This window comes from Chenopodium quinoa, unplaced genomic scaffold, assembly GCF_001683475.1.
Source record: "Chenopodium quinoa cultivar QQ74 unplaced genomic scaffold, ASM168347v1, whole genome shotgun sequence".
In the NCBI taxonomy this organism is placed as follows: domain Eukaryota; kingdom Viridiplantae; phylum Streptophyta; class Magnoliopsida; order Caryophyllales; family Amaranthaceae; genus Chenopodium; species Chenopodium quinoa.
The window spans coordinates 4,915,428-5,174,082 of NW_018743697.1; the positions used below are offsets into that span (position 1 = coordinate 4,915,428).

At 33.1% G+C, this 258,655-nt stretch overlaps 22 protein-coding genes and 4 pseudogenes across 26 annotated transcripts; 10 read left to right on the forward strand and 16 right to left on the reverse strand.

Annotated features, from left to right (window-relative positions):
• Window positions 1-6,414: 6,414 nt before the first annotated feature.
• LOC110684419 lies at window positions 6,415-8,949 on the reverse strand (annotated as a pseudogene).
• Window positions 8,950-12,639: 3,690 nt separating this feature from the next.
• LOC110684420 (dormancy-associated protein homolog 4-like) lies at window positions 12,640-15,144 on the reverse strand. Its single transcript, XM_021860876.1, has 3 exons — window positions 14,565-15,144; window positions 14,005-14,104; window positions 12,640-13,172 (listed from the first exon to the last, which is right to left on the reverse strand). The coding sequence occupies exons 1-3, from the start codon at window positions 14,854-14,856 to the stop codon at window positions 13,145-13,147; spliced, it is 420 nt and encodes a 139-aa protein (XP_021716568.1). The 5' UTR covers window positions 14,857-15,144; the 3' UTR covers window positions 12,640-13,144.
• A 7,344-nt stretch (window positions 15,145-22,488) lies between these two features.
• Window positions 22,489-27,277, reverse strand: LOC110684422 (dnaJ homolog subfamily B member 7-like). Of its 2 annotated transcripts, none has more exons than XM_021860877.1 (6): window positions 26,757-27,276; window positions 26,462-26,555; window positions 25,800-25,873; window positions 24,530-24,586; window positions 23,570-23,809; window positions 22,489-22,917 (listed from the first exon to the last, which is right to left on the reverse strand). In XM_021860877.1, exons 1-6 carry the CDS (start codon window positions 26,862-26,864, stop codon window positions 22,726-22,728), a joined length of 765 nt encoding a protein of 254 aa, XP_021716569.1. In that variant the 5' UTR covers window positions 26,865-27,276; the 3' UTR covers window positions 22,489-22,725. The 2 variants fall into 2 exon arrangements, with proteins under 2 accessions (XP_021716569.1, XP_021716570.1); XM_021860878.1 differs by having other exon boundaries at window positions 22,717-22,921; window positions 26,757-27,277.
• Window positions 27,278-48,816: 21,539 nt separating this feature from the next.
• On the reverse strand, window positions 48,817-49,924 carry LOC110683983 (auxin-responsive protein SAUR41-like). The gene has a single exon (XM_021860379.1). It carries the CDS (start codon window positions 49,564-49,566, stop codon window positions 49,174-49,176), a length of 393 nt encoding a protein of 130 aa, XP_021716071.1. The 5' UTR covers window positions 49,567-49,924; the 3' UTR covers window positions 48,817-49,173.
• Window positions 49,925-64,872: 14,948 nt separating this feature from the next.
• On the reverse strand, window positions 64,873-67,595 carry LOC110684423. The gene is made up of 3 exons (XM_021860883.1): window positions 67,398-67,595; window positions 66,051-66,167; window positions 64,873-65,542 (listed from the first exon to the last, which is right to left on the reverse strand). The coding sequence occupies exons 2-3, from the start codon at window positions 66,075-66,077 to the stop codon at window positions 65,081-65,083; spliced, it is 489 nt and encodes a 162-aa protein (XP_021716575.1). The 5' UTR covers window positions 66,078-66,167; window positions 67,398-67,595; the 3' UTR covers window positions 64,873-65,080.
• A 2,406-nt stretch (window positions 67,596-70,001) lies between these two features.
• Window positions 70,002-71,604, forward strand: LOC110684425 (17.4 kDa class III heat shock protein-like). 3 transcript variants are annotated; one of them, XM_021860887.1, is made up of 3 exons: window positions 70,002-70,387; window positions 70,837-71,068; window positions 71,167-71,604. In XM_021860887.1, the coding sequence occupies exons 2-3, from the start codon at window positions 70,868-70,870 to the stop codon at window positions 71,419-71,421; spliced, it is 456 nt and encodes a 151-aa protein (XP_021716579.1). In that variant the 5' UTR covers window positions 70,002-70,387; window positions 70,837-70,867; the 3' UTR covers window positions 71,422-71,604. The 3 variants fall into 3 exon arrangements, with proteins under 3 accessions (XP_021716579.1, XP_021716578.1, XP_021716580.1); XM_021860886.1 differs by having other exon boundaries at window positions 70,006-70,387; window positions 70,845-71,068; XM_021860888.1 differs by lacking the exon at window positions 70,002-70,387 and adding an exon at window positions 70,402-70,530 and having other exon boundaries at window positions 70,845-71,068.
• A 128-nt stretch (window positions 71,605-71,732) lies between these two features.
• On the reverse strand, window positions 71,733-84,036 carry LOC110684424 (CCAAT/enhancer-binding protein zeta-like). 2 transcript variants are annotated; one of them, XM_021860885.1, is made up of 17 exons: window positions 83,887-84,036; window positions 81,805-82,551; window positions 81,489-81,564; window positions 80,099-80,218; window positions 79,280-79,355; window positions 79,046-79,114; window positions 78,839-78,919; window positions 77,623-77,694; window positions 77,171-77,263; window positions 76,852-76,977; window positions 76,172-76,255; window positions 75,870-76,013; window positions 74,189-74,278; window positions 73,842-73,924; window positions 73,371-73,745; window positions 72,895-73,112; window positions 71,733-72,683 (listed from the first exon to the last, which is right to left on the reverse strand). In XM_021860885.1, exons 2-17 carry the CDS (start codon window positions 82,541-82,543, stop codon window positions 71,959-71,961), a joined length of 3,171 nt encoding a protein of 1,056 aa, XP_021716577.1. In that variant the 5' UTR covers window positions 82,544-82,551; window positions 83,887-84,036; the 3' UTR covers window positions 71,733-71,958. The 2 variants fall into 2 exon arrangements, with proteins under 2 accessions (XP_021716577.1, XP_021716576.1); XM_021860884.1 differs by having other exon boundaries at window positions 71,733-72,681; window positions 72,890-73,112; window positions 83,887-84,035.
• A 1,422-nt stretch (window positions 84,037-85,458) lies between these two features.
• LOC110684426 (40S ribosomal protein SA-like) lies at window positions 85,459-87,631 on the forward strand. Its single transcript, XM_021860889.1, has 5 exons — window positions 85,459-85,725; window positions 86,190-86,452; window positions 86,574-86,771; window positions 86,873-87,086; window positions 87,257-87,631. The coding sequence occupies exons 1-5, from the start codon at window positions 85,599-85,601 to the stop codon at window positions 87,343-87,345; spliced, it is 891 nt and encodes a 296-aa protein (XP_021716581.1). The 5' UTR covers window positions 85,459-85,598; the 3' UTR covers window positions 87,346-87,631.
• A 1,191-nt stretch (window positions 87,632-88,822) lies between these two features.
• On the reverse strand, window positions 88,823-95,427 carry LOC110684428 (phosphoinositide phosphatase SAC2-like). Its single transcript, XM_021860890.1, has 15 exons — window positions 94,772-95,427; window positions 94,448-94,640; window positions 93,612-93,795; window positions 93,343-93,508; window positions 93,028-93,247; window positions 92,811-92,887; window positions 91,731-91,918; window positions 91,461-91,558; window positions 91,240-91,373; window positions 91,016-91,150; window positions 90,195-90,459; window positions 89,977-90,098; window positions 89,766-89,885; window positions 89,343-89,462; window positions 88,823-89,251 (listed from the first exon to the last, which is right to left on the reverse strand). Exons 2-15 carry the CDS (start codon window positions 94,628-94,630, stop codon window positions 89,218-89,220), a joined length of 2,046 nt encoding a protein of 681 aa, XP_021716582.1. The 5' UTR covers window positions 94,631-94,640; window positions 94,772-95,427; the 3' UTR covers window positions 88,823-89,217.
• A 2,360-nt stretch (window positions 95,428-97,787) lies between these two features.
• LOC110684429 lies at window positions 97,788-107,138 on the reverse strand (annotated as a pseudogene).
• A 17,546-nt stretch (window positions 107,139-124,684) lies between these two features.
• On the forward strand, window positions 124,685-127,558 carry LOC110684514 (berberine bridge enzyme-like 3). The gene is made up of 2 exons (XM_021860971.1): window positions 124,685-124,833; window positions 125,989-127,558. The coding sequence occupies exons 1-2, from the start codon at window positions 124,685-124,687 to the stop codon at window positions 127,556-127,558; spliced, it is 1,719 nt and encodes a 572-aa protein (XP_021716663.1).
• Window positions 127,559-127,965: 407 nt separating this feature from the next.
• LOC110683984 lies at window positions 127,966-130,001 on the forward strand (annotated as a pseudogene).
• An 11,571-nt stretch (window positions 130,002-141,572) lies between these two features.
• On the reverse strand, window positions 141,573-146,014 carry LOC110684430 (GDSL esterase/lipase 2-like). The gene is given in 6 exon segments (XM_021860891.1): window positions 141,573-142,234; window positions 143,240-143,492; window positions 144,348-144,581; window positions 145,372-145,493; window positions 145,581-145,670; window positions 145,673-146,014. Coding segments are annotated over 6 exon segments (1,068 nt in total). The 5' UTR covers window positions 145,809-146,014; the 3' UTR covers window positions 141,573-142,001.
• A 9,529-nt stretch (window positions 146,015-155,543) lies between these two features.
• On the reverse strand, window positions 155,544-158,787 carry LOC110684431 (GDSL esterase/lipase 4-like). Its single transcript, XM_021860893.1, has 5 exons — window positions 158,194-158,787; window positions 157,914-158,035; window positions 157,195-157,428; window positions 156,720-156,972; window positions 155,544-156,584 (listed from the first exon to the last, which is right to left on the reverse strand). The coding sequence occupies exons 1-5, from the start codon at window positions 158,435-158,437 to the stop codon at window positions 156,352-156,354; spliced, it is 1,086 nt and encodes a 361-aa protein (XP_021716585.1). The 5' UTR covers window positions 158,438-158,787; the 3' UTR covers window positions 155,544-156,351.
• A 995-nt stretch (window positions 158,788-159,782) lies between these two features.
• On the reverse strand, window positions 159,783-163,168 carry LOC110684432 (GDSL esterase/lipase 4-like). The gene is made up of 5 exons (XM_021860894.1): window positions 162,767-163,168; window positions 162,543-162,664; window positions 160,817-161,059; window positions 160,433-160,691; window positions 159,783-160,329 (listed from the first exon to the last, which is right to left on the reverse strand). The coding sequence occupies exons 1-5, from the start codon at window positions 163,023-163,025 to the stop codon at window positions 160,097-160,099; spliced, it is 1,116 nt and encodes a 371-aa protein (XP_021716586.1). The 5' UTR covers window positions 163,026-163,168; the 3' UTR covers window positions 159,783-160,096.
• Window positions 163,169-169,080: 5,912 nt separating this feature from the next.
• On the forward strand, window positions 169,081-169,549 carry LOC110684433 (uncharacterized mitochondrial protein AtMg00810-like). Its single transcript, XM_021860895.1, has one exon. The coding sequence runs from the start codon at window positions 169,144-169,146 to the stop codon at window positions 169,474-169,476; it is 333 nt and encodes a 110-aa protein (XP_021716587.1). The 5' UTR covers window positions 169,081-169,143; the 3' UTR covers window positions 169,477-169,549.
• Window positions 169,550-170,958: 1,409 nt separating this feature from the next.
• Window positions 170,959-173,093, reverse strand: LOC110683985 (GDSL esterase/lipase 4-like). Its single transcript, XM_021860381.1, has 5 exons — window positions 172,634-173,093; window positions 172,375-172,499; window positions 172,013-172,234; window positions 171,502-171,754; window positions 170,959-171,239 (listed from the first exon to the last, which is right to left on the reverse strand). Exons 1-5 carry the CDS (start codon window positions 172,899-172,901, stop codon window positions 171,007-171,009), a joined length of 1,101 nt encoding a protein of 366 aa, XP_021716073.1. The 5' UTR covers window positions 172,902-173,093; the 3' UTR covers window positions 170,959-171,006.
• A 1,452-nt stretch (window positions 173,094-174,545) lies between these two features.
• LOC110684435 lies at window positions 174,546-175,462 on the forward strand. The gene has a single exon (XM_021860897.1). The coding sequence runs from the start codon at window positions 174,743-174,745 to the stop codon at window positions 175,178-175,180; it is 438 nt and encodes a 145-aa protein (XP_021716589.1). The 5' UTR covers window positions 174,546-174,742; the 3' UTR covers window positions 175,181-175,462.
• A 4,546-nt stretch (window positions 175,463-180,008) lies between these two features.
• LOC110684434 (ABSCISIC ACID-INSENSITIVE 5-like protein 5) lies at window positions 180,009-184,228 on the forward strand. Its single transcript, XM_021860896.1, has 5 exons — window positions 180,009-180,163; window positions 180,503-182,006; window positions 183,416-183,487; window positions 183,575-183,604; window positions 183,751-184,228. Exons 2-5 carry the CDS (start codon window positions 180,699-180,701, stop codon window positions 183,823-183,825), a joined length of 1,485 nt encoding a protein of 494 aa, XP_021716588.1. The 5' UTR covers window positions 180,009-180,163; window positions 180,503-180,698; the 3' UTR covers window positions 183,826-184,228.
• Window positions 184,229-184,576: 348 nt separating this feature from the next.
• LOC110683986 (GDSL esterase/lipase 5-like) lies at window positions 184,577-186,419 on the reverse strand. Its single transcript, XM_021860382.1, has 5 exons — window positions 186,054-186,419; window positions 185,777-185,898; window positions 185,471-185,701; window positions 185,139-185,388; window positions 184,577-185,004 (listed from the first exon to the last, which is right to left on the reverse strand). The coding sequence occupies exons 1-5, from the start codon at window positions 186,292-186,294 to the stop codon at window positions 184,772-184,774; spliced, it is 1,077 nt and encodes a 358-aa protein (XP_021716074.1). The 5' UTR covers window positions 186,295-186,419; the 3' UTR covers window positions 184,577-184,771.
• Window positions 186,420-187,232: 813 nt separating this feature from the next.
• On the reverse strand, window positions 187,233-190,990 carry LOC110684436 (GDSL esterase/lipase 5-like). Its single transcript, XM_021860898.1, has 5 exons — window positions 190,259-190,990; window positions 189,913-190,034; window positions 189,482-189,712; window positions 187,997-188,252; window positions 187,233-187,515 (listed from the first exon to the last, which is right to left on the reverse strand). Exons 1-5 carry the CDS (start codon window positions 190,533-190,535, stop codon window positions 187,262-187,264), a joined length of 1,140 nt encoding a protein of 379 aa, XP_021716590.1. The 5' UTR covers window positions 190,536-190,990; the 3' UTR covers window positions 187,233-187,261.
• Window positions 190,991-199,779: 8,789 nt separating this feature from the next.
• LOC110684437 (ethylene-responsive transcription factor RAP2-12-like) lies at window positions 199,780-202,863 on the reverse strand. Its single transcript, XM_021860899.1, has 3 exons — window positions 202,450-202,863; window positions 200,156-201,070; window positions 199,780-200,030 (listed from the first exon to the last, which is right to left on the reverse strand). The coding sequence occupies exons 1-2, from the start codon at window positions 202,730-202,732 to the stop codon at window positions 200,196-200,198; spliced, it is 1,158 nt and encodes a 385-aa protein (XP_021716591.1). The 5' UTR covers window positions 202,733-202,863; the 3' UTR covers window positions 199,780-200,030; window positions 200,156-200,195.
• An 11,882-nt stretch (window positions 202,864-214,745) lies between these two features.
• On the reverse strand, window positions 214,746-217,735 carry LOC110684439 (subtilisin-like protease SBT1.5). The gene has a single exon (XM_021860900.1). It carries the CDS (start codon window positions 217,500-217,502, stop codon window positions 215,115-215,117), a length of 2,388 nt encoding a protein of 795 aa, XP_021716592.1. The 5' UTR covers window positions 217,503-217,735; the 3' UTR covers window positions 214,746-215,114.
• A 19,445-nt stretch (window positions 217,736-237,180) lies between these two features.
• LOC110683989 (probable E3 ubiquitin-protein ligase RNF217) lies at window positions 237,181-239,158 on the forward strand. The gene is made up of 2 exons (XM_021860384.1): window positions 237,181-238,046; window positions 238,442-239,158. Exons 1-2 carry the CDS (start codon window positions 237,181-237,183, stop codon window positions 238,503-238,505), a joined length of 930 nt encoding a protein of 309 aa, XP_021716076.1. The 3' UTR covers window positions 238,506-239,158.
• An 11,422-nt stretch (window positions 239,159-250,580) lies between these two features.
• On the forward strand, window positions 250,581-252,478 carry LOC110683987 (probable E3 ubiquitin-protein ligase RNF217). Its single transcript, XM_021860383.1, has 2 exons — window positions 250,581-251,595; window positions 251,991-252,478. The coding sequence occupies exons 1-2, from the start codon at window positions 250,730-250,732 to the stop codon at window positions 252,052-252,054; spliced, it is 930 nt and encodes a 309-aa protein (XP_021716075.1). The 5' UTR covers window positions 250,581-250,729; the 3' UTR covers window positions 252,055-252,478.
• Window positions 252,479-256,591: 4,113 nt separating this feature from the next.
• Window positions 256,592-258,655, forward strand: part of LOC110683990 — a 25,008-nt pseudogene continuing 22,944 nt past the window's right edge.

The following is a 258,655-nucleotide window of genomic DNA, read 5'->3' on the forward strand; positions in this document are numbered from 1 at the left end:
CCATTTTCATCTGACGTGAGATCTCAAATAATCTCTTTAATCACACTTCTTTTGATTTTTAGAGTTAAATCTCTATAGATGAACAGTAACTTTTCCTTAACCTCGATTTTAATTGTCAATCCATAAGTAGTTTAATGCGTGAAAACTTATCAACTACAACTTACAAATCCCTTAAAGTTGCACATCATCACAAATCATGTGTCATCATCTTCCTAATAAATACAGAGTACGATATAAACCACCACAAGTCTACAATTCCCGTAAATACAGAGTACGATATAAACCACCACAAGTCCACAATTCCCGTTACCTAATTTTGGCACCTCTAATTCAATACTCATTTCAAAAGCAAAATCAAAATGGTAATTTTCGGAGAACACCCTTAGAGTTAGTGTCTCTTTATCCATATTATAACAAAACTACATAGTATATGATGTTGAAATAAACGGTAAGCAATGTGACAGTAAGGTAGCTTTAGGTGTGGGACATTATCAAATACATTTTGCTGAATCTAAGTGGGAGATTGTGGAGGTAACTGATAGATAGGGACTTTAATCTGTAAATTTGTTGTAATAAATTGTAGTCTAGTGTTAATAAGAGTTTTAGAGAGTTGAGAAATTGTATGTGAAATCACAACAATAATAATAACTCATAAGGGGGCACATTGTCCCATTCCAACCAACATAAGATATCATTCTCAGATGTAATTTAAACCAATGAGAATTCAGCATATACTCATAACCGTTATACACCATTTCCACCACAACATGATGTGTTTACTAGCTTGCAACATAAAAATGATTTTATGGTTTTGATCCAATTTTAAAATTATTAAGTGATTTAGGATTTCCAATCATTTATGATGATCGTTTAATTTTTAAAAAGATATGAGAAATTATCGGTAAATATATTTTATTTACTTACCGACATTGAGATCGATGGACCAGAACAATTTTTGTAAGCTATAGATTAAGGTCATTATTTCGGTTTAATTATATTTGAGCCATGTTACATTATTGTGTCCATATAGAACCAAACTTGGATCCTTAACTATAGATTAAAATCATGTTATATTTTAAATTGGGTAAAACGGTCCATTTTAAGACCCGAATATATTATTTTCATCCAACATTAAATTAGCTCGATTGATATTGTGTTGATCCCACATAAAATTAATTCAATTGAAAGTTAAAAACGTGGTACTTGGGTAGATCTGAAATTCTGAAAACACTTTAAACTTTCATAAAAATAAATCCAGCTAGAAAAGAGTACAAGTACAAATATAAATGGCTAACAATAAATAAAGAAAAGCCAATGAAGCTTCCCATGAAAACTAAATAAAATATGCGCAATATCTATCGACTTTTATATTATAATATTCGAGTTTCTTGTTGTTTCTACGAGACTACTGTTAAGGCCATGATAAATGATTTTGAATTATAAGTGTCCCTTAAGCACGAGGCAAGTGCCCTCAAACCGACGGCATCATCATGATTATTGTTTAACGAACTCCAAATTGCATGTTAATTAATTATGATTTATGAGGATTACGTCGCTAATTTACATAATAAAACAAATTAATCACGCAACAATCACATATTTGGACCATGTAACATTTTTAATTAACCCTTCATTGAATATCTTATAATCCTCCTCTAAAAAAATACAATTTCTAAATTATTTAATCAATGATCCCTCTAATATTAGCTTGACTAGACTAATATGGTTGCGGTCCAACAGTCAACCCGTTATTCAAGTCTGTATAAATAATTAAACAATGCGTATTATTAATTTTAAATAAATCAATGAAAACGAGTGAATCAAAATACTAATACATGAAGGATTGTATTGAAATGACTTTTTCTATTGAGCTTCTAAATAGGTAGCAATTAGAAATAATTGATACCGAGTAATACTTTGTATTTAATTATCTTTGGGTTATATGGTGATAATATAATTTGTATGTATTAGACAAACCCAATTTATATGTAGTAGGTATAGTATATCCTTTCTTAATTATTGGAGTACAACCAAACACACATAGGATAATAATATATACGGAGTATATAAGTATATAATCCGTAGGGATGATAGATCAAGCATGATCCGACTATAAGCACAACACTTCATTGCATTGTTGGTTTGTGCTAGTTTTCCTTGAGTCGCGTTGTTGGTTATGAAAATTTAGATGGTCTAATGAATGAAATTTGATACAACAAAACACACTGTTTTTTGAAGCTTAGGGCCTGTTCTCATTGGCGGAACTGAGTTGAATTGAACTGAACTGAGCTGAAATGAAATGAATTTCAACGTAAGAGAACAAGCCCTTAACCATGTGCATAATTCAATTTTACCACTAATGGACTTAAGTTTTCTTCAAACCCTTAAATTAATACCCACTTACCATATTATAGCGTTTCTAACGTTGATCCTCTACACTTCTCTTAAAATAATGTTTCATATCCAAAAACGATGGCTATATAATTAGCATCATTCAGTTCTCTATAAGTTAGAAATTCACACAAGCACCTCTTCAATTATTAATTTCTAAAAATACCGCAATTGCGAATAATACATGTCATGTTATTTTCCTTGCCGAGGACCCATCAACATTAGATTTCAAAGTATTAGGATTGGAGGTGTGGTATTAATCCAATTATTGCCTTCCAATGTCTTGATTTGCTGGCTACTTCAAAGACACATTTTCAGAAATCAAGGTTGTTCACATTTTCTACATCCAAACCTTTGAACCAAAACCTAAGTCAAAGTTTCTTTATGATTCATGAACCAAATTCAAGTCTCATTTGTTTCTATGTTCACAATGTAATGAAGTACGTATTACGTAATTACAAATATACAATTTTACATTTCTCCAAAGCAAACATAGCACGTAATAGGAATCTATCATGGACTAGCTCCTTGCCTAAGTTGCTTCATCATTGGGAGCTGGCAAACAATAATTTAATGCATGACTATTAGCGTCTTTAGTGATAACGATCTATGTTATATGCACAAAATTTGTACCAAAATCTTACTGCTTTTACTATTCAAATAGATCAATTTGATTTGTTAAAGTCCTTGTCCTATAATTCAAATAATGAGCTTGGACCTCAAAGTCCTCAACCTCGCGGTTTTTTTTATTCACTATATTTCCAGTTTCGACACTTTGAAAGTGAGAAGGAGGCTAAGGAATTCGTACAGCCTCAAAGTACTCTTAATGGGGATTAAACTCTAACCTCAAGATTATAGCTATAATCTTTTCTACTAGGTTAGTCCAAATTTAGCTTGTTAAAAGCTAATATTCTAAATGAGATATAAATTAAAAAAAAATACTACGTATTACAAACTGTAAAAGTTGACTAGAATAGGAGAATTGTTTAAGTCAATGCATGTTTGTGTCGTGCTTAATTAGTAAGTTAAGCAATGGTGGCAATACATATCATTGGTGGAGTTGGGTAGAATAAGAAATACACCGTAGAATTTGAGTCTCAAGTCTCAACCATTGGTCGGTCGCAAGAGACATAAATGGTTTGTCGCAAAATTAGGAAGATAGGTGAAGATTGTAAAACTATATTATAAATTCCATCAACAGCTACGAGTACAATATAAGTAAAACGAACACTGTGTGAACTAACAAAATTTGGCCCCACAAATTTAACACATTTTCTTTGACACTCCATTTTTTAGGGATCGTAGGTTAGAAGGTTACTAACTTACTATAAGTGGAAAGAGGGAAGATTTGTTCCTCTACTTATGTCTCTTTACACTGTATTTTGATGTATACTCCGTATTTTATAAAATTAAATTTAAACCATTAATGTTTCCAAATGTATTTCAGTTAGAAATGTAATTTAAAAATCTCATTATTTTATAAACATATTAGAGGAATAATTTAGTTATTTATTTGTTTATTTATTTAATAGAGAGGAACAATTTATTTAGATAAACACAAAGTAGTTTCCTCTGATTGTTGGCATGTATTTACTTAATAGTATAATATTTATACACCCGAAAACTATAACTTTAGATGTCTACAGAGTAATTGTATCACCATTACCAAGCTAAATTTGATCTACTAGAAAGAGTTGTACCTTCCAGTCTTGAGGTTGGGAGTTCAATCCCCACTAAAGGCACTTTGGGGTGAGAATTCCCTTACCTTTCCCCTCTCATTTCCAAAGTGCCTAGCCCACTAACCTGGACCGGGACACCAAATAACAAAAGTGGACAAAGATTCTACTCGTATTAGAATAGGTATAACATATAATGAGCTATGAGCCACTAAACATAAATTTTGAACTCATACAATCACACGTAATTTAGAGACTTAGAGCATTAGCAAATCCGAACCGTGATTACTTTAAAACATCCCTTAATCAAGCCCTTTTTCGTCCCTACTCCCTGTATAAAATAATCCCATCAGTCTAAGTTTTCTTTATATGGCTAGTAACATTAAGAAAGGTACAAAATGTGTTGAATTATTTGACGATATTTTGAATGTACCCTCCTAATTGAAATATAAAGCTTAAATCATACAGATTAGACTAGACAAATGTACAAAGTTTATGAAGAAAGAAATCAGACAAGATTTGTTGAATTTAAGAACATAAACTTTTGTATACATCCGGTTTACACTAATATTAGTGTACATCGAGCAGTATAAGGGTAACTTTTAGCTAATTTTAGGGTAATTTTTTGTCTTTTTTAGGTAACTTTAAACATAATACAATTTTTATATAAATCAACAACAAGAAAAGTTTTATAAAGGTAATTTAATTACATTCAATCACTAATAATTGATTTTTAGTCATTTAAAATGTGATTCTTTACTAATAAAGCGTAGATAATTTTTATTTGAATTGGGTTACTTTAACGAATATTGGGGTAACTTTTATTCATTTTAGGGGTAACTTTTATTCATTTTAGGGGTAACTTTTATCACTTTAGGTTATCTTTATAATACCCGTTTTTTTAAAAAGTTTGTAATTTAAGAATGGCCCAAGTCCATGCTTTTGGGCTCCACATACGCTTTTCGTCCCATAACTCAGCTCATCCAACAACATAATCAATTGCCTTAGGTGTTTTTTCCCCTCTATAGATTAATTGTATTTTTATATACGAAGTATATTTTTTAAATTATTTTTTTTTAAAATTAATTATTTGTTAATAACTCAGATCACTAAGATCAGAAGTGCAGAACTAAATTAATTAATGGGAAATTTGCTTGATGATTAACAAGAACCAAAACAAATCTAGAAATACAAGCGTCAACTTCTTATTTTTCACATTAGCAGGGCCTAAAATTTAACTCCATACCAATCACCAAATACACTGCATTCCAAAATAGCATATCATAATCTAATTCAGTTTGGGACTTTGGGGTAGCAATGGCTATACCTCCCCCCCCCCCCCCCCCCACACACACACACACACACGCACGGCCACACCCACCTAATATTTCTATACCGGCCACCGACCCTAGTTAGGGCCTAGGGGCACACTTTAAATTTAATAATTCTAAATCAAAATTTCAGTAGTAGTACTTTGGTAGGAAGCAGAAATTCATACAGTAGATAAGATGACCATCTTTGAGGGAAATCACAGTCAATAATTTCAATTAATTCAGTCATTCAACACAAACACAATTTGTTAAAAAACAAAACCCAGTGGAAAAGATACAGATGTAAGACTGTATGTTAAGAAATCAGTGGCCAAAACAAGCATTTTTCATAAAGAAAGTTAAATGAATCAAATTCCCCTGAAAAGAGAACAGAATTAGTATAACAGAAGAGCAAAGACATTCTTCTAAATTCTAACCATCTTCCTCAATTAGTTTCAACATATTTTCCTAGTCCGGGATACTAAATGCAACCTTACTAATCACAAAGACTTACCATATCATTCAGGGTGTTAAATGCAACCTCACTTTACTAATCGCAAAGACTATAATGGTTAACAAATGCTGCTCTCCATCAACTCTTAATCAACTTTCTGACTTATTAATGCACATACCATCAATTTCGGGCGCTAAATGCAACATCACTTTACTAATAGTGAAGACTAAATGAATAATACAGTGCTTAACAAATGTTGTTTCTGATTTCCAGCAACTCTAATTGTAGTTTCTGAGATATTAATGCAGTTGTTGCTTACCATATCATTTGGGCAGGGTGCTAACGCAACCTCACTTTACTAATCAGAAAGGCTTAATTATGCTTTACAAATGCTGCTTTCCAGCAACTCTTCCTAAAGATTTCTGACTTACTAATGCACTTACCATAACATTCGGGGCACTAAATGCAACCGCGCTTTACTAATGCAAAGACTAAATAATGCTTAACACATGCTTCTTTCCAGCAACTCTTTCTCTAAGTTTCAGACTTTCTAATGCATTTACCATATAATTCAGCTCATAAATTAATAAACTAGTAAACAACTTTCATAGATTTAATTCTCTAAAAAGCTAACAGATAGACAATGAACTTGAGTTTCTCATATAAAAATCATCAATTACAAAATACTTTTAACCCCCCTTTTAATTTTCACAATCAAATGATTATATCAATCAGAGCAAATAAATCTTTTCCCACCAAATAAAAACTTAAACTTTGATCATCTTTAGCTCATCAACAAACTACTACTCGTAATATAAAGAGATGTGATCTAACCTTTCCTCTTGTTTTCTCTACTTCTACCAACAATCAACTACTAATTACTACTATCACTATTAGCATGATTCATATGATTCTCATGGAGATGATTCATATGGTTACTTTCGCCGCCTCCAACACCGCCACCACTTCCACCACCGCCACCACTTCCACCACCACCACCACCTCTACTATCACTATTATTACTACCATTATTCAATTGCGAAAGCTCGAGTTGAGTCTTCATCATAAACTTCATCCTCTGCAACTCCAATTCCTTAGCAAACTTCATCCTTTGCATCTCCATCTCCACAATGTGCTGCAATTTCGCGCTCTCAGCCGCCTCATACGCCTCCCCGAACTTCATAATCGCCCTCGTTAAATCCCTCACCGAGCTCCCCCACACCTTAACCGCCGCTTTCTTATCCCTGCCCTTCCCCTTTCCCTTCCCCCTTACGCCTCCCCTGTTACCATCCATCCTCGGCCGCTTCCTTTGATTAAACCCCGTCCTCTCCGGTGGTAAACTATCCCCTGAATCATGTGACCATTCTTCCGGATCAGAATCGGACTCAACCGGAGGCGGTACCCTCCTAAACTGTTGCTGATGCTTTTGTATTTGCTCTAATTGTTGTAACCTATTCACATTACTAGCAGCACCAGAAGCAGAAGTATTCATGTTATTATTATTATTACTATATCTCATCTGTGGAATTCCACTAGGAGGCGAGAATTGAAGACTCTGTCTCAATTGCTGCTGTTGCAATTGCTGCTGCTGCCGTTGTTGATGCTGCAGTTGTTGCGAGCGTAATAGCGGATGGGGAGACTGTAAATGGGCGGGGTCTGTAGGTAGTGGGGAGGGAAGGGGAGCGGTAGGGGTTGTTGATGTTGTCTAACCCCTACCGGAATTCCAACGGGGACCGCCTTCCCGTGAGGAAGCGGTCCACCGGTGGAAACTGTCGCAGTCGACAGTGGCCCCAACCCCATAACGGTGTTTGAGTTCGGGGTTGCAGCGGCAGGACCAATAAGCCGATCAAGGCGGTCAAAGAACGGCCAGCGGCTAGGGCCACAGCCGCTAACAACCTTCTGTTTCTCAACCTTATACTTCTTCTTGACCGTATCGATTCGATTTTTGCACTGTATATCCGTCTTTGGAACCTTGGTGAAATCTTCCCTGCTACTAACAATGTCCGCCACTTCTTTCCAATGTTTCTGCTTCAGATTTCCTCTGCTTAACTCCATGTACCTCTCCCCCCATGCGTCGATCAACACCGATGTCGCTCCTTCGCTCCAACAATCCTCTCTCCCTCCTCCTCCTCCACCACTACCACCGCCTCCTCCGCCGCTGCTACCACCAATTCCGGCGGGAGCAAGGATGGCGAGGGGGCGAGGGAATTGCTGGATCGGAAGCGCGAGAGTGAGGGAACTCTGCGACAATTGGGGCGGTGGTTGAGGAGTTGAAGAAGAGGGTGTCGAAGACGGAGGTGCCGCCGCAACTGTAACCGTGATTTGACCGGAAGGTGGTGAAGGAGGTTCGCTTCCGATTGAGGTGTGGGACCGGGTATCGTCATCTTCGTCCATGGATCTATGAAGAGAAGAGGAGAGAGAATATTAGGGTTTATTTTTAGAGAGAGAAAGAGGTTGTTGGTTGGTTAGATTGATTGAATTGAAATTGCCGTTTAGGGTGACGGGAAAGGAAGGGGGGAAATTTGACGGCGTGTGTTCGTCAAGACATAGGAAACCGAGGAAGGACACGTGGCAGGAAAGAGTCGGAGAATTTGGTGGGGTAATGTAGGTTGGGAGACTTGGAACTGCCGGTTAATCGGTCATCGGAGTCATTAATAAGTCTCATTTTGCCGGCTTTTAGGTAGATGGATTTGTGTGAGGGTATTCACCTATTTGGTTTTAGCTTTGCCTGTTTTTATGGAGTTTTTGTTGTTGTTGTTTTTTTTTTTTTTTTTTTTTTTTTACCACTGTTTAATTACGGTAATACCCTTGTGTTAATGTGGTTTTAATAATGTTGATTAGGGGAAAGAGGGTGATTAATTGGTCGGTTTATTTGTGGTAACCAGGATTGGAAATTGTAGAAAAGATGAGTTCGTCTTTTTCAACTTTGGAGTAGTACTTTGAAAAGATGCCTCCGTGTCATGTTGGGTTGTGTCTCAGACCTACGTGTTTTGGTGTTAGCTAGGTCTGACCCATGGCTCGATCCATGAGTTTCGTGTCGTGCCATTTACATCTAAAATGTTAGGGCATAACATATACTCTTTGGTCATGGGAAAAATTGTCGTACACTCTCACATTTTAAAAAAAAAATAGATTGAGAGTTATTGTAATAAATTTATATTTGTGAGTACTCTCAATGTCAACTGATTTTAAAATGTAACTTCCTTGTACCAATTACATTTATCTTGACAAAGGCTTACCTCGTGGTCCAATATCATATGAATATACTTTTAACAACACTAACCGTTTGTAACAATTTAAATTTGTTTACGATTATGCAATTCATGGTTTGATTTTATTACAACAAACCAAATCAATTGCAAATAATAATAAGAATAATACTTTGCAAAGGTCAAATAACACTCTCAATACATAACATGCGATTGACTTGCAATTACGTCTCTATTTTTTTTTAAACTAAATCACAAACCAAATTTTATTACATAGTTTATATAAGCTATGTACTAAAGATGGGCATCGTGTCGTGCCGGGATGGGGCTCATGCCGTGCCGGCTTGGTGGCGGGTCGTGCCAAGTTTTGGCACACCCTAGCCCACGGCATGACACGGCACGGCCCACGTGCTTGGCAGGTCGTGTCGTGCCGCGGGCCACCACAGTTTTTTAATTTTTTTTTTATTTTTAAAAATATATATACTATACAAAATCGATATATATATTACAAAATTAACGTGCCGGCAGGCCGACGATCGTGTTGTGCCAAATTTCAAGATTTGTGTTCACGACACGGCCCACAAGTGGGCCGCCGTGCCGGAATCGTGTCGGGCTCGTGCCGCCCGCGTGCTGGCACGGCCCATGCCCACCTTTACCATGTACTATGTATTGAGTTATTAGCTATCAAGTCAAACCTCGAACACCCCTATGGACTACAGCCCTACTTAGAGTCTGTTCATATTTACTGAACTGGACTAAATAGAGATGAAATGAATAGTTTATTATAGAAGGAAATTAGAAGCTCAAGTGAAATTAGGGTGAAGTGAAAAAAGTCTTTAGTTGTGTGGTACTAACAGATGGATATAATTTAAAGCCTTAAGCAATAACCCATGAAAGAAGAAGGGTCAATTAGACTAAAAATCAATGAATATAGACGAGCACAATACCGAATAATAATGCGGCAGGTGACTAGGATCGTCATTGAAAGTACTCTTTTAAAACAGCAGCAACTACTCTTACCAAACGAGGTAAAACAATTGGATGAAAATTATTGTGCTTGAGAAATAAGTCCACCAGTTTAACTAACTAATGTCGGAATTACTTAAGCTACTAACCAAGAAAATGATCAAGTTAGAAACATTTAAGTTTTTAACTTAAAACTTAAAATGTGACATTTAGAACTGAAGTACTCCTGAATTATTAGGTTGCCACTTCCCAGCGTATAGCATCAGCTAAACTTCCCAACTTATCTACAGAATTTCTCACATTTTTTTATTGCCCATATTTTCTGAAATTATTAGAAAAACTTCCAAATTTTAGTCTATTACTCCTTCCGTGACTCTGTCCCATAATACTTGACATAGTTATTATTTTTGTTCATCCCAAAATACTTGACGTGTCACTAAATATGAAAATAGACCACTAATAATAAATATTTTACTCAAAACTCAATTAAATCTTACATTTTCTCTCGCCTCACTACCCCTACCTTCCCCGCTTTTCATTTTCTTACAATATAAAAATACGAAAGGCAATCCTTTATGTATAAACACTAGTTTTTACCCTATACAATGTACGGATTCATAACAACAGAACATGTAAATAATAAAAGTAAGGGGTCGAGTAACCTACCATGCGAAAACTACTTAGATTAATTCTCCCAAAAAAAAATTACAGTACCAAATCAACAACATTGTAAGTTTTGTAAAGGTTCCTAGTTTATTTTAAGGAAGAAGAAAACATGAAACATGCTTTACATTTGAAATCCTGCTATTATTCCCTTAGACCCTTAATATGGGCTGTTTCTTGGAGCTTTTTATACAAAAGACAAATTTATAAGTTTAAAGGATTGGCTAAAACAGATTGGGCCTAGCCCATTTATTTTCATTTCAATGAGGCAAATTGGGCTGGTTTGGGCTTAACACACTTATTTTCATTTTTTGGATTAGTTTTATTACAGATCCTAGTTTTTTTTTTCCTTAGTTTTGAATCAAAATCCAATTTAATCAAGTTGATTTTAAATTGGGTCAAAATATGGATCTCTAGTCTTTCGCCAAAAAATAAAATACAAAATTTAGGGCTTATTTGACATCATTTTTTATTTTCAGTTTTTTTTTTTTTTTTTAAAACAAAAAACCAAAAACTAAGGGCTTGTTTGACATCATTTTTGGTTTTTAGTTTTCTTTTTTTAAAAAAACTAAAAACAGGAAACAAGAATAAGGTGTTTCCACATTTTTGTTGTCAGTTTTCAAAATTATCATGATTTTAATAAGTTTAAATAATTTTTGATACATTATGTGACATATATCATATACTTTTATACAATAAAAAACCAAAAAAAGAAAACCACAGCAATGCCAAATGAACCCTAAAAATAAGAAAAAGGCGTTTCCATTTTTTTGTTGCTATTTTTCAAAATTATCAATAATACATATCATATGATTTTGAAAACTTAAAAAAATAATAATAAAAACCACAACGTTGTCAAATAAACCCTTAGATGTCTAGTTGTAATTCTTTTCGTAAATCATATCTACCTATACTATATATTAAAAGGTATTCCTAATCAAGAATACACGTCATGTGGCACACCAATGCTTATGTCAAGAATTGAACTCGACTTCATTAGAAAATGGATAAGAAGTTATACCATCTTTGCTATCTAATACTTTTGTTTATTTATTCTTCTTGAATATAGTTTATATATGGCATGAGATTTTTGTTTCATACAAAATATTTTCTTAATCTAAATCTATAATAAAAGTTTTTTTTTTTTAAACGGATGATAAAAGTATTTAAGATTATTATAATACAAGAAAACTATAATTCAAAGTAAAAAAATATTTAACATAAAGATCCGGCATCGCGCGGGCTAAACAGTAGTTGATTTAATTAAGCACGGTCAACAATTTGATCATATGAGATAAGGCATCTACAGACTAAAGTAGTAACCAGATTATCTTATTTCTTCAAAAAAACATTAAAAAGTAACTGGATTATCTTCAACTTGACAGCTTGGATGTGACATTTGGACTTTTGGAGCTAATCATAAACTCTTCCAGCAAAAAAAAAAATCTACTAACATGTTACCATTTGCAAGAAATCCAAATTTATTCATCAATATACCTTCCCGCTTAGTTGTCAAAATTTCAAGGTAACACTTTATTAAAGTGAGTTGCGTTTCATAATTGGCTAAATGTGGATCAATATAAAACTAGTTAAAATATCTCCTATGTTTTTTTTTTTTTTGTTTTTTTTTAAAGATAGATATCTCCTACAGAATACTAATTCCAATCAAAATTGATATAATCTAGATAGTTGTGCTTATTAATCGTGGAGTATTGAATTGAGAGTTTTGTGACGAATTCACATGTTTTATCATAAAACCCATCATAAAAGGGACGGAATAGATTTAAGCATGTTATTAATGGGTTTTTTTTAAATGGTTTAATTTTTTTTACCAATAGATAATTTTTACTCCGTACAACATTGAGTTTTCTTAAAGAATTTCTGAAAATCAAGTTGTAAAATTTTAATACATACCAAGAACAAACTTTTTTTTTTGACAGGATGATAAAACAAAAGGAGCTGAGACAAAATTGTGAAAATAAGTGGGCTTCCATTAGAATTGAAGAAAGGTGCACAAGATGTTACAACATTTTTACAATACCTAAAGGCAAGCTAAGGAAATAAAGAGAAATATGTACAAAACTACAAATTATTAAATCTAAAAGGGGTCCATAAAATATATACATTGGCCCCAAGAAAAAAATTTACAAAAAGAAAAAAAAAATTCCAAAAAAAAAAGGGGCACATTTCTTCTTTTCCTATCAGAAGCCCAAAAGCCAAATGGTTGAAAAAACTCTAAAGTGTCAACCATCTTTTTATTGACCCTTGTATTAGTAGGGAAACTCCATCTTTTTATGAAGATTAAACTTCATAATGCATTAGTACCCCAGTTAATTGTATCGTAGTATTATACGTACCTTATATAAAGTGATTATATATAATACGTATATTAAAACTATATAATACTTTTTATAAAAGGGATGTCCAACCAGCAAAAAAGAAAATTGTCACTCTCCAGGGTCCAGGCCATTGTTGTTAACGGTCCAAAGCACTTATCATGATCCTGTACCACATCATCACCAATATAATTTATTAATTTAATTACTACTAATAATGAAAAAAAATTATCAAAATACATACTCCGTACTTGGTAATACCTACCATTATACGTACCAATTCTATTAATTGATTTAATTCGCAGCGTATATATTCATATGTATTAGTATAACTTTGTTCTTTATGTAATTCTATATTTCTATAAATGTTAGGTTGTATGAATTTGACAAGAACTCCACATTTTTATGTCGGTATGATGTTATATATGAATGTATCTCTTATCTTCACCTTATAATTACACTTTAAAAATTTACTCTGTACGACGTCTTAGATAGTTACACCACCACTTCAATATATCAAATCGCGTATGTAAAAATAAATTAGAGTTTAATTTCATACTAGATCAAGCCATGTACGATCGTTTCCATCTACTTTATATTTATTAAGAAACATCGATCTTTAATCATTTACTCCAACATATAGTACTAACAAACAAGAAACCAAAACTACGCCTAGTCACCTACTAAAGTATTTTATTGTAACATACATACGTATTATTTGGTACATATAAATTAAATTATCATGTTTACATCACGTCACAAGATTAGATCCGACGAGATGTAGACTAACCTAACCCATCCTTACAATTAACTCATTAATTATTTAGAACAAATACGTATGCATATCAATATTTGTTTTCATTACAAAATTTATTCAGAGAGGACATAATATAAGTCTAGGTTACTAACGAAGAAATCAAACAAGCAAATTAATTAATTAATAAAGCGAAAGAATGAAAGCAAAAAAGAACAAAGATGTGAAAGAGAGAGAAATCGAACCAGTCATAAACAGGGCTAGTCGGCTCAGCATGTTCCGACGGTTCAAACGTCGGTTTTTTCCTCATCATTCGTCGCTTCAAATCCGGACTCTTTCCCGTTGCTGTGGTAATTATACATGCAACACATCATGCATGAATTATATATATATAGCTTCAATACATATATATAATTTTTACCACAGCCTAAAATTATAATTCCTTTTTTCAATTTTTATGCTACAATTAAAAACAAATATTTAGGCTCTGATTGAAATAGTCAACTCATTAAATCCCATATATGATGTTTGTAGAAGTATATTATTTTATTATTGTAATGAAAATTACATCAAACATGAATCATTGTCCTCGTGAGATCGATCATAAATACGTTTATTTATTGATTAATGAATACGAGTAATATTTGGTTTCATTTTAAAATTGTGTTGCATTATTGTAATAGCAGTACACTAAAAATAAATTCGTTAATTAATGTAGATATCGTATAAATTTTTATTAAATAATAATTAAATTTAAAATAAATGAAAGAGTAAAACAATAAATGTAGGAAGAGTGAAGACTTACGTGAGAAAGAAGAGGAGGGACCACTAGAGGTAGAAGAAGGGGAAGAAGCAGCAGATTCAGGTTCAACCGTAAGACTCTTGGTACGAAGGATGGTAATGCTACGAGAAACGGGAACCGTTTGATCATGATCATCGCGACGATCATGATCTTGATAACGAGTAGTGTTAGTAACAATGGGATGATCGGGTGATCGAGCGGCTGATAATGATTTATACTTCCGGAGTTTACCTAGACCCTTATCGGGTGCAGGTCCGGCTAATGTTTCATCCCATAGTCTATCTAGGAATCCCATTCGTATGTTTTTTAATACCGCGATTTTAAGAGAGATAATTTATTTTCTCTAAGGAATGTTACAAAATGTTAATTATTTCTTTGATAGATTAGTGTAAGGAGGGTTTGGGACAAATTTGGGGGGTGTTTGATAATTAAATTTGGAGTGAGAATTTTTAGAAAAGTGTTGGAATGAAGAGTGAGAAAGGGGTTTTATAGAAGGAAAAAGGGTGTTGAAGGGGGGTAGTGGATAAGAATTAGTTGGATAAAGAAACTCCTATTTGTAAGGAATATTGAAGAATCAAGAGCCATCTAAATATTTAGGTAAGTATGATGTGGAGTTGGGTAATATAATCCTTTTTTTTTGTGTGATTCTAGTCTAATTATTAGTATGACATCTAAATGAGTTTTATTTCTACGGTAAAGATATAATATCTCCTTTTGACTAGTCATGTGACAGTGTGTTATTATCTTTACCCTGACACCGTGTTATCCTTACAGTTTAATGTATTTGTGATGAACCATTCTTGTAAAGTGTTTAATATAAGTTATTTCAAATGTATAATTTAATATAAAAAATAAAATTATTCTGGTAAATAATTTAAGATAAGTTATCTTATATTTGCATTTTAATAATAATAATAATAATAATAATAATAATAATAATAATAATAATAATAATTAGTTTAAGTGTAACATGCCCTTCAATTCCAGTTTTCCACATATTGCATTGACAATAAAAAGTCAAAATGTCACTGTATATACTTTCTCTGTTTTTTTAATTGACATTTTTCTATTATCACGCTTGCCAACGCATGTTTTAAACGATTAATATATCTAATTATTAATATTATAAAATTATAAAAAGTGTATATTAATAAAAATATGCATTGAAATGATTCAAATAAGGACTTTTTGTGAAAAACTACCTTATATACATAATTTTTTGTGAAAATCTACCTTATAAAAAAAATGTTGTAAGAAACTACCTTATAAAAGCTAAATATTGTAAGTTGCTACCATGTGCTTAATTTAACAATGAAAGAGAAGGGGAATTAGGGGTTATGAGGAGGCTATGGAGAAATTGGGTGGAAAAAGGAGAAAAATTGATTGAAAATAGGTCATTAAACGTCTCTTATTCAATGCAATAATTCGACAAAAAGGTCATTTTTTACAATATGAATTGTTTTATAAGATAGTTTCTTACAACATCTATTTTTAAAAGGTAGTTTCTTACAACATCTATTGTTTAAAAGGTAGTTTCTTACAACATTTTTTTAATAAGGTAGTTTTTCACAAAATATAATTTGTATAAGGTAGTTCTTCACAAAAAGTCCTTCAAATAAACAAGATCCCACGTGAATATGTTTTATCAAATCTATAAACCACATAAGCGAGTGAAAGCGTGCTGTGTGAATAGTGTAAAAGTCAAACGGTGTCAACTAAAAAAATGGATGAAGTATAAGAAAAGAAAGAAGGCTAAGAAACTATTTTAATGGCTTCTTAATTACAGTATTATTTTCAAAAAGTTAGTTTATTTTTTATTCCTATTCATTTGCACAATATTAGTGTTTAGCCTTTTTTTAGACAAACATCAACCAAGTATTACAAATCTAGCTACAATTAACACTCACTCATATGATGTTGCATGGAAGAAAAAAGGCGAGAATATACAAACATATAATGGTAACGTTAATTTTGGGGACAAAAGGAAGGCAATGATTCGTAAATAGTCATGTTTTGTATTATATATCATTCAAACAAAGCATTATGGCATGGTCAAAACTAACAAAATATCTTCATTGATCATAACATTCATAAGATTCAAAACTCTATTGGCTTATCATATATTATTAATTAAGTTATAGTGTGGAAACAATTTATGAAGGGTCAACCAATTTACATGAGTAAAAATCTAATATCAACTTGCGCGTTTATATTATTTTGACTATGGTTAAATAGTAGTACCACGAATATTAACTAAAGTACCGACATAATCAATATTTAATTTCATTAATTGAATCACGTACAAATATAAATTCCAAATTGATAAAATTTAGTTTAAGGGTTTGTTCTTTTCAGCTTAATTTTAATTTAGTTCAGTTCAATTCAATTTAGCTCGTTTCAGCTCCTAACTTTCCCCTCTCATAAACAATTTATTTCAGCTCTATTCATTTGAAGTTAAATTCAGTTCAGCTCCAATCAGTTCATTTCAATTCAACTTAGTTCAGTAGATCAGAACAAACCCTAATTGTAAATATTTAATGTATTCTACTTGTATTATTTTAAAATGGTAAACACTATTGTAAACTCTGTAAATACAAAATACAACTGTACAATTAGGAGAACATAATATACTCCGTCTAATAATAATAAAACAAGTAGTAATAATAATAAAATAAAGTATTTAAATCATGGTATTATCCAGTATAGTGTGTGAGTGAGTGACTAGGACAAACGAAAGGGGACATAGCATAATGATAAAAATGAGCAAGTTGGAAGTATTTTACGAAAAGTCATTAAGATGACACCTACCCCCATTTTTTAGGATAAGATCGAAATTAGTTGGTTAGCTTCATTTCTTTACTGATTCATCTACGATCCACCGATTGTAAATGTCGACATTTCTTATTTGGACCCACCAAATGCTTTTAGCTACGTACATACATTCGGTGTATTCATTTTCTCATACATACAGAGTATGTACTTTTATATAAATACAAAACTTTCCCTAGAAATAAAATTTCAATAGTGTGTGGTTTCTACAGGTGTGGGTACCTTGCATCGTACCACCGTTTTGCAAAAAGAACATATTATACAAATATAAAGAACATACAACTGTAGGGAAAAGAACATACTATTATAATGTAAAGAACATATACCTAAAGTAAAAAACATATTTGCACCTAAAATTAATGAATAGAACATATGTCCATATTCTTTGATTGTTAGTGTAATGAACATTTATTTGTGATATAATGTTAATTGCTTATTGTAATATGTTCATTGAATTTTGTCTTAAAATTATGGTGGATATATATAAATAATGTTCATTACATAATATCCTCATTTTTTTTTTTGACAAGTAATATCTTCATGTTCTTTATTAATATTACAAATGTTCTTTAGATATACAAAAAAAAAAAAAAAAAAAAAAATGGATGTTGTTTACAAAATTGATATATGTTATTTAAAAAACAACGGTATGTTCGATACAAAACAGCTACATGTTTTTTCCGTGCTTTTTGTAGACTGCTGTAACTTAGAATTTTCAAAATTTCAAGTGTATAACAAAGAAAAATATGTACTCTCTTATCAAAGAAAGCATATTAATTTTTTAAATATGTACTCTCTTACAAAGCGTGGAGTATGTTATAATTCTAAGTATTCCATGTAGAATACTTCTTAGTTCAGTCCCCATATTTCTAACATTTTAATTATAAGTTAATTTCTTTGTAGCTTTTTAATAACTTTATAATTATTTTCAACTCGTATTATACCTTATATTCAACTATTTTGATGAAATGATAATGATAAGTTATTACTATATTTTTTTTTTCCTTTTGTATATAGCTCACAAATTAAAGTCACAAGCTCATCTATCCAACATATGAATTGGAAATGAATAAATAAAAATAGGTTCCAAAAAAGATGAAAATAAGTAGGAAAATGTCATGCGGACCATTGCTTGCTCAACTCTCCCGAGTCCCGGCCGCTTACTCACACTCATGTTACAAACTTACAAATACGTAGTAATACTAAATGCAAAAATGGAATTATACTTTTATCAAGCCAAACTTAATACGTAATACTATTTTTTTTTTTTTTTTGGTAAAAAAGGAAAGGATTGGAACCCCTACTCGCGAGGGGTGACTATTACTATACTCACCTTATTTAAAACATGAATATCAAATGATATAATATCGTCCAAAAGATACCGGTTAGAATCTAACCAATAAGAAGAGACAGTTTCATTAAGGCAAGACAAAATAATTTATCCACCATATCTGTAAAATTTCACTCAGCTCGATCGACTTCAATTCATAATTTCAATCAACCAACCCTTGAACCATATCTTAAATTTCAAGTGCATGGAAGACCCTACCAACACCTAACTTGGTTAATAGCCGCCACCCAAATAAAAATGTAGAATCATTACATTAAGATATATCAAGTCGGTTGCATTTGTCAACTTTTGGAAATTAAGATGAATTCTTCAAGGAAAATTGACCTCCATCAACTCTTCATAATAATTTACTTTTTTCTTTTCACAAATTCATCAATGTAGGGTTTCACTATTGTATTGTATTGTCCAATTATTGTAGGGTTAATGTTCATTTTTGTTTTGCTTTATGTAGTTCGTTGATTTTATATATATATATATATATTTTTTAGTGTTTTGGAGTATGTATAACATTGGTAACTATAATTTGTAGGCGATAATAACCGGTGACAATGACTGGTAAGGCAGTAAGCATGTCTAGCTAAATTTAAAGATTATTAGATTTATTACCCTTACTACAACGTATGATAGACATGCATGCATCACAAATTCACATTATTGATGTTGAATTTATAGGTAAGTTCTAAGGGTTTGTTCCTTTCAGCTTAATTTCAATTCAGTTTTTTTTTTTTTATTATTATTTTTGTTAATTTATTCTATTTCTGTCAGTTCAATCCTAATCAGTTTAGTTCATTTTTTTTAGTAAATCGGAGCAACCCCAAGTTTCATCAAAATGTTCATGATTTAATTTAATGTAATTCAATCCCTAAAAGTAAATTTATACTCTATAACATATTCTATTATCACTTTAATTAGAAATTATTGAAATAATAAAAATCACTTCAATTTGTATATCATATTTTATTTCAACAAATTTACAAATGAATTCATTATTTACTATATAGTCTATATTACCTATCAAATGGGTGGCGATAGATATAACCATGGGCCGGCGAGTAGGGCTTGGGGTGGGTGAAGTGCTTAATCAGTTGAGCTCATGTCACTTTTTTGGAGGTCATCATCAAATCTTAAATTCTTTGCTTGCAGTGCTCTTTATGTTGACTTTGTTACTATCTTACTAAGGTTTCCACTAGGCTAAAAAAGAGTCAAGGTTACGAGCAACCTAATTAAGTATAATTTACTCAGACAGTGTTGCTTTCAACATTGACCTAATTTCACTAAAGTTGATTGTAAGATTAAGCAATGAATTACTTTGTATATGGGACTATAATATCTATCATTATTGTTTGTTGGATTAAACCCAACCGAAGAACATTGGGCCGAGTAGGACAAGCATGAGATATTATTGTACATGTTGGGCCATTGATTGTGTCTAGGTCACATATTTTGAGAGGAGCCGTGATAACTTGCTACCCGGGATCGGACATTGGAGGGACTATATCTAAGGCAAAATTGTATTTTATTATTGGTATGGACCATACCCAGTAGCGGGTTACCATTACTCGTAGAGTCCCTTATGACATAACCTAACTTGCAAAAATAGATGAGGTTTAGTATGGACATGTAAGCACTACACAACCTTGCACGATGGGTACGTGGGTTGAGAGCATAGGCATGACCTAGGAAATCCCTAGGCAACTGAACTAGGTAAAAGATATAATCATATAACTAAAGTCATCTTTATCAATAAGGTCAGGTGATCCAATACCAAGTAATTTAACTCTATAAAATAGTGAATTTAGAGCTTCCAAATTTAATTTTTTGGCTTAAAACACCCCTACTCAGATGCTATATTCTCATAGTATCGTATCAATATCATTTAAGTATACAAACTGAAAATTTGTACATCACCCAATCTAGGTCTCCTCTTGTACCTTAATACTCCGTTTTTATTCGTTTCAATTACTTGGTAGTACTCAAATATAATTAAAATGGGCTTGAACTTCTCATCTATTACCGATTTACTATCAAAGTAACGTCTACTTTAAGAAATGATTATTGGGCTTAAACCATGACCCATTTATACTTATGGACTCAAAATATGGTCCAATTTTCTTGAAATTTGTATCTACACATATAATTTCATTTTAGATATCAAGTATTAAGACTTATTGAATGCCTATTATAACATATCAATCCGGATTAGGTTAGTGGATTAAACCCTTTGGAAAAACTTAGTACTCCGTAATTTTTAAGATACACTCAAGTACTTTAAGATACAGCATACAAAAACTTTGGACAAAATTTGGCAAGTGCCCAATCTGTGAAAAATATAACGTGCTTAAAAAAAAAATTCCAACTTGCCAATTAAATTAAAAAGGTGTATGAGTTGAAGTACAACTTGCAACCCCTTAATAAAAAAAAAAAGTACAAGTTGAGCAACTCTCATCAATTTGGAGACAGAATATATTGTTCACCAGTGTTCATCAAGATCTTCACTACTTTATTCCATTTAACAGAACAAACATGCTATAACACATTTTTTTTTTATACTAGTAAAAAAAAAAAATTACAACTAGGTGACCTTGACTCTTACACGAATAAGAAGTAAAAAGTGAGCTATGATTATATGAGTTACAAGTACTCGATTATGACACCGTGTCGGTATGTAATTTGTCACAAATTTCTCAATTTTTAATTACGGAGTACTTCCTCCGTTTTTTTTTTTTTTACTTGACCCGCTTTGACTTTTACACTATTCACCACTCTTCCTTTGACCGTCTTTTGTGAATAATATGTAAGAAAAAACATATTCATGTAGGATCTTTTTGAATTCATCTTAATAAGTACTATCATAATATATAATTTTTATAATTATTACTTATGGAGAATTAAAGTTATTGATCATTAAAGTTTTACATTGGTAAGCGTGATAAAAGAAACAGGTCAAGTAAAAAAGAACAGAGGAAGTATATAGTAAGTATATTAAAACTCATTTATTTTAAAAACTAATACATATACATATATACTGATATATACATACGGAGCATTCGTTATACTGCCTCCGTTACATATTATCTGCAACGATTATACATTGTTCTTCTCTATTTTATGTCAAATTGTTACAAATAATATATAAAGGTAGTATTTAATTAGAAAGTGACTTGATAAAAAGGGCAAAGAGAGAAAAAAAGGGGGACAAATATAGAAAGTGACAAAGGAGCATAAATAACACAAGGGGCCTTCATTCACGTGCTGTAGGACCTATTTCTCATTCGGTCACTTCCCACAGAAAAAAGGCCCAAATCTTTACATTCCATGTTTCTTTGCATTTAAATGATAAAGTTGTTTATTAACGTGGTTGCAACTTGCAATTATTGATTTTCATGATATTTTTGGCTCTTTCATGACTGTTTTATACAGATCCACCTTTGTAATCATAAAATTATTAAGACGATCGTTAATCAAATCTGCGATGAAACTAATTCTAAGGTCTGCGATGAAACTAATTCTAAGGTAATTTGTATTTGTTTTGGAATATTAGATTTCCTAAAAATTGTTTATAAGAATTATTTGACTATTTTTTATTAATAAAATCCCTTTTCTTGTTAAAAAAAAATAATTATTATACTTTCTAAACTTCACTTGTCACTTTCATTTTAAGTAATACTCTCTCCGCCCAATTTACTTGACAAGAGAGAATATGTTGTCTTTGAGACTAGTATTGCTGCTTATAGCTCAACTACTATATTGAGGTGAAAGTTTCAAATGAAATTTAGTTATGTAGTAGATTCTAGTACAGGAACAACAAAGCGGCATAATGAGATGTTGGTAATGGCTCAAATAAGTAACTCTCCTTTACCACTCTAATATGATGACATACAATATATAAGAATGCCAAAATTTGGACCCTTTTTCCCATCAAATGGTATCAAATTAAAAACCTCTATAGACACATCTCTTGATGCCAATTTCCTAAACTGAAATTCACCAGTAATTTGAATCAAGTGGAAATGCCGAGTAATCATTTGAAGAAACATCATGGCCGGGTGCAATCTTTTGTTTCCTACCATATCGTCTTCTACTATTATCACGATTGCTGCTACAACTACTACCACCTCCTCCTAGAGTTCTTACGGCTGCTCCCTTTATCCTTCTCGAGTCTCCCCTGCAATCCATCTGTCTTCACGAAACCATCCATAAAAACACAAGAAAGGATTAATATTAAGCTAAATGTCATAAAGTAACAGTTAAAACCTTAAAAACCCAAGATTGTCAAGGTAAGAAGCATGTGTAATACTATACCAGCTATTGACATTACTGGAGCGGATGACTATGAGCTAGCTAGAAGTCATCACTCCTCACTTTGCATCATATCGGCTCTATACACATAGAAGGGTTTAACGAATATCTACCTAGAACACGGACAAATTGCCCAAGAATTAGGCAACATGGGGCAAAATGTCAATATATAGTGCCTGAACTCACCCAAGTTTAACTACACTTTGCTCCTTGGGAATGTCTAGGACATTTTGCCTCAGATTAATTGCCTAAATTGTTATAAGTTTTTTACTCACCAGAATGAAGTAATGATTTTCCAGGTATCATCCAATCCATCCTGAAACAAAAACAAACAAAAACTGCCCTCCCAACTATCAAGTTAAGCGTCCAAAACCCCAAAAGAAAAAAAAAAAAAAGTTCAGTCATTTCACTACCCAAAATAATATCGACTCTAATAAATGACCGACCTAAGGGGCTCTATCAGATCACACTAAGAGGTAGATAGTGTAACCACTCGAAGAAGGAAATATTTTGTGATGCTTGTACTTACCCCTAAACAGAATCTCTCTAAGTTGATATTATTGAAGGATGAAGATGCATCTGTTCTATTCATTCCTACTGAATTCCTCTTGTTATTGATGCATGAACCCTCAATAGAACTGCCATACGAAGATGAACAAGAAGAGTTCATCCCCTGAGACGAGGTTGAAGCGAATGCATCACAACTGTCCCTCTGAAACATATCTTCAAATAACTCCTGTAATTGTTCAAAGCTTTCTTCGCCATTTTCCTGTCAATTTCATAACCAAAAAGAATCACTTCTCCTACATAAATTGATGTTTGTCATCACGAAAAAAATTATTGAAAGTGCATATTGGAAAATTAAATGTCATAGTTTCTCAAAGGCATTCAACAAATATTAACGTTCAACATTATGCAGCCACCATTAAGGAATGAAAATCATAGAAACTAGCCCTACACAGCAAGTTGTGTGACAAAAGCGGCATCAGTTGTCAGAGCTTCAAGTGTAGACATTGCAGTATGCATCACTAGTATTACTGGACCACAAACTGAAACATCTATTACAGTAGCGAACTTACTAGATGTCAGTACTTGTTAAAAGGGACACCGAATCTTTAATGGAGGCCGGTCTAGATACTACTTGCGTATTATGACCCAAATCAGAACATCCCAGATGTGAACAAGAAACTGAGATGTGTATCGTATCCACAACCACAAAGTAGTAAACACACACACACACACACACACAGAAGAAAAAAAAAGGCGTTAATTATTAACCAGAAGAAGACATATTATCAGGTGTTGTACCACTAAGAGCCAAGGAGGGGGGAGTGGCTGAATGCATATAAGCAAAGATTACAAAATAAATGTGAATAGGGTGGAGCATATAATTCTATGACCCAAAAAGCTGATCAGTGGCGAAGTACAGAAATGGCAATGATTGAACTCAATGTAGTGTTTGTAATAGAAGATAGTTGCAGAAACTCACACAGGGTTTGTGTTCGCTCATCATCGTGACCATCTCGTTCAGAAAGTCGCCCATTCCCTGCAATTAAGCCAATGTTAAGACTCAAGAGCTCATATAAAAACCCCATAATAATGCACTATGATAAAGCAAAAAGACTCATATCATGTAGGTGTTCAAGCATAAGCTTAATTAGATCATAAAATGGTTATAGTATGACGTTATGGCGAATTTGTGGCACTTGATTAACTTGTCACAGGATCATATAATTACAACAGCATAGTAAAGGTTGAATGTAGGCGCGTCCTACGACTAGCCCTAGAGACCTATAAGCACTGATGACTGATCAGTAATTCAGTAGGCATGAAGGGGTTAGTAACGAGTGATTATTGCATTCCTTAAGTTTACAAGCACATTCTTGCTCACTCATCTTATTAAGGTACGATGTCATCACCTAAACCACTTGGTAAGGTCCATGACCATTAAAGTTCCAGCCATCTTCGACATATTGGACATCATAAAGATCAGAAATGCAAATGAAATATATTCAAACAGAGAGAAACAGAGAAAAAAGGATGCAGGGTCAAATAATCCACAAGTGATGGTTCTTAATAAAATTGAGTGACACAACTACACAAGTATAGAATAATAGAAAGCAATTTACTCCCTCTTCTCAAACCCCATCTGTTCTCAAAGCAATTTAATAAAATTGATCTTATATGATATAAATTTAATAATTGTTTAAAAGACTAACATGCTCACCATGTACCATAAATCCATAATATATAATTTATATAGTTTATATCATTATATGTAAATTGCAGGAGATCATAAAGCAAGACCAGCTCGTCCACCTGGTTCCGCAGTATGGTATAAGTAACTAACAGTTAGGAGAACTCCGGCTAATGATCTCCCTCCCCGACCCTGACTTAAAGCTCGGAATTTGCCATATACAGCAACTATTGAGTAAATTCTTCAATAGGCACCATGAGCTTGTTAATTCCTAACACATAATAGTATTCTGCAAACGACACAAATTTAGATACCGAGGTCTACTCTTCCCAAATTTGGGCTACAAGTGAACGATGTAATAATGTGATATTCTTAGCTACTCCCTCCGTCTCCTTTTGTTTGCTCCATGGCCCCCTCATGGGCAGAGTAAGTAATTGACATCAATCATGAAACTTAATAAATCATTCCAAATTTTTTCATTCATTCACCAAATTATTTAATCATACTCCACACATTGAAACTCGAAAGCAAGAATAGCAATCAAGGACAAAAGAGGACTCACATGATTGTTTTCGTCATCATCCTTGTCGTAGACTCCAACGTCATACAAAAACCTTTTAGTCTCATCGGATAGAACTGTTCCAAACCACAAAAAAACACTCATAAAAGTAAGCTCAAGCTTCATATTCCTGCCCCCGACATGTCCCTATTTTTTCTAAGTCGATAAATTATTGCATTATCCAAAATAACCGTATCATACTGCTACTTTGGCTCCGTATTATTGCCCCCAAAATTGTCCCTTGCTATATTTTTGAGGTCTAGAAATTATTACGTGATCCAAAATCACCATATAATTACTGATTTAAAATATGCATAATTGTAAACTATATTCTCAACTACTGATCAAATAACATAAGACGTACATGTAATATAGTTACATACTAGTGCACCTAACTTCAAATATATTACTCGTACAGTCGTATGTCACATTTAATTTTGATGGTCAACATAAACTTCGTAGATTAATTGAAAGATGGGATGATCGAATAACAGTGCAAATCATTAGTCACGGGTACAAGTTTGTATATTTGTATTAATGAAACATTTGAGGTCACCAAATGATAAACTTTTTTTCTTTTAATAAAAAATAGCCAAATCACTAACCAACCCACCAACAAATAAAATAATTTTCTAAAAAATTTGGAAAATAAACAGTGAAATTACCAGAATAAGCCTCTTGAATAGCTTGAAATTTCTTCTTCGCTTCTTCCACAAACTTTGAATTTCCGGAAGCAGAACAACGATCCGGATGCCATCTCTACCAATACCAATCCACGAAACAAAATTTAAACCCGGAAATTTTATTAATTCAAATCAAGTTCCGCCAAAGTAATAAATAACACTCCCGAACAAAATAAAACATAATAGTACATCTCGTCATGTCAGAAGATGAGCTACCGTGTTACCCGCCAAACCCGTAAACTAAAGGGAGTAAAAAAAAAAAACACATCAATCTAACCTTAGCAAGCTTCTTGTAAGCATTTTTGAGGTCAGTTGGTGAGCATTCCTTCTCTAAACCAAGTATCTTATAAAAATCAACCCCATTTCTTTCTCCTCCATCTGCCATAGTTACGATTTTTTTTTTAATTGTTGTAATGTAACAAATAAATTGTACTAGTGAAATATATATATTGTCGACAAATTGGATTGAATTTGGCCAAATAATATTAAAAAAAAAGGGCCAAATAATAATGAAGTATGATAGTGGTATAAAAATAGAATAATTAAGTTGGAAAATGTCGGAAGTAACTACATATTTTTTGGGCACGGAAGTTTAGGGAAGAGAGAGGAGAGAGAAAGAAGGAGAAGATGATCTCCTTTCTGTAAACTTGCTGAAACACAAGAACACTCCAGAAATCGCCACTTTATATACTTTTTAAATTCTCAAAATTAAAAATAAAAAAATTATAATAAGAAAACTGTTGGGTTTTTTTTAAAAAAAATTATGAAGGATTACTTCTTTTTTTTTTTTTTTTTTATTTGAAGAATTATGGTAGGATTTCTTAGTTTAAATGCAAGTTGAGATTTTTATTTGTGTATAAAAAATGTAAAAAATTAATTAGGGGTATATCCAGAAGGTTCTGTTTCAACTGTTTTGGGTGAGCTAATGGTGGTCCTAAATTAACTTTGGAAAACTTTTAATTACATAATTCCATTTACGTTTCTATTGCTTTCCCTAAAATACAAAAAACGTTTCTATTGCTATTTTTAGTTGGTAGGTCCAACTTATTAGTATAAATAATCTTTGCATTATGCTAAGATGTCTCTTATGATCTTATGAAAATCATACATATGAAATAAGTGTACATAGGTACTTTCTTAGCACACATTTGAGTATCTAATTGATTTTAGGATAAAACATTAAAATTATTAATGAAAAGTGTGTGTCGTGTGTGTAATGTAATTTTAGGACAAAAACAATAATTACATATTATAAGCTAAAGTTTTTAGTTTGTTAATTTTAAGTAAGGAGTCCAGAAGGATCATTTTGAATCTAATACTTTTAATAGGAAAATTTAGTCAAGTTCATGAAGAATTAGAGAGTTAAATTAACTCGTATATTATAATAAAGTGATTGAATGAATTATAAAGACGTTTACCCATGAAAAATCTTTAATCAATTAAATTGATACACTAATGTGACAAATAATATAATTAATCAAGGAAAACACTTTGTATTATGATATTTGTATGTATATTCCTACTATTTCAATTAATCAATCAAGGTGTCCATGAGAAAATAATTCTTGGGGAATAAATCACAAATTGGGATACGGTGGTTATATAAAAGTCTTAAAATCCAAATAAAGCATGGGATATGGGCCTTGAATTTATAACCAAAAGTAGTGATCTGAGTTTTTGGGTGCTATAAAACAATATCAACCTTCAAAATTTGATATTTTTGTGACAATATATTCAACTATATGTCTATATACCTTTCATTTGTGGTCCAATAATATATAGTTCGCATATATAAATAGTATGTAAGTTTAATTCACTTGTATATATATAGATTAATACAGTCCACGTGATTTTCAGCAACACATCATAGCTATCATACAAAGGAAGGTGCTCGAAAAATATTATACCCTTCCACTCTAAGATCTTAATTCTTAGGGTGATCTCAAATCTTATGGTTACTAAGTGAACACACATACTAGATAGACCTTATATGTAATTTCAGGGTTAAAAGAATATATGGATTAAAAGTTTGGTATTTATGGTAAACTTTAAAGATTTGCAATAACTTTAAAGTTTAATTTTACTCGTAAGATTGTTCTTATTACCTTTTAAATTATGATATTTTTTGTATTTATATTATTAACAAGCAAGGTGTATTCCCCATCATAATACGTTATGTGTAATGATGTAATGTACATAAGATTTGAGCTCAAAAGTAATTTTTGGGTTGTATGGTAAAACAAGACCTTTTCTAATTGTTGGTTAGTTAATTGAGTATTAGATCTAATTGTAGAATCTCGGATTTTAATAATGATATAATAATGAGTACGAGTCACTTTTAAAGTACTAATTAAAGCCTCTATTCGTAAGCTGAGCTGAGGAAAAGAAAAGGTTTTTTTTTTCCTGTAAAATAAAATGCATATCCATTGGTATCTTATCTTAAAAGCAAGTTGTTGAGCGAGGGGAATTTGCTTGAGCGAAGGATCAACCTCAGAGCAAGGCTCTAGAAGACGAAGTTGTAGGCCACTCCTCTACAAGCTCATCCTTAAAAGATAACCATTGTCAATTCATCATGTCATGAATTTATGTTATATTTAGGGGGAGTGTATGTAAGGAAGGATGTTCTAGTTTGAGCATTGATCAAACCTCAGTTGGCCAAGTGATAGTTGTAGTGTCATATTACTCATATATATGAGAAAATTAAAATCTTTGATCAATAAGTTACTAGTTGTAGTTAATTACACATATATGAGAAAATTAAAATCTTTGATCAATGAGTTACAAGCTGTAATTAATTACACATATATGAGAAAAATAAAATCTTTGATCAATAAGTTACAAGTTGTAATTAATTAAGTAATAGTACTCCTAAGAAGATACTTATATAGTTGTAATCAACTCATAAAGTAGATATTTAGAGCTATTTAGGAACAACTTGTACAAACTGACCCAAAATAATTCTTTTTATTTTTTTAATTAAGAGCTAAATTTACCATTTTGACCTTGTGGGAGGATAAAATGGTCTAGAATAACGGCCGAGTTTGAGGATCAACCGATCAAGTGGATGAAGAAGATGACAGCAGTATACTTTGTTGTTGTAAGGGTTGTATCCAATTGTTGAGTCAGATTTTGTTTGCGATATCTTGTAAGTTTAGATCGACCTAATTAGATTTGACATGTCCTTTTGATTGAAATACTTGTACTCTTCAACTGTCGATTGCAAGATTAACCCACTTGCTAAAAGCGTCTTTACATATTAATCACATACTCCATCATTTTCATAGTGGTAATGGGGTAATATTTTAGGGATGAATATATAATTCGTCTTTGTTTGAATTTTGAAATTGATTATCGCGGGAGTATTTATTTTAGACATTTTTTTTAAATATGTTATTGTGTATTTTAAAATGCTAGATTTATTGAGTAAATTGTGCAATCAATGTTACACTCTTACCACTTCAATATATGAAACAAAATCTTGTTTTCACCCAAATCAATAACTGTTATTGAGTTCTTGTGAATATAGACTCACTTTAGCATAACTGCATAAGAACAAAAGTGGACGCTCACTATGGATTTTCTAAGATTGGTACATTTGTTAATACAAGAAAAACCACGCCGAAAGCTCTTGGACCATTTTGCTCTTCTCTCCTCAAAATTATTACGAAGTATTTTTTTATGCAAGCATTCATGATAATACAGAGTATATTATACACCGATTGATTTAGATTTAAGTCAGGTCAAGTCAATAAAAGGAAAACTTTCCACAAATGTTGGTGTTTCTAAGTCTTGGACCTAAGACATTAGTTATGCTTAGAATAATTCCTTTACTAGTTGATCCATTATTAGTTTCTTAAACTAAATCCAATGGTCAAGACCCCAATAAAAAAAGGAATTGTTTTATTTTATGTGAATCATGTCGTAAGGCTTACTAAGTAGTTATACTCTTTTTTCTTTTCAAACGGTTCCATATAACGATTTATGTTAGCCGTTGGGATTAAGACTGTTCAGTTTGGGCATGTTCGGCAAAATATAGCTGTGAAGGTAGTTGTAGCTGTGGAGATAGCTGTGAGCTGTGTATGTAGTTATTAGCTGTCAACAAGCTGTTAGCTGTGAAAAAAGATAATCTAGGTATGATTGTTCGGTAAAGTAGTGGTTGACTAGCTGTTACATTTAAAAATCAATATTTTATTTTTAAAACTATACATTAAATTTTCAAAAGCTACTTCAAAAACTACCTCTAACTTCAAAAGCTAATAATCCTAACTTTTAATAAAAGCTACCTCCACCACTAAAAGCTACTTGAACCATTATTTTGCCAAACACTCACATTTTTTGTTGAGTAATGATTTGACTTGGTCAAACTACTAAAAGCTACCTAAAAGCTACTTAAAAGGTAGCGCCGAACACGCCCTTTGTTGTTGTGAATCATCTCATAGCTCATGGGCCAATGGAAGAACGCCAGCAATGTAAGAGCCAGAGTTCAATCAGAGTAACAGAAATGGGTCACATCTTCTTGGGCTGTATGATCCAGATGTTATGATTCTGGGCTTATTCATATGATTACAAAATAAGTAACAGGATCGTAACTTCACATCCATGGACACATTCAATCACTTCCCACCCACCAACAGATGGGCCATAGGCCTGTCAAGTAGTACTAGTTAGACCTAGATTTGGGCCAACCTTGATTCACCTATGGATTCTGTCAGACCAAAGCTGCATCTATTGTGGGCCTGCTTTTCAATCGATCTATCTCAAGAAAAAATCACTTTAATCAGTTCACTGCTTGAGTTGATGTTCCACAATACATCTACATTAATGTCTACTTCCTCTCTTTCTTAATGTTTGGACAATTTGATTCAAAAAACTCTAGTATAAAATGGACTCATGGTACAAACAAAAGGGGAGAGAGAGACTAATTGTATATGTCCTCCATACTAACGTCTATGTTAAATTGACTGTAATATGGGCATGATGCAAACTCCCTTCCCCCCCCCCCCCACATAGTATTTCACTTGTTTGTTTGGAGTTTTTGCAAATGAGCAAAGAATAGTCTTGGCCGTACAATAATTATGTTACATCCAATTATGTAATACCAATTATGTTAAAAATTGTTGCACCATATTAGATTTTTACACTGTTCATGTATGTTGTATGTTGTATGTTGTATGTTGTATTGACAATGACTTTATTTTATTTATTTATTTATTTTTTAACTATATAAAACATAAATGTTATTAAATAAAAAATAATTAGGTTAGTCGATCTCAATATCGATTTCAAAACTTTTCTTAAAATTTAAAATTAAGGGCTTTTGGCATCATTTTTGATTTTCAGTTTCCTTTTTTTTAAAAAAACAAAAACGGGAAACAAGAAAAAGGTGTTTCCACTTTTCTGTTGTCAGTTTTCAAAATTATCATGATTTTAATAAGTCTAAATATTTTATGTTTCATTATGTGACATATATAACATACTTTTAAAAAATAAAAAAAATAAAAACAGAAAACCACAGCGATGCCAAACAAATCCTAAAATTATGGACTTGTTCTCAAAAATTTCAAAAAGCGTGGATATGTCTTCAATTTTGGAATTTTTTGACTTTTATTCGACCGGAAATAAAAATTGCCGAAATATTTACCATGGTCCCCTAATACCCTCCGGAGTCCAATTGGGTAAGTGGAATCATCTAATTTGCCTTTAAAAGACCAATTTTCCGGTTTACAACTTGCACCGATTTCATTCTTCACTCAAGCCTACCACGAAGATTTAAGACAACATATATTGATCATTTATGGTTTCAAACGACATTATATGACTCCGAGATGTATCCTCTATAATCTAAAAGCTTTTTGACACCGGGTCCCGAAACGTCTAAAATTTCTCAAAAAGCGTGGATATTAGCATTCAATTTTGAAATTTTTTAACTTGTTTCGCCCAGAATTAAAAATTGCCTAAATGATTATTTTGGTCCTTAATACCCTCCGAGAGTCCAATTGGGTGAGTATAACCATCCAGTTTGCATTTAAACGACCAATTCACCGGTTTACAATTCAATTTGCACCGATTTCATCAACTCAAGCCTACCACAAACATTTATGACAACAAATAATGATTACACATTGTTCCAAACGACATTATATGACCCCGAGATGTATTCCTTAGAATTTCAAGACTTTTAGACACCGGGCTCTGAAAACTCCAAAATTTCTCAAAAAGGTGGATAATAGCCTTCAATTTTTGAATTTCGCCTGAAAATAAAAGTTGTCGTAATGTTTATCCTGGTCCCTAATACCCTCCGGGATTCCAATTTTGTAGATGGAACCATCCAATTTGCCTACAAATGACCAATTTACCGGTTTACAACTTGCACCGATTTCATTAACTAAAGCCTACCAGGAACATTTATGACACCATATAATGATTATATATGATTCCATACGGCATTATATGACCCCGAGATGTATCCCTTAAATTTTCGAGACTTTATGACAACGGGACTCGAAATCACCAAAATTTTTCAAAAAGTGTGGATATTAGTTTTCAATTTCGGGTAGAACCATCCAATACACCTTTAAACGACCAATTTACTGGTTTACAACTTGCAATGATTTCATTAACTCAAGCCTAGTACGAATATTTATGACAACAAATAAAGATCATTTATGGTTCCAAACGACGTTAAATGACCCTGAGATGTATTCCCTAAAATCTCAAGGTTTTTCGATACCGGGTCCCGAAACTCCAAAATTTCTCAAAAAGCGTGTATATTAGTCTTTATTTTTGGAATTTTTAGACTTTTTTTCGTCCGGAAATAGTAATTGTCGAAATGTTTACCATGGTCCAAATAATACTCTTCGGGAGTCCAATTGGGTGGGTGGAACCATCCAATTTGCCTTTAAACGGTCTATTTACTGGTTTATAACTTGCACCGATTTCATTAAATCAAGACTACCATGAACATTTATGATAACATATATTGATCAAATATGATTTTAACATCATTATATGACCCCTAGATATATTCCCTAAAATCTAAAGACTTTTCGACACCGTGCCTCGAAACCTTCAAAATTTCTCAAAAAACGTGGATATAAATCTTCAATTTTGGAATTTTTTAACTTTTTTCGCCCGGATATAAAAATTGCCGAAATTTTTACCATGGTCCCTAACACCCTGAAGGAGTCCAATTGGGTGGGTTGAACCATCCAATTTGCCTTCAAACGACAAATTTACCGGTTTACAACTTGCACCGATTTCATGAAATCAAGCCTACCACGAACATTATTTACGACAACATATAATGATCATTATTGGTTCCAAACAACATTATATGACCCCGAGATGTATCCCTGATAACTTGTTATTTGGCGTGATTTTAGGGTACTTTTGAACCTTGTTTTCGTTATTAATCGACATCAAAGTTCATTTTTTATCCTATTTTTATGCAAATTTTGTACCATCCATGCTTCACCGGTTGTTTGTGTTTTTGATATAATGTAGCTATTTTTAGCACTATGGACGTGATAAAGCATGAGTGAGCAAGGATAAGGGCAAGCTTGGTTGATAGAGCCATGGAGGAAGAAGGAGGAATGCCTTAAAGGGAAATGAAAAGCTTTTGGAGAACCTTGAAAGGTCGTTTGCGTAAGCGTCAACTTCAACCAACCATAACTTTTGATCTTCTCAACTTTTTGAAGCGATTCAAATTGAAGATTAAAGTTAGTCTCAAGAGCTTTCCAACGAATGGTCACAAGTCCATTTCCGACAAGAAACGTAGAAGTTACAGCTTCCCAAAGTTAAGCAGTCTAGGCAGGGCATTCTGCACGGACGTGCAAGATGATAGCACGTCCATGCAAGTCTGCACGTCCGTGCCAAAAGCTGCACGTCCGTGCAGACCTTGGCAGAAGCTTCTGCCTCCATTTTGGCCCTCCTGCACGTCCGTGCCAAACTTGGCACGGCCGTGCTGATCCTTGCACGTCCGTGCCAAATCTGCCACGTCCGTGCAGACCTGCAGTCGAACTCCTTCCTCGTTTTCTCCGTCCTTTTTATTTGGGGGTCATATAAATACCCCTTTAGAGCTCATTTGTACGGAGGAGGCGGTTTTTCAGAGCTTTTCTCTTAGTTTGTAGTCTTAGAACATTAAATTCTCAAATCATTAGTTAGTTCTCAATTATTAGCTTGGAATTATTCAAATTCAATCATTGTAGAAGACAAATTCCACCATTGTTGCTCACCTTGAAGCTTCATAGTAACCATTTCTTACTCATCTTTTCTACTTCTCTTTACTTTGTTGTTGATTATTTGCTAGTTCTTGCATGTTTTGGATTGTTAATTAGCTTAATCCTTAGTTTGAATTTGTTCATGAATTGCTTGAAAACTTTAATTGCTTTAACCCCCATGGATTGTGAGTAGTCTAAATTCTAGGGTTTGGGCAAAACCCTCAATGTAGTCACTAATTACTTGTTGCATGTGCTAATTTGGTTGTTGTGGGATGTTAATTAGTTGAGCTTAAGTGGTTTAATTGCTTAGTTCTTGTATATCCATTGCTAGAACTATTTATCCAAGCTTTCTCAACGAAGGATCGAGAGATGAACTTGAGTTAGCTCCCTTATGCTTGATTGACCCGAAATGCCATGAGAATAGGGATTACCGGTCAAGGGAATGTTTATGTCATCGTGATTATGCTTTAACACTTGTTTTATGCTATGTAACCACGAGAGTAGGTTGTATTCATGATTCAAGTAATCCCTCTAGCTTGAGAGAGTAGTTGGGTGCTTTAGATAACCTCCCCTAATTTATCCCATTAATTTACCTTGATTGTTGCATGCTAATTGTGATTTGTGATGAAGTTGAGTGGTATAACCCAAGCCCTATATTCCTCTAAATATTGTTAACCTCCTTTTAGCTTAGTTGAATTGTGTTAGAAGAAGTTACTCAAAACCAACCCAATTTAGAATTCGTTTAGCTTATTTAAACGGTAGTACTCGGTGGTTGATTCAACGCCTCTCTTGGGTTCGACCCTTTCTTACCCTTACTATTGTTAGTGAGACCAAGATAGGAATTATTATCTTTGGTAGGCTCGACGACGGCCTATCAATCCCCCTAGAATTTTCAAGACTTTTCGACACCGGACCCCTAATCCTTTAAAATTTCTCAAAAAGCGTGGATATTAGCCTTCAATTTTGTAATTTTTAACTTTTTTCCGCCCGTAAATAAAAATTGCCTAAATATTTACCATGATCCCTCATAACATCCGGGAGTCCCATTGGGTGGGTGGAACCATCCAATTTGCTTTTAAACGACCAATTTACCGGTTTACAACTTGCACCGATTTCATTAACTTAAGCCTACCACGAACATTTATGACAACAAATAATGATCATATATGATTACTAACTGCATTATATGACCGTGAGATGTATCTCCTAGAATTTAAAGACTTTTTGACACCAGGCCCCGAAACCTCCAAAGTTTCTCAAAAAGCGTGTATATTAGTCTTCAATTTTGGAATTTTATGACTTTTTTCGCCCGGAAATAAAAATTGCCGAAATGTTTACCATGATCCCTAATACCCCCCGGGAGTCCAATAGGGTTGGTGGAACCATCCAATTTGCCTTTAAATGGCCAATTTACCGGTTTTTAACTTGCATGGATTTCATAAACTCAAGCATACTACGAATATTTATGACAACATATAATGATCATATATGGTTCAAAACGACATTATTTAACCCCGAGATGTGTCCCCCAAAATATCAAGACTTTTAAAAATTTTCAGAAAACGTTGATATTAGTCTTTAATATTGGAAATTTTTGTCTTTTTTTTCGCCTGAAAATAAAATTGCTGAAATGTTTACCATGGTCCCTAATACATTCTGGGAGTCCAATTGGGTGTGTGAAACCATTCAATTTGCTATTAAACGACCAATTTACCGGTTTATAATTTGCACCGATTTCATTAATTCAAGCCTACCACGAACATTTATGACAACAAATAATGACATATATGGTTCCAAACGACATTATATGATCCCGAGATGTGTCCCATAGAATTTCAAGACTTTTCGACACCGGGCCCCGAAACCTCCAAAAATTCTGAAAAAGCGTGGATATTAGCGTTTAATTTTGGAATTTTTTGAATTTTTTTTGCCTGAAAATAAAAATTGCCGAAATGTTTACCATGGTCCTTAATATCCTAAGGGAGTCCAATTGGGTGTGTGGAACCATCCAATTTGCTATTAAACGGCCAATTTATCGGTTAACAACTTGCACTGATTTACCGGTTTACAACGGCCAATTTAATTAACTTGCACCGAACCTGACATGAACCGAAATTGACCCTAACCTATTTTAACCCGTGAAAGCCCAAATTTAACCCGACTTGTTACTAACATGACCTACACTACGTGAAAATATGAAATTGGCACCGGTTCAAACCCGGCCTAAGGCACCGGTTTAAACCGGTGCTAACGTGGGGGGTGCCAAAAGTGGTTTAATAAGGCACCGGTTCAAACCGGTGCCAAAAATTGGAAATGGCACCGGTTAACCGGTGCCAAAAATGGCCAACAAAAATTATTTTGTTGTTTTTGGCACCGGTTAACCGGTGCCAAAAATGCCCAAATTTTTTTTTTGTTTTGTTTTTTCCAGCAAATTTGCAACATATCAACAAGAATCGAAAATTTGCAATATATCAACAAGAATCGAAAATTTGCAACATATCAACAAGAATCGAAAATTTGCAATATATGATAAAAAAAAAATTACAACATATAAAAACTTTGATTACAGCATATAAAAAAAAAATTACAATATTGTAGACACCCATTTGTGTCTCCCCAAAACCAAACCCAGTGATGAGTACCTTTCACGTCGAATCATAATCGAATGAAGCGAAAGTGTGGAAGTCTAGTGTTGCGGAAAGTTTTAATTTTTTTTTTCTCTTCTCTCTGTTTTTGAAAACTTATTTTAAGAAAATAGTCAATCCAGTTTGGTTGGTCCATGATATGGGTCCAATAGTGGTGTAGTTGGATGGGGCTTGCAAAGACCTTTCCAACGACATATTATAAGCCCAATTCCGATGAATATTGAGGAAGTTATGGCCAATTTACTAAACTGGGCCCGGTTTGAGCTTTATGTACGGCCCAATGATCTAGGGGAGGGCCTAATATAGTTTATCATTCCTAATGCAATTAGGAATGGTTTTAGTCTTCTAGAATATTCTAGAAGGTTCTTTTCATTCCTAATTTGATTAGGACTTTTCAGAGTTTTAATTAAGATCAAATAGCATTTTCGAAGAAATTATATTATTTTATCTTCCAGTACGGGAAATTTATCAGATTTTTGAAAACGCGTTGAAAACCAGTTTGGCGTCCAACCCCAGGCCTTGGCGCCTGGAACCAGGCTTGGCGCCAGGCGCTAGCCACCAGCTAGCAAGGGTTGGCGCCAATGCTATTTTGCGATCTTCAGACTATGTTTTGTTAAATTATCTTTTTTGGCTGATTTTCTCTATAAATATCGTATTAAAAACTCCGACATTCATCATCTACATCTGTCAACCATCAACTCTCTTCATTCACAAGTTTTCATTCACCAATTCTCCTCATTCTTGAGTATTCATCTACAATTTACTCTCTCTCTTTTCTAAACTAGCCTTTTCTCAAATAAATAATTTCGCATTCACAAGATCTAGAAACACCTAGCCATATTCGAAGTTGCCTTCGCCCTAGACGTGAAAGGTTTAATTTCTGAGGGTTTGGTCCCAAATCTCTCTTTCAATTATTTAATTTAATTGTTTGTTTATTATTTTCCTTGAAGTTACTAACGTGTGTATTTTGTTATTAGAAAGAGGTACGAGGCATCAAAGTAAGTGCTTTAATTGATTTATTGATATTATGATGTAGAAATCATGTTTATATTGTTATTATGATATTCCTAGTATCATGTCTAGGGTAATTTTAATATCAAATATGATTGTTGTGATGCTTCCTATGCTCTTCCTAATATTTATGATTGTTAGTATCATGTTAGGGTTAAAGATTTGATTTTTATTGCTTAGTGACATGCTAGGGTTTGTTATTAATCTTGTTAGTATCATGCCTAGGATCTTTCTATGTTCATTGTGCTTTAATATTAATATGAGCATGATTTTGATTATGATTATGCTTTATGATGATGATTATTATTCATGATATTTATTATTTTTTTATGTTGCTTGATTATTTATTCTTTATTGCTTGATCACGCCTTTTTATGCATGTTAAAGGGAATTGGTACTTGTAATCACGCTTAATAAGATAATTAATAATCTTGTTAGGGTTAATTATGATTATAATTCAAGTGATCGCCAATAATAGTTTATTTGTGCATTAAATTCAACCAACATAGATAAACAGGTTTAGGGTTAATCCTATTGATTGCATGTTAATCAGAAAGCGCACATGAATATGATCAGAATAAAGTAGAGGCCTATTATTAGGGCAGGTTCAATCTCTTTTAGGTTGGATTTGTACCTTCATCCCCGAACCCTTATTTGGTTCATGACCTTATGGAGTTGACGATCTCTTGGATCGTTAAGGGGTGTAACCTTCATCCTATGAACGGTTTACAAGTTCCTCAAAAACTTGTTGGCGACTCTTTTGCTCTATCTTCTTCCCTTTTGGACGCCACCGTACTTTAGTGTATGATCACAGTGGGGTTCAAGCTAGTGGGATTTTAAAGGCTTGAATTTATTCCCTACAAATATAAATAAAATAAAATAAAATAAAAAACTCATTCATTCTTGCTTGTATCTTGCTTCTTCGATTTCAGATCTAAATAACATACCTGCACCAATTAAAACAAAAAAAAAATCGATTAATATAATTAAACTTCGAAAGAAAAAGCCCAGAAATTTAATCCCAAAAATTGAAAAAAATTCAAACCCAGAAAAAATTGAAATCGAAAAAACCCAGAAAAAAAATAAATTGAAATCGAAAAAAAAAATCAGTTTTCAAATAAACCCAGAAAACAAAAAAAAATAGAAATCGAAAAAACCCAGAAAAAAAAAATTAAAATAAAAAAAAACCAATGCAAAAATTAAAATAAAAAAAACCAATGCAAAAAAATTAAAATCGAATAAACCCAGAAATTGGAAAAAATTAAAATAAAAAAAACCAATGCAAAAAAATTAGAAATCGAAAAAAAAATTAAAATCGGTGTTCGAAAAACCCAGAAACAAAAAAAAAATGAAATCGAAAAAAATCCGATTAAAATCGATTAAATTTTTTTTAAAAAAACCCAAAAATTCGATTGAAATCAAAACAATAACCCAGAAATTTGATTGAAATCGATCTAACCAATAACCCAGAAAAGAAAAAAAAGAATTTAAATCGATTAAAATTTTAAAAAAATCGATTAAAAAATAAATTAAAACAAAAACCAGAAAATTAAAACAAAACCCATAAATTCCCTCACAAATCGGTGTTGCATGTGGTCTTTAAAACCCCAGAAAATCGAGATGTTGCATGTGTTCTTCGTGATTGTGAGGGAGAAGGAGATCGAAAAATTAAAGAGAATTAGAAGGAGAAGAAGGAGATCGAGAAAGATAAATAGAAATAGAACAATAGAAGGAGGAGAAGGAGATCGAGAATGGAGAAAGAGGAGGAGATGAGAGGAGAGAGAAAGCGGATGAGAGGAGAGAGAAAGAGAAAGAGAAAGAGGATGAGAGGAGTAGTTTTAGGGTTGGGGTGGATCCGTGGGTTTAAAAGGACCGGTTATTTATTTATTTATTTTTTATTTTTTTATGGCTCCGGTTCAAAAAGGCACCGGTTCAAACCGGTGGCCTATTTGTTTTTGGCACCGGTTTGAAGTGAACCGGTGCCTTTTACTCTGGATCAGTTTCCCACCAATTTTGTAGGCCATTTTTGGCACCGGTTTGGACTGAACCGGTGCCAATTAGGGGGTGCCTTTTTGATATTTTCTACTAGTGCTAAATTCAGCTTGACCCGTTCCTAACCCGACCCTTATTTAACCCAACCTGTTACAAACCCGACCCGAAATCAACCCGACTTTTTATTGACCTGACCCAAATTCAACCCGACTTGTTATTGACCCGACCTGAATTTTACTAGACCATTACTTACCCGACCCAAAAATTCAACCCGATCTGTTACTTACCCGACCCAAAAATTCAACCCGATCTGTTACTAACCCAACTCGAAATTAATACGACTTGTTATTGACCCAACCTAAATTCAACCCAAATTGTTCCTGACCCGTTTTCAAATCACCTTAAAAGCAATTTAGACCACCTTATTATTGTTGATCAAAGCATTTTAATTTGTCTTGGGAGACCAAGTCGGTCCAGAGCAGCAAAAGAAAGGAGCATCATCCTCAAATTTAAGAGTTAAATATAGTATATGTTTGTTGTATGATCAAAGGAATAATTATCTTCTTAAATTATAGACTATAGTTCCCTAGTATATTGTCATATATATTATACTCAAAGGAAATAATTAGTTTGATAAAAATGATAATTATCTATTTATAGTTAGTTGAACCCGAATATATATGACTTGACTTGAAAATGACCCGACCTGATTGTAACCTGCAAATTATTGACTTGAACATAACCCGACTTGAATCCGAGAATGACCCGACTTGAAAATGACCCAACCTGATTCTAACCCACAAATTATTGACTTGAACCGAACCCGACTTGAACCCGAGAATGACCCGACTTGAAAACCACCCAACCTGATTATTATCCGCAAATTATTGACTTGAACCGAACACGACTCAAACCCAAGAATGACCCGACCTGATTTAACCCGCATATTACTGACTTGAACCGAACCCGAGAATTACCCTAGCCCGTTTTAACTCGTGAAAACCCGAATTAAACCCGGCTTATTGTTCACCTGATCCGAATGTAACCCAACCTGTTATTAACTCGACCTAAACCCGACAAGAAGTATGACCCGACGTGACCCGACTCAAGCATGACCCAACCCAAACCCGACCCGCATAGGTAATGGAATTAATTCGAATTGACCCGACCCACTCTTATCCGACCCAAACCTGATCCGTTTACCTGAATTGACAATGGTATTTTTGAAAGCCCCCAATTTGGAATTTGGAATTTGGAATTAGGAGTTGGACTATTGCCAATTGCCCAATTGCCTAATAACAGGCCTTATTCGCTACAGTTCCCTATCTACTATCAGGGTATTCTTGCGTAAACCAGCTGCGCCACTTTTTTCGACTTTTCTTTCGCTAATTGTTTTTCATTTTCTTATACCATATTATTTTTTTATTGTGAAAAATTCATTGAGGAACGAGATTGTTGGAATTATTAATTTGTTTTGAAGTGAACAAATCTAGCTGTTCTTAATATGATTAATTCATTTCTATTTGGTCTTATCAATTTTGTTTATCTATAAGTATAAATGATCATCATGACAATGATATTCTTCCATAGTTCCAAACTTCCAACGCCAATGGGTCATGGCCTATTCAGTCGATAATTGTTGATGTTACCAAGTTCACAACGACAATTGCCAAATTTTGCCTTGATATATGTCACCGTATTTTACAGAAGCAAATATAGTTGCTAATAAACGTTCAAAAATAAGTCATCATATATCGAGAACAGGAAATAAGTTAATATTTATGTTCATCCTGAACTTACATACCTTATTACTTCGTATATTATATAGTTTAGGTTTTTGGTTTCTCCCTTGAAAGAACAATACTAAAAAACAGGCGATTTTTGACGGAAAATTTCGTCGGAAACACCCTGTATTCCATCGGAAATCAGGTTTCCGACGGAAAATTTCATTTGAAACGCGTTGGTAGGAAAAACGGCCTTTTCTGACGGATCTCCTAAAATTTTCTTATACGTGAATCTAAATAGAATCAACACAAAAATAAATGATTTTCTTAAATTAGTGTAATTATTATATCGATCAACTGTGTAATTAGTTAAGATGAAGATATACTCCCTTATTTTGACTTATAAAATTGTTGATAGAATGTGAAGATTGAATTATTAATGGAAATGTGTAATAATTAGATATAGAGTAACAAAGGTGTTATGAACAAACAAATTAAAAGGTGGAGAAACAAAAAAACAACACAGTAATGATAAGAATTATATTGTAGGACTCAACTTAATGGGCAAGACTTTTGATTATGTTCCCAAACATAGTTAGCATAAGTAGTGAATTATTATGCTTTCCTCCTAAAACAAATGAGCTTTATATTGATATTGTAAAGTTGCAAAGAACATTATACAGATTAACCTTAAAACACAATACTGACAACTATCATGATAAATCTTCACTAGCCATGTAACAAGCCCACATTGGAGCGAGGAGAGTAAAACTACAAAATAATTCAAAAATGTTTAATTTCATTCTAATCTAAAATCAATTAGTGACAGGTGGAGTCGTGTAGTGATAGTGAAGTATAGCTCACTAGGCTTATATGTTAGTCATTCTATCTGTATCCTAAATTTGACGGTGTTCACGAAGAGACTAGTTATCTTAATACTTGGATTGCCCCTAGTTATGTTATGATATTATGTACGCCCACTGGAAAATGAGAAAGAGCCAAATAAGAAGAACCCAAGAGAACACTTCTAATTTTCTACTCTTTTCAATTTAAGGAAATTGTTGGTCTACAATCTAAAACTGTACACATGCATCCATTGACTTACTAATATAGCTGCGCATCATAAGATATTTTATAAACCGTTTGGCAACTAGCTTATCTCATCTATTTAACTTTTGTCGTTATATATATATTTTTAATTTATTCTACATTATAAAAAAAGATGATATATATTTTCCTAGTTCCAATTAAATAAATGAAGATAATTTCCTATTGATTATATTTTTATATTGTAATAGCTTGCATTTCATTTTACCGTAAGCTGGTAATTTAAGCATGACTTTTGGATGATTATTGGGAGATGTCAAATATATTATATATATTACTTGAAATTAATTTTAAAACAAAACCTAGTTATTACTTAGATATGGCCTGCAGGAAAAACTTGCTATTTACTAGTGTCGTAGCCAAAGAAATTCAGATCAAGTACTCATTTGGAATTGTGCGCTTGGTCTTTTAGCTTCATGCCACGGCTACAATCCTCCTATATGGACTAAACAACAACGTAACATGCTTCGATAAATGAATGGCTAACTTTCCTCCATGATTCTGCTATAGTACTCCTTTCGTTTCAAAATAATTGACACAATCAACTTAACATACATATAGATGCACTAACTAGTTTGGCTATATAAATACATACTTGCGTGCACAATCCCTTAAGAACTGTCCTTACTCGTTTTTTCACTTCACTAAGATCGAGTTGTATTTAGAGTATATATAATATACTACCTCCGTTAACGGTTATTTGCAACATATACTATAAATGAATGCTAACTATTATGTGCAACAAATGTTTTTTTTTTCCTTTTTAGGTAATCATTTCTCTCTATCTTTCTCCTCATCACATGCACCCAACTTTTTCTCTCTCCATTTTACTCTCACAAACAAATTTTGCCTAGGAGTCCGCAAACACCCTCTTTGTTGCAAATAATAGTTAACGGAGGAAATATATAGGTTATTTGATTTTTAGTGTTAGGATATATTTATGCATGTAAAGTAAATATAACTTGGGTATATATTTGTGTATATTTTTTGGTTAGGAGTTTTAGATAGATTAGGTTAAGTTGTATGCCTATTTATACAGGTGTTTGATGGTAAAGATTTTAAGCCGTTTTCTCCAATAATTCTTGAGTTTAACATTTAGCATTTGGGGTAGTGATAATCAAAGTAGGGAGGGTAGAAGAGATTGAGCAAGAAGCCATGCAATGCATATTAACAAATGACTAAATAATCATACGGTATATTGCAATAATATAAGGATGGTCTAGATCGAAAAAACGAGGTAGTATGTAAGGGTCTATGGGATATAGAGCTAGTATACTTTATGTTATTAGACAATAACCAAATCATTGTACCAATACCACATACGATTGTATATATAAGTAAGACACGAAAACACAAATTAGTTTAATAAATTATATTTATACACGTCGAATTAAAAATTCATCACTTAAATTTTTATTTGAAGACGAAGAACTACATATAGTATATATGTATGCTTGTTTACAAAAGTTAACCTATGAAAGCAATTAATTAAATTCTAAGAAATCATTCTCAATTCATCTCTCATTATGTACCACACACACTAGACATTAAGACATACATACTCAACCACTTATAAAATCCCCCACTTTTAATTCCAAACTCCATTCAACAGGCAATTAAATCATTTGCCATTTGTCGAGGAACACTACAATTCCATGTCCAAATTTCCTGTTTTATGGTTTGTTATTTTCTCCTGTTAATTAATTACACTATTTATATTCTTTCAGGTCTCCAAATTTGGTAGGTCAGACAATAATTAAAAATTTAGTACTAGGTTCATTGGACCACGGTCAGACCCTTGGCCCTATTATTTTAGACCACAGATTCATGATTTACCTAGGTGAAAAAATATGGAAAAAAATAATATTATTTATATATTTTATATTTTATTTATCTTCATTGTTATAAAAAAATTATTATATGATGGTATATATATGATTGATAAGTACAGGCTGTTAATTTTGGAATTTAATGAAAATGTATCCGTAATCGAAACGTCCTCACCAACGTACGTGCCTACCAGCTTGCATGGTGGCCTTTGTTTGTTTGTAAACCCCACTATTCATAATTCATGCTATGCTGTGGGATTTGATCGATAATAATACTTTGCCTTTTTTTATTTTTTTATTTTTTTTTTGGGTTTTAGCTCCACTTTTTATGATTTATATGATGTTGATACTTGGTTATTGGTAGCAATGCGTAAGCTAGTCTTATCTTGATATTTATGGTTTCGTTATCTTCCATGCAAGGAAAGTTGGTGTTGTGAAAACAATAATGTGTAAAGTGCATGAGCTGAGTAAAATGACAAAAACACCCTGGCTTGAGGGTAAATGAGAAATTTGGCCACACCGGCCGGGATGAGTACTCATGATGACCTTGTCGTGGTGGTCGAATTGAAGGTAGCCATAACAAGTTACAAGCTAGTTTATTAGGTTAATTTAATGAAGTATTATAATACATTTCAGTTATTTATACTTATCTATTAAATGGCGTTCCTAAAAACGTCGATGTGTCACGTAGCTCCTATTTTGTTACGTCATGTCATCTTCCCAACATCTCATGATGCCACATCATCATTCAAACAATGCCACATCACCCAAGCAACTAACATTAGTCCATATAAAAACGTAAAGGTAAGGAGGTTCGAACCCTCAACCTCTTATAACACATTTGACTATTTAGGCCAATATCAACTATATTATTTGTATGGAAAAAAATTGATATAAATGCAAACCACAAGGTTTAATTAAAAAAACATATATATATATTCAAAGAATAATTCAATTTTGGTTTGACAATGAATTGCAGTTTAGAAAATTTACAAAAAATTATCAATTGTACGCCTACAACAGTAGCAACCCGGGGCAACGCCCGGGGTCACTCACTAGTTGTACGTTATGCAACTGCCAATTGATAAGGTCTCGTTACAAAACCAATTATAAATAACCTCATATACTACTTATATAATTTGTAAGTTAGTGAACATCTTTTAATTTCAACTTTTTTTTTAATGTGGGACAAATGTTCACAACTCACATATTATCACATTCAATTCAATGCATATCTAATTAAGCATATAATTTGTACTCCGTAATTAAGTAGTTGTTCTGCTTTAGGCACACTCATTCAAATTAATTTGTTAAAGGTTCAATGTACATTTTGGAGGGACAATTAATCTATATATTAGTTGTGAGCAGCTTATATTTGTTTTTATGTTTTTGTAAATAATACTCAATGCAAAAGTTGATTGTTAAAAAAAAAAAGAAGGCAAAAGTCTGCATTTCTTTAATTGGTGGGCACATCATAAATTAGATTAGGTATTTGTTTAAAATCATCATATTTAGAATAGTCTGAATTCTTTCTGTAAATGGTGGGCACACCATAAATTAGATTAGGATGTCTGATGGTTTCGTGATCCGATAGCAAATGCTTCTTTCATCCCTTAAATTACTTGAGCATTTATTAGGGGCAGACTTATATGCTTCTAATATGAGTGGTCGAACTCCTATGTTTATGTATACTTTAATTTGTCTTAATTAAATATAAAATTTCCGATTATATCCCTTGCTTAATTTCGTACGATCGAAATTGGTGAACCACTGATAAATGGAAATATTGATATACATTTTTTAAAAACTCTTAGCTTTACTCTAGTATATATTAATTTTCTAACACCAATTCAAAGTCCATGAATCTATGATGTTAATAACGTAACTTCAAGCTAATTAATCTATGTATCATGTTGCATGGATAATGCCATAATGATCAAGTGTTTCAAGGCTTAGGGCCTATTCACATTTATTGAATTGAGCTGAACTGAACCGGGCTGAATTGAAATGAACTGATTGGAGTTGAACTGAACTGAATTAAACTGAAATGAACTGATTGGAGCTGAACTGAACTGAATTAAACTGAAATTAAGCTGAAATGAGCAGGCCTATGTATGGTGATTGAAAAAACATTTACTGTACAAAATGTAAACAATAGTGACATGCAAAGAAGTACAACTTTACTTAAAGACAAGCTAAGGAAATGGAGTACCTTGTATAAATAGTACCGGTGTAGGTGTTATTGTTAGTATCATCGTGAAAGTGTGAAAGTTTGCTACTAAGGCTTTAGAAAAAGGGGTTTATCCGGGCCAACATACATAGTTGTATGCAAGCATATAAATCACAATTTTATTTTGGTGTCACAAACTTAAATGATGGTGACTGTGACATGCAAAATAGACCACATGCAACTATATGTGAATATGCCTATTTTGATAATGATCGAAAGAAAGAGAGAGTAATGTAAGTGGTCCTATGTTTTTTGGTCCTTACTCAAAGAAGTGGTCGAATGAGAGCTAGCTAATGTCATTCCAAGCCATCTAGCTTGCTAGCTAGCTGCTCTTGCTTTGTCCTTGTCTATCATTTCCATTCTTGTGCTAAATCTTGCTAACTTAATTTGTGCTTCAGTTTGACATGTTAAATTGTTTAGTTGTTGGACCCTATTGAATTGGTACGTACTTCAGATAGAGTTCTGACAAGTCAATGAATTGTAAAACAGATTCACTAGAAACTAGCGAGGGGGAAGAGTAAGAGATGTTCTTACTCTTGAAAATCCGATCCCTTTATTTGTATCCCATTAATTTTAAATCTTGACGTCAACCACTATGCCAAAGTTTCCGTATTATTACGCCAAAGATTACTCAATTAAGTAACCTGGGCTACTTGAACCTTGATAAGACGAATTAAATCATCCAAATATTTAGGATATACAACAAATTCTTATATATAGTACGTATTTTGCAGAAGGTTAAAGAATGTAAATTGGCAAATTTTGCAGAAGGTTAAAAAATGCAAATTGACAAATTTATCCGAATAAATTAAACGTATATAATATAGTAAGGCCAAGAGCTGGAATTTGATGTGTTTAAGTTACTTTGATTAAATTGTCCTTTCATATTATCAAAGTAAATCTTCAATTCTCCACAAATTGCATGGCATGTGAAACATTATTACTTAAGACTAGGAGTAAATTCGAAAATTATGGTAGTTTTGCTCCTTAAGGTGAGGCAACCGTCCTCGATTACAATCATATGTACTGATCCAATGAATTACGCAGTACAATGCATGCCAAGTCTCCCAACACAAGCAAACTTTATACTAATTAAAGCCATATTTAATTTGGATAACCAAGTAAACTTTTTTATATTTTTTATTGTACAATTAATTATAACAAAATGCTTGTTATATGTAGATGGAAATATTAATATTTCAGCCCGTCTTGTGTGCAGACGGCCACACCGTGTGACCACTTAAAGTAATCCTTATAATATTGATTAAGTAGCCTCTATAATACCGATTGACTAACCTTTATATAACACTGACCGAGTAACTCTATAACAATGACGAAGCAACTCCTTAAACACTGACCGAGTAAATCTATAACAATGACGAAGTAACTCCTTAAACACTGACCAAGTAACCCCCATTACACTAGGCCACTAGCGAAGTAATTCCGGATGACCAGCCACATATAAGACTTTGTGTTAATATTTATATGAAATTCAATTTTGTATTGTATTAGAAAGGTGACTACACTACACAATTAGGAGATTGTTTATACAAATCAAATAAGGCAATGAATCACAAAAATGATATGAAAATACTCCAATTAATCAATATTGGATACCATTAATAATAATGCATACAATATGGTAGCAATACAATAATAAAAATCTTTAATCACTCTAATAATAAAAAAAATCCAAAATTCTTCTGGATTTTCTTATTTTATTTTTCTTTTTCTAATTTTTCTATCCAGCCTAAAGCTTTTTAATCTCTAATTTTTCTATCCAGCCTAAAGCTTTAAGCAAGAATATAATCAAATAAATAAAGCATAATATACATTCTAAACCCCTACTTACCCCAAAAAAACCCATTTTCAAATAAATGGGATTTTTTTTTTTAATTTCAAAAAAATATTAAAAAAAATAAAAATAAATAAATAAATTAATAAGCATATAAGCCAACCAAATCTTCTAGAGACTCAGATTGTGAGTCAATATTTTGCAACATCCATAACAAATGTTCAAATAAAACGACTTCACAACCAATTACTATGGTCTCTTCATCACAGCCGTCCGATCTATCAACAAGCTCGTGAATGACCGGATGATCAAGCACCTCAGATGTGACGTGGTAACGTCGGAGTGACTTACCAACGTACACTGTGTGAAGCCCACTGCCAATGTTGTTGGTTGATGACACGTGGCAGTCATCGGAGGGTGCGGGCGTAGAGTTTACGCTGCTCTCGCGTCGCAGCTTACTAAATGAGTTCATCTTTTTCAATGCTGACCGTAGCTTAGTTAGCTTTCCTGCTTTCGCCATGTTCACAAGGGCCATTTCTGATATTTTGGAGGCGAAGATGAGAAAATGTATGGAGAAGTTGGGTGTATGAGAATTGTGAGAAAATGAGAATGTAGGAAGGAGTAAAGTTGTAGGTGGGTATATATAGAATCAGAATTTTTTTTTTTTAATATTAATATTAATGTGTTTATTATTTGTTGAATAAAAAAATGTGGACCCAATAAAGGGATGTGTGTTGGGATTTTAGCTGGATACTTAAGGGGGGACCTACAGGATACACCCAGCTGGTACTTGTTGGGCTAAATCTTTGAGGGGATTATGATTTATGATACTTGTTTTTATTGTTTTAGGTGTAATTTGTTACATTATACTCATCTTTTGGGTTATCTTGTTACCATAAATCAATGTGAAACGATATCATCTAAAAATAAATTCTACTTAGGAAAGAAATTGACAGTAGTATGCTACGGAGTACTCCGTATTTCATAAGTTCATTTACATAATCATATGCAATGTATTATAACATGATCCATTTTGTGAATGTGTTACTAAAATCCATGATTCGATTTTAACCTAATCTTAATTAAGGGATAGGGTTGAGAGAATGCGAGTATATGGATGAGATGTTTCGAACTTTATAACCAGATTCATTGAATCTTAAAAATTACTAGGCTAATTTGTTTATAAACATATTCATTGTATCTTAAAACATGCTATTTAAAGTAATGATTTGGTGGATTTTAGTTCCTTTCTCAAAATTTAATCCTAATGATTCGCTTACAAAATGTACATTTTTTTTTTCAATTTTCTTAGGGTACATTTTATTTACTTGACCATCATTAATATATGAATTTATCTAAACTCGATCAAATGAACTCTATTGAACTTATCATGATTTATTTTAGTCCATATATTTTTTGAGGATAACTTATCATAATTTATTACTTGGACTTAGGAATTTTTAATCATATAATTACTTATTTAAACTTAACAACTTTTATCATAATTGAAGGGAAGAAAAAAAATCTGATAAGAATTATCCAAGTTTAAATTACAACTAAAATAAGTTTTAATAAAGTCTAATAAGTTCATATAAGTAAAAATCAGGTGAATTGAACACACGTTTATTATGTGGAAAGAACTATGAAACGTCGAAAGTACATACACTAACGACCATTGTTTCAATTAAGGCATATTCCTTCAACGTCTGGAATTTACACATACAAGGAATTTCATTGCTCTTAATACTAATTGCTGATTGCGTGCCCTATTTGGGTACCTTTGGTTCGTCATAATGCTAATCCATTATTTGTGATTCTACAAAGTCATTGGAATGGATTTGGAATTTGCATATTACATCTAAGATTAATTAAATTGCTTGGCTGAATTTAAGTTTCTTTGAAATAAATTTTATTATTCAGAGTTTTGTGGTGGATAATAAGCTACGAAATACAAGTAAATCACATCATCTAAAATTTTACATTACTTAAAAGAATAATCCTATTCCCATGTTCATATATGTATTTTACTTACTTACAGGATCTCATTTATCATTCTTGCTCAAATAATTAGAATTGCTCTATTTTTTTTAACATTATTTTAAAGAACAATCATATTCCCATGTTTATATATCTATTTAACTTATTTACATGATCTTATTCATCATTCTCATCAGTTAGATAATAATAACGATAATAATTACGAAATTTAATTAATTTTATTATTATTATTATAATTGCTAACCAGTCATATAGAATTTATGTTATTATTAATATTACTATTACGATTATTATTATTTATTATTAACTTGCAATATATAATAATAAGGATCTAATCATCATGGATCGATTTGATACCAAGGTCAGATCCCTAATACAGTCCACCAATCTTAACTTAGATACTCAATCTTCAAAACCTTAGTTGGACATGCATTATTTTTTTTTCTTTATAATTATAATTTTGTAAAAGAGAAAAAGTGTAATTAAGTGAAAACGACCTAATAGGTTTAAGATAAATAAATATGTCAAACGTAAGAAAGCAAAAAAATAAAAAAAATGTAGAATTATAAATTCATGGTAGTGATGCATCTATCTGTCTTTCTCATGATCTGATCCCATCAATGGAATTACTAACATACGGTACACCTAGCTGGCTTTAGTACACCCCATATTTTCCCTTTCATATATACCACGCACTTCTTCTATTTTAGATATTTGGCTACAATCAAGTCATACAATCATAGATGAGTCAATCTATCCAGAAAAAAAACTATTCACGTTATGTTCTATGGTTCGTACTCTTTATAAAACGGTTTAAGGGTATTCAAGTAAAGTTACATGATGACAACACCACGGTTTAAGGGTAACAATTAACAAATACATGAATTGATTAGGAATTTTTACTTAATTTGAAAAGGATAAACAAGTTTTAATATTTTGAATCTATAGCATGTTGATTATCAACGTCTCAAAATAATAATAATAATAATAATAATAATAATAATAATAATAATAAGCAAAGTGTTGATCAAATTTATACGATAATTCTTCAACTGACATACATACACAAGTTTAATTTGTGTTGAAGGAGATCGAGTCTAATTGTTTCTTCTTAAAACAACAATGAAAAGTCGGTGGAGTAATCCATTACAAATATTATAAGAAATATATACCTTGCATTAGTTATGACAAATGAGGGAGAAGAGAGAATGAATACCTTCATTATTATTCATCGATAGGTAGAGTATTTATACAAAACCTACGCTCATAAGATAGGAAACAATATTCCTAAAAGATATACCATGTAACCTAATGATATATTCTCTAAATAATATCTTAACATAAGATAATACTAAATATATTATTCTCATAATGATATCTATACGAAAAATATATCACATATATTTTTCGATATATCATATCTCTAACAAGTTATTTCTATTACAGTATTTCTTATTTCAATTCACATGCAATGTGATTTACAAGTATTAAATGATTTTTCACCAAGTGCACGCGTACGTTTTCTTGTTGATTGTGAGCTGAGTTTAATCATCGTAAAATGTAAGAAATAATACTTCAATTCAATATATAGAAGAAAATCAATGATATTTGTGCACTTGCTAGTTGTCCCTAATGCGACAATTCCTAGTTTAACAATACTCCGTAGTACAATACACTTTATATATAGCTACAAACTTATGATACACAACATGGCAAACCAAATTTCCTTGATACATGGCAAACCAAAAGAGGAAAAGAAAAAAAATGCATGTTATTAATGTTTATAATTATAACCGATTTACAAAGCAGAATATTATCTAATCTAATTTACATAAAATTGTGCTTTAACCGATAGATTTAATTAGCTCCATAATAACAAGCAATAGGTGCGCAAAAAACGTATAAATCAAGTAAACTTTATAATTTAATTTTGCTTCATTGTTTGCTTCAAAACCTTGTACCTTACTTTGAGACGCATTATTGGCAAGCAAAAGATTATTACATCAATAGTTATTAAAGTGTCAAAGAGACGCAAATGTATTCTATCAAATGAGATATCTTTTATACAATTGCACAATCAATTTTACAATTTTAAATTACAAGCCTTCAAACTCTAATCCTTAAATCTTACAGAGTATTAACTTTCTACTTTTAATTTTTTTTTTTTCAAAACTATAACTTATCATAATTTCCTACGTCAACACAATGACTTCCTCCAAGTATACAATCTCCTCAAGCCAAATTTGAGAAAAAATTATTAGCGGCAATAAATGACGATTAATACATTCCGTGCTTTAGCACTAATAAGCTCTAGTAATTGCTAATTTTAAGGCCTTTGTTTATGTGATCATCCATAGTTACTATGCCTAATTCATGTAAATTGAGCCACAAGCTACAACCTTAGTGTAGTAGTCATAGTAGATATAACGGGTTGAATAAATTATACTATCAATGTGACTATTAATGTTGATGCAGGATAAGTTAAAAGGATAAAGTTACCGACATTATTATGTTTAATTAGAAGAAATAAGTACATTTAGAACATTACTTATAAGTAACATAGCATTCCGTATAATAATTAACATATCAACTAATTAGCTGGTATTACTAATTAATCATCATGTTTCTCAACCACATGACATTGAATGACGTTATACTGTGCTCCCGTTGCCCTGGCCTCTATCCAAATTGCATGAGGAATTGAAGGGGAACAAATCTAGCTAATAAATAAAAGTGTATTCAAGTGGTTAAATGATTATGATTATTCTACCTCGCTCTTTTCTCATATCAATAATTATTATGATTCTAAAATTATATTACATTTGACGAAAATAAAGTTTACTTTGAGGATCATTCAAGGAGTACGGTCCAAATATTTTCGAAATAGTTGTGTATATATTAGTATATGTGTATTGAAAGTTATATATATATGATGAGCACCATAGACCATAGGTAATTAAACATTATACTTAAGGGAACCATATTAGCAAAAGTGAGAAAATAAGGAAGAATAAAACTGGTCATCAACAGGTAATGGACCTTTAGATGAAGGGGGTATAAAGGTTGAATTTTTGAGGAATAAAATGAAGGTTAGATTTTTAGGAGAAAAAAGTGCAAATGTTGGATTTTTCATTTTCATTTTTCCAAATGTAATTAGAAAGTGATAAAATATTCACAGCGGAAATTTAAGGAATAATATAGTGAATTATTTAATTAGATTATGTTTTGTTTATTTTTCATAGTTTTTGTCTTCACTTTGGAGTTTGATGAGAACAAAAACTAAAAAAAAAAAAAAAATTATGGTAAATAATTAAAACGAAATTATAATTTTGAAATATACAACAAATGTACATATAGTTGATAGCAGCCACACGACATCTTCCATGCATAGTCATAAACATGATAAATCTAATAATTCCTCCATGATTTATGCTAGAATTTTTTTGTTCAATTAAGTTGGATTTCTCAAGCAGTCAAACACGCTAGGTAAACAATTGAATGAGAAACCAAATAAGCTTTATCAAACCTTAATTCTCACTAAAATATGTACCGCTCATTATTATTTTATATTAATTAATTAGTTGATAACAGCCACGCGACATTTCCCACCACATCTTCCATTCAAAAACTTTTAATATTTTATCAAAACCAAACAATTTAAATCAATACCATGTTACGACTTAAGGCACATATAAAGTGATACAGAGGATTTTGACTTGCTATGCAAACTCAACTTGTAAGTTATAACGTGTGACATAATATAGTGCATGGAGTGAATATTCGGGGCTAATAAGCCGTCCTCTCTTAGAATTCTCTCCCTAGCTAACATATTGACAATAATTTTACAATTGAGTGACCTACACTGTTCCTTTCAAAAGCATGGGAAATATCCACAACATTATATTATAATTATCGCATGTAACTAGGGGTGGGATTTCGGTCTGGCGGTTCGGTTTGACCTCGGTTTGAGTCGGTTTCGGTTTGGAGCGGTTCGGATTGAAACGGTTTAGTTTAGCTGTCGGATCGGTTCGGTTTGGGTTAGTCACGGCTCGGTTTGGTTTCGGTTTATTTCTTTGCGGTTTAAATTCGGTTTGGGTCATAAGCGGGTCGGTTTATAAACGATTCGGATCATGTCGGTTCGGTTTGATACGGGTCGGTTTAGGCGGCGGGTTTACCCGGGCCAATGTCAGTTCGGTTTACAAACGGTTTGGATCAAATCGGTTTGGTTTGAAATGGGTCGGTTTAGGGGCGGGTTTACCCAGGTCAATATCGGTTCGGTTTATAAACGGTGCGAATCATGTCGGTTCAGTTTGAAATGGGCCGGTTTAGTGGAGGGTTTACACAATCCAATTGGTTCGGTTTATGAACGGTTTGGATCATGCCGGTTCGGTTTATAAGCGGTCTGGGTCATGAATTCATGATTGTTTTAAAGATCGCGTCATGACCATGATTTAATGAGTTGATACTTAGAATACGATAAATTGATAATTAAGAATGTACAAGTATTCAATTAGATCAATCAACAAGTGTTTTAAACTTTTAAGTTTTAATAATCATATATGTTTATCGATTATACGGTTTATACCGTTATACGTACATACCATGATACCAACGATTCAACGAGACAATGATAGTATGATACCAATCGTACATTCCTACCATATGATATACTCATATACATAATACATATACTGATATACATTAACAATGTCGTATTGAATCAATTTCAATTTCCAAACTTTGCATTTCTTATAATTTATAAGTTAAACGAGATTAAATGGATTAGTTATTTACTTATTTAGTTTGTTACTTTATTTAGATTACTAACTCAAACAACTTGATAAGTTAAATGGACGAAATCACAAAATCACTAAAGTGGTGATGAAATCATTATGCAATACTAATGTACAAATAATCAAATACATAACAATTAAATTGAATGCCCATGGAAAACAATGGTTAGATTTCATTACTTTATTAGTTATTAGTTTATTACTTATTAGTTACTAGTCTTATTAATTAGTTTATTACATTTTAAAGTCACAGACTCACATATATAATGATTTATGTTTACCGGTTAAACTTAAAGAGGATGTTCAGTTTAATTATGAGTTTGATCAAGTAGGTCGAACCACAATGACATACATTAGATAATTTAGATTCTATTCACAGTCAACTTGATAGCGTGCAGTATATCAAATCTACTAACAGTATTGCCAAATTAAATGTATATAATAGCAAACTAACTAGTATGGTCGGATCAATATCAAATTAAATATATTTTTCATGGCAACAGACATGCTACGTACATTGAGAATAGTTTCGGCTATTGTTTAGTTAACGGTTAAACATGAAAGATAACAACATCTGTACAAAAAATCATTCGTTCATTGTCGAAATCTTTTGTAATGCTCTAAACTAAACTCATTCAGACATCGGACCCAAAAAAACTTACTACATTAGGATGATTTGATGCATGATGTAAAATCTAACCACCCAAAAAACTTAAAACCCTAAACCCTAAACCGATCATATATATTAATATATAGTTGATTAATTATATACATATAGAGATGATAGATATTGATGTACATTAACTATGTCGTAAACTCGTAATGAATCAATTTCAATTTTGTAACATTTGCGTTTCTTACAATTTATAAGTAATAAAATACTTACATTAATAATAGATTAATAGTAGTAGTATTGTAATAATAATAATATTAACAAAAAATTATACTAACAATAATAATAATAATAACAATAATAAAAAAATAACAATATTAATAAAAATAGCATTATTAATAACAATAATAATAATAATAATAATAAAACCTCAAAAGTCAAAAATTCAAAATAATAATAATAAAAATAAATAATTAACAATAATATTTAATATGTTTTAAAAAATGAACGGTAGTATCAAAAAAAAAATTAAATAAAATAATAATAAACGGTCAAAAAGACCTCGAAAAGAACAAAACAAAACAAGACCGTTGGATGTTGAAGATTCTAGATCCTTAATTAATACCAAAAAAAAAAAATTGAAATGAACGGTGAAATATTGAGATTTGAAATGGACGGTTAGATTAGGGGAAGAAGTTTTAACCTAACCTAAACCTAACAACAGCAGTAGCACGCTGCACGCCTCATTTGATCATTTCATCATAATCTAAACGGCTCTCTCTCTCTCTCCTAACTTGCTCCTCTCCATCTCTCTCTCTCCTAACGCCTCTGAATCTCCTAACTTTCTCACACCTCTGAATCTCCTCTTCATCATCTCTCTGCATCTGAATCTCCTTATTGGCGAACGGTAAGGTATTTTTTCTGTTCTCTTTTGCAATTTATGTAATTGATTAATTTGTTCTTTTTTATTTGAAGTTTTAATTTTTTTGTGTAGATCTGTCTTATTCTCTCACGGTATAAGGTAGTTTTTCTTTTTTCTTTTGCAATGTATAATTAATTAATTTGTGCTTTTTTTTGTTTTGAAGATTTAATTTTTTTTTTCTTTTTTTTGTTTTTGTAGACCTGTCATACTATACTCACGGAGTCACGGTATAACCGTATAAGGTATTTTTTTCTTTTGCTATGTATAATTAATTAATTTATGCTTTTTTTTGAAGTTTTATCTTTTTTTTTTCTTATTTTTTTTTTGTAGATCTGTCATACTATACTCAGTTACTCACGGTATAACCGTATAAGGTAATTTTTTTTCTTTTGCTATGTATAATTAATTAATTTGTGCTTTTTTTTTTTGAAGTTTTAATTTTTTTTTTCTTTTTTTGTAGATCTGTCATACTATACTCACGGTATAAGTGTATAACCGTATAAGGTATTTTTTCTTTTTTCTTTTGCTATGTATAATTAATTAATTTGTGCTTTTTTTTTGAAGTTTTAATGTTTTTTTTTCTTTTTTTTTGTAGATTTGTCATATTCTACTCACGGTATAAGGTATTTTTTTATTCTTATTCTAAGTTTCGATCTTTTGTTCATTAATTGTTCTGCAATGTATATTTCGTTATTTTGTGCTTTTTTTTGTGAAATTTTATTTTTCTGTGTATATGATCATGATATTGAGTATATGAATTTGATGGGGGGTTTTATGGTTTATACTATATGATACTTGTATAAAAAAAAAGCATATATTATAATTCAATGTAACATGTAGTTTTAGTTAGTGTTATGTTGTGTATTTATGTCCCAAATCCCAATTTAATCCAAGAATTGTTTGTGGGAAGTATGATATGAGGATTTTTTTTTGTTCAAATTTAGTTTTTGTGTGTGTGTGTGTTTTTTTTTTTTTTTTGAAAACTAAACTCCAAGTAATGGACTATAAAATAATTGTGCATTTGTGCCTAATGTCATACTTTGTACATTCTGCCCAAGTCCAACATTTATTAAATGGGCCTAGTTTGTCTGAGGCCTCTATTAGTTTGTTACCATTACCTCAGGAAAGTCCAGTGAAATGTATACTTGTCTGATTGGCTTAAAGTTAGTACTTAAAGTTAGTATACTTGTATGTACTTAAAATGTATACTTGTATGATTGGCTTAAAGTTAGTACTTAAAATGTACACATATGTCAGTCACATGAGACAATGCATGCTTAATTGCTCACTATTAGTAGAATCTGTCACTTAATTTGGTACTTATAAATGCTGTTTTTTTTTGTTTCAGTCATGTCTCGCGAGTATGATGAATTTGATTATGAGAGGCAATCAAATTTTGATATTGTTAGCTCTCAAGCTGCCTCTGTCCCGCTTGATGATGCTAGTAATACCGGCACTATCAATCCTTCTGTTAATAAACGTCAAAGAACCGCAGGTATATGGAAGCATTACACTTTTTTTGTAAAGACGATAGGTAATGAAAAGGTAGATTATGCTCGTTGTAATTTGTGTGGCAAAGAATATAAAGCACCTGGTAAAGCGGGTACTTCAACTTGTAGAGCTCATATTAATGCATGTTTGGAAAAGCATGGTCTCCAGTCTGGTAACGAATCACAATTTGATCAAAAAACTTATTTACAAAAGTTTGCTAAAGCTATAATCTGCCATGCATATCCTTTAAATATTGTAGAGCATGAATACCTTAGGGAACTTCATGCATATTTGAATCCTAAGGTGCAGCATGTTTGTAGAAAAACTATGTTAAAGTATGTTATTGCTGAGCATGATAAATATAAATCCTTGTTGCATGAGTCTTTGGCTAATGTTTCTGGTAGAGTTAGCTTTACATGTGACTTGTGGACTGCATGTACTAACCGAGGCTATCTCACTTTGACTGCTCATTATGTTGATAACAGTTGGTCTCTTAGGTCTAAAATTTTAAATTTTAGATATTGTGGCCCTCCCCATACTGGTGTTGAGGTTGGAAAGTTTGTGTTTAAACTGATTAAAGAGTGGAACCTTCAAGGTAAGGCTTTTTCAATGACCGTTGATAATGCTCGTTTTATGGATGTTATGGTTGAATATTTGAAAAAAGAATTAATGCAATGCTCTCCTCTTCCTTGTAATGGGAAATTCTTTCATGTTCGATGTTCAGCTCATGTTTTAAATCTTATTGTTCAAAGAGGTTTAAAAGAAGTTCATGAAAGTGTTGAAAAATTGCGTGAGGTTGTTAAATATATTGATGCTTTTGATTCTAGATTAACTCAATTTGAGAATGCTTTGTCTGAGTTAGACTCTGCTTTTAATGGCAAGTTATGTCTTGATGTTGTGACTCGTTGGAATGCCACTTATACAATGCTCCGAAAAGCCTTAGAAGCTAAGGATGCCTTGATTCTATATACTGTAGGTTTTTGGGTATTTCTTATAGACTTGATGCTGATGAATGGGATACCATTCAAAAAATTTGTGATTTCCTTCAGCCATTTAATGATATAACTGTGTTATTTTCTGGTACCGAATATCCCACTTCTAATTTGTATTTTGTTAGTGTTTTAAAAATTGAGTACGCTATTACTCAAGCCTTTAAAGACCCTAAACTTGCACCCATGGCAGCAGTTATGCTTGAGAAGTTTGAGAGTTATTGGGAGGATTATAGTTTGATACTTTCAGTTGCTATTGCTCTTGATCCTCGTTATAAGTTGTTTCGAGTGAGGCATATGTTGAACTCGTTGTATAATTATGAGGCATGCGACGAAAAGATTATGATGATTAAGGAAGCTTTTTATGACCTTTATAAATTTTATTCTACTGCATCTAATACAAGCTGCAGAAATCCTGCCTCTTCAAACACAGCTCAATCTGAAAATTCTAATTGCACGTTGAGATCTCAAAATATGTTCACGGTATTTATGTTATACAATATACTCAATATTAATGGTAGTCTTCTATTTTTATTTGTAATGTCATAATTTAACTTTTATAATAAAAAATCTGTTTCAGTTGCGTGAGGTTGATGACGAATGTGATGATTCAACTAGATGCCCTCTGGCTGATCTTGAGGCATATTTGAATGGACCTCGTTCGCGATTAATTCAAGGGGAACATTTTGACGTTCTCAAGTATTGGGAATCTCAAGCTTCTTCTCTTCCTATTTTAGCTAATATGGCAAGGGATGTTTTGGCCATTCCTATTACATCGGTGACCTCTGAATCTTCTTTTAGTTTGGGTGGTCGTATTTTGAACAAATATAGGGGTAAACTTTTGCCAAAGAATGTTGAGGCATTGGCTACCACCCAAAATTGGTGCCGTGGTTATCAAGCGGATGTTGAGGAAGACGTCCTCCTTATTGGTAAAGAGATTGAAGCCGAAAGTGCTTCATCTGCATAACTGGTATTTGTGTCTCATTGTGGTTTATTTTATCTTGAAAAATCGTTGCCCTTGTCATTTATTTTCAGACTTGCTAGCAGCATTTTTCAAGACTTTTAAAATCGTTGCCCTCGTCACTTATGTTGAGACTTAAATAGTTAAATGTATTTTGGTACTTGCTGGCAGCATTTCTCAAGTTTTTATTAAAACAACCATTGCTCAGTGATGTAAATCTGAGAGCAATTTTAAAAACAAAAGCTATAATTTTGAAGTTGCTTGAACTTGTTATGAGCTGCTGCCTGCTGGTAGTGCTTTTGCCTTTTGGTTGTTGTCTCTGCTGAGTTGTTGCTGCTGCTGTTTTGTTGCTGCTATTTCTTATGCTTGCTGCTGTTTTGTTGCTGCTGTTTCTTATGCTTGCTGTTTTAATTTTTCTTGAATCATCGTTGCCCTTGTCATTTATGTTGAGACTTCAATGTATATGTACTTGCTGGCAGCATTTTTCAAGTTTTAAGTTAAAACAGCCATTGCTCAGTGATGATACGATAAACGTAAATCTGAGAGCAATTTTGAAAAACAAAAATAAGTTCCTGCTGAGTCCCTTCTGCTTATATTATTCCTTGCTTCTGATAAGTTGCTGATCTGTTATTGCGTGTGCTGGTTCCTGCTTGTTGCTGCTATTTCCTCAACTCTTGGGTGCTGTGCTGCTGCTTCAAGATTCTGCTTCAAGATTCTGCTCCCAAATCACTCACATTCTCACTCCTCCCTTCATCTTATCATGTATCATTTTTTGCAACCCTAAACTTGATGATATTTCAGTTGATAAATCTGAAATCTAATCTGGGTAGTAGTGATAGTAGTTTCATTATGTATTGGTATATGTATTGTGAATTTTAATCAATGAAAATGGTGACTTTTTTTAATTGCTTGTTGATATTACTCTAATTTTAATGCTATTTATCTGCTGGATTTGTGGTAATGTTATGAAATAATTGTGGCTACAGATTTGGATGCCTCCATATTTATTAAAATTCTTTTACTTAATATCTGGTTTAATTTAAGAAAAGCTAAAAAAATGTGTTTTATAAACATTTTAGTCCTCCCCTTTACAAAATACTTGTATAAGAAAGTTTTATAAAGTGATAATATGAATGATTGTACGCCTTATTGACTAGTACAGTAATATTCTAATGCTTATGCCACTTGTGTAACACAATCTCATACATCTCCAATCTTATGTTACCTTTGAGGCTTTGAGTGTTATTGGATGATCATGAATATCAAGGAACAATGAAGATAATTTGGGTGGACTAGCATTATTACTGGAATGAAAATGATACAATTATACAAATGATATATCTTGTAATTAAAATAAATAAGTAATCTAAAACGATATTAATAATGTCGTTGGCCTAGATCTAGGTGATATAAACCTTTGTATAAACCTAAGCCGTTTGATTAGATCTACATTTATTAACATTAATTGTATTTACTATTTAGCCATTTAGGTTGTAAATAATTCAATTTGAATTAAGCAGTTTGTAATCGGATCAGTTTAAACAGGTTGCGATTCGAAAACATTTCGATTTTAACGGTTTAACGGGTTATGGCAGTTCAGTTTAGACGGTTAGCGGATTATAACGGTTCGGTTTATACGTGCGGTTTAAACGGTTTCGGTTCATAAACGGGTCGGTTTAAACGGTTAGCGTGTTACAAATGGTTCGGTTTAAACGGTTTTTTTTTCGGTTTAAACGGTTTCGGTTTATAAACGGTTCGGGTCATTAACGGGTTTATAAACCATTCAATTCGGTTTCGTTTCGGTTCGGATTTGCGCAGTTTGGTTTGTTATCGGTTTACGGTCCGTAACGGGTTGACATTGAGCGGTTCAATTCGGTTTCGGTTTGATATTGAACGGTTCAGTTCGATTTTCGGTTTGTATTTATCGGTTTATAAACGGATCGGTCCGTGATGGTTCGGTTCGGTAACGGGCGGTTTCACGGTTCGGTTTGAAAAGTCCCAGCCCTACATGTAACATCTCAATCTCTCAATTTATCACTGTTTATTTGTACTCCGTTAATTTGCAGAGGTGATGACTGATATTGAAGGCTTTATAACGACTTGAAGAGTGAGTCAAGACATGATCAGACAGTACAAGTGTACAATTACATTCTTCTCTTATAACTCTTTCTTCTTTACTCTCCCCATCACTTGATTTTGCGTGCTACTTCAATTGCTAGTGGTCACACCGTACCCCGTCGTCTACGTATGTTTTGATAGCCACAACCTAGGTTCGTTTTTATTGATGGTTGATAGGTCTTGACAATTTTTGTTGTATAACGGTATCAATAGTTTTACTTAAATATATAAAATCCACATACATATAGTCATATATGAGTTGATGAGTACGTATTGTACATCCATTAATGTTATTTCATTTCAATCATTGTCATATTTTGATTTATGTATTAATTAACGTGCATTTTCTAGCCGTTTATATTAGAGATTATTATAATATTAATTTTCTTTTTTTTAGAATTTATTGAATTATATTATTAATCCATTAAATTAAATTGGTGACATTTATTTTAGTATTAACAAAATTTCATTAACAAAAATTTCAGTATATTATTAAGCATATATACAGTATATATATATATGAAAATTAAGGCCACACCCCATTGATATCCACTATCAACAAAAATATGTTGATATAATGGCATTGTTGTAATATTTGGGAACTTTTTGCTGAATTCCACATGCTCAATGTTGGGATGATGATGTATTGATTAATATATTAGAAAACCATTGTAGAATTGTTTACTCATGTAATCAATATTATACCCTCTAATTGATACGAATGGCCAAATAATCATTTTACCAACACCATAGGAATTACAGTTGATTTTACCCACACCACCAACATACGAGTATTTACCTGTGACCAAATGCAAACTAACAGATGAGCTAATTAAATACCATCCATTAAACAGTTTTAGAACCCAATTAACACAAAAAATCATTTTTAGGTTTCGATTTTGTTAATTAGTGAACTGGAGAGCAACTTCAAAGAAAAATTAAAATTCAAATTAAAAGAACTTTTAGAGACGGATTAAATGATAAATAATTTGAGTTTTATTTCATATAATATGTATTTGAGATGGGGAGACCATATAACTTTCTATGCAGATGTGGAGATATATAAAATGAATTGTTGTTTATGATCCTCATATTATCCTCCCTCCTTCCGTGACCTCCTCCAACCTCACCACCACAACAAAGCAAATCAACCACCGTCTTTGGCAATTCTCTATGAAAACATAGTCTTTGAATATGCTTGATCAATATGTAAAAGAGTAATATACGCGTACAATGTACCAATTACCAAGCATGCTCTTGTGCATTCAAGAAACGGTGTACTAAACCAATTAAACTAGAATTAGAACAATGGTTTTCATGAAGAATTGCCCACTACAAGAAAAAGGGTAATTAGCGACGGCCAAAGTAGTCGCAAATCCGTCGCAAAAATGGATTTGCGACGGATTTGCAACTACTTTGGTTCGTTGCCAAAGACCTCGTCGCAAATCCATTTTTGCGACTAATTTTTGAACAGTCGCAAATTTAGCGACAGATTTGCAACGCCTTTGCAACTACCATTTAGCGACTAACTTTCAAATTTTAGCAACTAAATTATTGTCCATCGTAATATATTTGCGACGGATTAGCAACTACAGAGATCAATATTTTAAGACTACTTTTACGACGAATTAGCGACTGCAAGACCAAATTTTTGCGACTACGAGACTAAACTTTTGCGACTACGGAGACTAGTTTTATTGTGACGGATTTGCGACTATTGAGACTAATGTTTTTTGCGACGGATTAGCAACTACATACGAGACCAAATTTTTGCGACTACAAAATTAATTATTTGTGACAGATTAGCGACTACTGAGACTAATGATTTTGCAACTAACCAATTAGTCTCTAAACCAAATTTGCAGTCGCTAAATATTTGCGACTAACTATCAATATTTGAGACCATAATTAAGCGACAACCAATATTAATCACAAAGCAAAAAAGGTACCCACGCATAAATTCAAATAACCAAAATGTTAATTTTATTCAAATATCCAAAATATCAATCAATTTTGTATCAATGTATTAAAAAACAATATTTAACTTATAAGACTAATTGTTCCAAAAGTCACCTCCCATATAAAAAAAAAGCTACTTCAAACAAGAATTAATGACAATGTAAAAGGCCAGTTGTTCATAAAATTACCACCAAGAAAATAAAAATCACTTAGTTATATCACGAGAGCGGGTGACTGCAGGCGTAGGAGGCTTATAAGGACGGTAAACTTGTTTTACAAGTGATGCCATTTCCTGCAATGTTTTTTGCATAGTTAATTTTTCCTTCTTCCATGTAGCCTTTTCGATCTCATGATTTTCGACGAATTCCTTAGCACATTTTAAGCTCTCTGCCGCTATTTTTTGGCTTTCTTCTACCTTGTTATGGTTTTCTTCCGCCATCTTCTTTAGTTCTTCAACTTGAGAACTTAATTGAGAAATCATGGAAGGAGTGGAAGATGAAGCAGTAGATTGAGAAGTAGGATCATTCTTGTAATACATTTGTGAAGCACTCCCTAAACCGTAGACTTTTCCTTTCTTTTGCCCACCTACAAACTCCAAGTAGACTTTGTCGGGATTTATCTCAATTCCTTTGTTCTTACATTCCTCAAGTTTTTCCATATATTCTCCCTGCATTAAGATATGTATTAGTAACTATGATCTCAAATGTTAAAACTTAAATAAACTAAATACATTTAAAAAAAAACAACTATAATAAAAATACAAGCAATGACTCGGGACATCGTCCGGGATAAAAACTTGTTTGGACTTCTAAAACACAATTTAATTTAATTGCTTTAGAGCAGCTAATAGAGTAACAAATAATTTAATTGTTTTTTTTTTAAATAAAAAAGGTAACACTTATAGCAAAATAATTTATGTAAGCAGTTATTAGTAAAAATTTCGGCAGAGTCTCCTTTGTAAATTGAAGAATCCCCTCCTATAGGGTATGGCTTCAAAATAAACCTGTCTCAATTCACATTGTGCCATACCACATTAATCATATGATTAATGCCGGCAAATCATTCTCATCCTCCAACTCAATCACACAAACAAATAAACAATCTATAATATCTCCAAACATTAACTACCACATTTTTTTTTGTAATCTTAGCAAAATATAGAAGTATACTCATACCATGACTTTTTGAGACTTGTCACCCATCAATTCAACTTCATCATTGCCCACACAAACAGAATGAGTGCTCTCATAAACTTCAGCAGCAGTTGGTAAAATTCCATCCTTTTTCTTTGCCTTGTATTAGAAGAAGTTGTTAGCACTAAAAAAAATACAACAAAACATGGTATGCTAGTAAGGAGTTGACAGTGTCTTTTCTAATTACATTTTTGAGTTTCAACATGTTTCTATACAGGTCTACTCTTTTAAATAAAAATCATGAGAAATATATATATTTCTATAACTATTATACTACGTACTTACACCTCATTTTTTGTTGGTCTCTCTCTCTCACTCTCAAAAAAAAAAAAAAAAAAAATCTCCAATGGAGAATTTGGTAACATGGGCACGCTAAAATCACTTGATATGATAAATTATTATCTGAGAAACACATATTTAAACTGATGTCCCGTCTGTTTTGCTGATGATATAATTTGACTATGTGAAGCACTACAATCAAAGGTGGACATTTCATTTTCAATCTCACACTCAAATCTATGGTGTAGGACCATTAATTATGAGTAAATTTAAGTCAGATTCATATACAATTACATAGAAAAATAAAGCAAAGGACCATGAACACAAATTACAAATTGTATGATTTATAGCCTTGCATACAAAGATTGTCAGCATGACTTATCACTTATCAGTCACACACAACAGATTTAGTAATGAAATACCCACCAATTCCCCTGCTCCCTCTCGCACACAGCAGCCCACCAAAACCTTGCTGCAACTACCAACCACATCAGCCCACCAAAACCAATCAACATCCCCTGCTCCTTCTCCTTCACTCACGCATCAAGCCATCAACCACCACGCATTCCAGCCTTACCACCAACAACACCACACACACCAGCACCAACCACCGCCAAAACCGCCAGCATCTCCTAAAACTAATTAGCCACGCACCAACACCAGCAGCCACCCAAACCAAACCAAAATCACCACAGCAGCCCCTCACCAACACCACCGTCAACAACCAGCAACAATTAAGCAATTCGGCCCCTCAATTAAGCAAAATTTACTCACAATTTGCATAATCATTAACCAAATTTCACGAAATAAGGTTAGTCCAATTGCGCAAAAAACCAGCCACACATGATTCAATTATTCGTTACCAAGAAAAACTAAAGTAGCTCGATTGAAATTTCAGAAAAGGATCCAAATAAGCCTTAATTAAGCACACATAATTGAACCCAATCTCGACAAAACGGAATTCTAGCACCACGATTTCACTAATCACAAGCATGAGTAAAAACCTAATACATCAAAAGCAAAATTAAGCTTATGAATTAGAAAACAAACCTTAAATTGATGATCAGTGGAGAACGTAAACTACACTACAATAGAGATTCTGTGCACGGAAGTAGCGATAAATTTGATATTTTTTTATGAAGAGAGTAAAGAGAAGAGTATGTAAAGAGAAATAGAGATAAACTGCACTACAATAAGGAGTTATAGTTCTTTTTTTTTTTGGCGGCAACAACTTTATTATACTAAGGGTTTTCTTTAATTCTTTCTTAATAAATTAAAAAAAAGAAGTAGCGACAACCGTATTAGTTGCAATAGTAGTGCAATTTTTAGAAAAAAAATGATTTCAAAATTATTAACACTGACAACTACAATTTAGTCGCAAATTATTATAAGAGTGTCGTAAATTAGCGACTGCATAGCAACTATTATAAAATCGGTTGCAATTTTTTGCGACTACTCGTCTATTTCAGTTGCAAAAATACTTTTAGCGACTGATTATTATGGTAGTCGTAAAAATCAGTCGCTAATTAGTGACCGCATAGCAACTACTGCAAAATCGGTTGCAAAATTTGCAACTACTCGTCTTTTTCAGTCACAAAAATATTTTTTGCGACTAATTATTATAGTAGTCGCAAAAATCAGTTGCTAATTTCCCTTTTTCTTGTAGTGGCCGAAGAGGGTGGTTGATTCGCTTTGTACATACAATGAAATGGTGTAGTATACTGATTCGCTTTTCATAAATCTATTACCTTAGACCTTACAAGTATGGTTAAGTGGTAGAAATTCAATTCCCTTACATCTTCCTCACTGTCAAGTGTCTAACTCATCAATACTATATTAAAATTTCCGTGATGGGTTGAAATCTTATTAGACTCCAACTCACTTAAATTAAAACAATGGTTTTACTATCATCATGTAAGAGTAACAAATAAAAAGTACTATTGAGCTTGCAAGTTGCATTTTGGTGGTGGTCAAGAAAGTCAGATTTTAGTTGGGTTTTAGTCTTTTGTTCTTCGACCACAAGGCCCACAAAGTGTTCACTAGTAAACCAGTCCAAAGAATTAGTACCCTAAAAGATTTTATAGTCAAATTGCATGTGGAATTACTAATTCATGACCATCTATGTAGGATTGTAAGATTTCTTTGTTTGCGAATCTCGTACTACTTAATTAGTTTTCATTTTCATCAATAGCATTTGAATGATAAGTTTTGAATAATTCATTAAAGGATAGTATTATTAATTACTTCGTATACTTCAGCTAACTAAGTATGCCAAGTGACCCAACTTAACTCTTTGAATCTTGAGTCAAACTCGACATGGCCCATTTAGACCCAGTGTTGACTCAAAACAATTGCAATTAAAGTGATAAGGTAATGATCATATATGATAGAGTATATAAACCAATAATGTGCATTACATCACTTTTGGTTTTAGGTTGATTTAATCCTATAACATGGTATCGTAGTTCAAATTTTATCCATCTCAATAGGCTCTCATATAAGAGATAGAATATATAAATCAAAATTGAGAATCCATCTTTCAAAAAATAAAAAATTGGGAATCAACCGTCTCAAAGCCGACTGATTTATACCTCGAATAATATCACGAATAACATAAACTGAATTCAAAATTATCCGACCCCAAGCTAACCCTACTTACTTATTGGACCAAGTCTAAACATACATTTTGTCCACACATAAAGCTCAATGGTAAAGCCATACCGCACGGTGTAGAATAAAGTTGGTATGTGTTATAGAATGAAGTTGATAGTGATTAGCATAAAGTTTTCAATTTGGTAGGAGACACAATCTCTCTACACATGGATTGCCTACACCCAATAAGATACTCTCAAGTGAGTCAAGTCACTCTTCATCAAAATTTACTGTTTTCTATTTTAAATTCTTCTACGTATGGTCAATTTATCAATTATCACCCCCTTCATTATGTCTTCTTGTTCCTCTTTTATGTTAATTTTGCTCAATGTGTATTAATGTAATGAAAATAACATTGCAAAATTGCATGAAGTGTAAGTAGGAAAGTATTAGATGTAGTTTTAGAACATGTCATGTATGATTCATAATGTCTCAATTTAATAAGATAGGATAATTACTAATGATTTAAAAGCAGATAGAAAGATAAGATATAATTAGTACTCCGGTAAAAGTAAGAATGTCATGTATGATTCATAATGTCTCGTTTTAAGAAAGTTTGCCTACGCGACTTTACAAAACGCATTTTTTTTAGCATCCAACTATTGCTCGTCAGAATTTGTAAAGTGACTCCATTAATGACCATTATACACCGTAATACGGAATATAAGGGTCTGTTCTCATTGACTGAACTCAGCTGAACTGAACTGAACTGAGCTGAAATGAACTGGACTAAACTAAACTAAACTGAACTGAATTTCAACGTATGAGAACAGACCCTAATTATATGAACTAATACTCGTACTTATTGTGCCTTAAATATGGTTATGTTAAATACGGAGTAGGATAGAATATTATTGTTAACGACTACCAAGTACAACTCTATATGAATTTCATTTGAAATATCATTCCGTGTATATAGTTTCCAATGCTAATAATCAATATCTTTAATATTTAATGATGATGATTTTATTCACCAAATTGAAATATATTTTCATTATTTTTTTTGGGGACGGGATTTAGCTAATTGATTCCTTAATTTTTTCAAATGCATCATAATTAATCTACAAGTATTTAGCTAGAGTATTTGTCCCTTATTCATTTTTCTTTACAAGTAAATAACGAAATTCCGTACAAATTTACTTCACAAAAAAAAAAAAAAAAAAAAAAAAGTTGTACTCTGTAGTATGGAAAACAAAACCTCGAGACTCCATGGGACACGTTTGAGCTCCACAATGTTCCAGATGTTTCGAGAAAGGAGCAGAAATGTTGGGAAAATTATCCAGAATTCTCTCTTCCAATTATTTAATTCCACCTTTTTCCACTTCAACTTCACTCTTCGACGCGATTCTCACTTAATCCACATCAATTTCAATTAAACTCTCGTACAGGTTAGTTCATCATTTCTTCACTTTTATTATTTTTGATTCTTGAAAATAAATTATCATGCCTTTATTTTTAGATGAATTTGTCTTGTGACTTTTGTCTCCTTGAGTGTTTACTGAGTTTCATACTCTGCTTTACACTTTATTTGGTGGGTTATTGCTGAAAATTGAGTTGTGTTACGGAGTATTTTTTTCAGTTTATATAATGCTAGATAATACTCGTAGATTTTGTTGTTTGTACGTACCTAGTGAGCTATTGTTGCTTTGGTCGTGTGATTTGAACTAGTAATGTGTATACGGGCCGAACTTAGTAATTTGTTTGTTTTGAGGTTGTATCAAGAAAAATCACAATAATTAATGTATTGTCAGGTTGATAGTGTATTTTGAATCACTAATGTGAATACTAAATCAAGCAAACGATTTAATTTCTGAAAAAGCTAGCTAATTTTTGATAGGTTTTCAGGTGTTTTCGAGTAACCAGAAATTATGGCACTAATTGAGGAAATGGGAGGTTTTGGAAATTTGATGAATGATCAAGACCTTTTAACTAAGGTATTAAACCAGTTTACAAAACGAGACATGAATCCTGGAGATAGGACTACTACTCCTTTAGCTGATATCCTTTCCAACCCCAAGGAATACGTTTTCTACATCGATGTCCCCGGCCTCGCCAAGTCTGATGTTCAGGTACTCCCTGAGCTCGAACCACAATGCTAATTTCGATTCGTGTTGAAAAGTACTTTAGAGGCGGTATGTTCTTATGAAGTGTTATGTTTGTAATGTAGGTGCAACTGGAGGATGAGAATATACTAGTGGTTAAGGCGAATGGGAAGAGGAAGAGGGAAGATGGAGAAGAGGAAGGTTGCAAATATCTCAAGCTCGAAAGAAGTCTTCCGCAGAAGATGATGAGGAAGTTCCGGTTACCTCAAGATGCTGATGCTTCTACCATTTCGGCTAAATGCGAAAATGGAGTTCTTACTGTCACTGTCAAGAAGATCCCTCCCTCTAAGCCTAAGACTGTTCAAGTTGCTATCTCCTAGAATGTTCATAGAGCAGGGCGAATTCGATTCGAGTAGGATGTAATGAGTTTGGGGTGTTAGATTTGTAGTTCTTTCCTAGGAGCTGGTAGCAAAATAACTGTAGCTGTGTGTTTAGACCAACTATGTGGTTCAAGGATATGTAAGGCAAATTGTGATTAGTATCTAATGTCTTCCAAGTGCCAATGAGCTTGTGTGTTTCACTAATTCGACGACTAACAAGTGGTATTAATGAGTATTAAACTATTAATCATGAACAAAAAAAAAAATGCATAAGAAATATCCAGAAAATGAGGAGACTTAAAATTTACTTGATAATTGAACAACAATACTTGAACAACTGATGAGCTTTAATAGTACAAAATTTTCAGTAATTTCACCTCTTTAAGTTACAAAATTTTACTGGTAGATGATGGTTTTCAATTGAAATTTCATTTTTCATATTCATGGGAAATAATTCAAAAATCTAATATGCTAAATTTTATAAAACTTTTTAAGATGAAGTTACAAGATTGCTTTAAATAGAACAAAATTAGCACCTTAATTATGGGTTTTGCTCTTCTTTTTCTTGTGTTTCCTGTTCTCTGTTTTCCTACCTTTCTTGTTATTGTCACTCCGAGTGTGTTTTCTTTTCTTTGGTGACTTCTCGACCTTACCTTCCTCGTCTGATTTTTCCTCCCCTGAACCATCATCATCATCATCCAGCATGTGCTCATACTCTTCAAGGCTAGCAAAGGGAGAGGCTGAAGACTTCTTCCTCCCCTTCTTCGATAAGGGTGCATCGTGACCAACTTCATCATCACTAACATCGTCCATGTCACCAATCTTGATATCATCATCACTCAAATCGTCTAAATCACTTATTTCATTTACACCATCACTATCACCTGAGTCAAAACTATGGGCATCAGCTTCACCATCGTCCATGTCCATCTCATTTTCACTAACATCACCAAGTAAATCATCATCTTCTTCATCGGCAATCCTGTCTAAATCATCATAATCATAATCTCCATCTTCTTCCAAGGGAGGATCATTGGAATCCAATAAGTTATCAATCTCGTCATTGTCACTATCGTCACCACCATATAAATCTGCTGCTTGCTCTTCTTCAGCCCCCTTCTTCTGCTTCTTCTTCTTCGGTTTTGTTGAAGCAGTCATCTTGTTTGCATAGAACTTGTGAAATACTACGTCCTCTGGGGGTACATCAGCTTCAGCCAATGCAAGGATTTCAGGCCCAATTACATGCTTGTTCATGTCGAGCTGCACGATAATCAGTAATGAAGACCAATTAATTCACCATTACTTCATCCAAACCTCAAACTTTTATAAGAATTATTGCAAACTAAAACTCACTGAAAAGTATGAAGTAGCTAAACTGAAAAAGCATAAAGTGATGAAAAAACTAACAAGCTCTCTACCAAATCAAGAATAAGATAAGTAGGTTTTAGGTGCAACTTAAAACACTGACCTTCTTAGCAGGTTCAATTTGAGAACCACCATGCCATGTGCTTTGCTTAGGCTTCTTTTCCATGAACTTGTCCAGAAAAGCAGTCAAAGAAAGATCATTCAATGGGTTTCCATTGTAGACGATGGTTGCTCCAGATAGAAGAGTCCTCGCCATGGTTGAAACTGATGGGTGAGTGTGAGAAGACAGTACAGTCAGCTCCCACCAGCTAGTATGGCCAGCATTGCTGTAGAAAAGTTTACATAAGCATTATAGTGGGAGGAATGGAATTGAAAGACAATCGATCAATAATAAAAAAAATATATATATATAAAAAAAAAAAGAGAGAAAAAAGCATCATAACAAAGTAACAAGTACTCGTCATTTTCAACTACACTGGAAATACTCACTAGCTCATTGCTAGCAATCACAAAGATTGTTATTGAATATACCAGCAATAATTGCAACTGTAAGAAAAGCATTAGATTATTTGCAAAACACATACCAAAATGAGGGCTCTCGACGTCGAGGATCGTATCCACCAGGAAGTAATTGCTTGGTCAAGGACTCAAGCTGGTTTCCATTGTTCTCAGACAACTTGCTAGAGCTAGATTCCTGGGGTCTACCAACATTCTTTTTCATGAGTAAATCTTCATCTGACACATCTTCGGAAGAATATGCTAAAGAAACTTCCTCGTCTTCAGAGGAATCGTTGTCTGAGTCCATTTCAATGTCATTTTCGGCAGACTTTCCCTGTTCATCACCACCATTACTGCTTGGCAAATTAGCTTCAGTACCAGGTATATTTTCGGTATCATCAGGAGCATCTTCAAAATGTTCAAGATCTTCATCTACTGCCTCGTTTTGAATTGCCATATTCCTGCATCAGATTGCATCACAAGTATCTCAATTAGATCTTAAAAAATGCAAAATTCTACAAACAAAACAGGATAAGGACACAAAATCTGATCCTTACCAGAGAGGTGGCCTTGATTTGAGGACTTCTGAGAGAAGAAACAGGCACCCGCAAGCATACTGAGGTGGCTGTTGAAGTGAAACCTGCAGGAGGAGTAAAAGAGTCAACCTTTGCTTATTGAGCAGAGAAGTAAAAGCATTAAGTGCAAGGCAACTCTCACAACTCAGAAATTCATTGCACGGGTCAAACAGACATAGGATGATAAAGTAAGAGAAAGAGAGTTGGAGAAACTCCATATGAACGTGGTTTTGAGCAGAAACAGAGTGGGAGGAACTCAGGTTTCAATGTAAAGGGAGCTTCACAGGAGACATAAAAAGATTAAACAATCAGAGAAACTAACAGCTAACCTGTAATAGACGCTTTGAAAATGCAGCTACACGCTTTAAATTTACATCGCTTTTCATAGCTCTTAGTAGTAGTCCTATGAACATTTCTGCCTGTAATACACATTAAAACCAGAAAGTCACTTTGAATAACATAAATACTATATGAAATTATGAAGTATTCTACAATCTGAGGGTATCCAATAAGTATGCTTGTGAGATGATACAACGAAATAAGATATAAGGCTTCATCTCAAAATCACAAACAATAGAGCACTATGAGGAACAAGACCTCTATGCATTGCTAAATGTATCGTAACTCAAATCATTATGGCATCACTATTTGGCAAGCACATGCATAGACAAAGTTATCCATCTTCATTGGCAATAAAGAAATTCGTCGTATCATTAAATTGTGCACTACTTACATATGAGCATCATAAAGTAGCACACAGTGGCCTTTGGATCAATGGTCTTGAAGAAATCTCTTTGCTATTTTAGCTTTTTAGGGATAAGATTTCATGCATCCAACTTTGCAAAACCCTTCCTAGGCGAGCGCAGATTCAAAGGCATTGTTGGTTTTGAAAAACTGAAAAGGCTTTAAAATGATTTTCACAATCAATTGAATCATCACCTGCTGCATTCTTCCATTCTCATGGTTCCATTTTCACTACTACTTAAATATTTATTTTTTTAGAGTTTGTCAGCGTCTCCCCAATGCCTACCAAAGCTCACATCTATTATGTATGCTAGATTGTTTCCAATTGAACCTAACCCAATACAATCATAGCTCCACGATTTTATTTTTATTTTTTTATTAAAAAAAAAAAAAAGTTTATGCAGTATTACATACGAGGCAAATTTTTTCCTTAGCATGTCCTCGACTACAATTGGATGTAAGTTCTTATAAAGTTTCTAAGGATATAGTTCATATTTTCCAGCTTGGGTTTGGCTTATGTGATGTGTTTGAAAGCACTTAAGATTTCAGAAACTCAAATGTTTGCCAGCAAGACAGCAAGGATTCCACTGAAAACTGAGAGCTTTAATTTACTGAAACAACTTGATGAGTTTCATAGATTCTTTTGAAGGGCCCATGACAAAATTTAAACCATAATTTATACAATTAGCCTTGCCACTGCAAAGCTCTAGGTCTTTCTTAACAACTTTTCATCTCCACCTCCCCTTAAGCCCCAAATTAATTCACTGAGACCTTAAAAAAGGGGTAAAATTCTCTGCAACCAGACTGAATTAGCAATTGTATCCCACCACAGTCCATTCTAAGCAAATTTCCCTTTCTCAACAAAATGGCCTACCTAAGGCATCTTACATAAATGAGTGAGATCATGTCTAACTGAAGCTCATGGCTACTCAGAAGACAAGCTAAAGACCAAGGCTACCAGTTCAAAAGTTAACCAAAATAAGAGAAGACCTGGATATCACAGGGAAACTCTGCTTGATTTACAGACCAATGAACTTTGCCTAACTTTTGCAAATATTGTTTGCCCGGTGATGATTTTCAAAGTCGGATGTTAATTGTCTGTAGTCTCTACTCATCATTCGAACAGCAGATCACAAGAAGTTAATTAAATAGAGAGCGAGGCTGCAGAGGCATGTATGAAAGAAAATGGCAATCCTTCTAGGTTGCATCCAGGTGTATAAAAGCAGTTTTGCATTAAAGTTGAAGAAAAAGTATGAGACCACCTACCTTGGAGGTATTAAGAGCAGCAGGAAGTAACAATTTTGCATACAGAGCACGATAAAAACGATCACTGACAACTTGATTCTTGGAAGAAAGTTTATCCAGAAGCATTAATGCTTGGATACTGACATTAAAGTTTTCTGAATGAACCTGCAAAGTAGTGACATTTTAAATCTTGACACAAATATTTCAAATTGCGAAAAGTCTTACCATAATTATAAATGTTTCTATCATGAAAAGATAAATACAAGATGATAAATTGATAATGATATTTTTTAAATATCATATAATTGGATTTATGAACTTACGAGACGGAAAAGCATTGGAGTCTGGACATCAACAATTTCATCTACTTCATCCCCAGAAACAAATGGAAATGCCCTATTTACTCCCTGAGAAGAGCAGAAAAAATGTGTGAAATTAATGAACAAGTGAGCAAGTCCAAAAACTACCCAAAATTAGATACAGAAAGAAGCACAAGATATAATCAAGCAGAAGCATTTGTGATCTTGAACAGAGTACAGTAAAACTGTGGGTCTATTGACACAATTTCCACAAAACAGAGATAAACTGAACATCAATGCCAGCCCCCAATTAAGAGCTCCAAGTCTCTTATATTTAGCCTCCTAAAAGTCCTTGAGATATGCAATTAGTTACTCAGAAAATGCTCATCATTCAAGCATCAACACTGAAACAATCAATTTCACAGTTTGACAACCATGGGAACAACCAAAGCGGTAAGCCAGCAGCATTTTATATTCACCAAAAAAACATGATAAAAATATTGAAGTCAGTTTAATGAGCAATAGTTTCCTGACTTGCAAGTGAAATATTAACTCAAAGATTCAAGAATAAGATAGACCCTCAAAATACCGGGGAAAAAAAAAGTGAAAGCAGACCAATAATAAAAATGCTTAAACATATAACTATACAAGTAACATTGTGTTATTTGTGTAGCCAACCACTGGCACTTCTTTCAAATACTTACTGTCAAAAGAACAGATAAAAGCCGTGAATCCAATTCCACGTGAGAATCATTGTCCTCATTAGTTGATTTTTTTTTCTCTTTACTTTCATCATTCTTTTGACCATTTGCTGCCCCGGAGATCAGTATCTGAAATTCAAAGTCCAGATCCGCAATTTAATAAATATAAAAGCATGATTTTTTTATTTTTTTGTTTTTGTTTGGGGGGGGGGGTTAAGTAAGAACTACAAGAAAATTAATATTTAGAAGTGCAATCATGCAGATTGGAACTAGACTGCTATAGCAAAAGGGGAAAAACATTACATAGTTAGCAAATGTTTACCTTAAATAGTGCAAAGTACACATCTACCAAACGTTTTGCTACCTTAGGCCCATCCCCCTTGTGACTTAGGCGGGTTTTACTCAGAAAAGTAACCTGTAAACAAGGAAAGACAAGGATTAGAAATAATTTCCCACTTCTGCCATATCTTCCCTAGCTGAATATAACTTGCACTGATAAAGGTAACCACCCATAATGAAAAAATAGTACAACCAATTTTCAAGGGAAAAATAGTACAACCAATTCTGAAGAGACTTAGAGCTCAATTTATATTTTTACAGTATTAACATGATAACATCTAGTAAGTCCAAAGTCTCACTATTTAGAGCTTCAAATAACAAATTAGAAACCAGACTACTCACGTTCTATGATATCATGGTAAAAAAAAACAAACAAACAAACTAGAGGTATAGATTTCAGGTAAACTTAGTCAAACAAGTAGGTGGAAGACATACCGCACGATACTTGGTACGCAACCCCAAGTGTGGCCGGAATAAAAATGAGTCCACTTCATCAATCACCACAGCCTGAAATTGCAAGGAGAAAATAAGTTTTCAGGCATCTAGTGAGGCAAAGAAAAGACGCAAATTCACAAGTCAATTGTAAGATAGCATGAGCAATTAAGTAAATTACAAACACATTAACAACTATTTCAGTTAAATACTAAGTATCTTATGGACCTAAACAATACATAAACATGCAAGAGAAAAGTCTCAAGAAGTGTAGAACTTCTAGACAAGTAGATAATAGCTAGTATGTAGATTCTTGTCAGACATCTCAACACCATGAAACAGTTAAAAATAATATTGTCACCAGTAGAGTATTAGGCTAACCAATTAGATCTGCAGAAACCTGTCCTCGTTTAATAACTGAGATTTTCCAGCCAAATAAGAAACACATGATACTAAATTAAACACCCACATTGGCTCACTGTTTTTTCAGTGATGAACCAAGGCTTACTCAAGTTAACATCCATTGGCCACACATGTTTTAAAGCCACAACTTTCACAACTATCTTCTAATACAACTTCTCTAATCTAAATGCAGTTTAGAGAACATGAGTTTAAGACATTTACTCATGCTAATGGTACTAGAATCATAAAATATGAATATAAAATACAATATCTCTACACTTCAGGTTGGCAGTTTTCAAAATTGTTGGTTTACTGGGATTCTATTTTAACATCAACCATAGTCCATAGTACCCCAACCTATGCCTTAGTTGTCCTGCCTGAAATCTGTGGGGAAAGGGTCTTATTACATACGTATGGCTGTTACATCTGTGAGGCCTTAGTCTTACTGCTGCAAATACGAAGAGGCATTGCAAAATAGTAGAAACTACATGAAATGTTTTTATCTGAACAGCTACTAAAGTACTAAGTACACATTAGGTGTTCAGGCTTCAGCATTTGAGAATAGATAAGCAACTTCCTATTCCAGATAACTCTTCTTTGACTATGATCCTTTTCCCGGCCTTTTGTTTTTTCCTCTTTATTTAAAATATATACTACGTATAATAAGTTCTTACCAGCTATTTTCTAGTATGTTTGTTTAATTTGAACAACAAACATAAGCTTGTTCTCAATACTTGTTCCAAAAGCAAATACAATTATCATTGAAAAAGGGAAGCAAGGCCCAGTCATGTAAGAAAAAAACTATAAACAGCTTTACCTTCATGTTTGGATGATCAGACAGGAGGTTAGTCAAGTAATAATCAGCATTTGACGCAGCCTTGCTGTCAGGATCCCCTAGCTGTAAATCATCAAATCAATGAAAAAGATGTCAAACAAATATATAATAGTTCTTCTAAGCTCAACATGAGTATAGAGTGACTATGAGAAATGAAGTTTGGTTCATCAGAAATCATTGCAGACTTACTTTATTGACTAAAGCAGTTAGTAACCTCCGTTCTTGCTCTGATTTACTCCGCAACAGGGCATACATTATCTACATGAAATAAGAGAAAACAAATAAATTATAGAGCATAAATACTACACATCTGGATAACAATTATCTGATAGTAAAGCGTCCCAATGGAATAAAGGTGATAGAAGATAAAAGAACGCGGATACATAAATTTAAGAAAAATCAGTAACAACTAAAAACCCTGACCTTCAATGCCTTGTCTTTAAGTACACGCAACATGTCTTTTGATGCCTCCTCAAGAGCAACAACAAAACGTTCATACCTAGCATGACAAACCAATGAAAGTAAGAGTGGTAACATAAGATGAGGGGGGATAACATAATGGATTCATAAGTCCATGGCTAAATTATAAATTGTGGTAGTTATTCATGCCCTAATGATGACTGTCCTTTATTCAACTAGAATAAGTCAATTCAATAACATGTTTATCGCTGATAATCATTATAATAAATTAATGTCCTAAAACATATTGGTAATTTTCCTAAAACTGTTTTGATTGATGATAAGAACTTATATAGTTATATGTATTTAATCATGTATTATCTTTCAATTTAGCTCGGTAATTATATATTCTAATAAAATGAGGATCCCTCCCGTCCCTTCTCCCCTCGCACAAAATAAAAAAAAGAAGTCAATTGTGAGTAATTAGAAATTAACATTCAAGGAAACTAAAATAAAAAAATGAAATATAGTGAGCTGAAGAAGTTATAAGCAACTTCTAGATATACCAATTCAATATTGTAAACAACATATTTTTACAGCTGCATACTCATTATAGTAGGAGCATATGTTGAGTAGAATTGACTATGTATGACAATACAACTATACAAGTCATAAGAGGAGCTAAAGCTCAAGCCAAGTTGTTCCAGTTTGAGGTTTAGGCCATGGAAGAGCAGTTAAATCACTGAGGTATACCATGTTCCAATTTTCTTGCTTACTAAAACTAAACATATATCATCTAAAATTTTCTCTAAACCAATCATAACTAAGCAATAGACAAGATACCTTGACTTCAAGCATTCCTCCCAATACCAGAACAGCAGAAGAGAATAACCATCTTTTGTTTCAGGAATATGGCTGAGGGGCCTCTGTATAAGGGTCTTCAACTTACGATCAGGCAACAGACTGCAACATAAAGAGTATTCAACTACGTTGAGCATATAAGACTTAAAATGATTTCAGAAGCTAGACATAGATGAAGGCAATTCCATACCCATATTAAAAACAACAATCTATAAGCATGTGTCAAGGGAAAGTGACATTGAGCCCAATGCGATAATATACAAGTATCAAAGAAAGAACCAAGAAACAGGTTGTGGATAAAAGCCTGCCAGAGGGTATCCCAACTCTTCTCTACTAAGCTCAGAAGTCAATCGTCTGGGACCCCCTCTGTCAAATAAGTACAGCCTCTAGAAAGGAAAGAAAGAGTGAACAGTTACACTTTGTGTAACAAATCACAACAATTTAACAGTAACTTAATTTGAGTTATTACAAAAGCAACATTCAAGTGATTTAATTTCTATGGTCAAGCCATGAGATAGAATGTAATTTTTCATTGATTCCTCATAACATTATTCTAAGGCCCTGTTTATCTTGCCATAAAATATAAGGTTCCGGGTAGGGATGGCAATCTAGTCCGGATCCGACCCTACTCCGCCCCGATCCGAGTTAAAATATCCATTCCGAGTCCGAGAAAAAAGTAATCCGAGTTCGACTCCGTTAAAATAATCCGACTCCGAGTCGGAGGAGGGTCGGAGTCGGATCCTACAAAAAATCCGAGAAAAAAATCCGACTCTGACAAATGTCCGACTTTAACGGATTATCCGACTTCGACTCCAATAGATAGTGGATTTTTGTGTGGGTCATGGTGGCATTGGGTCATTGGGTGTGGGTTGTAAAGGCCCAAATAGCCCAACATCTCAAAGTATATTGAATAATGAAAAAAAAAACTCGGAGTCGGGTCGGATCGAAGTCGGAGTCGGATATTGAAGTCGGAGTCGGAGTCGGATGTCGGAGTCGGATGTCGGATTTAACCTCCGACTTCCTGTCGGGTCGGAGTCAGATTTAGCATAATCCGCTCCGAGTCCGACCCGTTGCCATCCCTAGTTCCAGGTCTATTAAATTTAGAATAAGAGCTGATAAGTTCATAATAGTTCAGCTAAGGGCCATTCTTAATAAGTTCGCATACCACAAAGTAGGGCTAAAAAGTTTAGAAGGGTCCAGATCAGGTCTTCAAGATTTTGATAAAGCTGAACGGTTGAAGGTTGTGAAATACTTCAAAAACATGATTATATGTAAAATCAATGAACAAACACATTCTAGTTGAGCAGCTCCATCAAGTATGACATATTTGGAAATTAAAGAAGATTCAGGACACCAAAGAACAGACTTAGACCTTTGTATAAACAGCTCTTTAAGAGCTTCAAAGCCAGAAAGTGCATGACGCTTCCCAACTTTCGATGTCACCATTGCTGCAACGGAGAAAAACACCAGTATATATGAACCAGTTAAAATTGAAGCAACAATGCATTAGAACATTATTCTCCTTTAAAATGTAGTTTTTACGTATAAAAAATAGAGCAAGACAGCATCATGCGACTCAATGGACTACACCAAACTACCAAAAATCCAAATATGACTACTGAGCAAAAAGTTAAAAGCAGAAAATAATACAGTATATAAAGGAAGCATGTAGTGAACAAAAAAATTACCTAGAAGTGCATCAAGTGCTCGCATATTGGCAATTGGGTTATCACCGATTAAAACTGAATAAGCCGAAACCTTATCAGTAGCAGTTCCAGACCTTTGTGTGGCAATAAGCATTTTTATATCCCCGTTTTGACCCCTAGAAGCCTCATAATCCAAAGTATATTGTGCCAATAACCTCTCTCCAAGTTCCTTCTTATTTGCCACCAGACTCTTCCACTCCTCAGCATTTCCCATTTCCACCCTCTTTTTCTCTGCACCAGCCATCACCTTCTCCTCCAGTTCCCCTTGGTCTACATGCCATGTCTCCAATGCACTCGCTTTCACCAACAGAAGTTTTGGGAGATTCCTAAACTTGTCAAAAGATTTCTGATAATTATTACTAATATTATTGTTAGCAGCGGAAACATTGTCATTCTTGTTAAATTTCCCACTTTTCGGGTCATTATTGAATTTAGGTTTTTGGGCATTGAGATTCTTGTTTTGGTGCTTTTGATTTTGGGGTTTTTGTGTACTTGGATTCTTGTTTGGGGGCTTTTGGGACATATGGCTTTTAGTTTTAGACGAACTCTTTGGTTCTTCGGGTTTCTTTTTCTTGGGTCTGAAATCAGAATCATTGAAGCCAGACGAGGGCAGAGAAGATGCAAGACCGAGAGAAGACGCAAATGATGCAACATCTGATTGGATGCTTCCTACATCCTCTGGTTTACCTTGGGAGTTCATCTTGGTCTTTGGATTCCCCATAAGCACACCTACAATAGATGAAAAAGAATAAAGTTTTAGGATTACAAGTGCAACTGTGCAATTACAAATTGAAAAGAAACTACAAAAAATTAAAAAAAAAAATTAAAAAAAAAAAACACCATTAAAATGTTTAATTCAACATTTTAACAAACACTTTAAGAGCAAAGCAAATTTCAACCAGAAAAACATCAAACAGCTGCAAAATTACAATATTTAAGCTAAACTCATTCAAATTAAAACCCAATTCTTCATCTTCCTACCTCTAACATCACTCCCTTGCATAAAATTTAAGTGATGAATTATCAATAAGTACAGAACAATCATGTCCAAACCAAATTAACATATTTTCCCAGCAAATACAAAAATCCCAAACTAAGATATAATTTCAATGTCAAGTTCCAAATATTTGTTTAACAATTATTGCAACAAAGTTCAAAACTGACAGTTTAGCACAACAGAGAAATCAATGCACAAACAAACTGCATTATACAATACTATTGGGGATTAATGAATTTGATTTTTTTAATGTTTTCAAAGAAGAAATTACAGAAAGCATCCAATGACGGATCTAGGAATTTATGGGTGATGTGTCACCGTCACCTATCAATCGTCACCCATCGACCGCATAAGGATGATTTTGTGATAGAGGAGGAGTATTTTGTTGAGGAGGAGGATGCATTTTGGGACTTTGTTATATCACACGTTTTTTCTTTTTTCATTATGAAAATTAAGTCGCAATTTCAATTATATTAAACAATCCAATATAGTCAAAATTCAAAAATACCCAAGTTAATCATACAAACATAAACTTTCACTTAGACACAAATCAAAGCTAAACTTTATTAATCAAGCAAAGAAACCAAATCATTACAAACTGCAGCATGCACTTGTTGTGGATACTCATCAAGCCAAACCCGAAACCCCTCGAAACTACGACTCAAATCAGCTAAGCAATGGGCAACATGGTTGCCCCTCCTTTTGACAAAAGTAAAATACATACTCCGACAAGACTTGGCTAAACAAAGAACATCCCTTAAAATACTACTCATAGCAGTAGGGGAGATAAATTATCAGTTCCTACAACAAAACTTCGGAAACCAACCTCCATAAACAATAACAATGCCCAATGTAATATCAACTTCTAACTAAAAATCAGAAATGCCGAACTATACAACTTCCCATGAATTTGAAACCCTAATTGTGTAAAATATATAACAAATCATCAATTTCAAACAACACCAACACTAATTTGATGAATTAAATAACAAAAACAATTAATTTAAGCACAAATTAACCCAGAAACTCATGGATGAGAACTAATTTATACATGAGAAATGAGTTACCAGAATTTGAAAGGTGGATGACTGGACGGTCGGACGAACTGACGGATGCCGGAGGGTACGGTGCGCGGCTGAGCAACTTCCTGGGGTGAGTGTGAGGAGAGCAGCGTTTGCTGTAGTAGTTTGAGGTTTGAAGGAAGAACGGGTGAAATTATGAAAATTAGAAAAGGGTATAATTGTCAAAGGAAGTTTTTTGAAGAAAATTAGAAATTAGGGTTTACCAACAAAAAAAATACTTTGTACATTTTATTTTTCAATGGCTTGATGGTAAAAAAGTAAAATTATGTACATATGTGTTAGGGATCGGAATTTAATGGAGGTGAATAATTAACCAATAATATACTAGGTATACAATAACCCAGCTTGTTATTTAACTTAGCCATTAAAAAAAAGTTTTGGTTATTACATGTACTAATAGCTTTAGAAAATGTTACCATCTGTAATTCATTCTTAAACATTGCTTGTTGTTCTCTTAGATCGTACAATAAAACTAATTATTTTATTATTATTATTATTAATATTCTTATTATTAAGGAGGACATTGAAAGGGATTTTCGTTCTTGGAAGTAGAAAATTAGTTAAAATTATGATTTAGCAACAATGATTATATTTTTGGATAGACAAAATACTCTTTTTTAAAAAAAAATTAAACAACAACTAGAACAATATGATCCGTACTATTTAACACATAATTCAAAATGACTATTTCATTATCACATAATTTTTTAAATATTTTATACATGGTTTAGCATATTTATGTTTTAAATTTAAAAATTTGACTCACAAAGTGAAATTATTTACATGGTCTATATTGTTGTAATCACTATTTAATCATTTCCTATATTAAGAATCATAGATTTTATTAAGAATCATACATTTTATTCATACAGGCTATTTTGCACAACTTCTCTCACTAAATCAAACAACTACCATCCATTGGTGTATATCATGCTACATTAACAATTTAACCTATAGTTACATTCAATGATTCTCGTTGTTGTTGATAGTTCACATGATAACTACGTGAACTTTGGAAGTGTAGGCCATGTCATTTACATGTCCGTGCTATGCTGTTGGTTTAGGCTTGTGGCAATTAAACACAAAGAACCTATCAACCCCAAAACAACACACTTTATCTATCACATTAATCAACTTTTTTATGTGTTGAGTAGAGGTGATCATAAAATTGGACGACCCTTTACATTATGTCTCATGCCCAACTCGAAAATAATAGCAGGCTAGTTATCCCATAACGATTTTTAAGATCGGGTTTGAGTTTTTAACTAAAATTGTATTATTAAACTTGCCCAACCCCGTTCTAGTTTTGAATTGGATCGAACTAGACTAACGGGCCAGGCCATACTCGATCACCTTTAGTGCCAAGTCAAGCTAATTTTTTTTTAAAAAAATCATCAAGTTCGTTGCAAAATTATCAAATTCATAATCTTTAGGTAAATTGGGTTGGCCTCTAATATTGTTTGTTCATCCCTAAAAAAAAAGACCCGGATATAAATGGAATGACCCGAATAATAAAAATGGGTCAAGTAGTGATGATATAAAACCCCTAGGGTTTACCACTCCACATCCCTCTTTTTAAGATAAACAAACAAAGGCCGCCTTCGCCTGAATCACTCTCATTTTCTCATCTCATCTCATCTCTCTCTTCCTCTCTCTTCTTCACTGAAGCTTCGAGCTTTTCTCGAGCATCATCGAAAATGGTGGCGAAGCTATTAACCCAGAAAGAAGCTGATATTCAGATGATGTTGGCTGCCGATGTTCATCTCGGCACCAAAAACTGTGATTTTCAGATGGAGCGTTACGTCTTCAAGCGCCGTTCTGATGGTAATTTATCCTTTTTTCTCTCTTAATTTTGTTTGAATTTCTGGGTTTTATGTTTTTTGTTTGATGGTATATAATGTTAGATTTATTTTGAATTATTTTGAAAATAGATATATTTTACATATAATGCATCTAAATGATAGGAAATTATTGATTATAATTGGAGATCTGTTAATGGGATTTTCTTCGCTGGTAATTCAAAGTTTCTAATGATTAATTGGTTTCTATGTTCATTCAAAATTTGGAATTTTTACGCTTTTAGCAATTCTGGGTTATTTGAGTTTATGTTGTTAATTGGTTTGATTGAATTTTTTTTTTTAAGGATTAGGGTTTTCATTTTAATAAAGGGATTAAGAGGAATTTCGATTACATTGAACTTTCATCAATTATAATTGTTAATGTGGAAATCTAGCATAATTATGGTGCTGAGGTCTAAGAATATGAATGTGTGGAATGGTTATGAATAGGAATTCACATCATCAACGTAGCTAAGACATGGGAAAAGCTTCAAATGGCTGCTAGGGTTATTGTTGCAATTGAAAACCCACAGGATATCATTGTTCAGTCTGCTAGACCATATGGTCAGAGGGCTGTCCTCAAGTTTGCTCAGTACACCGGAGCTCACGCCATTGCCGGTAGGCATACTCCCGGTACATTCACTAACCAGCTTCAGACCTCGTTCTGCGAGCCCCGTCTGTTGATCCTTACTGACCCCAGGACTGATCATCAAGTAATTTGCGGAATTCTCTCAATTTTGTTTGATTTTATGTTTTGGTTTTTGTGTTGTGATCTGTTTGGATTGATCGAATTATGTTGGGGAACTTGTTTTCTCTGAACTCTGTGTATTACAGCCTATCAAGGAAGCTGCCCTTGGTAACATCCCCACTATTGCCTTCTGTGACACTGATTCTCCCATGCGTTACGTGGACATTGGTATCCCTGCCAACAACAAAGGCAAGCACAGCATTGGTTGCTTATTCTGGCTCTTGGCTCGTATGGTATTGCAAATGCGTGGAACCCTCCGCCCAGGACAGCAATGGGACGTCATGGTACTTAAGCCCCTTTTCTTTAGCAACATGGATCTAGTCTTGAGATTACCTTGGTTTTACTTGCCCCTATTTGTTAATCATTGTTTGGCTGTTCTGTGCAGGTTGATCTATTTTTCTTCAGGGAGCCTGAAGAAACTAAGGAGCAGGAAGAGGAAGAAGTTGCTCCTGTGGCTGACTTCGGGCAGATTGAATACGGTGGTGGTGCAATGACTGCTCTTGCTCCTTCTGATCAATGGGCATCACTTCAGGAATGGGGTGCTGCTCCCGAAGTTGCACCTGCTGCTCCTGTTGCAGATTGGACTGCTGCAGTTCCAGGTAATACAGTTACTTCAATTTACACTTGTGTGGAGATTAGACTAAATGTAATTGCTTAAATAAATATTGACAATCTTGATTGATTAAGTTCCTTGTACTTTTGCATGTATTACTTGTTTTTTGGGAATTTTATGCAACTATGGTGTGATTAATTTATGTTTATTATGCAGCTGCCGGTGATGGATGGGAAGAGGCTGTCGTACCTCCTGGAGCTCCTATTGTTACCCCAGATGCTCCACCAGCCACTGGTTGGGAGTAAGATTTGCCTGTGTGGGTTTTGAAATTTTTGTTGCAGAAACTGTATGGAAAGCCAGACAATGGAGCTCTAGTTTTCAGTTGAGTTTAGATGTAGATGCTTAGTTGAAGGGCAAAATTCTGTTTGTTTTACCCTCTATCTTTTGTTTTTTTTTCAACCAATTAACGGGATCTATAATTTTCAACAGATAGTGCTTTGCCTTATATTATTGTTCCAATGTTCAGCTTTGTTCCATGTCTTGTTATTGCATAGTAATTTGCTCTTTTGCATAGTAATTCTATTCTTTCCATGTCTAAGTCTCAAACTGATTTAGATTGTGCTCTATCTGGTTTTTGTGATTGATCAAATTTCTTCGTTATCTCTTGGCATGTGTAATCTGATTGATGCTTCCTTTTCAATTAAAAATGGTGCTTATTACTATTTAAGACTTTGCACAGTTGAATACTGGTGTCTGGCTATTGCAGGTTGCCCCAAAATTCACCATTAGTTTGTATCGCTCTACGATAAACTTGGCATCAAATATTTCTACTATACCTCTGTTTTAAAATATAGTGTCTTTTTGTTTCCATGTTATACAAGATGGGGTATACTTTTCCATATCTTAGGTTCTGCATTAACAAAATTTATGTGAGAACTACACGATCAACCTATTGATGTCTCACTTGGCTGTGTGTTTATATTTGGTGAAATTTTTAGTCGTTCTGATGGTTTGACTGAGAACATAGAATTAGGTATTATATTATGGAATAGGAGTGCAGTTTGGATGTCATTATTATAGCTACATAGAAGCAAACTTTAGTATGCTGTGGCAAATTCGGAAGTACTGAAAAAACGTTAGGGTACTTTGTATTTTTTGATGGGCTTTAAATTAAATAATAAAACATCGAGAAGTGATCATTAGACTACACATCTACTGATCTACTGTATGACAGTAAAATTTATTCAAGGAAGAAAGGTCAATGTATGCAGAATTGCGGACATGGCAAAAACAATATTCTAATTCTATTTTTTTAAAGTTCAAAATATGTAGAATCTGTGTTCCTCTTGTCTTGTAACTTAATTTCTGGATATAACTGGCTCTTTCAAGATGTTCGTACTCCATAGCATCTTTCTGTAATAAGATTCAACCCTTCTCTGGGATAATGATGACTTTGCGATCATTTATTCATCCCATGGGGAGGAGCAATCCATGTGTTGGTACGATAAACCTTAGGGGCAGGGCAGGGCAGGGCAGTAGATGAAGCCCAAAGTAACGACGATGTAATGCGATTATTTATTGTTCCAGGATGTGAAACCTGAAATGTGCCTCTACTGATCAGTGTTTGTTTGGGTATGAAATGTGAAGCAAGCCATCTTAGCATCTGGGTTTCTGATTAATTCAGATGCCAGACCTGAACAATTGTGTTAGTAATGGCTAATGGGTATATGCCCAAGAGTTGGACTTTAGATCTTTTGTGTTTTGAAAAATCAAGTATGTGACTTGAGTATTTGATATGAAATGTATAATACTGAGTACATAAAACCTGAGATGTTTCTATTCTGTCTTTCTATTATACCTTCAATTCTGTATATCTATTATACCTTCAATTCTCTGTATTTGGAACTACAAACTGTGTATGCGGAACCAGGGTACAAAGACGCCTGCATAAGATGAATATCACTCCACACTTCACCAAACAATTGCTTCCTTCAAAGGAAGATAGATCATCTCTTTCTACCAGGGCAATGACAAGATCATTGCGTTCTGCCGAGCTTTCCTCTCTTTCTACCAGGGCAATGACAAGAATTTGCGTTCTGCCGAGCTTTCACAAAATTTAAAGGGCCTCAATGGTTAAAAGGTCAAAAAGCGCTGGTTCTTGATTCAGACTAGACACATTACGATCCAGTAGGAAACTCGACCAAAAGAAACCTGCAAATATGATATGAATAATGTCCTTAGCAGCAGGTTCAAATCCTTATTATTAATTTTTTTTTTTATCATGAATTTATGTCAAACATACCCTTCTTGCGAATCATGCTGAGGACTTCCAGGTGGTCCTGTCAAGCACTGATGACCAGCTTCATCAGCATCGCTTTCAAATAATAGCCTGTCAAAGTCGGAATAGATGCATGGATTACACCTGCAGATCACAATGGACATCAGTTTCCCTGATTGCTTGCAACTAAATCAAAAACATCTATCAACCACATTGCTTTCAAACCACAAATTTCTTGACCAGCAGGACATACTTATACACTCCTTAACAACTTGGCAAATTGCTATTCAGTCTTTTGCTTTAACAAACTATGATTACCAGTTTTTTTATTGCTATGCATCAGTATACTTCATGAAAGGCAATATCTTTCCGAAGTAAACATACAAAGAAAAAGTTTATACGATACATGTTTAACATATCAAATAAACAAAAACTACAACACTTAACCTGGATATGTTATGCAAGTAGGTGTAATTCATCCATCCACACTTGTCAATCTGATCTGAATCTGTTTCGCAGGGAATCAATTCACCACCTTCAAATTCAGGTTTATAATGTCCCAAGAATCTGTGCAAACAACAACGCGCATAAGTTTTTCTTCTGCTAACTTATAGCATATGATCAAGCTAGTCTGCAGGAATATCCAAAAATTACTTACAAATCAATAGCCTGTTGCTTAGCACCATCTGTGAAAGAATTACTGCAATGACGCTGAATGCTTTTCATGAACTCTTGAAATTGCGAAGCCATTTTGTATTGACCCCTGATCTTGGAGAATATCTATCATATAACATAAATATTAAATTGACATGTTACTGAAAAAGAACATAAGAAAGAGATACAAATGAGGAATTATGTGATTCCAAGCATATATACCTTATGGTGCGCTGGAGACCCACCATATTGCCGGGAAAGGGCATCTCCAATGGCCTGATAAAGGTTCATCAAGTCACATGCTAAAGGGTCTTCAATGTTGAGCTGATCTTGGGATTCAATTATTCCTAAAGTATGCAACTGATGACCAAGCGAAACCAAACCATACACATATTGAGCAAAATTAGTGCGATCTAAAGAATCGAGGCAATTTACTCTTATGATCCCCTTCTGGTTACATATGTTGTTGTTATCACTTGAGCTGATCCTACATCACAAATGGTGTAATTAACTCAGTTAATACACGCAAACAAACAAGACACATCTATCAAACATGAAAAATGAAAGGACAAATTTTTATATATGGCTGGGCACACCATGTGGCCGGAGTTACTCAAGTTACTTGGTTAAGGGTTACTAGAGGGGTTCGGTCAGAGGTTACTTAAGGGGTTCGGTCAGGGGTTACTCGAGTTACTTGGTCAGGGGTTTGTTACCCAGTCAGGAGTAACTCGAGTAAATCCAGTAACCCCGGCCACACAAGTATTTCTCGATATAGTTATAGTTGGTTTCAAAAGTTAATTTTGATTTTTAAAGTGGGGGATGAAAAAAGTTTTAAATTAAAGAGGTCAAGATTCTTGGCTTGGTATTTAATGTATAAAGCAAGACTTATATTGCAGAAAAAGTATGTTAAGGATAGAGACGTGAGATATCGGAAAATATATCATATACGCAAAAGTAGTGTATTTATAGGTTACACAAGTATTCATCACAACATTTCATCAATTTTACCAAGGGATACAACATAATAGATTACATGAACTAACCCGATATGTGATGAGTCAAGTGAAGATTCATAGTTTACAGATTGAGCCATTTGACAAGAACAAGAAAAGATTCCAGTTTTACTTAGTGCATTTTCAGCAAAACCTTGAAGTTCTTTCAGTTCATCGGTTTTCTCACTGCAAAATAAAGTGAAGGTTTTCATTAGATCAATGTAACTTTATACCATCTTACAAATAAAACATTTAAGAGAAGGAAGCAATATTACTCTCGGAAGGCTGCATCAAGGTCTAGGCTTACAAACTGCACTCGATTCTCAACATCCAACTTCTTATTAACGAAATCCACTGCTTCCTCGAATTTCTTATGCAAAAGATATTCGCGGTGGGTTTCTTTGGATGACTGCAATACAAGAGCCATCAGAAGTACAATATATTCTCATGCAACAAGAAATACATGATGTCTATATATGAGTCATACTTAAAGCACCTTAATAAGATTCAGAATAATAATTGGCACTCCATATCTTATGCGCATATTGTGGAAATGAAGTTGTGTTGCATCATAGCAGTGGTTGCCTTCTGAAACTACATATACAAAGACGTTTTGGTCAAACTAGTGAATATTACGAGCCAAAAGTTAAACTATATACTACCTATGTTACATATTAATTGTAACTTTGGAATAAATTATGTCTCACAAATAATAACCAAAGTTACAACTAATATGTTACGGATGTAGTATAACAATTAAACTTACGTAGGATATCAGGCTTTAGAGTAAACAATGACGACTTTTGTGACCAACAAAGAGGTATGGAAGCGCGATTTTGCACAATTGAAGTGATTTCAGTGGGGCTTTTGCCTTTAATACTTGGACAAACTATCTGCTCAATCTCGACATCATTTGCAGCTTGACCCTTTTCATTGACACCCCTTTTCTCATACCTAGGCCAGATTAAAGGAAAAAGAAGATCAAAAGTGTAAGAAGAAATAACAATAAGATATTAAAGTGTCAATCAAGATGTGCATGCAAACTAGCCCTTTAATCTATTGAATAACAAAGAGAACTAAAGTGGCAAGTTATAGTAATACATGAAATCAGTAGAACTTTGAGTGAAAGAGGGAACAATCTCTAATATATATAAAATCTTAAAATTAATTAAGTCTTGGCATGACATATATGAACAATATAAAACAAAAACCAAAGTTAAAGGGCATGTTCACGTTTACTGAATTGAGATGAACTGAACTAAATAAAGCTAAAATGAAAATTTTATGAGAGAAGGAATTTAGGGGCCTGTTCACATTTACTGAACTGAACTGATTGGAGCTAAACTGAACTGATTGAAGCTGAACTGAACTGAACTAAGCTGAAATGAATATTTATGAGAGAGGGAAATTAGAAGTTGAACTGAATTGAATTGAACTGTACTAAAAACAAGTAAATGTGAATCGGCCCGAGGAGCTGAGCTGAACTGAACTGAAATTAGGCTGAGGCGCTTATTGGCAATTTGGCAATAATGAATGTGGATGGCACACTTGGTGGGCAAGGGTAAGCCATGGTAGACGCCTGACCCCCACAACCCAACTCTAGAATCATTTTCCTAATGAGCCCTGCCCTTTATTTTATTTCTGTTAAAAATTACTAACAAATATCTACTCTATAATTCAATGGTAAAATCCTAAGCATAATAATTTGCTCCAAGTGGACATTTTGAACCAAACTAAACTTTCACCAATATATTATATATACCTAAAATTTTTGACATTTATGTATTCAAGACACATTTAGCATATGAATAAATACATATGTGAAAATTTTGGATGCACTACTAACCTAGTGCCTGCAAATTGACATGATCTTCTTGCAATAAGGGTTAAAATGAAATTCTTTCCACCAGTGCATAACTCAACCTGATACAAATGTATATGGTATATTATCGAGAAGCTTCCTCATATAAAATGTATAGAAAGTTTGAAAATGACGATAAAGAAACAAAATAATGACTTAGAAATTTGATTGTTTATAGGATTATTGTTATATTTATGGTTACCTGTTTGAAAAATCCATGTATTAGTGCAACAGTCCAAATAGTAGATTTGAGACTCTCCCTAATTTGATAACTTAAATATTCATTCCATACAAACATGTTATCATAAGAAAGTCTCGTTTCTTGACTATTTAGATTATGTTGTACCCTATTCATAAGAGGGTATGAGTAACTGAAAAAGAAATTATCCCTGAGATCAACTAGCTGCAAGAGTTTCTTGTACCTGTTCAATACACATGAATTGTATTTCTTTTTAGAACGATATAACTTTTAACAAAGAGAAAATATAGAAGTTCATATTCAAAATGACCAATGTACCTATTTTCTTTTGAAGAATTATACATGTACGTCAAAGCAGTAGATTGCGAGATTGAAATCATCCTATATTTAGATATAGAATATATCGGATGACCTAAAATCTTTCCAACTTCTTTCCTCTCAGTTATGAGAAGGATATGATAAGATTTCACAAATTGGATGAAACCTAATCATTAAATGAGAGAAAATAATATAAGATTAAAAGGTATACGTGAAGAAGTAATTTTAATGTAAAAAAAGTGATTTCTTTTGTATTTGTTTTGACTCACCTACAATACCGTAGTAATCGGTAACGCATTTGAGGCCACGTATGGCGCCCAATAAACTCTTGCATGCCTCATATGAATAAGTTTTTGGATCTTCACAGAAAACAAGTTCAGAAGGTTTAGATCTGTCAATTTTTAACACCCTCCAATGCTCTCTTTTTGCATCTCTTCCAACCATGTAGAAATCCTATTTCATAAAATCACAAAGAAATAATGTTACCATACAATAACAAGCTAAGAAACATTTTTCATTGCCACTAATCTTAACCTTGAATTGAATGTACTCACTTTAAACTTCCCTAATTCATTCAACAATGCACATCTAATACACCTAATTCACTTGAACATCACTAGAATAATACTAACATACCAGAAAAAAAAAAACACACACACATATACATTTTCATTTTCGCTGTGATTAACAATTTTTAAACAAAAAAAAAAAAAAAAAAGCACGCATACATTCTGAATGTGATTCACAATAATTTTCATTAAAAAAACGCTATATCTAGCCTCCATCTTCGTTTAGAGTACATTAGCACAAGCCACAAGGTTTAATAATTTAACATTCTACCACTGCACCCATTATTGAGTTTGGTACCACAGCTGGATGAATATCAAAGATCATATCCTAATCACAGCAGGCTAATTCAACTATCACCCAACAAAAGACGACCATTAAAATAAATACTCTCATGATTAGTCCATTTAATATTAATGACCCTAAACATAAATTTTCTATCTCAATTCTCAATTATAATCATGTACCATTAACAATATCAAATGTGCATAACAAAACACGATCATCATAGATAGTAAAAGTAGAGTAAAGAATTCACCTTTATGGTTTCGTAAAGGGTGAATTTTTCCAAATAATAAGGAGGAGAGCTATTGCTGCTCTCACCTTGTTCAAGAACTATGTCGTTTAATCCATTATCAATATTTTTATTTTCTGACCCCATTTCTTCCAATTTACGAAACCTATAATTCACCTCTTCTTCACCCCTCTCTGATCCAACCATTAATCTGCGCCTGAAAACAACAACACATAAAACCCGTCAAATTCCGGAATTTAATCAATACAATTGTAATTCATAAAAAATCACACAAAAACATCAAATGCTAAGCAATTGATAAAGAGGAGAACCCGAGGAGTGACATACGAAGATGATATGATATTCGTCGAATCGAATCGAAGCGTCAGAGAGTATAGAATTGTTGTTGAGCACCTGAGGAGAAGAAAAAGAGGGGTTGGAACTGGAAGGAGGAGACGAAATCAAAGCAAAAAAGAGTGAGGAGAGGCCGCCCACCAAAATACAATTGAACTAGCCTCACTTTAATACTAAGCTGTTTTTTGTTTTCTAAATTTTTTTTTGGATATTTTCAAAATGTTCCCAAAATCCCAAAACTAGGTACTGTACCCCAACAAATAAAGTACCTTTCAGTTTTTTCTGTTTTCTAAGGACAAAAGGTAGTTACTACTTACTACGGTGTTACTGTTGACCTAGTACTAGCTCAATAGTAAAGAGTGAATCCCTTTTTTTTGTTCATGTTTGTTACTCTCGGTTATTTTTTTTGGTTTTTTTTCTTGCGAGTACAGGTTGTTTATTGGGTTAATTACTCCAAGTTACCCTATTAATTAGTTAAGAAATAATGTTCGTATTAATTAATACAATTAAAATGCAATTAGTGTGTATCCCAGGCGATGCCTCGGGTTGTTAATTATGCAATTAAGATGCAATAGTCGATATGACTCAAGTAAAGATAGGTAGATCTATACTTAATCGTACAATTATGTTGTTGACTTGATGAAAATGATCTAAATACAATGTAAAAGTTTTGAGGAATCAATTGTCATTTTAGGTATTTTGTGGTTTGATGGAAGAGGATGATTATGAATCTTTTCATTGATGATAAGACAAAGATAGAAGAATATATAGTTAGGAGTGTATGCCTTTGATTATTGTTGTGGTAATTTTTTTTTTTAAGGAAAATCTGTGCACCTATATTTTTGCAAATTGTTGTCAAAAAAGAATTTCACCCAAAAAAAAACAAAGATAATTAGAAGAGTGACATTAAGCCTAATAATATGGGTAATGTAGGTAATTATACATTAATAATTCGTCATTATTGTAAAATTCGAAAATTTCAGCTTTATAAAAAAAAAATTAATGCACTATTCAGAAGAAAAAAAAAATGCAAATGAGGGTCAAATCCAAAAGAAAACAGAAGTACAGAACCATTAAACTATTACATCTTCCCAAAGAGCGTTGTTTATTTTGATGCTTCTCCGATCAAAAGAACATTGTCTTTAAGGAGATCGAGCTATTAAAGAACGAATTAAAGAACAACAATTATTGAGAGTGTTTACGTATAATTTAAATATTATACAACATACGAAGTACATAATTATATTTCTTTAAAAAAAAAAATTATTTACCCACAAATATGTCTAACTAGTAAATATCTTCCCCAAGTTAAAGTCTCATACGGTCCACATTAGAAAAAAAAATAAAAAAAAATTATAGGTCATTTATAATTTGATGAAAACTTCGTGAATAAATATATAAAAAAAAATAAAAAAAAAGGAAAGGTTTTTTTTTAAAAAAATTGTTATGAAACTCACATACGTTATGCCTAGCTAGTAGCTACATGTTAATTGTATACTGTATTCGTAGGAGACTTAGGAATATTAAAGTAAGAAAGAAATGGTTATTAAGTTTAGAACTTTAGATTATTAATTATGATAAGCTTATCGAACTACTGAATTAGACAACATATATAATTTTTGATAAGTTGATGACTGCTTGCCCATTCTGGTATGTATATGGATTTCATCAATGGAATAAGTCTTCTGTCTCATTATTAAAATTAGTTCAATCATTTGCCAATTAATTTTAAATTAATGCGATAATAGTATATTAATACTAGGAGTATTAATATAATACATGAAGGGGATATTTCATGTGAATTGAACCCCTTCACTTTGGAGGAATTGGTTTAGATTGGAGAAATTAAACTCCAAACAACTAGAATATGATGTAACATTTTACGCATTCACCAAAAATGGACTAAGTACGAATACAGTTTTCATGAACATGTATTAGATAATTATGAAAAATTAGTGACTAATTAGTCATGAAGATATATACATAGTACTTTATTTTTGTTACGTATTAATCTATTATTATATGGATTAATATAACATTCAACTAGATTTTCATGGATTAAAAGAAAATTGCCGATTGAAAAGTAACTTAATGTAGCTGATTTATTTCCGTATATTCCTATTTAGGGATTCATCTCACCTGTAAAAACACTAAAAATGGGTTTAACATGCAAATCCTACAATACATTCATTCATTCACTGCTATTCCAACTTTCCAAGCATTGTTCGTTATTGAACTTTATACATCCTTGCGTATTGCATTACTATATAAATAAAAATATTATTGATGGATCGAATATTGATGGGATCCTTCTAAAATCATAACGAAATCCAAAATCTTAATTTCAAAATACTACCTCCGTCACATATTATTTGCAACGGTTAGACATTTTTCCTCTCTACTTTATGTCAAATCGTTGCAAATAATATGTAACGGAGGTAGTATATAGGATATACTATTAAAATATTATTATATGCTCCCAATATCCGGGATATACATACTACTATTTTTATTTTTTAAATAAATACAGTAGGTTACATAGATAGTTACCTTACCAAAACCCTTAAACCATCCTCAACGGCCAAACTCCTAGAGAGTAGGGTAAAGAAAAATGAATGAATTTCCACCCAGTAGCCATCTAAAGAGGTGTTTGATCCAATGACCTTTAGGTCATGAAGCCAAATCTTTATTATAAAACGAGTTTTTATAAATTCAGGTGCCCTAACTGAGACTAGACGATGAAAGGAGTCTATGATACTGGTACTACGAGTTATATTTTTACGGTATATACTTTGGGTAGCACAGACGTTCGACAATCATTTTCAGGGCTGAGGGAATAGGGAAGAGTGGTAGAGCAGCAGCAGCTGCTGCTGCTGCTTGCTGCTCCCAATTCATAAGTTAGTGAATCAACCAGTATTTGCTGCTTTATCCACAGCTTACTTTAGGAGATTCTTTACCAAATTAGCAAACAAAGAAATAGTTAGATCAAACGATAAAGATATGACATAAATTAGAGCATACAAAGTACATCTGTACATGTTAGAGTTTCATCAAGAAAATAAAAAAGAAACAAGAAAACTTATTCACATTACACGAAATAATAGTACTAATTACATAGGAGGAAAGAGCAAAAACTTATTCGGCAATGATCAAATATGTACGAAGATAAAACTAATTATATGAAATGAAACAGGAGAGACCCTAGAATGTCAAAAAGTAGCTGGTGCAACTAGCAAAAATATGTTAAAATTCAGATATTTACAAGAATGATGACTGCTGCATTATAATTTACTGTAACTTAATTTGGTGTGGAGATAACAAGACCTCCGGTAAAGAATTAGCTGAATTAGCTGTCAATATCGACTCTCAGTAGTTTCTTTGTTGTGCCATTATATAGTATTATTAGTGCCAAGACCTCTTCCTTTTCATTCATCTTCTGATACTTATTCTGTTTGCACAACCCATATCCTTTGGAGGGGTTGTTTAAAAAATGTTTAAGATAAAATCTGTGCAGTTTGTAGCAAAGACTAAGCTAAAGTTGATCCAAACTCGACCCAATGCTTGAAGCTATCAGGAAAATCTGCAGCTTTAGGTGCATCTCGCAATCTCCCCTGCAGGTAACAGAATCATTAGTACATGAAATCAGATCCACCCAATAAACTATTTTCAGACAAAAACAGGACAAGCTAGCCAAAATCAGATAGTTGCACATATAACAGATACGAAATCAGCACACAGGGATTCAGTACAGACAACAGGTCATCAGCCAGAATTATTTAAGAAAACACAGCATACCAATTTTTAACAGAGAAGGCTTAACCAAGGATGTAACGCAGACTGACCTGAGATGCATCATTTACAGAACTGCCATGCAGGGAACCACCAACTGGAGAGTTCACAAGTGAGGATCTGAATGCACATGGAAACCAATTTCAAGTTATGATTGAGCTTTAATTATGGTCATAACTCGTAGCGGTTATTTATATTTAAAATTTCCTCCTTTTCTTGAAATATAAGTAGTGACTAAAAAAATAAAAATAGCATTAGGCTACAGAGCAAATAATATAACTGACACCACATACAGATTGCTTTTGGAAATTTCAAATGCAGGGAAAGAAATTCAAGGGACTTACAGATCATACGAGTCCTCCTCGCATGAATTTCCCGATGATGAAATCCAATCAATATCAAGAATATCTGAACAATCAAATTCACTTCCATGTTCGATGTAACAACTACATTCACCTCTCATATATTTGGTCTCTGGCATATCTGTGAAAAGCCGACGGGCTGACATGGATGGAGTAAACCTAGAAATATGGAGTAACAACATTATTTAGGAAACATAATCAACTAAGTTATATTGACAAGTATTTTGACGGAAAATTATCCAAATCATGCGCTTTTAAACATCCAATTACATTACATATCATGGTATTAAATGGCTACATCACCACACATCGTGGCCACATTTTACAGGATTTGAGCTTACCAAGACCTAAATATTAGGCTGCAACAGCTTAGTTGCCCGCGAAAGTGGTTATGTAACCGCATCCGAGATTTAAAATCATGTTGCACAGCAGTTAAACAATGACAAATTTGTGCACCTCAATTGAATCAGTGAATAGCATCTAGCAATTTCAATGCTCAAATTGTGTTCCTTAAATCAAATGGATGATTTAAGAAAAATATTTGAATGGAATTGATTGACAAAGTGCAAGATAAATTCACATGTTTTTGCAATCTTTATGGGCTGAAAGTGTAATCCATTGCTATATAGAGAACTTCCCATTCATGCTACAGTTATTCAGTTTAATTTATGGCCAAACTAAAGTGGTACTGAAACTACAAAAGGCAAGGGCATAAATCAAACAGAATAATAGATGTAGCTAGCTAAAATTATACAACGCCTTCAGATAAAGCTAGCTAAAAAAAACCCTCATATTACCAGATGTAAGAAAGAGCCATAGCTTTACCTTGTATAAGATACATTAGCATCGCTGACGTCACAAGTTGGCATCTCAGGCGTCGAATCTGAAAGACCACTCTTGTCTTCTTTTAAGTCAGGTAAAGTATGGTGATAATTACTAACTTCAGCTGGTGTTGTAGGCGAAGGACTCTCATACATAAGAACTCCATCTGACATAGACCTTTTCAAAAATGACCTAAAAGTAATAGAAGTGTGAGTCCCCTAAAGCTGTTTGACTTGTGAAATTCTATAAAATGATACTTACTCTGTTTTTTATTTTTATCTTTATTAAACTTGCAACACACATTGGTAAGCTATTTCGGAAGTGATTAGATAAGGTAAACGGACAAATTAATCTAAAAAATTTAAACCGTAACAAATTAACACTTTCTTCTTATTACTGGTAAAAATGGTTAATTACTTTATCCGTTTACTTGATCTAAAGTCCCTTTTCAATTGCGTGCCAAAAGGTGTTGCAAGAAAAAAAATAAAAATAGAGAAGGTACAAACCGTAACAAATTAACACTTTCTTCTTATTACTGGTAAAAATGTTTAATTACTTTGTCCGTTTACTTGATCTAAAGTCCCTTTTCAATTGCGTGCCAAAAGGTGTTGCAAGAAAAAAATAAAAATAGAGAAGGTACAAAAAAACCTAAAACCACATTCAACTGTATGGCTATCCTTTCCTTAATTGAGTATACACCTGGACTATGATATTTCAGAATCTTTATGCCAATAATTGAGATCATCTTACATTCTAAGTGTGTGTCACAGATAAACGGTTGTGCACTCTAAACTAGACCATAAGCAATTTTGAAACCTCCCCAAAATCATTAGGTTGTGCAGGTAATGCTACATAGGAGCCCACCATGAATATGCTTTTAAACAGCATATAAGATTTTCAATCCATTATCAATGTACAAGCCTAAATTGATCCAGTAGTTGCGTAAATCCTATCTTGCTGTCCAAAATGTCAGTTTATCATACAACTTCAAATATGTTCTAAATTACTTGAGTATACACCTGGACTATGATATTTCAGAATCTTTATGCCAATAATTGAGATCATCTTACATTCTAAGTGTGTATCTCAGATAAGCGTTTGTGCACTCTAAACTAGACCATAAGCAATTTTGAAACCTCCCCAAAATCATTAGGTTGTGCAGGTGATGCTACATAGGAGCCCACCATGAATATGCTTTTAAACAGCATATAAGATTTTCAATCCATTATCAATGTACAAGCCTAAATTGATCCAGTAGTTGTGTAATTCCTATCTTGCTGTCCAAAATGTCAGTTTATCATACAACTACAAGTCTACAAATATGTTCTAAATTACTTTTTTGCTTTGTTAACATGGAGTATTAAAATAATGACCCTTCAAACCGCTTTTTGAGCAAACCAATATAATCTTACAGCCAAGGTAGGGATGCGAAAAAGATATACCCAGAAATATCATCTGTCAAGGATGAGGTGAGTCTTCCAATACTATAGTGCTGATCTGAATCAAGTTCCCATAACGCAGGTTTACCCACTTCTGGTTGAAAATGACCTAAGAACCTGATTAAAAAAGATCCTAGATTATTACCGATTAAGGTAAGCCTTTCCTTTGGGAAGAGTTAGAATAAGGAAAACATAAACACCACAATGGTAATATTCAAATTAATAACTTACAGATTAATGGCGTCTTGCTTTTCTGGATCCATGTACGCATTGTTCAAGTAACGCTGTAGAGTCCTAATAAACTCTTGGGATTGTATTGCTGCTTTCCAATGACCTTTTCGATCCGAGAATATCTATTAGCATCACATCACAAATGAACACTTAATTTACGGGAGGTAATGGTGACATAATCCATGATTAATGAAGTACAAAATGGTTTCATCAAAAGATGCTCACAAGTATAAAAGAATACTGATTTTATGAGTGATGGTTTTACCATGCTATTAAATTGTGGGTTTTATATGTCAGCTTTAATTTTGTTAGTAAGGGTTCATATAGTATACTAGTAGATGGTTTTCAAGTTGTTTAATTAGACTTTGTGCTTTTACACCTAATAAATATTTGGAATTTATTATTCTAATACTAGTAGGAGACATAAGGTAGTTGTAAGGCTATGGCTATCTCTATAGTAGACCTTTATGAGAAATAACATTGTGTTCTTAAATCTTGTGTTTTTATCGATTGAAGCATATATTGTATCGTTAAAGATCTCAATATTAGAATCCTCATATTATTGTAATTATATCTAGATTTATCTTTCTTTCCCAATCACTTGTAATCTTCCATCTCATTAATCATAACAAATGCTAAATTCGGGTTTGCCCTATTAAAAAGGATTACTAAATCCTTATCAAAAGAAGAAATCAAACAACATTATAATTTTCCATCTCTTTAATCATTACGAACACAGAATTTTGACAATCCCCAAGTATAAAATATAACACATTTCAATAACTTCAAGAAAGAAAATTAAAACTTAAGCCAAGTGCTAGATCTGATAAATAATAAATAATTAATGTAACTAAAACCATAAAGTTTTTCAATTGTAGCCTAGTAGGAACACAAGAATACACTTCATTTAAACCAGCAGTCATAAAGATAAGAAAACTACCTTATTGTGTGCTGCAGATCCTCCATACTGCAGCGCAATTGTATCACCCATGGCCTCATAAAGCCCCATTAACATCTTAGCCAAAGTGTCATCGGGATCAATTAGTGGGGTGGGATTGATACCAATTGCATGCAACTGATGGCCTAGAGCAATTAAACCATATGCATATTGAGCAGCATTTGTACGGTCTAAACAATCAATGCAGTTAGTCCTCAACACCCCACTTTGGAACCTTGGAGTCTTTGCAGAAGAATATTCTGTAATGTCAGTTGTATTCACATGCTCTGGAGTGGCATTAGAAAAGCCAGATGACAACTCTGAATTCATTAACGAAGGCACTTGGCAATGAAAGAATCCAGTTTGATCCAACGCATTCTCAGCAACTCTACTTAGCAGCATCAATACCTTGTCACCTTTACTGAAATGTACATACTCCGATCAATATTTTTCCTCATTCACATCACAGGAAATATATTCATACTAAGTTCCAAACCATCTGTAATTTGGGGAAATAAGAAAGAGAGAAAATGTCAACTTACATGCTATACAGTCTCGTAAGATCCACTGTCCGAAACTTCAAGCGATTATCCTTATCCAAAGTTTTATTGATGGAAGCAACTGCCTTAACAAATTCTGAATGAAGTACAGATTCACGAGGTTTCTTTTCCTTAGTCTGCAAGTAAAAAACCATTACTTTAACCATCTGAATACTATCAATAGCTAAATTTGACAAATATTAAGCAATTTAACTAAAATAGGAGAAAAGAGAGAGAGAGAGAGAGAAAACAGAGAGAAAAAAGTAAAGGCACACCTTAATGAGATTTAATATGAATATTGGATTTCCATATCTGTCTACAAGATTTTGAAAATGTCGTCGAGTTGCCTCATAATAGGGGTCCTCCTTTGACACTATGTTGACAAAATTGTGTCACATAAATTATCATGAAAAACATACCCAAAAAAAAAAAAATCTGTATTGAGTGAACATACATATGATGTCAGGTCTAAGAGTCATTCTTGAAGTCTCTTGAGACCAAAGAAGTGGAATTGAGCCCCTAATTTGCACAACTGAACTGATTTCCGACACGCATGTACTAGAGATCTCTTCATAAACAATTTGCTCCGTTTCCACATCATTAGCGGCTCGACCTTTCTCATTGACACCTCGTTTCAAGAATCTGTCAGCAAAAGAAAAAGGAATTGTTATCCAAGTAATGAAAAGAAATTCACATCTATTATCAATGCTCCCAAACTATAGATAGAGATGGTGAGGGCAGGATTTGGATGGAAATTTTAATGCATAATCTCAGCAAATCAAGCAAATAAATTTCTCATCGAAAGGATCGTGGGGTTATTTATTATTGAAGAGTGCTCAGGTATAGTAATCTCAGCAAAACATGCATTAAAGGATTTAACTATTGAAACTACGAAATAAAGTTAATGCTAGGTTAAATATTTTCAAAACTAGTACATTTAAAAATGTTGTGACTTACATAAATAGGTAAGGATGTTTAAATGTACTAACAGTCGCAGCCTTTTTTTAAGTATTTTCCAATAGTAAACAAACATATATACCTTGTTCCAGCATAGTGGCGCGATCTTCTTGCAATTAGGGTCAAATTGACAGTACGGTCAGACCTTTGAAATTTGACCTGCCAGAATAACGATAGTCAGTACCATTTGAAATAACTTGATCTTACTTACATATTCCTCTATAAGAAAGATAAGAATCAAGTAGATGGTAGTTGCCACTAATCACTAGTCTCCATGAAATTGAAGGAAAGAATACCATTATAATATCAAGTAACCAATAGGACTTATTGACAATTCCTGCTAACACTATTAGAGAAAAGCACAACAAAATGGAAGCACAAAACACTGAGAAAAATAAGGACAAAGAAACTACCATACACTCCATCAGTATGTATTAGTAGTAGTTAGTTCATTGTTAGTCACCTAGCTTATATTCCAATAGCCAAGCATTGTAGCAAAAATAATTTATCTCAGGAAGCTTACACAAGATAAGAAATGCAAAGATACTAAATTAAAATACCTGTTTGAAGAAGCCATGTATCAATGCCACTGTCCAAACACTATTCCCAAGAAGAGTCCGAATTTCCCGAGTCAAAAATGCATTCCAAACAAACATTGTTTCATATGGAAGTGTTTTTTTTCTGCTCATCATATAAGTTCTTTTGGAGACTATGCATGATACGGTAGGAGTAGCTGAAAAAGAAGTCCTTTGTAATATCCACTGTGCCTAATAGCTTCTTGTATCTAATGAATTTAGCAACAAAGAAAAAATGCAAAACAGATGAATATATATAGAGAAAAATAATAATAAGGGGAAAATGAGAATAAAAAGATAAGAAGAGAGACATTCAATGATAAATAGTCTACAACAAGAAAAGACAACATTAATCGGGAAGAACACTGTCTCCTTGTGCAACCTGACAATACCTTGTATCACTCAGTCACTCTACAAGTTATCTTAAGATCAAAAGATCAATGAACTTTGCCCTCTGCATGTTCTGGATAAACAACTTGCAGTCTATAGGAAAGGCATCTAATAACAATATTCTCTAGTATGTCTAATAAAATAATGCAAATGATTATACTTTACACGAATGTTATACAAACAATGAAACAACACTACCACACTAGCCATAGAATAACCATCCAAGACTAACCAAATGAAAATAGAAGAGGAGGTACCTCCATAAAAAACCGAATTGTAAGCAAAATACACCAATATACATACTAGAAGACTAGACAATATGTCAGAAGAAGAGATAGGGGAATGACAACAACAAAAAGATAAGAGCACGATTCTGATAGAATATGCGTCTCTTACAAGAATAAGGTACATTTTACATTTACATGCAGAATAGACAAAAGACCTTTTTTCATTCTTAGAGTTAATCGAATCAAATCGAGCAGGAGAATGAGGGATTTGAATCATTTTGCTCTTTGACACGGCATATATTGCATGGCCGCAAATTTTCCCCACTTTCCTTCTCTCTGTTATAAGAATCATATAATAGGGTCCCAAGAATTTCACAAAACCTGAATACCAAAGTAAAACAAAATTACTCAGTCATTGCTCATGAAACAAGATCATCAAACATAAACCATGCAGTTATACTCACCCACAATTCCATAACATGTGGTGACAAATTTCAGTCCACCAGCATACTTATTTCCTTCATCTATCCTTTTCAGAATAACTGAACACTCGTGAGCAGAGTATACTGTCGGATCTTCAAAAACATCGAGATTAGAAAACGCTAATCTATCAATCTTGAGTATCCTCCAAAACCTCTTACTTTTATCACTTCCCACCATGTAAAAGTTCTGCTCAACAACAAAAAAGGTAACATGTAAAGATTGTGAAACAAGGCATTAAAAATTTGAAAAAAAATAACCCCCATCCCTAATATCCACCCTAAGTCTGATTGGATTTAGTTCAATTCGTTACAACTATATTGAATCTGTTCGATCATCCTCGTGCATTCAATGAAACACTGCGAATTACTAAACATTGCAGCCAAATGACCTAAAGACATTGTATTACAATCATTATAAGCAGAATTGACAAGCAAACAAAGGCAAGAGGTATAAAAGGTCACATCATCATTGAATTTTCGCAAATTCGAGTATAAGACACGCGTATGCAAAAAGAAGATCAACTCCATCCATAATCTAGAACAAAACACTCAGCATATGATGGTAGGTCTAAAAATTCTTTACAGCAAAAAATTCATAAAACAAGTTAGATTGCTAATTCAATTCAACAGATTCGCCACTCTCAAATTCAAAATTCATATTAAATTCTAACCAATAATACATTTATTTTCACACCGTTACCATAAATTCGTAGATGCTGATTATCACAAATTACCAAACCATGAATTTCGAAAATTGAAATCGAACTCAAAACAAGCAATCATACAATCAACAAGCAATCAAACCTTCAAAAATTAAAATTAAACTCAAAACAAGCATTCAAACCACGATCAATTTAAAACAAGCAATGGATCAATTGACAAACAAAAAAAAGTCAAAATTAATACCGCGCGAGTTTCATAGAGTTTGAATTTCGCTAAATAATGTGAAGAAGTCGTCTCCGATTGCAGTTCATCAATTCCAGTATTTCCACCACCAATCAACGCCGTTTTTTCGGCGTTGCTGAAATCATCGCCACCGTTGCTATTGTTTTCGTTGCTGTTGCTGCTGTTGCTGTTGCTGTTGTTAGTTTCAGAAACCATGACTACTTCTACTTCCGATCCCGAGCCGACTCAGCCCGGGTCAACTCAGTTGAGCATACAATTGAATAAACCAAACAAAAAAACTCAAACAATTTTTATCGTCGATTCACAATCAATTTACACGACGAATTCAAGCATTATTATTCCAATCAATTCACAAATTAAAATTCTAGCAAAAACAAAACAATAACACAGTTTAATTTACAAAAAAATTGAATTGAATGAGAGAAGCTAGGTTAATGGAAGCTTCGAGAATGAAATTGAGAGTGAGTTGGGAGAATTGGAGGAGAGAGAAAGAGATCTGAGTAGCAGAGAAATTCAAAAAGAGGCTTTTTTGAGGAGAGAGAAAAACAAAGGGAAGAGAAGAGAAGAACAGATCATTGGAGAGAGAAGACAGACTATTGCTGAGATAGAGAGAGAAAACTACGGCGACTACTGTGATACTACGTGTACCACATAATTATGGCCAAAACCTTAAATTTAATATTTCATGATATTTTCAATTTTTTTTTAAAATACCCTCCTCATATTATTGATTTATTCAAGTTTTTTCAGAAAATTATCTTGGTGAAAATAATCCTATCATATAATTAATATCGGGTCACGAGACAGCGACATTTGGCTTTCAACTTAGGGATATTTAAGATAAAATTGTAAGTTTACGGTTTTATTTTAAATAAAATACCAATATTTTAGATGTACAAATAAAATTTTCGACCAAAGATAGCAAATTGTCATAAAAGCGAATTAATTCCTAACTAATTTTGTATTAATGATATAATTTAAAAATTTACCTATAGATTAAAAATTTATCTTAAAATTCAATAAAAATCCGAAAACCACACAGGCACAAAACTAGTCGGTATACAAAGTCTTAACAATGATCATTTATTTCTTAATGATTTACTATTGACTATAACCCTAATAACCAAATCAAACACTCTATTTTCTTTATCATTCTAATAATGGTTCATAATGTATATTAAAAAGCTGACATGACATGATAACATCATACGATTCGAGTGTGAAACCAACATAAAAAGTCTTGACAATGATCGTTTATTTCTTAATGATTTACTATTGACTATAACCCTAAATATCAAATCAAATACTCTATTTTCTTTATCATTTTCATAAGGTATATTAAAAAGCTGACATGACATGATAACATGATACGATTCGGGTGTGAAACCAACAATTAGGGTTTGTCCTCTTCAGTTCAACTCCAATCAGTTCAGTTCAGCTCTTAATATCCATCACTTGTAAATAATTCAATTCAGCTCTATTCATCAGTTCAGTAAATTAGAACAGGCCATTAGTTAAGGATTTATGACATGTATAATTGAGTATTGTATCAGTAAAAAAGCAACATGTTTAATCAAAGTGAGGTAAGTATATCGAGATTCCAAGTTCAAATAAAATTCGACATGATTCAGCTTGTCTAAGGTAGGTCAAATGATCTATATTATATGCAATGTGGCAATACGAGGGCACGAAAAAAAAGGGTTAGTGTCAACTCGTTTACTAACTTGATTAAGCGGGTCTAAACAAGTCAACGTGACACGACATTTCTAATTACACGAGTCGAATTAATGTTGTGGTTTCCCAACCCATTTATCTTTACACAAAAACATGCAAATTCAACCCCTCACACACATTTGCTAACTATGAAGTATAATTTAAGTTAAATTTATCATAAAAATAATTTAAGTTGAATTTATCATAAAAGTATTTAATAATAAATTTAGACAAGTTTATATAAGTTTTGAAAGATGTTTCATAACAATCTCGCTTAACTTGTTTAATAAAATAACGCGCTTAACAAGTTGTATTTGTATCTCTCCTATCTCAAACACATTATTAGACATTGTAATTATTTGAAAAATCAAATATAAACGTGAAAGTTGGGACAAATTTGAGTTAATATGTACGAGTATGTACTATTATTAAGAAGTTTACAAAGAAGGGGTCAAATTTGGTATTGTTGGTGACTTGGTGTCGAGTTTTTCTACAGATTATACGAAGTATTTTATGTTGGCGTAAATAAGGTGATAAATATAAAAAGGAAAAAGGCGTTAATGATTGGGTTTTCTTGGAATATTTAGTAATTCATGCAAGTTGTTGATTATAATAGAGAAAGGGATTGGATGTGAACCCGTTGATAAAAAATTGAAATGGTGTTTTGCTTAACTCATTATGCCGACGATTTTATAGTAAAAAAAACATTTTAACACGTTTTGACTTCTTCTTACTAGTGTTTGATTGGAACTTTAGAAGGATGTATGACATCGCTAGGCAACGATTCTTACATATATTATGAAGTATTGTTCTTAATTTCTTATGTATTAATCTATCAACTTTAAAAAAGTGGTTATTGTGGTTTAATTGCATAGATTATAGTTAATTTACATGATTAGGAATGTCGGAATATAATAAAATGCAAATATTAAAATTATAAATTTTACTGGGGATATTTTCGGTGATCACGCAGTGTCGTGTGCTAGTATAGTGGATACCCTTGTTGTTCTTAGCCATCGTTTTGGGATTTTAGTAAGAAAGGTGGTTGACAGTGGGTCGTTTGAAGGAACGACGGGGCCCTTAGACATGAGATCTGTTACTTTATTCCCGGGATTGTGGTCGCGATATCTGTGTTGATTTGACGGAGTCTTCTTCTTTGACACATTCTGGGCTAAGCTATTTGACTTTGTTCCTGGATGGGTTGTGGCTAATGCGGCTCATTGGGAGCAGGTTAAGTATGAATGTAGTTGTTAAGCGATTGGATATGGTTTCATTCCCTTTCCCTTCCCTCCACTTGGGAAATTAGATAAGGAGGTTGTTGCATCACTGAAATGGGTTCAAAAGTTTTCGATGACGCAAGACATTGGGTCACGTGCTGCTGCTCATATCCTAACTAGGATAGACTTTGTTATTGCTAAAAGAGTGGGGCCCATATTGTGTATCTCGACTCAAGATATTGGTGCTCGTGCAGCTGCTCACATCTTCAGCAGGATCGGATTCGTTATAGCTAGAGGGGCGGGGACCCAGATTGTATCTCGGCTCCCCACCAATTTCTTGTAAATTGATTGACTTTGTAGATTTTTTGATAAAATAATAATAATAATAATAATAATAATAATAATAATAATAATAATAATAATAATAATAATAATAATAATAATAATAATAATAATAATAATAATAAGAGTTGGCTCAAGTGGTTGCTTAAGGGAGGTTTCGGGTTCGAGCATCCAAATGTAGTCGGAGCTAAACACCGATGAACCGGGTAGGCATCGTAAAAAAAAAAAAAAAAAAAAAAAAGTGTTTGCATGCTATAGAATAGTATGAACTCAAATTAGAACATGATAAATACAATCGTTAAAGTATGTAAATTGGACATTTTGGTACACAAATGATGAAATGAGATCTTAATTAATTCACACTAATACCATTTTTAGCATAAGCTAGAAGTGAAAGAGGTATGCTATAAAACAAATAGACAGGCAGTAGATCCAAGCAACTTGTTTCGGAGAAAACTTTACCTAAAAATAGAACATGCTACAATCATAGTTAGCTAGCCTACAAATCTTACCAATTAGGAATATTGAAAATGAGAAAGATGATATTCATGTTTCCATTACTAAATCATTTAAAGCTTAATGTATGTCAATCCAATATTAAAGCTGCGGGGTTACATTCTTTGGTTGAGCATTACTCCGCATTGAATTTATCGCAATGATTCAATAATTCCGTATTTGAACTTAATTAAACTTATACAAAGTATGAACTTATTAGACATGAAATAAATGAAAATAAGGTAAACTAAATATACCCTAAATTTTAGGATCAAAAGTGAAAGAGAAATGCTATAAAACAAATAGGCAGGCAGTAGATCCAAGCAACTTGTTTCGGACAAAACTTCACCTAAAAATAGAACATACTACAATCATAATCAGCTTGCCTACAAATATTACCAATTACAGAAATGAGGAATATTGAAAATGAGTAAAATGATATTCATGTTTCCATTAATATATCATTTAAAGCTTTATGTATGCCAATCCAATATTAAAGCTGTGGGGTTACATTTTAGCATTATTGAATTAATCACAATGATACACGTACTTGTAATTTATCAAGAATAAAACGTACCTGTATTATGCATGGAGATTTAAAATAAAATTGTGGATAGATACGATCATACTTTTTAACACCTACCATCTCTTTAATTTTGTATTTAAAAGGAATAATGTCGAATAGTAAGGATAAAGTTGTGGAGGTTTGTGGTTTAAAATTGGAAATTTGATTCATTTATACTTACTAGATTGATTTTACAATTCATCAATATCTACAAGTGCATACAAGTATATATTTATCTGAAGAGTGAAATGTTGTAACAGGTGCAAGGGGATCAGCTCAGAAATTTACGATGCAGAGGATGTAATAAAATGAGGCAGAGAGAATTTAGGTCATTTCTCATTATTTTTCCAAGGTCTGAGAGAGCAGAATATATACAAGCTAGAGGGCAAAAAAGTAGCTAGACATTACAGCTCATTACCAGTCCATGACTATTACAAAGATTATGCAAATAACGGCTATAAACTAGAACAAAAAGACTTAAAGACCCTTGGAGCTAGACTGTTGTAGAGAAATGAGAAAGTGCAGAATCAGCATGTCCTGGCATTACCCCCCCTCAAGCTGAGAGGGAGAAGAAGATCGAACTCCAAGCTTGAGAAGCAGATCAGAGTGCTGTTTGACAGTGAGGATTTTGGTGAGAGCATCAGCAACTTGAGCATTTGAGGGAACATGTTCAGTTTGTATATCACCAGACTTGATCATGTCACGCACATAGTGACAATCTATTTCAACATGTTTGGTGCGTTCATGAAGCACCGGGTTTGCAGCAATTGCCAGAGCAGCCTGGTTGTCACACTTGAGAACAGTAGGGGCTAGAAGAGTAAGGTTTAGATCCTTCAGCAGAGCCTTAATCCAGGTCACTTCACACACTGTTAGAGCCATGGCTCTGTATTCATCTTCCGATGAAGATCTAGCAACTACAGGTTGTTTTTTTTACTTCCAAGAAATTGGGGAGTCTCCAAGAAGAATACAATAACCTGTAATTGACCTTCTGGAGAATGGACAACTAGCCCAATCACTGTCACAATAAGCTGTAAGTTGAGCAGCAGATGAAAAAGCTAGCAATATGCCTTGATTTCTGGTTCCAGCAAGATATCTTAACAGTCTCTTTGCAGCTTGCATATGTGTAGTAGTAGGAGAGTGCATAAATTGGCTGAGAACTTGGACAGTGAAAGAGATATCTGGTCGGGTTACAGTGAGATATATTAATTTCCCAAGAAGCTGTTGATATGGTGTTGGATTGTGAATAGGATCACCCTTGTCTGCACTCAACTTTAAATGAGAATCCATAGGTAATTTCAATGGTTTCACTTGCAGCATGTCGTACTCTTTCAGCAAATCTGCAGTGTACTTCCGTTGAGAAATAAACATCCCCTGATTAGACCTATCTATTTCAAGGCCAAGGAAATATCTTACATCACCCAGATCCTTCATATGAAATTGAGAAGAGAGTAGCAGCTTGACTTTTTCAATTTCTTCTATGCTGTTACCTGTTATCAGCAGATCATCTACATAAACAAGTATAGCTGTGAATTGAGATCCAATGGTCTTTGTGAATAGACTGTAATGAGAGAAACCAAATGAGAGGATTGTGTCAGATAGCTTTGAGAACCATTGCCTCGGGGCTTGTTTTAAACCATACAATGATTTTTTTAATTTGCAAACAAGTTGCCCATTTTTGCATGGAGCAGAACCATTAGAAGCCAGTTGGATTCTGCTTCCAAAACCACTGTATCCTTGAGGCATTGACATGTAAACATCCTCCATTAGATCACCATTCAAGAAGGCATTGGTCACATCCATTTGAGTGGTGTGCCAATCATACATTGCAGCCATAGCTAAAATAGCTCTCACAGTTGTCATTTTTGCCACTGGGGCAAAAGTCTCTTTGTAGTCTATCCCATATTGTTGTTTACACCCAAGAACTACAATCCTTGCTTTATGTCTTTCAATTGTGCCATCGGACTTGAACTTGGTTTTGTATATCCATTTGCAACCTATCACCTTTTTACCAGGTGGCAAAGGAATCACTTCCCATCTGTTTTTTTCGCATTGACTAAGCTCTTGATTCATGGCTTCCACCCAATGTGAATCTGTCACGACATGCTTGAAATGTATAGGATCAGCAGTATCAGAGAGAGTGGTGAGAAAGCACTGAAACTCAGGAAAGATTCCTTGCAGAGTTACATTTGCAATTTGTTTGTTGTTTTTCTTGCCTAGTTGGATATAATCCTTCATCCAGGTTGGCTCTTTTATTGGTCTTGAACTTTGTCTTGTTGATTGAGGTGGGCTAGGCTGAGAAGTTGTTTGAGGAGTTGTGTTTGTAGGTTGAGAAGAGTCAAGATCAATCTCAGTGTCATGATCTGAACAGTCAGTTCTTTCTTGATCATCATTGGCATCATTGCACTCAACAAATGAATGCTGGTTTTGAGTTGGATTTTGTGAAAAAGGTATGGGCAGAGGTTTCATGAGATGATCAATTGAGTGAAGTTGAAAAGGAAATATTGTTTCATGAAATACTACATCTCTTGAGACAAAGATTTTTTTGGATGAAAGATCAAGCAATCTGTACCCTTTCTGAGTTGCTGGATAGCCTAGAAACACACAAGGCAAACCTCTCATGTGAAACTTGTCTTTTTGAACAGAGTGAGTATATGCAAAAGCAAGGCAGCCAAACACTCTCATGTGACTGTAATCAGGAACACTTTTGAACAGTATTTCAAAAGGAGATTTGTTACTCAGAATTTCAGTTGGCAATCTATTGATTATATGAACAACAGTCATCACACACTCACCCCAAAATGACATATTCAGCCCAGCTTGAAATCTAATTGCCCTTGAAATCTCAAGTATATGCCTGTGCTTCCTTTCCACTCTTGCATTTTGCTGTGGTCTGTCAACACATGAGGTTTGATGAATAATGCCCATATTTGCAAAGAATTCTTGGCAGTGACCATCTTCAAATTCCAGAGCATTGTCTGATCTCAAGAATTTAATTTTTTTTATCAAAGTGAGTGTTTGCATAATTACTGAAGGCCTTGAACTGAGTCAATGCTTCAGACTTGTGTTGCAGCAGATATACCCATGTCATTCTGGAAAAATCATCTACCAAGGTCAAGAAATACTTGTATTTTCCCCTGGTGCACACTTTGTATGGACCCCATATATCCATGTGGACAAGTTCAAAAGGTGTCTTAGCATGTGAATTACTCAACTGATAAGGTTGTTTTGTGAATTTTGCCAAGGGGCAAGTTACACAGACTTGGCTATTCTTGGAAATTGTTTGTTTCACAGGGTCAATGTGCTTCAGTTTGCTGACTGAGGCATGCCCCAACCTGTGGTGCCAGACAGCAAATGGCACTTTTTCTGTCTTTGCTGTTACACTAAGAGAAGTGTGACTGATTCCAGCAAGATCTCTAGCATTCAAGTCACCAGTCAGTTGATTTTCATTCAACTCTTGATCAAATGGTCTGTTAATCAAGTAATACAACCCATTTTTCATCTTTCCCAGACCCTTGATTCTCTTTGTTTTTATGTCTCTGATCACACAGTGAGTCCCATAGAAAGCCACTTCACACTGAGAGTCTTTTACCAGCTTGTTTACAGACAACAAATTATGTCTGAAATTTGGAACACAGAGAACATTTCTCAGTACCAGAGAGTTGGTAAGTTCAACAGAACCCACATGAGAAATGAGAGAAGTATCTCCTGTTGGCAGATTGATTTTCAGCTTTGACTCAACTGGCAAAGGATTTGACAGTTTGTTCACAGAGGAGGTCATGTGATCTGAAGCCCCTGAGTCAATAATCCAGTCTTCAGAAATTTTTGCTGCAGACAGACAGGACACCATCCCAGAGAAATTTTCCAATTCTTCATCAGTTTCTTCTCCCTTTTGCTGTACAACAGAATTTGCTATTGAACCATGATTCAAGAGTTGATCAAACTGTTCTTGAGTCAAAGTAACAGTGCCACCAGCAGCTGTGTGAGCAACTGCTGCAACCTTAGGAGAAAATTTCATACCAGGCCATTTTTGTTCTTGAGTTTTTGATGTAAGTTTGGCAGGCATGGACTTGTGTTTGTGATGCCATTTGGGATATCCTACAACAGTCCAACACCTTTTTTGAGAATGACCCTTCCCACCACATGCTCCACAAGTCAGATTTTTTTCATTTCCCTGACCAAACTGTGAAGACTGCTGCTTGCTATACATAGCAGAACTTCCTGGTTCAATACCAGCAAACTCAAGCACATCCCTTTGACTTTCTTCTTGTTGCAACATTGAGCAAGCAGACTCAACAGTAGGAAGAGGAGTTTGCATCAAAATTTGACTTCTTATGGAACTATAATTATCATCTAGGCCATTTAAAAATTGGAACAGTCTACTCTCTTCTTGATATTTAGAAATTGTATTCAACAAATTCCTCACTTCAGCTGAACTTTCAGACACAGTAGGAAGTATATTCATGGCATCCAGTTCTTCCCACAAACTTGACAAACTAGTGTAATACACATTCACAGAATCATGTTGCTGCTTAAGACTGTAAATATCTTTGTTCAGTTTATACTTTCTAGATCCACTTTCCATTGAAAAACGTTTTTCAAGTTGTATCCATGTTTCTCTAGCAGTATTAATATAAAGAACAGATTTTTTTATTGTGTCTGACAAGCAAGAGTGAATCCAGGAAATTACCATAGAGTTGCATGTATCCCACTGCTCCAATTTTGCTGCATCAGTGTATGCAGATCTGAGCACAGTGCCAGCAACGAAACCAAGCATTCTCTTTGAGGAGAGAGAAATTTCCATCGACCTTCTCCACGACCTGTAATCAGCAGCTCCTGTGAGCTTATCAACAGAAATGGAGTAAGATCCATCATTTGGATGCAGATACAAAGGGCTAGTAGTGTCTGCTGCCATGATGGAGAAATAAAGACACAATTTTTCAGGTTGGAAATCACTCAGTAAAACACAGGAGCAATAAAGAGAAGATTTTTATGAATATTATCAAATGAGAAAATCAATGACCACAGAAACATAACAAAGGTTGAGTTCTTCAATCCCGATGTCACACCTATGGCTCTGATACCATGAAGAGTGAAATATTGCAACAGGTGCAAGGGGATCAGCTCAGAAATTTACGATGGAGAGGATGTAATAAAATGAGGCAGAGAGGCAGAGAGAATTTAGGTCATTTCTCATTATATGTCCAAGGTCTGAGAGAGCAGAATATATACAAGCTAGAGGACAAAAAAGTAGCTAGACATTACAGCTCATTACCAGTCCATGACTATTACAAAGATTATGCAAATAACGGCTATAAACTAGAACAAAAAGACTTAAAGACCCTTGGAGCTAGACTGATGTAGAGAAATGAGAAAGTGCAGAATCAGCATGTCCTGGCATTATTATCTGTATATCAATTAGTTGTTGGTGTAGTGGTAATTTAGACTACACTTGGTAGGGAGGATTCATTTTCGATCCCCCACAACAACAATCGGGAGAGGACTAGAACATAACCACCCAGAATTAATCCTCGAATCCTGATTAGCCCAAAAGGTGAATTGGGTGGAACACCAAAAAAAATATATATATATTTATCCATATTATAAATAGTATACAGAGTATGTAATCATCTAAATTCCAGAGTAGCATTTTGTCAATTTATTTACGGAATAATAAAAGAGAAATATAATAATCCATAGAATTATATTTACTCATTTCATCTAAGAATTTTTCCAAATTCATCACAAATTGAATATAATGTCAAGATGATTTACTCGAAGTTTTCTTGGTGTTTGAATGTAAATAATGATTAAAAGAATTTCATATATTTAATTAGATGATGATCATACTTATTGCGCAATCGTTTTATAATGCATCACAATAAGTGTAAGACGTTTGCTTTAAAATAATACTATATACGAGTATATTATAGAAGTCAATAATATAATTTTAAGATGATCTCAACTTGGCTACGAATATGCTAATATTCTGTAAATTTATATATTCTTGTTGGCTTTTACTAAGAGCAGACAGTTGCCACAAAGAACAATCAAAGTCCATTTGGTTGATTCTCTGAAGCCAAATTGTCCCATGATTTTATCATTTGGAGTACAAATGTACAATGTACGGCCTGTTCACATTTATTGAATTGAGCTGAATTGAACTGATTGGAGCTGCATTGAACTGATTGGAGCTGAATTGAACAGAACTGAACTAAATAGAGTTGAAATGAATATTTTATGAGAGAAGGAAATTAGGAGTTGAACTGAATTGAAGTGAAATAAAGCTGAAATGAATAGACCCTTAGTTTTAATTGAATATAATACTTATTCCTTTTTTTTTCTTTGATGGAATTTTTTGATTCCTTATTTGTATGATTGTATTGTTCTTCTATTGAGTAATAATTGACACTTTCTTGACCATATTTTAAAGTTGGACTCCAGAAGTATACAAGCATAAACTACTACCAATTGTGTTGACATTCTTGACAAATCCTATGCTCTTATAATTAATTACAGTAAATTTGTCATTTGTTTAACGACTAAATAAATTTTGTTTTTCTTTGAAGTACAAGGATATACTACTATAACTTGTAGTTTGATGTGATGAGCAATCTCAAATAAGAAAGGATTAAGAGGTGATTAATATGGGCTGTAGATGGCTTGTAGCAGAATGCTGTCTGTTAATGTGGGCTGCAGACGTCAATGATACATGTGGATTGGGCTCAATCATTGACGCCCATATCATCATATACTAATATCAGTGCATTCACTATGTTTTCTTGAATTATTTCCTCCGTTAAATATTAATTGCAACAAAGGGGTATTATTTACGAAATATAAAATATTCCTTTATTGCAATAAATATTTAACGGAGGAAGTATTATTTTTTGTCGTTCTTATTTTTTTGCTCCATAGATACTACTGAAGTACGAAGTATTAATTTTTGGTTGAATAAAATGATAATAAAGAAAAATAATGAGATAAAATTAAATGAACAAACTAAAAAAGAAAATTAGGACAAAAGACAAAGAGAGTAATATTGTTAATATAAGTTGAAAAGTCAATCAATGTCATAATCAAATATCAATCATAAATTATCAGCACCTGACTATAAAGAACGACTAAAATAGTCAAATCATTAGCAGTTATCAAAATATTATAATTATCGAGAACCTATAATGACTAGGAAATACCTCTTATAGAACTATAGAAGGGCTTTCTAATGATTTTTCTTTTTTTTTATCTAACCTCTAAAAAAAATGACTAGAAAATTAAAGGAGGAGTAAATATATACATATATTTTCAAATAATTAACCAATGTAATGGAGCCAGCCTGCTTATAACTAGTATAGTCTATAGTAGTATGACTAGTATCAAAAGTTGATGAAGAAGGCAACTTAAAGACTTGATGAAGTCAATTAGTTAAAGAAAGAAAGAACAATGTGTTATGTGTCACAATGTCACAACTCACAAACTACAAAAGTCAACAATATTTTTAGAGCAATAGTCAACAAAATATTTGGTGTTCCTAATTGCCAGCTTATTTATGAGCATGAAATGATGGGACTATATTTGCTTGGAAGAAAAGGTTACAGTTGCGTTACTGCTGCGGCGCCGGCATTTTATATAATTGTTTGGGTAATATCATATCCTGCTGGTTATATATTATTCCCTATAAACTCTACCTATTAATTGCAAAATGTAAATCATTCAAGAAAATTAAGTTATTATTGAATGGGAAAGCTACACCACACAATATTCCCCTTATCTTAGGGAATTTCAGTCAACAAATACTAGTATGTTCTACTATTGAGACATCATAATAGAGTTATACTAGTAACAAGAGGTTGAGATCAAATGCCAAAAAAAATTGCTATAGGGAAAGAGAATGTGAGAATTTTAGTTACTCTTGAGAACTATAAGGAGCTATTGAAACCAATACTCCAATAGGTATAAGTTAGGATCGATATACATGGAGTTTAACAAAAACTTTTGTATACACCCGGTTTACACTAATTTTACTGTACATCGAGCAGTATAAGGGTAACTTTTATCTAATTTTAGGGTAACTTTTAACATAATACAATAATTATATAAATAGTCAATAAGAAAAGTTTGATAATGGTAATTTAATTACATTTAATCACAAATAATTGATTTTTAGTCATTTAAAATGTGATTCTTTACTAATAATTTTTATTTGTATTGGATTACTTTTATACATATTAGGGTAACTTTTATTTATTTTAGGGGTAACTTTTGATCAATCTAGTCTATCTTTATAGTGGATGTACAATAATTATTGCACACCCGATTTTTTTAAAGTTTGTGGGAGTTTAATTGGACATCACTCTTGCCAGATATGGTGAATGACTCAAAATAATATCCCAATAATAATTTTGTATGAGTAGATGAAAGAGTGAGGGATAACTCATCAAGTGGTTAAATTGACTCTCTATTTCAGGTGATCCTTGAATTGACTCTCTGGAGAAAGAAGAGAGATGTTTCCACATTATAAGGCAGAAGAGTTTATTCTATTATCATCGGTTAACTTTACTATGAAACCTCCTCTGACATTTTTTGTGGACCAAACTCCTCCTCCTTGTTTATGTTGCAGAGGCCCATAGATACAAAAACCTCTACTTTTACTCTCACAAATAATATTTTGACTCTACCATTATATTATATTATCGTTGATCTATTAGGAAGCTGATAACAATTCTAACACATATTCTTAGGTGCACACTCATGCACCTAAAAATAGGTGTAACAACAACACAATATGAACATTAGCTTTTCAGAAAGTGAACATTAGGTTTCTTCCCTTTATTTTTCTCCTTCATTTTTTTATTTTCTCTCTCCTCTGTTTTTTTTAAAAATTTTCCCCCTTTTTTACACTTTTTTGATTGAATTTGTTTCTTACAACATGAAAGTAGTTATTAAGTATGAATTTTTGTGTGAATTTTGATTTTGTGCCTTAATTTCGATTGATTAAGGTATATATGAATTTGAATTTACAAATTATACTCTATTTTTTCTCCTTCCTTCTTTAATTCCTTTTTCCTCTGTTTTTTTTTTTTTTTCTATTTTTCTCGTTTTTTCGATTTAACGATTGAATATGTTACTTACAATATGGAATTGGTTGTTTATTTGATTTTTTGAATTCATATGAATTTTTTTTTAGCTTTGATCAATTTCATTTGTGTATGAATTTCATTTGATTTTATGCATTTTTTTATCAGTGAACATAATCATGCAAAATATGAACATATGCATAGGTTCCCTTAAATGTGAACATTAGCTTTTCAGAAAGTGAACATAAGCATAAAACATATGAACATATGCATTTAAGAAAGTAAACATAACAATTCAAAATATGAACGTAAGCATTGGTTTCCTTAAAGTGAATATAACCATTTAAAAGGTGAACATATGCGTAAAAAATATGATCATATGCATTTAAGAGAGAGAAGATATGCATAAACAGACTTAATGAGAACACCAAATATTTACTATGAATATTTACATTATGAACATATAAAATATTATTATGAATATAAGGCATTTTATTATGAACATAAAAAATTGAAGAAATAAAAATAATATGATTATGAAACATATGCATCATAATTCATAAGTATTAAAAATATGAACATATGAATTCAAAATATGAACATATGCATTGGTTTATTTTTGAATGCGTATGAACATAATTAAGCATTTCAGAAGGTGAACATATACATAAAAAAATATGAACATATGAATTTAGAAAGTGAATATAAGCATTTCAGAAAGTTTACAAATGGATTCAAAATATGAACATAAGAATTCAAAATATAAACATATGCATTTCGAAATGTGAACATAAAATATCCGTTTGATTTCACTAATTTTTTTGACAATTCCAGTAATAAATTTCGAACAATATTCAAATAAAATTAAGTGATAATCATATAAATTCAAATAAAATTAAGTGAAATTTACATAAAATTGCCTTTTTGGGGAGGATCCTTTTGATTTTGCATCTCTTTCCTAATGTCCATTGAAGTTTTTGCAGTTTTTTAGTGAAAGAATGAAATAGAGGAGAGAGAAAGTGAAAAAGAGGAGAGAGAAAATCATATAGAAGAAGAAGATTTTTGAGTTTGGAAATGACGTTACATTTATTAGGTGTGGGTGGGTTTATTGGGTGTGGGTGGGTGTATTGCAGTTTTCGTGTTTTTTAGTTTTAGGGCTTTTGTTAATTGGGTTATGTGTAATTAGGCTTTTGAGCTACGTTGTTACACCTATTTAAAGACTAATTGCAATTCTAATGTTCATGTGTCTTGATAATGAGTAAGCATGTTTTTTTTTTTTTTTTTTTAGCAAGCATGGGTTTATACTTATGTAAGCAAGTCCAATTTGCAACATTATGTCCAGCTGCTATATATATACGGCCCAGATAATCCACACATATTGTGCAGCCCATAATGCTTAACACAGCCCATAATGACCAAACTAGCCCAAAAATTAACCACAAAACTACTTCCAGTTGCACCATAATACCATATTTATTTTGGCTACAGTTCACAAATTCTCTTTGACCTTCTTTGATTAATTAGATATTCATCGTTGAGCTTGTAAAAAAAAAAAAAAAAAAAAAAAGAAGGTTAACAATATAAGTTACTCATAGTCAAAATTATACATTCATGTAAACGTCCTAAGTCAACAACGCACAATGAAAAACAGTCGATTAAATAAATTACTTCATAAGTACCGACTTGCATTCGATTATGTTAGGACTAAATTAGGGTTCCATTGGCCATATTATTTAGGGAAAAAATGGCTATAACAGCACTAAGTATGGCCAAATTAAAGAGCATGCAACATCACCACCTAATACAAGTGTAAGTACGTAACACCAGAAACATATTAGCGATTCCAAGCAAAATAACAAAATAACTATAGATTGTACTCCCTTCGTCCCTTAATTAGATTTTTACTTCTCTCTATTATGTGAGGAATAAATACTAAAAGTAGGAATCTAATTAAGGGACGGAATGGAGTAATGTTTGGTTTGAAATTAGTAAAAACGTGAACTAAATTCCTCTTTGTTTGTTTTCAAAAAAAAAAAAAATCCTCTTTGTTTGGAATGGAAGAGCATCTTTAGCTTCCATTTGTAGAATACATAGGATAGTATTTTCTCCCAAATTGACAATTATTTATTTTTATTTTATTTTGCTTGTGTAGAGCTTAGATTGTTCTGTATAGTGGCATTAAGAAATTATAAAATTTCATCCATGCTGTGTAACTTGACTTATGGATAAGCATAAGTTTTTTATTTGAAAGATATATGAGCTTAAGTTTTTGTTTATCATTAAAGTTTTGTTTTGTTCAACTCATAAAAAAATAATTCTGGATAAGCTATTATGTACTAAATTAAATTTAAATAATCTAAAATGATTTCACAAATACTTATGTGTAGCTTATGTGATCATTCTGTCATTGAGCAAGACGCTAGTTTATTAGTGTTATAGGGGATACTTGGTTAGCGTTACATGGATTTTTCTAGTCAGTGTTATAGGATTTACTCGATCAGTGTTACATGGGTTTCTTTGTTAATTTACAAGCATGTGACCAACTACACACAAAACACGCTATAATTATTTTAGCCAGGTTTTTTTAGGTTTTGTCAAGAGAGTAGTTACAAGGCAAATGATATAGGTGAACTTTGATTTCAGATATTTAGTACCACCCCTTTAATTCACCCAAATAAATTAATTAATCATTCACAATGATTTTAGCTAGTTAAAATAATATTCCGTACTAAGTAGTTCAAATTAATCATTAATAAAAATGAATAAAAAATCAATTCAAAAGATTTTAATTTAATCTGGAAATAGAAGTACCTACTAGGCAGAGTGTCAGGTTGTTTATTAAGGAACCTACCTTGGTAGATACTCTATATAGCTTTTTAAATAAAAACAGAAATATTAGGATATTCTTAAACTGAACTTGTCCCCATCTAATGAATTAATTAATCAAGTCAATGTTGTGTTGAAAAACTAAAATTGTAGTATTCCCTCCAAAAATATTCTCTCTTCCTTTCTAAGGTTCCTTATTTCCAGCAATCCAGCATAGAGTCATCCATAATTATACGTAGTACATGTTTTTGCCGGGAAAACTCTAGAGCATTTATGATATGTTTTGCATATTTATAATTCATTTTGTATATAAAAAATTAATAGAAAAATAATATAGAGAATTCCCTAATTTACGAGGAAAAAAAAATCCCTAGTTTAGATTATGTTTTGCATAGATAAAATACTACAACACACAAACCGGCTAAACTCAAAAACTCACGTAGTAACTATAGTCTATGTACAAGATAAGTTACCTTATTTCCACATTGTTTAGTTACATGTCATGAACACATTCATACACTCTTAGCTAATTAGCTATCATCATAATCATTTCAATCTTATATGTCCTATATTCCTTATAGCAAAACATTTAAAAATACTTTCTTTTTTTTAATAAACAATGAAACATTATAATTTATACTCCATATTATGAATTAGAATGAACTAGGTTAGAACCCGTGCGATGCACGGTTTATATAAAATTTATTTTTATACCTAATATTTTGGCAAGATGATAGTGTTGAGAGGCTACTAATAGGAATCTCCAAATAGCTCGAGAACTACATGATACATTTACTCCTTTTGTGTCTAAGAACCCGAGGGAAGCGTTCTTAAACTATAGGGACATCGATATTGGGACGAACAAGGATGGAAGTTTGGTTTTTGCCTTGGACTATTTTAAGGATAATTTGAAGAGATTGTTGCAAGTCAAGGCCAAGGTTGATCCAAGCAATTTCTTCAGATATGAACAAAGTATACCAGTTTATCCTAAGAAACAATAATAAAGATTATGTCATGTTGAAAGAAATAAAATTAGTATGTAGTAGAAAATTAAATTTACAATGCATGATGATGTAACACATTTTTCAATAGTTAAGGATCGTAGGAAAATAAAACTGCTTTCTCAATCAAATAAACAGATAATAATATAGGCAGATTATACTGAGTGAAATGATATGTAAATTTTGAATTTTGTGTATGTAATGACCTGGGACAAAGAAAAGATTGAAAATTATCAGGCATTATTAAAAACAATAAACGTTTAATTTTATAATAAATTCTCAAATTCATAATTTTTTTTACATATATTTTTTAATATTCATAATTTTCAAGAGAATATATTTACAAGTATACAACAAGCTCTTGGAAATTAATAAATAAATAAATAAATGGATTTTTTGTGAAAAACTACCTTTTATATACAACTTTTTGTGAAAAACTACCTTTTAAAAAAATTGTTGTAAATGACTATCTATTTAAAAAAAATGTTGTAAGGGACTACCACTTGCCGGAATCTAGCCGTTGACTCACTTTTCCGACGTTGACCACCCACGTTCCGGTCACATGACCTTTAATTTTTTTTTTCTTTTTTTTTCTATGCATGCACCACCAGCATTGCCGACTTGCCGTCATCTTCTCCACCACCCAACCACCGCACCACCTCAACCCACCACAAAACTCCTTTATAGCCACCGTCACGCATCCCAAAACCAACCCAACCCCACTTGAAACTGCCTCCACCCCGTCGAATCCAACACAAACCCTCAATCGATCCGCAATTCGTGACCTCAAACAACAACATCAATAACGAACTTTCTCAGATCAATTGAGGAAAGGAAGGGAAGGGTTCTGGTTTTCAATTCGAGGGGGTTTTGTTGAAGTTCGATCTTCGAATCGAATTGCGTACCCAACTTCTTCCCCAAGTCGGACCCCCGTTTCTTGGGCGACGCAACGTGCGATGGAGATGGTGGCGTCACGGCGAGGTTGTGTGACGCAAATGGTGCCGAATTCGGCAAAACCATGTCGGAAGAAGAGGATTTGGGAAGGTTGGGTACTTTTGCCGGAACTAGTTTTTCCGATTATGACAATGACGAGTTTATTCTTGACTATTTCAACAATTTTGTCTTCGAATTGAAGAATTGGGAACTTGTCCGTTGGATTGGAGTTGAGTAAGTAGTGGCTGTGCCGCCGTTAGATGGAGTATTTGGGCAGGACTGGGGTGGAGGTGATGGCGAGGGGGTAGGAGTGGTCGAAAACTAGAAAAGGGAGGAGGAGGAGAGGGTGGGGGTGGTTGAAAACGGGGGAAAGGCCGCCACGTGGTCTAGTCAACGCCGGAAAAGTGAGTCAACGGCCACATTCCGACAAGTGGTAGTCCCTTACAACATTTTTTTAAAAAGAGGTAGTCATTTACAACATTTTTTTAAAAGGTAATTTTTCACAAAAAGTTGTATATAAAAGGTAGTTTTTCACAAAAAATCCTAAATAAATATGTAAAATTAATAATTTTGCGAGCAGCTAATAACAACAGTTGATATAATTTAATTATTAACTTGTATTTACCCATTAAATTACAGAGGAAAAAATTACGAATCATTATAAACATGTGTTGACAAACGTAATAATAGAAATGTATCAACTGAAAAAAAAAAAAAATAGAGGAAGTATATATTTGTTTCGAATATTATTTATTGTTTTTCTAATTTTTTTTTTAAAAATAAAGTTCCCATTTTTTTTTCTAGATCTAATGGGGTTCAATTGAACCCCATGAATCCCCGCTTGATCCTCCCTTGCCTATATAATAGTTTGGAACTTTGGACTATTCAAAACCTCTTTAAATCCCTATTTAATTCCTATATCCTACTCCGAAAAAATACGGAATACTTTGTAATAAACAAGCTTGTACAGATCACATCAAATCATATACGTAGTACATTTTATTGGCATGCACAATTCATATACATTGATGACTTGCTGTGATGTGGATGATTAGTGTTTATAATATACAATTATACACACCTTGCTAAATGTATCAGATTGACAGTAGATAGTTGGAACATCTTTATTAAGGATTAATAAAAAATTATAAATCTGCATCGCATTTATTTAATTTAATCAATTATATCTATCGAGCATCTTCACTAGGACCACCAGTTCAAATTAAGTAACTAACATAAATCATCCAATACGAGCTCCATTATTAATATCTTCAACATTACAATTAATTATATTGTGTAAAATAGATCTAACAAGTTAATAAAGTGGAATGAAGCAGGAAACAAAAGAAACCAAAAAAACATACTCCAATATATAACAATAAAATGAAGGCCTCAAATATTATTCTTATTTTACTTGTATTCATTTTTTTTTGGCTACAATGTCAAAGCTTCATATTCAAACATTGATGATTTTCTTGACTGCCTTCACTATTCATCGATCTCAAACCCATCATTTCCAATCTCTAACGCGATCTACACTCGTAGCAACCCTTCCTTCTTAAAAGTTCTTCAAGCCTACATCCATGAGAGTAGGTTTAACACATCATCAACCCCGAAACCTCTAGCCATAGTCACGGCCTTGGATGTATCACACGTCCAAGCAACCGTGATTTGTGCAAAAGAAAATGACGTACAAATTAGGATTAGAAGTGGAGGCCATGATAATGAAGGCCTCTCATACGTTGCACATGTTCCTTTTGTTATCCTAGACATGTTCAACCTTCGATCCATTGATATCGACATACCAAGTGAGACTGCTTGGGTTGAGGCCGGAGCTACTATTGGTGAGCTTTATTATAAGATAGGCAATACGAGTAAGATCCATGGCTTCCCTGCAGGATTATGCTTTACTGTTGGCGCCGGAGGCCATTTTAGTGGGGGTGGCTATGGTAACATGTTACGAAAATATGGCTTATCTATCGATAACATTGTCAATGCACTAGTTGTCGATGTAAATGGTAGAATTTTGAACCGCGAAAGTATGGGTGAAGATCTTTTTTGGGCTATTACGGGTGGTGGTGCAGCAAGCTTTTGTGTTGTTATATCATGGAAAATCAAATTAGTACGTGTACCTAAAGTTGTAACGTTTTTCGATGTTGCAAGGACTTTAGAGGAAGGTGTTACTGATATTGTTATTCAATGGCAACAAGTATCTTCTACAATTAACAAAAAGCTTTTCATTCGAATGCAACCAATGGTATCGAAACAAGGAGGGAACACAACAATACGAATTTCGTTTCTAGGACTATATCTTGGACGTGCCAAATCCCTTGTTACATTAATAAACAAGGAATTTCCTCTTTTAAGGTTACAAAAACAAGATCTTAATGAAATGTCATGGGTAGAATCAACTGTATCTTATTATATTGGCAACGGAAATCCTCTTGAGGTGCTATTGCAACGAACACCTTCACCGCCCCACTCGTATTGGAAACACAAGTCCGATTATGTAAATTCGCCTATTCCAAGGGAAGGCTTGGAGAAGATATGGAAAAAGATGATCCAGTTAGAAAATCATGTAATTATTCTTCAATGGAATCCTTATGGTGGAAGGATGAGCGAGATTAAAGAGAATGCAACCGCGTTTCCTCATAGATCAGGGTACATATTTAAGATGCAATACCTAGTAACATGGAAAGATGATAGTGTTGAGGCTACAAGTAGGAATATCGAAGCCATTCGAGATCTTCATGCTACATTTACTCCTTATGTGTCTAACCCAAGGGTAGCGTACTGGAATTATAGGGATATCGATGTTGGGACGAACGAAAATGGGAGCTTAGATTTTGCTATGGAGTTTTTTAAGGACAATGTTAAGAGATTGTTGCATGTTAAGGCTAAGGTTGATCCTCATAATTTTTTCAGGTATGAACAAAGTATTCCAGTTATAGTTAGCTAGATGAATTAGAAAGATTTAACATATTGAATATCATACTTTATATTCATTGTTTTATTTAATTGATTATTTATGTAACATGTGGTCTGTGTTTGCGTGCAACATGTTGCACTAATAAAACCAATTGATAATGCCCGGATAAACATCATTGTTAGTATAAGTAGACAAGTAGTATCTTATTATTTATGGATTTATCTAATAAATATTTGACATCAAAATTAAAGGCCCAAATTAGTCAATACCAAACTTTATACTTCGTATATAGCTATTCAAAAGTCTGCCCATGATTTTTGGATTCCTTAAACATTGATAAATTGATCTTCACCAAAAAAAAAAAAAAAAAAAAAAAAAAAAAAAAACAAGGGTCTTAATGAGTGTATTGCTTCCATGCATGATGAGAGTTTATAATATACAAATTAAACTTTGCTTAACTAATCGGTAGTTGAAACATCCTTATTACTGATTAATTTGGTACAAATTTACAACGACTTTATATTAGTTAAATACATCAAATCCATCCAAGAATCAGCAATTCAATTTTACTAATCCGTTATACATTGCGACTTCCGTAATTACTGGCTTCATTCACCGCGAAAATTTGTATTAACTAGATCCAACTAGTCATCATTAGACAAGCAACAAAGATATAGAAAATGGCCCTATACTCTAACATACTACTATCTCTACTTCTATCCATGTTTTTTGTTTCCCATATAAGAGCTTCATGACTATTCAAAAAAAAAAAATATTAGAGCTTCATGTTTATCCATTGATAACTTTCTTGAATGTCTACCATCTCACTCGAATCCATTAATTCCAATCTCTAATGCAATCTACACTCGTAACAACCCTTCCTTCTTACAAGTTCTTCAAGCCTACATACGGGAGAGTAGGTTTAACACATCATCTACCCCGAAGCCTCTAGCCATAGTCACGGCCTTGGATGTATCCCATGTCCAAGCAACCGTGATATGTGAAAAAGTAAGTGGCTTACAAATTAGGATTAGAAGTGGAGGCCATGATAATGAAGGCCTCTCATACGTTGCACGTGTTCCTTTTGTTGTCCTAGACATGTTCAACCTTCGATCAATTGATATTGACATACCAAAAGAGACTGCTTGGGTTCAAGCCGGTGCAACTCTTGGTGAGCTATAATATAAAATTTCCGAAAAGAGTAAGGTCCATGGCTTCCCTGCAGGAGTATGCTTTACCGTTGGTATTGGAGGCCATTTTACCGGGGGAGGCTATGGGAACATGTTACGAAAATATGGCTTATCCATCGATAATGTTATTGATGCACAAGTTGTCGATGTACATGGTAGAATCCTCAATCGCAAAAGCATGGGTGAAGATCTTTTTTGGGCCATTAGGGGTGGTGGTGCAGCAAGCTTTTGTGTTGTTATTTCATGGAAAATCAAATTAGTACGTGTACCAAAAATCGTTACACGTTTTGATGTTCCAAGGACTTTAGAAGAAGGTGCTACGGATATAGTTCTTCAGTGGCAAAAGTGACTTCTACAATCGATAGAAACCTTTTCATTAGAATGCAACCAATGGTATATAAACAAGAATGTAACAAGACAATACGAACTTCATTTTCAGGGTTATACCTCGGACGTGCAAGATCACTTGTTACATTAGTAAACAAGAGATTTCCTCTTTTGAAATTAAAAGCACAAGATCTCACAGAAATGTCATGGGTAGAGTCAACTGTATCTTATTTTATAGGCAACGGAAATCCTCTTGAGGTGCTATTGGAACGAACACCTACACCGCCTCACTCATATTGGAAGCACAAGTCCGATTATGTAAAAACACCAATTCCAAGGGCGGGGTTGGAGATGTTATGGAAAAAGATGATCGAGTTGGAAAATATATTTCTTCAATGGAATCCTTATGGTGTGAGGATGAATGAGATTCAAGAGAATGCAACGGCGTTTCCTCATAGAGCAGGAAACATATTTAAGATGCAATATCTTGCAACTTGGGTAGATGATAGTGTTGAGGCTACAAGAAGGAATATTGAATCGATTCGAGATCTATATGCTTGCTAGATTAACTCCTTTTGTGTCTAGGAACCCAAGGGAAGCATACTTAAACTATAGGGATATTGATATTGGGACAAACAAAAATGGGAGCTTAGAATTTGCTAAGGACTTCTTTAAGGGTAATGTGAAGAGATTGTTGCAAGTTAAGGCCAAGGTTGATCCGAGCAATTTTTTCAGATATGAACAAAGCATTCCTATTTTAGTTACCTAGCTTGATGGATTAAGAAGATCGTTGTTGGTTTATAATTAGCTTTCATGAATTTAGGAGATTGTTTTACTTTGATTGTATTGTTTGATTTGATTCATTGCATGTAACATGCTAATCCATAGTTTTAAAATAATGTGTGTGCAACATGTTTTATACTTGTTTTAATGATCTCTTACGTAATACTAGTATGTACTTCGTTTTGTGTTAGAATTTGATTTTATTCATGTAACATGTACTCTTGGTTATTAGTGCAACAAGTTGTATTAATTAAATTTAAGTAACATAAAATAATGGCCTATTACTTGGTGATTAAGTGACGTATTATAGTACATTAGTACTACGAGAGTGTACAGGAATACAGGATATAGAACCATGCAAGTATGCAACGTCATATAAAATGACAAATTGACAATAAGAACAATTCCGTTGACTTCAAATTTGAATTTTTTTACTCTATTTTTTATCCCGCAAATTAAATATCAATGCATTGAGACCATTCTACTAATATCAACATGAGTATTAATCTTATATATTAAGCACCAAATTGGTTAAAAAGATGGTGTATATGCAGATGAATAGTGCAAAAGTAAAACAAAATAAATTGGAGTATGTATCATATTCTTTTTTTTTTTTCTTTTTTTTTTGTTTCTCTTAGATACAGAGTTGAAAATGCCAATCATGAGTTCTTGACAATACTTTGTGCAATATTAAAATAACATGACGTTGTAAAAAAAAAAAAGACCCTTAATTTATTGTTTTGAAGAAGACATGATTTTATTAACAACAAAATTAAACTTTATGAAATTAACAATTTTATCATAAGAAACTAAAAGTTAGTTAGACTAGTGGGATCACTAATGGTGCCTCGCAAAAACCAAGCGTTGTCAAACAAGGAAAAAAATTCACAAAAGCCAACCATCTAACCAGGCCATTAATAACTACATACTTCGTATTTTTTACTTTGTATATAATGATGAAATACTAAAGTGTAGAGCTCCTTTTATAAAAACCCTATATAGTCACTTATTCTACTTATGTTCACAACCATTCAGACTCCTCTCATGTTAGAAGTAGACTTACAGTCAATTAGCTGAATTAAGATTCGAATGTAACCCAAAGATGAGGACCCGAGGTTAAACTTACAAATATATATATCCGGTATAAAATATTATTGCTAAGGAAATTTGTACAAAATATTAAGAATTAGGTGAAGAAAATCAAATTTATTCACTAAAGAGATTATTGATAAGGACGTTTGTGCAATAATCTTACGTTGAAAGAAAAACAAACTTATCATATCATTCACAAATTTTACTTATTTTAGAAATTTTCATTAATAACTTTAAAAAAATATTTATCTTTGTTTCTTTTTAGTTGACAAATATTCCTTTTTAGAATGTTTTTTTTAAGTTGACACGTTTCCTTTTTAGATATGCTTTATATCTTGCTTTTTAAGTATACCCCACTTGCTTTATCATTCTCTCTCACTCTCTCTCATCTCCTTAATATGTGTGTCTAAATTGAACGTGTCAACTAAATAAAAACTGAGAAAGTATATAGTATAAAATAAACCCATATGACAAAATAAAAGTCAAACTTTTGAGTTGTCGGCCAAAGAAGTAGTAGATTCGTTCGTTAATCACCTACTTTGAACCTTTTTCAATTCTTCACCAACCTACCACATTTAGTCTTTTTTTTACGACTATCTACTAAAAAGAGCACCTAATCTTATCTTTTATACCACTATATAACATCCACTCACCCTTATAAATTATAATACTTCAAAGTTCAAACCACTTAATAATATGAACTTCTCAAACTCTTCCTATACTCGTTTTTTTCTCGTTACAACAATTCTTGCCTTGTTCTTGATTACGTCTCATGTAAGCGCCTCGAATTCGGCCATCGACAACTTCCTTCAATGTCTTCCTCGCTACTCGAATTCGTTATATCCAATCTCCAATGCTATGTATAGCCGCGAAAGTACTCCTTCTTTATCCTTCTTACAGTTCTACATAGGAGATCATAGGCTTAATGACACGAGTTCGACCTCAAAATATAGTATAGAGACCTTGGAGGAAAATTATGTTAAAGCTATTAAGCATGTGCAAGGGTTTGTGGGTTACAAATTATGATTAAGAATGGTGAACGTGATTTCGAGGGTCTCTCTTACGTATCGGATGTTCCTCTCGTCCACCTATGAAATCGCGAATTTGCGGTGCTCCTTTAGATTAATTGGATGGTTGGGTGTTTCGCAACGGAGTTGTTCAAGGGGTTGATTCCTTATTGTTTTTCTTTTGTTAGCTTATTGTACACAAAATGTATATAAAAAAACAAAAGTTGTTGATAAATTAGGGTCCAAGTTGAAAGTTGATAGAATGTTTGGTAATGTGAGTCACTCGATCGTTTTGTGAATATTAAAAGCATCCCTACTTGAAAGTGTCATCTCAAGTGCAACAAATTATTCAATTATTTAGATACAAAGTAATCTAATAAATTTGCTTTGTATGAAGCTATAATTGTCACCCCGACTACAATCATATACTGTCATGTTTTTTTCACTTTGTTTTTCACAATTCCACGGAATACTTAAATACTTTGTACTGTAACACTTAAGAAGTACGTACATTTGAATTTTTTTGAGTAACTTTGACGGTCAAATTTCTTCCAATGACCACGTATGAGATTTAGGTAAGGATTAAGGAGAGTGTGTCTTATTGAATCGTAATCTCTTACTAGTCAACTTTGTCTAAATACTTAAGTAAGACCCTTTAAAGATCGGGAAAACAGACTGATAATCTCCACCCCTAAATTACCTTTGATGAGGATTGATCACATAATCTCATAATTATGAAATACGGAATACTAATTCTTTTCATTAGACCAAATAGGACTTGATAATGACCAAATATGCATATGTTCCAAAGTAGTCCGTGCCTTATTGTTTTATTATAAAAACCAAGAGTTGTACTTGGTACTAAATACTTACAGTACTTTTTTGGGTGTACAAGTGTCAGGTGCAGAATATGATGCAATTATTGACCAAATGTATATTTTCGACAAATGTCTGCTTGGTGCAGACATTGATGCAGTTCATTAATTTTCTAAAATAAAATCTAAAGTAGTGTACTTTACCAGTTTACCACTCTTAAAAGTCTCATCATGATTCTTGACAAAGCCCTCCAAGGCCCAACTAGCTAAATTTATTGAGAAAAGTCTACGCTGCAATCGCTAATTATACCAGCCCAAGCCCCAAGATCAAGCCCAACACTTTCAAAACTAACTCCCTAGACTGTTTGTTCGGGATAGTGTTATTAATAAATTACTTCCTAGTTTTAAGCTAGTACTTCTTTTTAAGTAGACCAGGTTATCAGGCAGGTCGGCTTAGGGTTGGTGTGGGTTGATTACGGGTGAAAGATGGTCACATTTTATTGGATCAATAGCAGTTTAGGTTAATACAGGTCGCAAGTCAATAGTGGGTTGATAATGGACTGGCCATTAAAATATCAATTAAAATAAATGGCTCTGTCCATAAGGAAACCTGTCTATTGAAAGCCCTTTAAGGTTGATCCTAACACTCTTAATCTCTTATCATTGGATTACTCTACCCAATAACCAAGTCTAATTGCAAGAGAGACAAGTAAGATAATCTCCTTCTCTGATTCAAAGCACCTTCACCTAGTAAGATTTTAACCTTAGACGTGTGCCTAAACTGTAACATCAAAATTTAGATGTAAAATGTGCGACTACATGTATTACTGCAACAATAACCACCCCTTCAAGTGTAACATTTACGAAGGATCATGTCAGAGCCGAGTGTTAAGAATTTGATACACTATTACTAAGACGGAAATCACTAGGCTAGTACCCTGGGCTATAACATTATTGGTGACCAAAAATGACGTAAATGAGTCGGTATGAATAGTAAATCTCCTTCAAAAGTTGAGTGAAGAGAAATAGCATGAGTATCATTGTCGTAATAAATGTAATGTTGTATTTTGTTTTGTGTTGGTTGTGTCTTACATTCTCATATGCTTCCAGCTTCCTGCCTATTGTCTGCTCTATCATGTTTAATGTTGTAACATTACTGTGGAAATGGGTTTGGGTCCATGATAAGGATTAGTCCTATCTGACAACTAGCCTAGGGTTGTACATTTTTTGATCTAAATCAAAATATCCTTAACATTTAAGGACATGTTTCATATGTGGTAATAACTTATACGAGTAAGTATATCTACAAATTTAATATTGTTTAGTTAGTTTATACCCGCTTACCAAACAAAATATGAAGGCTTTAATTTCTTGAAATTTTCAAGTTCTTTGATTTTTTAAATATGTACAATTAACATACAACTGTCAATTGATGAAATGAAATGGAAGTGACAATTGGTGGTTGAGCATAACAATCAAGTAATGTCTTCACTTTTTGAGTTTGTGCTGTCAATATTTGTGCATGAACCTCATGTTGTTCACTGGTAAAGTAGTAATTTATCCTACATGGAGAAATAAAATGTACTAATTACTCTATAAGAATATTATTTATGATTGCAATTTAAAATCCAATTTCTAGTGTTTAGGACTGTCTTCTAAAAATGTTTTAGAAGTCAGAATACAGCCCATTCTCAAAATGGCATACATTTCTAATTTGAGCCTTATTTCGGCCCAATAGGTGACTGGCCAAGATATTGGAGTTACATACTTAAATTTGACTAATTTCCATTCAAGACCCTTCGGTCCTCGTTCGTGTTTTTTTCATAATTTACTAGTCAAAATCGAGTTAGTATTATATACTCTTGGATCATGTATTCCATTTCCGTACCAATTATGATTGAGTTATTTTGCCTAAACCTTATATTATTTTGCTTAAATATTGTATTATTTTGCTAAAGCAATATGTTACTTACTTCAACATTTATAAAAATAAATAAATAAATAAATAAATAAAAAACAGCATGCAAGAATGAAATAACATGTACTTATTTAAAAAATAACATATATATAAATTGGAATGATAAAGAGTTCATATCAAAATAACATGAATTATATTATATTATATTATATATATATATATATATATATATATATATATATATATATATATATTATATATATATATATATATATATAACATGAATTTTATAAACTTGGAGTAATGTGAAACAACGTAACCGATGTTGTTTACATATATAAATTACTTAATAAGAAGTTAACATCAAAATAATATAAATTTTATAAACCTGGAGTACCTGAAGTACCTAATACTCCAGGAGTAAGATAAAAATTGTGGTCAAAATCCAGTATGACCCATTTGGGTATTTAGATTCATTTTTTTTATTTTTATAAATGCCTAGATTCATTACTCTCGTTAGATGGGTGGACATGGGTGGACAATGGACATTAATATGATTACGAATTTATAAGTCTTGAGAAATCAATTGCACTCTACATATTGTAAGAAATTACCCTTTACTTCTAGCATGAACTCAACAGTAAATTGTAAAATTTGTTTCCTATAAGCCATAACACGTATCGTTATACATCAATCAATCGTTTGAGACAAACCGATACCAAATGTATTAATGCACATTCCTTAACCGGCCATCATATAGGGCCCGTTAGGGGGGGGGGGGGGGACGATTTCTCAATCGTGTCATGAGTCGTGACCCTTTCAATGAAGTGTAACATACACTAAAAATTCCACAAAACACTCAAAATTAATAACTCAGGGACAAAAAAATGGAAAGATAGGGTCCTTGAATTGATTCATTAACATATACTAGTAAATAATTGAGTCAGATTATTCCATTTGCTATTACTTGCTTGCTATATGCGTCCAACGAGGGGCCGATCCATATCTCATACAAGTAATAATCATATACTATATCATATACCTAAGTGGCTAATTGATCTTATATTTATTTCAGCCTCATTTATATTTTAATAATTCATACTACACTATACTAGTACTACTCGTCAAAGATAAAGACGTTGAGTTTCATTGGTTGAAAACAACTGCCCTACTACCAACTTGGACATCTTTTTCTTGCTAAAAGCTTAGGGCTTTCTCGAAGAAAATTCTAAAGAATCTTTGCAATTTGTTGATGTTTAATTTGTTGATGTATTACTATTAAAAAAAAAGGCATTGTAATTATTAGGGTCCTATATATTGAGTTAATTATAAAAAGTAATTGAATTTAGTGCCCAAATATATGTAGTTAATTAGCTAGCTGGCCAAAAAATGTAGGCTCCAACATTGCAATATTTTGAAAACATAGGCAGGACAAGGCTAACTGGCTATGGTATATATCTACATTTTGAAGGAATATTATTGCACGTTAGCTGTGATATGAGTTAAATAGGTTAAAAAGAAAGGTGCCTAGGTCTGTATAGTAATTCAGTATAATTTGTTAATGTTTGGACATTTACAATTTTATCAATATGATTCAATCTTTGATAATATACTCTTAACCACAGAGTAAAATTTTTCTAAAAAAAAAGGGTGATTTGTGTACTATACGCATGTGAAAATGTTAAGATCATATTAACAAATCACATGTGAGTAGTGGTTTTATTCATCGTTTAAAAAAAATAAAAATGATAGATTATAAGTTTATGAGTTATTCCTCTTGTTATTAATTGGTGTAATTTATAATGGAACCTTATAGTGGTTTTACTTTCCTTCTCATTAACTAAGGAGTAAGGACTAAGGGCATGTTCTCATTAACTGAACTCAGCTGAACTGAAGTGAACTGAACTGAGCTGAACTGAAGTGAACTGAATATTTTATAAGAGAAGAAAATTATAAGCTGAACTGAATTGAACTGAATTGAACTGAACTGAATATTTTATAAGAGAAGGAAATTATGAGCTGAAGTGAACTGAATTTTAACGTATGAGAACAGGCCCTAAGGAGTGCAATCCGAAATCCGAACCATTCTAAAAGTAACTTAAATTTAAGAATGAAAGACGATGATGAATTTAGGATTTTAGCTAAGATTTATAACTCCTTCATCCAATCAACTGATTAATTATCTAGAATATATATGCATAGAGTATAATAATTGGTCTTAAAAGAAAAGTAATTCGCTTATAAAAATGACTCTTGAATAGGATAGTACAAGAATGACTTCCCACCTACGTTACGTTCATGTCAAAGTTATCAAAGTCAAGTATACATACAACGAACCATTCATAATTTCATAGCTTATAGTCATATACATTAATACATATAATAACTCTCATAATGTAAGAACTTTATATGCTTGTGTTTTAATCATAAATGATAAATAATACACAGTACACAATATAAAATTAGATCTTAAATTTTAGGTGTTAGTCTTAAAAATTTAGCCAACTAGACTATTATTGACATTTATTTATAAATTGTTAGTTACCAAGTAGTTTAATTGTTACTCCCTTCGTTTCATAATTTTAATCTCATTTGGAATATATATTGCAAGTATATCGTACTCGTATTATTTAATAGGACTATAGTGTAATATTGACAAAAGGTTATAGCTATCATATTTAATGATGTAGTGTTGTACAAGTCTTTCAAAACAATTAATTAAAAGTGTGCATAATCCCATTTATGAGAAATTATATCGAAGCATATCGAAGCCTTCATATTTTTGACAATTCTGTTATCTTTGTATGATGACGCAATTTGAATTTAGCAAGAAATTACTCGTAATTAATATGATAACGATAAGTATTATGCTTTTCCTTAATTCCTCCTCGAGCATATTGAAGTCAAATATGTTGTTTTCATTGACAAATAATTAGTTTAGTTGAAGAAATTAGGGCTTGTCATTACGCCACACATGCATATACATATAGTACAGTATCCGAATGGAGATTTCAAATATTCCTCACTAAGTAAATAATACAAGTACAATTAACATGGAATACTCACTTGATTCCGCAAAATTTAAAATAGTTATTTATTTATGCATTTTAAATAACACATTGAAATGAATACATATAACAGACTCTCATATTTTTGTATGCTTTGTAAAAATTAAACATCAAATATTGTAAGGTATACTTTTAAATATACTAAATTGATAAGAATAATGAGATGTATTATGCATTAATAAAGGCTAAAATTAAATTTGAGTATAAGATAGCATAATACTTCATTCATAATATGTAAAGTCATGGTATATATATACACAACTTTATGATCATATATACTCCGTAGGAAGACATTAAAAACTAGAAGAACTACATGCATAGTACGAAGTACAACAATTTTAATTAATCCTTAAAAATGTCGGCATACTAATCTGACTCTGTAAATCAAAACTGCAATTATACAAGACAATGAATTCACATAATTAATTTAGGTCATAAAGACACAAAATAAAAATCGGATTAGGTGATTGCAACCTACTATAACGGCATTGAGTACAAATGTTGCATCATCTGACTTCTCTATGGTCACAAAAGGTGATTTTGGTGCAAAGTTGTTACAATTGTAAACGATTTTTTTTGTTTTTTTGGCATAAAATCAAGGTGAGGGCAGATGAACTTTTGTATCTAGGTAACAAACAGTACAGTTTAAGTGTGTATACATTCTCTTTGCTATCATACAACATAACTGTACATGCAAATTTGATACTCTAGATAAAATTGACAACGCAAGCAAGCAATCTAGTCGTCACCTTTTACTTTAGTAGATTCATCTTGAAATGTATACAAAGCACGCAATAGTAGATTAGTAGTCTTAGAGATTAGAGTTTATCTAAACCTTGAACATTTAATTACTATCGATGACTTGACTATTACTCGACGTAATTAATTTGCCCTAATATAATTGTATGACTGTCATTTATATGAAGATAAATATTATATGTACATTAATACAATTATGAGTATACACTTCAACACTTGGCATTATTCGCTATTGCTTCTTTTCAATTTGTACAAAAGAAATCTCGTGTAGTTTGATCCTTGAAAACTCAAAACACTGACTTAACAAACTTTTTATAAAGATCACAAGCAATGAAGCAACTAAGTATAAGTTAATAGAGACATAACGAAAAATTGAAAATGACTAGCATACCCTTAATAGCCTCTTGTTATTTTTGTACGCATCTATAGTTATTCAAACCATACATAGATTATTTTTGTTTTTTTTGAAACAACGATACACAGATTATACACATTGTAACTCTACTTTAGCTGCATTTCTTTGACATTAGCTTTTTACCTCTAATTAAGTAGCTGGACATCATGAAAAAGAAAGAGACAAATAGAAATTTCTAACTTCAGCTTATAATTTTGACACGGACATGCCAGCTGGACCATAAGTGAGCTGCAGAGCTGGCAGCACCCTAGTGGTTTCCATCTTTTCAAAATTAATTTCGTTTTTGTTTTCTTATCATAATCTCTGTTTCATATTATTTATAACGATTAGACATTTTTCCTGTTTACTTTATATTAAATCGTTGTAAATACGATGAAATAGAGATAGTATAAACATTTGCCAATTTTTTATATTAACAAGTTTGAGCACAAATTGACTTTTCAAAACCTAATAATTATGCATGTGAATGACTCAAAAATGCGTATGCATGTGTTTATGTTTATTGTTAATGTTTCATTTCATTTCAAATATTGAGAACGAAATAATACTGTACTGTATTAAAGTAGATAAGTACTCTTTATTTTGTTTCATCAATTAAACCAACTATGCATGTGTATGACATTTGATTTAGCCTAGGTTTGACGGTCCAAAATTATTTACTACTCGACCTTTGCACGAAGTAATTGCTATGTCCTCTTTTTAATTTGATTGGGTGTATTTATTATTGGGATCATACATATATTCAGAAATTCATGTTATTTTAATTTTACAGCAGAAGTTAGCTGGAAGTTCGTGCTTGCCTCCAGATAATATGGTGGATCAGACGATCATAACGAGAATATTAGAGCTCCTTAATGAATAATTATCCATATTAGTGGTACAAAGTACGAGTATTTTATACAAGTATTTAATATGACTCACATTACATTATATATGGGTCATTCTTCCTTTTCTTTCATAATATACTAGTCCATATTTATCAATTACATGGGATTCTCCTTAGTGTGGTATTTTTTTTTTTTTTTATTCTTTTATTAGTTTGTTTATTAATCACAAGTTGTTATCAGTTTTGTATGTATCCACACTAGACACTACTTTACATTTTGTGTTGCATTGCCGTAATGCCATTGATCTCTATAACCTACTTTCCCTCGAAAAACAAATCAGTCATGAAAAGAATACAATTATTTCTTATACTCTTCAAAAAAAAAAAAGTTTGGATTTTCTTGTTAAGGTTGCTAGTCTTGCTACCTACTCTCTACTTTATTTATAAACTTGTGACTAGACCGTTAAACTTGACCTAATACAAAATTATAGGATCTATAGATCAATATTGTGTTTAGATTAAATTTCATGTGTTAAAATTTATTCTATTGTGGAATCATAATTCAAATTTGAATAATGTTGTAAACTTAAACGGATGCAATTTAATAGTAAATACTCCATAGTATACCCTATTTTTATGTTTTCAAAAACCAACAAGTTAAGCGGTCATATTTGTACGCGATTCGTAATAAGCTTCGATCACCTGAAATATGGTCCAACTCAATTAAACCCAACCTGAATCCTAATGCAAAGCTTCCTCATTCAAATAAACCCAATTCAAACCAAACAACACACCTCTAATTGTGACTGTATAACATTATACTTCGTATATATGAACTATTGAAATGTCTAGTAGGTGAATTCGTGATTAATGATTTTAAAAAGTTAAAAAAAAAATGTTATAGTATTGCCTCTTGCATTTCCAGTGATTTACATAACAACGAACACACCTCTAATTGTGACTATATAACTAAATTAAAAGGTGTAAGTTAGATCAAAATAATACATGGAGACAATTAGGGCTCATAAATATTCAAAAGGTCAAAGTAAATTAACTTTCGAAACTGTAGATTATCACTCATTATTTACAGTACAGTACTATCAAGTGCAATTAAATCTTACAGATGTACCTGCTTACATATAATGCTTGATGTATTGTTACTTTTTTTTACTATAAATTAATTAAAGACATACTTCAAGTTATTGCTTTATACCGTTACAACTTACAAGTAATACTACTAATAGGAGTTTTAATTAATGTACGACATTTGAATTATAGATACCTATAAATTAGCTTTCACCTTTATTCATTAATATCATTTGGCACCAAAATGAAGCATAATAGACTTCATTCCATATTTCCATCAACTGCTTCATTACTTATGATAAGAGTTTTTGACTTTTTATACCCTTCTAAACACATACTCTTCCGTCTTCACAACTCCTCTGTTTTCGGTCCCTTATATATATATATATATATATATATATATATATATGAAGAGTTATCATGTACCTAACCCCACTTATAAGATTAAGACCTTAATTAATTGATTGATACTTTATGAAAAGTTATGTTGAGTAAGTGCCTGTTCTGATTTACTGAACTGAGCTAAACCGAACTGATTGGAGGTGAAGTGAATTGGACTGAATAGAGATGAAATGAATTGTTTATGAGAGAAGAAAATTAAGAACTGAATTGAACGGATTGGAGCTGAACTAAACTGAACTGCACTAAAATTAATCTAAAGAGAACAGACACTAAATACATAAATTTGTCCTTGTATAAAATGTGACTAAAAATAATTGACATATTTTCCATAAAGAAATAAAATGGGGCAATATTAATTAGTTATGGACAAAGGGATTATTATAAACCACAAATATACATGTGCTTTTGCCTTTGAGGGGCAAAACAGGAATTCAATACATATATTTCCAAATTCAAGTAAAATTTTATCAACATTTGCATTTTCTTTTTGACGTTTTATTGCTGATTACAATATTTCGTCGTACCACTTTACCCCTCACTTATTACAGCCTACAACTTCACCTTTAATTTCCTCCCAAATTTTCCAAGAAGAAAAATGTAAAAATTGAAAAAAGAAAAAAAAAACTACAAACTATTGGTATGTGTAACATACAACATGTACGAGAAATAATAGTAATAATAATATTAATCAATAAAATAAAATAAACCCAAACACTCATTTTTATCTTAGATCACACTTGAGTGTAAGAGGCAAATATATATCCCAAAAATCCCTATAAATTTCCTCAATTGGCGGCGAACAAATTTTGCAAATTGTAAGGAGCAACAAGGTTAGATCCTCCACTCCAGAACTCTTTAGAGAAGGCTTGATTAGCCTTGTCCGTCGGGTGCGCGGCGTCGAACCACAAGTACTCACTTGGGTTACTACATACAGTGAAGCTTTGGTCTTTCTTTTGGCAAGTGAAATCACCATTGTATGATCCACTTCCACAACAAGCTGTTTCGCTTTCCCTAAAACCTGTTATTATCAATTTGACATATATAATGTGATTAGATTACATGAAATATCCTACTTTACCTACTAAACATATTATATATCTATCATATGGTATTGTTTGTTTGATTAAACAAAATTTAATGTCATTTTCAAGGACAACTTATTACAATTTATAATGTCATGTTCCATGAAAGACTTGACTTATGCATGTAACAACTAGCAATCAAGCAAATGTAATATACAAGGACCCACGTCACATGAACTAGCTACACATTTTTCAATTGGAATTTTCTTAATCAAAGCCGATTTCTTAGGCTTTTTTTTGTACAATATGTACCTATTTACCACATTTAATCACTAATCATCGAAACAAAAGCACCGACGATTTCATAGTCTAATTACTACAAGTCTACAACCATGTTTTTAAAGGGAAACCTAACTACGATTAGTTCTTTAATAACGCCTCTAGAAATTTACACCCTTGCCCTTTTACTTTTTCACGGTCTTCACTAAATACAAATCAAAACAAATCTAACAAAATCTCGATCATTCAAATAAATTGTTAGAATAATTAATAGTACGGCCAAAATTAAGAATAGTTACCCGTACATTAATTACAATGAAATTAAACAGGACATGGAGAAAAACTTCTTGTTGGCTTATTATAGATCTATGTGAATATGTGTAAGTAATAACCTGTCTCTATGTAATTTTTTAATCAAGAGTCATTAATGTAAAAAATATTCAAGATCTTGGGACTCGATTTTGTTCATCAAAAAAAGAATTGACACACAGCAAGCTGTAAATGACATGGTTCCTCTAAACTGACAAACAATTAAGGTTTAAAGAAACATAGAAATTAAAAAGACACATTAGTTGAAAGCCACTACTTGACCCATTTTAGTGCAACTATACAAGTGTGCATATAATAATTGAAGGCAAAGGGAATCAAATCATATGATTATAACATAAATAATTACTACTAGAACGTACCACCCGTCGAAAATTTAAATTACTAGAATGTACCGTATCTACTTCCGTATATCACACGGAGGTACAAGGAGGTGTAGAAGTCGTAAATTGAGTATTTGAACCCTGGTAGATTGGTTTGCAATCTCTTGGCTAGGGCGGCGAACTTGGCATTGTGCATCTTGGCTAGCTCTTGTGGCTCCGGTGCACAGGTTCCTTTGAACGCGAGCATGTACTTCATTGATGGCATACACCCAAGAGGACCAAGGTTTTGGAATGCAAATTTCCTTCCTCCTTGGTTATAGATTGTCTGTATCAATCAACAATCAAAAATCAAAAATTAATTCAAAATTAATTATAAACCGTACGAGTTTTAATTTTGATTAAAAAAGGATCCTCTGCATAGAGAGAATCCCGTGTTACACTAGCTTGTTGAAATAGATTAAAAGTCAAATTGTGTCACATATAAGTTACTACGCATCAAAACGACCTACCCTAACAAGGTGTTGAAAACCCGTCCGTGTTGCCATCTCTTATTCCCACCTTATATGAGACATTAAGACCACTTCTACAGAAATAATACTCTTAATATCTAAGTCAGAAGATGATTTCCCAATTTGTAATTACCAAGGTACTCCGTAAAGCTTATCTTTCATCCAAGGTATTACTTAAAATGAACTAGCTAATCACTTCCTTTATTAGAGAGAATCCACATCATATCCCATTAGTTCAAAACCTTCTAATTTAGCAAGACAATAAAGCTATGTCACATCTACTTCAAAAGTAAGCAAATCGAGCTGTGAATTGGTTAGCTAATGTCTAGCACGTTCTTAGTCATCTTTTCTCATGACATGTTTGTCAACGATACTAAATCTTAGCTTTTGTAACATTCTATTATCATAGTATATTAGTATAGCATGCCATATTGCCATGTACTCCGTAGTCAATACACAATTTCAAGTTCGGGTTAGAAATTGACAGCGCTAATTACAGTAAAACCCAATTCACAAGTATAACTTTAAGTTCGGGTTAAAAATTGGCAGCGCTAAGTAAAACCCAATCCACAAGTATAACTTTAACCAAATTAAAGTTTATGATAAAAAGCGAAAAAGTAATTAAAGTCGAAAAATTAAAAAGCAAGAATATATAAATCAAGAATTCTTACTTTAATATGTATAGTGAGGTTGCCAAGAATCATATTCATTTGGCGATTCCTTTTGAAATTGGAGAGAGGGAGCTTTTTAACATTCTTCTGAAGAAGGGTAACATAGTCATTTCCAGCAATGTTAAACAAGTATACAGCTTCAGATAACAGCTTATTAGCTTGCGCTTCTCCAACTTGCTGCTTCAATTTTTGCACCATTTGTATAAAATAATTTATTTGCCTCTTCAAATTTATCTGGACCCCCCAAAAATAAAATTAAATTAATATCAATCCATAAGATAAGCATACAACATAGAAAAGAGGATCCAAAATCAAAATTCAATCAACCCAATTATAAATTCATTTTGGGCAATTCAATAATATAAACAAGATATGATCTTAAGGGTTGTATTCATATTAAGAACATCGAATTACTGTAACCAATTAAGCTAATTGACATCGAAAAAAATCTTAAAAACATATGGCGCGTTTAGGAAGTTGTCACATCAAGTAAATTTCTCCACAGATTTGCCACAAGTGCCAGCTAGCTAGAGAAGTTGAGCTCATGATATGCATTAAGTTATACTTATATCAAAGATGCCTAAAGTAGTGATTTTTAAAAAAAACAGATGCTAAAGTTGGCATTTACTTAAACTTTTTCACTATTAGCTTGTGATCTTTCGTCAGAAGAGGTAATAAATGGATACATTTTTTCACCTACCAACCTTATTTTATTATTTTCTACCAATTAAATCTTGTGATATAAGTCAATAATCGCAGTAAAAAAAAAAAAGTACAGTGTACTAGATTTAACTGATCTCAAGCTAATTTTCACTAATTTCTATTATTATTGTTGCTTCATCTTCACTTCAATTTCTTCAACAAATTCTATAATTTCAACCTTAATTATTTAGTAGGTCAGCTTAAACTTTATTTAAATGAATTTTAATTTTATTTCTTTGAAAAAGTACACCGACAGAAAATAAAAATATGATTGAAATAGTCAGATAAAAAATAATTACTAAAATGAATTGATATGACATACCGTTTGAGGGCGAGTTTCAACAAGAACACAAGCACCAGCAGAAGCAAAATTAATTCCTTTGGTATAATCTTTTAATCCTGGCAACAAATAGGGTTGCAAAAAAGGCAACCCCGCGAATTGAGCTGCGAAAAAAAAAATATTTATCAGCTTAAGATTTTGGTTGAGTTGATATTAACTAACACAATGTGTGAATAATAATAATTACTGACCAATGAAATCGGGGATAAGACGACCGTCAGAGTATCGACCAGACGGCTTTTTAAAATAAGTTTCGCCGTAAGGCCAGTACTCAGCCCCGCGCCTTTGACACCGTTGTATAAGGTCATACCATCGTCGTAGAGCGAATCGCCGAAGACGAAAAGAGGGGGTTTTTGGGCATTAGAGAGGGATAAGGAGAGGAAGAGTAGTGTGGTGAATATGAGCAATGTAGGAAACATTGTGGTTGTGATGTTAAGAATGTGAGAATTGAAAGTTGGGTTGGTTTATTTGATTTAAGTTGTGATTTATTTATGTGCAACCAAAATCAAAATGAAAACCAAACCAGCTTTTGTGTTGGGGGTCTTAATTATTTGGTATTGCAACTGTTAGAGCTAAAGGTAAGGGACAAGATTTTATTGTATTTAAAGGAGTGAAGGGGGGTTATATTTTTTTTATTATTTAATATTTTGTAACGAGGGAAGTTGCGGACCGCGTTGCTTTTTTGACACATTCTTTTATGAGGCTGTGATTTTTTTTTTTTTTTTATATATATATAATTAAATTAAATAAATAAAAATCACTTATGTCAAAGTAGTCGTTTTGTTTTAAATAAAATTATTATAAGCGAGGTAATTGAAGTAAACATTGAAAATGGATACTACATACGTTAAAGATGTTAACCTTAGTCACTAATTACAAATTTTACTTTAAGAATTGTGTGTAACTCTTATTTAAGGAAAATTTTAATTATGTAGGCTATTATTAAATGTATTTTGATGTAACAACTTTGTATTATTTAACAATAGAATACTCCTTTTGTTTTCTTCTACTTTTACATTAGAAATCTTGAAAAATTATATTCAAAATGGTTTGTTTATAATTCAAAATGTAATTATGTGAGATTTTATTAAATTTATTTTGATATTTTGTTTTCAAATACTTTTTTTATAATACATTTTACATATATAAGGATTAAGATTTAAGAGTTTCCATATCAAAAACACACCTAATATAAAAAATATCTTTATCTTTATCTTTTACTCCGTATTTATTTATTTTTCTTAATAAGTGTTCGAAGAAAAAAAAGTGAAAATTCAATCTTAAAAGTTAATTGGAACAACTACGTTTGAAAATGATTCAGATGAGGAATAATAATGAGGGTTCTTATTGACTACCTAAATCAAAGGGCCTTCTTTTGAAATATCACGGAAATACCATAAAAGGTGGAATAGGTGGGTGTTGAGGTTAGTACTTAGTACTCCCATACTAATTACATTTAATTTTCTGAAATTGATGAATTGATGATACATTAGCGTCCTCTTTTAATCTAGGACATTCAATACAAGTATACAACTGCGCATAGTATAGGATTTTGCTAGATTTTTATGAATAACCATAGTAATTATACTTCTAATGACATTGAATTATACAAGTAAATAATACAGAGTAATGGATATGATTATTATGTTATGTGTGTCGACATGTAGATCATTAATCAATTAACTTTTACCATTTTATACTTATATTGAGGAGTGAGGGGATGGAGGGATGGTTAGTCCCTCCATCTCCCCCTCCCCCCATGTGATGGGGGTTCAACTCCTCACAGCCCCATTCCTGTTATAGGATGGGGTCCCTCCCCGTAGTTTACCGGTTAAAAAAAAGAAATTATACTTATATTAACTTTAATATTAAGTACGGACTATCTCATGAATTTAAATTTATGGCCGACGGCCGAGTTTTATAAGTAGTACTAAATTAACATTAATATCTAGCTAAATATTACACTACTTATTGGTGGTCTTTAAGTTTGAACCTCTAGTGTTGACATAGCTTAGGCATCCTTCATTTAAAAGTAAAATTGCGTTAATTAAGACGTTTGAAATAATTTATTATCCTTTACAAAATATTAATGATACAGAACTAATAATTCATATGATCAAGACCTTAACTTATTTAGATTGCGTGAAGCAAAATATGATCACATATAGACATTGTTATTGACACGCGTATTTCTCTTCTCATTCCATCAATCCTAGATTTTAGGTGATAGTATCTTCCATGGTTAATGTAACCGGTCTCACAATGAACTTTTGAATAACACTTTATTTGTCTCTCTTTTCATCATCCCTAAATTGAACTAGTGGCGGATGTAGAATATTTAGTGTGGAAATAAAAAAATTAAATAAATGCCTGTATAAGGGCTTGAACCTAAGACTTATAGTCCAAACTCAATGCATTACCACTATGACAAAGCTAATTTGATGTTAATTATTGCATAAAAATTGTATTTAACCTATAAATTTATATATTTACTTAAATAAAAAAATAAAAAATTTGGGGGGGCCGGTGCCACCCAGACCCCTTCATAGATCCACAACCCTAATTTAATCGAAACACAAAATCTTTCAAAAAATGTACTCTATACTTTGTTAATCTCCTAATCCTATACTATAAACCCAACACAATAAATTAAAAAAATTACTTCATATAGCAATAATAATAAAATTTTTTATAAACTACTCCGTATGTTCTATATTATAATGGAACAATATATATTATATAAGATCAGAAATACAAAATTAATATAATTTAAGAATTAATTCTACAAATACTATGATTAGCAAGTTCAAGTAATCTTATTATAATCCTAAATAAGTAAAAGTGGTTAGTAATTTGACAGGGAGCAAAGAAGAAATGATCAAAGGTAAATAGAATCCAAAAATCGATAGCGTGGCCAGCCAAAATTAAGAACCTAAACTCATCATTAAAGGAGGTTATCAAGGCATAATCACGCTGTCAAACCACATTATTTGATTAAATTAATTTTATGTAAGGTTTAGTTTTCGTACATATTGTATATTTCTAAAAATTTAATTTATTTATGTATCAATGTATGTATGCATCTTCCCGCCTTAAAAAATGCAGCTACCTTACTTTCTTGCTTGCTCCTACTTATTATTCGAGTTATTATTGCTTGCTTGTGATTTAGTTTTGGTAATTGTATTTATATCATCGGTATTCATGCCATAAGAAATGCAGCTAACTCTCACCTTTTGCTTCTACTAATTACTATGCATTGTTGTTTAGCAAACCTACACTCTATTAGTCTATTATACTCCCTCCATTTCAATTTGTTAGTCCCATATACTATTTTGGGCGTTTAAAAAAGATTTACCCATATTGAATGTATTCCACTTTTAACTTAGTTTTTATTTCCTATTTTATACATAATAAATTATGAGTGGTTAGATTAATTGATGGTGAATTAATAACATGACTCTATGTAAAGAAATTATTCCCTTGATTTATGCAATTATGACTAATGTTTTCCTTAAACAAAATAAAAAAAATTAAATAAGACAAACTATTTATGAATTGTTTTTTACTTTAATGTTAGATTCCAAATATTCACCTTTTCTTATTTTATATGATTGATTCCATATGGGACTATCACATTGAAACGGGGGGAGTATTGTCCATGAGGATCGAAATGAGAAACAAATATGTTATACATAACCTACCAAATTAGATCACACTCTCCTAAACAATCTACCTATATGGTTATTTTGTGGATAAGACTTTTCAGGCTAATTTTGGTTTCGCTCTTTTGGCTAGCTCGAAGGTTTTTTATTATACTAACATTATTTTTTTGCTATTTTCGAGCTCAATTCGGGCTCTTAAAGGCTAAAATGGCCCCTATAACTTTAACAGGAGATTTTTTCGGCATGTAAACCGATGAAAAAATTAAATCGGGTTGCAATTTACAATTTATACGAACTTTTGGACTGTAATTTGCAATTTTTTTAAATGGCTGCAATATGCAAAATACGAACTTTAAATGGCTGCAATTTGTAAATTTTCCATGAAATTATTACTATATGATGAGTATAATAATCTCTATAAATTGCTAAGTTATAATTGAACGTATCAATCAGTGACCACTAATCACCATCTATATATCTAATTAAACGCATTATATTGAGGATTTACCTTACTGTACAGGCTTTGCATTAAAAATAAATATTCATCACTTTTTTAGAAGTATTTTTGATAATAGTCATCCATATATTTATAATGATAATTAATTAGGTTGATAAACATGTATACATAAATCATGGATAAATAGTTGACAATTAATGTAAATACTTGTAAATTTTTTTTAAGGACCATAATCAACTCCTACACTTGATCAAAGAAGAGTACTTTAAATTCAATAAATAATATTTAGTTTAGGCTTCTCAAGTTCTCATTTCTTTATATTATAGTATGTAAACGAGAAGCCTATTTTGTTAAAATCTTAAGAATTGCTAGACCTAAGAATAAAAAAGAAATTATTTTTTTCCCTCCTCGAACTATCTTACGTATAGTTAGATTAATTAGTTACATTAAAAACTTAAATTATTAAAAGATGACACCTTATAATACATTGTTGATTGTACATGTCAAACCTTAAGTACAATTAGCAACAAAATCAGGACTTAAGCAAGAATTGAATTACGTAAGTTGATTGCTATTAATTAAAATCATTCATGAAGTATATATCTTGCATTATTAGTTTGATATATGTTAATATTGTATAGTAGGAGCATACGTAACTCAAATAATTGTAAACTATAGGTAAATGAATTGACATACACCCTCTATTCATGGACATGTAATTATAATAATGCATTAGTTTGTATTAACGAGTTTTGTCGGCCAACGACAATTGTCTGTTCCCAATCTTTGATTTTTGGAAACCCTCTAACAAATAGCGCCTCTTCCTCATATTAATGAAAAAAGAATTTGCATACGTTATAGTACGTTACTAGTACAAGCAATATTTTATAGTACATTGTTTTTTTGGAATTAACGATCATATATTCATATACTTTCGTATGTGTTATTTATCTGATTATTGTCTACATATGAATAAGTAAAAATCGGTTTAGATAGATAAGATAAGTGCAAACAACATAAGCGGAATAAATTAGATAGAGAGTAAATGAGATCGGAAGAATTTCATTAAACAAATGTAATATTTCTAAACAAATTAGAGCATGTCATATGTTCTAAATTAAAAGAAAATTATGACTAGTATTTCTAATGCGACCCTACTTAAATGGAGAAGTAGATGGTTGCATAAATATTAAGTTCGGACTGAGAGATTATTATGATAAAGTAACTGTCAACCACGACTAATAATGGTAATCTGAATTCAATTTGGCTTTTATTTATGATGAACATAAAGTCAAACAAACTCTTTAATAAATAGATGAAATTATATTTATAATTTGCTCAATAAAGTACGTCAATAATCATGTATAGGATCGGATTATTCTCTTACAAAAGTATGCAAATTGATCTTGTAGTGCAGAAGTAATGTAGACATGTAGTAGTAGTACTAGTAATATACATACACATACTTGTATAAGATAAGATTATTGATTAATTAATTAATTAATTAATTCAACCACCACAAAATTACAACTAACATTATTAATTATAGTATATGCTTTACACAATTATGCATGTGGTTATGCTATATTCTTGTCCCTCTAATAAATCCATGCATGCATATTATCAAACATTCCGCTGGCTCTGCAAAACAAGAATGGGTTGTTATGGGTCAATAATTCATATGATGGCTAAGCACCCCCAAAATAATTTATACTTTTCGATTCTTTTTTAGCCTTTTTTTCTTTGGAAAATCCTTAATTAATTAATTAGATTATTACCCTTAGCTTGGACTTTTTTTTTTTTTTGGTTTAATCATAGCACGAACGAATCTTATCAATTAAGAAAATTTAAAATGTTATGTTATCTTTACTCTCGTTTTTGGAGTATACTGTAACTAACAATTAGCAACAAGATTAGAATGAGATAACATGAACGATAATTATGAAATCGATTTTATTTTTTATATAAATCATTTTATTTATGTATTAAGTTGTTTTGTGCTACTTGGATACTCTTTAATTTGTTTATTTTTGGTTATAGTTTTTATTACATTGATTGTATATTCATTCTCTAATGTATATACATATATTTAAAGTATTATAGGGTTGATATGCTGTTATTTCTAATTTACCTCAATGATTTTTTATTTCCTAATGATTTCCTTACATACCGAATTATAAACTAATTATTAATTATAACGAGAGTTAAAATTTTGAAAAAGGTACTCCGATCCGATCAGGATTAAGTCTTTGCACCTTTCATGAACCAACTAACTAATACAGAGTACAATTCAACGACTAATAACAACATTAGTTATATAGTAGTACTAGTTAATTAATTGTATGTAATTTGCATGCATAAATCACATATTCACATGGTAGATAAAGTAGTCAACCTTGTGAAGCTAGAGTTACAACTTTTCTAATAAACACATGTGGTAGGAATAAGCTAGGGAATTAGTTTAAGTTCATGAATCATATGATTAAGTTTATAATAATGTCTCCATAAAGTGGTTTAATGAAAATATGCTAATCCTAGTTGGGTAAGATATAGTAAATATCTTATCAACTACTCATCATAATTTATTTATTTTTAAATAAAAAAAAAATCCAATAAATCAAATTCTAACACCCAATTAAAAAAAAATTGTAAAAAGTGGTCCAATTAATAATATTCCAATGCTTTTAGCAAAGGGTCCCGAAATAAAGAAGAAAGCACAAGTGTTAAGGAAAAAGTACCAAAGGAATTGGGTATAGATTAGAGGACAATAAACTAGGGAGGAAGCAAGAAGAAATAAAGGAAGTTGATTTTAGAGGAAGCGGGCCGGGCTTGTTGGGCTTGAAAGGACTTATGGGTGAAGTTGAGTTGCGTAAAGCCACCCCGCTGGCTGCTGCATGAACGGGCCCACTCAACCAAATGTATCGCCCCCCCCCCCCCCCCATTTGAATATAGTTTAGGTGGAGCATTCTTCGTAACCCCAAAAATTTCCTTGTAAAACATTCATTTTTTTGGACCACCGTCTGGTGCATGGATTTTATTTTTTGGTTTTTGTGATGATGTGTAAACTACCGAGTTTTTAGATAAGAAATCATATGCTAATATACGAGATATATGAATAACTTTACTACAAAAAATGCACGAGATAGCACTAGTGAATGGATATAATTAAATGTTTTTTTGTTTAGTAGATTGTATAGCTTTTTCGGGATTTAGTATTTGAAAAATTATGATTATAAGCTGTAACTAGACTTCGACGATAAAGGATTCAAGTCTAACTAAGCTTTTAGCCATAGAAATTAGAAAGCCCTTACTACACACCAAGCTTTCTACATTTTCAAAGCCAAAACGAACTCAAGAGTTTCTTTAGTTTAGACGGAGCAAATCTTTTGTTGGCTGATCTAAGTAATACAATATATACTACTCCGTATTTAGGTCTATAATTTAATAATTTATACCACGTACGTTGCATGATCTATGGACTATGGAACATCTATCAAGAAATCAATTACACAACTGACTAGATTGTTAATGTTAATTATATGTTGTATCTTAATCAATTGTAATTTAATATTTTTAATTTATCCACTAAATATGCATTAGGAGTTTCCTACAACGAAAGTTTAATACTTCGTATTTCTTTTTGTTTGCCTTATTATACCTTTCTAGTATATATGTTACGGAGTATAATTTTATATACTATGTGTGTTATGTTCTTTATAATTTAATATATATCCCTTGTCTTGTTTTGAAAAAGACTAATCCACCATACTTTAAATAATGTGTGTCATCAATTCAGGAAAAGAATCTTCTTTGTCTAAGCCTACCTGTACTCTAGAAAAGCAAAGCAGCCAGACATCCTAATTCGTCCTCTTGGAAGTTTATTGAATTTTCTCTTTCAAAAGTTGCTTCATTTCTTTGAAAATTCTTTATACCAAGTTTATTGTATATACTGTATTATTCTTGTATTAGTAGTTTTTATGGCAAAAGAAAGCAAAGGCAAACTTGATTAATGATTGCAAATTAACTAGATTATAGTATATATTTGATGCTATTTTCCACCCTTTGAAATAGTTCGTTGTCTCCTTGATTGTTATACTATACTGATTGTTGAAAATTAAATCATCATTTCCTAATCAATACGAGTACTATTGGTTGATGATATAATTTTTCAAGATCAGATCTTTATTATATTTAGTTTAGACTATTTTTAGTTTAGACAACACTTAAGGTGCATAATAAAACAATATATATTACGTCGCGTAATAGTACTTAATTTTTCACATTGATTTCATCATCAGATCAACATAATTAATAGATTCACAACAAGGTAAGTGAGCACTATATATTAAGGTAAGTGTAAATTGTTTGAAAATTTAGACACATCATATCATCTACTAGCATAATTTTTAACATTATTTCACTCTAATAGAGCATATAAAAACATATTCATGGGTTCCCTCAAAAAAATAATAATAAAAGGAGTATATATATATATTCATGGATCTCAACCATTAACTCCAGTTTTTAGTTGAGTTAGTCTTTTAACATGTTAAAAGTCAAACCTCATCCCCCTCTTATTTCAAAGTGGATTATTAAATGCTGGGCATGGTGTGGTCTATGTTATATCCACACTTCAAACTCAATGAGCTGTTATATGAGAGGGTATGATAGAGTATATAAAACGGACTTCAACCATCAACTTAAACTTTTGATTAATCTCACTAAGATACTTTGATCTATAAATGATTCTTAGCATGTGAAGGCCAAAATGAGGACAAATATACGGAGTGTTCAAGAAGGTGAAAGCTAAGATAAGGATAGGGGTGAAAAGCTACGTGTTAGTTACATAAGGCCAAGTTTCTTAGGTCTAGACATAAATTACTACATAAGGTTAGAGTAAAGTTGTAAAAGATTTTTTTTATTTTGTCCTTTGTAACTATTGGAAATAAGTCATTTTCGTGTTTTTCATAGTGGAAGAATTGTGATGGTTTAGAAAATGACAATACTACGTCCAAATTATAATACTTACAAAATTTAATTAATAATATAGTAAACGTGCTATGCTATACTATACTTTTTATTCCTTCATATATTATTGCCATTTGGTGGCTCAAATAATTGTACTTCACAAGTGAGAGCAACTCTAAACGAATGAAGTATTTTGGATGACCAATCATTAGTAGTGGTGAGCAAGATACAATCGATTGACGTGGGGAGTAAAATACAATCGATAAACGTTCTTTAAACTTAACATTTTCGTAATTGTCAATCTATAAATTTGACTGATAAAATCTCTAGTAAAAAATTTTTTAAATTGATTTCCTAAAAATACTTGTATACATTGAGATAAATTTAATCAACTAATTTGCACATGAATATAGTTTTCCTTATACGAAGTATATAAATTACAAACGATGATCAAAGCGGAGTTTATGTGTTTATGATCAATGTTAAAAGCCAAAGTGCAAAGAACATAAAAACATGGAGGTGTACAAAGTTTATTTTAAATTTAGAAATTAAAATCTGTTTTGAAAATATTACAATATACTCTTCTTTTATGTCTTTTACCTCGTACAAGAAACTAGATAGGGAGAAAAGCATGAAAACATAGTAAATAATCATTTGTTCAATCAATAGAGAACTAGAGATCTTTAATTATGACAACCATATTCTTTCATGACAAGTGAAGCAACGATATACACAATGAAATGCAAGATATGGTAAAAAAATTTATAGAAGAAAGAAAATAATCTTTCTCTAGGTTTATTTCTATCATTCTCCTTGAGTAGAAATGTCAGGAAATGTAATCATAATTCATCATGCAACTATTAAATCTAAACATAAGGCGACGAAAGAATACAACGTGAAATTCACACTAGACGTATACATTAACGTTTTATTTTCTAGTAATTTGTTTTTACTTGAATTATTTAAATTGCTTTCACGTATTAAAGTTTATGAACTTATGTCGTCGTCTAAAACAAGTCAAAAATAAATCAAACATAGCACATTGCATGTGTATAGCTTTGAATTTATAGTGGAATATTTTTTTTTTTTGACACAAAATAGGAAGATATATATATTCCAAAATTTATAGTGGAATATAGCTTAACATTTCATATTAAAAATTCAAAAAAAAAATCAATATTAGTAAAGGGATGCGTTGTTGTTGTATTAAAGGGCTAAACTTTTGCTGGACTTCACATGTTGTCGATCCTATTGGGCCAGAAGCCCATATTTTTGGTAGACCGCTTATATTATTGGGCCGAAGTACAACATCCACTGGCCCAATATGTTTTGCCATTCGTTAACTGCCGAGGCCCATCATACATGATCAATTACTGATTCAAGAATTTAGTGTTGCTAAACCTTTTTTAGCTCAAAACTACATATAAAAATAATATTTGAAAAAAATAGTATACATTTCTAAATTTTCTGTCTTAAACTAATAGTTACATTACCCTAAACATATGTAGACTAAGAATATTTTTTCATGACAATTAGGGATAACTCAAGTGGTTAGACATTCCCTCCCGATTTCAGTGGATTCTGGGATTGTGGATCTCTCACACAAAAAAAAAAAAAAAAAAAAAAATGAAAATTTTTTCTCACGGTTGAAACCTCGTGACTAAGAAGAATATGACACAATTGTACATGTTCACCTGGACAACTATTCTATTACTAGCCCTAATACTAGTGATTTGTGTAATGTAAATTTCTTTTGCCAAAACTTGCAAAATATAGATTATAATTATCAAATGAAGGGAGTATATAGTAGGAGGTCTAATTGAGCAGATGGACCTTTGCTTGGTCAGTTGCAACTAGCTATGTGAAGAGGTTTAATCAACTCATGGCCAAGAAACTCTGCAAGTTATAAGGAGCAACGACGTTGGGTCCTCCCAACCAAAATTCACTCGCGAATTGCTCGTTAGCTCTATCGGTAGTATGCCCTGCATCGAACCATAAATAGTCGGCTGGATTGCTACAAATTGAGAAGCTATGCCCTTCCTTCTGGCAAGTGAAGCCACCGTTGAAGGGTCCACTTCCACAACATGCTGTTTCACTTTCCTTGAATCCTATCATTCATAAATTAGGTGATGAATTATAAAAGTAGATCCTAAGACATACGTACATATATTATAGTTACATATACAGAGTACTATTTTTAATTTAGGACGTGTGATAAAAAGGGAATTGAAACATAGACGTACCAAATCTATTGCCATTTAAGACACGGATGTGCAAGGAGGTGTGGAAGTCATATATTGTGTATTTGAACCCTGGTAAACGGTATTGCAATCGATTAGCTAGTGTCGCGAATTCAGCGTTGTACATCCTGGCTAGCTCTAATGGCTCCTCGAGACAACTTCCATCATAGTGTAGCATAGACTTCATTGATGGCATGCACCCAATAGGTCCTACATTTTGGAACGCAAACTTCCTTCCTCCTTGGCTGTAGATTGTCTATATAATCGAGGATATACATAGACAACATCATTAGTTGAATAGTTTGAATGATTAATCCGAGGTTTGTAAGACTTTGAGTATAGGTTATGTTTGACAGAACCATGTACGTTAAAATTTCTTGACATATAATCAATTAAATATGAAGCTAACTCTTTAAATCACAACAAACTAAAGTAGAAATTACATTTAAAAGTAGAAATTGGATTTAAGAAATCTTACGTAAATGTGATTGGTAAGGTTACCAAGTATCTGGTTCACGTAGTCTCTCTTCAAAAAAGGGGAGAGAGGGAATCCTTCCCTATTCGTCTCGAAAAGGCTAAATAAGTCATTTCCTCCAATGTTAAACAAGTAAACTGCTTTGGATATTATCTTATTAGCCTCAAATTCTCCAACTTGTAGTTTCAATCGATGAAACATCTGGTTGAAATAGTACATTTGCCTTGCCAAATTTATCTGGAACAAAAACGTATGAACAAAATGATTTAAATCAAATTTTGATACTCAATAATGTAAAATGGTACCTTATGTTGAGATTATTGAAATGTATTATGAAGTATATAGTAACTACAGAAGTACTAGATGAATTTAATTTATTTTTTCGGATATCCCAAATCATAATCACTAGGCCAAAACTTCAATAAACAAACCTATTTAAATGTATTTTAATCCTAAATTGAATTTGAGCAGCCTTTATTAAAACTTGTCTTAAAAATGAAAACGAGCACTTTTTAAGGCCATAAGTTAGAAATTCTTTTAGAAGAAATGTAATTGAGAGTGAAGGATAACTCAATTAGTAAGAGCTTCTCCCAGTTCCAATCTTTCTCCATATATTTTCATTTTCTATATAAATGATTAAATGCGCACTGCCCAAAATTTAAAAATGACACAAAACGTAAATTTAGCAAATAATAATAGGAAAAATTAAAAAAAAGTAATACCGTTCCTGGACGAGTTTCAACCAGCACACAAGCACTTGCAGATGCAAAATTAATTCCTTGGGTAAAGTCCTCAAGCCCTGGTTGCAAATATGGCCGCAAAAATGGCAAACCCACATATTGAGCTGCCATAACATGTGCACATACACGTATTGATCAATGAAAATCACTCGAATCACAGAGCTTATTTAACTTTAGATAACAATATATGTTAGGGAGGTGATTGCTTAATTAAAACAAAACATAGTGAACAAATTGTAAAGGTAGCAATATATATACATACCTAAGAAATCTGGGATTACACGACCATCACTATACCTCCCAGCAGGTCTCTTGAAGTAAGTATCACCATAAGGCCAAAACTCGGCACCGGCCCCCTCGATACCGTTGTACAAGGTCATACCGCCATCGTAGAGCGAATCGCCGAACACGAATAAGGGAGTCTTGGCTTGGGCATTGGAGGTGGTAAAGAGTAGAGTTGCATATAGCGCCAATGTTAGCAATATGGTCCTTGTTCTTCTTCCCATGAAAAAAAGTCAATGTGTTTAATTTTGTGCATCAAGAATAGACCAGCTTTATTTGTTATATTTTTTTTGGTTAAATTTTGGAGTGTAAAATTGGGTGAAATAATGTATGATACAGAGTTTGATTAAATGGAAGCACGTTAGTGATTAATTATTAGGACGTGGTATGCATTCTACCGTACTATGTGCGGTCCATTTTTAATTCATGAAACACCATATCTTATGATTTATGCTTAATGATTAGAGACTGTATCATGTTTAATGGTAGATTATGGGGACTAATCCTATCCTTATTAGGTTGAAATTAATGGCCTATTTGCAGTAAAACGAGTAGTCTTATTAGTATTGAACTATTGAGTATTTAAATCGTTTATTAATATCAATTTGTTATAATGTATGTATTATAAAAAAAAACATAATAATTACTCCATAAGAAATATTTATACGGTAAAATTGAAAATATACAACTTGTGAATTGAAAATTTGAAACAGTCCATGTTCCATTTACTACATTATATCTAGCTGATTATCAATTTACCGTGTTTATTGGCTAAACAATTGGAAGTACATTTTAAATATTTTCCCCCTTATACATATGAAATTATGAATAGCTCAATGGTTGACATCAATTTAATTTATAGGTATTATGGAGTATAATACATCATTACCTTATGTCAATATGTCATCAATAGGTTAGACGGAAGAAGTCAAGTACATGGGAGTAAAAAAAAAGGAAGAAATATCCACATTTTATAGTTTTTACTTTTAAATATTAAAAAAAAAAAAAAAAAAAAAAAAAAACCTATCATCATATCATGGCAACTAAGAAAGCAAAATGCTTAAATAAATGCATAAAAAATAAAAATGTCATATGGGCTGATAGTCTGGTACCCATCATCATCCATGTGACAAGATAATCAAGGTTTATTAATTGATCTGATCTGATCTGATTCGTTCAACCAAACCTAATATTCTATATTCTCCTCATATTAATATTACAAATTTATAATTGGTTTCCAAAAAAAAAAAAATTATTACAAATTTATAAGTATAGTATATTAAAGGGAGGGGTTGGGGGGGTGAATCATTAAAACTTTGCTGTTGCTGCTGATCTTTTTGGGCCTGAAGGCCTACTTGTTGAGTGTTGCGAGAGAACTCATATCATTGGGCGGGAACAATAGCTATAGGCCCAAAATTTTGTTGCTCAAACTGATCAGCCCCAGTCTAAATTCAAGAATATAAGGTTTGTGTTAAGCCATCAAACCCATTGTATCAATTAGTCAATGAATTACAAGTATATAGTATTGCAAGATATATTAATGCTAAAATTCTTCTAGTAACTCAAGACTAAAGATAAAAAGAATCTTTGTTGAATAAATATTTGGATTCCATTTGGAAATACTAGTTATATTGTCTTCCTAAGACCTTCATGACAAAAAAAAATGACACAATTTTACATGCCCTTTACAATTGTTGGACTATTTTCATACTTTTCCTAAGCACTCAATCTACAAACGGTATAATGATAACATTTACCAAGTAATACAAACAGCAAATGTGACAACTTTTTCCGCACATGCTACAAGTAGTATATATCTCACTATTATTATCGAATGACACCTTGTTTCATCGATTGCTACCAGCAATGTGTGAAGCTTTAATTCAACTCATGGCCAACAAACTCTTCAGGTTGTAAGGAGCTACAACGTCGAGTCCTCCCGACCACATTTCATATGCAAATTGCTGGTTGGCTTTCTCGGTAGGATGACCGGCATCAAACCACAAATAATCGGGTGGATTACTACAAGCTGAGAAGCTGTGCTCCGTCTTTTGGCAAGTGAAGTCACCGTTGTACATTCCACTTCCACAGCATGCTGTTATACTTTCCTTAAATCCTATCATACATTATTGACATGAAAAATGTAAGTCATATAGTCACGCATACTATTTTAGATTGTCTTCTTTTGTTGTTATAAGGGTGTTAAAACATAAACGTACCATAACTATAAGCATTGAGGACACGGAGATCTACAGCGGTGTAGAAGTCGTATATTGAGTATTTGAACCCTGGTAATCGTTTTTGCAATTTGTTAGCCAGCTTAGCAAATGCAGCGTTATGCATCCTAGCTAGCTCGTCTAGATCAGCTAAACAGCTCTTTTCGGGTCGTAGCATACAAAGGGTCTTCATTGAGGGGAAGTGCCCTAGAGGACCAATGTTAGGAAATGCAAATTTCCGTGCTCCTTTGTTGTAAAGTGTCTAAAAAAATAAAAGCATAAACATAAACAAAGTCACTTGTTAGTTATATTGAACTTATTTTGTTTGAAATAAGTCCAACTTAACAAAGCTATTTATTAGAAGAAAGAAGGATTAGGAGTTCTTACATAAATGTGGGTGGTGAGTTCACTGAGTATCAGATTAACGTAAGCTTTCTTGGACTGAGGATTGAGAGGAAGCTGTGGAAGGTTAGTCTTATTCGGCTCAAAAATGCTAAAGTAGTCATTTCCTCCGATGTCAATCAAGTAGACTGCCTTAGATAACAGCTTGTTGCCCTCTGATTCTCCAACTTGCTGTTTCAATTTTCGCACCATTTGAACAAAGTAGTACATTTGCAAAGCCAAATTTATCTGGCAGGCAAAAAAAGAAGTAAAAAAATGTGAGACAATCTATGAACAAAATAATCAAGTTAAATTATGATTGACTAAAGAAAATGTATCTTCATGTTGAGATTATTGCAATGCATTTTGTAAAGTAGATTATAATCAGTTATGTATTCCATACTTGGTGCTAGCATAGTAGCATGAAGTGTATCGGCTAAATCCTCTGAAAGTAACTCATGAAGTACACATAACACTCGTGTGTTCATTTAACGAGCAATTTATTCTATTACCAATTGGTTTTGAGATGAAAGTGGTTAAACTGTCCTGTTTCTTAAGGATGCCCAAATGTATACAAGTACTTGTATTTCCACTTTTTACCTAGTACTCGTTTGTAACTATGTACTACAACTCCCTTGTTCTCATATTATAAGGTTCACTAAATATTGAGACCAAACATCTAGTGTTGATTGCTCTTGATAACATTGTTGATCTAAATAATCCACTCTTAATGTAAGTACCGAAAACAGCTTCATATCCCAAAACTTGTCTTACAGCATTTGGCCATTGATTTTATCATCAACAATTCATGTTGGGTGCCACATATCATAGCTGTTCATGCTCACCAACTGTTTGATCAAATGTCTATCAAAACCACATTCAAGGCAAGTGCCTCCTTCCTTCCTTAAGTCCCTAAACATCCAGATTAAAATATTAAAGCCATGTGATCGACATCAATCCCATCCACTCGGCCTCTTTCATTCATCAAGGATCCTGCTCTTTTTGAAGACTCCGATGATGTTCTGCATCTTTTGCCAATAAATTTGCCAACTCCGAGGCACTTTGTGTGTTTTCATTTGTCCTAGGTTTCCAGAGCAAAAACAAGATAGCAAAAATTCAGCCTCATACGAACCCATCACATACATTAAAGCCGCAACAACAACACCCATTCATTGATTGAATCCATTTACACATACTGAAACTAGAGCAAAAAGAATAGCTATGAGCAAACTCAGCCTCATTTGAATCCCTTGAACTTACTAAAGCTGTACAAAAAACTCAAAATACTCCAAAATTTTCGCATTGATCTTTTCCAAACTACGCCAATACTCCAAATTTTTCCCTAACTGCCTGTTTACAGAACTTGATCGAAAATTCACTTCTGATCGAATTCCCAGAAACTCCGATCCAAGGTTATTTTTGAAAAGATCTAGTAAGTCTCATCCACTGATCCCAATTCCTCGCCGATTGCATCAAACTAAGAGATCAACTCCAATCATCCCACTTTTTCTCTCTTCCAAAAACCAATTCAATTCTGATTTACTACACCTAATCTTTAACCCTAACTCTTCATAATTCTATAAACATGTGTTCACAATAATCCCAATCATAATTTCGCTTAATAACCATGGCGCCGCCATAGAAAATGAAACGGAGGGAGTACCAATTTATATTTCCATACTCATTTTCAAAAAATAAGATCAATTTTTTCTTTAAAAAAAAAAAAAATTACCTTTCCAGGACGAGTTTCAACCAGAACACAAGCACTAGCAGCAGCAAAACTAGTTCCTTTGGTATAATCATCAAACCCTGGTTGCAAATACGGCTGCAGATGCGGCCACCCCGCATATTCAGCTGCCAAAACAAGTACCATAAACATATGACTCTGGACTAATCAAACAACATTTATACAACAACTCATTTTAAAAATTTATTTTGTTGATTCGAAATAAGTACCTAAGAAATCCGGGATGACACGCCCATCACAATACCTCCCAGCAGGCTTCTTAAAGTAAGTCCGACCATAAGGCCAGAATTCAGCACCATCTCCCGCAACACCGGTGTACAAAGTCATACCGGCATCGAATAGCGAATCGCCGAACACGTATAAGAGATTCTTGGCATTGCAAGTAGTAAGGGATACAATGAGTAGTGTTGCATATAGTGTAGGCAAAATGTTACTACTTCTTGCTGTTGTTGTTGTTGCTGCTGCCATGAAGAATAATGTCAAGTATGCTAAGTTTGCGCATAAAAACCAACTTGTATTGTTATATTTCTTGAAAATGGTTGGTAAAGGTGTAATAGAATTGGCTATTGAGAACACGTTTATGCTTTGTTAGAGACGTGGGAATGTGGATTGGTGTCCGACAACTGCATCACAAGAGGTAAAGTGGTGCAACTTGTGCGATGGCGCAGGGCCCCCAACATAATTAAACTTATTAGCGAGTCTTTTAATACATAATTTGGCTTAATTAATTCAAGTGGGGAATACATGTGTGAGTACTTGAGGATGTCAGGTAATTGAATCTGGTTAGCTGCCTTTTTTAACAAATTTAATTTTTTTGCTCCTTGCTAGTCTTGCTATGGTCTTGCACCACAATGTTGTCGGGTTTACTTTGCTTGTTTGAGGTCGAGTCTAATTTTTTTTTACTAGTACTAATAAATAAAATGATATAAGTTTTTTTTTTTCATGGTTATGGACTTGTCTGGTGATATTGACTGATTTACTTGACTTGTTTAATGAGTTCACATCCTTTGATTTGAGTATTTAACTAATTTGCTTACTAATAATGCTACATTATTTCATAGTGTTTCATTTTGCACAAGAAAGTGATTAAACGTCCGTTACTAAAGAAGACAAATATGTTGATTAGTTAAGGATGGAGGAAATAAATAGCTTATATAATACAAGATTAGTTAAGGATGAAGTACATAATTTATTTATATTAGGTGCAAATCAAATAATCTACACCCATCATATTCATGGCTATATTTTATACTCTTTATTCCAAAAAATGCTCTAGTTTGATATATCTCGTTTAACAAACCAAATTTTAAATACTATACTAAATAAAATTCTGTAATATATTTTATTAAAAAAAAAAAAAGTATCGCATATTAATGTGATAGAGTATAAAACATATTCCTGGGTAAGCTGATGGTTGAGGCCCAGGAATATGTTTTATACTCTATCAATATGAAGCCTTAATAAATTGTCATGATGCGTAATTTTAAGATATATTTTCAACTAATGAAATTCTTTTTCTTCCTGTAAAAAAAACGACTAATATTTTTTATTAACACATAATACTTCATATTAAATAGAATATAATAACTAGAGTTTAACATTTTTAGAAACAATAAAAAAAATAACAAACAAAAAAACATCTATAACTATCATAGGTAAGTGAATCATTAGCTTGTATGTAGTACCACTTAGGTTGTCGGATAAAATCACATGCTTGATTCAATCTTTGATATTACGAAACAAATACTTAGTAGCTTATATTCCCTCCTTAAAATAATAAATATTAAGATTAATTAATTGATCAAAGTGCTAGAATACTGTAGAACAACAACCAATTTCATAATGACGAGTGCAAAATAATAAGTTAATAAGATTTGATTAAGTATTTTTTGGACAGTCTTTTCACAAATCCGATCATGTGTAGACGAATACATTTCGCTGGCAAAAAAATACGAAGAATGAGTCAAAGGTATTGCCAAAATATTTAAATGATTATGTTTTACGGATTAATTAGTTTATTAATTTTGTTTTTGGTACAGATTTTGTCTTTTACAATTTTTTTTTTTTTTTTTCTTTTGGGAAACTTCTTCTCTATTGTATCACTTTTGACTTTCTACTTTAATGCAATTTGTGATTTATGAGTATGAGAAAAGTATTTAATTGTACGATCTAGTTTGCACGCATATTAGTAAGAGGATGTCAATTTTTATTTCCGGTGAGAAAGTTTCTTAAGGATAAGAAAGGGACATACACTACATATCCAAATTGAATCGAGGCGAAACAGTGAACCGTTTAGATATATATGTATATTGTACAATGGATTGTTGTTTTATGAATTATGATGTGGATGTTATGGGTGTAGTAATAAAGGATATTACAGTCATTTCTCTAAGAGTATCAAAGCCGTTATTTTACAGCAATGATTAGCTAGATATTTGTGTCTTTTTGTGTTGTCATGTAATTGCTAGGAAGGTTCCTTATAGCTGTTATTTTGTTTTCAGTGTAAGGAAATCCTCCCCTTTTGTTTTTGCTGTACATAAGCACACTGTGCTGCTCTTCTGCTAATTAATGAGAAATGACTGAACATTCCCTCTGCTGATATTCTGCTCTTGTTTTCTCTCTGTCCTCTTGCACAATCGATCATATTTTACTCTTTATGGTATTAGAGCCAGGTTGTGCAAAATCGGGACTAAGAACATCAGACTTGGAATAGCATTCTCATTTGAATCCTCTGTATCTCTGCTGAAATTTTTCATTTCCTCTTTCTCTTCTCTTCTTTTCCACTCTTTTCTATAACCTGTTATGGCAGCTGATACAAATAGTCCTCTCTATCTGCATCCAAATGATGGGTCATACACAATAAGTGTTGGTAAACTCACTGGAGCAGCAGACTACAAATCTTGGAGAAGATCTATGGAGATAGCACTCACAGCAAAGAAGAAGATTGGGTTTGTTCTGGGAACTGTTTTGAGGTCTACTTATGCTCAAGACTCTGTGAAAGCAGATCAGTGGGATACATGTAACCCAATGGTAATCACCTGGATCCATGCTTGCTTGTCTGACACTATTAAAAAATCTGTCTTGTATGTTAATAGTGCTAGAGAAACTTGGGTGCAGCTTGAAAAACGTTTTTCTATGTCAAATGGGTCTAGGAAGTATAAGTTGAATAGAGATCTCTATAAGTTAAGGCAAAACAACAATCCTATAAATGTCTATTATACCAGTATGACTAGTTTGTGGGAAGAAATAGACTCAATGAATGTTTTGCCTGCTGTAACTGAAACTTCTGCTGAGATTAGAAATTTGTTGAACACAATATCAAAATATCAAGAAGAAAATAGGCTTTTTCATTTTTTTTAATGGCTTGGATGATATTTTTAGTGCTATGAGAACACAGCTTCTCATGTTGACACCTCTACCAACTGTTGAATCAGCATGCTCTATGCTGCAACAAGAGGAGAGCCAAAGAGAGGTGCTGAACTTGTCTGGTTCAAAACTCACTTTGTCAGCCATGTACAGTCGTGGTGGGGCTGTAGTGCACACCAATTCTGAAACACTAGAGTCAATTAGATGAAGAGTGGTGAAAGAGTGATTGAATGCAGTGCGTGTGGTGGAAAAGGTCATTCTCAGTATAAGTGTTGGACTGTTGTTGGGTATCCAAAATGGCATCACAAACACAAGAGTGTAATGTGAAGCCTGGATCCAGATTTCAGGATCATAAATGGAATAACAGGGTTGCACCAAAGATTGTTGTTGCAGTTCAAACCTCAAACAGCAACACAGGAACTGTAACTCTCACCCAGCAACAGTTTGAGCAGCTTCTTAAGGCTCTGCCAGGAGGTAGTGGGTCTAAAGACAGTGAAACTGATGAAGAATTGGATAATAGCTTCTCTGGTATGGTGTCTTGTAATGCTGTTGTGTCTTCCACATATGAGTGGATAATAGACTCAGGAGCCTCAGATCATATGACAGCAAACTTGAACATGGCAATTGATCTAAGAATGTGCAAAGAATGTCTTAAGATCAACTTGCCTACAGGTGATACAGCAAGAGTAACTCACCTGGGAACAGTTGAGCTTCCCAATTCTTTGTTTCTGAAAAATGTTCTGATTGTGCCAAATTTTAAACACAATCTTCTGTCAGTTCAGAAGTTGCTGAAGGATTCTCAATGTGAAGTGACATTTCATAAGTCACACATATGTAATCAGGGAAGTGATCACAAAGAAAATTATAGGAATAGGGAAGGCTAGAAATGGTCTCTATTACCTTGTTGAAAGTGATATGAATCTGCTGTCAGGTGATTCTGAGTTAGAGAAACACTCACATCACACAAGTCTGTCTGCAACATCTGAGACAAAATTGGTACCATTTTCTATATGGCACCATAGACTAGGGCATGCTTCCCTGGGAAAGCTCAAGCATATTGAGTGTGTGAAAAAGACAATCAAGGATAATACTCAAGTTTGTGTAACTTGTCCCATGGCTAAGTTTACAAAATTGCCATATGAATTGAGTGAATCTCATGCTTCTGTTCCCTTTGAACTGATTCACATGGACATCTGGGGTCCATACAGAGTGTGCACCAGAGGGAAATATAGATATTTTCTCACCATTGTGGATGATTACTCTAGAACCACATGGATTTATTTGCTGCAACAAAAATTTGAGTCTTTGTCTAAGCTTGAGATTTTTCATAATTATGTCCAAAATCATTTTAACTGCAAAATCAAGTTTCTGAGATCTGATAATGCTCTTGAGTTTCATGATCAACACTGTCAGACTTTCTTTGACAAGTTAGGAATTGTTCACCAAACCTCTTGTGCTGATAGCCCACAGCAAAATGCTAGAGTGGAGAGAAAACACAGACACATTCTTGAAATTGCTAGGGCCTTGAGGTTTCAAGCTGGGTTATCCTTGGAATATTGGGGAGACTGTGCTATGACAGTTGTTCATCTTATAAACATGCTTCCTTCTTCTGTCTTAAACAACAAAACTCCATATGAGATGTTGTTCAAAAAGTGTCCTAACTATTCACATCTCAGAGTATTTGGTTGCTTGGCATTTGCAACAAATCCAAGCATTGTAGCAGACAAGTTTAAACCTAGAGGGGTAGCTTGTTTGTTCCTGAAATATCCTGCTACACAGAAAGGATATAGATTGATGGAACTGGAAACAAAGAAAATATTTGTTTCCAGGGATGTGAAATTTGAGGAAACAATCTTTCCTTTCCATAAAGATTCTCTTGACAAATATATGAAGCATGTCCCTTGTGTTCTAAATCAGGCTGAAAAATTCAGAAATTTGTTTGTTGATGAACAAACTGATATGTGTGAAAATGATGAAACTGATGCTGAGGAAGAACAAATCACAAGCTCACAGCAACACTCTGAAAATACAGAAACTGCAGAAAATTCTGAAGAAATTAGTCAAGAACCTCAAATGTGACAGAGTGGAAGACCAACAAAAGAGCCAGTCTGGATGAAAGACTATGTTCAGTTGGGAAAAAGGTCAAGACAACAAATTGCAAATATGGCTGATACAATTGTAAAACCCGAGTTTTACTGTTTTATGTCAACTCTTGAGAAAAATAGTGATCCAGTTCTGTATAGAGATGTTGTTACCCAACAACATTAGGTTGATGCAATGAATCATGAAATAGATCAATGTGAAAAAAATGGGACCTGGATAGTGACAACTCTGCCAAAGGGAAAGAAAGTGATTGGTTGCAAACAAATTTATAAAACTAAGTATAAATCTAATGGTGAGATAGAGAAACACAAGGCAAGGGTAGTGATTCTTGGCTGCAGACAACAATATGGCCTAGATTATGGTGAAACTTTTGCCCCAGTGGCAAAAATGACAACTGTTAGAGCCTTGTTAGCAGTTGCAGCTATGAATGGATGGTTCACAGCTCAGATGGATGTCACAAATGCATTCTTGCATGGTAACCTTGAAGAGGATGTATATATGTCCATGCCTTCAGTATATTCTGGAATAGGCAACAGAATCTCAGTTGATTCTCAGGGAAATAATCCAAGCAAGAATTTAACTCTTGTGTGCAAGCTAACAAAATCATTGTATGGGCTCAAACAAGCACCCAGACAATGGTTCAAAAAGTTGTCCACCTCTTTAGTATCCTTTGGATACACTCAGTCAAAAGCTGATTACAGCTTGTTCACCAGAATGCAGGGCAATTCTGTAACTATAGTGCTGGTATATGTTGATGACTTGCTGATCACAGGCAACAACAAGGAAGAAATTGCTAGAATCAAGAAAATGTTGGCTTCTCATTTTCATATGAAAGATCAGGGGTCTCTAAGGTACTTTCTAGGCCTTGAAATTGATCATACTGATCAGGGAATTTTCATCTCCCAAAAGAAGTACACAACTGACCTGCTGAGAGAAGAGGGGTTGTTGAATGTGAAACCTTTGAAGCTTCCTGTTGATTCTCATTTAAAGCTCTCTGCCGATAAAAGGGACACCTCTCCCAGATCCTGCTAGATATCAGCAATTGTTAGGAAAACTGATCTACTTAACAATTACCAGGCCTGATATATCCTTTACAGTTCAGCTGCTTAGTCAATTTATGCATTCCCCTACTTCAACTCATATGCAAGATGTAAAAAGGTTGCTAAGATATCTAGCTGGTATTGTCTCTCAAGGTGTGTTGCTTGCAAGCTCTTCTGCAGCAGAATTGGCTGCATACTATGATAGTGATTGGGCCAGTTGTCCAACCACTAGAAGATCCACAACAGGTTACTGTGTTTTGTTGGGAAAATCTCCTATTTCTTGGAAAGCAAAGAAACAATCTATGGTGGCTAGGTCTTCTGCTGAAGCTGAATACAGAGCTATGGCTCTTACAACATGTGAAGTGACTTGGATAAAGTCTTTGCTAAGGATATGGGCATCAAGTACCTAGGGCCTGTGATTTTGCACTGTGACAATCAAGCAGCACTGGCTACAGCTGCTAACCCAGTACTGCATGAAAGAACTAAGCATGTTGAAATCGATTGTCATTATGTGAGGGATATGGTGAACTCAGGGGATTTAATCACACAGCATGTGTCTTCACAGAATCAGCTAGCTGACATTCTCACCAAAGGTCTATCCATCAAGCAACATCAAGCAATATTGCGCAAGCTGGGTGCTTTTTCCTCTACCAGCACACAGCTTGAAGGGGGGGTAATAAAGGATATTACAGTCATTTCTCTAAGAGTATCAAAGCCGTTATTTTACAGCAATGATTAGCTAGATATTTGTGTCTTTTTGTGCTGTCATGTAATTGCTAGGAAGGTTCCTTATAGCTGTTATTTTGTTTTCAGTGTAAGGAAATCCTCCCCTTTTGTTTTTGCTGTACATAAGCACACTATGCTGCTCTTCTGCTAATTAATGAGAAATGACTGAACATTCCCTCTGCTGATATTCTGCTCTTGTTTTCTCTCTGTCCTCTTGCACAATCGGTCATATTTTACTCTTTATGTAGTTATCTTGTACAATACACAAAAATAGATTTGCTATTGTACTTCGTATCTTATGTTTGCGAATTGTGAGTCCAAAATATTATGAATATTGACCCATCAAGATATTCTACTCCGACCCATTAAGATATTGACCCGTTTATTATGTATTAAATTTTCTTATTTTTTACAAATATTTAGACAAATTAAGGTATGGTCTTACGAGAAGACGTTCCTAATCTACCTAATGTATCTTATCTTTCAAATAAAAAAATAAATATGTATATACGTTTGCGAATTGTGAGTCAGAATGATGGTCTTTTGTTTTTATGTCTAATTTTGATTTAAGAAGTGGCCTCTATAACAAGGTTGAAGTTGGAGTTTCCATGTGGTTGCTTGTTCATTCGCTTGTGCTTGCTGTCCATTTGATTTATATCACTTGGTGAATTGTTAAGTTGATAATTTGCTGTGAATTAGCCTAGGGTTTGTTTGAATGTTTTGGCGGACTTGGTCATAGTGTTTGATATACTACTTGGTCCTTACAGTGCATTCGATTTTCTAATGTGTAGATCTAATAAATTTTCATTATTTGATTAGCTATATGAAAAGGTAAATGAAGTTTATTTCAATTGAATAATTTAGTCACCTAGTCAGATCACTAAGTTGTAACTTGTGAAGTCGTAAGTATAATAGATTAATAGGTCTTAAGTTCAATTGTATATATGTCTGAGTCTGCTTGGTTTCAAAAAAAAAAGTTCAATTCTTGTTACATTATAGGTACTATGACACCAAGTAGTAGGTAGCACCACATTATTTACATAGATTGTTAGATTAGTTAAGCTAAATCCATACTTCTTTTCAACAATGGCTTATTGATCAGCACATTGGCCCATAACTGTGGTTGGACTTAAGGGTTGTGGCTTATGAAAACTTGTACCCTGAAATAATAGCAAAGTTGTTCCATTATACAAGATTATTTGTAAGAAGTTTAATCAACTCATGGCAAACAAAGTCCTTAAATTATAAGGAGCAACAGTGTTGTATCCTCCACTCCAGAATTCTTTTGCTAATTGCCGGCAAGCTTTATGGGTTGGGTGCCAAGCATCATACCACAAATAATCTTTCACTTTGTAGCACACTGAGAAGGTCATTGATTTATTCTGGCAAGTATAATCACCATTGAACACCCCACTTCCGCAGCACGCTGTTTCGGTTTCTTTAAAACCTATAGTTGATTTCAATCAAAGAATTAAAAGACGAGGAAGTATATATAAATCCAACAATGTGTGTGAACTTGATAAATTTGATTTATAGAAAGAGCTCATTTTTTCACTAGTTGGGTTACTTTGATATAAATTGAATTGAATCAGAATCACACGTTGTGTTGGGCCTATCACTTTGCATAAAGAGGTATATCTTTTTTCGTTACATTGCCTTAATCATGACCTATTAAATAACTTTGAAAGGAAGGAATAAATTGTACGTACCATATATGTTGCCATGTAAGACACGATGGTGTAACGCGGTGTAGAAGTCGTAGATTGTGTAAGTAAATCCTGGTAATTTGCTTTGCAATGTGTTGGCTTTGGCAGCAAATGCAGCATTGTGCATCCTGGCTAGCTCTAGCGGCTCCTCCGCACAAGTTCCATTAAATCCAAGCGTATATTTAATTGATGGTATGCATCCAATAGGACCAATGTTTTGGAATGCAAATTTTCTTCCTCCTTTTTTGTAGATGGTCTAAATCAAGCATGATAGCATGAATATTTGATTACTTTAGAAATTAATCATCTTTGATATAGAGAATCCCATATTTCCAACAAGTATATGATCATGAATGATTACATTATAATTTGTCATCAGTTCAAAATTAATAGTCACATATGCTATTTTAGTTTGTCACCAGTGTTACCTTTTTAATTGTAATTTACAATTTGATTTCTTAGTATTGTATGCACTTGCTTAAATTAAATTATTGAGAGAGAATAAAAATATTACTTTGATATGGATGGTGAGGTTGCCAAGTATTTGTTTCATGTAGAGACTCTTCTCGGAAGAGGATAGAGGACGTTTTTGGCGATTCATTTGGAGAAGAGTAACATAATCATTTTTCCCAATGTCAAATAAATAGACTGCTTTGGATAACAGCCTATTAGCTTCCGAGTCCCCAACTTGCTTGGTCAAACTTTGCACCATTTGAACAAAGTAGTCCAATTGCATCTTCAAATTTTTTTTTTAAAAAAAAAAAAAAAAAAAAAATTAAAATACCCAGATTAAATCAATTATAGCGGGGTAAAAAAAATTGTAACCATTGTAAAATAAAGCTTCTGTATTAGCTTGTTACAAAAAAAGATGAATACCGCCTTAGGGCAATTTTCGACAAGTACACAAGCACTTGTAGAAGCAAAATTTATTCCATTGGTGTAGTTTTTATTCCCTGGTAATAAATATGGTGGTGGCATACATGGCAAACCCGCAAATACAGCTGCCAAAATCATGTGTAACATCAACAACAACAAATAGGACAAGAAATACAAATATATTAATGTAATTGACATTTTAATATGCTAAATTGAATGCAAACAACTTATATTTGTATTATACAGTATAAGTAATTACCTATAAAATCAGGGATATTGAGGCCATTAGAATACCTCCCAGCAGGCTTCCCAAAGAAAATTTCGCCATAAGGCCAATACCTTGCTCCGGCTTCCTTATCACCGGTATACAAAGACATACCGTTGTCGTAGAGCGAATCGCCGAAGACGAAGAAGGGAGTGTTGTCTTGTGCGGCAAAAGAGATGGCAGGGTTAACAAAGAGTAGAGTTGCACATAGCTCTAATAATGATGCCAATTTAACACACAAGTTTCTCACTGTTTTTGCCATGTAATATATACGAATGTTGTTTTGATCACCAAAGTCAGCTCTTTTCGTTCCTTTGAAACTTTTGGGAGATTAGAGATGAAGTGCTAAATACTATGCAAGGAGCAAGCTTATAATTAATGGTTTGTTAGTCAAAAAATTGAAATGTTATTTTTTACCAAGTCCTTGTATATGTCATATTGTGATTTGTGATAATTAAAGGATCAAGTATCATTTAGAACTAAATATTTTTTAAACATTAATTACATGAATAATTTATAATTTTATGAGAGAAAAAATTATTACTCTTGATGCTAAGAATGCTAAAATTTATTAAAGGATCTTGCAAAAATGGTAGCATTATCTTTTAAATTGGTAATTGAAGATTATATTCGTGTTATTTGGTAAATAATCACCACTCAAAATACCTTATTTAGTACTCCGTAGTAACTACCCCATTTATCAATATTTTAAAGTACCACCCTTTAATTTTTCACTTTATAAATCTTAGGACTTGTCTGGCATTTTTTTTTCATTAAAAAAAAAAAAAAAATTATCAAAAACCAAAATCAAAAACTAGAAATAAGAAAAATGTGTTTTTACTTTTCAATTGTTTGTTTTCAATATTTTCATGATTTTGATAAGTTTGACTAATTTTTTAAAACTTGCTCGATTTAGGAGTCATTTTAGTCCTTTGAATTGGATTTGAGGTCAAATTTGGAAATAAAAATATTACTGTCTTCGTTTTAAATTATTTGCAATGATTTGAAGTATGTGTTGTGAATAAAATATGTCGAATCATTGCAAATAATATGAAACAATATGTTTAAATTAAATTATCTAGCCTCTTCTCTCATCTCCTCTCCTCTTTCAAGGTTTCTTTAAATTCTTGGCCGTTTAGGCTGGAAATAGTCTAATTTCTGACCCTTTTCAGTTAATTTCTTTTGTTTTGCAATTTAGTTTTCAATAAATCTACACGAATAGTGTAGATATTCATGCGTCTCCCTATGGTGGAGTCCGTAGTTTTTGTAAGTTAGTTTTGTTATTTGTTTTTGTTTTGGATTTTTTTTTGTGTTAAGGTTTATCAAAAAGGTAATTGGTGAAGAGTTGTTCGGGATCGCAACGATTATCGAATCTTCAAAGGCGTTCAAGTGAATCATATGAAAATCATCCTTACGGCTACAACAAATTGTTAAACCGGACTCTCCGAAAAGGCTGTATAATTCAACGATGTGTGCGGGAAATGTAGCACAGTGCAAGAAATATTCAACGATCGTAGCTTTGATGATGGAAACCCTTATTTGATTCAATTTTATGTATTTGTTGATTTAAATTTCATTTGTAGATGATGTATGGCTTTTGATTAATGAATTGATTTGTTTCAAAAAAAAATGAAATAGAGGTAGTACTAAAAATGACTCATTTTGCATGCCAATGATTACATCGACTTTACCTATCATACATACTAAGGCATTGTTTTATAAATACAAATGTAGGGTATGTTTTAATTTACTGAACTGAAGTAATTGGAGTTGAATGAATATTTTATACTTGTAAGAGAAGAAAATTAAAAACTGAACTGAACTGAATAGAATTACCAATCTTTTATGAGAGAAGAAAATTAAGAATTAAACTGAACTAAGTTTAATAAGCTGAACAAAATAAGCTCCCGGTGTATTGTTTAACGACGAATAATGAGTCATGACATAAAAATTCTACAAATATTCCTCCGCTAAAAGGAAAAAATCCCAATTGTAACCGAACGGCTAGACCACAAAACCCAGAGCAAAAAAATCAGTGTTGCCTTCAAAAACCAGAGCAACTCATTCATCTAAGAGAGAGAAAGATCAAAGACAGCAGCAAAAATGGGAGTGGTAATCATCGACGGAACAACAGTCAGATCCTTCGTACAAGACGAACCCCAATTCAACAAAAGCGTCGACAAAACTTTCGCAACCTTCGACCTCAATGGCGACGGCACCCTCTCCCGCTCCGAACTCCGAAAAGCGTTCGAATCGATGCGGCTCATCGAAACCCACTTCGGCGTCGACTCCGGCGGCCCAACTCCGGCGCAATTGACTACCCTTTACGACTCCATTTTCGATAAGTTTGATATCGATCACAGTGGGACTGTTGATCTCGAGGAATTTCGATCTGAAATGAAGAAGATTATGCTTGCGATTGCTGATGGTTTGGGTGAATCGCCTATTCAAATGGCTCTTGAAGGTGGGAGTGAGAATTTGTTGCAGAAAGCTGCTAATCTTGAGGCTACTAAGATGAAGGAAGCTGGTAAATCGGCTTAGTTTTCTGGGTTTTGGGAGTTATGTGATGGGAATGGTGTTTTGAGGGGTTGCACGCTAGGTGTTTGTGTTAATGCCTGAATGAGTACATATTGTTGTTTAGATTTTACTTTTTCTGGGTTAATTCGTTTCTTGTGTTTTGTTTAATGTTTTTGTGTTAATCTGTGCAAATGAGATGTTTGTCAAGTGTGTATGTTTTGTGTTATTTACTTATTTGGCTACATAATAAGTGCCTCTAATAAAGTTGTACTAAGATTAGAGAAGTTTAATCTTTTTTTCCAATCAGTTTTTAGTGTATGTTTGCATATCTAGTTTAATTGACATAGAATATACTATTAGTCTATTAGAAATGGATACAGCTTGAATCGATTTAAATATTCTCATGGTCTATAATGCTAAGAACCTAAGCACTATCACACCATACTATGGACATGTGTTGAAGTACGATTTCATAGCAAGTTAGGATGTGTAACATCATGCCTAATTCACCTAAATAATGTGTTATAAGAATTGCTCCATTTTCTAGAAAAAAATGAGATCCTTTGGGATATAAAAATCGGTGGAAAAAAAATAGGTATTTTAAGTAAAAGAAAGTGATGAATAGAAAAATATGTCAATGCTCTTTAAAGTTAAGATAGTAGTTCATGTCAACACTCTTTTAAGCTAAGATGGTACATGGTAGTTTTGATAACAAGGGGAGCGACCAAAGAGAGGAATTGAGGGTTTATTTGTAGGCTTTTGGCAGTACAAAGAAAGGGTAGGGTGATCCATGGAATAAGGGACATTGAGAGAAGAAGAGCCGAAGAGGGATCATAATATAAAAAAGATGTGTAACCAAAGAAATGAGAAAGAAATTTTTATAAGATACCGTGTGTAAAATTGGTAAAACAACTACTCGGTAGTTCATTAATGCTTTTGTTGTATATTTGAAAAGCAAGGGCGTGTTCGACAAAATATAGTTGTTAAGGTGGCTGTAGCTGTGGAGGTAGATGTTAGCTGTGTAGGTAGTTGTTAGCTATCAACAAGCTGTTAGCTTTAAAGATAAATAATTTAGATATGAGTGTTCGGTAAAGTAGTGGTTGACTAGCTATTATATATAAAAATCAATCTTTTATTTTTAAAACTATAGATTAAATTTTCAACAAATACCTTAAAAGCTGCCTCTAATTTCAAAAGCTAATCTTTCTAACTTTTCATAAAAGCTACTATAACCACTACTTTGCCAAACACTCACATTTTTTTGTTAAGTAGTGATTTGACCAAGTCAAACCACTAAAAGCTACCTAAAAGCTATTCAAAAGTTAGCTCCGAACACGCCTAAAAACTCTTTTTCGTTTTAATTTACATACATTTTATATATAATATGGATATAATTTTCTGGAAAAAAAATGAGAACATGAGTGAAACAAGCAAAAACACAAGGTTTTGCAGTATAGGAGAGTTGGGTTGATTCTTATCTTATGATTTGTGCTAAAACAATGTTGATAGAAGGAACTGAGATGTAGTTTGACTTGATTGGTATTAGCTCAGCGGGTTTCTGCTATATCTGACTATATTTGCAAACCTTTTGTTTAGAGAATATCAGAACTGTAACAAGCAACGGCTGAGTTAATGTTATAGGCTTTCGCGTCATCCAGCAAGAAAACGGTTGCGCCTTCTTGCGATAGAAAGCGCAACGGCTTTCACGCTAGCGCGCGCTCACCGTTGCTTTTATGTTTCTACCCCTATCATTCATTTGGTAATTATTCGGGGAGGGAACAAAACAAATTTTATAATCCGTCAGCATTTCAACCCTATATATTAATCACGTCTAAGCATAACCAATCAAAAATCCAGGTGATGAACTTTTCAAATTTTATTAGGCCGGATTTGGTCCTATTATGGACCGCTGAACAGTCGTATCTAATATTTTGGGCTGATTTGTATTAATGTTGCTTGGCCTTTTATATACGAAGTTCAATTCGTAGCAGTAGGCTAGTTGTAGTAGCTACACTATCTAGCTAATAAAGAGGACCTTCGAGTTGACTATCATAAATTCATAAGGTACTAATCTAAGCCTTTTGTTTTTAGACGGATAATCTAAGCCTTTGTGTACTTGTGTTAAACATTACTCTTACTCCGTATCTTGTTTTTTTAACGGCTGAGCGTTTCTAATGGATTGCTAATCTGACTAGTGTATATTAAAAAAAGTTCTATTCCTAAAATTATAATTTGTTATTATTATAATTATAATTATTACGGAGTATTGTGTTTTGTAAATTGTGGCTCGAAATCTAATAGGACCGACTTTAAATGCAGATTTGTTTCAAATTATAAGTGAGCTGAGGTGATTCAAGTTTACTTTCCAACAATAGGTTATATACCCAATTCAAATAAGAAATGAGAAAGTTATGGTTGTTTTACAAAAACCTAACGAAGCTAGAAAATTGCGACAAGCGGGCGAGTTATAGCTCTAGGCAAGTGTGCAATAGCTTGGCCATATGAATACTTGCGGTAGGCTTGAGCTAGCCGTCAAGACATAGCTCAGCAGTTTGGTTCTTCTACAATAAGAATATTTCTTAAAATTATAGTATCTTTTTTTATGATGGTTGTTTGAGTATACTTGATAAACAATTTAGGGTTTTATTAAGGGTTTCCTTGTTTTATAAAAGAAACCTTTAGTTGATCAATTACATCATGCCTTTTGAGCCATTAGATTTAGGACTCCTTGTATCATTCTCTCGTTCTTTCTTCATTATATTGAAAAAGCTCTCGATCTCGAATCCTCACCCGTTGATGTAGGTCTAGTGTAATCTTTTTTTTATTGCTTTTCTCGTTCTTTTGTTTTTTCATTGACTTGTTTCGCATTAATCAAACACAATTAAATCCTTATTTTCTAACAGTTTGATTCAATCTCGGGATCCTCCGGAAATATTCGGTGGTGCCTTATTAGACCCGTCTTAATGAGTTTTTTTTTTCAACCTACCAATTTAAACTCTGATTTTAGACAACTAAAGTTATTTTAAAATACCATACAACTAAAGTAATTCAATATAATGATATTTTTTTTTGTTGTTTAGAGAGCCACAAGGACGGAGGTGAGAATCGATCCCAAGATCTCCTGTAATCGGGAGGGAAACTCTAACCACTTGAACTATCCCTCACTCTAAATATAATGATATATTGCCTATATTAAAATATAACCCCATCTCAAAATGATTTCCTTTCCCTTTATATCAATCTCTCAATAATGAACCCTACTTGTACATTACCTCTTTGGGTTGAAAACTCTCAATATATATTAAGTCCAAACTAATCCAAACAAAATTTGAACTAATTAGGTTTGTTTAGTTTGGACTTTAGGTCAAATAACTTGCGCCCTTCAATGCCACGCCACACACGAAATATAATAACAACAATAATAGTACAATACTAAAAATAGAAAATGCAATTAAAATAGTATTATTAGTACAACCCATACTCTTCGTTCCACTCCCTCCTCCATTCCCTATGCAAATAAGTCACACCCTTTCGATCATGGAAATATTAATTATGTAATGCCTTTCTCATTCAATATAATAATGATACAATGAACAATAATTTTCTTCTTCTACGTTTTTCATCCACAAAATTTGTTGTTGACCTTCCTTTTTAAGTATTTAGTCGTTCTTAACTCTATTTAATCGGGTTTTCACTTCCCCAAATCTCTTCAACCTTAACTCTAGGAAGTCAGTAAAAACAAAATATCGTAAACTAAGCTAAGACAAGTAAAATAAAACGAATAGAATAGCGTATTTAGCCAGTAACTTTAAAACGACCCAAGTATGAACATTAAATATATTATTTATTCATTTTTGTTTAAAATGAATTTGAACAAAGCTCGATATGTTCCTCATAGATAAAAATGAGTCAAAACTCCAAAAGTTTAAACTTGGACGTTATGTATGGGATAAGGATATAGGATATATGATACAGATAAAGAAATAATGATGAAATTAATGATAATATAATAATTGATCTCTATGTATGGAAACTTAAAATTGTTCTTAGCCTTGTGTATCTTCCCTTACCACAACAATCTATAATTATTGATCTTTATGCATGGAAACTTAAGATTGTTCTTAGCCTTTTATATCTTCCCTTAGTATAGTCTCCAATACAATATCTTTGGTAGGATAAGATTCATTTCAATCTTAGTCCTATCTCTATCCCTCAAAACGAACAAATCATTTCTCTTATCCTTTTCACTTACCCTTACATTAATGTAGTCCGAACTTATTTGTCACACTACATGCAGAAATGAACATTAACAGAGTTACAAGACCAATTAAGAGAAGTGACGGAAATATATATAATATAAAAAAAACTAAAAACGGCCGTGTAGAATAGATCTGATAAACACACCCAATGAGGAAAGTGGAAGAAAAAGTATGAATAAAACAAACAAACAAACAAACAATAAAATGATCAAAGCAAAGCAAAGCAAAATAGTAGTGCTGGACTGGTGCTACTCTAACTGTTCCCCCTCGGCGCATCTTAGCTCACATAACCCCACCAACTAACTACCCATAAAATTATTTTCTTAATTAAAAAATAAATCCAAAAAAAAAATTCCAAAAAAAAATTAATTATTTTTTTTAAAAAAGAAAGCGTGAGACAATGGCCAGGCCTGATCCATCGACTTTAGGTAGTGCAACGTGGACGGTTTAGATGAAGTCCATGTCGCAGAATATGATTGGTTAGAATGAAATCAACGGTTTCCACTCTCTTCAGAGTCGCATCATTCTCTCCTACTACATTATTATTGGTCCACGTACCCCTATCAAAATGGGGCCCACTTTATTAAAAAAATTAAGGGATAAAAATGGACCAAAGACTCTTCCCCTTATTAAAGAGTAGAGAGAGAAAGAAACCAAATTAGAGAGAGAATTTTTTTTTTGTTGCTCTAAATTTTGAGCGAATTGCTAGACAGCCGACACTTGTCCTTAATTAAAAACTTTCCCACTGGTAAATAAAAACTCTTTTTTTTTTGTTTATTTTTTGTTTTTGTTGTTTTAGTTTTTTTGGAAGTTTAGTCATCTAATTATTCAACCCTTTTTTATTTTTGGATAATTGATTTGCTATTTTGGAATTTTGGGTTTTTATTTTGTTGTTTGGGTTTTGATCAGTGTGTGTTTTGGTGGGTGTTTAGTGATTTGAGTTGATGAGTGATGGATGGATAGAAATGATGTGATGAATAAGATGAGATCTTTGTTGAAAAACCCTGATTTTTTTGGGGTTTTTTTTTTGTGTGATTTTTAGTGTTTTTTTTTGTAATGTCATTGATTATTGGTTGTGATGTTGCAGGTTGTGGTTGAAAGGATTGTTGGAATTGAAGCGGGTTTTACTAGTAAGGATTTGATTTTGTGCAATTTTTATTGTTGTTATTGGTATTTTATAGTGGTAATTTTGGTGTTTAAAGTTGGTTAGATTTGTGGGAAAATAGTGGAATTTGATTAGGGTGTTTTAGTTTGATAGTTGGAATATTGAAAATAGGTGAAAAATGGGGAGTAATAGTAATATGAACTTTGGTAAGAGTTTTGGGAATGAAGCAGCAGGTGATGGGAGTGCTGGTGGAAGTGGTAGACCACCAGGGTCTGGGTTAGGGTCAGGGAATTTCGGGTTAGCAAGGCAGCTTTCGATTTATTCGTTGACATTCGACGAATTTCAGAACACATTAGGAGGGATGGGGAAGGATTTTGGGTCTATGAATATGGATGAATTGTTAAAGAACATTTGGAGTGCTGAGGAAACACAATGTATGACAACAGGAGCAGGGGCAGCAGCCGCGGCTGCTGCAGCTGCTGCTGCTGCTGTAGGGAGTAGTGGTCAGGATGGGGGGAATTCAGGTGGGTATTTGCAGAGGCAGGGGTCATTGACACTACCTAGGACGCTTAGTCAGAAGACGGTTGATGAGGTTTGGAAGGATATAGCGAAAGAGTTTAATGGAACTAAGGATGGGGGAGGTGGATCTAATGTACCACAGAATCAGAGACAGCAGACTCTAGGGGAGATCACTTTGGAGGAGTTCTTGGTGAGAGCTGGGGTTGTAAGGGAAGATACAGAAGTGCTTGCGAAACCTAATAATGCTAACGCTGCTGCTGTTGCTGCTGCTGGAATGTTTGCGGATTTCTCAAGGGCTAATAATAACAATAGTAATAATAATACTAATACTGGTTTTGGAATTAATTTTCAACAACCTGGTCGAGGTGTTGAACTGATGGGTAATCGTTTAGCGGAGAATAATCATCAGATGTCCTTGCAATCAGCTAACTTGCCGTTGAATGTTAATGGAGTACGAACATCACAACAACAACCAACACCAGTGCAGATGTCTCAGCAGTCACAGCAGCAACAACAGCAGCAGCACCTGCAGCAGCAACAGCCACTATTTCCGAAACAGCCTGCTGTCTCATATGCATCTGCGATGACTCTACCCAGTAATGCTCAGCTAGGTAATACAGGATTGAGGGGTGGTATGACTGGTATCGTAGGATTAGCTGATCCAGGGATGAACAACAACTTGGTTACTGGTACTGCTCAACAGGGTGGTGCAGGGATGAGTATGGTTGGGTTGGGAGGAGGTGGAGCAATAGGTGTTCCTGCTGGATCTCCCGCAGCTTTGTCATCCGATGGGCTTGGGAGGAGCAATGGAGATTCATCTTCTGTTTCACCGGTTCCGTACATGTTTAATGGTGGTGGTCTTAGGGGGAGAAAAGGAATCCATGCAGTTGATAAAGTCGTTGAAAGGAGGCAGAGGCGAATGATAAAAAATAGAGAATCTGCTGCAAGGTCCCGAGCACGGAAACAGGTTTTGCATATATTCCTATTCTTCTTGGTTCTATTGTCAATTTTATGGTTCTATTTCGTGGGTACAGTGTTGACTATCTGTTTTGTTTTGCCTGGTTGTTCATCTTTTTGTTTTTTGTGGTGTATCTCCTATTTTATCATTGCAGGACATGCATAATATGGCTAATTGGTTGTAACATTGTATTTTGCTAGCATGTTGCATTTATCACATAGTCTAAAGTTGTATACTTCTCTCAGATTGTTGATGATAAATGGTGTATGAATTTGAGCTGTTCATAGATTATAATTGGCTGTTTTGGTTGAAACATATGATATAGGACCGTGGTACGAATGTGGTACTAGTAACTACCTGTTTGTGTAGTCTTTGCATACCTTGGTTTTACTGCTCTGTCATGAAAGTATCTCTAATAACTTCAAATATGGTCAGCGTTAGCAGTCTTAGCGCCTGACTAAGTGTGATGAATGCTTTGCTGAATAAAAACATTAGTGCTGAATGTTAGTTCATGTTGGTGAACCACTTTATAATCACAAGATTTGTGTTTCTTACCTAAGACATTGTAAAGCTTCTTTCTGCCGAAGAAGAATAGAGCCTGGAGGGAAATGGAAATATGATAAAGTTGTGAAAATAAAGTAACAAAAAATATAGAGAATGATAGATCAGATAGAGGTTAGAGTAAACAGGGGAAAGCAATGTTACGTTGTTATGCCAGTAAATTAGTTCTGAATGACATAGGACATGACTCCATGAATGCTAGCTTGGTGCTGTCACAGATGTTATGCATGGTCCTGTAAACAATGTTTTAATGTAGCAACTTTTTTGATTTCAGAGATCAGTTAGTATCGCTTTCCCTGTATTAAGTTTTTAATAGTTGAAAGTATATTGGGACTTAAAAGTAAGGTATTTCATGTGTAGTTTCTATCTTGTGTAAAATAGTCGAGACCTTATGAGTAAAGCGTCCTCTGATATAGACAGAACATGTCCTAATTTTTATTTTTGTTTCCACTGATGAAAAGGGGAGAGGGGGACATTTTGTTGTGGTCCATTTGAAACCTTAAACATACTTAAAATGCAATGATTAATTGCTGGTGCTGTTGTAATATACAGTTGTTAGCCTATTTTGCTTTAATGATACTCTTCCTTATGACTAAACATACTTGAAATGGTTTTTGTTTTTTTAAAGAAGCACAATTGAAATGTAATAACAAATTGTTGTCGCTGTTGTGATATCTGGCATGACTTTTCCCCTCATTTCTCGACAGCTAATCATGTTTTGTTCTTCAGTAATTCAATTATGAGATGACATAGAGGACTATAAAATCTACTTGTAGTTTATGATTGTTTCATGTCTTTGCCTTTTTCTGTGCATGTCTCACTTACAGTCTTACACTGCTGTCTGATTTCTTCTTTAGGCCTATACAATGGAACTGGAGCAGGAAGTTGAGAAATTAAAAGAGGAGAATCTAGAGTTACGGAAGAAACAGGTACGTTTATAAAACTTTTGGCTGAAACTTTATTCTTGCTTAGAACCATGATCTATGTGGCTTACTTAATTGTTCTTCTGACTGCAGGCGGAAATTATGGAACAGCAGAAAAATCAGGTACACCATGTTTGTTTATCTACTTGTTATTAGGTTCCCATGAGTCGTAGTGTTCTTTATCTTGAGTTTTAGGGTATGCATTTGAGTAGTGTTGAGTCGTTAACAAGATGAACTAAGCTGAGTATGATATTATTGTTGCGAAACAGGTGATGGAGATGATGAATAATGCACAAACTGGTTCTCGGAAAAAGCTCAGGAGAACGCAAACAGGGCCGTGGTGAGAAACTGGTGCAATACTTACAGTAGGTTTTTTCTTTTGTAAATATTTTCGAGGGAGTGGATGCTTTTCTGTTATTGGATAGCTGAGGATTGTATTTTAGGTTAAAAGCTTCCAAATTTATAGTTTCCTTACCTCTAAACATCAGTATTTGTAGGAAAGAGGAAGTGTGACATGTGATCCATATAAACCTGTTGGGATATGTAGTTTTAGGGCATGTCCAATTCTCAACATCTTTTTTTGATGCTTTTAGATTTTCTTTACTTTTTACTTGGTTCAATCTGAATTTCATAGCTTAGAATGATGCTGTTGGCATGTAGTTTCGCAAATCAAAGCAAAATTTATTGTAAATTGCATCTCTGATGGGCATTTTTCATCAACATCAATCAGACTTCCATTTATTAGTCGTTCTTTTATGAGAATCTAATACTTCGTTCTTCTGTTTTATGACCTACTTTAACTTTGGATAAAAGCTTATAGCTTGATATAAAATTATAAATTCTGTTTTTTAAGTGTCATTTCAAATCCATTTTGTGCCCATTGAGAATATATGGTGGTAATTACTACTATTATTTTTTGTTTTTCAATTGCAAGATTTGCGATATTTTGACTTTTGCACTTATTATTTACTAATGACTTTTGTAATTGATTGTATCTTATGTTGTTTCAAGCAAGCGTTTGAACAATCTGTAATCTAATCTTTGTTGTATAAAATCAATTATGCTCAACAAAAGCAACAAGCGTTCAATACAAACTTCAATACAAAGTACTACATAACATAATCTTTGTTTCAAGTATGATGCCATTATATACGATATCTTTGTTGTATAAAATCAATTATGCTCAACAAAAGCAACAAGCGTTCAATACAAACTTCACACTGAGCTAAAAGTACACTTAGTTTACAATATTGGTTGTTTACACATTGCTTTCCTTCATTCTGCCTGATTTTAGGACAAGTAGAAGAGTTCCTTGATGCTGTGTGATCCATATGAATGTAGATTCCACATCTCATCAGCTAATTGCTCATAAACTTTCTCAGTAAAATGGGTTGAATCCCAGAAAACATAATCATTTACATTTTCGCACAATTCAAACTCTTTAACTAGCCTTGTTCCACCACAGCTCCATATCCCTCTGAACTTGCCTGTTCCACAACACGCCGTCTTCCCCTCCTTGAATCCTATACATCATAACAAAACACCAGTGAATTCGCAAAGCTGTATTTTTCACATTTTACATTCAGAAATCAGCTCATTAAAATCGAAAGAAAAGCTTTTGTTTCGGGTTTGTAATGTATCATATGGATGAACATACCATATTTTGAAGGGTAGTCGATTCTTTGTTGTGCACAAGTATAGAAGTCATAAAATGAATATTTGAACCCTGGTAACTTCATCTTTAACTCTTCGAGAACATGGAAAAGAGCTCTGTTATGCAGCATGGCGTATTCTGAAGGCTCTGTGTTGCATTCGCCATCTGCGTTTGAAATTCTAGACACAGGGACACAACCAATCTTTGGCACATTGAGGAATGCAAATTTTCTGCCTCCTGTATTGTAGATTTCCTGCCAAATCAACAGAAATCTTTAGCAATGATAACGAACAAATCGATCTGTTAGGAAAAAATTCTAAAGAGAAAGGACTTACAGTGATAACAGAAGTAATGTTACCAATGACCAATTCAACATATTCGGATTTGGTGTAAGTAGTCAAGATTGAGGAATTGGTTAAGAATAAGGAAAGGTAGTCATTTGCTCCAATGCTAAACAAGTAGACTGCACTTGTTAACCTCTTTTTAGCTTCAACTTCACCAAATTTGTGCCTAAACAACTTCTCAACTTTCTTGTAATTTTGCAGCTGCATATGGAAATCAATAACCTGCAAATTGATATCGAATCCCATTATAACTCGAATCAAATTGAATAGGTCGTACTAGCTCTGTAAGAGACATACTAGGCCTTGGTTAGTTTCCGCGAGTGCACCAGCTGCAGCTGATGCAAAATTGACTCCGTTGTAAAAATGATGCTTGCCCGGTTGGAGAAATGGTGGTATGAATGGAAGATTAGCATGTTCCGCTGATAATTTAAACGAGTATAATTATACAAGTAACATAACTAATTTAAAATAAAAGTTCAATAAGTCGATAAAGAACACATAAACTTAAGTTTAAAATAAACGCAACACATATTATGATATGATCATATTATTATAAGATTTGAAATATGCATACCTATAAAATCACTAATAATACGACCATCAGAGAAACGCCCCGTTGGAAAATGGAAGAAAGTAATGCCATAAGGCCTTATATTGGCTTGAACCAAGGTTGAAGTGTTAATATAATTGTTGTTTCCGGCATCTAATATTGAGTCCCCAAAAATGAATAAAGGGTTTTTTGCTAATGTTGAGACAATTAGCAAAGAAGCTAGGATGAATATTGAGAGAAGCTGAAAATTTATTTTCTTTTCCATTGTTTGATCAAATTGTACGTCTTCCTGGTATGTTTAATTTGTTACGTGGTATTGATCAATTTATAGATTAATATGTTAATGATCGATCAAAGTTTGTTCTTGGTGACCTAGGATAAAAAAAGTCGAAAGAACAAAAAATTAATTAATGAACGGATTAGATTACAATATTTGTCCTAATTAAGTATATAATTAATACAAAATGTTGTATTCATAGTTTGATTTCAAGGATATAATATACTGGTCTATTGGTACTGAAAATGCTCAAGTCTATGCTGAGTTGCTTCTTAAATTAGCAAAATGGATTTATAACATAAGCTGATTAATGTAATCGGGTGTATCAGTCAATGTTAATTGAATATTAAAAAAGGTTAAAAATTCTCGTTTCCAGCTTATCTAACCCTTTACTTAATCGTTCTTCTTAACAAGGAGTTTATCACATAATTATATACTCCGTATAATATAATTCCGTCAATGACAACTAATTGCGTAGTAACGTATTGGCATGGAAGATCTAAGTCACACTCAATTAATTAAACAAAGTATGATTATTATTATGCTTGTACATTGATTTTGTACTTTGAATGGGAAAATTCTAGAAAAAATGAATTTATTTTAATTAATTAGAGTTTGAAGTGGGTTAATTCTTATCAAGGAAACACCATAATAGATTGTAGACATGATAATATTAACTAAGTTGTAACGCGTAGATTGGTTACTTGCAAATTTAGATTGTATCCAAAATAACTACAACACTCGTAGTTAGATACTATGTATATAATTCATGATGAGAATTTGCTTCAATAAGTTATTGACTTCAGTGATTCCAAGTTGTATGTAGTTTTAAGCATAAATGAACAGATCAAAGAATATGATCTAATAATTTAAGCATATCGATTGATGTTAGTATAATTGTCATAGTTTTGTTTTATAAAAGTGAATTGAATAATTGATCATAATGTATATTGAATTATGGTAAATGGAAGAGATTATTGATGGTATATGAAGAACGATGAAAATCATCAAGACCATAATTGATGTTGCTCCACATCTCATCTACAATTTGTTTATTAGCCTTCTCCGTGTAATGCAAAGAATCCCAAAATATGTGGTCATCCACATTATTGCACAACTCGTACTCTTTTACTGGTCTTTTTCCTCCACAGCTGAGTACTCCTCGGAATTTGCCCGTCCCACAACATGCTGTCTTCCCCTCCTTGTACCCTATTTAACAACCATTTACTCCGTCAATATAAAATAACAAGAAATTAATAAAGTACGAAAAACCAAGCTAGGTGATTTATTTTAAATTGGCGAAAATTGGCCTTAACAACACCAAATATTTCTTGGATAGTTGGATGCGTGTGGTAAGTAACACCACCTATGAGTAGTAACTAGAACAACACCAACTTTTGCAATAGATGCAGCGTGTGTCATAAGTTAGAAAAAAACCAAGTATGCTTATCCATAAAGGCTACCAATTTTGCATCTATTGCAAAAGTTAGCGTTATTTTAGCTACTACTCATAGGTGGTGGTGTTCACTGCACCAAAGCTATAGTTGATGATATTGAAGCCAATTTCGCATTTTAAAAATTTGAGCCCCTCACAATATTTATTTCAAATTTTGTAGTTGCATATAAAAAAAAAAAAAAAAAAAAAAAAAAAAAAAAAAAAAAAAAGTCAAGGAAGAGACCAGAGAGATACCATATTTGGAAGGGTGGTTGACTCTTTGCAAGGTACTAGTGTAATAATCAAAAAGAGCATATTTGAACCCTGGTAACTGCTTTTCTAGCTCTTTTAAGCCTTGTAAAATAGCTTTGTTATGTAGCCTTATGTAACTTGTAACTTCTTTGTGACAGCCGCTATCTCCTTCTGAATTCAATATTCTAAGGGCTGGTAAACAACCCACTGGTGGCAAGTTTAAAAACCCAAACTTTCTCCCACCTATCTTGTATATATCCTGCATAATCAAAGACTTCTAAATTAAAAACAACGCGATAGATCAATAAAGATTCATATAATAGAATGAGGGTTGGGATTGATACCGTCTTTGAAACAATATTAAATTATAGCCTTAATTACATACGTAATAACTAAGCTTTTACTAGTATTTTCAAAGCATGACGTTATTTCTTATTTGCTTATGTAGTCGTACTAATGAAGCCTGGCCTTGACTTCTAACATTTAGCGCATTATGATAATAAAGTGTCACATTTTTCATTTGAATTAAAAAGGTATGTAACTAATAAAGGTATATAATTAACGACGACTAACGTACAAAGTAATAAAGAATAGCAATACAAAATCGATACATGTTTTTGTAGTCACCTAATAAGCTATTAATTGATAATTTGGTCAATATTGTACACTCGATTGAATTGCCAAATGATTTAGGTAGAAATCACGTGTGATGGTACATTAACAGTGTATAAGACTATTAGCAAGTACTCCGTAGTAAACAAAGGTAGGGGCCTTTGCATATATAATACTATTACCTTGATAAGAAGTAATTAATGTCAAAGTTAAAAATAAAAAAGGTGGTCCAAAAATGAGGTAAAACTTTAGTGCATCTCTCATTGTCATAGCCATTAATAGATGGGCCGCAAAGTAGCAGCCTTGAATGCCTCTCATTCAGACTTTTGGAATGGTCCATATTATATTGCTCGCTGCTATATCATATCTTTGTATGTATTTTAGCTAGTCCCAGCTCTTGGAGATCTTGAGAGCTTTTTTACATTAATTTTTAAAACTTCATCTTAATTTGTACTTGATCAATTCTGCATTATTTAAACCTTCGATAAAGTCAAACTAACCCCCCGCCTAGGCATACAGTATAACATTACTCATATACGGAGTATAGGGTAATACGAAAGATTTTTCTATTATGTATCAGTTTGAAGGTCTTAGCCTAATGGTAAAGCTCGAGATTTTATGTTTATTTAATGATTGAATCTCAAATCAGCCACCTTAAACATGTTATTGGTCTATGTCAAATCATATGACATAAAAAGAATATTCCAATAGATTAGGTGAGCTTCAAAATTAGTTACGTAAGTATAAATATAAAACAAGTGCATCATCGGTATATGTATAAATGTAATATAATCTTGTGTATTTTTATAGGAAAATTCATGAATGATTAACAGAATAATACTCGTATATATCTTAAAAAAAACAAAGAAAACTTACATTGACCACGGAAGTTATGTTGCTGATGACCATACTAACATATTGAGATTTGGTGAAAGTAAATCGAGTTGATGAGTTTGTCAAAAAAAGGCTTATGTAATCATTTGTTCCAATACCAAAAAAATACACAGCCTTTTTAAACCTCCTCTTTGTTTTTTTATCTCTTAGTTTGTTTTTAAACCATCTTTCCACTTTCTTGTAGTTTTTTAACTGCATATGAAGGTCAATAACCTGCCAAAATAATTCACATTAAACAAATATTAGTAGAAACAATATATAATTAATACCTGTATCATAAAATATTTGTAAGTCAAATGTGCGGAAGATATGCTTACAATACTTAATTATGTAAAGATTACATTATATCATTAATAATAATAAAGAAAAAAGTTGAAGATGATTAAGAAAGCCTTGCACCCTACGATACATACCGAGCCTTTGAAAGTTTCAACAAGAGCACCACCTCCGGCAGATGCAAAGTTAACTCCATAGTAAAATCGTCGTCTGCCCGGTTGAAGGTACGGTTGAATCAATGGAAGATTAGCACGCTCCGCTGAGGAACATCGAAGGTGCTGGTAAGTCAAGGACCGTACAATTTTTATTGTTGGATTAATACATGCAAAAATGTAAAAACTAAACAATGGATTATAGTTTTATATTGACGACTTTTTGAACATGCGTTTAATAGGTACATTATAATTAACTATTCGAATACTTTTCCAACTAAACTAGCTGACATGCATGAATTTTACAAAAACATTAGAAAAATAATATTACCTATAAAGTCGGAAATGACACGACCATCAGAGAAACGCCCCGTGGGGTAGTGGAAGAAATTGACTCCATAAGGCGAAAAATTAGCTTGGTCAAGAGTAGTGGTATTGATATAATTGTTGTTGCCAACATCTAAAATAGAGTCCCCAAAGATGAACAAAGAATTTAGTGGGTGGTGTTTATGATGATGATGATGGGATAAGATGAGGCAATTGGTATTGGAGGGAAAGGAAATTAGCAAGACATAAAGAAGAGAGATTATTAGGCTTTCCAATAACATGGCTTGGGATGATTTTTGGTCCTCTAGTTTGTTTGGAATTGGTTAAGTTGTTTATGTGTGGAAGTTGTAATGCCCCACTAATTCATATGTATATATTTTCAAATCTAAGGTTGATGATTTTTGGTCTTATAATATATGGTACCATGAGTTCGACTAGTAGGTCATGTGTCATGTGAAATCAAGTTTGTATGTAATAAAGGCACTTTCATGGTCAAAAAGAAGGGAAAGGGAGAGCTCTAGCTATGAATAGAAAGAGCATGTATTTACCAAAAACCAACTATAAAAGTATATTATTTCTTATAATAGTTGACTACGTACTAAAAGGTTTGATGATTAGGAAGTTGCTTGCAATGAAATAGAAACAAACATGGGTATGAATGTGATATGAATACATATGTGAACATGATCTTATAAATAAAGGATTGGATGGTAAAATTAATATAGTATACAAAGAATAAAATGGAGAATAAGTGACAATTTGCTTTGGTTTATGCTAAGTAATAATTGTGAGTTAAAATATTGATTACTTGATTATAGAGAAAATACGGTGTTAAAGGATTTATTTTGTGTAAGTATAAAGTATAATATAATATTGTATGATGATTTGGCGGTAAGTTCAAATTACAAATGTAATAGGAAACATATATATATATATATATATATATATATATATATATATATATATATATATATATATATATATATATATATATATATATATATATAGCTCGTCAAATAATGGAATTGAAGTAAGAGGGGCATCTTAATTCGATAATAAGAAGTGAGATTATTCAAAACGACATTTATTTATTGCTTATATATTCTACAATATAATCATTCTTAGCTTGGTTATCTTTATTTTATTTTACCTTTATATATATATATATATATATATATATATATATATATATATATATAAAAAAAAAAAAAAATCTAGTGTACTCCTGTCTTTGATGTGAGTATCACTAGTTAAATGTGGTGATTGGGCATTTTAAATAATTGTGCACGAACATTCCTATTATACGAGTATAAGCCAAATTTTTAATATGTTTGATGCCCACCTATAATACATAAAACATTTTGACTTTTAAATACTTTTAATACTAATATAAGATGAAGTATGAGTTATTATATACTACGTATGTTTTAATATATAAAGCATGCATCACGTACATTTATACTACCTCCGTTACATATTATTTGCAACGATTTGACATAAAGTAGAGAGGAAAAATGTCTAATCGTTGCACATAATATGTAGCGGAGGTAGTATTTAATATAGCTCATAAATAACATTAAGCTAAGTTGCAATCCAATAACTTGAATGTCCACAAATGGGATGAGAATATTTAAAATGATGCTTAAACTTTTGATTTGTTCAATTGTAAAACAACAAGTGGCATATTGGCATGCATCAATTGGCTACTTTCGGCACTTTTAGAAGGAACTCACTCCAAATAATGGCTTCATTTCATAGGACATGAGATTGATTGCCCAACTAAAAAGATTGATTGATGGGTCAAACTCCTGGTTGACCCGTTTAATAGGCTTAACCCCCAATTAGTGATAAATCAGCGGAAGTGTAATCCTTGTTGTATATTAGCACCGCATGCTTAATGAAAAAAAAAATGTAGTCAAAAAAAAAAAAAAAAAAAAAAAAAAAACTTTGCTTTATCAAAGCCAATGTTTCAGGTAAAAGAATTATGAAACATATTGTTTTCATTTATTCATATTAGACCAACGTGGGAATAATTCTTTTTCCACTCTTTCCCCGAGAATAAAGATCATCTTTCATCATGCATTCTTGATTCTCCATTTAAAATTCTCCCAATATAATACGAAGAATTAACATACATACATTTATATATCAAACATCTACTGAGTTATTCAAAATTAAAATTGGTTACAAATAAACAATATAAGTAGTCGAGTTACTGAAAATTAAATTTCACTCGGTTGATCGCCAATTGAACAAGATTCTAATGTCAAATTGATAAAAGAGAACATTTGAACCACATGTCACTAAAGTGAAATTTTACAATAAATCCGAAAATCAATTTTATTATTTTTTTTTTTTTTAATTTTATACTCCGTACACAATTAACCGAAAGTCGGGAAAACAAAAAATTGAAAGGAATATAGGAGTTGAGGTGGTGGTTGTTGCCACATTGTTGAGTCCCATCTCCCAAAACATTTGGTCATTATCCTCAAAAAATTGGTACATGAAATGACAGAGGAGAACAAAGGCAAAAACCCACTCACATACACATCAAAAGGAAGTGAAATGAAGAACAAAGTGGCAACTACTAGAATGAATTGCGAATTTGTCAATAAAGCTGCTTTAGAAGCATGCAACTTAACCCAGACATTTTAAAGAGGGTTTCATCCTTCCTATACTATTAGATGTGCAACATCACCTCTCAATTGTATACTTCTTGTAAGATCGTAAGATTAGCTCAAAAGCTCGTAACTTTAATTTGACTCAATAAGCTAAGTTAACCAAGCAAGAAGCGTATGGTTGGTTATTCAATTTGCATTGATTGAATCACTTGAAATCATATAATTGAAACCTAATGGGCTAATGGTTGTTTTCTTATTAACATCCAAATACTTGGGATGCATAACTAAACTTCTTGGTTTTCTAGAAATTAAAAGGCCGGGAATTTGTTTGGTTGATTTCATTTACTTACCACGATATGATTAAAAAACTTATTTATCTAATTCTCTAAACAAATAAATTTTTTGTATGCAAATTTCAACTTCATTTTCAACGCGGATAATTATTACTTATTTTAAATCCTAGAAATTTTAATTGGTGATAATGCACATTCAACCAAATAGTTTTGCTCACTTCCTACAAATTGTGACAGGTGATGCTCATTCACTACCTAAACTATGCTAGTAGATTCCATAATATATTAATAACTTAAATTACAGTACTTTAAAATAGAAGTTTGATTTGCGCAGAAAGTTGAGACAAAGTAAATTTCAAAGTCCAAACTAAAGCTAATTGAGGTATATTATCATTCTCTAGCTATACATGCTGCTGGTCTTTATTATTTCTCATATTTTGAGTTATATTGTGTACATATGATTTCATTACCATTCATTATTAGAAAATTTTCATCTATTGGGAAAAATCAACTCCTCATGTACGATGTCAAAAATTGTCAAGTCAATTCGCCAAGATTTTTTTCTCGTCATATCTACAGAGAAGCTAACCACACAGCAAATTATGTTGCAACATTAGGCCATTTACATCAAACTCATCATTAAGATATACAAGTAGTTCATTCTTAGATAATTCTTAGTAAATTCTGCTCACATTTACCTACTTTTTATGCAACAATTCTCATAATTCTTAGTAAAGTTTTTATGGTGATATTTGTTGGAAATAATGCAAAGGAAGGTTTCTTGTTTTTAGAGGAAAACTCTTTGTCCCACATTGGTGGGATAAGGAAGGTTTACTTGGTTTAAATATGTGTGTTTGTATTTTAATGTTTGAAGTGTTATCCCTATTGTTGTGGGCTAGAAGGGGGCATCCCCACGCGCTGCCGTTTGTGATCGTGGCACGTGTGCGGTGTGGTGGGGCTACCTTTTTGGGCCAAGTCGTAACTGACGTTCCAGTGTTATGAGATCGTTCAGTTACGAAGCCCGCAACAACCTTTTGACTCAGTTTTTTTGAACGTTTGTAACTGTCCCTGATTTTACTCACACGATTTATTTTGTGGCTTGATTTTCTCCATCAGTTACGATCTTCTTCCTCTATAAAACTGATTTTTCGTGGCTTTTGAATACACATTGAAAAACGTAATTTGCTTTCTCTTTTCTCAATTCTTCCTGTTTTCCTCTAAATCAGTTTTGAGCATCTTGTGAGTTCCTAATCTCTCTTTTTGAGTGCACATTAAGAGAGATCGTTGTGTTAAATCTTGGGGGGGGGGGGGGCAACGCCATCTCCGATTGCACCATAGTCGGGGCGAATTTTGCTTCTAAGACAGTGTTCTAAACACGTCACAGCTTTTCACCTACATTGATCAAATTCGGCCCACATTTTAATTTACACTTTTCTGATTTTACAGTATCTTTTCTTACAATATTAGATGAGATAATGTAGATATGTAGTTCCTCAAACAAAAATAAAAATTAAAAAATAGAAAAGATAATGTAGGGTTGCACATATTGACATATAACCATAGGCTGAGTCTCATACTCTTTTTTTTTCTCTCTCTAGTTTTTAGAGGGAGATAGTTCCCTCTAGGTTTTTCCCTTGGGAGGGTTTTTCCTAGCCTCTTTTGCTAGGGTTTTTTCTTTGTTTTTTCTTCAATCATTCCCTACTTTTCTTCATCTCCTTCATTCTTGATTTTTATTTGTGAATTTTGTAGGGGCTTCCGCTGGTTTTTATCAGTGGAAAGCCCCAAAATCTCTTTAATTACTTTCAATAAAAAGATACCATCCTTAAGATGGTGTTCATGGTAGGGATTTTAATTACTTGTGTTATTGAAGAATGAATATCGAAGGTTTCACAATTTCTACCGGAGTTTAGAAGACCACAGAAGGATATTCATCCAAAAAATTATGCATCTGCAGATCTTATGCTGAATTAGAGCGAACTCACAGATTGTGTTGCTTCGGATGAAGTTTTTTGTTAAGACTATTATTAATCGATTATGCGATGTTAATTTTAGGATTTTACATGTTTTGTTGGAATTTTAAATTTCTCAAAAATTGATTGTAAGTGCCGTTTGGCTATTTTATAAATGAAATCTTTAATCTTCCCGTAAAAAAAAAAAAAAAAAAAAAAAAAAACCATAGGCTGAGTCTCACTGTTGGTTTTATAGAATTGGGCTATTATCTTATTTTGTGCCCATTTCAAGCCCACCTTTCTGAAAGAATTAAGCCCATTTCACTTATGGACAACAAACTGATAAAGTCATATGTTTTTTTTTTTTTTTTTTTGTTTTTTTTAAAGGGAACTAGGAATTAGATTAAAAGAAAATTAAGGTTTTACATCAACAAAACTCTACTGATGTGTATAACACACCTGAATTTATGATAAAGTCATTATAACACAACTCCTTATTCAAAATGAGAGATGCTTAATTGGAAATCAAGAATATGAATTTGTAATACAGCTACGATATATATTGAGCCAGCTGTTTAAGGTTAAAGGCTTAAAGCTAACGATATATTTGCTTGTTATATTTCATTTTTGTCGGATTATTGACAAATGCACTATTTCGTGTTAATTTTACCTTATTAATCGGATCATGTTTTTTTTTTCCTAATAAAACTTCATTTAGTCAAGTAAAAGTCAAGAGGAAAATAGTTATTAATCTACATACGTAGTATCTGAAATAACAATTTAAAATTATTCTTAAGATTATAGTATTGAATTTAACGCGTGGTATTTGTCAATAATAAAGCTATTAATTCCACTACCAGTAAATTATATTCGAAAATTAATATGAAATATATACATTTCATAGATCAAATAGTATTTCAAATTCACTTGATAAAGTTTTACCTCAAATTCTATAGGTTGGGATTCGGAAAATGCTTGGGTGCGTGGGGCTAAACCACTAATACAAATATGAACTCCCTTGTCTTTACCCTAATAAATACTCGGTCATTAAGTAAACCCTCATGTTTTGATGTTTATAGTCGAAGCCAGGTCCATGTTAAAATCAATTCTTTAGAAGTATCCACTTGGGCTATAATTTGGAAGATCTTAACTTCGGGCCTGTTCACTTCAACTTAATCAGTTCAATTCAGTTTAGCTCCAATCAGTTTAATTCAATTCATTTCAACTCCAATCAATTTAGTTCACTTTAGTTCAGCTCCTAATTTCCTTCTCTCATAAAATATTCATTTCATCTCAGTTCAGCCCCAATCTGTTCAGTTCAGTTTAACTCGTTTTAGTATATGTGAACATGTCCTTCATCTTTCAACATGGAAAGAACATAGTAGTACAATTGGAGCTAACATTTTACTTTACTTCATAATTATATGTAAGTTAAAAATTAATTAAGAGGGTAAGTAGTAAAGCACCGCCATTATTAATTTATTATTAAAGCTTTAAAATCTATGGTGAAATGACCAAAAGAAGAGTGCCCTGATCCCAAATAGCCAGATGTCTTGGCTCGATTGTTATGGGCTTATCTCTTTAATGGGATAGAGTAATTTAATAATTTATTTATTTATTTTAAGGCGAAGTATCGATAAAAATTAATACTTTAAATGGTAGGTTTTATTCTTAATTAAAATTATGACAATAGGCTCCACTAATCCCCTCAAGTCAAAGATATAACAAAAGTAGTATTGACACATAAGATGATTGTACAAATATACAATGACCACGAATCTACAATGATATTGATTTAGTGGGGAATTTTATGAATCAATTCCGAAAACTTCGAGTTTTGCACATCTTAATCACAATCATCTTTTACACGGCTATAATTGAAACGACATCAAAATAATATCGTGCATATATGCCAGTATTTTCAATTGGGATTAGATATTTCATATTTAGGGAGTCTCTCGAACTTGTATACTATAACGATTTGACGTTCTCTACTCACATTGATCAAATGATAGCGTTTCTAAGTATACCTAAACAAAGTACCTAAAATAAGGTAGTCACGCACACTTGGATGTGTGTACACATATCAATGAGGTCCTCTCAAATCAATATTGAAAGGTTACTTTCATCATAAGCAACTTACTTATTTTAGACTGATGATTATTATGATATTACTATTTCAACAACTACACAAAACCCTAAATGGCCATCAATCATTAAGTACTCTCTTGATCTAGAAAAATAAAATAAAATAAAAGAATCACATTATTTATTTCAATAGTTGAACTATCACGTATGTACTATATATATTAGTAATATACTCTTATCTTATCAACTTCTATGATTCAATAATAATGGAAATACTTTGGAAAAAAAAAAAAATCCCATGTATTTAGCGATGAGGTTTTAACCTTTAGGGCAAGATTTTGGTTTGATCACAACTACATTCTACTATAGAAACCATTATATCGTCGTTTTTAAAAACTTTACAACCTTACATGTACTTTGTATGTAGTCATTTGTTTTATTTGCTACTTTGATAATGAACTTAATCCTTATAATGCTTTTTTTTTATTTTACACGAGGGTGTGTTTTAGTTGCCTCTCCGTTCGAGTTACATTTTATAATTTTAAACAAAATGGTGTAATAAATACAGACAAAAAGGTGAACCTTTTTCAATTGACTCAGCTAGATGTGTACTTTTATAATACGCCACGAGACAAGCCTTTAATAGGTAAATTTTTTTAAAATAAAAATCTACATCACTCATTATGTAACAATATTAATTTTTAAAAATCTCAACAAATAATATAAATAAAAAATTAAACAAATAAGAAACGAATTCTCAATCTCTAAATTATGAGTGACGCATAAAGTCATCAAAGCAGCTCTAAAATGTATACACATCACTAAAATCTAAATTTTATTATGTAAGAATCCATCACCCCTATCTATAAACAACATTGAACCATCTACATAAATGACCAAATGTAACACTTAAAAATAAAATTCACTCACATCATCCTCTAGAAACACAAAGAACTTGGAAGTTCCAAAGTAGAACGCCTGCGCAACGCCGCAGCGACAAGTTGGTCGGCGGCACCGACTTATGAAGCCAAACCAAGTAAAGCTAAAACAACACCCTTCAAAATGGGGGTGATAACATACGTCCACTAGCAAAATGGAGACAAAAATGGAGGGCCCCAACATATTCTATTTATATCAAAGACGTGACAATTGAAAATATTACAACTTGCTAAATTATTTAAGCGTTACGTTTTATAATAGTACTAAATAGTACTAGAACATTTTAGTAGCAACTTGCAAGCTCAAAGTTTGAGAGAGTTGTGCTAGTTTACCCCAACAATTTTCCAGGAACTAACGTGTTCCTTGAATTAGTAACGCTTCAAATAATCATTTCATTATTTGTACGTCTTGACAACTATACAGCAATGTGGTACTGAGTATTTGCTAACACGACTTTAGGAAAATCTTACATCGATTAATCTTTGTCTTGCCTTAACGGAAGGATGATAATATACATCTTTAAGACGAGAAGATTAAAGGACCCAATTACATTTTTGGTATCTCAGGATTTTTGCTACTCCCTAGTACTCCGTAAGTACAAGCTTTGATTGAAAACACGAGTGATTTTAAAACATTATAAGGTATGGAATAAGTAATAGCATCCGTAAAATGGATTTTAAGCATTCCCTTTCAAGGGACTAAACCTACCGATTGTGTCAAAAATAGCTTTCCACTTCAGGGGGTGCTAAACGCCTAAACCTATCAATTATACTTGAGGCTCTATCTAAAATAAAAATTAAAAACGAAAAACTTATAAATTAAAAAAATAAAAACCCTAATAGACATTCAAATATGGCAAAGATAGGATGCCCTGATCAAATAGACAATGTTGCGTTTGTCCAACTACTTACCACCTAAATTCTCACAACCAAACTAGTAAGCAATCTATGCCCAAGTGTCACGGTCCGGGAGTTTGGACCCCAAAACGTGCGGCGCGCTCTAGCCTTTTGGCGGCAAGAACGCTAGCCTTGAGCGGAAGAGGGGCTTGTGAGCACAAAGCAACACAAGCGGGCAATAGAATCTCAGGAGCACTCACGTCTATCTGGGCGACGGAGTGCGGGTGGTCGGGGCTTGTGACGGCCGATACTTCAAAGCGGGCACAAGCGGATCCGAACCACGAGTCCTTAGCGCATCAAGTTGGGTTGGAGGGGAGCTAATATGCAACTAAGACACAATATCTATAAAGGTCTAACAACAAACAAGCATAAAAGCAAGGCAACACTTGGTAGAAGGCTTTAAGATTTCATTAATCATTCGCCCTCTAAAGAGCTTTAAATGACATACAAGGAGAATTCCTAGTGAACACTGATCTGACAGTAACACAATAATGGGACCTCAAGCTAAGAAAACATAACCTAAACTCTAGGAAAGCACTTAAATGGAATCTAATACATCAAAAGGAGTTGGATTCTAACACCAAGGCACTAGGAAGATAGCTTGCCATTTTATGCAAGTATCCAATGCAAGGGAAAATCGGGCTAAAGTCATTAACTCAAAATCCTACCCTTCGAGCCATTTCCGAAGGACTCGATAAGTCGGCTTAGCCAACCAAAATACATTAACATTCATTGAAGCTTTATCCTAATGGCAGCCGCATTAAAAATAAAGCAACAAACCATAATTAGAGGTGCAATAACAGACTGAAAGCACAGGTTCAGCTTTCATGAAGTCGGGATAAACATAGCAAGTACATATTCTGAAACTTAAAAGAGTCTCAAATGCAAGAACGAACCTAAATTTACCTATGTACTCCCATATAACTGCAACTGCCCAATAAGACCACTACGCAATCTCATATTTAAAAGTCACCTCGCGAACAGACACTCCTGAAAATTGGACAAAAACAGACTCTAATCACCACCTCTAGGGTAAAAATTAAACTCGAAATCCAAAGTTTGTTTCTAAATGATTTGGTGATACAAAGACTAACTGACCAGAGGTGGTAACTAACATGTTTTATTTACATAAGGTCTGCAAAGCGCACCCTTAGCTTAGAAGACTCCTCCGGGGAAGTCATCAAAGCTCCACAGCTCCATTGGATTAGCACCTCCATTAGATGCATCACCTCCAAGAAAAGCATCAATAGCCCAGTTCTCATCAAGGTATGGCGTCTCCAAGAAATTCAACTGGGATTCAAGATCAGCATCAGAAAGCTCTTCAGACAGGCTCTTGCCGCTATTCTCCTCAAAAGGTACAGCATCTCCTGATGTCGATTTCAACTTCTTTGTTGCATTTCCGCTGTCATCACTTTCAAGAGCAGCTGAGAAGAATGAGGATATCTCTGGGGTTTTCGGGCCGTTCTCTCCCCAATTAAAGTCAGAACAATCAAAAGAGTTGCTACCTTCATCTGAATTGAAAAACAGATCAGTACCCCCAGAGAGGGAGTTAAAGGGGTTCACTGCTAACTCTCCCAGAGCAGGCATTGGGTTTGAGTACTCAAACTGATTGACTTGCGGCTTCTCCTCCACAAGAGCAAAATTATTGTAATACTCATTCTGAGCATTGTTCATGATATTAAAGCTCTGGTTCATGTTCTGCATTGGAGCAGGAGAGGCTGTCTTGGCAGCTGGTTTCTGGGCACGAGCTTTAACAGTGCGCCTAGGAGCAGCAGCTGATACGGGGGTTTCCTCAGGGAAATTCACCTTGGCTTTCTCACCACGGATCCTGCGTGCCTCAGCATCATATGCTCTAGCAGCTTCTTCAGCAGTGTTGAATGTTCCGAGCCAAACACGAACACCCTTCCTAGGGTCACGGATCTCAGCAGCCCATTTGCCCCATGGGCGTTGTCGAATACCACGATACTGGTTCTTCCTCTTTCTTTTGGCGGTTTTCTCAGCCTGGCTATTGAACTCTACAGGCTTCAGTCCTGCAAACATCAGAGGAATGACATAATAAGTAAACACACAAGCCAGCTATTTTCCGGGTAAACCAAGATTAAATCAAACTAGCAGAAACAGTAAATCTGAAGACATATTAGTCAGACCAAAATTTCCTAGAAAGTTCAGCAAGATGACATTAATCAGTCACATGGTAAAATAAGTCCTGTTGAAATTTGACAGCAAAGTATGAAATTTTATTAACAGCTGATCATTTCAAATTCATCAATTCTACCAAATCGAGTCAATAAGAGCCGTGTAGAAATTTGACAACAGCAACAAAAATAACAAAGCATTAATCCCGAATTTCCGAAATGATGGGATCGACTACATGAACCAAGAATTTATGTCGAGAGAGAATTCCCCAAAAATATTTTTTTTTAATCAACAATTATATGAATTCTATCTAATCGTCTAATGCTATCGATGCTCTTCCAAAATCTTTTTCACCATATAATTTTTAATCTCGTTAAATTAGTTCATCTTCCCAAATTTGATACACAACAAAATGGAAAAAAAAAAAATTTAAAAATCTTTCTGCAATAATTCCTCTATAAAGAGGCCAAAAAAATCAACCAATCCATAAATTCATATCAACCAAAAAAAACAATTCATCAATCAAATGGAACCAATTTCAACAAAGATTACTCCTTTTTAAAGCAAAAAATTATACTCTATGTATCATGAAAATGATATAAATAATTATAGAGATTTCCAATTTATTAATAATTATTAGTATTATGATCACAGAAATTGGTAAAGCATAATCAAATGTTAAACAACCAAATTTTAAGCAGCCAATTAAGCAAATACAAATAGAACCTTACCTACCAACCCAACTAAAAAACCCACAAATTTCAAGCAAACAATCAAGTTTTTTTAAAGTTGTAAATTATCAGAATTAAAATTAATCATGAACAAATGTCCTAAATAATTATAATAAGATTCCTAAATAATTAATCAAATAATTATTATTATTATTATAATTTAAGGAAATTAGCAAACATAATAAAATGTTAAACAACCCAATTTCAAGCAATTAATTAAGCAAAAATACAAATTGTAAACTAAACCCACCAACCCACCCAAAAAAAAAAACACAAATTTCAAGCAAATTACATAGCTGTAAATCATAAGAAACCCAAAAAAAAAAAAAAAAAAAAAAAACATTACTAGCCACCTCACCTACCATGAATTAAACTGAAATTAAAATTTCAAGAACACAAAATTTTTTATCTTTTTAATCAATCAAATAATCATCAGCATTTCCCACAAAAAATCAGCAACCCAGATAAATTTCTAACCAGAACATAAACATAAAAACTCAAATAATAAAATAAAATAAAGAAATGGGTAAAAAGGAGCATACCATTAGAAGATTTGGGCTTAAAAAGGCCAAAAGAAAAGGGTTTAAAGTGAGGAATGATAGAAATATCATCATCAGATTCATCTTTAAACTCAAGAAAATCAGCCTCAAAAGCTTGATCAGCAACAGCATCATCATCTTCATCAACAACATTAACAGTTTCAGATCTCAAAGGCTTAGAGTATCCGCTAACACCCTTTTTCAATTCAGGCCATAAATAATCGGAATTCAGACGATGAGATCTGCCTGCCGGAATGAAGTCGGAGATTACAGCACCTCCACACATGATTGATTGTTTCTCTAATTAATAAAGCTTGAAAATATTATTAGAAGGTTTTTTTTTTTTTTTTTTGGATGAAATTGGTTTTTGTGAAATTAATAAAATAAAAATGGGTTTAGAAATGAAGTAAAGTTTGGGGTGGGGTTATTTATAGGGAAGGTCGGGTGTGATGTCAGTTGTGATTATAGGACAATGGATTGAGAATTGAGATGGCTTGTGCCTTGTGGTATGGTAAGTTGTGTGGCCACCTTGTGTCCCACTTTTTTATTTTTCATCAAAACTTTTATTTCCTCTGTTTGGTAATAATTAATACATTTAAATTTAATGCACTAGTTTGATCAAATAATTTTAGTTCAGTAAAATTGATTTTAGTTTATTCAAATGAGTAAATTGAAAGAAAAAATATAATTGAAAATCTGTAAAATAATTTCAGTTTAGCAAAAATAAGGAAAAGTAAACGAGGCCTAAATATAAATAATTATATATTAATTTAAACTACTCTATATGTAGAATACGGAGTAGTTGATGACCTATTAGAAAATTATTTTGATTAGCTAGTAGTTGATGTTAATTAGTTTAGTTGGCTTAAGTTTTAGGGGTGGTGTCCAAAACTTGTAATTAAGTCTTGTTTACATCACTATCCTTTAATTTGTGTGCAAAATCACATAGGATTGTATGAAATAATATCAGGTATGTACACAATTAAAACAGAATCAATTAGGATCATACAATCGTATTTATTTCCTAATAAGATTAACTAAATCCTGTTTTCAACTTAAACAACGGGCGCCTAAGTATTATTTAGAATACTATCATAAGTTTGTATTAGCAGTATTATGTTTTTCAATAATGTACGTTATTACAAGGGTGGTATCTAAGACCTGTAATCAAGTCTCATCTACATCACTATCCTTTGTGTGCAACATCACACAGGAGTTGTACGAAATAACAGCAGGTATGTACATAATTAAAACAGAATCAATTAGGATCATACAATTGTATTTATTCACTATTAAGATTAACGCAATCTTGTTTTCAACTTAAACAACGGGCAAGTAAGAATATTTTGAATGTGTCATAAGTATTAGCAGTATTAAGGGTCTATTCTCATACGTTGAAATTCAGTTCTGTTCAGCTCAGTTTAGTTTAGTTCAGTTCAGTTCAACTCCTAATTTCCTTCTCTTATATATTCATCTCATTTCAGTTCATCAGTTTAATTCAGCTGAGTTCAGTCAATGAGAACTGGCCCTAAGTTTATCAATAATGTAGCTTATTACCATGCTCATAGCGTGAATTTTAAAAACATGTCCTCCACTGTTTTTATTTATGTTTGTTCTATTCACTTATATTTTAAGTTGTTTTTCGATGCACATATTTAATCAATTGTCAGATTTTTAATTGCACACGAACAATTGTAACTTTATGTAATGATTTTTTTTTTAAATCCGTCTTTTATGTGAATGATTTTCATACAAAAATAAATCGCGTTGTTAAACAGTCAGCATCCAACAAGCAATTGCCAAACAAGATTTTAGGTGGCTGGTTTATGTTGGCTAGTTTATGCGGGTTACCTTGTTTGGCAATTGCTTATTGGTTGTTTAACTTAGTTAGTTTGACTAGCTTTTAGCATTGACCATTTGTACTAATTTTGTTTGACCAGGTTTCATTTGTTGTACTACCTCTGTTAATTTTTATGTGCAACTTTGGGGTATTATTTGCGACATATAAAATATTCCAAAGTTGCACATAAAAATTAACGGAGGTAGTATTTAAATATGTTTAATATAATCAATTGTTAGCTGTAACTAAGCAAAACAACTTTTAAGGACATTATTATGTGTCTTAATTCATATTCATCTATTATAAATATTATTTAGTTATTAACTAGCCTTCTAGCCGATTGTCATAGAAAATTGCATTGAGAAATGAGTGAGGAGATACCAAAAAATCATTATGGGTGTGATATGTAAATAATAAATAATAAATAAATAAAAACACCTTGATTAAAAGGAATTAATCTTTTGGAATTTTAATTCAAAATGAGGTTTGGAAAAAAGAAGACGGTGGGACTAATACTTTCTCCGTTTCTTTTTAGTTGCAACCCCTTATTCTTTTGAAAATTGTTAATTACTTGCAACACTTATTATTTTTGACATTTTTTTCTCTCTATCTCCTATCTTATCCACATGGACCCCTCTTATTTTTCTCTCTATCACTCTCCTCATTAAATTTTACATTAAAGACGTGAAAATAAAAGTGTTGCAACTAAAAAAAGCGGATAAAGTATTAAAGAAATTTAAGAAAAAGGTTGAATTGAAGAGGGAAGAAGAAGATGAAATATTTAATGAAAGAGCTAAGAAAGATAATGTAATAATAAAATTAAAAATGTAAGAAGACATGTGCAGTAGTATATTGGGCTGGGTTGGAAAATATAATAGGATAGGACATATGTCTTTTTCGGTTTGAGTTTTTAAATACTAAGTACATATATGTTTCTATACTAGTTAGAGCCAGTTCATATCTACTAAACTGAACTGAACTAATTAGAGCTAAACTGAACTAAACTTATGAGAGAAGGAAATTATGAGCTAAAATGAATTGAACTGATTGGAGCTGAACTGAAGTGAAATTAAGTTGAAGTGAACAATCACAAATCACAAATTATAAATTATAAATTATTCATTATTATTACTAATTAAGGATCAAAATGGTAATTATATTAGCCAAAATCAAATAGCTAGTAAGACTAGTTTTTTCTTTTTGGCGGAAAGGCGACTTTTCAACTAATTAAAAAGCCACTTACCAAATACCTTTTTTTTTTTTTACTGTTTGACCAAAATATAAAGCTAAAAGTCAATTAAAAAACTAGTCAAAAACCATTTTCCAAACACGACCTTTACCTTATGATTATGTTTTGAAGTATAAAAGATAACATCAATGTCCGATTTCATTTTTCATGGAATTTCTTAAGATTCCAAATGGTACAAATATTTTATAATAGAGGGATAAGGGTTTTTGTTTTTGATTTTTTTTTTTTAAATAAGTGACAATCAGGGTCTGTCTTTTTCAGCTTAATTTCAGTTCAGATTACTTCAGTTCCTAGTTTCCTCATCTCGTAAAATATTCAGTTCAGCTCTATTTAGTTCAGTTCAGTTCATCTCTAATCAGTTCAGTTCAGTAAATCAGAATAGGCTTTGATTCCACAATATGAGTAGGAGTTATGAAGTTTTGAAGTGTAGTTGTTGTGCAGATTAAACTAGTGATTAACATACATTACATATGCTTACCAAATTCTTACATAGGATTATATGCATTTGACTGTCTGAATTTCTTGTTATTGCCTCCGTCGTGGTAAAAGAATGTGGTCGGACTTTTAAACACCTTCACTAAACAGTACGAATAGTTTCTAGACGCAATATTGCAAGGGCTCAATATATGCAATTATGCATAATTGCCAATTCTTCTAGTATATATTGTTCATACTCTTAACGATGTAATATTTGTTAGTGTCTTTTAAAAGAGAATCATAATCATGCAAGCTAAGTTTATTATTATTATTGTTATTGTTATTATTATAATAATAATAATAATTATTATTATTATTATTTGTAGGGAAAATTATAATGTAATGTTTTGCTAGCTTGATTTTAATCTAACACTTCTCATATATAATTTCTTTCTCATCATTTGTTAAGTATAAACTTTCCAAACAACACATATAAGTGTCTCACATCGAGAAAAGAAGAAAGACTTAAACACTTTATAAGACTAAGAGACTACATACTCTTTCTATTGTCATATGGTTTTGGGATGAAATTTTCTTTTGTCTAGTGAACTGGACTCTCTTTCTCGGTTGCAGATGCAACCAAAACCCATATTTAACATAGGACTTTGCATGTGAGGGAAAGTATAATCTTTTCAAATAATACATGTAAGTAACCCACATTAAGAAAAGAAGAGAAAAACCACAATTGCACATTAATTTTCTTTTGTTCAGTTCCATAAAAAAAGTTATAGAGAAATAGGGGTAGGAATGCAAGAAAGGGGAAGAGGAAAGCAAAAAGGAAGGAGGAAGGATGAAAAATGTGGTTTTTCTTGTTTTATAAAGAAAAATGATAAACACGAAAAAAAGGAAAAAATATTTTTCATGAAAACATTTTACAAAACCAAAAAACCTGAATAAAAATGGAAGACATTAAAGATAATTTTTGTTTACTTTTTAAAATAATCAAGGTGATCTTTCCTTCAAGATTATTTAAAGAGATTGATGAATAATCATCCCTCTTTAAGCTGCAATTTGTCCTATATAGGCTAAAAAAAAACATTAATCAATTATATTCACCAAAAAAAAAAAAAAAAAACAATTATATATATCATGTTTTCGTAATGCATGAATAATTCACAAACTAAAAGTGCTACAATGTTTTTTCTTAAATCAAATTAATTCCAACTCTTTAAATAGAATTTTGACGTTAATAATAGTAGTAATAATTTGAGTTTGTACTATTTTCACCGTATTAATTCGTAGAGTATTCCTTTATTTTACCGGGTAAGAGTAAAAGTAAAAAATTACCCAAAAAAAAAAAAGTAAAAACTGAAAAGTGAGGTGGTAGAATTGAAATTGAAAAGGTAGGAAGATGCATGCACCAAAATCTGCTGTTAGTTGGGAAAAGAAGACAGAGAAAGGTAAAGACGACAACAAAAGCTAACAAGAAAGAATTTTATGGGCCCACCTTGGTCAACTATTTAGGCCATCATCACATTATTTACTCCTACTCGTCTTATAATATAAGGTCCATACTCGTATAATATATGGTCATAATAGTAACGCAGAAAAATAGAAAATAGACCACACAACCCAGTTAATTAAGGGAAAGGGTGAACGAGATTGGGGATTGCTATTCGCTATTTGCTAAAGCTTCTTTCTACGGAGTATTTTACTCGTATGCATTTGCTAAGCAACCCCCAATTGCTTGTGTTCATCTGCTTGCAACTGTTTTTGCATTTGGATTTGAAGCACCTATTCTACATGTAGTATACGTGGCGACTTTGTGGATTGGACAACAAATGTAGGTCATTTTATTGATCAATATTCATTGAGACTATTTAATTGTGTGTAGTATGTACTGTTATTTGGTACGGAGTATGAAAATTTGTAGTACTTATGATGGATGCATGCGAGTACTTATAAGGTAAAGTGGTAAATAAAATAAGCTATGAGACTTACTACGATATGATATACAGGATTAAATAATAATTGTATTTAACTACATATTGGAGAAGACTTTTAATCTTAGGGATTAATAATTAAAAATAAAATTATGTTGGGATAAAAATGAAATAAATCGAGAGTTTAAGCATAATTTCCTATATAGATAGGCTGAACAAACCGTAAAAAAAAAAAATAGTCTGAACAAAAAATATCATCGTCTCTTTGATATTGAGTCATAAGAACGTACCATAGAAAAGGTCGAATAAGGGCTTGTTTGGTTCACCTTATTTTTGCTTATCTGATTTGAAGGTCAGATTTAACCAAACTTTGACCTTAAATATACGATAATCTATACGGAAAAAGCATATCAAGTAAGGTCTTGTTAGCTTCGTATTAATGTGTATTTTGTTAACATGTGATTTTCATAATTTTTTCATTATGAAATTAAAGATATTGAGCGATAAAAAACTGCACATAAAACGATAATATGATCCGAACTTATATGATCTGATCTGAACTTATTTTTTTAAAAATAAGTAAAAATAAGGTGAACTAAACAAGGCCTAAATTAGGACAAAAATATACCCAACATCTTAAGTTTATATTTATTTATAACCTCCTTGCAAAGTAAAACTTTAACAAATAACAATAGAAAATCCCTAAATTATTAAACTATCCATATTATAAGGGCTGGGACAAATATTTTCTATTATTACTAATTCACAACTAAACAAGCACTGAATTTTGTTAACACAGAAAATTTATATATGGCTGATAGTAACCTATTTGGAGATGTACATTCGATTCCTATAATTAAGGCTATTAAGCTGGGCTTTGCAACAAGCTTAGCTTAGAGCAACTCCCATGGCAACCTAATTGTCAAATTTAGCACCGTCAGCTAGATTTGTTCAGGATTGTCTTTTTTGTCCTTGCTAAGTGTTTAGTAGTGCATTGCACTTACTGGTTACCGACCCCTCAATACTATTAGGTATATTTTTTGTTGGGGTTGCTATTTTTGGTCCACAGGACCTCCAAAACATTATGCTTCATTTTCCGATCCTCTGTAGAAGGAAATCGATTATGGTCTGTAACTAACTTATTGGCTATAGCCTAATGTTATATATTTCGTTATTTTAGTTTATTTATGGTGAATTGACTATATATATATATATAAACTTTGGCTCAAGTTTATGCTCGTATCTAATACTCTCATTGTCCAGTATTAATATTTATGTTGATAGTGAACTTTAAAGTGTTCAAAGTAGTAAGTATTGATCTCCGAATCTAGCTAGATGGAGGGGATAACTCTTCTACAAGCTTTACATGCATGATGCAACAACAAAAAAATGTACTCTTTATAACAAATTAGTGTTAGTATACATAAATGTACAATAAGATCAAGGAAAGAGGGGAGGGGATAAGGGGGGACCGGGAAAAAAAAGTACAGTTAGATGAAGTGTAGGGAGGGGGGGACTGTGGACCAAGGAAATGAAACAAAATAGAGAATAGATAATAAAACAATCATTATTTATGATCCTTATTTTCTCTTAAGTCATCTGTTAAAAGTACACAATAGTACGTGAAATATTGAATATTAATCAATAGAATTAACTCATATATATATATATATATAAATAACTCATATATATATATATTAGTTTTGTGCCCGGCGATGCTCGGGTAGTTATGGACTTTTTTAAGTATAAAATTATACTATTATAATTCAATTTGATTGAAAATAGAATTATAAATTAACTTTTTTTTTCTACAAAGTCAATCTATATTTATCCAACGTGGTACGATGCTTGGCGAAAAATTAAAACGCTAAATGATGTTGTCTTGTGGCCTAATTATAAATTTATTGTTTGGTATTTTATCGAAGAAATAACTCTAAACTAATAATCTTATTCTAAAATTCTATCCTAATTTGATTGAAAATAGGATTTTTATCTAATTTTTATTTTTTTTTATTTTATGAAATCTATCCAAGATGATGCAACACTTGATGGTTTTTTTTTATCATATGAAGTCTATCTAAGTATATCCAAGGTGGCGCGACACTTGACGAAAAGTTAGAATGCCAAGTGTCGTTGTCTCATGGCCTGGCTAAAAGTTTAGTTATATATATATATATATATATATATGATTTATTTTAAAGTATAGGATGAGCAATAGAGATAATATTTTGTATATATATAGCTAGTGTGTGTAAAAGATTATTCATTATCCCAATATACTACAAGTATCATTTTATTTCATGCTAATTCATGCATATCTTTAGGTAGCTAGGTATCTTTTTTTTTTTTTTTTTTTTTTTTTTTTTTTTTTTTTTTTTTTTTTTTTTTGAAGAAAGGTAGCTAGGTATCTTGCACAACCTATGTAACTTTTATTTCATGTAGAAATCTGAAATCTCACTTACCTATATATATTGCCTTAAGAATTTATTCCACACACAGCAAAATGATTATATACTCTTCGATCAAACCTTTAATCTTATACTTTCTTCCTTGTTACGGGTCGACGAATATCTTAGATTCTGTCATACAATCCCTTTGTTCTTAAGAAGACTATTCAATGGCTACAATAAAATTGTAGCTATTGTAATTAGTTTTAATCTTGCGAAATTTGTCTCAAATTTTCAAGAAACCAATCAATTGACATTAAAGATGAAAAAATTTGGAAACATCAAGTAAGATAAATTAGAAATTTCATCCTTCGACCAAATTTCCTGGTATTTAAAAAGTTTTTTTTTTTTTTTTGTTTAATATGTATTTTAAAGTCAACTAAATGGATAGATATGATGAATTTATTTATTAATTTTTTTTTTTTTGGTGTTTAGAGAGCCACAAGGGTGGGGTGAAAATCGATCCCAAGATCCCCTATAACCGGAAGAAAAACTCTAACCACTTGAGCTATCCCTCACTCTCTTATAATAGAAAATTGAAGCACATACATTTACATGTCCTAAGTCAATGATTATCAATAAGTATTGCTAGCTACTGCAAGTTGAACACTTGAACCTATGCATGTCATCATCTTTTAATTTTCAATTCTTATCTTTAATTTTCCTAAGACATATTCTTCTTTTCTGTTTATTTATTCGTTTTTTTGGTTTAATAGTAATTGGTTAGATGAGATTGGCGTTGTAACGCTATTACTTTCATGAAAAAAAAGATAGATTATTACCCAAAAATGTATATAATATGTGCAACTATCTAACTTCAATCATACTTCTAGGGAAAAATTCATAAACAATTACTATACAGTGTAATTAATCATGGGATCCATCATATGTTCTATTAAGATGCGTGTATGGGTCCAAGGTCCATTAGTACAAGTAAGCAACTTGATATAGTCTGTACGTGGCCTGGTTCATTAAGTTGATAGAATATATATATATATAAACCTATAGAATTATTTGAGTTTATCCAATGTCGACATTGGACATTTAACTATTTAGTTTTTGGTTTATAAATTGAAACATTTATAGAACAAGATCCCACATATATGTTCTTTCTCATCGGCTTCTTTAATTATCACAATGGATAATGATTTTAAAAGTTTGACTATATAAATTGTAAATAAAAGGATTAAAAAACAAGGAATTTAAGTTGAAGGAACTAATAAAAGAAAAACATATTTTTGCTTTGGTTTTCTTCAATTTTTTTTTCCTTCTCATTTTATGTATATTTTACATAAAATTAAAAAAAAAATTCCCATAATATTGATTCAAAAATAAATTCCGTACAGAGTGTCCACGTAAGATCGTTTTTTGCTGTTGGTTCAACTTAAAACCGCTAATAGTAATAGCGGTTTTTAAAAAGAGACTGCCTCTAACATTAACAGGTCTCTTTACGTCCTAGGTTAATTCACAAGGCTTAGTCTGCAGGAAGATAATTTCAAAGAGATCGTCTTTCAATAAGACAGGTCTTTTTGCGTCCTTGTTAATTCTTAGCCTACAACAAAAAAAAGAGAGTGCTGGACTAATAGGTTCAAAGAGACCGCCTTTCAATAAAAACAGGTCTCTTTGACTTTATTTTTTAAAAAAATTGCAAAACCGCTAATACTGTTAGCGGTTTTAAGTTGAACCGAAAACCAACCCTACGTGGACACTACTTTGAGAATTTGTTTTTAAAACGAAACATGAGAATTTATTTCTATTTCAACAATATTAAGGGAAACCGTTCAATAATATCTTCTCATAGAGCCTAGATAGATCATGCAAAGATAGATTTAACAGCTAATATATGAGGTTGACATGGATAATCAGATTCACCGTATCGGTCAATTAGTCAATTTTAGAGAAAAAACATACGAGTATTGGTCACTAACTCACTTACACGAAAGCAACGGCTTCGTTTTAGCCAAAAAAAACGTACGGAAATCCTAGAAAAAGCCAAACTCGCACGTTTTAGGAAATGTCACACACTCACACGCCCTTCAACTTTGGTTATATCCATTTGTCGATGCCAATTTGCCAACTAAAAGTCACTGACCAAGGAATCCATTTGTATTATTTTAAAAATTTTACAAGAATTATTTTATTTTTTATTATTTTTTTGGATTTTAAAATGTGTTTCTTGGTTCTTGCACATATAGGTTTGTAAATTAATCAATCTAGATAATGATAATGATAATTTTTTAGGAACTTTTTCTCAAGCAAATTAGCTTGGCAAAGCTAATTGTATTTTTTAACTCCAATGGTCAAGCTAATAGCTATAGACTATTTCTCTAACTACAACCATTCGAGTTGATTACAACTTTAGTAAAATATTTTACTACTATATTTATAAAAGAAATATCATGCTAGATTAGCCTCAATATCTAAAATATCATTACTTACAATTAAAGACCAAAAACAGTGATTTTGTCTCCAGTAAAAAAAAAATTAAAAAAAAAACTCTCATAATTTGTCTCTTAAAACTTTAAAATTTGCATTGAATGCAAGAGGAGAGATAAAATTTTATTACTAGTAAAAGAAAAAATTGGGAGCATATTAATAAGCCCAGGCTTCATTGGATCCTACTAAAAGAGTTAAAAGGCCACAATGGTCCGATCACAAAGCTCCCTAACAAGCTTATCTGACCACATGGCTTTCCATCCATTGCAGCCTTAAATTAGGCCCATATTTTACGGTACATATGTATATGATGCTGATTACTTGATGGGCCATTTCATTTTAGTATTTGTTATTATTTATATTTTTTAATAAGCCATGACTGGATTTGGCAAACTGACCCATACCCGATATACCTCGAACTCTACCCAAAATCAGTTCTCTCCATAATCTATACCCATTCCCGACCCGACTCAGTAATAAGTGAGTGTAAAATTTTTTTTTTAATGATCAATTTATTAAAATTACTTATTGGCAATAGAATCAAAATGATCCAACTTGAATGATCCGATTGTTATCGCTTCTTATCACTATTTTAGATTTTTAGTGCTACATATTATGTGGCATGTAACAATATTTTTTTTTTTTTTTTTTTTAAATATAGTACTTGTAAGTGTTAGAAAAATTGTTCACTATGGGCCTCTTGATCCTGGTTTTGGCCCAGCCCTTTACTAGCTACATAGTATAATTATATGTTTTCAAAAAAAAAAAAAAAAATTAAATAAATAAATAAATAAAATTAAGGTAAGAAAAGGAAAACATTAGCTACATTGCCTAAATGTATCTATTACTGTCTTCTATAAAACTTGATGTTTGAGAAATATTTGGAAGATATACAACTCAGTCTAATGGGTTAGAACGCTAAATAAATAGTTAAAATTCAACCTATAAATGTAATTTGTATTTTATGCCTCTTTTGCACAATATGCTCATTAGATGAGAAAGAAGGTTAACTTAATCAATGTAATAAGTAAAAGTAGAGAGAAATAAACTTGCTACTGTATAGTGTATTTGTGTTGTACTCGGTAGTTTTTTATTTTTTAAATTTTTTTTTTAAAACTTAGTCTTTCCAAAATGAAGATACAATTAAAAAAAAAAACAAGGGTGAGACAGGTCTACTTCTTAAATGTGAATCTAGGCCCCCTTTACCAAAGTGACAGGTGACAGCAATTATTGGTCCTTTGTTTTATTGAAAATAGTTGCATGAAAGTTTAGATTTAGAGACTAGGCCCCCTTTTACCAGTTTATCAGGAATAAAGATGCCAGAAACAACAATATCATAAAAGTTCATACCAATCATACTGTTAAACCTGTTAATTAATGGATAACTATTACCACTTTAATATAATAACAGCTTTAAGATATGCTTACTACTAATTACTTTGACACTTCAAAAAAGTTGGAATTTTGAATATTCAAACTTCTATTGTCCATGTTTTCTTCTAGTTTTCATTGTCTTGGTTCAGTGGACCTCCTCCTGTCTTCTAATCAATGAAAAGTTGAAAACCCAAAACTCTGATAAAGGATTTCATATATAGTTTGTTCTTTGGCCTTTGTACTGATTACTACTGAACACTTCAGCACCGTAGTGCCTAGTACTCGAACATTGGCTCGAGCATTTCTCTACCATTTAGAATACAGTTTTACTCACTATAAGAGTAAAACTGTAAACATTTCGTCCCTTATTATTTGCGTAATTGTTACTGTATGCAAGGAGACTTTATGCATATAAGTTAGTAGGTGTGTTAAGTTTTGTACCTCAATCTATGATATTTGTTATTAATGCTAGTACTAGTTTATTCACATGCAATGCTAAGCCAAATAATGTAGTTTTGTTCCAGCAGAAGAAGCCAGCCAATACTCCACTCCACCAAACTTACCACTGCTACATAACCATCAACAGATTTATATGCACAAAAAACAAAGCTCCATTAAATTCAATACTAACACATGAAACCCACAGTATTTTGTTTTTTCCTATGTTTTGTTTTTGCTGTCTCTTCTAATCAATTTTATACACTTTAAAAAAAAGAAGCTTAATAATTATACTTGTACAAAATTCATATACTAATAATATTATAGATTCTGTTACAACATTCAAGATACTCGGTCCTCTTCATTCACTTGTTTTCTGAAGTGGAAAACACCCTGCTGAGATTCTCATAATTGTACTCACTCAAATTCACACTCCCATTTTTTTTATACATCAAAAGTTCTATGATTCTGAGCCAAAAATATTACTTAAAAATGTTACATTTAACAAGAACTGCTACAAATACCTATAGTGGTTGTTGCATTGTTACAACTAAAGGACTTGTGACAGTATGCTTTCCATCAGACCATATTATTGCACCACTTCTTGTGTTGGATGACCCTGCTGATAGTGGTATGGCCTCGACTTGAACCCGAACCAAGAAGTTTAGTTTCTGACCGATACGTCGAAAACTGAGCTGCTCGGGTTCCACGGTCACATTTGTGCCCGTGGGTGGGACGATTTTAACCCGATAAACTGAATTTGGATCCCCTACATTGGTGGCGATTCGGATTGAATGGCTAGACATCTTATGTTGTCCATATTGTACAAAAACGTATGAGATTGAGGGATAATTTAAGTTACCCACATGACCTGCCCGTTTTGCACCTTGGCAATTGGCCTTTTTTGGGGCTATGAGCTCAATGTTGCTAGTTGTATAATTAGAGTTGCAAAGGAAGTCTATGTAATCATAAGTTGTAAGGTCATAGACCAAACCTGGGTCCATGGCCTTTTGAGGGTGCACATGACCTGCCCCGAAATCCATCACGGTGGACTCGTTTCCGGTTGACTCGTCCCTCATGGTGGCACCTTGGTTGTCGAGGGTGTACGCCGTCGTCATCAAGGCGGACCGGATGGCGGCCGGGCTCCAATCGGGGTGGGCCGCCTTTAGCAAGGCCGCAAGGCCCGACACGTGCGGGCATGCCATCGACGTCCCCGACAATATATTAAACTCCGCCCTACGCCGGTCCGTGATCAAGCCCGATGGGCCAACCCGTTTGGTCCATGATGCCAATATATTCAACCCGGGTGCAATCAAGTCCGGCTTGAGTATCTCCGGCGTTTCCGGGTTCGGCCCACGGGCCGAGAATGCGGCCACCACCGGAGCGGGCCGGACCCCAACCCGGGTCCCCCGGAACACAATCGTCGCCACCGGCATAGCCGACCGCTTCAAATTATCGGCAATGTACCTACGGATAACATCCCCGTTAGCAGCCCCGACAGAGGTGGCGGGCACCACGTGGCAATCAGCCACCAACCCTTCCCCATCAAAAACAGCATTAGCTAAAATCATACCAACTCCTCCCGCTTCTTTCACCACCTCTCCTTTAGCCACCCTAGAATTAATCCCTCTATCACACAACACAATCTTACCTCTAACCATATTCGGATCCAACGAACCTTCCAAACACAACGAAGCCGAATACCCTTGACCACCTCCACCACCACCCTCCCTACTACCCGCATACACAAGCGGGTACAACTTACCGGGCTCAAGCCCGTCGGGCCCTCTATAAACACTCACCCCAGAAACCCTCCTCCCATTTCCTAACACTACATCCGCAGGAAAATCCCTATCAATTGACCCTGCACCCACAGTAGTCACCCAAGGGGCTACATTCGTCACCGACGAGCCCCCGGGCCCGCCATTACCGGCCGAGGCCGATACGAAAACACCGCTTTGAACAGCCCTAAAAGCAGCAATTGCAATAGAATCAAGATAGTATGGAACTACTACACCACCAACTGACAATGATATAACATCAACACCATCTTTAACAGCTTCATCAAAAGCCTTGAGAATATCCGAGTCGTAACACCCTGATGTCCAACACACTTTGTACACTGCCAACCTCGCCTTGGGAGCCATCCCCGCGGCAACCCCTTTAGCGTAGCCTAGGGTGTCCGCAGGGAAGACATACCTCCCTGCAGCGATAGATGCAGTGTGTGTACCATGCCCGTCGGAATCCCTTGCAGAGTGAAACTCTGTCGAGCCATTCATCTTACCATTAGTAGCCTCGTACCCTTCAAAGAAAAACTTTGCCCCAATAATTTTTTTATTACAAGGAAAATCACTAGGACAAAACCCACGCCATTTTGGAGGAATAGCATTTAGCCCACGGTCTTTAAAACTCGGGTGTTCGGGCCATATACCGGTGTCAATGACACCGATAACAAGGTCAGACCCAAAGTCAGACTCCTCGAGTAACGACGAGGTGTTAGTCGAGGAGGGTTCGAGGCCGAGGAAGAGAGGCGAGCGAGTGGTGTGAAGGGACCGAACTTGTTCGGGTATAAGCGAAAGAATGTGGAATTGTTTGGAGAGGATATCAGCATCAGCGTTAGTAAGCTGAGCGGAGAAGCCATGGAAAACGGTGTCGTATGTATGAAGAACTTGTTTAGGAGGATGGGAGGATAATGAGTCTAAGGAAGCTTGATACCAGTGAAAGTGAGTAGGAAAAATGGAGGGTTTAACATGGTGATTAACACTAATAATGAAGGTTCTTTGTTCAAGTTTTGAAGAGGTTGGAAATGAATGTATTGGGAGGGAAAAGAGGAGAGAGAAAATGATGGAGAGGAAAAAAAGCAGAGAGATTTGCATTTTTTTGGTTGGTATAAAGAAGAAATGAGGGTGCATGAATAATTTTGGGTTTATATGATGAGGTGAAAGAAATTAGGAGTAGTGTGGTGGACTGTGAAGTGGGGTTGAGTATAGTGTGATTGTTAATTGTTGGTGGGATCTTGTGTTTCCTTTTTAGTTGTTTTTAATCTTGCTTTGGGTTTAACATTTTTCACTTTCAAATAATTCTTTTGTGTCTTTTTGGCTCAACAGGTCGTGTAGTGGCGTGTTTGAAATTAATTATCATGTTACTAGTATAATCTGAATTAGCAAGGTAATAATTTGACTAAAGACAACTATATAGAGTAGAAATGTGCTGTATTTTAATTTTGTGCTTTTCTCGCTTGTAATTGAATGTGGACAATTGGCTTGGTCCGTTTGTCCTGACGTTTCAAGAATGTTTTCAATAGAAAGTAGTTACTATGATTCTGAAATTGACAAATTGTATATGCTTATCTAAATTAATTAACTCATGCATCTAATCTTGTTGAGCACTGCGCCTTTGCTGGAGTGTTGTGTGTGTTAGTGACATTGTTAATTAATTAATTACTACGAAAATATACAGATTAGGACTACTTTGAACGATAATACTCTGTACTTCTTAGTTCTTACTACAAAAATATACAAATAGGACTACTTTGAACAATAATACTTTGTACTTCTTAGTTCTTACATTACAGGTATTCGTGGGAGTGATAATACTCGCTCTGTACTTCTTACATTAACATGTAGTTGTGGGAGTAATTTGTACTAGATTACTCTTACAAATTCATAAGTTCTCATTAGGAATGCATAATATTTTCAGAGAACAGTAAAGTTTGATACAGGCAGTATGAAATCATGGAAGAGGATTTTCTTTAGTCCTCTTATTATTTGATCTTGATTGAATCCTGGAAAAATTTGGCTAACTTTCTGTGAGAATATTCTTGTGAAATAACACGGGTGCAATTATCTACCTACAATTATTATGTTTGTTTTCATCCAGTCAGATATAGATGTGTAGTGTATGTCTAACATGTGAACACATATAAAACCAATTTACAATATTAGATACCATAACCCCTCCAAAAATGGAAAAGGGGAAAAGAAATTTAATGATTATTCACTACTTCTTCCTACCCTACACACAATACAATTGCTTAATATAAACTCGCTACAATATCACAGGTCATCTCTAACTCTACGCACTGTATAAGTTTATGCCACTAATTTTATATGTTAGGGCATGTTCTTATTTATTGAAGTGGGCTGAGCTGAACTGACATGAAGCCGAAGAGAACATACTCTTTAGTCATTTTCTTTTTCTCTATGACAGTCTCAATTTATATGTGAATTATCTTCCAAATAAAATCACGACGTGATAGAATCGGAGTTTAGGGTTGTGAAAATCAATAAATATTGAAATTAAAATAACCTGCTTTAAATTAGTGGTTTCCATATAAGAAAAGATAAAAAGTAATAAAAACTTTTATGGAGTGATTTACAGTCCATTGAAAATAGAGGTTGGCTTAAGCACAAAAATTGCGCCAACAACAACAGATGAGACGACAGCTCACGTGCATAATGGAGTGATCTCAGTGACTGTGGTTACTGCTAGCAAGTGGACTTGTACAAACAAAATTCAGTAACTAATTGTATGTTGTTCACTTGTGTTGTGCCAATTTTCAATGATACTCGTAATACATACAGACTATACAGTATAAACCAGTTATTTTGGGATCATACATTTTTGTCACTTCTCCTAATACTATTAGTAATACAGTAATACTATTATACAAGTACCATTATTCCTCTTTCTAGTTTATATGTAAGACTATGCCTTAATAGTTCTCGCAATTGTATGTGTAACCTAGCTAGCTAGCCATTAGTAGTCGAGTACTCTGTAGTTGATTAAGTTTTTGAAGATATTTTTAAAATTCGAGATTAGATTCCTACTTCCTGCACCAAAATATCAAAAAAAAAAACAAAACTTACACATGATATAATATCCCAATATTTTTTGATAATTCTAATAATTCTGTGAATGTTAAAATATCCCAATAATTTTTGTTCGACTTTTTCGCATTTTCATAGCCTTGTTTGAGATCGACAACCCTTAAGTGTTGACTATTGACCATACTTTCACATGATATAATACTAATTGTAGGGCAACCATTAAGTAATGATGTTAAAAGTTGAAGGAAAACTTAATTACAACTTTGGTGGTAGGACATGTAATATGGTATGGGATACATAAAGACCCCATAATGCAATCATAATATTCCACTCATCATCATGGCTAATTGGCTATCCCATATTTGCATGCATCTTTCTTTACCCTTCCAACTCAGTTTCACATCACGCCTTATTCTCTATTTCATCATTCCTATTCTTTATTTCCCTCAATCTTCAATATAAGAGGTAACATTCAAATTAAAGACTAAGTTTCCTATTAAGTGGATACAATAAACACTTAAAAGTTTATGTGATTCTACTAATTTATATATGCCCATATTGATTTTATAAAAGCATATATAGGTTTTATGCATGCTATAGAGAGAAGAGGAATATTTATATAAACACTTATTTAATCATGAACATTTTTGTAATGGAAAGTGTTAAGAGTATTAATATAGTAGGACTATTTACAACTTAGCCAAGGAAGGTGACTCTTTCGAATAATAACTAGTATTCAGCTCGTATGATGTACGGATTAATTTTTTACTATTGTAAATTTTTTAATTAAAGAATAATTGTACTATTGTATTTAGATTGTTCTTGGATTTTAAAAAAATATCAAAACATGTTAAATATGAAGTACATTTTATTAGTAAAATAAAATACTATGTAAATGTAATGAAATACATTTTTTTTTAAAAAAAAAAAAGTCAAAAAAGAATTTCAGAAAGAAATTTGGAAAAAAAAAATGTACTCCGTAAATAAAGTTGAGAAAATTTACATTTGATTGTTCCCTTAAATTAAGAAATTCAATACAAGGGTGAAAGAGAGGAATAGTATAGAGAGGGAAGATTGAGAAAGAATAAAAATTTGACAAAAGGGAAGATAAACTATTAATTTTTTATATAATTGAAAAATGATATGAAGTATAATGAAATTTAGAGGAACCAAGAGACACAAATGAAAATTGAGCATTGTATTTTTGAAGTGATTGAAAACATTTGGGATAGAGAACAGATTATTATTATTATTATTATTATTATTATTATTATTATTATTATTATTTTTTGTTTTATTATTATTATTATTATTATTATTATTATTATTATATCTCAAAAACAAAAGTCATACAACCTACAATAAATTAGTGGGAAGCCGAGATACAATATGGGCCCCCACTCCTCTAGCTATAGCAAATCCTACCCTAGTGAAGATATATGAGCTGCAGCACGAGCCCCGATGTCTTGCGTCGTCGAGAACCTCTGAATCCGCTTCAGCAACGCAACAACCTCCTTCTCTAATTCCCCAAGCGAAGAAAAGAATAAGGGAATGAAACCATATCCAATCGCCTGACATCGAGCTTCATACTTAACCCGCTTCCGATGAGCAGCTATTATTATTATTATTATTATTATTATTATTATTATTATTATTATTATTATTATTATTATTATTATTATTATTATTATTATTATTATTATTATTATTATTATTATTATTATTATTATTATTATTATTTTACACTTTAGGTTGAAATATTTTTTTTTTTAAAAAGAAAAAAAAAACAAGTGTCCTTTAAACTTCTAGTTTTAAAATTGAACAATAATATAATACTCCCTCCGTTTTTGAATACTTGTTCCACTTTTTATTTTCGGCCATTTTTAAACACTTGCTCCATTTTCTTAATTGAAAAACTTTTACAATAATTAATTTATTTCTCTTACCTTATGGACTCAACTTAAATCATATTTTATTAATTTTATATTCGATCTCCTCCAATTCTCTTAACCACCTTTGCTTTTTACATTTTCTCCTCCATTTCCTCTTATTCTTAAATCATATTCTACATTTTCTCTTGAATCATATTCTTTATTCTTCCATCAATCCAACTACCTCCATTTTGATGAAAAAATAAAGCAAGTATTTAAAAATAGAGGGAGTACTTAAATACTCCATGATAGTTAGGAAATGGTTGAATTTTGGAAGCTATTATCCCGGCCCAAATTCAAAAAAGTAGCACCCACAAACTAGCCCACAAAAGTTGCTACTTTTTGAGACTCCATAATATACAAATATCCAAAATTACATTAGGAAAAAATTGTCAAAAATAATACAAACTTTGAGCGATCCGCTAAAAACAAGTCAAACTTTTAATTATTTCTAAATAATACAAACTTTGAGAGATATCCGCTTTAAACAAGTCAAACTTTGAGAGATATCCGCTTAAAACAAGTCAAACTTTTAATTTTTTTATTTATCTTACAAAGTTGTTTAATAGTTTTAAAAAAATAATACAATATCACGTGTTCCATATAACTTATTCATGAGGCAACTAATCGGTTTTAACTTGTTTAAAATGGATAACCCTCAAAGTTTGTGTTATTAAAAAATAATTAAAAGTTTGACTTGTTCTTGGCGGATTGCTCAAAGTTTGTATTATTTTTGACAATCTTTCCGATACATTAACCTTCATGACCTAACCAAATTACCAAAGCTGAGAACCAAGCAAAAGCAAGGATATCAAACCACTACGCTTCTACGGGCTCTTTAAGCGTACCCTTCCCCTCGCATTTTGGGGTCTAAATGGTTAATTACAATCAGATTAACCTGAGCAAATTTTTGGCCCTATAAAACTTTCTTCTTACATGTCGAGAAATAATAGACAAAAACAAACCAAAGCTCTAATAAACATTTTACTTCTCAACAATTATACACTTCCTACTTTATGATCCTTATTTTAAAAGAGGGAACACTATACTATGCTATTAGGTCCCGTTTTGTTCACCTTATTTTCACTCATTAAGGGTTAATAAGTTCAAATAAGGTTAAGTTCAGATAAGTTTAGATAATATAAGTTCAGCAAAAATAAGTTCAGATAAGTTGTGATAAGGGTTAGGCCAGGTTATGTTAAAATAAGTTTAGAGAAGTTGTGATAAGGGTTAATCAGGGTTACCCAAGTTTAATTTGTAAATAAAATAAGTTTTAATAAGGGATAATAAGTTCAGATTAGTTAAGATAAGATCAGATAAGTAAAAATCAGGTGAATATAATACATTTTTAATCAGGGCTAATAAGTTCAGATAATTTTAGATAAGATAAGTTCAGTTTAGCTAAGATACGTTCAAATAAGTAAAAATCAGGTGAATAGACCACACCCTACCGTGTAATTTTTATAGTAGTGAAAATCATACATTATTCATATGCTCCGTTTAATTATTTTTGTTCTTGATCATTTTCTTTAAATTAGGAAATGAAAATAATTCGAACCTATGTTACTAAAGTTATTTACTTATGAATACTACATGTCGATAGATTTGTTGTTTAATGGAAAAATTAAAGATATGGAGTACTTCCTCTTTTTTTTATAAGCAACCGGCCAAATTTGCACATTTGTCGAGATACAATTTTGACCATCAATATTTTTAATTAGGATCTTGCTAACGAGCGCACCGGGGCGTTAGATAAAGATAAATTATATTGGTTGAAATGGTATTAAGTTAGGAATTCATGACAAAATCACGCGTCGTTCGGTGTAATTAATGTTAATTTTACTCTAATATTTACACTTTAATTCTCTTATCTAACGTCCGGGGGCGCTCATTAGCTTTTGCCTAATAAAAATTATGAAAAAATTAATTATGAAAGTATGTAGGCATTATAACAAACTAGATGAAGCCCGTGTGATGCACGATTTGTTTGATTTTTTTAAAAAAATATTTGTTTTTGTATTAATGTGCTAAAATTTGTTATATATTTGGATAAAATTCTTAATATCTAAAAATAATATTTAATATTTAATTAGTTTAAACTTAAAAATTTCATTCGTCAATTTTTTTACGTAGCATTTGAATTATTTAATTATAAAAGAATTTAATAATCTCTTATTTGATTGGCTACAACAAAAATTTATAAACCTACGTGGTGCTCTAAGAAAATTAAATCCTACATGGCTCTCTAAAAACTCGGGAAAAAACTCCCCTTTATATATATATATATATATATATATATATATATATATATTAAATTCAAAAATATATTATATGATTATATTTATATATTACGGAGTATATATTAGTAAAAAAAAAGAACAAATCAATGATAAGATATATATATAGTGGAAAATCTCAACCGTAGCTTATAAAAAAATGAAGAGTGTACAATATAAAAGAGTCATATATATTAGTATACTAGCATAGTGCCCGTGCGATGCACAGTTTACAAATCAAATTATTAAACCCGTAGGAAAAATAAAAATAAAAACAAAGGTAATTCATTTGCTATTAAAGGACTTGGTTACTAATGGTCAATAAAAAAAAAATTAAAGGAACGTTATTTGAATAGTATTTTATGTTATTTGAATTTCTTTTAATTTTTTATAATGTTATTTTATTAATTGAAAAATAATTGAATAATACTCCACACAGCTATATAAGAAGTGGACTAATTTATTTATATCTCCCGTTGAGAAAAAACTAAAATTTTCTTATCATACCATCTGCATCAGTAGCTACAATTAATCTAATATATACATGTTTTATTTACCTGTCGCACTCATTAAATCTATAGACACAATAATAACCTTATATTTGACCTACCAGAACATATATTTTCCTAAGTTAACCATTGTGCCAAAAACTATATATTATATAATAGTCACATATATAACCAACAGCTGATTATATATAGTATACAACATAAATACTTCGTATATAGGTATGGATACTGATAATTTTATATAAATAAAATATATGGAGTATATATTACTAAGATTTATTCCTACCTTAATTATAAAAAGGTTAACAAAACTCTTATAATATTGCATGGACATTTATATATCTAAAAATGTTCTTTTTACATATATTTTCCCCATTTAATTTTAAAAGCCTTAAAATTATCTCTTGAAGTCGCTAAATTGATTTAAAAGGTTATGTTTATTTCAATATTTAGAGCCAACTATTTTCATTTCCTTTTGTTTTAATTTTTCTATTTAGAATTTATTAGACTATTAGGTTTCAAGATCGAAGTCAATATCTTTTTACCGTACAATCACTAAATCAAAGTCGCTCAACTAAAGTTTTGGACATTGCATAGCTACACAACATCCAACACATTTAATGATTACATGCAAATAATTTTAATAAAACTACGCATTCGATATAAGTTATTAAACAATTTAACTATATATACATTTTGATAGGTTTATACCTTTCATATTAACAAAAATTTACAAATGTTATTATTATATTTTGAAAAAAAAATAGACTTTTGAGTTTTGTATAAGATAGATAAAGGATAAGTTAATTCCCGTCATATATGCATTGAGTTTTGGGTGTCTTATCCGGTTCACCCTTTGGGCTAATCCAGATTTGAGGATCAGTTCTAGGTTATTAGGTTTCATTCCCCTTCCGATTGTTGTTGCAGGGGAGCGAACACAGGTCCTCCCTACCTAGTGTAGTCTCAATCACCACTACACTAACAACCAATTGGTGTGGTGGTGATTGGGACTTGACAGGGTAAAGTCGTATCCCCTAATAAAAAATAATTACCTAAGTCCTCTAACTAAAGCAGATAGGGAAGTAGGGTCGATCTCCACAGGGAAACAAGTCTTTCTATTCCTAATTAACTAATATAATCTAGATTATGAAGTAACCAATATTTATATTTGAGTAATAAACTAACCTACGAAGAACGAGAATAGGGAGAAAACAATATATAAAAGGATCTAGGGCATAGGTCCACCAATAAATAATACTCCAGGGTAAAACATAATAATCAATCATTGACATTGCATAAATAACATGATTAACAGGCTCTCGCAATTTATTAATCAACATAGATCTAACAGGCTCTCGCAATTTACTAGATCTAAGTCCCTATTGAAAATAGCCTTTAATATCAAATTAACATCTGCTCGATTCATCAATTCAATATTGATATACTTTTACAAGCCGTAATTGTAAAACGTTAAAACAATTCAATAAGAAATTATCATGCAATACCAATAATTAATAATATTCAATCATCAATGCATCAAATAACCAGATTGTAAAGGGCTTTCGCTACATATTACAATCACACAATTAATTTACCGGTATTAAATCTCATTTCTCGAATCTCGACTTAACCATTTATAAATTGACCTGCCTATTGAAACTAGACCTAAATATCAATTCTCATCTCTCGAATCTCGAATCAATGTTGTCAAAATCATGCATAAAAGATCAGGCCTAATCTAGTCACAGAGCATTAAATCAATCAATAGGAAATTAATCTAGCATTGATAATTAACAACAATAAATTACCCCTTCATATTATTTAATGATCCCCATAAACCCTAGAAATAGAACTACTCACACATATTAAAAACTAAACTAATCAAAGCAATAAAACAAGTCATGATGGAAGGAATAAAATAAACAACTAAGATTAAGAGAAGAGAAATCGTTACCAAACAAATCTGTAATTAAGAGTAGAATTAAGAACAAAGGTTTAAGAGAGAATTTAAGAGAGAGAAAATATTCTAAGTAGAGAGAGAAAGTCTAAGAAAAAAGGTAAATCCAAAATTACGTACAAATCTCGTACTTAAACGTTCCCTAAAACAAAAATTAAAACTAAACTAATCAGGTCCTATAGAAACACGCGCCCGATCGAGTAAAGGGCCGCCCGATCGGGCCCGCCTTTTTCTTTCCGCTCCTTCTCAGCAGCATCGCCCGATCGTGCTAGATGCTCGCACGATCGGGTGCGCTACAAGCCACGCACAACACTAAGCATGCCGCGCCCGATCGTGCTAACACTTGCCCGATCGGGCCCTTGCTTCACTTTGAGGCTCGGATTTCGATTGGGCTTGATTTCTCGGCCCAATACGGATTTCCTCTTCGGGTCTTGAATACTTGGTCCAAATACCTCGGAATCCCAATTACCGAGCCCTTAATCACCGGCTCGATGACTCTAACCGGCCTTGGGCTATAAAATCTGGTCGTGTTTCTCCAATGCTCGTGATTGCTCCAAAATAACTCGGGAAAATACTCCAAAAGCATAAACCCCTGCAAAAGTCAACCAAATCTACGAAAACACTAGAAAACACCAATTAGTAATAAAAGTGGCTCTAAAGAGCCAAAAACACTACTAATTATGACCAAGGGACGGGGGTAAAATACCATATAAAATAGACACATCAAACTCACTCAAGCCAAACCTTTGCTTGTCCCTAAGCAAAGATCTCATCAATGAATCAATAAATATGCTTCACCCCAAAAGTAAAAATCAAGCACAAACGATCCAGGGTAAATCAAATAAACATGCTTCAAAATCAACCAATCGAATCCATCTAATTACCAATCTTCCTTAACAATTGTCAAATAGAGTAAACAACAAGAGCATATAGAATTCAAGACTAGTGCTTACGCACTCAACTCTCATTTTTGTGGCGAGTAAAAGATGTACTCGATCGCTCTCCATCCAACCCTTTATGTGAACAATGCCCTCCCAACTCACACTCACGTGTGTATAAAGCAATGAACGCTCAACCCTAATAGTCGACTCGAAATATGTCAAATCATAACTTGCATTGATAAACAACACTTTCGCATTCATACAATTCTATGAACAAAGGTCGGAAGGTCTTTAAAGCTTGTAATGTAAGGCTAGGGTAAAGGGTAGGAATCATTTGGGAACAAGTGAGAGAAAAACTATGCTTAAGGGAGCAAATCCTATCAAAACCCATGATCAAAATAAATTATGATCAACATCTCCTACATAACCAACTCTAACATCAACCAAATATACTCCAATCATAATAAACAATCCCAACACTTACAATTTCACTCATAAAAATATAATAATGAAGAAATAGAATGAATAAAAAAACTTTATTTTCCAAACTTGAATTTTTCATTGAGGCTCAAAATTATTTTTCTTTGATCAACCTCCAACTAGAACATTTGAACATTTTTTTTTTCTTTTGAAGTTCACTTATTTTTTCAACATATTTTTTTTCTTTGAACTTCTCTTTTTTTTTTTCATAATATCATGCTTTATTTTTTTTTTAAGAAAATATAACTCTCAAACTCATCAAAAATAAACATGATCAACAACAAAACAACTTCTCAAAACCCACCCAAATTGTGCAAATAATAAGCACACTACAAACTCCCTCACCTCACTCACTAATAGCTCCCCCAAGCCAAGCTTGGGACTAGTAACCAATGGGGAAAAATAGGCTTGTAATATGGCTAATAAAACAACAAAAGGTCAAGGCAACAACATGGGTAGCAAGAAGGGAACAAATGTATTTACAATATCTGGAGGCTACCTAAAAGAACAAACGCCTTCGTCCTCCAAAATGTGCATAATAACGAATCATATAAATATTACTAATAGTTGCGAACCAATACTCAAATTCATTGACATACCAGGAACTATGGAACTATCACACATTCCTTAACCAAATCAACTAGTCAAGCACTATATTCACAAGAAGTTGGACAAAATTGACGCATGTTAAGGTTTCAAGGCAATCAAACATCAAATCATGATCAACTAATCCACAATTCCTATCATCAAATACCAAGAATCAAAACAATTTTCTCAAGTAAGGGGCACAGGGAAGCATAATTTACAATTCAATGGAACGTATTTTTGGATTTTTTATTTTTCAATTTTTTTGTATTTTTCATATATAAGAAAGCAATAAAAAACTACACTAGGAAAGCAATAAAAACTATACTAGAAAGCAAATAAAAAGAGAAAAGGAAGAGAATTACCAAGCGAAAGATCACCCCCCAAGCCAAATCAAGCAATGCCCTCATTGACTTGGGAGTGTAGCCTACTCCTCATCCTCATCCATCCTCGAATATCCCCCTCCGTGGCTATAACCGGCTCCTCCATGGCTAGAGCCACCACCACCATAACCCGAACCACCTGCAAAGTAGTTAGGGTCCACATTACCCCCAAGCCCACCAAAAGGTACATCGGTCCCATAACCATGGACCGATGAGTAGTCTACATAGGTACCATAGGCACTTGGGTTCGTATATCCACCTTGCGGATATTGGAACCAATTGGGAACAAGTGAATCGGGGGGAATAGCCCCCCGACGGGCATAATCATCATACACGGGGTATAAACCCCTCCCTAGGTTCCTCTCCACATACCCCACCCGACTATCTAGAGACCCTACTCTAGTGTCCAAGTTCCTAACCATACCCTCAACTCTCCCTTGCCCCATCTCAATCCTATCTAATTGGCTCCTAAAAGCCAAAAAGTCATAAAGGGCGTTGGGGTCAATGTTGTAGTTGGTTGAGGAAGTGGGAATATCATATGTAAAGGGTGGAGGTGGTGGGTAGTGTGGTGAATGGTGATGAGGTGAGTGTTCTATGGGAGATTGGTGGGGTTGAGGTGAAGGGTGAGGTGGTTGAACCTCACCTTGACCGTTAATCTCGAAAGTGTAAGAAGGCTTCCCCTTCTCAAATTTGGTCAAGGTGGGGTTGGGTAAAGTGAAAGCATTATCCCTCCTACCCGATTCCCGTTGAATCACCCACCAAGTCTCACCTCCCATGACATTAATCCAATTAAGGCCACCTAAATAGGGTAGATCCATAATAGTTGGGCCGGCTACCTTACTGTCATTGTTAGGGACAAAGTTAAGGTGCTTGACTGCTACGTGTGTTACTAGGCCACCAAAACAAATGGGTACCCTAGACCTACCCGCCTCGACCGCATTGGCCACCCGTTGGAAGGGATTGGCCATTTTGTGGACTATGTTGAGCTTTTCGCTCCTAGGGATCATGTATGACCCTAGCAATTCAAGCTCATCCCGCCTAACATTGGCGGGTTCATGCCTTCCAAAAATGGTATGGCCAACAAACCGTTGCCAAAACTTTGGCACGGGATGTTGTATCCAAGTGCCCTTGGCATGTTGGAGGTTCAAATTAGGATCCCCCGTAAGGGATTGATAGACAATGGCAATGTTGTCTTGGGGAGGTTCAATTGGCCTATCCGATTTTAACTCAAAAAGTTTGCCAAATTATTTCAATGTCAATCTAACGTCATTATTAAGTAATCTAAATTGAACATGAGAAATTAAAGCATTAGATTTTATGACATTAAAACTAGAAACGAATTCTAAGGTTAAGTAATCATAAGTATCGTAATGCATGTTAAAGAAACCACTCATGCCAATTCCCTTGAACAACTTTTCTACATGCTTATCAATTCCTAATCTAATAAGGGTGGGGTGATGAACAAAACTAGTAGGAATTACCTGCCTCGAAGTGAGGTTGATCATCCTTTGTTTTTTCTCTTGGGTGGTGATGACCACCCTCTCCCATCCAAGAACTTGCAAATCCGGGTCAATTCTGGCCTCTTGTTGCCTTGAGCTTTCCCCCCTTACAGTTCTTGATCTATTGAGATCCATTTGTGATTAGAAAAGATAGGAATTGAAGACTTTCTCTCTCTTAGGGTTTAGAGAAAATTGAGAGAAAGTGGTAGAAATTAGGTGTAGATTGTAGAGAAAGATGAAAGGATTAAAAATATGCAAAAAATTTTGAGTTTTGATGAAAGGATTGGAGAAGATCTTGAAAATAAGGGAGTTTGAAGGTGTAAAAATGGAGGTTTTAGAGAGAGAAAGTAATGGTGAAGAAGATGAAAGAAAAAGAAAGTAAGGAAAGAACGAAGGGGAAAGGATATAGAGGACGGCCAAATAAGGCGCGCCCGATCGGGCAAGCCTCGCCCGATCGGGCGAATTATGCTGATTTCAAAAAGCTCGGTTGCGCGCCCCATCGGGCGAGCTCCGCCCGATCGGGCGCGAATACGAAAGAAATTTTCGCCCTTTCACTCGCTCGGTCGGGTGAGCTTCGCCCGACATTTCTTTTCCTTCACTCGATTTGCGCCCGATCGGGCGAAATAAGCTCGAGTTTCTAACTTCACTTGCACGCCCGATCGGGCAACCTCGCCCGATCGGACTAATTTAGCTCCGATTTCCAACTCTATTTACGCGCCCGATCGGGCGAAATAAAAGCTAAAATTTTTCCTGCTTGCGCGCTCGATCGGGCGAGCTTCGCCCGATCGGGCCCGTGCCCAGTCAGATGTCCTTAGCTTTGCTTCGATTTCTTTTCGTCTTCAAATTTTTTCTAAGTCTCTTGACCTCTCAAACCTATACCTGTACAAAAACACTTATAAATGGTAAAATTTCACTCTCCTCGCCTCTCTAAAATAAAAAATAAAAATAAAAATAAAAATAAAGAAAAAGGAAAAGGAAAACTAGTCTAGAAATCAAGAAATACGGGTTGTCTCCCGCAAAGCGCTGGTTTATCAAGGTCCCGCAAGACCTTCTTACCAAGTACAATAACTAGGACCCTTGGCCTAACGCTTGATCGGGTGGTTTCTCACCTGGTCTAGCGGTGTTTAGGCTGCGATGCGGCTTCCTGACATACCCTGTGGGACGCCAAATCACCTTATTTGGTGGATCCTCCTTGACTTGGACTGGGGGATCTTCAAAGCTACGCACCAAAGATCCTTCTTTGATCGAGGATTGCTACAAATTGTCATTGCATTCAACACTTGCAACTTGATCTGGCGGGATACCTACCGTAGGCTCAATTTGCACAACTTGCTCGATCGGTTCCACCTTTTCATCCTCGAAACCAAGACCAACGGTGTAAAGTGCTCTTTCTATTGCATCGACTTCCTTCTGCCATTTGTCTATCTCATCTGAAAGGGATGCAACACAAGATACCGCCTCCAAGGGATCTTTTTCAAGAGCTTGGGGCTTGTTAGAATAATTTTCAACCACATTAACACTGAAACATTTCTCCTCAGTCATGGAGCTTTTAGGGGCATTATTCAGATTAAAAACAACTTTATCATCCCCTACTGATAATGTTAACTTACCACTTCTTACATCTATGACTGCTCCTGCAGTGTTACGGAATGACTACCCAAAATAATTGGGGTTTGCATATCCTCAGCCATATCAAGAACAACAAAATCTACAGGTATATAAAATTTACCTACTCTAACGGGGACATACTCCAAAACACCTAAGGGGTATTTGAAAGAACGGTCGGCCATTTGTAGAGTTATATTGGTAGCTTTTAATTTACCCATATTCAACTTAGAACACACAGATAATGGCATGACGCTAACACTAGCACCCAAATCACATAATGCATTATCAATCAAGAGATTGCCAATATGACAAGGGATAGAAAAACTACCCGGATCTTTTAATTTAGGTGGAGACTTATTTTGGAGTACGAAACTACACTCCGCAGTGAAAGCTAATGTCTCTACCTCACTAATAGACCTTTTCCTCGTCAATATTTCTTTCACAAATTTTGCATACGAGGGGATTTGTGTGATTAATTCAGGGAAGGGAACTGTTACCTTCAAATCTTTTACCACCTCCAGGAACTTACCAAACTGCTTATCCAAGTTTGTCTTCAATTGACTATTGGGGAATGGAAGTTTGATGATTGGCTTTGGGGAATTATTGCCCTTATCTGGAGTAGCCACCTTCTCTGGAGTCGTACCCTGCAATGTAGAATTAGATATGTTAGTACTATCCTTTAGCCCTGCAGGGCTATCAACTACATCGTTTGGTTTAACGGAATCAAGATTAGCATTATTTAATAAAACAGGTTCATCAACTCTGGGCATAGGGGGCCCTTAATAGTTTGAATCACTCCTTAGAGTAATTGCAAATGCTTGATCTGTAGGCTGGGTCAGCTGTGCCGGCAGAGCTCCCTGTTGGCGGGCTTGTAGAGTAGCGGAAAGTTGCGCAATTTGATTATCTACAATTTCATTATGTGCTAGAATTTGATCAATTGTCGCATCTCTACTCTCCATGTGCTTTTGCATATTAACCAACATTGCTCTAATTTCCACCAGAGAGGAGTCGGAAGATGAGGAGGTTTGTTGTGGTTGGTTCTTCTGGCCAGCATTGGGATGATAATATTTCTGCTGCTGTTGTTGTGGCGCCTGTGGTTCTTGTGGTGGTGGATTTTGAACATTAGTACTCCGGTAGGAAAGGTACGGATGATTCCGATACCCAAGATTGTAGGTGTTGGAGTATGGGTTATTCTGCCTATAGGCTTGAAAGGCATTAACTTGCTCCACGGAACTCCTGCAATCTTGTTCCCAATGACCTATAATACCACAATTTTCACAGAAAGCCTCATTAGAATTATTATTAATCGCAGAAACATTAGCTACATTAGCAGAGCTAAGATTATCTAATTTTTGGCAAATAGAGGTCAGCTGAGCTTGTAAAAAGGATACAGAGTCAACACTATGTTTTCCCTTGTTAGCAAATCCTCTAGGATTCCCATATTGGGAATTGTGTATTGCCATATCTTCAATAACCTGACCTGCATCGTCAACATTAAGATTCATAAATCTCCCACTAGCTGCAGAGTCTAAAATTATTCGAGAAGAATTTCCAATGCCATTATAAAAGGCTTGGATTAACTGCCATTGTGCTAAATTATGGTGAGGGCATTCTCTTTGTAGGTCCTTGAACCTCTCCCAAACCTCATATAAAGATTCATCGGCTTCTTAGGCAAAGTTCTGAATCGCACTCCGTAGTACGGCTATTCTCTCTGCAAGATAATACTTGTTATAGAAGTTCAAAACAAGAGTTTCCCAGTCAGTTATACCAAGTGCAGTTCTATTTAAGCCATTAAACCACAATTTAGCTTTTCCAGTTAAAGAGAAAGGAAAGAGAATCTCCCTGATTTGGTCTTGAGTGACCCCGGCTTGCCTGATGGTGTTACAATATTGACAATAGTCAGCAATGTGAAGATTTGGGTCTTCACCCTTGGCTCCACTGTATTGCTTCCTCTCTATCATCGTTATAAATTGAGGCTTAATTTCAAATTGAACCCCGTCAAGAGCCGAAGTAGGGGTGAGATGTGGAAAGTCTGTAAGTTTGGGTTGTGAGTAATCACTAAGCTTCTTTGGAGCCGTCATCTCTGATTCTGAGTCTGATGATGTCTCTGAATTGCTAGAACCAGTCGGAGGATCGCGGTGATTATTGTTATTATCACCAGAATCCGCAAGGATTTGCTTGTAGAGATTTTTCTGTCTATAGAAAGAACGTTCGATCTTAGGATCGAATGGGATGTAACCTGATCTGGAACACCTGGGCATAAACAAACACTAGAAGCAAATATGAGATTTGCCTCAGAGAACTAATGCTCTCTGAGACAAAAAGGAAATAACCTAGACTACAAAAATAATTAGAAATAAAAATAAAACCGTTTCCCCGACAACGACGCCAAATTTTGACAGGGTAAAGTCGTATCCCCTAATAAAAAATAATTACCTAAGTCCTCTAACTAAAGCAGATAGGGAAGTAGGGTCGATCTCCACAGGGAAACAAGTCTTTCTATTCCTAATTAACTAACATAATATAGATTATGAAGTAACCAATATTTATATTTGAGTAATAAACTAATCTACGAAGAACGAGAATAGGGAGAAAACAATATATAAAAGGATCTAGGGCATAGATTCACCAATAAATAATACTCCAGGGTAAAACATAATAATCAAACATTGACATTGCATAAATAACATGATTAACAGGCTCTCGCAATTTATTAATCAACATAGATCTAACAGGCTCTCGCAATTTACTAGATCTAAGTCCCTATTGAAAATAGTCTTTAATATCAAATTAACATCTGCTCGATTCATCAATTCAATATTGCTATACTTTTACAAGTCGTAATTGTAAAACGTTAAAACAATTCAATAAGAAATTATCATGCAATACCAATAATCAATAATAGTCAATCATCAATGCATCAATTAACCAGATTGTAAAGGGCTTTCGCTACATATTACAATCACACAATTAATTTACCGGTATTAAATCTCATTTCTCGAATCTCGACTTAACCATTTATAAATTGACCTGCCTATTGAAACTAGACCTAAACATCAATTCTCATCTCTCGAATCTCGAATCAATGTTGTCAAACTCATGCATAAAAGATCAGGCCTAATCTAGTCACAGAGCATTAAATCAATCAATAGGAAATTAATCTAGCATTGACAATTAACAACAATAAATTACCCTTCATATTATTTAAGGATCCCCATAAACCCTAGAAATAGAACTACTCACACATATTAAAAACTAAACTAATCAAAGCAATAAAACAAGTCATGATGGAAGGAATAAAATAAACAACTAAGATTAAGAGAAGAGAAATCGTTACCAAACAAATCTGGAATTAAGAGTAGAATTAAGAACAAAGGTTTAACAGAGAATTTAAGAGAGAGAAAATATTCTAAGTAGAGAGAGAAAGTCTAAGAAAGAAGGTAAATCCAAAATTATGTACAAATCTCGTACTTAAACGTTCCCTAAAATAAAAATTAAAACTAAACTAATCAGGTCCTATAGAAACACGCGCCCGATCGGCGAAGGGCCGCCCGAACGGGCCCGCCTTTTTCTTTCCGCTCCTTCTCAGCAGCATCGCCCGATCGTGCTAGACGCTTGCACGATCGGGCGCGCTATAAGCCACGCACAACACTAAGCATGCCGCGCCCGATCGTGCTAACACTTGCCCGATCGGGCCCTTGCTTCACTTTGAGGCTCGGATTTCGATTGGGCTTGATTTCTCGGCCCAATCCGGATTTCCTCTTCGGGTCTTGAATACTTGGTCCAAATACCTCGGAATCCCAATTACCGAGCCCTTAATCACCGGCTCGATGACTCTAACCGGCCCTGGGCTATAAAATCTGGTCGTGTTTCTCCAATGCTCGTGATTGCTCCAAGATAACTCGGGAAAATACTCCAAAAGCATAAATCCCTGCAAAAGTCAACCAAATCTACGAAAACACTATAAAACACCAATTAGTAATAAAAGTGGCTCTAAAGAGCCAAAAACACTACTAATTATGACCAAGGGATGGGGGTAAAATACTATATAAAATAGACACATTAGGACTACACTTGGTATGAAGGACACGTGTTATAAAATATTATATTATATACATATACTTTTTTATATTATAAAAAATATTATATTATATACACATACTATTATAGTTAAAAGTATTATTATGTATAAAACAACATAAATTATTGCACATGATTGTTGTATATTTATTATAGTACATGAGCAATGCACGATTTTTAAATCAAAATGTTAGTTTTTCTAAAAAAAATTCATAAGTAATAGCATTGTTAATACGAATATTACAATTTAAAACACGAGTAATAGTTACAATTTATATCTATCCCTTTTCCGTCAAATGTCTAATTCAATTTAACTTTTATTCTTCTTGATTAGATTGGTTATTGGTTCATTTTTTTTAATTTTATATATATATATATATATATATATATATATTTTATGCAAGAAAAACAAAAGGTCATTGCAAAAGACATTGTATAGAAAAGGAAAGGCCGATTAAAATTAAATTTATGTTCAAGATTACGTATTTTTTTCCAAGACAACATTTCGGCTCAGCATTCAGTATTTGTCAAGGAGTACAACAAACGATAAAAGTAATTTTTACACTATTTTGTATCTTTATCAAAAAAATTTGTATTCATCCGATTACTTGAATTGAATTTAGGATAACTTGTAGACTATTTTGGGAAAGTATAAATAAAGATTGGAAAGACTTTATGGATTATTTGTAGTATTGGAAAGTATATATTTATTATAAAAAAATTTAAATCAATATTTATGTTGGGAAATCATGAAAATCTTATACATGTATAGAAACTTGCTTTTATTGTTTGAAGTTTAACAAAAATAACTATGCTTGAATATGTAAACAGTAATTATATAGATATATTTTATACATAAGATAAGCCAATGAGAGAGTGACATTTGTCATCCTCACATTGAGGCGCTTGTCTTTTAGTCTAATAAGATAGATTACTCCCGGAAAAATTAAAATTTGGAAATCCCTTTAACCGTTTAAGTACCTTTTGATTCTATTTAACCAACTAATACTATCATTGCTTCATCCTCATGTGTTGATCTCAATATTTTCCCAAATCTATCTTTTAAGATTGTAACTAACTGTTAAAATAAATACTCGTATCATTGATAATTTGACATATACCATATTAAAAAGCATTATCTCTTGATCAAATCCAACGTACTCTATAAAAATCTGTTTAAAGCATTATATCTCTTTATCAAATCCAGCGTATTCTATCAAAGATAATTAAAAAGAGCTAAGATTTCCACGAATTAACTCATAATAGCGGCCAAATACAATGGGAATCTTTTTGCCATAACGTTGTAGGTTGAAGACTGTACATCTTATTTACCACAATTTTCATTCTCCAAAAATCTTGGGGAAACAAAATAAAAAACCAAAAATATTAAAAGCTGAAATTTGGAAAGCCTAAAAAAAACGTTTAAATTTCCTTTTTAATTAAACTTAACTAACCATTTCCAAGATATCAGTCAATTCAAATTTAATTACTATCAATACATGTTAATACTAGCTAGTATTAATATTCAAACAAATTATTTTCTTCTTCCCTTAAAAATTGTAAAGTTTCTCAATGACTTCTACAAATCTTGATCTTTATGTTGATGAAGCTTATCTTTTAGCTTTGATCAATGAAGAACCGATTCCAATATCGGATGAGAAATATGCAGAAGAATTACACCTTCAAGAAGCTCTTTACTCATCTTCATCAAATCCTTCAACTCAAGAAAATCCCCTTTTTAAAATCCCAAAAACAGAGGATGTTCTTTACTCATTTTCATCACTTCCTTCAATTCATGAAAATTTCCTGTTTAAAATCCCAAAAACAGAGGATGAAGAACAGAGCATTTTAGAAAACAGAGAAAGAGGTGAATCATCTGAAACTAAGCTCGTTTTCTGTGGAATTTGTATGGATTACAAACCAAAGACAGAAATTTTCAATGGTTTAAACATTTGCAATCATAAATTTTGCACTGATTGTATAATCAAATACGTGGCGTCGAAGATTAGGGAAAATCATGAAATGGTGAATTGTCCTGATCCTAAATGTAATCAAGCAATAGAACCAGAAAATTGCAGTGCAATTTTACCTAAAGAAGTGTTTGTAAGGTGGGAAAATGTTTTATTTGAAGTAATGATTCCTGGGGGGCAGAAATTTTACTGTCCATATAAAAATTGCTCTGTTTTAATGGTGGATGATGGTGGGGTGGAGGTGAGGGAATCGGAGTGTCCGAGTTGCCGGAGATTGTTTTGTGCACGGTGTCAAGTGCCGTGGCACGACGGCTTAAGCTGCGAAGAGTTTCTTGAGCTGGGGAAAGATGAGAGGGAGAGAGAGGATATAATGGTGATGAAGCTTGCTAAGGATAAGTCATGGAAGAGATGCCCTAATTGTAAGATTTTTGTTGAGAGGAGTGATGGTTGTGTTCATATGACTTGCAGGTTAGTTTTCTAATTTTAAATACTAATAAAATTTCTAATTTCATTCCTTATAATTTATAAATAATAAATAGGAATAAATTATTCAAATGTAATCTATGACAAATTAATAATTTCGGTAAAACCTACTTATTACTTACTTAACTTACTTCGGTACTTAATTATTCATATAAAATTACTTCATTTATCCCGTAGTCATGTATGCGCTTCAACTTTTTATTTTGATTATAATATTGCATTATTGGAGATTCATTTCACCGAAGATCCATCTAAAAGGCAATAAAGGAGATGAATATCGTTATTTTTATACAATTCCCTCTTATCTCTAAATTACATTACGTAGGCCTTATATAAGAAGTATTAATTTAACTATTTTTTTTTTTAAAATTTTTATCCAGGTGTCACTATGAATTTTGCTATCAATGTGGAGATAAGTGGAGTAGTACCCATGTTCATGCATAATGAGGAGGAATAAGACTATCTGTGAACTCTAATTTCTACTACAGACACAGTTTGATTGGAGAATCTAAGTTCTATTTCCAAATTTTCAAGAGTTGTTTAACATTTGATATACTCATTTAGTCTTGAAAATTACTTTTCTATGCAACTTTATGTAGTATGCAAATGTTGTAGTTTATTTGTTTGATCCACTTTTGAGGATTCTAGATCATACTTGGTTAACATTTGATATTCGATCTACTCTTAATGATTTTAAATTCTATTGCCCAAAATTTCTAGAGCTTGTATGGCTTTACCAGGCCTACTTGGTCTTTTTTTAGTTGATATGGTGTGAATTATCCAATGGATAGGCATTGGCACTATGTCAAAATGCCTCTTTTCATTTTTGGTTTACAACTAGATAATGCTCAAGCCATGCTCAATTTTTAAAATTAATAAACAGTGATGGAAACATCAGTAATCAATAAACATATATATACTAAAGGCGAAACCAGGAATGACACTTGTCATTTCTTGGAAAACCCACATTTTTTTCTCTTTCCTTCTTAATTTTTTTGCCATATTTTAATGACATCTACATATTTTATAACCTATAATAATAGTTATTTCCATTTTGACAACATATTTAATCCAATATTACTCAATTAAATTTTTTACATATATTCTATATATACTAGGAAACTTTTAATTACAAAAATACTAACATAGATTAAAAAAATAAGGTATTAGAATATATTGTTTTCCAAGATAATTATAATATTATCAATATCAATTTTTTAAAAAAAAAATCATTTTGGTAGCATACTTTGTACGGAGTATTAATCTGAAAACTATACATAACGTTTATAAGAACAAAATAATTTTGTTATAGTATACTTCATACATAACATATATTGGAAATCATCAATCAATAAACATATACTAAAGGCGAAACCAGGAATGACACTTGTCATTTCTTGGTTAAAAATTTTCCCGCCTTTTTTTCCCTTTCCTTTTTAATTTTTTTGTCATATTTTAATGACATCTATATATTTTATAACCTATAATAATAGTTATTTCCATTTTGACAACATATTTAATCCAATATTACACAATTAAATTTTTTACATATATTCTATATATATTAGGAAACTTTTAATTACAAAAATACTAACATAGATTTTAAAAAATAAGGTATTGGAATATATTGTTTTCCAAGATAATTATAATATTATCAATATCATTTTTTTTTTTTAAAAAATCATTTTGGTAGCATACTTTGTACGGAGTATTAATCTTAAAACTATACATAATGTTTATGAGAACAAAATAAATTTTGTTATAGTATACTTCGTACATAACATATATTGGAAAATTAAAACTTAATTATTTTTAAAAAAATCCTACTATTCACTAAAAATATATTTAATAAGTTGATTACGGAATACTAATTATCCTAAAGTAAAATGAACTCAAATAAATTTTCATATAATGTCGATCAAATTGTGTCAAAAATTTAAGAAAAAATGTATATGAGTTCGTATATGGGTACTAACCTAATTACCTAAGCAAATAATTTAATTTTCTTATATAAAACCTTATATCATCTAAGTTTCTATTACTATATTATTATTTTTTTATAAAATCCAATTCAATAATCTTTACATTTAATTTAAGTTATTTTGTTACAAGTAATTTTTTTTGAGAAATTATTGTTGAATTAACACCATATTTTTTATTTATATATTGTAAACTTTAATTATGACCGTGCATGGCACGGGACTTAACCTAGAATAAGTCTATATATAAATATAAATCAATAGTCAACCATAAATAAGTAGTGAAGTTTGAAGATAAATTAATGATATTGTTAAAAAAGAAAGATTGAGTTATTAGGTTGTAATTTTTCTAGTAGTCAACCGTAAATAAGTAGTGAAGTTTGAAGATAATTTTTTAACAGGGAAAAAAATACTCCACTTTATTATAGGTACATAGATTGTAATTTTTTTTTATTAATTAGCATTTTAAAAATATATATTTTAGGTTATCAGGTTGGTGTAAAAAAAAGGTTATCAGGTAAAAGTTATAACCTTCCCAAAAAAAAAAAAAAAAAAAAAAGTTATAGCCATTAATTAGCATTTTAAAAATACTCGATCGCTCTCCATCCAACCCTTTATGTGAACAATGCCCTCCCAACTCACACTCACGTGTGTATAAAGCAATGAACGCTCAACCCTAATAGTCGACTCAAAATATGTCAAATCATAACTTGCATTGATAAACAACACTTTCGCATTCATACAATTCTATGAACAAAGGTCGGAAGGTCTTTAAAGCTTGTAATGTAAGGCTAGGGTAAAGGGTAGGAATCATTTGAGAACAAGTGAGAGAAAAACTATGCTTAAGGGAGCAAATCCTATCAAAACCCATGATCAAAATAAATTATGATCAACATCTCCTACATAACCAACTCTAACATCAACCAAATATACTCCAATCATAATAAACAATCCCAACACTTACAATTTCACTCATAAAAATATAATAATGAAGAAATAGAATGAATAAAAAAACTTTATTTTCCAAACTTGAATTTTTCATTGAGGCTCAAAATTATTTTTCTTTGATCAACCTCTAACTAGAACATTTGAACATTTTTTTTTCTTTTGAAGTTCACTTATTTTTTCAACATATTTTTTTTCTTTGAACTTCTCTCTTTTTTTTCATAATATCATGCTTTATTTTTTTTTTTTAAGAAAATATAACTCTCAAACTCATCAAAAATAAACATGATCAACAACAAAACAACTTCTCAAAACCCACCCAAATTGTGCAAATAATAAGCACACTACAAACTCCCTCACCTCACTCACTAATAGCTCCCCCAAGCCAAGCTTGGGACTAGTAACCAATGGGGAAAAATAGGCTTGTAATATGGCTAATAAAACAACAAAAGGTCAAGGCAACAACATGGGTAGCAAGAAGGGAACAAATGTATTTACAATATCTGGAGGCTACCTAAAAGAACAAACGCCTTCGTCCTCCAAAATGTGCATAATAACGAATCATATAAATATTACTAATAGTTGCGAACCAATACTCAAATTCATTGACATACCAGGAACTATGGAACTATCACACATTCCTTAACCAAATCAACTAGTCAAGCACTATATTCACAAGAAGTTGGACAAAATTGACGCATGTTAAGGTTTCAAGGCAATCAAACATCAAATCATGATCAACTAATCCACAATTCCTATCATCAAATACCAAGAATCAAAACAATTTTCTCAAGTAAGGGGCACAGGGAAGCATAATTTACAATTCAATGGAACGTATTTTTGGATTTTTTATTTTTCAATTTTTTTGTATTTTTCATATATAAGAAAGCAATAAAAAACTACACTAGGAAAGCAATAAAAACTATACTAGAAAGCAAATAAAAAGAGAAAAGGAAGAGAATTACCAAGCGAAAGATCACCCCCCAAGCCAAATCAAGCAATGCCCTCATTGACTTGGGAGTGTAGCCTACTCCTCATCCTCATCCATCCTCGAATATCCCCCTCCGTGGCTATAACCGGCTCCTCCATGGCTAGAGCCACCACCACCATAACCCGAACCACCTGCAAAGTAGTTAGGGTCCACATTACCCCCAAGCCCACCAAAAGGTACATCGGTCCCATAACCATGGACCGATGAGTAGTCTACATAGGTACCATAGGCACTTGGGTTCGTATATCCACCTTGCGGATATTGGAACCAATTGGGAACAAGTGAATCGGGGGGAATAGCCCCCCGACGGGCATAATCATCATACACGGGGTATAAACCCCTCCCTAGGTTCCTCTCCACATACCCCACCCGACTATCTAGAGACCCTAATCTAGTGTCCAAGTTCCTAACCATACCCTCAATTCTCCCTTGCCCCATCTCAATCCTATCTAATTGGCTCCTAAAAGCCAAAAAGTCATAAAGGGCGTTGGGGTCAATGTTGTAGTTGGTTGAGGAAGTGGGAATATCATATGTAAAGGGTGGAGGTGGTGGGTAGTGTGGTGAATGGTGATGAGGTGAGTGTTCTATGGGAGATTGGTGGGGTTGAGGTGAAGGGTGAGGTGGTTGAACCTCACCTTGACCGTTAATCTCGAAAGTGTAAGAAGGCTTCCCCTTCTCAAATTTGGTCAAGGTGGGGTTGGGTAAAGTGAAAGCATTATCCCTCCTACCCGATTCCCGTTGAATCACCCACAAAGTCTCACCTCCCATGACATTAATCCAATTAAGGCCACCTAAATAGGGTAGATCCATAATAGTTGGGCCGGCTACCTTACTGTCATTGTTAGGGACAAAGTTAAGGTGCTTGACTGCTACGTGTGTTACTAGGCCACCAAAACAAATGGGTACCCTAGACCTACCCGCCTCGACCGCATTGGCCACCCGTTGGAAGGGATTGGCCATTTTGTGGACTATGTTGAGCTTTTCGCTCCTAGGGATCATGTATGACCCTAGCAATTCAAGCTCATCCCGCCTAACATTGGCGGGTTCATGCCTTCCAAAAATGGTATGGCCAACAAACCGTTGCCAAAACTTTGGCACGGGATGTTGTATCCAAGTGCCCTTGGCATGTTGGAGGTTCAAATTAGGATCCCCCGTAAGGGATTGATAGACAATGGCAATGTTGTCTTGGGGAGGTTCAATTGGCCTATCCGATTTTAACTCAAAAAGTTTGCCAAATTATTTCAATGTCAATCTAACATCATTATTAATTAATCTAAATTGAACATGAGAAATTAAAGCATTAGATTTTATGACATTAAAACTAGAAACGAATTCTAAGGTTAAGTAATCATAAGTATCGTAATGCATGTTAAAAAAACCACTCATGCCAATTCCCTTGAACAACTTTTCTACATGCTTATCAATTCCTAATCTAATAAGGGTGGGGTGATGAACAAAACTAGTAGGAATTACCTGCCTCGAAGTGAGGTTGATCATCCTTTGTTTTTGCTCTTGGGTGGTGATGACCACCCTCTCCCATCCAAGAACTTGCAAATCCGGGTCAATTCTGGCCTCTTGTTGCCTTGAGCTTTCCCCCCTTACAGTTCTTGATCTATTGAGATCCATTTGTGATTAGAAAAGATAGGAATTGAAGACTTTCTCTCTCTTAGGGTTTAGAGAAAATTGAGAGAAAGTGGTAGAAATTAGGTGTAGATTGTAGAGAAAGATGAAAGGATTAAAAATATGCAAAAATTTTTGAGTTTTGATGAAAGGATTGGAGAAGATCTTGAAAATAAGGGAGTTTGAAGGTGTAAAAATGGAGGTTTTAGAGAGAGAAAGTAATGGTGAAGAAGATGAAAGAAAAAGAAAGTAAGGAAAGAACGAAGGGGAAAGGATATAGAGGACGGCCAAATAAGGCGCGCCCGATCGGGCAAGCCTCGCCCGATCGGGCGAATTATGCTGATTTCAAAAAGCTCGGTTGCGCGCCCCATCGGGCGAGCTCCGCCCGATCGGGCGCGAATACGAAAGAAATTTTCGCCCTTTCACTCGCTCGGTCGGGTGAGCTTCGCCCGACATTTCTTTTCCTTCACTCGATTTGCGCCCGATCGGGCGAAATAAGCTCGAGTTTCTAACTTCACTTGCACGCCCGATCGGGCAACCTCGCCCGATCGGACTAATTTAGCTCCGATTTCCAACTCTATTTACGCGCCCGATCGGGCGAAATAAAAGCTAAAATTTTTCCTGCTTGCGCGCTCGATCGGGCGAGCTTCGCCCGATCGGGCCCGTGCCCAGTCAGATGTCCTTAGCTTTGCTTCGATTTCTTTTCGTCTTCAAATTTTTTCTAAGTCTCTTGACCTCTCAAACCTATACCTGTAAAAAAACACTTATAAATGGTAAAATTTCACTCTCCTCGCCTCTCTAAAATAAAAAATAAAAATAAAAATAAAAATAAAGAAAAAGGAAAAGGAAAACTAGTCTAGAAATCAAGAAATACGGGTTGTCTCCCGCAAAGCGCTGGTTTATCAAGGTCCCGCAAGACCTTCTTACCAAGTACAATAACTAGGACCCTTGGCCTAACGCTTGATCGGGTGGTTTCTCACCTGGTCTAGCGGTGTTTAGGCTGCGATGCGGCTTCCTGACATACCCTGTGGGACGCCAAATCACCTTATTTGGTGGATCCTCCTTGACTTGGACTGGGGGATCTTCAAAGCTACGCACCAAAGATCCTTCTTTGATCGAGGATTGCTACAAATTGTCATTGCATTCAACACTTGCAACTTGATCTGGCGGGATACCTACCGTAGGCTCAATTTGCACAACTTGCTCGATCGGTTCCACCTTTTCATCCTCGAAACCAAGACCAACGGTGTAAAGTGCTCTTTCTATTGCATCGACTTCCTTCTGCCATTTGTCTATCTCATCTGAAAGGGATGCAACACAAGATACCGCCTCCAAGGGATCTTTTTCAAGAGCTTGGGGCTTGTTAGAATAATTTTCAACCACATTAACACTGAAACATTTCTCCTCAGTCATGGAGCTTTTAGGGGCATTATTCAGATTAAAAACAACTTTATCATCCCCTACTGATAATGTTAACTTACCACTTCTTACATCTATGACTGCTCCTGCAGTGTTACGGAATGACTACCCAAAATAATTGGGGTTTGCATATCCTCAGCCATATCAAGAACAACAAAATCTACAGGTATATAAAATTTACCTACTCTAACGGGGACATACTCCAAAACACCTAAGGGGTATTTGAAAGAACGGTCGGCCATTTGTAGAGTTATATTGGTAGCTTTTAATTTACCCATATTCAACTTAGAACACACAGATAATGGCATGACGCTAACACTAGCACCCAAATCACATAATGCATTATCAATCAAGAGATTGCCAATATGACAAGGGATAGAAAAACTACCCGGATCTTTTAATTTAGGTGGAGACTTATTTTGGAGTACGAAACTACACTCCGCAGTGAAAGCTAATGTCTCTACCTCACTAATAGACCTTTTCCTCGTCAATATTTCTTTCACAAATTTTGCATACGAGGGGATTTGTGTGATTAATTCAGGGAAGGGAACTGTTACCTTCAAATCTTTTACCACCTCCAGGAACTTACCAAACTGCTTATCCAAGTTTGTCTTCAATTGACTATTGGGGAATGGAAGTTTGATGATTGGCTTTGGGGAATTATTGCCCTTATCTGGAGTAGCCACCTTCTCTGGAGTCGTACCCTGCAATGTAGAATTAGATATGTTAGTACTATCCTTTAGCCCTGCAGGGCTATCAACTACATCGTTTGGTTTAACGGAATCAAGATTAGCATTATTTAATAAAACAGGTTCATCAACTCTGGGCATAGGGGGCCCTTAATAGTTTGAATCACTCCTTAGAGTAATTGCAAATGCTTGATCTGTAGGCTGGGTCAGCTGTGCCGGCAGAGCTCCCTGTTGGCGGGCTTGTAGAGTAGCGGAAAGTTGCGCAATTTGATTATCTACAATTTCATTATGTGCTAGAATTTGATCAATTGTCGCATCTCTACTCTCCATGTGCTTTTGCATATTAACCAACATTGCTCTAATTTCCACCAGAGAGGAGTCGGAAGATGAGGAGGTTTGTTGTGGTTGGTTCTTCTGGCCAGCATTGGGATGATAATATTTCTGCTGCTGTTGTTGTGGCGCCTGTGGTTCTTGTGGTGGTGGATTTTGAACATTAGTACTCCGGTAGGAAAGGTACGGATGATTCCGATACCCAAGATTGTAGGTGTTGGAGTATGGGTTATTCTGCCTATAGGCTTGAAAGGCATTAACTTGCTCCACGGAACTCCTGCAATCTTGTTCCCAATGACCTATAATACCACAATTTTCACAGAAAGCCTCATTAGAATTATTATTAATCGCAGAAACATTAGCTACATTAGCAGAGCTAAGATTATCTAATTTTTGGCAAATAGAGGTCAGCTGAGCTTGTAAAAAGGATACAGAGTCAACACTATGTTTTCCCTTGTTAGCAAATCCTCTAGGATTCCCATATTGGGAATTGTGTATTGCCATATCTTCAATAACCTGACCTGCATCGTCAACATTAAGATTCATAAATCTCCCACTAGCTGCAGAGTCTAAAATTATTCGAGAAGAATTTCCAATGCCATTATAAAAGGCTTGGATTAACTGCCATTGTGCTAAATTATGGTGAGGGCATTCTCTTTGTAGGTCCTTGAACCTCTCCCAAACCTCATATAAAGATTCATCGGCTTCTTAGGCAAAGTTCTGAATCGCACTCCGTAGTACGGCTATTCTCTCTGCAAGATAATACTTGTTATAGAAGTTCAAAACAAGAGTTTCCCAGTCAGTTATACCAAGTGCAGTTCTATTTAAGCCATTAAACCACAATTTAGCTTTTCCAGTTAAAGAGAAAGGAAAGAGAATCTCCCTGATTTGGTCTTGAGTGACCCCGGCTTGCCTGATGGTGTTACAATATTGACAATAGTCAGCAATGTGAAGATTTGGGTCTTCACCCTTGGCTCCACTGTATTGCTTCCTCTCTATCATCGTTATAAATTGAGGCTTAATTTCAAATTGAACCCCGTCAAGAGCCGAAGTAGGGGTGAGATGTGGAAAGTCTGTAAGTTTGGGTTGTGAGTAATCACTAAGCTTCTTTGGAGCCGTCATCTCTGATTCTGAGTCTGATGATGTCTCTGAATTGCTAGAACCAGTCGGAGGATCGCGGTGATTATTGTTATTATCACCAGAATCCGCAAGGATTTGCTTGTAGAGATTTTTCTGTCTATAGAAAGAACGTTCGATCTTAGGATCGAATGGGATGTAACCTGATCTGGAACACCTGGGCATAAACAAACACTAGAAGCAAATATGAGATTTGCCTCAGAGAACTAATGCTCTCTGAGACAAAAAGGAAATAACCTAGACTACAAAAATAATTAGAAATAAAAATAAAACCGTTTCCCCGACAACGACGCCAAATTTTGACAGGGTAAAGTCGTATCCCCTAATAAAAAATAATTACCTAAGTCCTCTAACTAAAGCAGATAGGGAAGTAGGGTCGATCTCCACAGGGAAACAAGTCTTTCTATTCCTAATTAACTAACATAATATAGATTATGAAGTAACCAATATTTATATTTGAGTAATAAACTAATCTACGAAGAACGAGAATAGGGAGAAAACAATATATAAAAGGATCTAGGGCATAGATTCACCAATAAATAATACTCCAGGGTAAAACATAATAATCAAACATTGACATTGCATAAATAACATGATTAACAGGCTCTCGCAATTTATTAATCAACATAGATCTAACAGGCTCTCGCAATTTACTAGATCTAAGTCCCTATTGAAAATAGTCTTTAATATCAAATTAACATCTGCTCGATTCATCAATTCAATATTGCTATACTTTTACAAGTCGTAATTGTAAAACGTTAAAACAATTCAATAAGAAATTATCATGCAATACCAATAATCAATAATAGTCAATCATCAATGCATCAATTAACCAGATTGTAAAGGGCTTTCGCTACATATTACAATCACACAATTAATTTACCGGTATTAAATCTCATTTCTCGAATCTCGACTTAACCATTTATAAATTGACCTGCCTATTGAAACTAGACCTAAACATCAATTCTCATCTCTCGAATCTCGAATCAATGTTGTCAAACTCATGCATAAAAGATCAGGCCTAATCTAGTCACAGAGCATTAAATCAATCAATAGGAAATTAATCTAGCATTGACAATTAACAACAATAAATTACCCTTCATATTATTTAAGGATCCCCATAAACCCTAGAAATAGAACTACTCACACATATTAAAAACTAAACTAATCAAAGCAATAAAACAAGTCATGATGGAAGGAATAAAATAAACAACTAAGATTAAGAGAAGAGAAATCGTTACCAAACAAATCTGGAATTAAGAGTAGAATTAAGAACAAAGGTTTAACAGAGAATTTAAGAGAGAGAAAATATTCTAAGTAGAGAGAGAAAGTCTAAGAAAGAAGGTAAATCCAAAATTATGTACAAATCTCGTACTTAAACGTTCCCTAAAATAAAAATTAAAACTAAACTAATCAGGTCCTATAGAAACACGCGCCCGATCGGGCGAAGGGCCGCCCGAACGGGCCCGCCTTTTTCTTTGCGCTCCTTCTCAGCAGCATCGCCCGATCGTGCTAGACGCTTGCACGATCGGGCGCGCTATAAGCCACGCACAACACTAAGCATGCCGCGCCCGATCGTGCTAACACTTGCCCGATCGGGCCCTTGCTTCACTTTGAGGCTCGGATTTCGATTGGGCTTGATTTCTCGGCCCAATCCGGATTTCCTCTTCGGGTCTTGAATACTTGGTCCAAATACCTCGGAATCCCAATTACCGAGCCCTTAATCACCGGCTCGATGACTCTAACCGGCCCTGGGCTATAAAATCTGGTCGTGTTTCTCCAATGCTCGTGATTGCTCCAAGATAACTCGGGAAAATACTCCAAAAGCATAAATCCCTGCAAAAGTCAACCAAATCTACGAAAACACTATAAAACACCAATTAGTAATAAAAGTGGCTCTAAAGAGCCAAAAACACTACTAATTATGACCAAGGGATGGGGGTAAAATACTATATAAAATAGACACATTAGGACTACACTTGGTATGAAGGACACGTGTTATAAAATATTATATTATATACATATACTTTTTTATATTATAAAAAATATTATATTATATACACATACTATTATAGTTAAAAGTATTATTATGTATAAAACAACATAAATTATTGCACATGATTGTTGTATATTTATTATAGTACATGAGCAATGCACGATTTTTAAATCAAAATGTTAGTTTTTCTAAAAAAAATTCATAAGTAATAGCATTGTTAATACGAATATTACAATTTAAAACACGAGTAATAGTTACAATTTATATCTATCCCTTTTCCGTCAAATGTCTAATTCAATTTAACTTTTATTCTTCTTGATTAGATTGGTTATTGGTTCATTTTTTTTAATTTTATATATATATATATATATATATATATATATATTTTATGCAAGAAAAACAAAAGGTCATTGCAAAAGACATTGTATAGAAAAGGAAAGGCCGATTAAAATTAAATTTATGTTCAAGATTACGTATTTTTTTCCAAGACAACATTTCGGCTCAGCATTCAGTATTTGTCAAGGAGTACAACAAACGATAAAAGTAATTTTTACACTATTTTGTATCTTTATCAAAAAAATTTGTATTCATCCGATTACTTGAATTGAATTTAGGATAACTTGTAGACTATTTTGGGAAAGTATAAATAAAGATTGGAAAGACTTTATGGATTATTTGTAGTATTGGAAAGTATATATTTATTATAAAAAAATTTAAATCAATATTTATGTTGGGAAATCATGAAAATCTTATACATGTATAGAAACTTGCTTTTATTGTTTGAAGTTTAACAAAAATAACTATGCTTGAATATGTAAACAGTAATTATATAGATATATTTTATACATAAGATAAGCCAATGAGAGAGTGACATTTGTCATCCTCACATTGAGGCGCTTGTCTTTTAGTCTAATAAGATAGATTACTCCCGGAAAAATTAAAATTTGGAAATCCCTTTAACCGTTTAAGTACCTTTTGATTCTATTTAACCAACTAATACTATCATTGCTTCATCCTCATGTGTTGATCTCAATATTTTCCCAAATCTATCTTTTAAGATTGTAACTAACTGTTAAAATAAATACTCGTATCATTGATAATTTGACATATACCATATTAAAAAGCATTATCTCTTGATCAAATCCAACGTACTCTATAAAAATCTGTTTAAAGCATTATATCTCTTTATCAAATCCAGCGTATTCTATCAAAGATAATTAAAAAGAGCTAAGATTTCCACGAATTAACTCATAATAGCGGCCAAATACAATGGGAATCTTTTTGCCATAACGTTGTAGGTTGAAGACTGTACATCTTATTTACCACAATTTTCATTCTCCAAAAATCTTGGGGAAACAAAATAAAAAACCAAAATATTAAAAGCTGAAATTTGGAAAGCCTAAAAAAAACGTTTAAATTTCCTTTTTAATTAAACTTAACTAACCATTTCCAAGATATCAGTCAATTCAAATTTAATTACTATCAATACATGTTAATACTAGCTAGTATTAATATTCAAACAAATTATTTTCTTCTTCCCTTAAAAATTGTAAAGTTTCTCAATGACTTCTACAAATCTTGATCTTTATGTTGATGAAGCTTATCTTTTAGCTTTGATCAATGAAGAACCGATTCCAATATCGGATGAGAAATATGCAGAAGAATTACACCTTCAAGAAGCTCTTTACTCATCTTCATCAAATCCTTCAATTCAAGAAAATCCCCTTTTTAAAATCCCAAAAACAGAGGATGTTCTTTACTCATTTTCATCACTTCCTTCAATTCATGAAAATTTCCTGTTTAAAATCCCAAAAACAGAGGATGAAGAACAGAGCATTTTAGAAAACAGAGAAAGAGGTGAATCATCTGAAACTAAGCTCGTTTTCTGTGGAATTTGTATGGATTACAAACCAAAGACAGAAATTTTCAATGGTTTAAACATTTGCAATCATAAATTTTGCACTGATTGTATAATCAAATACGTGGCGTCGAAGATTAGGGAAAATCATGAAATGGTGAATTGTCCTGATCCTAAATGTAATCAAGCAATAGAACCAGAAAATTGCAGTGCAATTTTACCTAAAGAAGTGTTTGTAAGGTGGGAAAATGTTTTATTTGAAGTAATGATTCCTGGGGGGCAGAAATTTTACTGTCCATATAAAAATTGCTCTGTTTTAATGGTGGATGATGGTGGGGTGGAGGTGAGGGAATCGGAGTGTCCGAGTTGCCGGAGATTGTTTTGTGCACGGTGTCAAGTGCCGTGGCACGACGGCTTAAGCTGCGAAGAGTTTCTTGAGCTGGGGAAAGATGAGAGGGAGAGAGAGGATATAATGGTGATGAAGCTTGCTAAGGATAAGTCATGGAAGAGATGCCCTAATTGTAAGATTTTTGTTGAGAGGAGTGATGGTTGTGTTCATATGACTTGCAGGTTAGTTTTCTAATTTTAAATACTAATAAAATTTCTAATTTCATTCCTTATAATTTATAAATAATAAATAGGAATAAATTATTCAAATGTAATCTATGACAAATTAATAATTTCGGTAAAACCTACTTATTACTTACTTAACTTACTTCGGTACTTAATTATTCATATAAAATTACTTCATTTATCCCGTAGTCATGTATGCGCTTCAACTTTTTATTTTGATTATAATATTGCATTATTGGAGATTCATTTCACCGAAGATCCATCTAAAAGGCAATAAAGGAGATGAATATCGTTATTTTTATACAATTCCCTCTTATCTCTAAATTACATTACGTAGGCCTTATATAAGAAGTATTAATTTAACTATTTTTTTTTTTAAAATTTTTATCCAGGTGTCACTATGAATTTTGCTATCAATGTGGAGATAAGTGGAGTAGTACCCATGTTCATGCATAATGAGGAGGAATAAGACTATCTGTGAACTCTAATTTCTACTACAGACACAGTTTGATTGGAGAATCTAAGTTCTATTTCCAAATTTTCAAGAGTTGTTTAACATTTGATATACTCATTTAGTCTTGAAAATTACTTTTCTATGCAACTTTATGTAGTATGCAAATGTTGTAGTTTATTTGTTTGATCCACTTTTGAGGATTCTAGATCATACTTGGTTAACATTTGATATTCGATCTACTCTTAATGATTTTAAATTCTATTGCCCAAAATTTCTAGAGCTTGTATGGCTTTACCAGGCCTACTTGGTCTTTTTTTAGTTGATATGGTGTGAATTATCCAATGGATAGGCATTGGCACTATGTCAAAATGCCTCTTTTCATTTTTGGTTTACAACTAGATAATGCTCAAGCCATGCTCAATTTTTAAAATTAATAAACAGTGATGGAAAACATCAGTAATCAATAAACATATATATACTAAAGGCGAAACAGGAATGACACTTGTCATTTCTTGGAAAACCCACATTTTTTTCTCTTTCCTTCTTAATTTTTTTGCCATATTTTAATGACATCTACATATTTTATAACCTATAATAATAGTTATTTCCATTTTGACAACATATTTAATCCAATATTACTCAATTAAATTTTTTACATATATTCTATATATACTAGGAAACTTTTAATTACAAAAATACTAACATAGATTAAAAAAATAAGGTATTAGAATATATTGTTTTCCAAGATAATTATAATATTATCAATATCAATTTTTTAAAAAAAAAATCATTTTTGGTAGCATACTTTGTACGGAGTATTAATCTGAAAACTATACATAACGTTTATAAGAACAAATAATTTTGTTATAGTATACTTCATACATAACATATATTGGAAATCATCAATCAATAAACATATACTAAAGGCGAAACCAGGAATGACACTTGTCATTTCTTGGTTAAAAATTTTCCCGCCTTTTTTTCCCTTTCCTTTTTAATTTTTTTGTCATATTTTAATGACATCTATATATTTTATAACCTATAATAATAGTTATTTCCATTTGACAACATATTTAATCCAATATTACACAATTAAATTTTTTACATATATTCTATATATATTAGGAAACTTTTAATTACAAAAAATTACTAACATAGATTTTAAAAAAATAAGGTATTGGAATATATTGTTTTCCAAGATAATTATAATATTATCAATATCATTTTTTTTTTTTAAAAAATCATTTTGGTAGCATACTTTGTACGGAGTATTAATCTTAAAACTATACATAATGTTTATGAGAACAAAATAAATTTTGTTATAGTATACTTCGTACATAACATATATTGGAAAATTAAAACTTAATTATTTTTAAAAAAATCCTACTATTCACTAAAATATATTTAATAAGTTGATTACGGAATACTAATTATCCTAAAGTAAAATGAACTCAAATAAATTTTCATATAATGTCGATCAAATTGTGTCAAAAATTTAAGAAAAAATGTATATGAGTTCGTATATGGGTACTAACCTAATTACCTAAGCAAATAATTTAATTTTCTTATATAAAACCTTATATCATCTAAGTTTCTATTACTATATTATTATTTTTTTATAAAATCCAATTCAATAATCTTTACATTTAATTTAAGTTATTTTGTTACAAGTAATTTTTTTTGAGAAATTATTGTTGAATTAACACCATATTTTTTATTTATATATTGTAAACTTTAATTATGACCGTGCATGGCACGGGACTTAACCTAGAATAAGTCTATATATAAATATAAATCAATAGTCAACCATAAATAAGTAGTGAAGTTTGAAGATAAATTAATGATATTGTTAAAAAAGAAAGATTGAGTTATTAGGTTGTAATTTTTCTAGTAGTCAACCGTAAATAAGTAGTGAAGTTTGAAGATAATTTTTTAACAGGGAAAAAAATACTCCACTTTATTATAGGTACATAGATTGTAATTTTTTTTTTATTAATTAGCATTTTAAAAATATATATTTTAGGTTATCAGGTTGGTGTAAAAAAAAAGGTTATCAGGTAAAAGTTATAAACCTTCCCAAAAAAAAAAAAAAAAAAAAAGTTATAGCCATTAATTAGCATTTTAAAAATACTCGATCGCTCTCCATCCAACCCTTTATGTGAACAATGCCCTCCCAACTCACACTCACGTGTGTATAAAGCAATGAACGCTCAACCCTAATAGTCGACTCAAAATATGTCAAATCATAACTTGCATTGATAAACAACACTTTCGCATTCATACAATTCTATGAACAAAGGTCGGAAGGTCTTTAAGCTTGTAATGTAAGGCTAGGGTAAAGGGTAGGAATCATTTGAGAACAAGTGAGAGAAAAACTATGCTTAAGGAGCAAATCCTATCAAAACCATGATCAAAATAAATTATGATCAACATCTCCTACATAACCAACTCTAACATCAACCAAATATACTCCAATCATAATAAACAATCCCAACACTTACAATTTCACTCATAAAAATATAATAATGAAGAAATAGAATGAATAAAAAAACTTTATTTCCAAACTTGAATTTTTCATTGAGGCTCAAAATTATTTTTCTTTGATCAACCTCTAACTAGAACATTTGAACATTTTTTTTTTCTTTTGAAGTTCACTTATTTTTTCAACATATTTTTTTTCTTTGAACTTCTCTTTTTTTTCATAATATCATGCTTTATTTTTTTTTTTTAAGAAAATATAACTCTCAAACTCATCAAAAATTAAACATGATCAACAACAAACAACTTCTCAAAACCCACCCAAATTGTGCAAATAATAAGCACACTACAAACTCCCTCACCTCACTCACTAATAGCTCCCCCAAGCCAAGCTTGGGACTAGTAACCAATGGGGAAAAATAGGCTTGTAATATGGCTAATAAAACAACAAAAGGTCAAGGCAACAACATGGGTAGCAAGAAGGGAACAAATGTATTTACAATATCTGGAGGCTACCTAAAAGAACAAACGCCTTCGTCCTCCAAAATGTGCATAATAACGAATCATATTAAATATTACTAATAGTTGCGAACCAATACTCAAATTCATTGACATACCAGGAACTATGGAACTATCACACATTCCTTAACCAAATCAACTAGTCAAGCACTTATATTCACAAGAAGTTGGACAAAATTGACGCATGTTAAGGTTTCAAGGCAATCAAACATCAAATCATGATCAACTAATCCACAATTCCTATCATCAAATACCAAGAATCAAAACAATTTTCTCAAGTAAGGGGCACAGGGAAGCATTAATTTACAATTCAATGGAACGTATTTTTGGATTTTTTATTTTTCAATTTTTTTGTATTTTTCATATATAAGAAAGCAATAAAAAACTACACTAGGAAAGCAATAAAAACTATACTAGAAAGCAAATAAAAAGAGAAAAGGAAGAGAATTACCAAGCGAAAGATCACCCCCAAGCCAAATCAAGCAATGCCCTCATTGACTTGGGAGTGTAGCCTACTCCTCATCCTCATCCATCCTCGAATATCCCCCTCCGTGGCTATAACCGGCTCCTCCATGGCTAGAGCCACCACCACCATAACCCGAACCACCTGCAAGTAGTTAGGGTCCACATTACCCCCAAGCCCACCAAAAGGTACATCGGTCCCATAACCATGGACCGATGAGTAGTCTACATAGGTACCATAGGCACTTGGGTTCGTATATCCACCTTGCGGATATTGGAACCAATTGGGAACAGTGAATCGGGGGGAATAGCCCCCCGACGGGCATAATCATCATACACGGGGTATAAACCCCTCCCTAGGTTTCCTCTCCACATACCCCACCCGACTATCTAGAGACCCTAATCTAGTGTCCAAGTTCCTAACCATACCCTCAATTCTCCCTTGCCCCATCTCAATCCTATCTAATTGGCTCCTAAAAGCCAAAAAGTCATAAAGGGCGTTGGGGTCAATGTTGTAGTTGGTTGAGGAAGTGGGAATATCATATGTAAAGGGTGGAGGTGGTGGGTAGTGTGTGTGAATGGTGATGAGGTGAGTGTTCTATGGGAGATTGGTGGGGTTGAGGTGAAGGGTGAGGTGGTTGAACCTCACCTTGACCGTTAATCTCGAAAGTGTAAGAAGGCTTCCCCTTCTCAAAATTTGGTCAAGGTGGGGTTGGGTAAAGTGAAAGCATTATCCCTCCTACCCGATTTCCCGTTGAATCACCCACAAAGTCTCACCTCCCATGACATTAATCCAATTAAGGCCACCTAAATAGGGTAGATCCATAATAGTTTGGCCGGCTACCTTACTGTCATTGTTAGGGACAAAGTTAAGGTGCTTGACTGCTACGTGTGTTACTAGGCCACCAAAACAAATGGGTACCCTAGACCTACCCGCCTCGACCGCATTGGCCACCCGTTGAAGGGATTGGCCATTTTGTGGACTATGTTGAGCTTTTTCGCTCCTAGGGATCATGTATGACCCTAGCAATTCAAGCTCATCCCGCCTAACATTGGCGGGTTCATGCCTTCCAAAAATGTATGGCCAACAAACCGTTGCCAAAACTTTGGCACGGGATGTTGTATCCAAGTGCCCTTGGCATGTTGGAGGTTCAAATTAGGATCCCCCGTAAGGGATTGATAGACAATGGCAATGTTGTCTTGGGGAGGTTCATTGGCCTATCCGATTTTAACTCAAAAAGTTTGCCAAATTATTTCAATGTCAATCTAACATCATTATTAATTAATCTAAATTGAACATGAGAAATTAAAGCATTAGATTTTATGACATTAAAACTAGAAACGAATTCTAAGGTTAAGTAATCATAAGTATCGTAATGCATGTTAAAAAAAACCACTCATTGCCAATTCCCTTGAACAACTTTTCTACATGCTTATCAATTCCTAATCTAATAAGGGTGGGGTGATGAACAAAACTAGTAGGAATTACCTGCCTCGAAGTGAGGTTGATCATCCTTTGTTTTTTGCTCTTGGGTGGTGATGACCACCCTCTCCCATCCAAGAACTTGCAAATCCGGGTCAATTCTGGCCTCTTGTTGCCTTGAGCTTTCCCCCCTTACAGTTCTTGATCTATTGAGATCCATTTGTGATTAGAAAAGATAGGAATTGAAGACTTTCTCTCTCTTAGGGTTTAGAGAAAATTGAGAGAAAGTGGTAGAAATTAGGTGTAGATTGTAGAGAAAGATGAAAGGATTAAAAATATGCAAAAATTTTTGAGTTTGATGAAAGGATTGGAGAAGATCTTGAAAAATAAGGGAGTTTGAAGGTGTAAAAATGGAGGTTTTAGAGAGAGAAAGTAATGGTGAAGAAGATGAAAGAAAAAGAAAGTAAGGAAAGAACGAAGGGGAAAGGATATAGAGGACGGCCAAATAAGGCGCGCCGATCGGGCAAGCCTCGCCCGATCGGGCGAATTATGCTGATTTCAAAAAGCTCGGTTGCGCGCCCCATCGGGCGAGCTCCGCCCGATCGGGCGCGAATACGAAAAGAAATTTTCGCCCTTTCACTCGCTCGGTCGGGTGAGCTTCGCCCGACATTTCTTTTCCTTCACTCGATTTGCGCCCGATCGGGCGAAATAAGCTCGAGTTTCTAACTTCACTTGCACGCCCGATCGGGCAACCTCGCCCGATCGGACTAATTTAGCTCCGATTTCCAACTCTATTTACGCGCCCGATCGGGCGAAATAAAAAGCTAAAATTTTTCCTGTTTGCGCGCTCGATCGGGCGAGCTTCGCCCGATCGGCCCGTGCCCAGTCAGATGTCCTTAGCTTTGCTTCGATTTCTTTTCGTCTTCAAATTTTTTTCTAAGTCTCTTGACCTCTCAAACCTATACCTGTAAAAAAACACTTATAAATGGTAAAATTTCACTCTCCTCGCCTCTCTAAAATAAAAAATAAAAATAAAAATAAAAATAAAGAAAAAGGAAAAGGAAAACTAGTCTAGAAATCAAGAAATACGGGTTGTCTCCCGCAAAGCGCTGGTTTATCAAGGTCCCGCAAGACCTTCTTACCAAGTACAATAACTAGGACCCTTGGCCTAACGCTTGATCGGGTGGTTTCTCACCTGGTCTAGCGGTGTTTAGGCTGCGATGCGGCTTCCTGACATACCCTGTGGGACGCCAAATCACCTTATTTGGTGGATCCTCCTTGACTTGGACTGGGGGATCTTCAAAGCTACGCACCAAAGATCCTTCTTTGATCGAGGATTGCTACAAATTGTCATTGCATTCAACACTTGCAACTTGATCTGGCGGGATACCTACCGTAGGCTCAATTTGCACAACTTGCTCGATCGGTTCCACCTTTTCATCCTCGAAACCAAGACCAACGGTGTAAAGTGCTCTTTCTATTGCATCGACTTCCTTCTGCCATTTGTCTATCTCATCTGAAAGGGATGCAACACAAGATACCGCCTCCAAGGGATCTTTTTCAAGAGCTTGGGGCTTGTTAGAATAATTTTCAACCACATTAACACTGAAACATTTCTCCTCAGTCATGGAGCTTTTAGGGGCATTATTCAGATTAAAAACAACTTTATCATCCCCTACTGATAATGTTAACTTACCACTTCTTACATCTATGACTGCTCC

Excerpts from the sequence above, each read along its gene's own strand:
- LOC110684420 (XM_021860876.1), bottom strand. The coding sequence starts at position 14,856 with ATGGGATTCCTAGATAGACTATGGGATGAAACATTAGCCGGACCTGCA. Across the intron at positions 14,105-14,564 it reads TCCCTCCTCTTCTTTCTCAC|CAACGGGAAAGAGTCCGGAT; the intron begins GTAAGTCTTCAC and ends TAATTACCACAG. Across the intron at positions 13,173-14,004 it reads ACTAGCCCTGTTTATGACTG|GATCATGATAAGTGCTTTGG; the intron begins GTTCGATTTCTC and ends GATGTGGTACAG.
- LOC110684422 (XM_021860877.1), bottom strand. The coding sequence starts at position 26,864 with ATGGCAGATGGAGGAGAAAGAAATGGGGTTGATTTTTATAAGATACTT. Across the intron at positions 26,556-26,756 it reads CTTACAAGAAGCTTGCTAAG|AGATGGCATCCGGATCGTTG; the intron begins GTTAGATTGATG and ends TGGTATTGGTAG. Across the intron at positions 25,874-26,461 it reads TATTCAAGAGGCTTATTCTG|TTCTATCCGATGAGACTAAA; the intron begins GTAATTTCACTG and ends GGTTTGGAACAG.
- LOC110683983 (XM_021860379.1), bottom strand. The coding sequence starts at position 49,566 with ATGGCCCTTGTGAACATGGCGAAAGCAGGAAAGCTAACTAAGCTACGG.
- LOC110684423 (XM_021860883.1), bottom strand. The coding sequence starts at position 66,077 with ATGGGTGACAAGTCTCAAAAAGTCATG. Across the intron at positions 65,543-66,050 it reads ACAAGTCTCAAAAAGTCATG|GGAGAATATATGGAAAAACT; the intron begins GTATGAGTATAC and ends ATCTTAATGCAG.
- LOC110684425 (XM_021860887.1), top strand. The coding sequence starts at position 70,868 with ATGGCACTAATTGAGGAAATGGGAGGTTTTGGAAATTTGATGAATGAT. Across the intron at positions 71,069-71,166 it reads TCGCCAAGTCTGATGTTCAG|GTGCAACTGGAGGATGAGAA; the intron begins GTACTCCCTGAG and ends TTTGTAATGTAG.
- LOC110684424 (XM_021860884.1), bottom strand. The coding sequence starts at position 82,543 with ATGGGGAATCCAAAGACCAAGATGAACTCCCAAGGTAAACCAGAGGAT. Across the intron at positions 78,920-79,045 it reads TAACTGCTTTAGTCAATAAA|CTAGGGGATCCTGACAGCAA; the intron begins GTAAGTCTGCAA and ends GATGATTTACAG. Across the intron at positions 74,279-75,869 it reads CTGCTCTTAATACCTCCAAG|GCAGAAATGTTCATAGGACT; the intron begins GTAGGTGGTCTC and ends TGTGTATTACAG.
- LOC110684426 (XM_021860889.1), top strand. The coding sequence starts at position 85,599 with ATGGTGGCGAAGCTATTAACCCAGAAAGAAGCTGATATTCAGATGATG. Across the intron at positions 85,726-86,189 it reads CTTCAAGCGCCGTTCTGATG|GAATTCACATCATCAACGTA; the intron begins GTAATTTATCCT and ends GGTTATGAATAG. Across the intron at positions 87,087-87,256 it reads TTGGACTGCTGCAGTTCCAG|CTGCCGGTGATGGATGGGAA; the intron begins GTAATACAGTTA and ends TTTATTATGCAG.
- LOC110684428 (XM_021860890.1), bottom strand. The coding sequence starts at position 94,630 with ATGGTTGGATCAGAGAGGGGTGAAGAAGAGGTGAATTATAGGTTTCGT. Across the intron at positions 90,460-91,015 it reads CTTGACTCATCACATATCGG|GATCAGCTCAAGTGATAACA; the intron begins GTTAGTTCATGT and ends TTTGTGATGTAG. Across the intron at positions 90,099-90,194 it reads GGTCTCCAGCGCACCATAAG|ATATTCTCCAAGATCAGGGG; the intron begins GTATATATGCTT and ends GTTATATGATAG.
- LOC110684514 (XM_021860971.1), top strand. The coding sequence starts at position 124,685 with ATGTCGGAAGAAGAGGATTTGGGAAGGTTGGGTACTTTTGCCGGAACT. Across the intron at positions 124,834-125,988 it reads GTCCGTTGGATTGGAGTTGA|GCCTCAAATATTATTCTTAT; the intron begins GTAAGTAGTGGC and ends AATAAAATGAAG.
- LOC110684431 (XM_021860893.1), bottom strand. The coding sequence starts at position 158,437 with ATGGGAAGAAGAACAAGGACCATATTGCTAACATTGGCGCTATATGCA. Across the intron at positions 157,429-157,913 it reads TTGAAACTCGTCCAGGAACG|ATAAATTTGGCAAGGCAAAT; the intron begins GTATTACTTTTT and ends TTTTTGTTCCAG. Across the intron at positions 156,973-157,194 it reads ACCTTACCAATCACATTTAC|ACAATCTACAGCCAAGGAGG; the intron begins GTAAGATTTCTT and ends TCGATTATATAG.
- LOC110684432 (XM_021860894.1), bottom strand. The coding sequence starts at position 163,025 with ATGGCAGCAGCAACAACAACAACAGCAAGAAGTAGTAACATTTTGCCT. Across the intron at positions 160,692-160,816 it reads AACTCACCACCCACATTTAT|ACACTTTACAACAAAGGAGC; the intron begins GTAAGAACTCCT and ends TTATTTTTTTAG. Across the intron at positions 160,330-160,432 it reads CCTCAATGCTTATAGTTATG|GATTTAAGGAAAGTATAACA; the intron begins GTACGTTTATGT and ends AATGTATGATAG.
- LOC110684433 (XM_021860895.1), top strand. The coding sequence starts at position 169,144 with ATGCATTCCCCTACTTCAACTCATATGCAAGATGTAAAAAGGTTGCTA.
- LOC110683985 (XM_021860381.1), bottom strand. The coding sequence starts at position 172,901 with ATGGCAAAAACAGTGAGAAACTTGTGTGTTAAATTGGCATCATTATTA. Across the intron at positions 172,500-172,633 it reads CAATATCCCTGATTTTATAG|CTGTATTTGCGGGTTTGCCA; the intron begins GTAATTACTTAT and ends TGATTTTGGCAG. Across the intron at positions 171,240-171,501 it reads CTTACATGGCAACATATATG|GTTTTAAAGAAACCGAAACA; the intron begins GTACGTACAATT and ends AATCAACTATAG.
- LOC110684435 (XM_021860897.1), top strand. The coding sequence starts at position 174,743 with ATGGGAGTGGTAATCATCGACGGAACAACAGTCAGATCCTTCGTACAA.
- LOC110684434 (XM_021860896.1), top strand. The coding sequence starts at position 180,699 with ATGGGGAGTAATAGTAATATGAACTTTGGTAAGAGTTTTGGGAATGAA. Across the intron at positions 182,007-183,415 it reads GGTCCCGAGCACGGAAACAG|GCCTATACAATGGAACTGGA; the intron begins GTTTTGCATATA and ends TTTCTTCTTTAG. Across the intron at positions 183,605-183,750 it reads TGGAACAGCAGAAAAATCAG|GTGATGGAGATGATGAATAA; the intron begins GTACACCATGTT and ends GTTGCGAAACAG.
- LOC110683986 (XM_021860382.1), bottom strand. The coding sequence starts at position 186,294 with ATGGAAAAGAAAATAAATTTTCAGCTTCTCTCAATATTCATCCTAGCT. Across the intron at positions 185,702-185,776 it reads CGGAAACTAACCAAGGCCTA|GTTATTGATTTCCATATGCA; the intron begins GTATGTCTCTTA and ends ATCAATTTGCAG. Across the intron at positions 185,005-185,138 it reads CGACTACCCTTCAAAATATG|GATTCAAGGAGGGGAAGACG; the intron begins GTATGTTCATCC and ends TATGATGTATAG.
- LOC110684436 (XM_021860898.1), bottom strand. The coding sequence starts at position 190,535 with ATGTTATTGGAAAGCCTAATAATCTCTCTTCTTTATGTCTTGCTAATT. Across the intron at positions 190,035-190,258 it reads TGTCATTTCCGACTTTATAG|CGGAGCGTGCTAATCTTCCA; the intron begins GTAATATTATTT and ends GATGTTCCTCAG. Across the intron at positions 189,713-189,912 it reads TTGAAACTTTCAAAGGCTCG|GTTATTGACCTTCATATGCA; the intron begins GTATGTATCGTA and ends TTATTTTGGCAG.
- LOC110684437 (XM_021860899.1), bottom strand. The coding sequence starts at position 202,732 with ATGTGTGGAGGTGCTGTAATCTCCGACTTCATTCCGGCAGGCAGATCT. Across the intron at positions 201,071-202,449 it reads TAAGCCCAAATCTTCTAATG|GACTGAAGCCTGTAGAGTTC; the intron begins GTATGCTCCTTT and ends TGATGTTTGCAG.
- LOC110684439 (XM_021860900.1), bottom strand. The coding sequence starts at position 217,502 with ATGCACCCTCATTTCTTCTTTATACCAACCAAAAAAATGCAAATCTCT.
- LOC110683989 (XM_021860384.1), top strand. The coding sequence starts at position 237,181 with ATGACTTCTACAAATCTTGATCTTTATGTTGATGAAGCTTATCTTTTA. Across the intron at positions 238,047-238,441 it reads TGTGTTCATATGACTTGCAG|GTGTCACTATGAATTTTGCT; the intron begins GTTAGTTTTCTA and ends ATTTTTATCCAG.
- LOC110683987 (XM_021860383.1), top strand. The coding sequence starts at position 250,730 with ATGACTTCTACAAATCTTGATCTTTATGTTGATGAAGCTTATCTTTTA. Across the intron at positions 251,596-251,990 it reads TGTGTTCATATGACTTGCAG|GTGTCACTATGAATTTTGCT; the intron begins GTTAGTTTTCTA and ends ATTTTTATCCAG.